The sequence below is a fragment of the Hyperoodon ampullatus genome (genome assembly GCF_949752795.1).
Source record: "Hyperoodon ampullatus genome assembly, chromosome: 10".
Classification (NCBI taxonomy): domain Eukaryota; kingdom Metazoa; phylum Chordata; class Mammalia; order Artiodactyla; family Ziphiidae; genus Hyperoodon; species Hyperoodon ampullatus.
In genome coordinates, this window is record NC_136923.1 from 39,745,410 (window position 1) to 39,966,870 (window position 221,461).

At 49.5% G+C, this 221,461-nt stretch overlaps 13 protein-coding genes and 1 pseudogene across 17 annotated transcripts; 9 read left to right on the top strand and 5 right to left on the bottom strand.

Annotated features, from left to right (window-relative positions):
• Positions 1–255: 255 nt before the first annotated feature.
• CIMIP7 (ciliary microtubule inner protein 7) lies at positions 256–11,755 on the top strand (the record flags this gene model as incomplete). The annotated part of the gene is given in 6 exon segments (XM_079714029.1): positions 256–282; positions 2,726–2,839; positions 10,858–10,914; positions 11,341–11,491; positions 11,494–11,544; positions 11,547–11,755. Coding segments are annotated over 6 exon segments (609 nt in total).
• An 810-nt stretch (positions 11,756–12,565) lies between these two features.
• Positions 12,566–16,209, bottom strand: KLHDC8B (kelch domain containing 8B; the record flags this gene model as incomplete). The annotated part of the gene is made up of 5 exons (XM_079712468.1): positions 12,566–13,410; positions 13,846–13,947; positions 14,046–14,270; positions 14,608–14,772; positions 15,834–16,209. 5 exons carry the CDS (start codon positions 16,207–16,209, stop codon positions 13,214–13,216), a joined length of 1,065 nt encoding a protein of 354 aa, XP_079568594.1. The 3' UTR covers positions 12,566–13,213.
• Positions 16,210–21,760: 5,551 nt separating this feature from the next.
• Positions 21,761–25,435, top strand: CCDC71 (coiled-coil domain containing 71). Its single transcript, XM_079713880.1, has 2 exons — positions 21,761–21,834; positions 23,823–25,435. The coding sequence occupies exon 2, from the start codon at positions 23,875–23,877 to the stop codon at positions 25,297–25,299; it is 1,425 nt and encodes a 474-aa protein (XP_079570006.1). The 5' UTR covers positions 21,761–21,834; positions 23,823–23,874; the 3' UTR covers positions 25,300–25,435.
• Positions 25,436–26,690: 1,255 nt separating this feature from the next.
• On the top strand, positions 26,691–41,104 carry LOC307058889 (laminin subunit beta-2-like; annotated as a pseudogene). The gene is made up of 31 exons: positions 26,691–26,747; positions 26,997–27,173; positions 27,343–27,469; positions 27,545–27,606; positions 27,710–27,892; positions 29,432–29,628; positions 29,687–30,059; positions 30,160–30,338; positions 30,467–30,579; positions 31,540–31,619; positions 31,705–31,861; positions 32,229–32,343; positions 32,530–32,702; positions 32,790–32,909; positions 33,205–33,327; positions 33,850–34,042; positions 34,135–34,278; positions 34,364–34,595; positions 34,674–34,837; positions 35,157–35,416; positions 35,459–35,706; positions 36,483–36,579; positions 37,505–37,875; positions 38,056–38,219; positions 38,392–38,930; positions 39,041–39,178; positions 39,602–39,779; positions 39,864–40,005; positions 40,182–40,355; positions 40,564–40,650; positions 40,979–41,104. The product of its transcript is annotated as a laminin subunit beta-2-like (transcript).
• Positions 41,105–42,603: 1,499 nt separating this feature from the next.
• LOC307059400 (laminin subunit beta-2) lies at positions 42,604–54,092 on the top strand. The gene is made up of 32 exons (XM_079713340.1): positions 42,604–42,689; positions 42,807–42,979; positions 43,071–43,206; positions 43,288–43,361; positions 43,767–43,955; positions 44,046–44,109; positions 44,344–44,546; positions 44,636–44,756; positions 45,094–45,282; positions 45,485–45,664; positions 45,786–45,898; positions 46,167–46,246; positions 46,336–46,468; positions 46,665–46,823; positions 46,901–47,028; positions 48,770–48,902; positions 49,070–49,262; positions 49,340–49,483; positions 49,730–49,961; positions 50,045–50,208; positions 50,289–50,513; positions 50,600–50,817; positions 50,921–51,017; positions 51,108–51,480; positions 51,580–51,764; positions 51,838–52,079; positions 52,159–52,507; positions 52,838–53,045; positions 53,123–53,264; positions 53,348–53,524; positions 53,616–53,775; positions 53,846–54,092. Exons 1-32 carry the CDS (start codon positions 42,605–42,607, stop codon positions 53,980–53,982), a joined length of 5,406 nt encoding a protein of 1,801 aa, XP_079569466.1. The 5' UTR covers position 42,604; the 3' UTR covers positions 53,983–54,092.
• A 1,990-nt stretch (positions 54,093–56,082) lies between these two features.
• USP19 (ubiquitin specific peptidase 19) lies at positions 56,083–65,631 on the top strand (the record flags this gene model as incomplete). Of its 2 annotated transcripts, none has more annotated exons than XM_079713923.1 (26): positions 56,083–56,209; positions 56,473–56,511; positions 56,897–57,025; positions 57,112–57,245; positions 57,319–57,621; positions 57,738–57,954; positions 58,085–58,241; positions 58,356–58,427; positions 58,543–58,658; positions 58,761–58,981; positions 59,064–59,259; positions 59,338–59,471; positions 59,581–59,739; positions 59,824–59,934; positions 60,420–60,530; positions 60,615–60,716; positions 61,481–61,621; positions 61,717–61,835; positions 62,054–62,191; positions 62,307–62,614; positions 62,720–62,830; positions 62,919–63,135; positions 63,219–63,371; positions 63,473–63,633; positions 63,715–63,893; positions 65,126–65,631. In XM_079713923.1, 26 exons carry the CDS (start codon positions 56,083–56,085, stop codon positions 65,351–65,353), a joined length of 4,083 nt encoding a protein of 1,360 aa, XP_079570049.1. In that variant the 3' UTR covers positions 65,354–65,631. The 2 variants fall into 2 exon arrangements, with proteins under 2 accessions (XP_079570049.1, XP_079570050.1); XM_079713924.1 differs by having other exon boundaries at positions 56,083–56,206.
• Positions 65,632–69,730: 4,099 nt separating this feature from the next.
• QARS1 (glutaminyl-tRNA synthetase 1) lies at positions 69,731–77,333 on the top strand (the record flags this gene model as incomplete). 2 transcript variants are annotated; one of them, XM_079713351.1, is made up of 24 exons in its annotated part: positions 69,731–69,862; positions 70,008–70,155; positions 70,530–70,639; positions 70,796–70,871; positions 71,082–71,146; positions 71,702–71,755; positions 71,881–71,941; positions 72,279–72,350; positions 73,344–73,429; positions 73,595–73,681; positions 74,109–74,208; positions 74,323–74,401; positions 74,483–74,591; positions 74,689–74,819; positions 74,926–75,018; positions 75,134–75,271; positions 75,358–75,445; positions 75,535–75,678; positions 75,789–75,893; positions 76,086–76,178; positions 76,293–76,420; positions 76,514–76,580; positions 76,655–76,780; positions 77,195–77,333. In XM_079713351.1, 24 exons carry the CDS (start codon positions 69,746–69,748, stop codon positions 77,243–77,245), a joined length of 2,328 nt encoding a protein of 775 aa, XP_079569477.1. In that variant the 3' UTR covers positions 77,246–77,333. The 2 variants fall into 2 exon arrangements, with proteins under 2 accessions (XP_079569477.1, XP_079569478.1); XM_079713352.1 differs by having other exon boundaries at positions 69,746–69,862; positions 70,008–70,122.
• A 13,298-nt stretch (positions 77,334–90,631) lies between these two features.
• On the top strand, positions 90,632–133,718 carry QRICH1 (glutamine rich 1; the record flags this gene model as incomplete). The annotated part of the gene is made up of 9 exons (XM_079712464.1): positions 90,632–90,940; positions 115,302–116,339; positions 122,513–122,690; positions 123,301–123,455; positions 125,096–125,210; positions 130,363–130,471; positions 130,831–130,982; positions 131,319–131,409; positions 132,829–133,718. 9 exons carry the CDS (start codon positions 90,632–90,634, stop codon positions 133,019–133,021), a joined length of 2,340 nt encoding a protein of 779 aa, XP_079568590.1. The 3' UTR covers positions 133,022–133,718.
• Positions 133,719–134,064: 346 nt separating this feature from the next.
• IMPDH2 (inosine monophosphate dehydrogenase 2) lies at positions 134,065–138,939 on the top strand. 2 transcript variants are annotated; one of them, XM_079713338.1, is made up of 15 exons: positions 134,065–134,190; positions 134,627–134,675; positions 134,892–134,993; positions 135,110–135,184; positions 135,526–135,732; positions 136,234–136,321; positions 136,395–136,594; positions 136,683–136,773; positions 136,873–136,968; positions 137,254–137,325; positions 137,989–138,132; positions 138,219–138,363; positions 138,458–138,601; positions 138,683–138,766; positions 138,869–138,939. In XM_079713338.1, exons 1-15 carry the CDS (start codon positions 134,093–134,095, stop codon positions 138,888–138,890), a joined length of 1,617 nt encoding a protein of 538 aa, XP_079569464.1. In that variant the 5' UTR covers positions 134,065–134,092; the 3' UTR covers positions 138,891–138,939. The 2 variants fall into 2 exon arrangements, with proteins under 2 accessions (XP_079569464.1, XP_079569465.1); XM_079713339.1 differs by lacking the exon at positions 137,254–137,325.
• Positions 138,940–139,520: 581 nt separating this feature from the next.
• On the bottom strand, positions 139,521–140,646 carry NDUFAF3 (NADH:ubiquinone oxidoreductase complex assembly factor 3). The gene is made up of 5 exons (XM_079712557.1): positions 140,567–140,646; positions 140,288–140,480; positions 140,054–140,120; positions 139,859–139,959; positions 139,521–139,780 (listed from the first exon to the last, which is right to left on the bottom strand). The coding sequence occupies exons 1-5, from the start codon at positions 140,641–140,643 to the stop codon at positions 139,664–139,666; spliced, it is 555 nt and encodes a 184-aa protein (XP_079568683.1). The 5' UTR covers positions 140,644–140,646; the 3' UTR covers positions 139,521–139,663.
• Positions 140,647–143,570: 2,924 nt separating this feature from the next.
• On the top strand, positions 143,571–146,527 carry DALRD3 (DALR anticodon binding domain containing 3; the record flags this gene model as incomplete). The annotated part of the gene is given in 13 exon segments (XM_079713137.1): positions 143,571–143,726; positions 143,808–144,103; positions 144,228–144,484; positions 144,569–144,648; positions 144,731–144,859; positions 145,170–145,240; positions 145,334–145,395; positions 145,506–145,588; positions 145,680–145,859; positions 145,936–146,113; positions 146,116–146,141; positions 146,144–146,212; positions 146,295–146,527. Coding segments are annotated over 13 exon segments (1,707 nt in total). The 3' UTR covers positions 146,415–146,527.
• WDR6 (WD repeat domain 6) lies at positions 146,324–155,647 on the bottom strand. Its single transcript, XM_079713136.1, has 7 exons — positions 155,533–155,647; positions 147,900–150,381; positions 147,708–147,791; positions 147,499–147,615; positions 147,282–147,400; positions 146,590–147,185; positions 146,324–146,459 (listed from the first exon to the last, which is right to left on the bottom strand). The coding sequence occupies exons 1-6, from the start codon at positions 155,630–155,632 to the stop codon at positions 146,725–146,727; spliced, it is 3,363 nt and encodes a 1,120-aa protein (XP_079569262.1). The 5' UTR covers positions 155,633–155,647; the 3' UTR covers positions 146,324–146,459; positions 146,590–146,724.
• A 266-nt stretch (positions 155,648–155,913) lies between these two features.
• P4HTM (prolyl 4-hydroxylase, transmembrane) lies at positions 155,914–170,623 on the bottom strand (the record flags this gene model as incomplete). The annotated part of the gene is made up of 9 exons (XM_079713532.1): positions 155,914–156,357; positions 156,886–157,009; positions 157,215–157,305; positions 158,047–158,232; positions 158,766–158,928; positions 160,321–160,417; positions 161,262–161,452; positions 169,960–170,041; positions 170,258–170,623. 9 exons carry the CDS (start codon positions 170,621–170,623, stop codon positions 156,137–156,139), a joined length of 1,521 nt encoding a protein of 506 aa, XP_079569658.1. The 3' UTR covers positions 155,914–156,136.
• Positions 170,624–175,685: 5,062 nt separating this feature from the next.
• ARIH2 (ariadne RBR E3 ubiquitin protein ligase 2) lies at positions 175,686–220,254 on the bottom strand. Its single transcript, XM_079712124.1, is given in 17 exon segments — positions 175,686–176,170; positions 176,401–176,484; positions 177,627–177,695; positions 178,315–178,458; positions 179,300–179,451; positions 181,855–181,876; positions 181,967–182,017; positions 183,014–183,131; positions 184,503–184,612; positions 185,864–185,985; positions 187,125–187,275; positions 188,756–188,819; positions 191,782–191,849; positions 204,426–204,437; positions 204,439–204,471; positions 218,542–218,884; positions 220,233–220,254. Coding segments are annotated over 16 exon segments (1,521 nt in total). The 5' UTR covers positions 218,791–218,884; positions 220,233–220,254; the 3' UTR covers positions 175,686–176,098.
• Positions 220,255–221,461: the final 1,207 nt, after the last annotated feature.

Genomic DNA, 221,461 nt, shown 5'->3' on the forward strand with positions numbered 1-221,461 from the left:
ATATGTTTATATAAGAACTCTCCCAAGCTGTTAATGCTGAGGGACAGATTTCTCTCAGAGAGAAGTAAGAACAGAGCAGGAAGCACAAAGGGATAGCAGGCTGGGCACTGCCTCAACAATCAGGAGCATTGTGTAGTCACAACATCCCTTTGTCACTAAGCAACAAGAAGTTGACCTGCTGAGATGCTCTTTCTCCAGAAGTACCCTCAAAAAGACAAGAGGAAAGTTTGCCTTTCCTGCTCCTTTCCCAGAAAGATGCAAAGTGCTCTAGTAGGCTCCTGGGTAAGAGTGTACTTTACATTAATCCTAGCCCCTGGCCCTGGGGTAGTACCTGAAATATGAATTACTCATGAGAGTAAAGTGAGAATGGTTTCATCCAGCATCCAGGCTAGAGGAGGACCCCAAACTGCCCACTCCCCCTCTGCCATTCTGAGGTTCCCCTACAGCTTATCTATTCTTCCTGACACCATGCCCTCTTCCATGTGTCCTGGTCTCATGCCTGGATTAGCTGATCCTCTTAGTCCTCTAGCCACCCCATTTATTCCCAGTCCTTTGTTTGATCCCCCCAAACTTCTGTAGTTTGACTGTTCTCTAGACTGGGAACATCTTGAGGCTAAAGACTGCTTTCTTCTATCTGTATTTCCCATGCCTGGAATACAGTAAAGGCCCAGTAAATACTGTTGAAATAAACTGAATAGAGAGAAAGGAGTGTTTGACAATAGTAGAAGGATGGACAGACGAGTTGGATGATCCAAGCCCTCAGTGGGATGAAAAGATAAAGGGCTTCCCAGGCATGCTTAGGAGCCCACTTTGATGGCCAGAGGACAGCTGGGAACAGGTTCTTTCTGCTTAGGACTATGATCATGGTGTGGACCAGACACACTGTCCTCTCCAGGGGGTATTCAGGACAGTGAGGTTGGGCCATAAGAGTTCCCTGGCCAGACATGGTCATCCATGTTGTCAGCCTAATGACATCAGCACAGTACAGCTTCTTATACCCCCAATAGGTGCTCATTTCTGTCTTCTGCCAGCCCTTGTCTCTGAAATTCTCTCCAGAAGGTATCCACTGTTGATGAAGTACTTCTTTGGGAAAGTTCATCCTTTGTTTAACTGCTCCAGTTTCAGAGGGTGCCCTACTTGCTCCAGAAAAACAAAGTGTACAGCAAACAAGTGTTCATGACTTTGTCAATAGATGCAGAATATGTATCCATTTAATCCTGGCTTTTCAGTGACCTTTGACCTCTATAACAATGCAGGGAAGACAATGAAGGGGACGTCCTCTCAGATCCCCCAGGGAAGGACCACGCTACTAGATGGTGTCCCTGTTCTCAAAACTCTGCTCAGTGCTTCCTAAGTCACCCCAACTCAGAACCTGTCTGGTCCCCTTCCCTGCTGAAGTCTTCCCTTGCTCTTGGAAGAGAATCCATATTCCTAACCCAGTCTAGGTCCTGTCCCTCCCTGACCTCACCTTACTTCTCATCTTGCTCACAGTCTTTTAGTCAATAAGGCCTCTTTTTTTTTTTCGGTTCTTCCAACACAACTTTCTCTCTAGCCTCTGAATCTTTGCACTTGCAGTTCTCACCACACAGAATGCTCTTCTGCTGCCCCTCACATGGCTGACTCCTTCAAGTACCACGCCCGTTGTCATGAGATGCTGTCCCTGCTCCCTGTCACTCTTTTTTTTTTTTAGATGTTGGGGGTAGGAGTTTATTAATTAATTAATTTATTTTTGCTGTGTTGCATCTTTGTTTCTGTGCGAGGGCTTTCTCTAGTTGTGGCAAGCGGGGGCCACTCTTCATCGCAGTGCACGGGCCTCTCACTATGGCGGCCTCTCTTGTTGTGGAGCACAGGCTCCAGACGTGCAGGCTCAGTAGTTGTGGCTCACGGGCTGAGTTGCTCCGCGGCATGTGGGATCCTCCCAGACCAGGGCTCGAACCCGTGTCCCCTGCATTAGCAAGCAGATTCTCAACCACTGCGCCACCAGGGAAGCCCCCTGTCACTCTTTTTTTTTTTTTTCTTTGCGGTACGCAGGCCTCTCACTGCTGTGGCCTCTCCCTCCCGTTGCGGAGCGCACGCTCTGGACGCGCAGGCCCAGCGGCCATGGCTCACGGGCCCAGCCGCTCCGTGGCACGTGGGATCCTCCCGGACTGGGGCACGAACCCGTGTCCCCTGCATCGGCAGGCGGCCTCCCAACCACTGCGCCACCAGGGAAGCCCCACCCCCACCCCGTCACTCTTGATCTAGTCATCAGGTTCTTTCTTTCCTGACTCTGTTCACTTGTCTTACTCCCTCACCAGAAGGAAGGTTGATAGGGGCAGGGTCTTTCTGTCTTTCCACTGCTGTGTGTGTCCCCAGCCCATATTAGGACCCTATGAAGAAAGAAAGAGAGAGAGAGAAAGGAAGGAAGGGGGGGAGGGAGGGAGGAAGGAAGGAAGGAAGGAAGGAAGGGGAGGGAGGGTGAGAGGAAGGAGGGGAGGAAGGAAGGAAGCCACCCTTTCCTTACAGACATAACCCTCCCAGATGGGCCAGCACAGCTGAGGCCAACTGTTCTAATGATGGATGGAGACACCTCTCTGTTGGCCCCCCTCCAGGGTGTCCCTCCTCCTCTGATTCTTTTTATTCTGTCAGGAACTCCCAGGAGAGGCTTCTAGCCTGGGGGCTCTGAGGTCTAGGACTCAGGGTGGGGGTTGGGGTGGGATTCACCCTCAAGCCTGCCTTGTTACAGCACAACAGTGGCTTCTATGGGCACTACAGAGGCCAATTCAAGAGTGAAAGTGCTCGAGAATATCGCCTTGCAGCCAAGCCCCAGCCCCCAGCAGTGTTCCTGCAGCGCTGTCAGGTACGAGGCAGCCCTGGGTGCAGCTGACACGGCTGGGCCAGATTCTGCTTCTCTCAGGCCCCAAGAGCAATATCCTCAACCCTACCACAACTGGACTGACACTTGAGGCCAGCCTATCCCCAGGACTTGCATGAGGCCTGGCCCCTCCTCCCTGAAATGTCAGGTCCTCCCCCTATAGATACGTGGGTGGAGAAGAGCCAATACCAGGCTGGAAAGTTTTGCTCACTGCTCCTTCTAGATGGAGGAAGAGTCAGGGCCCAGGTGGGGTGGGTGGCCATGGAGAGAGAGCCTCCAGAACCCAAGAAGTAAGCCTTGGGTTTTGCAGATGGCTGTCCTTCAGCACAGATTCCTTGATGCCATGAAAGTCAATGGTCTAGCTCACAGTCAGCCTCGTAGTCCAGGGGCTCAGGAGTGAGTAGGAGGCCTCCTCTGGTCAGTAAAACAGCATAGAAAGTGGCAGGTGTCCACCCCCATGCCTAACCAAGGAGGACTGGAAAGGAGTGATGGCAGAACCAGCATAGGGTGGCTGTAAAAGGCTTCCAGATAACAGGAGAGGGACGCAGGGCTGCAGGCCCTCCACTGCTTCCAGGCCTGGAGACAAGGAGGGGACACTGAGTAGAGTCAGGGTCCCAAAAGTAAAAAGCCCACTCAAAACAGGAGAACTCAGGAGGGTATACATATAAAGGAGTAGGTGTGGGAGCTTCAGGGAAAGGCATTCTCACAGGATGGTAACAACCAAGTGGTCAGTACTACTGGGCCTGAAGGAACAAGGGGAAGGCATGGCTCCTAGAACCCAGAAGGAGAGAGTCATATGGAGAGGGCTTTCCTGAGAGAAGTGGTGATTTCGGGTGGAGAGACACAGCCAGACACAGCCAGGTAGGGGCGGGCCTGGAAGGGAGCCAGGAGAAGAAACACCTCCTCCCTCCTTCCCTCCATCTCCTTTCCAGTCTTCCTTTCAGGTCAGAGAGAAGTCAACCTGGTGAGAAGTGTGCTCACATCAGACTCCTGGGAAAGATCAGGGTGGAGGAGGGCTGAGAGGGACCTGGAGGTGTGCCTGGAACATGCTCCGCCCACTGCAGCTTCTTGTTTCCCAGCCTCTAGCCAGGTCCTACTTGACTGGCCATCTGGATTCTCTACAAATTGCTTTCCCAGGCCAAGAGCAGGGTCTTGGAGTCTGCCATGCTACAGCACCTGAACTTCCTTAGCAAGCCCAGTTGGAATGGCTACCTGGTACTGCCTACTGAGCAGGCCCAAATGCAACTCCAGACTGCTCATCTGGGGCCACCTCCCTTGAGAGAGTGATGAGGTCTGCATAGTGCAGGGACAGAGGTAACCTGGGCACTTCCTGCTGGGTGTCTGTAGTAGTCCTCAGTGGCAGCTCTCATCCTAAAGACCTGAATGTCCTCTTAGTCTGTCCCCCAGGAACAGAGTAGAGGACATATTTGGGGACTTTTTTTTTTGGCGGTACACGGGCCTCTCACCACTGCAGCCTCTCCCGTTGCGGAACACAGGCTCCAGACGCGCAGGCCCAGTGGCCATGGCTCACGGGCCCAGCCGCTCCGTGGCACATGGGATCCTCCCAGACCAGGGCACGAACCCGCGTCCCCTGCATCGGCAGGCGGACTCTCAACCACTGCGCCACCAGGGAAGCCCTGGGGACATGTTTTGATTGAAGTGAAGTCTTGTTACATGTTGGCATTATCAGCAACCCCAAAATAGCATGGTCTGTGTATCTTGGGCTTAGATTGTACAAATGCCAAGTCTCCTGACTCTTTCTAGATCTAAAGGTGTTTTAATTAGTGGGACTACTCAGGGAAGGTGCACATTCTTTTTTCTTATTTGCTGAGAGATACCAAGTGTCAGCTGGCTGACTGCAGCTACTCTTGTTGAAAACCTTTCCAAGATGTGGCAGCCACTTAACCTTTAGTTTGGGGCAGGTAGAAATTTTGTCATCCAGATGCAAGAAGATTCTTTTTTCTTTTTATTCTTCTTTTTCTTTTTTTCTTCTAAACCAGATTAGTTTATTTCTAGCCTTCACCTGTCTGACTATTGGGAAATATAATCCTGGTCTTGTCTGTTCTTAAGGTCAGGCCAGAGTGCCAGGGCTCATGGTTGGAGGCAGGTCCTTCTTTGGTGGTGCCGTGATTGCTGTGTCTCTGCCTCTGCCCCACCCCCCACCATGCCTCAGTCTGCCACAGGGACTCCTCACTCAGTACCCCACTAATTGCACACTGCCCAGCCTCCAGAGAGGCCCTTAGTCCTCCCACAGGCAAACACTGACCCATCCCAGGAAACCTACTTCTCTTCCAAGGCCTCTTTAGCTTGAACCCTAGCCCAAGCCCTACCTGCTCAGAGACCACGGATTTTACCACCTGAGTGGAAAAGGAGCTTTAGATGGTTTAGAAGCAAAGATGCAGGTGAAATTCTCCTCAGGGACAAGAATACTTAGAACTGCCTGGGTGGAGAGGAAATGACTGCACTTTTCACTAGACTCCCACAGTTGTGAGAATAAAACTCAAGTCAGTGGGAGTCGATAGATTATCCTGTCACTGTAAGAATAGTGAGTTTCCAAATTCAGACCTGCCTCCAACAGCAGAGGCATCCACATTCTACGGCTGTGTACAATTTTATAGCTAAGGGTAGAGATGGGGGAGGGATTGGGGGGCAACTGGAACATGCCCCAGACCTCCAGATTTTTTAATTGAAATTTTTATTGAGATGGTTGTAGATTCAGAAACAGTTGTAAGAATTAGTAAAGAGAGATCCCTTTTACGCTTTGCCCAGTTTCCCCCAATGGTAACATTTTGCATATCTATAGTAAAATATCACGACCAGGACGTTGACATTGCTGCAATCTACCTATTTCATTCAGATTTCCTCATTTGTGTGTGTGTATTAAGATCTATAAAATCTTGGAATTCTCTGGTGGTCCAGTGGTTAGGACTCCACGCTCTCACTGCTGAGGGCCTGTGTTTGATCCCTGGTCAGGGAACTAAGACCCCACAAGCCACATGGCATGGCCATAAAAACCCATAAAAACCTATAAAATCTTTTTAAAATTAATTTTAATAACAGTATAGCTGATTTACAATGCAAAGTGAATCAATTATACATATACATATATCCACTCTTTTTTAGATGCTACTCCCATATAGGTCGTTAAAGAATATTGAGTAGAGTTCCCTGTTCTATACAGTAGGTTCTTATTAGTTATCTATTTTATATATAGTAGTGTGTATATGTCAATCCCAATCTCCCAATTTATCCATCCCCCTGCTTTCCCCCTTGGTAACCATAAGTTTGCTTTCTATATCTGTGACTCTATTTTTGTTCTGTAAATAGGTTCATTTGTACAATTTTTTTAGATTCCACATATAAGTGATATCACATGATATTTGTTGTTCTCTGTCTGACTTACTTCACTCTGTATGACAAGTTCTAGGTCCATCCATGTTGCTGCAAATGGCATTCTTTCTTTCTTTTTTATGGCTGAGTAGTATTCCATTATATATATGTACCACATCTTCTTTATCCATTTCTCTATTGATGGGTATTTAGGTTGCTTCCATGTCCTGGCTATTATAAATAGTACTGCAATGAACATTGGGGTACATGTATCTTTTTGAATTATGGTTTTCTCCAGATATATGCCCACGAGTGGGCTTGTTGGGTCATATGCTAGCTCTATTTTTAGCTTTTTAAGTAATCTCCATACTGTTCTCCATAGTGGCTGTTACCAATTTAAATTCCCACCAACAATGTAGGAGGGTTCCCTTTTCTCCACATCCTCTCCAGCATTTATTGTTTATAGATTTTTTCATGATGGCCATTCTGACTGGTGTGAGGTGATGCCTCATTGTAGTTGTGATTTGCATTTCTCTAACAATTAATGATGTTGAGCATCTTTTCATGTGCCTCCTGGCCATCTGTATGTCTTCTTTGGAGAAATGTCTATTTATATCTTCTGCCCATTTTTTGATTGGGTTGTTTGTTTTTTTGATATTGAGCTGCATGAGCTGTTTGTATATTTTGGAGATTAATCCCTTGTTGATCACTTCATTTGCAAAAGAAAAAAAAAGATCTATAAAATCTTATCACCTGTGTAGGTTTGTGCATCCACCATCACAGTCAAGACACTGACCAACATCACAAGGATCCCTGATCCTGACCTTTTATACCCATCATCCTCTCATTCCTCAACCCTTCCACTGTCCCTAACTGCTATTTTTCCTCCATTTCTAAAATTTTGTGACTTCAAAAACGTTATGTGGGGCTTCCCTGGTGGCGCAGTGGTTGAGAGTCCGCCTGCCGATGCAGGGGACACGGGTTCGTGCCCCGGTCTGGGAAGATCCCACATGCCGCGTAGCGGCTGGGCCCGTGAGCCATGGCCGCTGAGCTGGCGCGTCCGGAGCCTGTGCTCCGCAACGGGAGAGGCCACAACAGTGAGAGGCCTGCATACTGCAAAAAAAAAAAAAAAAAAAAAAAAAAAAACGTTATGTGGATGTAATGATACAGCATGCAACTTTTGGGGAATGGCTTTTCTTGCTCAGCATAATTTCCTGAAGATTCCTCCAAGTTGTGTGTATCAGTGGTTTAATTTCCATTACTGAGTAGTATTCTGTGATATGTATATAGCAGCTTACTTAACCATCCATCTATTAAAATGTATCTGGGCTGATTCCAGTTTTTACCTCTTACAAATAAAGTTGCTATGAACATTTGTATACAGGTTTTTGGGTGAACATAAATTTTCATTTCTTTGGAATAAATACGTAGGAGTGCAATTGCTGGGTCATATGATAGTTGCATTTATTTATTTTTAATATTTTCTTTATTTATTTATTTGGCTGTACCGGGTCTTAGTTTCGGCACACGGGATCTTCTTTGCCACGTGAGGGATCTTTAGTTGCAGCATGCAGGACCTTTTTTTAGTTGTGGCATGCGGGACCTTTTTGTAGTTGCAACATGCAGAATCTTTTAGTTGCAGGCATGCGGACTCTTAGTTGCAGCATGTAGGATCTTGTTCCCTGACCAGGGATAGAACCTGGCCCCCTGCAATGGGAACTCAGAGTCTTAGCCATTGGACCACCAGGGAAGTCCCCGTAGTTGCATTTAAGTTGTTTGTTTGGTTTTTTAATGTGGATGGAAATTTTTTTTAATTGAAGAAAAGATTCTTTAAATTCTATAGCACTTTACAATTTTCAAAAGTTTCATACACATGATTTCATATAATCCCATAATAACTCTTTTTTTCCCCTACCCCTATATTGTACCTCCTGCATGTTAAGTTTTTTTTTTTTTAATTGTCAAACTGTTTTCCAGAGTGGCTGTTTTACATTTTACATTCCCACCTGCAATGAGCAAATGATTGTATTTCTCTGCATTCTCACCAACATTTGGTGTTGTCTCTATTTTTTATTTTAGCCATTCTGATTGATGTGTCATGATAGCTCACTGTGGGTTTTTTTTGTTTGTTTTTTGTTTTTTTTTTTGGCTGTGTTGGGTCGTCATTGCTGTGCGCAGGTTTTCTCTAGTTGTGGTGAGCAGGGGCTACTCTTCGTTGTGGTGTGCGGGCTTCTCGTTGTGGCTTCTCTTGTTGCGGAGCACAGGCTCTAGGCACGCAGGCTTCAGTAGTTGTGGCACGTGGGCTCAGTAGTTGTGGCTTGCAGGCTCTAGAGTGCAGTCTCAGTAGTTGTGGCACACGGGCCTAGATGCTCCATGGCATGTGGGATCCTCCGGGGCCAGGGCTCGAACCCGTGTCCCCTGCATTGGCAGGCAGACTCCTAACCACTGCACCACCAGGGAAGCCCTCTCACTGTGGTTTTAATTTGCATTTCCCTAATGTTCAGTGATGGTGAACATCTTTTCATGTGTTATTTGCCATCTGTATATCCTCTTTGAAGAAATGTCTTCATGTCGTTTGACCATTTTCTAATTGGATTGTTTATTTTGCTGTTCAGTTGTGAGAGTTCTTTATACATTCTAGATACTAGTCCTTTATTGGATATGTGATTTGCAAATATTTTCTCTCAGTATGTAACTTGTCTTTTCATCCTTTTCACGTGGACTTTCACAGAGCAAAACTTAAAAAAAAATTTGTTGAGGTCTAATTTATTGATTTTTTTTTCTTTTATGGCTCTTGCTTTTGGTGTCACATCTAAGAACTCTTTGCCTAGCTCTAGATTCTGAAGATTTTCTATTTTTTTCCTAAAAGGGCTCTGGGTTTTTAATCTCTTGTGTCAGTTTGCTTTATGAGGAATGAAAGGTAAGGCCAGCTGGCTTCCTACCTTCACGGAGCTTTCATTCGATTTGGAGAACACCGGCTGTCTAAGGCGGGAGGTCCCAATAGGGGAGCTTGTTAAAGGCTCCACCCCGAAGATTCTGGTTCAGAGATCTGGGATGGAGCTAGCCCCTGACTTTTATCTAGGAACTTATTGTCAGCCATTGCTCATACCCCAACCCAGCCAAGATTGGACTCACCAGATCAGGTATTTCATTCTGGTCTACAGCAGGAGAAGCTGAGTGGCTGAGGTGGAGGGACCCTGGGGGCAGAGATCAGGCACAAAGGCAAGGTGGACAGTCTTGGGAGAGATTCCTGCTGAGGTCTAGGGGCCTGAGAGGTGGTCTCTCTCTGCCTGGGGATGGGGCATGTCTCTCTGGCCCCAACTGGGCTAAAGCAAACGCCCTGGGTACCTTCTGTTCCTGTTCATTGATTTAACAGTAAATATATATTGAGCACAGTGCCAGGCTCAGTGTTGGAGTTATAGATGTGAGTAAAACAGACAGTAACCTTGCCCATGAGGTGCTTGTGTTCTAGTCAGGGGCATCGGATGGTAAACAGCAACATAATACACAGTAATACAGTATGTTAGAAGGTGAAAAATGCTGGGTTGGGGTGATGGGACTGCTGGTGTAGTAGTGGTCAAGGAAGGCCTCCCAAGAGGTAGGTGAGAGGGAGTCATGGCCAGCTGGGAGAAGAGTCCCAGGCAGAAGTAACTGGTAGTACAAAGGTCCAAGGTGGAAGTAGCTAGTGTATTTGAGGAACGGTGAGGATGCCAGTGTGGCTGGAGGTAATGGAGGAATCAATATCATGTGGGTCTCATGGACCACTATGATGACTTTGACTTTTATAAACATGAGGAACTGTTGTGGATTTTTGGCAAACAAGGAGTGTGATCTGATTTACATATTAAAAGAGTTATTCTGCCTGCTAAGAGGACAATAGACTGGAGAGGCAAGCTTGGAAGTAGGGACACCAAGTGGGAAGCTCTTGCAGTAATTGAGGCATGAGGGGAAGGTGGCTTAGACCAGAGAAAGCAGCGGCCATGCTGAGAAGTGGTCTGATCCTGGGTACATATTGAAGGAAGTATCAGCAGGATTTCCTGGCACACTGGGTGTAGGGTGTGAAAGAAAAGAATCAAGGGGACTCCGAGATGTTTGGCAAGATCTAGCTGCCGTGACCTGAGCTGGGGGAGGCTATAGGTGGTTTTGGAGAATGATCCAGAGCTCAGCCATGTGTTTGGAGATGCCCGTTAGACATTTACATGGGAATATGGAGCAGGTGGTTGGCTAGTGAGTCTGGAGTTCGGGAGAGAGCTCAAGCTCTAAAGAGAAATTTCAGTTTCCAGGTGGTATTTAGGGCCAAGAGGCTGGGTTGCTGATGAGAGAGTGAGAGAGGAGGCGAGAGCTGGAGCCTAGTCCTGGATGATCTAAAGGACCCAGTGTGAAACTTAAACCACTGCCCCACTAACGGCAGGATGTCCTGGAAAATGCCTCAGCCCCTTCCTCAATCAGTGGCCCCAGAGGCTTCTGCTTTGAGAGCAAGTGCTGGGATGAGATGTCCCAGGAATGAGGTGTTGCTTTAATTTGTATCTGCCCTTTCAGTGTGTTGGCAGTTTAGCAGTTTAAGGGTGGTAGCTCCTGGCAACTTCCCTCCATTATGGGGCCCTGAGTTAGCATCTTGGGGACAGGTAGGCATCTTCTTTCCCCGTTCACCTTCTTTTTCACTGTCTTTCAAGGAGTCAGCGCAGCAACATTTCTTCTCCAAGCATGACAACCGCACTTCCTTTGACAAAGTGAGTGCTAGAGAGAGGAAGGAAAATGGGCAGACTCCCAGCCTAGGTGGAAGTTGAGGTAGGGTGGAGGGGATAAGACATTGCAGGGAGAGAAGCCTCTTTATACAGACAGAGGAGTGTCTGTCTTCCTGACAACCTCTTTCTTCTGGGAAACAGCCCATTCTACAAACAGATGTACCTCTGCTTTGGTTTCCCCCACCAGCTTGCCTGAAAATGTGCAAATATCTTAGGAGCCACTGACTTTCTGGGGGCTTCATTCACTCTGGAATGGAAGGCATGACTAGGGATGCAGGCCAAAGAGGCTGGGGTACAGGCCAGGGAGGCCAGGCACAGGCCAGGCATCACCAGGCCAGCTTGGGTATAGGAGGGGCCCAAGGAATTGCCTGGTGCCAGGACTGTGGGCCAAGGGCCCGTACCGTTGAGGAGGGCCCCTACCGCCTGCTACAGGGAATCGGAAGGCGGAAAGACCTGGAGCGCCTGTGGCAGCAGCACACCTTCCTGTGCTGGGCACCCTGTGAACTGGAGTTGCGCCAGCCGCGGCCCCTTGAATCCTCCTACCAGGCTGATTTCCGGCCGGGGCAGGACTCAGTGACCTCCCCCAGCGCCTTGTCCACTTTGTGCAGATCCAGCCTCCCGTGCCAGCACCACCTACCAGCAGAACTTCTGCCAGGCATCCCGTGGTGGCCACTGTGGCAGTGACAACATGGGGCCCCAGGCCCCAGTCACCAACACACTGCCTGACCTCCCAGGGATCCCAAGACCCAAGCTGCTGCAGCATTACCTTCATGCTGGGGTCTCTGAGTGTCTAAACTGGTCCAGAACATTAAACAAGGACAGCTAACTCAGTGGCCTGTGCTTGCAGCCCAAGAGATCTCAGAGGCTGGAGAACAGTAAGGCACAGCCAGGCCCTGCACCTGGCTCCTGTTGCTTGTGCCATGGAGCCTTGTGCTGGTTGGGGGAGGTGCTGCCTGGGGAGTCTTGCCAGTGAGTGAGAAGAGGTAAGGCCTGCAGGAGGCTAATGGTCCAGGAGGGTTACCTTGGCCACAGCAGGTGGGTTCCAGGACCCCAAATCTGTTCTTGCCGCAAACTCAACTGTGAACCCCTTGCAATCAGTACAGCTGCAGGGAAAGCAGAGTCAATGGTCCCTACTAGTGGGCAGCAAAGACTGGAGGAGGAGGCAAGGGCTGGCAGCTTTGCTTCTTCTGGGAGACTACTGCCTCTAGGGTCTGGTGAGTGGCAACACAGTCATGCCTAAGAGACAGCTTCACCACAGCTGGGACAGAGGGACAGCCCCCACTGGACACCCACCCCGCCCCTGCCGCCGGAGGTGAGCAGAGGCTTTGAGGATGCTGTGTGATGTGAATCTTGTGGTCATCCAGATCCTATGGTATTTTGTTGCAGTTTTCTGAGCTCTTCTATGGTCTTGCTGTGAGTGCCCTCTAACAGCCAGGGCAATAGGGGATGGGGGTCATCCTATGTCACCAACAGAGAACTGAGGCTTAAGTGGGGCTAAGACACCAGGACACTTTGGGGGCAGAGGCCAGATCCTAAAGGCTCCTCTAGACCCTCATCCCCTAAGAAAGTTGAGGGCCAGGGGCTCAGGGGCAATGCAGGAGTCCACACCAGAGGCCATAAGCCAGATTTAGCAGCACTTTTACTTCCACATCTGAACTCCCTGGATCCTCACAACAGCCCTGTGAGGTAGGTAGGGCAGGAAGGTTTCAGAGATCCTCATTTATAGATGAGGATGCTGAGGCACAGAGAGGTGAAATGACTTTCCCAAGGTCACACAGCCAGCAATGTAAAGGGCCCAAAAGCCACCATTTTTCTGGCCCTCTGGAGGTCCCCACATCCACTCCTGTACCCCTCTGTGTTCCCACCCTCTCTGACCTCTTCTGAGTCCACAAGGGCCTTCAAGGCAGGCTGACAGCTAGGATTTTCCAGGAACAGCCACTGGGGAGGGCCTGATCAACTCCAGGTAGGCACTGACCTGTGGGGCAGGAGGCCAGCTCTGCCCTCCCCCACTTCCCAGTTGGACAGAGGGCCCAGTAGGTTCCAGAGCAAGGGTGGAGCTGGGCATGGTCCATGAATGAATGGGAGTAAAGGTGGGTATAAAGGTATGTGTGTCCTTTGCTAAAGATGAAGGCCACCCCCAAGTCCCAGACACAGTGTCTCAAGTGCCCCACCCTGTACCTCCCTCATCCCACAGAGCCACAGTGAGCTTTCTCAGCAGCGAAAGGAACCACAGACAACTGCTTCTGGCACTGAACTGCTCCAGTGGACAGGTCCCATCAGGCATTCAGACCCCATCACACAGACACAGTGCCTCCACAGCTTGACTGGGACCCTGGGCCACACCCCCGATGGCAAACAGCCAGGGCCCAGCCTGCAGACTAGAACAGGAGCAGCGGGCCGTGGGCATGGCAGGCAGTGCCTCCCAGCGCCGCCGTGCAAGGCTGAAGCCCTCCACAGAGCCCAGAGGGCACGGCTGGTTTCCTACAGGAAGAAGACAAATGTTGTAAAGGGCACAGGCTCCAGGGGCTCCAGCTCTTTTGCTCCCTGAGCTCAGAGCATGGCCCAGCATGCATTACCCCAGGATGGGCTATCCATGCGTTGCTACTCATTGCCCCCATTTCATCATTCATTCATTTGTTCATTCACATTTCTATTTCTCCATTCACTCAGTGGTCATTTGTCCTGTTTTTATCTTCTAGGCCCCTGCTGGTACAGAACCCACAGTTAGGTGCTGAGAGACACCCCAAAAGCTGAGCCAGGCAGACCACCCACTGACTGTTTTACAGATTAGGAAAGGGAAGCTCACAAAGCCCTGACCCCTGGAGTACCTAGAGAAGGGCAGGAGGTGGTGCTCACGCAGGGGGCTACTCTTTCCTCTCTTGGGCTCCCCTCCTATCCCTAGCCCCATAGACTCACCAAGGCCCCCAATGGCCACGATGTGGTCCCCAAGTGAGCCAACCACAAAGTCGGCCCTCTTATCTCTCATGCGCAGGCTGCGGGGCAGCTTGGTCCAGGACCCTGCAGGGGAAGGGAGGTCAGATCTAGCCCCCTCACACACACTGCACCCCTCCATCCCATGGAGAGTGGGAGAATAGCCCAGACCAGCCACTGCTCACCATGCTCCAGGTCGAACATCTCCACAGTGTTGACAAAGTGTGGGCGGGAGTAGAAATTGTGGGGCCCGGGCTGCTGCAGGCCACCCAGGCTAAAGACGCTGCCTTCGGCCATCGCGCAGCCGGCAAAGGCCCGGCGGCTGGGCAGGCTTGGGTGTCGGGTCCAGGTACGGGCCTCCAGATCAAAGGCCTCAAAAGCAGTCACTGGGAGCTTGCCCTGGCGGCCCCCTGCCAATGGAATTGGGGCACCTGGGAGGCAGCCCAGGAGGCCTGGCAGGCTCTTCCTTTACCAGGTTGCTGAGCCTTTACCACTGCCCACCCCAGCTACCCATACCCAGCTGTGTGCACACCAGAGCACAGATCAACCCCAAAGATCCTTAGGCACTGGGGTTTGGTTTTCCAGCCTCAGCAGGACCACCAGAGGTCAGAGCCTTAGAGCAACCCTGGCTCAAACCAACAAAACTTCTCTTGTCCCACCATCCCAGACTAAGCTTGATCCCAGCCAACCTATACGGATAAGTGCATTTGGACTTCAAGCCAATTTTCCACATCCCCAGGTCCTTACCCAGGACATAGATCTTGTTCCCGTTCAGGAAGGTGGAGGCCCCGTAGCAGGGTGTGGGCATCGAGGGCAGCGAAAGCCAGCAGTCCCGGCGGGGTTCATACACCCGAACCTGGGCCTGGGGGGTTGTGTCAGGGCCCATTCCCCCCAGTGCATACACCATACCATCTGCAGAGAAAAGAGTAATACAGACTATCCCTGGGCCTGGCCACAGCACTCCACCCTGACAACTGCCCTGGTCAGGCCTGGAGGTGGCTTAGGACACACCTATTTATGGTACCCCTCCCTGGCAGCAGAAACCCTCCTGCCTGCCTGGAGTGGGGGCTGGGAGAGCTAGGATTCCTACTCTGACCAGGGCCCCTTCAAGTGAAGAGCAGGAGGCAGCCAATCTAATTATAAGCCGTCTCTGTCTCCCTGGAGATGCTATGGCAACCAAGTCTGGCATCCAAGCAGGACCGGTGGTCAGACCTGGAGGCCACAATGTAGGGACTCTCATGGGGGAAAGAGGGTGGGGGATGGCTTAAGCCAGGGGTGGGGGCCATATGGAGATCTGTTCAGCATGGAGCTCAGACTGGGGAGGGGGCTCTGGGGATCAGCTGGGGGGCTGGGAGAGGAGCTTGGGCCTGCAGGATGGGGGTGCTCTCCACAAGCCTTCTGCCAGCACTTCTGTACCCTCCCCTTTCACTAGAGTAGGTTCTGGCCCTGTTGTACCCTCAGGGTCAGCTGGGGGCATGTCTGGGGGCCTTGGGCAGACAGCCAGTCAGCTAGGGGCTTCCATGGCAACTGCCTCCAGGCCAGCTTGGCTTTTGTCCATCTCAGTCTCCCTGGTTTGTTTGTGTGGCGTGAGGAATTTAAGCACTTGCTGGGCTCTGAGCCAAGGCCCTGCTCCCATCCCCCTCTCCCAGACTATTTATAACTGTGGGAGTCATTGGGCCACCCCTCCTTGTCTCTTAGAGAGGAGGAATGGGGCAGGGAGGTGGCTTGGGCCTCCCATCATGCTGGTGGCTAGCCTGGGCTCTGACTCCCACCTCACAGCTGGAAAAGGCAGTTTAGGCTGCTGCTAGCCCAGCTCAGAGCTAGGTAGGGAAGGGTACAAGAAACAAAGCCATGTCCAGGGCACCCAGGCAAAATTTACAGCTCTTGCCCAATCTCTGAAGGTAAGGGACCAAGTCAGGAAAGAATGGAGGGTGTTGGGGCACCTGAGGGACCTTCCTTGGGAGGCCACTCACCTCTCTCCACAGTTGCAACCCCCATGGCTGCCTGAGGGAGAGTGGCCCGACGCTCCCAGCGGCCCTCGTCAGCCAGGAAGGCCTCCACAGCAGCTACCGGGCTCTGGCCCTCATCCACACCGCCCACCACTAGCACCTGCTTGCCCAGTACCACAGCAGCCGCACCAGCCCGGGCAGTGGGCAGGGGCGCCAGTGCCAGCCACGTATGTGAGGCTATGTCCAATGTCTCGGCAGTGTCCAGAGGCAGTCCAGCTCGGCCACAGCCCCCCAACACTAGCAGGTGCCCATCCTGGTATGCCACTGTACCATATACCCGGCAGGTGGGCATGGGTGGGAACACCTGCCAAGCAAAGGCCCGGCCACCTCCTGTAGCCATGGTGTTCACCTCCAGTGGCAGGCCATGCTATCTGCTCAGGCTGCAGGCCTCAATGAAGGGCATGATGGGGCTGCATCTTGACTCTACCGGGGCTACAAGGGAGTGTGGGGCCAGTCCAAGGACTTTGCTTTCACCTAGAGAAAAGAGGGAAAACAAAGGGTCAGAGCCACTGACCAGCCCCTCAGGGTACAGATGTGCAGCCTGGCCCAAAATTGCTGGTGGGAAGAGCAGAGGGAGGACACACCTCCACTGCCTAGCACATTGATGTGGAGGCCCTCCTGGAGTGGGAAGGAGGGCAGTCTCCCAGTTACCCAGGCAACTTCCCGACTTCCTATGGGGCTTGAGGGATTCTCCTCCCATACCTTGCCCTCACCTAGTTGCTCCCCGGTTGAATCTAGGTCTAGGTGGGAGGTAAGGTGACTAGGATAGGACTTTCCACCCTAGCCCCCTTCCCTTTCCCTCAACAATCCTCACCCTGGTGCTCTGCATCAGTGGAGTTTTACTGTACCCTCCCCCTTACTGGCTTCCAGTGTGCTCTGGGCAGCCATCAGGGTCTCCAACCTGCTGCCAGGGATCAGAGTCCAGGGTATCCTTAAAACCCCTTTGGGAGCCATTCCATAGACTGCATCCATTCCCACCAGCAAAGGCCAAGATCAGGGTGTTTGAGACTGGGAGGGGAGGGGCTGGAGGCCAGAGTCCCACATTTCCCCTCAAGATCTACCCTCAGGGGTTTGCCCATGCCAAGTCCCCAGAGGCCTGCCTTCTTGGTGTCTGGAACGGGGAGGGGGATGATTTTTGGGAACCCACGAGCACTGGACTCTAGGTTCCCAGAGTCCAGGGCGTTGCCAGCAGGAATGGGCAGCTGGACTTCAGAGATTCCAAGTTCCCTGGCTTCTCCTTTCCCGCGGGGGACCACGCTCCTGGGACCCCTGGCGCGAGGGCCTCTCGGCCCCAAACTTCCAGCTCGTGGAAGGGGGGGCGGGTCCGGGCGAGCGCGCTTGGGGCTCTACACCCCGCGCCCTAAACTTCCCCTGAGCGCGGCTCCCGCGGGACTCACCGGCCGGGGCTCCGGCGCCGCCGGGGCGCAGGGTCCGCGGTTCCGGTTCCGCTGGTGCCTGCTCTGGCTGGGTCTGAGGCCGGGCTCCGGCGGGGCTCCGGTGGGGCTCTGGCGGGGCTCCGGTGGGGCTCCGGTGGGGCTCTGGCGGGGCTCCGGCTCTTCTCCGGCGCGGGGCGGGGCTGGACAGGGTCCGCCTCTCGTCCCCCCTCCCGACTCGGGAAAACCTCCCCCCTGCTTTAACCCCGCACCTGCCGTGGCCGGAGCAGGGCGCACCGACCCATGGTCACACGCAAACCGGTGAACAGACAGACGGACATGTGGACGCTGGGCCTGCCCAGGATTTGGGGTCCGACCTCGGACTGGGGGAGAAAAGAAGCAGCGGTGGGCCGCACGACACGTGTATGGTGGGGGCCGTTCTCAGCAGGACCCAGCCTGGGAGCATCGGCGAAGGGGCGGGCCAGCAGAACCTGGGGGCTTGAGAAGCGGGCGCCTGCCCACCGCCGCTGTGCTCCGAAGAGCCCACGACAGGCTTCGCGGCGGCGCCCCCTGGAGGCCTCTTAGGGTATGTCCTGGGCCTTTGGTGGGGGCAATGGCTCGGTCGCCCTTCCCCAAGCACGGATGAGGGCACAGCAGATTCTGTGGAGCACACTGAGGATAGCAGGGGGTGGAGGAGCAGAAAGTGCCAGCCTCCGTACTTGACAAGCCCTTCCACAGGCATGGGTGGGGGCAATTTTTGTGGGGGAGGGTAACAGAGCAGGTGATGAAGAGTCAGAGGCCAGGGGACCTCCCAGGCAGGTCACTCTGGGCTTATTCTGCAGGGCCTGAGGCCTGGGCTACTCTGGGACCCAAGGCACTTTGTGACTGTCCATCTTCAGGGTCCTGGGCCCGCCTCTAGCCAACTCCGGGGTCAGGCGAGAACAAGTTGGTGTGACACAGGCAGACCTACCTCAGACCCAGACCCTGGCCCATCCTATCTTCTGAGCATTAAGAGTACTGGCTGGGCTTCCTTGGTGGCGCAGTGGTAGAGAGTCCGCCTGCCGATGCAGGGGACACGGGTTCGTGCCCCGGTCCAGGAAGATCCCACATGCCGTGGAGCAGCTGGGCCCGTGAGCCATGGCCGCTGAGCCTGCGTGTCCGGAGCCTGTGCTCCGCAATGGGAGAGGCCACAAGAGTGAGAGGCCCGCGTACCGCAAAAAAAAAAAAAGAGTACTGGCTAAGTCTGTGAGCTAGGGGCCCATTTGTACAGGTCAGTGGTCACCTATGAGAAGAAGTCCTCGTGATTGTTTGTGCTTGCTACCATTTGTCCCTCTTTCATGGACAGCATCTGCCTCACTTTCTCCAGAAGCACACCTGGAGACTGAGATACAAGTGCATATAGTTAATGTGGGAGATGAGGACAGGAAGCACCAGTAGAGGAGTGGCAAGGAGACAGGGAAAGCAGCCAATAAAGGGGGTGTGTCATCAAACAAGTTCCCACTGTGGGCAACAAGGACCAAATCCTGCTGGGGACTCTGGGAGCCATTGTAGAACATGGGCCTCACATTATTGTTCCCATCAGAGCAAGGGAATGCTAAGGTATTCATTCTCAAATCTCCATCAGTCATGGGTTGAGAGAAACTTGGAGACATGAATACCCTAGCCTGCCTGACTTCTGGCCAGCCTAGAGTGTGGGCAGAGCCTTCTGACCAGAGAGAGAGTCTTCAGTCCCTTTCAGGGGCTGGCAGATGGAGTTGGACAGCCCGCATGGAAATGGTGCCAAGGCTGGTTGCAGATCCTGGCTAGAAGGCTTCCATCCTCCCACTCCACTCTGCCCCCAACATGCTCCTCACTTAGGCCAGTCACTGGTACCTTCCTCCACAGGGTATTCACATTGTCCTGCAGACCCCCTCACATTTCCCACTATTCCCTTTCCAGGCCCCTTCCCCTCTCCTTTCCAGTAATTAAGCACATAAATCCTCCTGCCTTTAGATACCTCCCAGCACCCCAAGTCCTTCCATTGTCCCCTTCCTTCCAGTCAAACTCTTGAAGTCATCTTATATCTGCTACCATCTTATATCTGCTACCACTGCTCCCCAAAACTTGGTATTGCCAAAGTCACCATGGAACACCATATAGCTAAAACGGGGCGGGGGTGGTGTTTGGTCTTTTTCTCAACTGAAATCTTTCTGGCCTCTTCAAAGCCTCACCCACCCTTGTGACCTTGGCTTCCTCCTGCTGCTTGTCCTGCCCCTCGGAGGCTTTTACAGGCCCTGCTTCCTCTCCCTCCCCAGGAAGTGGTTCCTCAAGACCCAGCCTTGGCTTTTCTCCCTGGCACACAGATTCCCTCCTGGGGTGATCCCTCCAAGACCACTGGCCTCACTCACATCTAGATCTTCACCAGATCTCTCTGCTCAGGTGGATATGGGTCTAGGGTCCATCACTAAGGGATACAAAAGATGCCAAATGGAGAGGAAGGGCTGGATCCTGGGATGGCCCTGTGGTCTCTCCAACCTCATCTCATCTGATCCCAGTTATGCCTGGGATGGTCAGCATCCACCAAAGTCCAGGTCAAGCCAGACCTGGCCCTGATGAATGATCCCAGAGTGTTCCATCTGGGACATACTGGGTACCAAGAGGCAAAAGGATCATCCTCCCCTCAGGAAGCTAGGTACCCCAGACCATTTCCCTGAACCCATATCATCCCCACAGTTCTAATGTGTGGAAGGGACACAGACTAGGGATGGACCTACCTTTTTTTGTCCTCCACTTTGCGCTGACCTCTAGGCTGGACATCACCAGAGAGGTATCCTCTTTCCAGGACACACCTAGGCCCATGTCATCCCTGGAAGCTGGGCTCTGCTTCTTCATGGAAGTGGCTTCTGTTTACACAGGCCTGGCCCCACCTGCACACAGGGGGCCAACACTACTGGCTTTAGAGAAGCTGTAGAAGATACCTTGGGCAGAAGATGAGGCTGGATTGGTCCTAAGAGTGAACAACTAATCCTCAACCATGGATGGGGCAGAGATGGGGCTCACCCACAGTTGGGGACTGGGAGTGCTAAGGTGGGACTTCCTGATTGCAACCCCGAGACCCTGGCCCTTGAGACCCCATCCTTCCCTTCTCTCTACCAATACAAGGGGCCAGAAGCATTGACCCCAGAGGAGCAGGAGAGTTTGCATTTCCTGCTGGACATCTTGGCTATGCTTAAAGTCACTGAGGACCCCACCATCAGGGCTGAGGCCCTGAGAAGCTCAGGTGCACAAGGTGAGGCCTAGGGTGGGGTGAGTGTTTCTCTCTAGGGGTGCCCAGACCCCTCTGTAGAGGCAGGGAAGCATAGATCAGGTAGAGGATCCTGGGGTTTTACGGGGAGTGAGGAGGGCTATCAACCAGTCCCCAAATGAAGCATTCAGTCACACTCTGTGACTGCCCATAGGCTTCCACCTGCCCCCTCCCAGCTACCAGATTTGCACCACTGTACATGTCAGGTCCAAGAGTTATGACAATATTTTTGCCTCTTAGCTCAGGCTCTGACCCAAGTACAGATGCCCCCACCATCTCATCCATGAAACCAGGACTTCCAGGTTGACTCCCAACCTGGAGTTGGGGGCCCTTGACCAAGAAGTGCCTTTGGTCAGAGCAATAGAGACCATTCTGGCCCTTTAGACTCCTAGGGTTAATTTTTACCTATGTCCTCTCATCTGATGCTGCTTGGGTAGTGAGCCCTGTAACCACCACCCCTCTGCTGGCCCCAGGGTACATGTGGAAAGACTGTACAGGTGGAAAGAAGTCCCAATCTCTTAGGCCAAAGAGCAGGGATTTGGGGAAGAGTTAAGACTTTAGGGGGCGCTTCCTGCCTCTGAGGGAGCTAAGGCTGGACCAGGGTCCTCCCACCACACCTGTGGGCGTGCTCCTAAGCAAGTACACTCAGGCCCACACTGGTATGCTGGGACTCTCAGATTGGACATGCCCAGCTTTGGGCTTATTTGCAACAAATGTGTGCAAACCAGCCTTTCATACCACATGCAGTGGGCCCACTCTCAGGAATAGGGGAAGGCCTGCTGCCCTCAGAGGAGGTACAAAGAGGCTCCCGAGGGACACTCTCAGGCAGGGCGCACTCCTCTTTCACCCTCTGTTCAGGCACCTGGGACAGAGGCGGGCCTTGTCAGTGGCTGCGGGGGGTCTAAAAGGGTGAAGGATAGCTTGGACCTTGCCCAAAATCCCTCCACATGTCGTTCCACCATCAAGCCCCTCAGAGAAGGTGTCAGACGGGCCCCTAATCCAATGCTAGTCTGATGCAGTCCTGCCTGGGGCAGCGGCCAAAAGCGCCTCTGCCCCCTCACACTCCTGCACAGGCCCACAAGCGTTTAGACCGGTCCCCTCTGCCACCTCCTCCAGGAAGTCTTCTCTGGTTCCCGCTTGTCCAGCCCCCAGACTTTGGGGGAAACGGGGTCTCGGGGGGTCAAGGGTCACTAGGGCGGGCCAGGTCCCGGAAGCGGAAGTGCGGCGCACTTCCGGTACGCAGCAGGCGGCCATGTTGGAGCAGCGGAGGCGGCGCAGAGGCGCGTCCTGGGTCCCCGCGGCGGCGCCGGTAGGTTGGGGCCATGGGCCTAGCCACGCCGCGGAGGGGTCGTCCGCGAGGCGGCAGGGCGGATGGGCCGGGCGGCCGGCTCCTTCGGGACCAGCGCCCTCCGCCGGCCCGGCCGAGACCCCCAACCCCCACCCCGTGCCCAAAGACCCCACCCTGGGGCTGTGCGACCCGGTCGCGCTCCCACCGCCTGCCCCGTGCATTTCGCTTCCTCTAAGGCCCCCCGCTCCTACCGTCGGCTTGGGTCTCAGGGATGCGGACTCCTAGCCTGACGGCCCTGATCTGCCCCCACCCCATTTCCGCTTGGTTAGGGCCGCTCCCGTCCCGCATCTTTTATCAGCTTCCCTGGCTGGCCCCGGGGACACTTGTGAAGGGAAGTCAGGGGTCGGGCTGCAGTCTCTGTTTTCCGGAGCCTCTTGTAAAGCCCAGGAGACCCCTACCAAGGGCCCAGGCCGACCTGAGCGGAAGAGCCCCCGGTTCACCCCCAATATCTGTGCCTGGAGGTAACAGGTCCCTCCTTATTGTACAGTTCACAGCCCTGGGAACTACACCCCTTGGGGAAAAAAAGAACTAAAGTCATGTGTAAGGACTGTACTTGGAGAATGGCCTCTGGAGAGGGGAAGTGCCCGAGACACCTGAGGATCCAAGAATGTTTCCAAACAAAGAGCCCCAGGGCACTTCCTCCAGGGAAATCTGAAAACTTCTGCTCCACTAGGGGGAGGAAGAAGCTGCACAGACTCACCTCTTGGCCCCAGGGACTTTCCTGATCCCAGCTGATCTTTTAATTCTCCTGTGCAGCTGCGAAGCTGTCTCTGGGACCCCTCAGTGATGGGTTAGACTAGATGTTAGTCATGATTGACGGCCTACAGCTTTTAAAGAGAAGCCTGGGACAACTTGGGTCTTCCCAGACAGCTCTAAATGGGCTGTACCAAAGTCTTCTTCCAAGCCCTAGTTAGGACAGTTCCAATCTCTAGGGTCCACTTTATTAACCATCTTACTCGGAGTCATTGGCTCCCAGACCTTGGGCTCTTGGTCTGGCTGCCTGGCTGCCTGGCCCCAGGCTGCCTGATTGCCTAGAGATATGTTATTAGTGCCTGCTACTCATCTTTTTAGTTTCTGTTGAAGGAGAGTCTAGCTTTTTCCCTGGGGCTGGTCTCCATGGCCTTAGTGCTAGGAATTGGACCTCTGAGTGGACTGTCTGGGAACTCTGAAAGCAGAACTTCTGGTGGGCAGGGAGGTCCACCCCTGGGCACCTGAACAGCAGCAGCTGTAGGAACAGAGATGGTCATGGACTTTGGATGTAAGTCTGAGCCCTTTGGCCAGCATTCAAGGAACATTCAAAGCTTGTACTGCCCTGCTGTCCCCTGTTTTTCTAGCTAGACCTCCCAGCCCTGACCACAGATTCCAGTCACACCAAGTTTGCCTTACTCTTTCTCACTTTGGAGCCATTGCATTGGCTGTTGCCCTTTTTGCTCCATCTCCATCTGGTCCTTTCCTATTCATCATTCATGTCCCACATGAGTATTCCTCTCCCGGGAATCCTTCCCTTACCCATTGGCAAGCTGAGCTGTGTGCCAGTGTGCATTCCCAAGAACCTTGAGGGTATCTTTATCTTGCCTTCTGTACAGGGCTCCTGGAAGACAGAGATATTTGCCTGTATTCCCAGTGTTGAGTCTAATACTAGGAATTTGGCCAAGCCCAGATCTTTCCAGGGGCCTGTCAGCAGGTTGGATGGTTCTGATGAGCTTAAGGGCATCTATCCTGAAGAAACTGCCTCTGACCCATATGAGTCCCCCACCTCTACCCCCCACCCTCCACCGTGATAGGTGGAGAAGACCAGGGTTTTGCCCCAAGGAGTGGCTCACTCTGGCCAGGCCCCTCTGTGTCAATAGATGTTACTGTGAAGAATGCTGGCCCTGATTGACCTATCTACCGGTCCTGGCCCCTGTCTCGGTGCCTTTCTTATTGACTCTTTTCCTTTTGCCTTGGAGGTGCCAAGCGCTGGTTTGCGGATACCCAGGCAGATCTGCAGTGCCTAATGCCATGAGCGTGGTGGTGCAGCATGTGGAGGAGAAAGCTGTGCACTCCTGGTCGCGGATCTCCACGGCAGGGCAGAAGGCCCTGGAGGAAGCGCTGCTTGTCTTTAACCCCATGAGCCAGGATCTCAGTGCCACTGAGGCCCAGCTTGTGGCCTTCCTGCAGGGCCTGCGGGATGATGGCTTCCAGCCTACCATCCTGCGCAGCGGTGATGTCTATGGCTATAGTTCGTGCACAGCCAACCCCCCAAGCCAGACAAAGCTTCAAGCTCGTGCCCCCACCCCAGCTGCCACATCACCTCCAGCCAGTGCTCCCCGAACTGCCATGCGGCTGCCTGCAGGCCGGGCCACACTGCTCCCCATGCCACTGTCTGGCAGGCTGGCCAAAGCATCCACACCAGCCCTCTCCAAGCATGCCACCACCAACCTGCTACTGAGCTCCCTGAAGCAGTCAAGTGCCAGCCGTGCCCGGGGTGCAGCAGTGGGCTTTCCCACCCACCTCTATCCAGGTGTCTACCCTGCCATGCGGCTCTCTGTTGTCCTTGAGGCCCTGGTTCCACTCAAGACTCCCATGCCCTGCTTGGGTGCCAAGCACAAGGCACAGTCACTGCAGCTCTCACTTGCAGACTCTCCCCTGAAGCTGCGGAAAGGTCCAGGGAAGAGGCTGGGGAATTCCCAGCCCAAAGCTCCCAGAAAAGCCACAAGCAAGGGCCCCAAGTGTCTGACTCGAAGAGGCCCCAGGGCTGGACCCCGACAAGGCACTGGGCCCCACAGCAAGACCTACAAAGCCTCTGGTTCCCTCAGTGGCCCACGAATAAAAGGTGGCTGTGCTCTGGGCACCAAAACAGCCCAGGCCAAAGCTGCCCGTGCCCGGGCCAAGGTGGCTCGAACACAAGCCAAAGCTGCCAAGGCCCGGGCAAAAGCCAAGGCAGCACGGATCAAGGCCAAGGCCAAGGCCAAGGCAGTGCGGGCCAAGGCTAAGGCCAAGGCAGTGCGGGCCAGGGCCAGGGCCAAGGCAGTGCAGGCCAGAGCCAGGGCCAAGGCAGTGCGGGCCAGGGCCAAGGCCAAGGCAGTGCGGGCTAAGGCCAAGGTGTCTCGGACCCAGCCCAGGGGCAGGGGCAGGCCAAAAAGGTCTGTTCAGGCCAGGACTGCAAGGAGGAGCCGGAAAAGCTGCCCTGAGACTGTGGGACAGAAGAGGAAAAGGACTGAAGAGGCAAAGGATCTTCCTCCCCGGAAGAGAACACGGCTTGGGCCCCAATCCCCTAAGGTATGGCTAGGACCTGGAACGGCAAAGCTGCTGAAATTCGGGGCCATCAAGGTGGACAGGCATTCCTCAGATGATGAGGTGCGGCAGCAGGCTCAACGGATCCTTCGTGTGAACCTTTCCCCTGTAATACGACTTCAGCCATTGCTGCCATACTCGGCACCCTGATTCCTTCACGTAGCAACGTTCGGGGAAACAGCCCAGTTGTCTGTGTGGCCAGTGGCACAGTGTGCAATGCCCATGGATTCCACAGCCCTAAGGACTCTGGGTGCCTCTCCAGGGCCCTGAGAGCCACCGGCCTCCTTTCAGAGACTGGAGGATGTGGGGTGGGGTGGGCGGGTGGGAGGGGTGGTCTCATGGCGCGATGCACTGTGACTTGTTACTCTTCAAGTTGTATGTCCACTTCCATCTATCACGTTTTATACCTTTCCACCTTCCAGTCTCCCTGCCCATACTCCATGGTCTTTTTTTGTGTGTGTGACTGCTGGTGGGCCAGCTTGAGTGTTTAGGAAAGGTAGCCCCAGGAACAGGAATGCCAGAGAGGGTCCTGGTAGCCCAGGGAAGGTCATGGATGTGAGTGAAGGGCAGCCTCCGGGCCCCTGAGGGCAGGGGCAGAGCCACTCTAAGGTGGGACACCTCCCCTTGGGGCTGCCCTGCTTTGTTATACAGATGCTCCCTTGGAGGAGGACAATAGGTGGCTCTGTGGGGAAACACAGCCTGCAGGTTTTTAGGCCAGGGAAGGGGTGGTGCAGACAGCCTGGCCTTGTCTTCCAGTCTACTCTGGCTTAAACCTTGGAGCTTTGTGTGGGCTTGTCTGGGGCAGGGCGGGGCCTAAATCGGCTGAAGTACTTCTGCCTATTCTTTCCTCTGCCTCTTTCAGGAGAGGGACTATCGTCGACTTCCCCAGTTGGTGGCAAGGGGTTGGGGCTTGAGTCAGGGGCCAGGTTGGTTCTGGGTTGTAGGGCCACAAGTCCCCTCACTGACCAAGGAATTATATCGGATGGGTGGAGTGCTGCAGTCTCTGAGCCTGGAGAGCTTCCACACTGCCTCTCAGTGCTTTCTGCCTGGGTTCCAAGTGCTCTACTCCCAGGTCCAGCCTCAGCATGTCTTCCAACAGGGGCCTGTATGTTCAGACATGATTGGTTCTTCCTGCTTTGGAGAGGGGACAGAGCCCTGAGCCCTGAACAAAACTAGCTCCCTGCCCATCTGCCAGTCCTTCACTGTCTGCCCAGCCCGAAAGGCAGAGGCTGGGGCTGGCGGGGAGGGGGATACATTCCCCAGAGGCTCCTGGAGACGAACAGCCTTTCAGAGCTAGGGGTGGAAGCCTCATTTGAATGAGAATTGGATCTTTTCTGTCTCTGAGGGTTAGTCTGAACCCTGGCCGCACCAGCAGCAGCTGCGTTGGATGGCGGACCTGTAGAGAAACTCTGCTTCTTGGTGCCCCCCTCCCCACCTTTCTTCTGCATCTGGTGACTGTTATTAATATCCTTTCCCTGGGCACGGCCTCTCTTGGTTTCCCAGGCTCTGGGGACACCCCCCCACCTTCTCCCAGCTGCACCATGACTCCACAACACTGCATGCTCCTTGCCTCTGGCATCCTTGAGTTCATCTACCATGTGAGTATGGGGAAGGACCTGAGGGCAGCCCAGCTAGGGGCACACTCTGTATTTTTCTCTCTCTCTCTCTCTCTCTCTCTCTCTCTCTCTCTCTCTCTCTCTCTCTCTCTCGCCTGATTCTAGTTCCAACTGCCCAGGACCGCCATCTGGAGGGGGAGAGGAAATCATCGGGCCTCCCTGTGGGATGGGGTGAGGTGGGGGGCGTACCCCTAGGATTTCTATATTCAGACCCTGCCCCTCCCAGTCCAGGCTCCCAGAACAACTGCCCAGGAGGTGCCAGACAAACTTCCTCCACCCGGCTGCTCAGGCGGCAGCTGCTACCCGCCTACCAGCAACCTGATTATTGGCTGTGGCCAGAGCCTTCGAACCTCATCCACCTGTGGCCTCCATGGCCCTGAACTCTACTGCATTGTCAGTAACCTACAGGTAGGGAGGAGGGTACGGGCTCTGGAGATGGCATCTTGGATTTTCTTGGGCAGGTTCAGCACCTGTGGGAGTTCAGGTCATTGACAGGGGCCAGAGGGAGAGATTTTGGAGGGGGTTGTGGCCAACCAGGCACCTCCTGCCTAGTCAGTCTCATTGGGCACTCCTCCAGGATGCTGAGAATTGCTGCTTTTGTGACTCTCGGGACTGGAAAAGCCATGGCATTGAGAATGTGATCTCCCAGAGTGGTCCTGGCAGCAAAAGGACCTGGTGGCAAGCAGAGCGTGGTGAGGGTCCTTGTGTGCCCATGTGTGCAGGTCGGATCAGGGTCAGGGCCTGGCCACTGACCAGCCCTTGTGGTTACAGGTGTTGAGAATGTCACCAGCTAGACCTAGAAGATGCCTTTTACTTTACCCACCTCATCATGACTTTCAAGGTGACCCAGTGCCCGAGACTGAAAGCTTATTCTCTGCCTCCTGACCTGCTGGCCACTGGTGATGTTTGCCCCTGGTGACCCAAGGACCCCCTCCTGTCCCCAGACATTCTGGCTCTGCTCCTTGAGTGCTCAGTGGACCATGGCCACTTCTGGCACATGTACCGCTACTTTGCCCACAACTGCTTAGGCCTCTTTCCTGGGATTCCTCTTGCCCCTGGCCGCAGAGTCAGTGACCTCATCTGTGAGCAGCGTTACTCAAGACATTGCGACTTCCACTGAGGGAGAGGTCAGGCCCAGAGGAAGGGGGGTTAGGCCCTGGGATGAAGCCAGAAGCTCAGGCTTGCTTCTTAGGTAATTTCAAAGTTCTGGATCCACCCATTCTGGTGGAGAACCCAAATACTACCAAGGTTCAGGGTAATTATCCCCACAGCCAGTCCTGTACTCCTTTGTTGGGAAAACCAGATACTCACTGGTGGGAGGTGAGGTCCTGCCTGGGTATGCGCATACGCAGGACAGGGTGGCGGGCAAGCCAGCCCAGTCCCCCACGGATTGTTTCCCAGCTCTGCTGCATTATGGTCCCTGTTACGGCTCCCCATTCCTGTCCCATGTTCCCCATACCTGTGCCCAGTGCATAGGGACTGGCATGGGTAGCAGTTTTCATCTCTGTCCCTTATCTCTGCCCCATCACTGAATTCCTTTGTGAGGCCCCATTGTGGTCCTCATCACTGCTGGCCATGCCAGCCCAATCTTTGTCCCCCACCTCTGCTCCTATCACACTGTACCTCATAACTCTCCCCTTTGTGAGCCACCGTCACTGTTCCCCATCACGGTCCCCTGTCTGCCCTCCCCACTTTGATTCATCACCCTGGCCTTGATTAGTACCCTGCGTTCCTGAAGCTGCCTGCAGGTGGCGCCAGGGCGTCTCTGGGTGTGACCTCTTTCTTGTAAAACAAGTCTTGTTAAAGGACAAGAGAGACATAATCATAACCCAGCAGGGCAGCCCAGAGCCAGGCCAGGAGAGTACCAGAGCAGGAGGACAAACTCCAAAGTAGCTTTTTCTCTACATTTTACGTTCTCCACCCACCTTGACTTTGATTATTACCAACTACTTACCCTGAGCACGCGCGCACACACACACACACACACACACGCCTTACTAGGGCCTAGAGCAGCTGTTGTGTGTTCCTCTGATCAAGAGAAAGGGGAGCTCTGGCAAAGAGATACAGGAGGTGGCCTCGGCTTGGTAGCTGACTTAAGCTGTGAGGAGCAAGAGGAGCCATGGCCCCATCTTTCCATCCATGTGTACATTTAACAAGTGCCCATGGAGCCCCACTGTGTGCCAGGCATCTTCTGGGCCTTGCTCAGTGGGGAGCAGATAGACAAGTTATCTGTCTTGGAGCTGACATGAAAATGAGAAAGGCAGTCAATAAATAAACATACCTTATGTAGTTTGGCTGGATGATAAGCTGATTTCTAATGAAGGGCTAAAGGGACTGGAATCCTTTACTGCCTTGGGAAAGCAGGTTTCCAATATCTAGAGATACCAGAAAGGGGTGTCCAGGAAGCAGTGGGATGTGCAGGTCTCAGCTCAGGAGTGATATCAGGTCTGGAGCAGTGCAGAGGTGGGATAATCACCATTAGGCTGTGGTCATCCTAAAATGGTATAATCAGGGGAGCAGGGATGGAAGAGTCCTACAGCATGGGTGCTGGAGGAAGTGGCTGCAATGATGTAGAGAGGGGAGAGACCCCCCCCAATTCCTTCTCTATCTCAGCCATAGAGGGGTAACAACCAGTGTACCTGAGGGCTCTCGATCTGTCTCCAGAGCTCCTGCGTGTGACTAACCTCCGTGCGAACTTCAAACTGCACACACTGGGTGACAGGCCCCAGGGGGGCCTCAAGGGACACCCCTTCTACTACTATGCCCTCTGAGCTTGTGGTCCAACGCAGCTGCCTATGCCATGGCCATACTTCTGAGTACAGGCCTGCACCCAGGGTCCCACCCAACGTGGAAGGCATGGTGAGTACCATAGGAGAGGCATCCTGTGGCTGGTGGGAGGGCAAGCTGGGGGACTGGGGCAGACTTGTCTTGCCCTCCTCCCTGCCACATGCGTGGCCTTTGTGTCTGCTGCCACCACAGAGCTGGTACCCACCGTGAACGCTGCCAGGACCTGCACCAGGACCACCCATGGCAGGCAGCAGAGCCTGGGCACCCCCATGCCTACCAGGCCAGCCCACTCCATATCCACCTTCCTTGTTCTGCTCCAGAATGAGTGTCATGGGCATGCCTGCAATTGTCACTTTGACATGGCCCTGTATCTCGCATCTGGCAATGTGAGTGGAGGTGTGTGTGATGCATGTCAACACAAGACACCTGGGTGCCACTGTGAGCTCTGCCAGCCCTTCTTCCACCGAGATCCCAGGGAGGCTCCCTGCTCCCTTCACTCCTGCAAACGTGAGCCCTCCAACCCCCAATCCTAATTCTGACCCCGTTCCTTCAGTCTCAATGGTGACCTCTGACCTGACTCTGTCCGCACTTCTGACCCCTGATCTAGCCTGTGACTGCAACCCTTTGGGTGCCCTGGAAAGGGGTTTGTGTGATGCCCACACAGATGAAACCTCGGGCCTCCTCTCTGGGCAGTATCGCTGCAAAGTTCACGTGTGGGGCCAGTGCTGTGACTCCTCTGGCCTGGTCACTACGGCCTGAGCCTCTCGCAGTCAAAGGGCTGCCAGTGTGAGTGACCCTCAGAGTGGACCCCCACCCCCAGGTCCTCCTTGCTGTGCCCGCAATTACTGCCCTAATAACGCATGCACCTACCTACCCCTGCAGCACTCAGCACCCTGACAGCCCTTGTGCCTTAGCCTGCAGATGCGATCCCCGGGGCTGCATCCCTGGCACTCATGCCTGTGATCTCTCCAGTGGTGCCTATCACTGCAAACGCTTTGTCTCTGGATGGGACTGCAGCTGTTGTCTGGTGAGGCTTGACCCACCTTCTGATTTGACCTTGATTTTGGGTGCTGAGCTTCTAGAAGCTGACAAGTACAAGGCTGTAATCAGTGTGACTGCAGACTAAGCCTTGCTGGTGGGTTGGTGCCACTTCCTGACCTGGTCACTAGAGTCAGTGCCACCTTGGCTAGCTGAACCAGCACGTGCCCTCAGGTGGGAGCTTTGGGAACAAAAGAAAGAAAAGTATTTAAAAGAGTTACAACAGTATTATGCACTGAATTTAAAGGTGTTTCACAGCAAAAGTGTTTGAAGGGACACTCAGTGTATCCCCTGCTTGCCTCCTTGAACATTACAAATCCTTTGTTTAACTTTTTTTTTTAGAGGTATGCAAATTGTTTATTTGAATGTTTACATTGTTCTTTTGCTGGAAGACCTTGGCAAACACATGACGTGGTTTTTTGTTTTTGTTTTTTTTTTTGCGATACGCGGGCCTCTCACTGTTGTGGCCTCTCCCGTTGCGGAGCACAGGCTCCGGATGCGCAGGCTCAGCGGCCATGGCTCACGGGCCCAGCCGCTCCACGGCATGTGGGATCTTCCCGGACTGGGGCACGAACCCGCGTCCCCTGTATCGGCAGGCGGACTCTCAACCACTGCGCCACCAGGGAAGCCCCATGACATGTTTTGATTTTGCAATAGGGAAAAAAAAATAACATAACATTTGGTCCAAACATATGTTTAACTTTTATTTTACCCCTGGCTGTGACCTCATCTTCTTACCTCTTACCTCCCCTCCATGAAGCCGTGCAGGAGTACACCAGGGTCTCCTCTCCACTTCTCAGCCAGAGGCAGAAGAGCATTCAAGCCCTGAGCTCACCCTTGCTTTTTCCTGCAATGAGCAGTCCCAGCATATGGCCTTCCAAGCTCCTGACCCTCCTCTCCTTGCCCAGGTCTTCCTGTCCTTCCTCCACCCACCTACTCTCTCTTACGGCCCAACTTCTGGGGTCTGAGTAGTGACTCTCTAGGCTGTTGGCCCTGTGACTGTAACTTTGGGGGTGCCTACAGCAACAGGTACAAGGCAGGGACTGGGGGTCCAGGTCAAGGGACAAGAATTGGGAGTTGACTCTGTCCCGTCCCCACCCCTACGCTGGCTCAGGTGTTCTGCAGGGGAGGGCCTCTGCCTCTGCCGTCCCCACCTCTGTCTCCGCCACTGCCGTGAACGCTGGTCTGGGTACTTCTGTGCTGCCCTCGACCAGGCCACTGCTGAAGATGAGCTTGGTCTGGGCCTCCAGGCTGCTGACCCCCAGCTGCTTGTGAGTGTCCAGGAAGGGCAGAGGCAGGAGGAAATCAAGGCTCACACCTTGGTGCTCAGGGGAGGGAGAGAGTGTCCAGAGAGAGCTAGTTGGAAGAAGAGGCCAGACAGGGTTAGGAAGGTGAGGCAGGTCCAAGTGAGGCAGCATCAGCATGGTCAGAAGTTTGGTGTCTTGGATGGAGTCCATATTCCCAGGACAGGGAATTCCCTGGCAGTCCTGTGGTTAGGACTCCCAGCTCTCACTGCCTCGGGCGAGGGTTTGATCCCTGCTCGGGGGAAGTAGGATCCCACGTGCTGCACTGGCGCAGACAAAAAAAATCCTCACCCAGGACAGTGTGGGAGGACACTGACACCTGACTTGCCCCCAGGGAGCCCCCGAGCCTGCTCCTCCCCACTGTACACAAGCCCCAGGGACCTCCCGTGGTTGGCTCAGGCCCCGACTTCAGAGACAGCGTGTCCCTCGATATGCCTCCACCCTGCCAGGTGAGCCCGTTACAAATACCAGCTGCCAAGGTAAGGAGTGTGAGGAACAGGGTTGGGTCACAGGCCACTAGGTCTTAGTAGGGATGGGCCCAAGCCCTGGGGCTATGAGTCCCTCGGGTCTTAGAGGAATGGGAATCTAAATCCTGAGGGTCCTAGGTCGTGGAGTGGTCTGGACCTGGGAGTCAGTGTCTCACATCCAGGCTGCAAAGGAGCCCCTGCCCCTGCATCAGGGAGCTGGCTGTACACTGTGGACTGGCTCAGACTTTGCACATGTGGTTGATGGGGCTGGCCTCTCTCTTCTGGCACCCATAGCGCCTTCTGCCCTGGAGTGTGACATTGTCCTATGCTATGAGACCCAGGTCAGTAGCTTGGGTGCCAGGCAGGTGGATGGGTGGTGCCGGGTGGTGGGTAGGGGCAGCTCTATGACCGCTGACCCCTAACCCTAGGCACCTGAAAAGTGGCAGGCATTGGTCAGGGTCCGTGCTCAATCCCAGCCCAGCAGTACCCGCTGTGCCCATCTGCTGCCCTCAGCAGCTGTTCCAGGTGGCCTTGACCCAGGTACACAGGTAGGCTAGACCCCATAACCCCCAAAATACCAAGACCCTGTTATGTAGCCAACACATTCAAAGCAATACCCAAACAAAGTAGAAACCTCCCAATATGGAATATCATCATGTCATAGAACAATCAAAACAGGGACCTAATTTAAAACAGGGCAGGGTTTAAGAAGTTGGTCTTTTCCCATTGGTTGTATGATGAAATGTTGGACCCCATATCTGCACAGTGGAAATGGGGCATTCCTGGGACCACATGATCATGACCTCCTTACCCCACCCTGACTCCTCTCCCCTGTCCCTGCAGAGCTGTGTTTCTATCCAGACTTTTCTGCTTTGAACCTGGAACACACTGCTCCATGACCCTGCAGCTATGGCAGACCAAGGGGGTGCGGAGACCTGGGAGGGGGGCACCATCCTTCTGGATTCAGTGAGATCCTAGGGATTCCACCCCACATCTGGGTGGAGACACAAATTAGCAGGACAATATGGATACAGTGGGCTCAGGGGACAGGGGGTTGTGGAGACCTAGAGTTGCACCAAGAGGATTGAGACAGGTAGAGAGCGTAGGGAGGGGGAATCAGGCAGGGGAAAAGCACATGCCAAGGATAGAAGGTGAGACTGGCAGGTGCCAGACCTCACAGGAACTTGTGGGCCAGGCGAAGGGCTTATCCTGGGGAAATGGGGAGCCCTGGAAGGGATTTGAGCAGGGAAGAGACATGGGGAGGATGGATTGTTAGGGGGAAGCTACTTCAATGATTCTGAGTGAGAGGTGGCATTGCCTGGACTAGATCAGGGCTATTGGAGAGGAAGGAGAAACAGAATCAAAAGAGAAACAGGAAAGGGGCGGGAAGGGGCTGTGAGGGGCAACATACAGAAATTCCATTGTAGGTGTTAGTGAGTGGGGCTGGGTTCACTACCCCCTGCCCTCCACCCTCTACCTTCCTACTAGGTTGTGCTCCTGCCACAGGTGAAAGGGTTGCCTGGACTGAGATCTGTGGACCCTGGGGCCACGGGGCACTTGCAGGAGCTCCACAAGGTGGGCTGCATGGAGGCAGCGAGGATGAGCCTCTCCAGCACTATGCCTGAGGCCTGTGCCCGCCCTGCCTTCAGCATCTCTGCCCTGTTCCAGGGGGGTGGCCTTGGTGAGTGTGTGGCCCTGGCTTCAGGGGGCTGAAGGATAGGGGTTGCAGGAGGCACCATGAGGTTCATCTGATCTTACCCTTTCTCCTGGCAGCATGTGAGTGCCACCCCCAGGGTTCACTGACCACTGAGTGTGCCCTGCTGGGTGGGCAGTGCCGCTGCCACCCTCACATTGATGGTCTTACCTGTGACCACTGCAGGCCTGGAACATATGGCTTCCGGCCCACTGGCTGCCGTGGTGAGCCCTCAGGGCCAGTGGGTGTGGGGTCTGGGACCAGCCATCTCCTTTCTCTAGGGCTTGATTGCCCTGTCATTTCCCACAGAGTGCTGCTGCCACACCAACGGTGCCACCAATGCCATTTGTAACGCTGTGAACGGGCAGTGCCCATGTTGGGCAGGCCTTGCTGGTCGCTGCTGTGACCACTGCCTCTATGGCTGGTGGGGCTTCCCATACTGCCAACCTTGTGCCTGCAATGGAGCTGCTGAGTTGTGCCATCCACTCACAGGAGTCTGCCAGGACTGCCACGAGGCCACAATGGGCCAGCACTGTGAGAGGTGAGGCTGCCACTGGAAGGGTTGGGGAAGGATCATGATGAGTGGGCTAGGCCCCATTCCATGTGCTACTGCCCGCAGGTGCTTGGATGGCTACTACGGAGACCCCACCCTGGGCTCAGGCCAGCAGTGCCAGCCCTGCCTCTGTCCTGGACACCCTGGCTCAGGCATCTATCATGGGACTTCGTGCCATGTGGACAGCACCAGTGGATGTGTCCTGTGTCTCTGTGCACCTGGCTATGCAGGTGAGGCATGGTTGGCAGCGACAAACCCATGGCCCTGCTCACTTGTTCACAATCCCATCGGGTCCACAAAGCAAATCTTTGCCAGTGTCACCTGTGTGTTTGAGCTGCAGGGTGCGCTCCTCTCCTCAAGAAGTTCCCATTCTTGAGGAATTATAGTCATGGAACTTGTAAGCCAAGAAGATGGATCATAATATAGCTATTGTGTCCTCTGCCCTCCTGGCTGGACCTCAGACCTTTTGGCTGGTTAAGTGGGACCCAGAGGCCCCAAAGGTACAGGAAAACTACTGAGACAACCCACACATACCCCAATCCACTCCAGGCCCCCGCTGCGACCGCTGCTCCTCGGGCTACTTTGGGCACCCTTGGCCAGGAGATGACCCCAGAAGGAGTCCGTGCCAGCCCTGCCAGTGCAACAACAATATTGATCCTGTGATCCAGCCGCCTGTGACCCCCACAGTGGACACTGCCAGCACTGTCTGCACCACAGCCATGGCCCTGGCTGTGCCCACTGCGGGCCTGGCTTCCAAGGCAGTGCCTTGCACCAAGGGGGCTGCCAGCATGAGCGTGTGAGTGGGATGCGTGAGGGTATCCCAAGGTGGGGGGTGCGTTCTCTTTCCTCAGACCCCGTCAAGCCCTTCCTCTCCCCGGGCTGTGGCTGTGACCGCTGGGGCACCATACCTGCGAGGTGCCCGTCTGGGGCTGAAGCCTGCTTCTGCAACCAGGTCAGCGGGCAGTGCCTCTGCTGCCCGCACACGCTGGGGCGTTACTATAGCCGCCGTGCCCCCCTCTTCTGGAACCTGGGGGGGACCCGAGGCTGCGAGCCCTGCAGCCGCCACGCCCAACACACTTTGCAGCCAGTGTATCACCAAGTGAGTGAGCCTTTGTCGCACATAGCATGTGGCAGTGGCCAGGTGTGAGTGAATGTGTGTGCCTGTAGTGTGATTTATGGCTGGTGTGAGTGTGAGTGTTAACGTGACTACCAGCAGCGGTGTGTGTGGCTGCAAGCAGCTGTGTGTGCTCTTGTGCAACATTAGCTACGAGCAGACGTGAGACCACATGGGCCCGACCCTGTGTGCTGCTGTGTGTTGGCGTGTAGGTGAAGCACTGTGAGTGGGTCATGGCAAGCAGAACGAGTGTGGCACGGGTGGGGCCGGGTGCGGCTGGGATGGAGGCAGATGAGACACGGGCGGAGGGAGAGGATTGGGAGATGCAGGCAGAGATGGATGGCCGTGGGAAGTGAGTGCTTCCAGGAGGAGAGACGTCAGGGACTGAATGAGATGAGGTCTGAAGTGTGTTCTCGAGTCCTTGGTGAGGAGAGGGTGGGAGTCGGGGGGTGAAGGTGTGGAAACAGTGGGGTGCTCCACTCAGGACACAGAGGAGCAGGTCAGGAGTTGAGAACCCAGAGGGCCGGTCTGTGGGAGGCGAGGCTGGCAATGTAGGGACAAGGTGGGGGCCGGCCAAGGGGGTCAGACCAGAGGAAGCAGGAGGGGAGAAGCCCTCAGCCAAGCACAGGTATGAGTGCTGCCTGGGCAGGAGCAGGGCTGAGAGGAGGTGACAGTGTGCTGACTCTGAGCTCTCCTTTCCTTCTTCCTCCCCCAGAGGAGGCTCTTTGTTTCTGTGGACTGGCCACACACTCTTCCTTCAGGTCATGGGTCAGTGCCCCTGCCAGGCAGGATTTGGGGGCTGCACGTGCTCCTGGTATCAGGATGGGTACTGGGGTGACCCAGAGCTGGAGTGCAGAGGTGAGCAGGGCATTCACACAATCCACCACCAGGGGTGAGACTGTCCTGATGGGATTCTCCCTGTGGGGTGGCGGGGGAGCCACCAGGTTGTCCTGAGGGAGAGCACGTGTTTATTGCTGTTTTCTCCAAAACTTAAATACTCATGAAAACAGCTGTAGGGAAAGAGTGTTGGCAAGGCCAGGTCGGGTAGGCTTGCGGAGCAGACACATTGGGTGGTTCTTTCCTGACCCCGCCTGCCAGTCTTGACCCTAACTGACCCCTCCCTGGGCTGTAGAACACCTGGAGCCCTGTGCCATTTTCTTGCCCAAAGGCTGCCATGCAGTATGGCCTCTCTGGCTTGGGTAGATGCCAGTACCCAAGACCGTTCTCTTTTTTTTTTTTTTTTTTTTTGCGGTACGCAGGCCTCTCACTGTTGTGGCCTCTCCCGTTGCGGAGCACAGGCTCTGGACACGCAGGCTCAGCAGCCATGGCTCATGGGCCCAGCCGCTCCGCGGCATGTGGGATCCTCCCAGACCAGGGCACGAACCCGAGTCCCCTGCATCAGCAGGCGGACTCTCAACCACTGCGCCACCAGGGAAGCTCCCGTCCTCTTTTTTTAAAAAAATATTTATTTATTTATTTTGGCTGTGCTGAGTCTTAGTTGCGGCATGTGGGATCTTTTTAGTTGTGGCGTGTGGGATCTTAGTTGCGGCATGCATGCGAGATCTAGTTCCCCAACCAGGGATTGAATCCGGGCTCCCTGCGTTGGGAGCGTGGAGTCTTACCCACTGGACCACCAGGGAAGTTCCTCCATGGTTGCTCTGAGCAGTGGCTTAGGTGAGGCTCTCATACTCACACAGGGTCATTCTCCTCCTCAGGCTTCTTGGTGGCAAGGCTAGGGTGAGTGCTGCTTGCTCCCTACCCTGACCCTCTCTCTCCCCCACAGCCTGTGCCTGTGACCCCCAGAGCTCCGTCTCACCCAGCTGTGACCCACACACAGGCACCTGCCGCTGCAGAGAGGGCATCTCAGGGCTGAGGTGCCAGGCATGTGCCTGTGGCTCCAGAGGTGGATTCCCACATTGCACGTCCTGCCCTCCCTGTTTCACCTCCTGGGACCAACACCTGGCTCTGCTCCAGCTCCAGCTGGACACTGTGGCCCACGAAGTGGCTGCCTTACGCCAGGGGATGCCTGGCTGGGGTGCTGGGGGCAACTTCAGGCCTGGAGGGGGTACTCCAGCAGGCCCAGACACTCCTGGAATCTCCTTCCTCTGCTGTGGGGCCCCAATGACAACTTACGGAATGGATAGCTGGACTCAGGCAAGGGGTCTGGGGTCAGTAGGAAGGTGGTCTCCAGCTAGCTTCCCAGGGTCAGGGATTCAGAGGGTCTTGGGTTGGCCTGTCTGAGACCTGGGTCTGGGAGTGAGGTGAGTTTTCTTGAGTGAGGAATCAGGGAGGAAAGAGCATCTCTGGCCAGGCTGATACTCCATCCTCCCACAGGCCAGAAACAACCGCATTGGCCCAGACACTGTGGGCCAAAGGACAGGTTGTAGCAGAAAGAGAGCCATGGGTTAGGGGGCAGTGTGAACATCTGGAAGAATTATCCCAGGAGCTAGACTGTGTCAAGGGCTTGGCCTGGCTCAAGAAGGCCACAGGAGCCCAAGGTGAGGCCAAGTAGGCAGGTAGGTGGGCCGCAGGTGATGGTGGGGTCTAGGCTGGGGCACGAGGAAGGGACCAGGTGCCTTTGCTTACATATCTGGGGGACCCAAGAGTCTGACTGACCCTGCCAGTGGAGCCCTGAGCCAACCCTGTGTCTATTGTTCCTATCCCCTGCAGGTGCTGAGGCCCAGGCCTCCTCAGCTGCCCTGCTTTCTCAAGAGGCCATGCTTACAGCCCAGGTCGTGGCCACAGTTGGAGGACCAGACAGCATCCTGGGACAGGCCCAGGAGGCCTGGCAGTGGACAGAGAAGCTGCTGTGGGGGATGGGCCGGCCCAGAGGGACAGCTGTGTGGCAGCTGAAATTGAAGAGGCTGGTCCACAGGGTCCAGAGGCTGCACCCTCAGCTTCTACAGCTCCTAGTCAAAGCTGAAGTGGTAGGTGGAGATATGGGTCACTGTGGGAGGCTTTGCCAAGGCGAGGACTCTCTCCTAGGGGTAAACTGGGTGTAGGGCAATGGGAGAGCTGGGACATGCATTCCTCACTGGATCCCCTAGGAATGTAGGGGTCGGGGACCTCGGTTGGTCTATGTTCCTGTGCCCTGTGGTCTCTCTTGTCCTGGGACCCTGCCTACCTCCCAGTGGGCTCTGGTTACCTCCCATAACTCCTCCTATAGCCTGGACATGGCGGTCACAGCCTTGGAGCAGTGTCAGCAACTGGTACAGAGCCATGGGGGCTGTGGAGGAGAGCATGGTGGGAGTCACAGGGTACCATGGCTTGGCCATGGGGTTGCAAGAGACATATTCCACATCTGACCCACCCCTACCAGCAACAGCAAATCCAGGCCACTGCAAGCTCCACGGGAATCCAGGCCTGGGAGATGTGGCGTCATGCGAGAGGGTCTTGGGTGTGGCCACCATGGCTCACATGCAAGCAACTGTGCAGCCCATCCAGCATTTTCTCTTGGGTACATGTCTGCTTGTTGTGTGTCTGTTCACAGCTGAGGTCAGGGGCAGGGGCAGGTGTGCATCCAGGACACTGCTATGATACTCCTTCTAGAATGAGGAATACTCATCAGGGCTAGGGGTCAGGTGGGAGCACTAGTGTGCTCGTAAATGTTTAACAAGTGGGGCCTGGGGGTCAGGAGTAACTGATTTGTAGTGTTTGTCAATTTCTATGGCATCAGTAATCCCCACTGTGACTGATTTCAGTCTACCTGTCATTTAACAACTGATTCACAGAATTCCTAAAAATTTAACAATTGGCTCTTGGAAGCCTCTAGCACACCATGTAGTCATGTCAGAGGCAGGGTCAGTGAGAGATTAGGGTCAAAGTTCGTTGGATCAGGGATCAGAGGTCACATCCAGGATCCCTACCTCCATCCCCACAGATGCTGTGAGTGTGGAGCTGGTGGCATGCCATGCGCTGGCTGTGCCCCTCCCCCAAGGTGGGGCAGCAGGCATTGCCCTCCTGCTGGATCAGATCCAGGATGCCCTTCCTGTGCCAGATGCCATAGGCCAGGAGCTGCCCAAAGCTAAAGGTGTTCCCCATCAGGCACAGCAGACCATGTGAAGGGCCAGGAAGCTGGAGGTAGAGGTCAGAGGTTGGGGAGGAAAGGAATGCTGGACTGACTGATCATCTGTGTCCTTCAGGGAGGGTACAGCCAGGGCCCTGGACCAAGCTCTGGATGTTTAGGGAGTGCTGGCTGAGGCGGGAACTCATGCAAGGGCTGCAGAGCAAGGGCTGCAGGTGGTGAAACAGAGACTTCGAGGTCTGGAAGCCAGTGTACAGGAGGTGATACCCCACCCATACCCCTCAGCTCCCTCACACCTCTTGCTCAGAGGCTGCTGTGATCCCCATTCTTTCCCTGAGATCCTTGACCAATTGTGATACCACGGTGCTAAATACCCTGACCATGTAATGCTCTACCCTGCTGTGACCTCTCTGTGATTCCCCAATCTTTGCCTCAGGTGGCAGGCCACCTGGCCTGGGTGGCACTGGCAGTGGATGTGACCCCAGTCCTGGGGCATCTGTCCAGTGCAGCTATGGCTCTCAGGACCTGTTTGGCCCTGAGTCAGCGGCAGGCCCAGGAGGCGGAAGAGTGAGCAGCACATGCCTTGGGTGTGGCTGGGAGCCTGGGCAAGGTGAGATGGGAAAAGTGGACATTAGGGTCTCAGGGACACCTCTGGAATAGTGTGAAATGGGGTTTAGGCTGGAACTGGGCTATGCTGGGCTGAGGCAGGGTCTCAGTTCTAAAAGCCCCTGCCCCCCACCCCAGGAACTTTGGGTAGCAATGTGTTTGGGACTGTAGAGTCTACGTGGGGTGGGGTTTCAGATCTAGTCTTGCTCTAGGAATTGCAGGTGGCCCAGTTAGGTGTGGTGGAGTTGCAGGAGGGCACGCATAGCCCGGTGGCCACGGTGCAAGATGCAGAAGAGCGGGTACAGTGGGCATGAGCTGAGGCCCAAGAGTTTCTAAAGCTGGCACAGAACAGCTGGAGCTGCCTAGAGGGTACGTGGCTGGGCCATGGTGGGGTGGGTATGGGGGGTAGGGAGGGTCAGAGTTATAGGGATGGTGTGGAAGGGTCAGGGAAGGGTGCAGGTCAGGTCCAGATTCATATAGGGCTCAGGCTGGGGTCAAAGTCCAGAACAGGAGGCCAAACGTTAATTAGGGTTAGAGCTTATTTAGGGCTGGGGTCAGAGTCAGGGTCAGAGATTAGGACCAGAAGTCAGAGCCTGGCTCAGATGACCCTGATCCCCAGGGTTGGAGCGCCACCTGGCTCAGAATGCGCAGGCACTGGGCAAGAAAGTGACCACCCTGTGGGCCCTGGAGCAGCAGGCAGCAGAGCTGCTTGATCACATGCAGCTGTGGGCCATTGCGTACACCACCTGCTGACTGCTGTCTGTGGATGCCAGTAAGAGGGACCCTGGGACTACCTAGGTGACTCAGAGTGACCCAGGAATCTCCTGACCTTGAGAGACCAGAGGCACCACTGAGTGCCTGCTGATCCTGAGTGACCTCTATGTGACACCATGTTGTTTTCCAGTGGCCCTCTGACCTTGAGAAACTGGGAGGCGGCGGGTGTCGGGTGTCGGGGGGAGGGCGTCAAGTAAAACTTCCTGAGACCATCAAGTGCCCCTGAGATCCTGATAGATCCTTATCTCTGAGTGAGCTCAAATTCTGAGCCCCCTCTAGTATCCCTGAGCCCCTCAGATTGACTACCTGACCCCCCAGGTGTCTGGAGACCCCTACTCCACAAAACTGGTGCAACTCCCAGCAACCCTTAAAGTCCAGCAGATTGACTGCCCCCCTGCCCAGACTCTCCCTGTGAAGCCTAGTGATTCCCCTGAAGAACCCCAGCTTTCTCCCTGGGCCTACACCTCTGGGGTACTCTCCACCTGACCCCAGACAGTGGGCGCAGCTGTGGCAGCTCAAAGTCACTCCGACAGGGCCCTACAGACCCCCAGAATCTGTGGTCCCTACCGCAGTCCCAGGGGCCTGGGTGGGGCATGGACTCTGGGCAGCGCGCATTCCAAGCCCGGGCTCAGGCGCTCTCGGTGGGCCAGAAGGCCCGGAGTGGATGAAGAGCCATAAGATCTGGATTTGCTCGCTGCTGCTCTGGTCTGTTGTCGGTAACCAGCACTCATTTTCATAGTGGGAAACTGAGCTCTTCTCATGCCTACTTGTTGTAGTGATTGGGGGAAGCGGAGACCCTGGGCAGGAGATGGCCTTTCTCCATCTCCCCCCCTACCCCTATGTTGTCCTGGCCTTCCAGCCTGGCTGTCCATCCCACATCCCTGAATAGGGGAGCTTGACACCCTGAGTGCACCCTTCCACCTCCGCACTGATGCTGGAGTCCTGGGACTGAAAAGCCTAATTGATGGTGACTTCCACAGCACCAACGACACTGGGGACAAAGGCTAGTTTCCACAGGCCACTTGAGGTCTCAACGATCAGACTCCTCTCCTTTGTTTATGCCATAGCCCCTGCTTGGTGCGTCCCCTAACTATAGTGGCCTAAGGGCCCAAAACCCTGTGTTCCCCTGGCTCTGTGCAGACCTGGGCATGGGGGCACAATAAAGATTTGCAGGTGAGCCAGCCTGTGTCTAGTTTCTAGAGTGAGGGTCGTTTCCAGAGAGGTGGAGGTTTCTGCACGATGTTGTGCTCCTGCCTGAGATCCGCTCCGTGCTTTGCTTCCTGCCGTACTTTCCAACTTTGCTCAAAGTCGCCGGACTCCGAGCTAGTGGAGGGACCGCTGGACAGACAGAGGACCGAGTGGGGAATCGGCCAAGGACCCACGCAGGCAGAGTCAACACGGGACCCCAAGGGAGGGGATAGATGGGCGTGGGTCCTAGACCTCTCATCCCCCCTCATCCTGATTCCTCTCCTCTTCAGGATGGAGCGGGCCGCAGGGGAACAAGGGAGGGATCTGCGGGGACAGCCTGGGCCCTGGCAGCTTCTACTGGGCCTGCTGCTGAGTGGTGAGAGGGCCTGGTGAAGGCCTGGGGGTTGCGGGATGTGATGGTGGGTCCTGGGGTAGCTGGCTCTGGGGCTACGGGGTGGGAGCGCAGCAGAACCAGCTGACCCCCTGTTCCCAGTGCCGGCCACCGCCCTGGCCCAGGCCCTGGCCCCGGATGTGCCAGGCTGTTCGCGGGGAAGCTGCTACCCCGCCACAGGGGACCTGCTGGTGGGCCGTGCTGACAGACTGACCGCCTCATCCACCTGTGGCTTGCACGGGCCCCAGCCCTACTGCATCGTCAGTCACCTGCAGGTGTGGTTGGAGTTGAGGTGGGGGGCTGAGTCAGGGTGGTGCCGGCACTGGCTGAGGCACTAACGCTGATCCTGACCCTGACCCGACCCAGGACGAGAAGAAGTGCTTCCTGTGTGACTCCCGGCGCCCCTTCTCTGCTAGAGACAACCCAAACAGCCATCGCATCCAGAATGTAGTTACCAGCTTTGCACCACAGCGCCGGGCAGCCTGGTGGCAGTCAGAGAATGGTGAGGCTGTGGATGAGGTATGGGTGAGCAGGGCTGTCCACCAAGTAGCCTCAAGTCCCTGACCTCCGACTCCTGCCCCAGGTGTCCCCGTGGTCACCATCCAGCTGGACTTGGAGGCTGAGTTCCATTTCACGCACCTCATTATGACCTTCAAGGTGCCCGCGTGTCTGGGAGCCTGCTTGAAGCACCCTGCTTGGCTCCCCATTGCCCCTGAACAGAGTCCCAGCTCTTCAGCCCAGCCTCCCTGTGCTCATATGCTGTGCCCTGGCTGGATGGGAGGCTCTTTCACCTCCCACACCTTCTGTTGCCTCCCCCCTCCAGGCCTTTGTACACGCTGCCTCAATCCCAGGCTGGGTCAGGCGCTGCCTCCCTGGGCCCCGTGACCGCTGAGTCTCCCCACTAGAGGTGGCTTCCCTTCCTGATCCTTGCTTGGCTTCCCCTGGTCACCTCTACCTGTCTGTGAGCTGCTTGAGGGCAGGCCCCAGCTAGGCAGGGCTCTTGATGGGCCTGGGCTGGACTTGGGTCCTAGTGCCCGCTGATCAGCCATGCTCCCCACCCAGACGTTTCGCCCTGCTGCCATGCTGGTGGAGCGCTCAGCAGACTTTGGACGCACCTGGCACGTGTACCGATATTTCTCCTATGACTGTGGGGCTGACTTCCCAGGAGTCCCACTGGCCCCGCCACGGCACTGGGATGACGTAGTCTGTGAGTCACGCTATTCAGAGATTGAGCCATCCACTGAAGGCGAGGTGAGGGCTGGGATCTGGGCTTGGGGCAGAAAGGGGGCACGACGGGCATGAGGCAGGTCCAGTGTCTCTAATGACTCTATGCCCTTCCAGGTCATCTATCGTGTGCTGGACCCTGCAATCCCTATTCCAGACCCCTATAGCCCATGGATCCAGAGTGAGTGTTCCATTCTTTGAGGCTGGCGCAGTCCCAGCGTCCGGCTGGTGACTCTCTGGGGCCTCAGTAGCTATTCTGGGTGCTTCCTAGGGCAGATGCCAAGTCCAATTTAGCTCATATAGCTGTAGACAGGAGGTCTCCCAAGGTGACCTTGGCAGCTTCAGCTCCTGGGTGGGCATGGGGCAGCAAGAGCCTGCCTGGACAGCTGGCCCCCAACCCCTTTCCCCCACTTAGACCTGCTAAAGATCACCAACCTACGGGTGAACCTGACACGGCTACACACGCTCGGGGACAACCTGCTTGACCCACGGCGGGAGATCCGCGAGAAGTACTATTATGCCCTGTACGAGCTGGTTGTGCGTGGCAACTGCTTCTGCTACGGACACGCCTCACAGTGTGCACCCGCCCCAGGGGCACCAGCCCATGCTGAGGGCATGGTGAGGGTCTTCAGCTGGCTGGAGTAGGGCTGGGGACAGGGGCAGGCATGGCTGGACAGTGCTGACCACTTGCCTACCCACTCTGCTAGGTTCATGGGGCCTGCATCTGCAAACACAACACTCGTGGCTTCAACTGTGAGCAGTGTCAGGATTTCTATCATGATCTGCCCTGGCATCCGGCTGAGGACGGCCACAGTCACGCCTGCAGGAGTGAGTGAGACCCCGGCCCTCATAGCCCCAGGACTCTGTGGCCTGGCTGTGCCCTGGGCAGAACCTAGAGCTGGTTGGTTAAGCCCCAAACACCTAGGCTGTGCCTGAAGTGTATCCTGGTCTTGATGCCCCTGGGGGCTCCCTCAACCCTCTGCCACAGTCTGCTCTGGTTAGGGGCCCAGTATGATGCTGAAGCCTTAAAGTCCCTGAACCCCCACCCACAAATTCTGGCCTGTGGCAGGGACCTAAGGTGGCACTGGGGGCCCCTAAGCCCCTTACCCTCAGGACATGGTCCCTCAAGTGGCCTTTACCCTGCTCTTCCCTCCCCTCTCCCAAGAGTGTGAGTGTCACGGGCATACCTACAGCTGCCACTTCGATATGGCCATGTACCTGGCATCTGGCAACGTGAGTGGAGGTGTGTGTGATGGGTGTCAGCACAACACAGCTGGGCGCCAGTGTGAGCTCTGCCGACCCTTCTTCTACCGTGACCCAACCAAGGACCTGCGAGACCCAGCCGTGTGCCGCTGTAAGGCTGGAATTGGACATGGGAGAGGGAAGGCTGATCCTGGGGTATGAGCTGAAGTGCCAGACTGCTGTCCAGGTTGCAGGGATTTGGGGTGGGGGGATGGAGGGTGGAGCCAGACTGGGAATCTAGGGTGGGGGCTTGAGAGATGACTGGTGCTGGGCTAGTTGGCATAGGGTAACCCTGCACTTCTTTGTGCTCTCAGCCTGTGACTGTGACCCCATGGGTTCCCAAGACGGTGGTCGCTGTGATCCCCATGATGATCCTGCACTGGGGCTGGTCTCGGGCCAGTGTCGCTGCAAAGAACATGTGGTGGGCTCTCGCTGCCAGCAGTGCCGTGATGGCTTCTTTGGGCTCAGTGCCAGTGACCCTCTAGGCTGCCAGCGTATGTGCTTCCTGTCCTAACTCCCGTGCTGACCTTAACCCTTGACCTCTTACTCTGGACCCAACTGGACACGAGCACTGCCCCAGCTCCCCAAAGTGCTGATGGGTCTCCTTCCCCGCAGAATGTCAGTGTGATACACGGGGCACAGTGCCGGGGGACACCCCTTGTGACCGCAACAGTGGAGCCTGTTTCTGCAAGCGTCTAGTGACTGGACGTGGCTGCAACCGCTGCCTGGTGCGACTGGAGGGGCTGGGGTTCTGCACTTATCCTCAGAGGATAGGGCTGGGAGTGGTGTCCCTGCCCCACTGGGTGGGCGCTGAGGGCTTTGGGTCCAATCCTGGTTGAGAGGCCTCAGGTCTGGGAGGCCAAGGGTGGGAGCCAGTGGTCAGGGGGCCATCCTTTCCCCAAGGGGTGGTAGAGGCTGAGAGCCATCATTGGATTCCCTGCTGGGCAGAGAGGGGGGGGGTCTATTTCTGGCCCTCAGCAACCTCTTCTCCCCCAGCCTGGCCACTGGGGCCTGAGCCATGACCTACTTGGCTGCCGTCCATGTGACTGCGATGTCGGTGGTGCCCTGGATCCCCAGTGAGTACTGTATAAGGGGCCCTGGGAGGGGTGGGAAAAGATCCTGGGCGGGAAAGGGGATCCTTCTTGAGTAACCATGTGTTCCCCAGGTGCAACGAGGCCACAGGTCAGTGCCACTGCCGCCAGAACATGGTGGGGCGACGCTGTGAGCAGGTGCAGCCTGGTTACTTCCGACCCTTCCTTGACCACCTAACTTGGGAGGCTGAGGAAGCTCGGGGGCAGGTAGGGGGGCATTGTTGAAGGACAGGGCATGGGTGATACTATGGCTGGAGAGGCAGGGTTATGGGTGGTGCCTGGTGTAGGGAGGGTGTCTGCCTCGGGCAGGGCCTCAACTAGAGAGCTGGGGTTTGGGGACAGGCTGTGGCAAAAGAGGCAGTGCCTTGCCTGAGCCCACACCCCCAGCCTCATTGCTTCCCAGGTACCTGATGTGGTGGCGCGCCTGGTGACCCCTGGGGGGATTCCATCGTGGACTGGCCCAGGCTTTGTTAGGCTGCGGGAAGGCCAGGCACTGGAGTTCCTGGTGGCCTCTGTACCAAGAGCCATGGACTATGACCTGCTACTGCGCTTGGAGCCCCAGGTCAGACCTTGTGACACCTAACCCAGAGCTGACCCTCTGGGTGTGGGAGCATCTCATCCATCACCCCATTCCCCCAGGTACCTGAGCAATGGGCAGAGATGGAACTGACTGTGCAGCGCCCAGGGCCTGTATCTGCCCACAGCCCATGTGGGCACGTGCTACCCAAGGATGACCACATCCCAGGGACTCTGCGACCAGGCACCAGGTGAGGACACTAATGGTAGCACCTACAACTGTAGGGGGTTGTGGGTCAGCCCTAAGCTCCCTGCAGGGCACTTGGAAGACCCCCCTGCTCATTCATCTGTTCCTTCCTTCAAGTGCCTCCTCCTCCTGTGTACTGTTTGCCAGCTGCTGCTGGGCATGGCACTGGTCAGAGGAAGGAAGTAGACAGAACAAGACCTGCTCCTTCAGGGGTCTAAGTTCCAGAGGCCAAGGCAGGAAATAAGGGGAGCCCATTGATTGTCAGGATATGTAGTACCCTTGGAGGGAAGGGAGGGTGTCAGAGTACTCTGAGTGGGGACATAACTGGTCTGACTAAGGCTTTATTATATTTTGGGTAGTATTTGTTTCATGTATCTTTTTTCATCACTTTTTTCTTAACTTTTTATCATGTAAAAATAAAAATACATAGAAGCAGAGAATAGCATAATGAACCTGGCTGTACCCATTATAGACATTTTGCCAACTGCGACTTATGTTTAGCAAAGATTCCTCTAGTTTCTGAGAGGAGAATAGACCTAAAGGGCCAAGGTGGAAGCTGGGAGATCTGCTGGCAGCTATTGAGTTAGCTGAGTGACAGTGGGCTGGACACAGGTGTGGCAGTTGAGGTGGCGAGAAAAGGAAGTTTCCAGAGTGTTCCAGTGGCAGAGCTGATGGCTTAGGAAAGGGAGAAAAAGTGGAAAGGTGACTCTAGGGTTTTGGGCTTGGGCATCTGGATGGCATGTGTTCTTCTCTGAGATGGAGACATAGGAAGGAGCAGTTCTGAGATGCTTAGACATGGGGGACAAGGCCAGTGGGTGGTTGGATTTCTGTGTCTGGAATTACTGGAGGGCTCAGGTTGGAGATGTAAGTTTGAGACTTGTCCCTAAAGAGGTGGATCTAGATTAAATGACCAGAGAAAGGAAGGAGGAGCAGAACCAAGCTTTGAGGTACTTTAGTGTTAGAGCCCAGTAGAGAGGGAGTAGCTGGGGGATGGGGAGAAATCAGGAGTCGGCACAAGGTCCCAGAAGCCAAGAGAAGAGCGTCTCAGGAAGGAAGGCGCACTGACCTCACCGCATGCTGCTGGACGCTGGAGCAGATCAGAATAGAGGAGTGGCCGCTAGGTTTGGCTAAATGGAGGTCACTGGTGACCTTGGGACAGGCTGACTCTATGGCAGGCTGGAGGGGGCAAAAGCTCCCCTGGAGTGGGAGGCTAGACAGTGGAGGCAGCGACTACAGCTAGATTTTAGGGTTTTGTTGGTCAGGAGAGCAAAGACAAAGCAGCAGCCAGGGAGAGACTCGAATCTTGAGCAAAGGTTTTTTTCAGGGGGGATAAAAGAACCCTAGCATGGGTTTGCAGGCTGATGGGAATGACCTGGGGTGAGGGGAGGTGATGCAGTCTTGGTGAAGAGGAGCCGTGAATGGAGGCTGGAGGTCGAGGTTGGAGGAAGCGTAAAAAGGGCATTGAGGGAAAATTGGCAACCATTTGTGCCAGGGAAATGCTCTGGGGTTGCAAGGCTGTATGGAGTGTTCACAGCAAGACTGCACAGGTGATGATTCCAGTGACGGCACATTTATGGGAGTCTTCTGTAGAGATTCTCCGTCTGGCTGTCCAGCTGTTTTTGGCCTGGCCCAGCCCTAGTATCTTTCTTGGCCAATGATTTGGTTGCTGTGTGTGGGGTGGGGAGGCCCAAGGTGATTGATACGGGAACCCTGGGTGACCCCATACCTGTCCTCGCCTACCTCAGGTACATGGTGTTTCCCAGACCTGTCTGCCTTGAGCCTGGCATCTCCTACAAGCTGCGTCTCAAGCTGGTGCGAACAGGAGGAGGTGCCCAGCCTGAGGCCCCCTATTCTGGACCCAGCCTACTCATTGACTCGGTGACTAGTTCCCTCTTCCCACACCAACCAAGATGGCAGGGCCTGTGGGATGGGTCCTATAGTGGTGACTGTATAGAAGGGGTCTGTGGCAGTGCTAAGCTTAGTGTCCTGGCAGTTCCAACATGGTCCTGGGTCTGAACTTCATTCTTCCTTGCTCATCTCTTAAGCTGGTGCTGCTGCCCCGTGTCCTGGTGTTGGAGATGTTTAGTGGGGGTGATGCGGCTTCTCTGGAGCGCCGTGCCACCTTTGAACACTACCGCTGCCACGAGGAGGGTCTGGTGCCCAGCAAGACCCTTCCCTCTGAGGCCTGCGCCCCCCTCCTCATCAGCCTGTCCACACTGGTCTACAATGGAGCCCTGCGTGAGTGCCTGTGGTTTGGCTGGTGGGGTGGAGGTGTGTGGGCTCAGCTTGACCTGCCCTGTCCTCTCTCCCCACAGCCTGTCGGTGTGACCCCCAGGGCTCACTGAGCTCTGAGTGCAACCCCCATGGTGGTCAGTGCCTGTGCAAACCTGCAGTGGTTGGGCGCCGCTGTGACCTCTGTGCCCCTGGCTACTATGGCTTTGGCCCCACAGGCTGTCAAGGTATCACCTGCCCCTTTGTCCCTCCTGTTCTTCTCTCCACACACCGCCCCCACCTCTGCCCCGCTGCCACTACTGTTCTCCCTCCTTCTTCTGGCTCTGCTTCTTCCTTCTTCCAACTCTGCTTTGGACCCCATACTCTCAGCCCTGGTCACTTGCAGTTCTCTTCCATTCCCTGACCTTCTACCGTGACCTCACCCAAACTCCCCTCAAACCCTCTCCCTGGCTCAGTCTCTGCCTTGCCCCCAGCCTGCCAGTGCAGCCCTGAGGGGGCACTCAGCGGCCTGTGTGAAGCAACCAATGGGCAATGCCCCTGCCAAACTGGTGCATTTGGGCTTCGCTGCGACCGCTGCCAGCGTGGCCAGTGGGGATTCCCTAACTGCCAGCCGTGTGTCTGCAATGGGCATGCAGACGAATGTGACCCCCACACAGGCGCTTGCCTGGGCTGCCGTGACCACACGGGGGGTGAGCACTGTGAAAGGTGAGCCTGAAGCAGCTGTGAGTGAGCTGGTGGGTGGGCGGGCTGCTCAGGGATGACACAGCTCTTCCTCCTTCTCCCTGCAGGTGTATTGCTGGCTTCCACGGGGACCCACGGCTGCCATATGGGGGCCAGTGCCGGCCCTGTCCCTGCCCTGAAGGCCCCGGGAGCCGGCGGCACTTTGCTACTTCTTGCCATCGGGATGGGTACTCCCAGCAGATCATGTGCCACTGCAGGGCAGGCTACACAGGTGAGTGGGTAAGGTGCAGGAGTGGGATCAGGGTGGGGCAGCTGGGCTGAGCACTCACGCCTTCCCCCGACCGTGGGCAGGGCTGCGGTGCGAAACTTGTGCCCCTGGGCACTTTGGGGACCCATCAAGGCCAGGCGGCCAGTGCCAACCATGCGAATGCAGTGGTAACATTGACCCCACGGACCCTGATGCCTGTGACCCCCACTCGGGGCAATGCCTGCGCTGCTTACACCACACAGAGGGGCCGCACTGTGCCCACTGCAAGCCTGGCTTCCATGGGCAGGCTGCCCGACAGAGCTGTCACCGTGAGTGTGGGTATGGAGGGGATGGCTGAGGTGGGGCTCCCTGCTCCAGCTCCCCTTAACCAGTGTGCTCATCTTGGCTGGCATAGGCTGCACCTGCAACCTGCTGGGCACAGATCCCCAGCAGTGCCCATCCACTGACCGGTGCAACTGTGACCCAAGCAGTGGGCAGTGCCCATGCCTCCCCAATGTCCAGGGCCCTAGCTGTGACCGCTGTGCCCCCAACTTCTGGAACCTTACAAGTGGCCATGGCTGCCAGCCCTGTGCCTGCCACCCAAGCCGAGCCAGAGGCCCCACCTGCAATGAGGTATGGGACCTTCCTGTGGATCCCTGGGGAGATGGGGCCAGCTGCCTGCCTCACGTCTTGAGGGTTCAGCCTCTGACTGACCTCTGCCCTGTTCCCACTCTAGTTCACAGGACAGTGCCACTGCCATGCTGGCTTCGGTGGGCGAACCTGTTCTGAGTGCCAGGAGCTCCACTGGGGAGACCCTGGGTTGCAGTGCCGTGGTAAGGGGGCTCGTGGGGCCAGGGTGGATGGGGGACTTCCCAGGATGCCCCACTGGCACCCTAACTCTGTGGTCTGCCCTTTTCCTGCAGCCTGTGATTGTGACCCTCGTGGGATAGACACACCTCAGTGTCACCGTTCCACAGGTCACTGCAGCTGCCGCCTGGGCATGTCCGGCGTGCGCTGTGACCAGTGTGCCCGTGGCTTCTCAGGCGTCTTTCCTGACTGCCACCCCTGCCACGCGTGCTTCGGGGACTGGGACCGTGTGGTACAGGACCTGGCTGCTCGTACACGGCGCCTGGAGCAGTGGGCGCAGGAGCTGCAGCAGACGGGTGTGCTGGGTGCCTTTGAGAGCAGCTTCTGGCACATGCAGGAGAAGCTGGGCACTGTGCAGGGGATTGTGGGTGCCCGTAACGCCTCAGCTGCCTCCACTGCACAGCTCGTGGAGGCCACAGAGGAGTTGCGGTGCGGACGGGCTTGAGGATACATGGTGGGATGGGGCAGAGGCCCGATGCATTAGGGCTGAAGTCTCTATAAATAACATCTCCCCATCACCCCACGTAGGCGTGAAATTGGGGAGGCCACTGAGCACCTGACCCAGCTGGAAGCAGAGCTCACAGATGTGCAGGACAAGAATTTCAATGCCAACCATGCACTAAGCAGTCTAGAGCGAGACGGGCTTGCACTTAATCTCACACTGCGGCAGCTTGACCAGCATCTGGACCTGCTCAAGCATTCAAACTTCCTGGGTGAGTTGTTGGCCAACTAGGCGGGTGGATCAGGGTTGATCTTCAGCTGACTGCCTGCCTCTGCCCGACTTAGGTGCCTATGACAGCATCCGCCATGCCCACAGCCTGTCTGCAGAGGCAGAACGTCGTGCCAACATGTCAGCCCTGACAGTGCCCAGCCCTGTGAGCAACTCAGCAGGCACACGGCACCGGACAGAGGTGCTGATGGGTGCCCGAAGGAAGGACTTCAACCGCAAGCACATGGCCAACCAGCAGGCACTGGGCGAGCTCTCTGCCCATACCCATGCCCTGAGCCTGACAGGCATAAATGAACTGGTGAGGCACAAGTGTCGGGTGGGACATATGGGTGTAGCTGTTCCTTCCCCCAGGCCCTGACTTGTTCTGTGCCTGGCAGGTGTGTGGGTCCCCGGGAGATGCACCCTGTGCTACGAGCCCTTGCGGGGGTGCCGGCTGTCGGGACGAGGATGGGCAGCCCCGTTGTGGGGGCCTCAGCTGCAGTGGGGCAGCAGCCATGGCGGATCTGGCGCTGGGTCGGGCCCGCCACACACAGGCAGAACTGCAGCGGGCATTGGCAGAAGGTGGTGGCATCCTCAGCCAGGTAGCTGAGACCCGTCGGCAGGCAGGCGAGGCACAGCAGCGGGCCCAGGCAGCCCTGGACAAGGCTAATGCTTCCAGGGGACAGGTGGAACAGGCCAACCAGGAACTGCGGGAACTAATCCAGAGTGTGAAGGACTTCCTCAGCCGTGAGCCTCCCTTGTGGCCCAGGCCATGTAGTGTTTCCCCCGTGTCTGTGTTCCTACTTGGGTCAGGGCCTGCACTGTACCTGTGCTTGTGACCACAGATGGGCAAAGGCTCAGGGTGTCTGGACCCTGAGCCCGTGCCCATATGTAGTCCCCAAGTCCACAACCCTGAATCTATGTCCCATGTATAGTCCCTGTCATTGTGGTTACATCCTTATGCCTATTAGCAAATCCATACCCCATGTGTGGTCCCTGAGTCCATACCCTAAGACTGTGTCCCCATGCCCATGCTGGGGAATCTGTGTCCTTAAGCCCTTGCCTGTGTCCCCATAGAGGAGGGGGCTGATCCTGACAGCATTGAGATGGTGGCCACACGGGTGCTAGAGCTCTCCATCCCAGCGTCACCTGAGCAGATCCGGCACTTGGCGGGCGAGATTGCAGAGCGGGTCCGGAGCCTGGCAGATGTGGACACGATCCTAGCGCATACTGTGGGAGACGTGCATCGGGCAGAGGAGCTACGGAAGGATGCACAGCGGGCACGGTCTGACCCCAACCTTGGACCCCATCCTTGACACCTGGTTCTGATACTTGCAGGTCCTGATTCCCTCTCTTCTCCAGGAGCCGGGCTGAGGGTGAGAAACAGAAGGCAGAGACAGTACAGGCAGCGCTGGAGGAGGCCCAGCGGGCACAGGGTGCTGCTCAGGGTGCCATCCAGGGGGCAGTGGTTGACACACAGGACACAGAGCAGACCCTGCACCAGGTGTGGTCTCCCTGGGACATCAGTGGGGCAAGGTTGTGAGCATGCTGCATAAACCTGTTTAACCCTAGGCCCACCCATGGCAGGTGCAGGAGAGGATGGCAGGTACAGAGAAGGCATTGAGCTCTGCAGGTGAGCGGGCTCAGCAACTGGATGGTCTCCTGGAGGCTCTGAAATTGAAGCGAGCAGGGAATAGCCTGGCAGCCTCTAGTGCTGAAGAAACAGCTGGCAGTGCCCAGAGTCGTGCCCGGGAAGCTGAACAGGTGGGTTGAGGCAGAGCCAGTTGGAAGGGGTGGGGCTACAGGCTGGGCCTCCACTGGGCCACCACACTGCCCCGGACCTCTATATCTGCAGCTGCTGAAGGGCCCACTAGGTGACCAGTACCAGACAGTGAAGGCCCTGGCTGAGCGCAAGGCCCAGGGTGTGCTGGCTGCGCAGGCACGGGCAGAACAACTGCGGGATGAGGCTCGCGGCTTGTTGCAGGCTGCTCAAGACAAGCTGCAGCGGCTGCAAGGTGAGGATGGGATGCCAGAGATGTGGGACTCTGGGAGAAGGACCCTTCATCTGAGACCTCTCTCTCCTAGAGCTGGAAGGCACTTATGAGGAGAACGAGCGGGCGCTGGAGGGCAAAGCGGCTCAGCTGGACGGGCTGGAGGCCAGGATGCGCAGTGTGCTTCAAGCCATCAACTTGCAGGTCCAGATCTACAACACCTGCCAGTGACCCCTACCCGAGGCCTACCCCAGTCCCCAGCCTCGCCCCGCACGCATTACTGCCTGTGCATGGAACAGTCCCGAGCCTGGAAAGGCCCCCAATAAACCAGTGTGAATCCCCTCTGTGTGACCAACTCTGATTTGGGGAGGGCGGAGTCTCTGGGCGGAACCTAGAAGCTGCCACCAGCAGGGCCCCACCGAGGCCAAGGCACCGGAGCCCCGCCTCCTCCGTTCGGCCCGCCCCGGAGCTGCTCCCGCCGGAAGTGCGTCACCAGCTCTGCGTTCAGGCACCCGCGGCCGTAACTGGAAGTGGAAACAAAACAAGCAGCTGAGGCGGTGGTGGCGGCGCCGGGACGGGGGAGGGGCGCGCCGGAACCGGAACCGACTTGACGCCGGAACCGGAATCGAGAGCGGGTTGCCAGGGCCCGAAGAGGGCTGGCTGCAGCGGCCTCGCTCGGTGAGTGGGGCTGGCCGCTGCTCGCCTGTCTCGCCGGAGCGGGGAGGCCGAGACGCGGGCCTGCGGCGACCTGTTCAAGGTCACGGGCCGTACCAGTCTCCACCCCTCGAGCCCTGCGGCGTGCCGGGCCCACTGATGCAGGCGGGGCGGTTACACTAAAGCCTGTGGCCGGCCTGCCGTCTCGGAGAGGGTTGGCGGCGAGCGAGGGCGGCTTCCTGGAGGAGGTGGTGGCGGGCCCAGGGTTCGGAGGCTGGAGCTGGGTCGCAGCCCGGCCGGGGCGCTGGTCTGTGGTCAGTAACCCCGCGCGGCCGTATTAGGCCACCTTGGGTCTCTAGGCAGCCCCTTTCCCTCCTCAACGTCCCAGGAGGAGAGGGTAGGGACGCGACCTTCAGTTGGGGCCTGGGAGCAAAGAGGCGGCAGATGTCCACCCCTCGATTCTGGACCTGTCGTCACTGAAGATCCAGCCCACCAGTCCCACATCTGACCCGTAGAAGAATCCCCCCGTCCCCCGCCAAACCTCCGCTCCCCACACCCACACACTCAAACACTCTGGGGAACACAGACTAGTCACTGTCTGTCCTACTACTGTCTCAGGCCATGCTTGAGGCGGCCAGGGGTCCTGGATCCATGGTTCGTTCATCCCCACCCTTATCTCAATTTTGAGAACTTTATTTTGGATGGAGAAACAGCCCAGAATCCACTGGTGGGTCTGTGGGAAACTGGCTAAGAGCTGATGAGGGGGTGGACATGGGAAGGAGGGGGATAATGTCTGTTTCAGTCTCAGACTGCATGCCCACCCTGAGGCAGAGATGCTGCTGAAAGGGAAATGTGACATCTGAATACCCTTTTCACCTTAGCTTCTGCAGGCTCCTCTTTGCATAGGAGAACGGCTGGAGAGAGGAATCTCTCCAGATACAAGGAAACAAAAACAAAAACAAAAACCAAGCAGTGCACAGAAGCAGGTTCAGAGGAGGGTGGGAACTGGCAGGTGGCAGGTGGGGCTCCTTAACCTCAAGATGATGTCTGGGTAGTGGTAGCACCTGGGCTGGGCCTGTTTTCAGCCACAGAGCCTGGCCCTCCTGCTGTTTAATTGTCTGTCTCCTCCTTTCCTGCCTTCCTCCTACTTCTCGGGTGGTGACTAAGCAGCCAGTGAGAGTGAAGGAAAAGTGAACACCCTGCCCAGTGCGCCAGCCCTGTGGGCTGGAGCTATGGCTCCTCTCCAGATTGGAGGAGCCTGGTCCCAGGCCATGGCTGCCTTGACCTGACACCTCCTCAGTGAGGCTTCTCTCTTTGTGGGTCTGTATGGCAGGCATCTAGGAGGCTCAGCCAGAAGTGGTTGCTTCTACTTGCATTATTTATTCCCCCTTAGGAATAGTCTGAAAGTATCCAGGGCCACATCAGGTAGTAGAGAGATATTGCTCCGTAGGCTCAGAAGTGTCCCAGGTTGCTGAGCCCTGGGTGTAACCAAGGAGCAAATTTGGGGCTTTGGTAGTGATCACTTGTCCCCTTCTCGTTAGGCTGTCACTTCCTTGCTGGAGAATTTGTCCACAAAGAGTTGCCAAGATAGCTGGGCCAGGAAGAAAGCGCCGTAGCCCTGACCCAGACACCGTTGCCGACCCCGGGGCACTCTGGCTGTCACCCAAGCGGCTCAAGATGTCTGGTGGGGCCAGCACCACAGGTCCAAGGAGAGGGCCCCCAGGACTGGAGGAGGCCACCAGTAAGAAGAAGCAGAAGGATCGAGCAAACCAGGAGAGCAAGGATGGAGATCCTAGGAGAGGTGGTAGTGGCATTCCTGGAGTGCTTGGTGCCTTCCCCTCCTCCCTTCCTGCTGAGCATACAGATTGGGGATTGGGAGATGACGTTTTTGCTGTTCCTTCCATCCTGGTCTGATGCTGAGAGAAGGACCAATGGCAGGCTGGGTAGAGCCTCAGTTTTGAAGTTGGGGTACTTGGCTGAAGTCCTAAAGATGGTGTTTGGTGGGATGTTAGAGTCTTGGAGGCTGCCTGTCCATCATCCTTTCCCTGTTCTTTCCTTTGTTGTCAGGGTCAGCGTTCACTTCTCGGGAGGAGCCGACCAAAGAGGGTGAGTAATGAATAAGCCTTTTGGATGATAGAGTGCTAGGGGAGAGGAGGGAGCACTGGGGATATAGCCCTTATCTAGAGCAGTTGCATTAGGGCTGGGTGTCTGGTACCTGCTTACCCCCATCAAAATTTCATGGAGGGCTTCCCTGGTGGTGCAGTGGTTGAGAGTCCGCCTGCCGATGCAGGGGACACGGGTTCGTGCCCCGGTCCGGGAAGATCCCACATGCTGCAGAGCGGCTGGGCCCGTGAGCCATGACCGCTGAGCCTGCGCGTCCAGAGCCTGTGCTCCGCAGCGGGAGAGGCCACAACAGTGAGAGGCCCGCGTACCGCAATGAAAAAAAAATTCCATGGAGACCTTCACAGTCTTTTTGACACTCCCTTTGTAGAGTTGTTGCTCGATTGGAGGCAGAGTGCTGATGAGGTGCTTGTCAAGCTGCGTGTGGGAGCCGGTCCCCTGCGGCTGGAGGAGGTAGATGCTGCTTTCACAGACACAGACTGTGTGGTGCGGCTTCCAGGTATGTCCATCTGCTTTGAGCCCAGCAGTATACTTGAATCCTTTGATATCCCCTACCCCAGCTCACTCCTCCCACTCTGTTGCCAGGTGGTCGGCAGTGGGGTGGTGTTTTCTATGCTGAGATAGAAAGTTCTTGCACCAAAGTGCAGGCTCGCAAAGGTGGCCTCCTGCAGCTGTCACTGCCCAAGAAGGTACCTCTGCTCACGTGGCCCTCTCTCCTGGTAAGTTCAAGAGCAGAGTAGGGTAGGGATACTCAGTGTAGTTAACAGGGCCTGACTGCTGTATCTTTGGCAGAAGAAACCTCTTGGGACCCAGGAGTTGGTGCCAGGGCTGCGGTGCCAGGAGAATGGGCAGGAGCCGTCTCCTGTTGCCCTGGAGCCAGGCCCTGAGCCCCGCCGGGCTAAGCAGGAGGCCCGGAACCAGAAGCGGGCCCAGGGCCGTGGTGAGGTAGGCGCAGGGGCTGGCCCTGGGGCCCAGGCAGGGCCCAGCGCCAAGAGGGCTGTGCATCTCCACAGAGGGCCGGAGGGGGAAGGGTCCAGAGATGGCCCTGGACCCCGGGGTGATGCCCCCCAATTCCTGGCTGAGCCGGCCACCCAGGTGAGAGTGGGATGCCTGCTTGGGAGTTGGGAGGTGAGGGGGAAGGGTGTGGACTGCAGTGGGGGGCCGCCTGCGAGACCCAGGGCTGATCCTGCCCACAATCTCGCCATGAACAGGCTGAGGCTGAGGAACAGCTCCGTGTACCACCACTGAACCCCCAGACCTGCCTCCTGGGCTCAGAGGAGAATCTAGCACTTTTGACAGGAAAGAAGGCAGTAGCCCCCAGGAATGACCCAGTATCCCCAGTCATGGCCCGGAGCAGAGACCCTGAGAAAGATGATCGTTCCAAAGAGGAGATGGCAGTGGCAGCAGATGCTGCAGCCTTGGTGGATGGTAAAGGTGGGGCTGGGGGTGGGCAGGCAGAGCTCTAGTTTGGGTTGCAAGGTTGGTGGGTGGGTAGGAAGTAGAGTAGGAACAGGCTGGAACCTGTCCTGGGTGGTGCTGAGATGTGGTCTCAACGTAGAGCCCAAGTCCATGGTGAACCTGGCATTTGTCAAGAATGACTCGTATGAGAAGGGGCCGGACTCAGTGGTGGTGCACGTGTACGTGAAGGAAATCTGCAGGGACACATCTCGAGTGCTCTTCCGCGAGCAGGACTTCACGCTTATCTTCCAGACCAGGTGGGTGGGTGGGCAGACACACAGGGCAGACAGTGTGCTTCAGGCAGGACAGTGCGTCTCATGTTCTTTCTCCTGCCTCTTCTCCTGCCCTCTGCCCCTGCTCTGCCTCTACAGGGACGGAAACTTCCTGAGACTGCACCCGGGCTGTGGGCCCCACACCATCTTCCGTTGGCAGGTGAAGCTCAGGTGGGTGGTGCCCGGCCGTGCCACTGTGCCTGTCCCACCCTGGGCTCCATCCCCCTGACCCATCTAGCCCTGCATCCCCTCCACCTAAGTTTCTGAGTTTAGCCTCTTCCTGCAGGAACCTGATTGAGCCAGAGCAGTGCACCTTCTGCTTCACAGCCTCTCGCATCGACATCTGCCTCCGTAAGCGGCAGAGTCAGCGCTGGGGGGGCCTGGAGGCCCCAGCTGCACGAGGTCTGCACACGAGCTCCCTTCATTGCCCAGTCCTCATGACCCAGAGCCCCACTCCGTGCCACATGCTGCTAACCACCAGCCCCACCATTCCCCCTTTTTAAGGTGCAGTGGGTGGTGCAAAGGTAGCCGTGCCGACAGGTCCAACCCCTCTGGATTCAACCCCACCGGGAGGTACCCCCCACCCTCTGACAGGCCAGGAGGAAGCCCGGGCTGTGGAGAAGGAGAAATCCAAGGCTCGATCTGAGGACACAGGCCTAGATGGTGTGGCAGCCCGCACCCCCATGGAGCATGTAGCCCCAAAGCCAGAGCCACACCTGGCATCGGTGAGAATCCTGGGTGGGGAGGGCCAAGGATGAAGGCTGGAGAGCCCAGGGCTGCTCTCTCATGCCCCTCTTGCTCCCACAGCCCAAGCCCACATGTATGGTGCCTCCAATGCCCCACAGCCCGGTGAGTGGAGACAGCGTGGAGGAAGAGGAGGAGGAAGAGAAGAAGGTGTGTCTGCCAGGCTTCACTGGCCTTGTCAATCTAGGCAACACCTGTTTCATGAACAGCGTCATCCAGTCTCTATCCAATACTCGAGAGCTGCGGGACTTCTTCCACGGTGAGAACGGGGGCTTGGAGCCCCGGGGATGGGGGATATCTTCCCCTGCTCATACCTCTACTTGGTTGCTGTCCCTAGACCGCTCCTTTGAGGCCGAGATCAACTACAACAACCCACTGGGGACTGGTGGGCGTCTGGCCATCGGCTTTGCTGTGCTGCTCCGGGCACTGTGGAAGGGAACCCACCATGCCTTCCAGCCCTCCAAGTTGAAGGTGATCTGTGGCCACTCCTACCCTTGGCTGGAGAGGGTGGGAAGGGCCAGCCAGCTGGGTGCATGGTAGGTGCTGGGGCTCCATGCTCACATCTTGCCCCTGCTTCCAGGCCATTGTGGCGAGCAAGGCCAGCCAGTTCACAGGCTATGCACAGCACGATGCCCAGGAGTTCATGGCTTTCCTGCTGGATGGACTGCACGAGGACTTGAACCGTATTCAGAATAAGCCCTACACGGAGACCGTGGACTCAGATGGGCGACCTGATGAGGTCAGAGTTGGGGGCAGAGGTGGACATGTCTCATGCACGTCCCAGTCCCCAGGTCTCCTCAGTTCTCACCACTCTGCTCCTCAGGTGGTAGCTGAGGAAGCCTGGCAGCGGCACAAGATGAGGAATGACTCTTTCATCGTGGACCTATTTCAGGGCCAGTACAAGTCGAAGCTGGTGTGCCCCGTGTGCGCAAAGGTGTGACGGACTGTCCTAGAAAGACACCCCAGCTTGTCCTAGCTAGCCTGGTCAGAATGGGGTCAGAGGCATGTGCATCTTTAGGTGTTGCAGGGCAAGATTTGGGCAAAGACGGTGAGGGGGAGGCCTTAGGCCCTGTGTGGGCTGCAGAGGTCAGGCTTGGTAAGCTTCCTGACTGAGTTAAAAGTGATGTTTGGGTGATGTAAGGTGGGGTGGGGATGGCTAAGATTGGAAAGGCACAAGGTGTGCAAGTGAGGGGCAGATGGTTAAAGCGGCTTGGCTGAGGAAGGCCTCAACTACCAGAAACAGGGATTGTTCTCTCCTAATGGTTCTCCTGGTCCATCTAGTGTAGTCAAGCCTGAGAATTTGCTGGTTGGCTGTGAGACCCTGAGAGCCATCCAAGGGCGTGGATTGGGCTCTCAGGGCACAAGCATCCTGCCCCCCACTCCCTCTGTGGCCACCCAGTGGCAACTGTACATTTGCAGGTCTCCATCACTTTTGACCCGTTCCTGTACCTGCCGGTGCCCTTGCCACAGAAGCAAAAGGTTCTCCCCATCTTCTATTTTGCCCGGGAGCCCCACAGCAAACCCGTCAAGGTGAGAAGTAAGCCCGTATTGCTGGGCTTTTGCAGAGACCCTGGCCTACCTCCCACCATGGACTCTGTACTCTTGTCACCACAGTTTCTGGTGAGCATCAGCAAGGAGAACTCCAGTGCAAGTGAAGTGTTGGACTCCCTGTCTCAGAGTGTCCACGTGAAGCCTGAGAACCTGCGTCTGGCTGAGGTGTGTCTGTCTTTCCAAGGCTCTTACGCGCATGGACACGTGTCTGTGTTTGCAGCGTGCAGATACGTGTGTACGATCATTAGCATCTGTACGTGTACACACAAACTTGCATGTGACTGCACCGAGACAGGTGGGGTGCTATTGGTTGAGACATGGTTGAAACCAGGCATTTGGGCTATGTAACTGAGGTGTCCTCAGTTCCCAGCTATCATCTGGATTTATTCTCCCTTTTGTTGTTGGCCCTCAGCTGCTCTTCCTTCTTCAGACAAGGAGCTTGAGCTGCAGGACTAGCCATCCACCAGCTATAGACGTTCTCCATCCATTCTGCTTCTCCCTCCTGTTTTCCCAGATCTGTGTCCCGGTTTTCCCCAAAGGTTCCTAGCCTGCTGCCTGGTAGTGTCCTTTACCTTGGGGGTAGAGGTAGGGAGATGCCTCCTTGAACGTGGCCCCTTCATAGTAGCCATGGTGCAGTCTCAGCAGGGCCCACTGGTTGGCAGCCGGGTAGAGGCCCTTGGTGTGGAGAGCTGGTATGGTTGATAACCTGCCCCAATCCTGGTCTTTTCATGCTCTGTGATGCACCAGGCTCCTTATTCCATTGGGCACTGAGGCGGGGGCCAGCAGAGGCGTATACTTCTTTTGGGCTACAATCCCCAACCCTACCCCCACTGACCCAAGATCAAGGTCAGATCTTCTTCTTGTGCTTTGGGGCAGGGCCAGGGAAAGGGCTTGTCCTCACATAGGATCTGTGTGTTCTCTGTCCCCAGGTGATTAAGAATCGCTTCCACCGTGTGTTTTTGCCCTCCCACTCACTGGACACTGTGTCACCTTCCGACACGCTCCTCTGCTTCGAGCTGCTATCCCCAGAGTTGGCTAAGGAGCGGGTGGTGGTGCTAGAGGTGCAGCAGGTGAGTGGAGGCCAACCTGATGGCACAGGGCCCTGATGGGGGAGGTGGGCATTCCTGCCTGGCCTGGCCTCACTGAGGCAAATGACCCACCCTAGCGCCCCCAGGTGCCCAGCATCCCCATCTCCAAGTGTGCAGCCTGCCAGCGGAAGCAGCAGTCAGAGGATGAGAAGCTGAAGCGCTGTACCCGTTGCTACCGCGTGGGCTACTGCAACCAGTGAGGACTCCCGTGGTCTCCCCCCGTCCCTCCTCTCCACCTTCCACTTGCTGCCCTACCTCTTCTCCACATAAAGGCACATATATTTTAAGCCCTCTACCTGCCACCCCACTCTACCAGACCCTGGGGGAGGCAGGGCTGGCATACCCAGTTCCTTGGTCTAGCCCTAGTGTAGAGGTGGGGCTAAGGCCCTAGTCTTACCTCCTCCTTCTCTCCAGGCTCTGTCAGAAAACCCATTGGCCTGACCATAAGGGCCTCTGCCGCCCTGAGAACATTGGCTACCCCTTCCTGGTCAGTGTACCTGCCTCACGCCTCACTTATGCCCGTCTTGCTCAGCTGCTAGAGGGCTATGCCCGGTAAGTGCCCAGTGGTTGGATTAAGGTGGTGGGGTAGGTGGGGGGTGGGGGTGGAGTGCAGAGGTGCCGGACACGTTGGTCTGGATTCTTACTTGCTTTTGCTGCCTGTTACCAGGTACTCTGTGAGTGTGTTCCAGCCACCCTTCCAGCCTGGCCGCATGGCCTTGGAGTCCCAGGGCCCTGGCTGCAACACACTGCTGTCCACTAGCTCCCTGGAGGCTGGGGACAATGACAGGGACCCTGTGCAGCCACCAGAGCTCCAGATGGTGACCCCTGTGGCTGAGGGGGACACAGGGGTCCCCCGGGCCTGGGCATCCCCTGATCGGGGCCCTGTGCCCAGCACCAGTGGATCTGAGATGCTGGCCAGTGGGCCCATTGAAGTTGGCTCCTTGCCTGCTGGTGAGAGGGTGTCCCGGCCTGAAGGTAAAAGTCTGGTGAAAGGCTCTGGAGCTGGGGTAGGGGAGGTTGGAGGAAGCTTGTTTAGGCTCTGGTAGACAGGAAAGCTCTGATTATCATGTTCTTTCACAGCTGCTGTGCCCGGGTACCAACACCCAAGTGAAGCCATGAATTCCCACACACCCCAGTTCTTTATCTATAGAATTGATGCATCCAACCGAGAGCAGCGGCTAGAGGACAAAGGTGTCTGAGGCCGTGGGAGGGACCCCTGGCGTGGGTTGGGCTGGCTGCTCTCCACAGCTGCATGATTCTCTTCCCTGCCTGTTTCCAGGAGACACTCCACTAGAACTGGGTGATGACTGCAGCCTGGCTCTAGTCTGGCGGAACAATGAGCGCCTGCAGGAGTTTGTGTTGGTAGCCTCCAAGGAGCTGGAATGTGCTGAGGATCCAGGCTCTGCTGGTGAGGCTGCCCGTGCTGGCCACTTCACTCTGGACCAGTGTCTGAACCTCTTTACGCGGCCTGAGGTGCTGGCACCTGAGGAGGCTTGGTGAGGACAGGGCAGCAGGCAGGTAGTGGGGAAGAGTGGAGTGGAGGTCTGTTGGTCTTGACTCCGCCTCTGTCCCCTGTCAGGTACTGCCCGCAGTGCAAACAGCACCGCGAGGCCTCCAAGCAGCTGTTGCTGTGGCGCCTGCCGAATGTGCTCATCGTGCAGCTCAAGCGCTTCTCCTTTCGCAGTTTCATCTGGCGTGACAAGATCAATGACTTGGTGGAGTTCCCTGTTCGGTGAGCAGTGGGCCCTTGTGACTGTAGTCAGGGCATGGGGGCCAACGTTGGCATCCAGGGCACCTGTTGACTGTCTCACCTCTCTCTGGCTGGTACCACAGGAACCTGGACCTGAGCAAGTTCTGTATCGGTCAGAAAGAGGAGCAGCTGCCCAGCTATGACCTGTATGCTGTCATCAACCACTATGGAGGCATGATCGGTGGCCACTACACTGCCTGTGCGCGCCTGCCCAATGATCGCAGCAGCCAGCGCAGCGACGTGGGTGAGGGCACACGCAGCCAGCAGGATAGATGGTAGGGGTGTTGGTGCAGGGTATGTTCACACTCTTCCCACCTTGCCATAGGCTGGCGCTTGTTTGATGACAGCACGGTGACAACGGTAGACGAGAGCCAGGTCGTGACGCGTTATGCCTATGTACTCTTCTACCGCCGGCGGAACTCTCCTGTGGAGAGGCCCCCCCGGGCAGGTCACTCTGAACACCACCCAGACCTAGGCCCTGCAGCTGAGTCTGCTGCCAGCCAGGTGAGGCACGGGGAGGCTGCTCAGGCTAGTGGGGCCCAACTCACAGATGGGTGGGGGTAGGGCACAGCTTCCTCTCCTACAGCCCTAGGCCCCTGGAACCTTGGGATTTTTTTTTTTTTTTTTTTTTTTTTGTTGCGGTGTGTGGGCCTCTCACTGTTGTGGCCTCTCCTGTTGCGGAGCACAGGCTCCGGATGCGCAGGCTCAGCGGCCAAGGCTCACGGGCCCAGCTCCGTGGCATGTGGGATCTTCCCGGTCCAGGGCACGAACCCGTGTCCCCTGCATCGGCAGGCGGACTCTCAACCACTGTGCCACCAGGGAAGCCCGAACCTTGGGATTTTTAAGAGTCACAGACAGGGTTCCCTTACATCAAAGCCTTAGCCAGAGCGATTCCCAGGCTGCAGGGACACTTACAGAGGTACACACACGGCAACACACTGCCATTGGTGTGTGCATAGGCTACGGGCCAAGTAGCTGCTCCAAATTTCACTGGGTACAGTGGTGTGAACAGACTGTACCTGACACCTCCCAACTTTCCCTCTGCACGCTCCCCACATGCTAGCCCACAGACCCTCACTTGTGATCGTCCCTGTGTTCTGATGTGCACTCAGGACAGGGCCTATCCAGCAGGCCATAGCCTAGTGTGGCCATCACCCTCTCTGAGGTGAGCTTTTGTCCCCACTGCCTTCGGGATCTTCTGTCTCTTACTGACATGGGATGCCATAGGCCTGGTTGGTGGGCACACCGCAACTCTTTTCTGGACTTGTCTCCTTGCTGTCCTCTCCTCCCTTGAGCCCGCTATGCTCAGACTCAGACAGTGATCAGGATCTGGATGTAGGTGGGAGGGAGCCAGGAGATGACTCTGGGGTTGGCAGCTCTGTCCTCCATGAGCCAGTCTCCTCTGTGGGAAGCCTGGGCTAAAAAACTGACCAGCTAACCCTCACCCCCACCCCAACCCAACCCCCGCGGGGAAGTTGCATGTCGATTGGGGAGCTTCTTGAGGCCAAAATGCTATCAAGATTCGCCCACTGTGGTGCTCTCCATCTAGACAACCCTGTGAATGGCCCACTTGGCTCCTGCCTGCCCACCTGTCTGCCGCTTCACCAGGGATGTAGGGGGTTAGCGCCGGTTACATTGGGCGGGACTGTCATGGCCAGGGGTCTTGGGGACACTGGGTCCCCCTACCCCCTCACCCCCCCGCCCTGGGTGCTGATGGCCGTTTCCGCACACCGTAGGCTTCCCGGATTTGGCAGGAGCTGGAGGCCGAGGAGGAGCCGGTACCCGAGGGGCCTGTGCCCCTGGGTCCCTGGGGGCCCCAGGACTGGGTGGGCCCCCTGCCACGTGGCCCTACCACACCAGACGAGGGCTGTCTCCGATACTTTGTTCTGGGCACCGTGGCAGCTTTGGTGGCCCTCGTGCTCAACGTGTTCTATCCTCTGGTATCCCAGAGTCCCTGGAGATGAGCTTGCCTGCAGGCAGCTGCTATGAGCTGGCCTACCTACCTGCCCACCAGGCCATGCCTGCCGCTGTGGTGGGGACCAACTCTGGGCTTGGGCCTCAGTGTGTGCATCTGAGGGGAGAGGGTGGGGACTGTGGCTCCTGCAGGGGCAGAGCATCCTAGGGTGGGTATCCCGTCCAGCTGTCTGTCTGTTTGTCCTGCTGCTCCTACCCTTGGCCTGGGGCTTAGCCCTGTCCAAGCAGCTTCCTGTATTTAAAGTGTTAATAAAGTGAGACTGTTCAGGCCGATCTCGTCTCTCTGTCTCAACGCCGCTGCTGTCTGCGCCTGCCTTGGGGCCCTCCCTTGGGTGCCAGGGCTCCAAGCCAGCACCCCCGGGATGCCAGGCAGCATACTGGGCAGCCCCCAACCCCTGTCCTCATATTCTGTTGCAGGGACTAGGCCCTGGCCAGGCCCCCGACGTGGCCCCCACGCGGACAGCCCCTGAACGCTTCGCCCCCCCTGTGGACCGCCCAGCCCCCACCTACAGCAACATGGAGGAGGTCGATTAGCAGGTCCCTGGCTGGTGGGGGGACTGGGTTTGGGGGATCCCCCACAAAGGGCCAGCTCTTTGACGCTTCTCCTTCTCTAACCTAGAGGACACTGGCTTCGTCAATGGGGAGTTGGGGGGGTTGTGATTTGAGGGTGGAAACCTCACTGGTTGGGACCTCTTGTCAACTTGACCCCCCAGCCAGTGGGCCTTGGCTTCTCCAGCCACGCCCAGTGCTGTGTGATTTGATTCTCAGTTGTACCTTCAATTCTTTCTGACTTGCATTATAAACATTATAATTTTATTCTAAAAATTGTAATTTTTTTTTTTTTGCATTTCGGAAGTGATTGCTGCTGCTGTTTAAATATATTTTAAAAATAAATGACAAATAAGCAGACTTAGTCACTGTGATACATCAGGTGCTGTGACTACCTCCCCTTCCCAACGTGTGTGTGTGTGTGTGTGTGTGTGTGTGTGTGTGTGTGTGTGTGTGTGTGTGTGTGTGTGTGTGTGTGTGTGTGTGTGTGTGTGTGTGTGTGTGTGTGTGTGTGTGTGTGTGTGTGTGTGTGTGTGTGTGTGTGTGTGTGTGTGTGTGTGTGTGTGTGTGTGTGTGTGTGTGTGTGTGTGTGTGTGTGTGTGTGTGTGTTAAAGACCCTGGAAGTGCTCTGGTCTGAGGAGAGATGATGAGGTTCCAGTTCAGGCCCTTTGAGTCTTGAAGCCCCCACTGCCATCAGCTCTTTGGGGCCTGACCCCTGCCCTTTGATCCCACTGGTTCTGGGTCCCACATGGAGGCAGCTATGGTTGGTAACATTGTTGGTACCTCACACCTGAGGGGTGGAGTGTACCCCATGAAGCTCCAGAAGCTGACAACATGGGGTAAAAGGTGCAGGCATTGGAGCAGCCTGGGGCTGACAATCAGACAGCAGGTCAGGAAGGACTTTTTGGGGAACAGGAAGTACTTGGGGGTGGAGAGAAGTCTCTTTTCTCCTTTTCTATCCTCAGGTCTTTCTTTGCTGTAGTTTGAAAACCACCTGGATCCCTTGGGAGAACAGAGCAGGAAAAAAACTGCTGTGGGAAAGGAGACCCTGCTCCAAAAGGACAGGAAGAGAGGACCAGAGCTAATCTTAGCTGGCTTCCTGTGGGAGGGAGGGTGTGGGGTCCTGCCAGGCCATTTCTTCCCTTGATTCCCTGAAACTTTGGCTTCTGGCAGCTGCCCCAGGCTGTTTACCCACAGTGGGTTTGCAGGCTTGTCCCAGCAGGCTTGCCTTGTGTACACATACCGCAAGGGCAAGTCTTGTGAGGAGCCTCCATGCCTCTCTTCATGGATAATGCTGCCTCCTCTTCTCTTCAACTGCTTGGGGTTAGGATTGGGCATCTCCAGCTGGGGGGAGATGGGGAGCAAAGGTATTCCTGAGGCAGGTGTTCAGGTAAGCCAGAAAGAGTGTAAGGCAGGCAGGGGTGGGGCAGGATTCCGGCAGGTCCATTCTGCCCCCAAGCCTGAGGGGTCAGTATTACAAAAAGCTCAGCATGTGGGCCCTGCTAGTACTCCTTGGCTGGAGTTAGGGAGTTAGGGGTGGTGGAGAGCAGAAGGAGATCCTGGAGAAAGCTAGCCTTGTGACCAGTGTTGGTTTCTTCTATTGGGACAACAGCACAAAGGCCACGTGGGGTTGCTGGCCATGGAGAGGGGCCTGGACTGCTGGCTGTGAGGCCCTGCGGTAATGGTGGAATTGCCAAGCTGGGTGTTGGTGCTGGCACACTGCTGGAGGGGCTGCTAGGCATGGGCTGCATCAGGATTGTGCTGGGCCTTCACTGTGTGCAGCCCCAAGTGTCTGGCCACTGGTGATCTGCATGTGCTGGATGCACTACTCAAGGGGCTCTGTCCACCTCTGACCATAGCCCTGCTGCTGCTGAGCCTGCCACATTACCCTTCTGGGCCATTTGCACAAGGCTGCCATGGCCCTCAGCACTGTGGCCACTGCTGCTTCTGTGCATCAGCGTGTGCCACAGGGACTTGTCCATAGGTCTGGCTACTGGACCCTGCCTCTTCCCATGCCACAGCTGGGCCTTGCTGGCTGCTCCCTGGCGTTTCTCCTCGTTCATTGTTTTCTTGATTTTCCTTGAAGCCAGAGGCTTATGCGAGCAAGCCAGTCCCCTGGGCATGCACCCATCCAACTTGATGGTTCTGCTCTGTGCAAGTCAAAGGGCTCCAGAGGACTGGCTAGCCTGCCACTGCTACTTGTGGCATTCTTGGTAGGGGCAACTGCCTCGTCCTGTGACATGGAGCCACAGGTCAGCACTATGAGGGAACCAGGAAAGAGGGTACAGGCCCTGACCCCACTGAGGGGGCCATCACTAGACCTGCAGGACTTAGTGTTGGTGGTCATGGTGCTGTAATGAGTCTTTGGGTGGCATCAGGTACTCTGCTCATCTTAGGCATCTTTGTGGTGAGCTAGACACCTGCAGCTGTGGACTCAGCACAGGGCTGGCGTGGCTACGGTTCTGCTTCTTAGTGCCTGTCTGTGGCACCACTGCACTGCAACTCCTGCTTAATGCCTGCTCCTGGCCTTGGCTGGGCTGGGCATCAGGCTGGGGCCAAGGCGCCATGGGGAGCCAAGACACAGGACTGGCTCTGGATACTGATGCGGAGTGTGGCACTGGGCAGAACCTGGCATGTGGTCATCATGTGGGGCCCAGAAATGGACTTGCTCATTAGTAGGATATAGTAACAAACAAGGATACACTATGGATACAGACTGCAGTCAGGATCCTGCCCAGTGCTTGAAGGTCTGGTAGTATCAGTGATGACAAGGCCTCTAAGAGCCTGAGTTCCCATCCCAAATTTGGGCATCTCCTCATCATGTCACCACCAGCAGCTCCAGTTCCATAAAGAAAACAGGTTGTATGTTCAGTTTCAGCCTAATGATTCTCAGCAGGTCCTGGAAGTCCAATGACAGACTGGGGAGACCCCCGAGAACATCATCACGATTATTCTACCTCCTCTGTCCCACCCTATCCCAACTTCAATAAAATATCCTGTCAAACACCTGCATGTGGATTTCAAGGTCTAATCTGCTTGTGGTTTTCCTGACATATGCACGCGTTGGTAAGTGGGGTAAGTATAACAGGAGACTTTTTTTGGCCACACCACGTGGCTTGTGGGATCTTAGTTCCCTGACCAAGGATTGAACCCAGGCCCTCAGCAGTGAGAGCGCACAGTCCTAACCACTGGACAACCAGGGAATTCCCAGACAGGAGAGTTTAAACCAAATTATCACAGAACTTAAGCGAGGCCCTTCCTGGCCAGGTGTGTGTCCAGGTGGGTGCTCAAAAATGCCAGACTTTTGGGGCCCATCGACAGGCCATTTCAGACATTCTCTGTGCTCGAGTCTTGACAGAATTTCCCGGGCTTCATTTTGTTCAAATGTTTCCGTGACAACTCCAAAGCTTTGACGTCAGAAACGCGATAGGGACTCACATTTGTTCCCAAGAACAGAATTGGGATGGTCCCGAGGTTTCCAGGGCTGAAGGAGAAAAGTCGAAGAGCAAAGGGCCATGCTCATGTTTGCCTCCTGCCTTGGTGCTGAACACCTTCCCTCCAGGTCCGCGGCAAATCATCCCCTGAAGTGCCGTCGCCACGACCGCTTCTAGTGACCTGGAGCACAAAGACGGAAGTGAAGCGCCTTGAAAGGCAGGAAAGGCCGCCCTCTGCCCTTTCAATGGCGCTGACAACCCTGGAGAGCACCGCCCCCTCCCGCCAAAAAAGGACACCATTGGCTCTCCCTGACGGCGTCGCTCTCCTATTGGCCAGTGAGCTAATGCCAATGTGCAGATTGGCCCCAAAGTTTTCTTTCGGTTTCCGGCGTCCCAGCAATGGCAGCTCTGGACTCCTTGTCGCTCTTCACCGGCCTCGGCCTGAGCGAACACAAGGCCCGCGAGACGCTCAAGAACACGGCTCTGAGCGCGCAGCTGCGCGAGGCGGCGACCCAGGTGCGAACCTAAGTCCCTGGTCCTGGCTGCCGACTGTTCCCCAACGCAGCGCCAGGCCGGGTCCTGACCCCAACCAACCTACCTTGTCTTGTTCAGGCCTTTCTTACTGGGCATGGGGCTTATCTCCTGACTCCTCTGACCTCAGGCGCAACAGACAATGGGCTGCACCATCGACAAGGCTACCGGGACCCTGCTCTATGGCTTGGCCTCCCGACTCCGGGATCCGCGGCGTCTCTCTTTCCTCGTGAGCTACATAGCCAATAGGAAGATCCATACGGAGACCCAGCTGAGCGGTGAGACCCCTGCCTGTCCTGCCGCTTCCACCTCCAACTCCTCCTCTCAGCCAAGATCCCTATCTGCCCATTCTGCGAAGTCCCTCAGCGTCTCTCTGCATTACTAGTTCTGCATTCCTCTCTAAACCCAGGCCCTGGCACTGAGGGATGGAGAGGGCCACCTCTGGTGAGACTGACTAGAGGACTGTAGGTCTGAGGGAGAGTTTCCCTCAGAGCACATGCTTCTTTCCTGTGACCTCAGGGCTTCTCTAGGGGTGCAAGACTTAATTTCCCAGGAGGCCAAACTAATTGGGGTTTCATGGATCGGATTAGGGCTCTGTCTTCCTACTTCTTGGAGCTGAGGTGCCACAAATTAATTGGCTCTCTTTTTTCAGCTGCCCTTGAGTATGTGCGGAGTCATCCCCTGGACCCCATCAACACCATGGTCTTTGAGCAGGAATGCGGTGTGGGCGTTGTGGTGACCCCAGAGCAGATTGAGGAGGCTGTGAGTCTTTCCCCAGGCATCGGTTGCCTCCTTAGTACTGACCCTGAAAAGGGGTGGCTCAGCCTTTCCAACCAGGAAGACCCAGGGTGAGGGTGTGGGTTCTTAGAGCATTTCTGAAGGACACTTTCCTGAACCACATGGTTTGGCTTTCTGTAGGTGGAGGCTGCCATAAATCGCCACCGACCTCAGCTCCTAGTAGAGCGTTACCATTTCAATATGGGGCTGCTGATGGGTGAGCAGGGCCTGGGGCAGGGGACTATGTTATTCTCTCTAGTCATGCCTTCTCTTCTGCATGGGTGAGAGGGAGGTGGGAAGAGGAATAGGAACATCTTAAAAGTGGTCTGGCTGTGGTTTTTGAGGTCAGCCAGGTTCTTTTCTTGGGAAAGAGGGTGGGCAATGTCCTGCTTTGCCTTTCTGCAGCTCCCTCTGCCCATATTTCTAGGAGAGGCTCGGGCCGCGCTCAAGTGGGCAGATGGCAAAATGATCAAGCACGAAGTAGACATGCAGGTGGGTGCCTCCTTGATCTGAAGCAGGCAAAGACCCTGCCAGAGACAGTGTCTAGAGTCCACTGAGGGATAAATGGTGGTGGGAGGGGAAGAAAGCCTATTCCTATTCTGATGGTGGATAGTAAAGCTTGGGGTAGAGGGAGCAGCACCCGGTTGGACAGTGAAAGACTTGGGCCTCTGGGTTCTGCCTAATTTGGGGTGAGTTGCTTTACTCTGAACCTCAGTTTCCTCATCTTGTAAATAAGGGTGATGTGGCCTTCATCTCAGCGTGCTGGCAGAGAATCACAAGAGGGTGATGGTTGAAGTAGATGGCATATCTTGATGCTGGGCCCACAGTTCCTTTCTGTAAATGGCGGTTTTTGTTACCTGAGCCCAGGACCCTCAGGAGGGAAAAAGCATTTGAGGCTGCAGAACCATGTGAGGAGCAGAGGTGGGATGGGCTGGGTAGGTTTTTCAAGGTGGTGCCAGTAGACAGAACCAAGAAGCCCTTAGCTAGATGGGTGGGTGGGGTCAGTCATGGGCTCCTGTCCCAGCTCTGACTCTGGTCTCTGCTCAGGTCCTCCACCTCCTGGGTCCCAAGACAGAGACTGATCTGGAGAAGAAGCCCAAGGTGGGACTGAGCATGGTCTTGGGTCCTGGGGATGAGGTGGGGTAGGGTGAAACTTCAGGCTGGGGAAGGGAGTATCTGACCCCAGTGATCCCGAGACCTTGACCCAACTTTTGAACTTCTCCCAGGTGGCAAAGTCTCGGCCAGAAGAAACAGACCGAAGGACAGCAAAGGATGTGGTGGAGAATGGTGAGAGGCTTGAGGCTCCTGTCACATTCAACTCCCTGATTTCTGGGTTTTCCACCTGATGGGTCATTATAGCCCAGATTCCTCAGGCCGTTGGCTTAGTCAACACTCTGTCTTCTGCTGCAAGACTGGAATTTCTGGTGTTTCCTTTACCCAGAAACTAGTCAGAGGAGGCCTGAGAAGTCTGGCTCTGTATCTCTTGTCTCTGGGGTTGGGGAAAGAGGGGACTGCTTGGTTCTATTCTGGTTGCAGGATATGGGTAGTATCGACAGGCACCTCCCTGAGCTGGATGTGGTAGCTGTATCCAGAGAGTAAGTTTTCCTTGGTCTGTTCTCTGCAGGTGAGGCTGTTGTTCAGACCCTGTCTCTGATGGAGCAGCTCCGAGGCGAGGCGCTTAAGTTCCACAAGCCCGGTGAGCAGGCAGGTTGAAACTCTGTGGAGGGCTGGATCTTTTTTTTTTTTTTTTTTTTTTTGCCACACCACGCGGCATGTGGAACCTCCCTGACCAGGGATCGAACCCGTGCCCCCTGCAGTGGAAGCCCAGAGTCTTAACCACTGGACCACCAGGGAAGTCCTGGATCTTTTTTTTTTATTGAAGTATAATTGATTTGTAATGTTGTGTTTAATTTCTGCTGTACAGTAAAGTGACTCAGTTATACATATATATATTCTTTTCCATTATGGTTTATCACAGGATACTGAATATAGTTCCCTGTGCTATACAGTAGGAACTTGTTGTTTATTCATCCTATATATAATAGTTTACATTTGCTAATCCCAAACTCCCAGTACTTTTCTCCCTTATCCCTCCTCCCCACGTTGGCAACCACAAGTCTGTTCTCTATGTCAGTGAGTCTGTCTGTTTTGTAGATATGTTCATTTATGTCGTATTTTAGATTCCACCTATAAGTAATATCATATTGTATTTGTCTGTCTGACTTACTTTGCGTAGTATGATAATCTCTAGGTCCATCCGTGATGCTGCAAATGGCATTATTTCATTCTTTTTAATGGCTAAGTAATATTCCATTGTATATATGTTCCACATCTTTATCCATTCATCTAATGGTGGACATTTAGGTTGTTTCCATGTCTTGGCTATTATAAATAGTGCTGCTGTGAAGGTAGTGGTGCATGTATCTTTTTGAATTATAGTTTTGTCTGGGTATATGCCCATTAGTGGGATTGCTAGATCACATGGCAACTCTATTTTTAGTTTTTTGAGGAAACTCCATACTGTTTTCTGTATGGCTTCACCAATTTACATTCCCACCAACAGTGTAAGAGGGTTTCCTTTTCTTGTGGAGGGCTGGATCTTAATAGCAATTCCTGTAGTCAGGTCCCTGGGATAGAGGGAGCGCTGGGCTGTAGCCTGGTATCATCAGGCTTGTTCTGGCCCTGGCAGGTGAGAACTACAAGACCCCGGGCTATGTGACCACTCCACATACCATGGATCTACTGAAGCAGCACCTGGAGATCACTGGAGGACAGGTGTGTGGGAATATTGGCAGGCTAGCTAGTGCCATCATCACTTGCCTGGGGCTGCCTCCATACTACCCCACCTTACCTATCACCATGGCCTCCCTGGGAAGGGTCATCCTTTAGTGTAGTCTGAGTTCTGACCTGATTCCTCTGCTCCCATTCCTCTTATCTCAGGTGCGTACCCGGTTCCCGCCAGAACCCAATGGAATACTACACATTGGACATGCCAAAGCCATCAACTTCAACTTTGGCTATGCCAAGGTGAGTGTGTCTGGGGACTTGGCAAGCAGGGTAACTGCTTGCTGCTCCCATGACTAGGTACCAGAGAGGTATCCCTACTTTTCCTGCTGCTCCCATAAAGTGTCCCAGAGCAGACAGAGGCCTTGGAGGGGATACCTAGAAATGTGTGATAGATACCTAGGAATCCACCTAATTGGGCTCATTGAAGAAAAACTCTTGGTGAGGGACATTTGGGGAAATTCCCAGTGCAACCTCTTGGGCTTAGGAAGAGGCTATGCTGTGTCCCACGTTAGTATGAGATACCTTGTTTAGGGCGTTTAGATATAGGAAGGTGAGTGAAAGATATTTTCAATTCTGACGTGGGAGAGCTCTGAGAATGTCCCAGTTTGATGAGATGGATTGTAGGAGCTGATGATGTGGGAGCTCACAGATACTGCAACTCTCCTAGGCCAACAATGGGATCTGTTTCCTGCGCTTTGATGACACCAACCCTGAGAAGGAGGAAGCAAAGTTCTTCACTGCCATCTGCGACATGGTGGCCTGGCTGGGTATGGGTTGGGGAAGGCCTGGGCAAAACTGCTTATCAGTGGGCCTCTCCCTGGGCCATGGCCTGCCATTGGGTGTCCCTGATTGGTTGCTAATACCTTCTCATTCTGCCCCAGGTTACACACCTTACAAGGTGACATATGCTTCCAACTATTTTGACCAGCTGTATGCGTGGGCCGAGGAGCTCATCCGCAGGTGAGGCCAGGGCCATTACGTGGAGCCAGGCAGACTGACCAGGGCACATCCATGCTGGGCATTCACACCCCTTTCTCATAGGGGTCAGGCCTATGTGTGCCACCAGCGAGGAGAGGAGCTCAAAGGCCACAACCCACTGCCCTCACCCTGGAGAGACCGTCCCACAGAGGAGTCCCTGCTGCTCTTCAAGGTGGGGCTCTGGGGTTGCAATTGGGTCTAGGTGGGCCAAGATACTGAGAATGAGATTCCCTTGTGCTGAGTGGCAGCCTGAGCCCTTGCTCCCTCAGGCAATGCGCAAGGGCAAGTTTGCAGAGGGTGAGGCAACTCTGCGGATGAAGCTGGTGATGGAGGATGGCAAGATGGACCCTGTGGCCTATCGAGTCAAGTATACACCGCACCACCGCACAGGGGACACCTGGTGGGTGTGAGCTTGGGGTGGGGTTGCGGAGTTGTAGAGTGGTGGGTGGGCCATGGGTAGGGCAGAGTGGGGCCGGATGGTGGGGCCCACTGTCTATGCCCTGCAGGTGCATCTACCCAACCTATGACTACACACACTGCCTCTGTGACTCCATCGAGCATATCACCCACTCACTCTGCACCAAGGAATTCCAGGCCCGGTGAGGGAGCCTCGGGCCCGTGGGGAGGGGAGGGCCAGTGGGACTCCAGCAGCCCTTCCTGCCGGTCTCTCCCTGGTTGGAGGTGGCCAGTCCTGACTCTGCCCTCCCACCCCAGACGCTCTTCCTACTTCTGGCTGTGCAATGCACTGGACGTCTATTGTCCTGTGCAGTGGGAGTATGGCCGCCTCAATCTGCACTATGCTGTTGTCTCTAAGAGGAAGATTCTCCAGCTTGTGGCAGCTGGCGCTGTGCGGTAGGTGTGGCTTTTTGACTAATGAAGCCTGGTGGTACTAGTAGCATGTGCTGCCGAAGGTCTTCTCACCACCATCTCGCCCACAGGGATTGGGATGACCCACGGCTCTTCACGCTCACAGCCTTACGTCGGCGGGGCTTCCCTCCTGAGGCCATCAACAACTTCTGTGCTCGGGTATAGCTGAGTGGGCTGAGTGGGCAGGTGGGGGCTGAGCACAGTAGTATGTGGTTGTGGCTGTCACTGATGCTGTCCTTTCCTGCTAGGTGGGAGTGACAGTGGCACAGACCACGATGGAACCACATCTGCTAGAAGCCTGTGTGCGTGATGTGCTGAATGACACAGCCCCTCGGGCCATGGCTGTGCTGGAGCCATTACAGGTGGTCATCACCAATTTTCCTGCTGCCAAGGTAAGTCTCCTTCAGAGTGTGCGTGTGTGTGTGTGTTGGGGGTTGCACCTGGGTTTGGGTGTGGGAATCCCAGTGCCTAGTGTGACTCAGACACTTATCTCCTACTATAGTCCTTGGACATTCAGGTACCCAGCTTCCCAGCTGATGAGACCAAGGGCTTCCATCAGATTCCCTTTGGACCCATTGTCTTCATTGAAAGGACTGACTTCAAAGAGGTGAATGGGGGTGGTGAAGGGTCCTGTTTGTTCCTGGGCCCAGTCCTGAGGGCCCTTCATCTCTTCTTCTATCAGTCCATCTACTCCCTGCTTCAGTCAAACCAATCCTTGCCAGACATAGGGGTGGGAGAAGCCTCTTGTACCTGCCTGACCCTTGCAGCCTCTTGTGTCCACCCCACTTCCTACCTCTAGGAGCCAGAGCCAGGCTATAAGCGCTTGGCATGGGGCCAGCCCGTGGGCCTGAGGCATACAGGCTACATCATCGAGCTGCAGCATGTTGTCAAGGTGAGAGCCAGCGGCAGCCTTCCTACCACAGTGCCTGCTGGGGTGAGGATCTGGGTGCAGCTTGCAGTCCTGGTAGTGGTGTCCAAGTCTGATTGCAGGCCCCTTGACTTCCAGGGCCCCAGTGGCTGTGTGGAAAGCCTTGAGGTGACCTGCAGACGGGCAGATGCCGGAGAAAAGCCCAAGGCATTTATTCACTGGGTATCACAGCCTCTGACGTGTGAGATTCGCCTCTACGAGCGACTGTGAGTGAACAGAGCTGGTGTTGGGGCAGGTACAAGATGGGCATTGCTTGCTGTGGCTGCCCAGCTGGAGTCTGACCTTCACTCTGGCTGCAGATTTCAGCACAAGAACCCTGAGGATCCTGCTGAGGTGCCTGGTGGATTCTTAAATGACTTGAACCCGGTAGGCTCATGGGGTATGGGGTGAGGGTGATGGGCCTTTCTGGCTGGATGGCCACCTGAGTTCTCTGCCCACAGGCATCACTACAAGTAGTCGAGGCAGCATTAGTGGACTGTTCTGTGGCCCTGGCAAAGCCCTTCGACAAGTTCCAGTTTGAGCGGCTTGGTTACTTTTCTGTGGACCCAGACAGCCGCCAGGGACAGGTGCTTGAATTTACCTTTCTGCAACAGTGATGGTGGTGTCTTCCATTCTCTGTGCCAAGCACTTTGCTGACATTTCCTTACTTAATCTTCACCACCTGAGGTGGGGTTCATGTTCTACCGATGAGGAAACAGGCTCAGAGGTTAAGTCCGTGCATAAAATTTTGTATGAACCCTTCCTTTCTTATTCCTCAAGGTAGGGGGCAGGCATAGGGATTGTTATAATTCTTATAAAATGGAGACCCAGAGCCATCCAGTCCTTTAGCCAAAGTCAAAAAGTTATCGATAACTAGAGTTTCTTGGCCCTCAGCTCCTCTGGGATGAAGTGAGGGTTGGAGTGGGGTGTCTGGTGAGACCCACTTAGGCCTTCTGGCCTGGTTCTGGCTTGGTGGTCATTCCTCTCCCTCTGCCCTCCAGCTTGTCTTCAACCGGACCGTCACACTGAAGGAGGACCCAGGAAAAGTGTAAACTGGAAGTCCTGTGGACCTACCTCATCCTTCTGGAGGCTAGGGGTACCCAGACTCCATGTCAATAAAGAACAGCTAAATCCCCCTGGGGTCTGTGTTATCTCTCTCTGGTCTCCTAGCACCCAAGGGCCTTAGAGTCATGCTGGGGGAGGGGGAAGGTACACTACACACAGAGCAGTAGTGACAGCTTTGAAACCACTGGTGCAGTTCTTGATGCTCGAGGGCTGAGGCCTGGGCCTGATTCGTTATCTTCTGCACCTGGTCTGAGGGAATGGTGGGTCTTGGGTTGCTGCTCCACTGTTAGGAGCCCTGTGTCAGAGGAACCTGGAAGGTTTGTGTCTGCCTGCATGCCTAGGCAGATGGAGAGGCCTGGCTCCTAGTCCAGTCATTAAAAAATAATTATTGAGTACCTACTATGTGCCAGGCACAGTGAGATGAAGACCTTCTCAGTCCACCACCTAGTTGGGGAGACAGAGGGCGACCAGGTATTGTGCAGATGTCTCCTTGGGGCCTGTGTGAGGCTGGAGGTTTCTGACCCAGCCTGGTCCTCTGAAGACTACTCTCAGAAGTGACTCCTGAGGGGAACCCCAGAGGACTAGGAGTTTGCCAGGGGAGGATGAACAAGTGCAAAGGTCCAAAGGCCTTTTAAAGAAACAGTATGATAGTCTATGTCCCTCTGGGGCAATGTGGGCTACTGGTGAAGCCCGTGTGTGCCTGCAGCTTTAACACCCTCCACATTTTCCCTGTATACAAACACCAGGCTACCGAGGCCCGCTTTAAGGTGGACTGGACTGCGGAAGGCTGAATTAGGATGACAGCAAATAGAGGGTGAGGGGTTGGTCCCAGATGCTAGGGACTCCTGGAGGAGAGTGACCCGGGGCTTCCCAGGTGGGGTGCGGCTGGAAGCGCCGGGCCTAGGTCAGAGGCTGTGGGGGCCACCTTAAGTAAGAGGCTGGTCTCCGCACCGCGTGAGGCTGCGAGAAGGAGGCCCCGGCAGGCGGCAGAAGGGTCCTGAGAGTGAGCTTCAAGCCCAGGCCTGCCCAGGCTCCAGGGCTAGGCCGATCTCCGGCCCTGGCTCCGCCCCATATGGAGGGGCGTCTGAGGGCGGTACGCTCCGCCCTACACCCCGGGCTCCTGCCGCTACTGCAGCCCTAGGATCGGCCTCTCTCCTCTGCAGAAGCGTTCCCTTTAAGTCTGGCCAGGAGGCAGCCTTAGTTCTCGCGGGATTCGACGCTCCAATCATCGCGAGAGAGGCTTTCGGCACTCATTGGCTGTGAGGGTTGAATGTAAGATGGCGCCCAGGGAGCTGTGAGGGGAAAATCCTGTCGGTCTTGGAGCGGCGACGGCAGAACCGGGGCCCCGAGCGGTGCGGCGGGGCCGGCGGGTAGAACGGCGGCGGCGGCGGCGGCGACGTCGCCGGGTGAGGGCTCCAGTGGGGGCAGGGATGTGGCGGGGTTGCGGGCCTGAGACAGCGGGCCCACCCCACACAACGGCGGGCGGGGGCGGGCGGGGGCAGGCAGGCCGCTGCCGCTGGGCCCAGGAGACCTCGGGGCGGCTCCGGCGCCGAGAACGACCCAGGGCTCGCACGCCCCCGCCCCTTGGGTGGGGGAGGGGCGGTTCGGGGATTCGGGTGGGCACGGCGCGCGAATGCGCGCTGGTGGGCGCGCGCGGCCGGGGCTGTTTATATGTTCGGGGGCGCGCGCGCTGTGCGGCCCTCCCGGGGCTCGTGGCCGCTGACGTGCGCGTTCCCGACCCGGATATCTCGGCTCCTGGAGCTGCAGCCCGTCGGCCAGAGCGGCTTTCTGGGGCGCGCGCCCCGAAGTCGGGGGTCGCGGGCAGGCGCGCGGCCTGCTGTTGGGTGGCGGCACCGCTGCGCGGGCGCGCAGGACACCCCTGCTGCGAGGAGGGGCGGCGGGCGGGCAACTTGCAATTTGGAGAAGGTTGTGGGTTGGACCCTTCCTGCTCAGGTGACGTCCCCGGACCAACGGGGCCTAGGCCTGAGGAGAAACCAACCTGCTTTGCGGTCTGGCTTGCGGCCCCGCTCCTCTGCGAAGTGGGCGAGATTGCTGGTTCTCTAAGAATGAGGTGTCCCGAGGCCCATGTGCAGGGTGGGTACTTGGGAGGGTGCTACCCTGATTCTGAAACCGAGCGCTGTTCGTTTGTGAGGGCAGCGAACCCCCTCGACTTACGCACCTTGTTTTGATGCTTTGTGCTGGAGAGGGAAGGCAAATCCTAAAAGGCCCTTCAGTGGTATTTGTTTTCTTGTCATTAGAAAGTAATTCTTCATTAAAGCGCAGTTCTTAGACGTCACATCTGTGCGCTCCGTAAGGGGATCCACTTCTATGGACGCTGTGAAACTGCCCAAGCTGTAAATTGCCACTTTAAATCCTGAAATGCAGCCTTTTCCTCTGTTTGGTTGGGAGGGGCTTACTTGTACTCTGTTAGGTTAAAGGGCCCGCTATTGCTCAGCCAAAAAGTTGCTCAGAACGAAATTGGACAATCTGATAAACAGTGCTTTGCCTTCTTTTGTAAGTCCGAAGATCCCCACCAGATCTGAAATCTGCCTGCAAAAGTCACTTTTGATACAGGATTTCAGTCCTTTTCAGCTTTTTTATTTTTTTAAATCCCAGCACTGTGTTCTGGTGCCAGGGGAGTTCTAGGTTTGTTCAGAGAAATAGGTACTTCTTTTTTCTAAGACAAAATATGTGCTAGTTTACGTTTTACAGTCTTGCTTCATTAAATTTAAGGAAAAAGAAACTAAGTGGAACTAAAATTAGCAATTAAATTTGAAAATTGTGGGGGTAGAAAACTACCTAAAAATATTGTATTATTAGAAAACTCCTAATATACTGTATTATTTTAAGAACAAGTTTAAAATTTAAAAAGAGGCTGAGGATGGAAGGAACTTCTTTGTTCTGTCTTCTTTAGAATGTTACAGGTCTTTAGAACTCAGGACAAGCACCAGAAATGCATGCAACATGGTGACTGGTGAGTTAGAATTATTCATATGCTGGAAATATGTGTGCAGTTTTTTTCCTGGTAATACTGAAACGTTAGAAATCCTGCCAGTCATTCTGGGTGCTGGCTGCCAGAAATTAGTAGGTGCTGGAAAATTGACTATGTGGGAGAACTGCATCTTTGAAGCCAGCCAGTTTGCTGCTTGAACAGTTTTTTCCTCTTAAAATGTAAGTCAGTGCAACTTTCAGGTTTTAGCATGACTAGGCATCAGCTTTTCTAAGGATCCAAATGGTTCAAAGACAAGCAGTCAAGTTTATCTAGGATACACTTAAAATATTAATACACCATTTAGGCCTGCTTTTTCTGGAATTTTTAATCCTTACGTTTGAGTTCTGCCTTTTAAATTGGTGTCTGTAGATAATATTTTTTCATAAGCTCATTAACTAAGATTTCCCTATTAAAAGATGTCCTGCTTCCAGTCCTCTGTGATGAATAATTTGTGTACCTCTCTAAGAACCTCTGCCTTTCCACAACCCCTTTCCACTTATGTTGCCATTTTAAAGGAGAGATCAAATTGTGGTTGAAGTTTTATGTAAATTTGAATTGCTCCAAAAGGTAACCAAAGTTAGGGGCTCTGGGTGTGGCTATCCTCCATCATGACAGCTTCAGAATCAGGGATTTCTTCCTTCAAGCTTGCGTGCCTTCTTTTAATTTAATCAAGTACAAGTTTGTCTTTGACATGCCATGCTTCTTGCTTGTGTACTTTTTATTTTAATTTAATTTACTTATATTTTTTATTAATTAATTAATTTATTTATTTTTGGTTGCGTTGGGTCTTTGTTGCTGTGCGCGGGCTTTCTCTAGTTGCGGCGAGTGGGGGCTACTCTTCGTTGCGGTGAGCGGGCTTCTCATTGCAGTGTCTTCTCTTGTTGTGGAGCACGGGCTCTAGGCGTGTGGGCTTCAGTAGTTGTGGTTCCCGGGCTCTAGAGCGCAGGCTCAGTAGTTGTGGCGCACAGGCTTAGTTGCTCCGCGACATGTGGGAATCTTCCCAGACCAGGGCTCGAACCCATGTCCCCTGCATTGGCAGGTGGATTCTTAACCACTGCGCCACCAGGGAAGCCCGCTAGTGTACTTTTTAAATGGCCACCCTTTATCTATAATGGTTTTTTATTTCTCAGCCTCAGAATGAAGTGTTATATGAACACCTGTTCTTTTCAATTTCTTTGTAGGTAGTTGCCCTGCATTTTGTTCCAGAGGTTTTAAGTCCTTTCCAGGCTTCACTTAAATGCTCCACTAGTTTTTTCCTAATTGTCACATTGGATTGTGATTTCTAATTGTAGCTGCATGAAGAATGATAGATTAACCCCTTGCTTTGCTGAAAAGGGGAAAAGAATGGTCCTTTGTTGTCACACTTTAGGCTAGGGCAAAACTGTAGGTAAAGCTGGTGGACTGTGTCAGAAAGCCCTTTTTTGCATGTGCGTTTGAAATATCTGTCTATACTTATTAATTCAGTAGATCTGTATACAATTTAATGAAAAATTATAAAGTGAACCACTGTGTAACTAGCACCTCTTCAAGAAATAGAACAATGCCAGCACTTCTGAACCCTTCATGGGTCCCTTCCTGGTTACAGCTTCTCATTCCCTAGAGACAATGACTATTCTGAATTCTGTGATAATCATGTTCTTTGTTTTTCTTTTTACTACCTTCGTATCCCTCAACAACCTAGTTTTATTTAATTTTGAATTTTATATAAATGGAGTCATGCTGTTTTGTATCTTATTCTAGCATTGTGCTTGTGACATTCATCCACGCTGTGTGCAGCTGTAGTTCATTCATTCCAATTTCTGTATAGTAGTCTGCTGTTTGAACAAACCATAATTTATTCACTCTATTATTGATAGACATCTAGATTCCTTCCATTTTGGGGCTATTAACAATGCTACTATGAACATTCTTGGTTAAGTACATTTGTATAGGTGTGTGTCATGTACATATAGGGATAGAATTTGCTGGGTCATATGGAATGGACGTTTTCAAACTTCACTAGATAATGCAAACAGTTGTGCCAGGTTACAGCTCATCAGTCATTGGTAGGAATATGAGTTTAAGTTTCTGGTTGAAAGTGTGTTGTTCAGAACTAGAACCATGGTGAAAATGCCCCTATATCAGGGATTTCTCTGTCTGGTGAAGGCATGGGGCAGGTGGATGTCCTAATGGGATAATTTCTATCACAAACCATGTGGTGGGTTAGTATCTTTAAGAATAGAACTGTGTTCTCCCCATCTGCTTCTTTGAAATGACTCCTTATGTTAATTAGGACAAATGTGACTGTGACTCCTTAAAATGGAAATTGATGTTTTTTTCATGTGAATGTGTTCTTCAAACCAGAACTAAGCTATGAGGAACTATTGCTAGTAGATGTGAGCCTTAAGAGGGGCCCAAGAGCATGACCATTGGGTAAACAGGAAGAGGCAGGGCTCTGAGGCAGCTCCGAATGTCTTCTCTTAGTTCATCACATATTCAAGACCCACCCTGCAGAGTTGCATGGGGGCCGGGAAGAGGTACCAGATTCAAGGGGACCCAAGAAGGGATGACTCCCCTGAGTACTTAGGCCTTCCCTTAGTACTGAAATAGAAAAAAATTAGCAAACAGAAATGTAATAGATTGTTGTTTTGGAGTAACCTTTTCCTCTTGTGTACTAGAGATAAAATAATTAGAATAATGATAACTTTGGTATACTGAGGGCCTGCTCTTTGTCAGGCACTGTGCTAAGCTCCAGTAGAAGGAAGTACAGGGGAAATAACCAGTAAAAATGTGTGCGGTTGTAGTGAAAATTTCCTGGGTCTGTTGGTGGGGCAGTTGGTTTGTCTATTGCTTTGCAAAGCAGCTATGCTTGAAGTATTCAGAAGCAAATACTTGGCTACAGACTCCACCCTAAAGAGTCCCAGAGTGTTTTCCCCTCCATTTCTGACTCCCAGAAATTGGGAGTACTCAACTATCCCTCCAGCTTCATGTTTTTGAGAAGTATTTTAGTTCATCAGTTTACTTAATGCTCCTCATTGAGTCTTTGACTTGGGGCTAATTAAGAATCTTCTTTCTTTTGGGGTTATAGAGTGTAGTTTCATTAAGTTTATACATTTTTCTTTCACTGTTACCAAGGCTCAGCCTTAAGTATCTGGTGAGCAACATCTTGAATTTAACAGTCTTCATTATTATGCAAGCTTCTGTTGCTTGATGGTTTTGTCTTTCACAGTTTCAGATTTTGAGGGAAAAATCAAACTATGAACAACCAGAATTGTTTGTGTGTCTGTTACTGACTGTTATTGTGGTATAACCACTATGCAAAAAGGATTACTTTTTAACTGTCTTTTTGGTTTAATACAAATTGCGGAAAATACAGGAGTGTATTAAACAGGACGAAATTTAAGTCCTCTGTTATTCCATACTACCCAGGCATAACTGCTGTTATGCCAGTTTTTCTTCTTGGGTACATAATTAAACCATACTGGGATAGATAAATACGATTGTATTGGCCTCCCTTTTCCCACGTAATGTGTCTTCTGTGTCACTAAATTTTTTTAATTTAAAACCAAACGTTTTGTTGGGGGAAAGTGGATCTTCTAGGTATTAACATGCTTTTTTTTTTTTTTAAGTTACTGTTACAGAAGGATCTGTGGAATCACACAAAAAGCTTGGAAGCAGACCTTCTTTATATGAATTTGATATACAATCACAGTGGCATTTTAAATCAGCGGGCAAAGAAATTTCAGTAATTCAGTAAATGATACAGGGTTGTTGGGTCTTTGGAAATAAAATTAGGCTTTTACCTCACACTATGCAAAATAAATTCTAAATGGATCAAAGCATAGTATAAATAATTACACTGTAAATTTAAAAATTGTAAGTGAATGAGTTTATGGTAAAGGCATACTTTTTCTGAGCATAAAAGCAAAGGAAGAACCTATCACCACTATTGAGAATATGTTTAATTTTTCTCAGTGTTGTTTTTTACTCACTGACTGGACTCAAATATTTAAATGTATTTCTGAAGGCCCCCCCACCCCCCGCCCCGCCAAGCAGCACTTTTGTGTCAGGTCAAATGCTGACTTAGTGTACTTTCATTATTGGGATGTGTCAGTCTGGTAGATACTGCCAAGTGAGCAGGTTAAAAGGACAAGAAATGAAGCCTTGTGTATAAATGAGCAGATGGGAATATTCTTTCAAATTGGCCTTCTCTGTTATATATTTTTTTAAGTTCTCCATTGAATTTGTTATTTGTTAATATTTAGCTTCCTCTGATTTAGTGGTTCTCAGATGATTCTGTGGACTTGTACAGGCAGTGAAGAACCTCTTAGGGGCTTAGTGAAAGGAAAAAGCAATGGGAATTGGGAAGTAGTAGCTTCTGCTTAGAGCCAACAGTAGACTGTAAGGTTGGAGCACTGCAGAACGTTTTATAACTTTGGAGTCTCAACTACTTAAAATACATGGCTAGCTATAAACCAGAAGGTGATTTTGTCATAGGATATTTCAGATATTTTCATAAGAACAGAGGAGAATATAGTGAACCTGTGTATGAACCTTTGTCAACGTTTTCTAAGTTTTATAGAATTTTCCCTACTTAAAGGTGTGTGGTCTTTTCTTTTTTTGATGAAAACTTAAAGAATGAACTTTGGGGCTTTATAGCAGATACTTTTCCAAGCTTTTATTCCATTCTTTCTGAGAACTGAATATCCACCTTATTTGCCATTCTGCTCAGGAAATAAATTTATATTTGGACTATTCTTGTAGTGACTGTTTTGAATGTAGTATTCTAGAAGTACTGACAGGTAGGATTTATTTGGAGCAGAATGGTTTTTATCATCTTTGGAACCTTGATTTTTTAAAGATTATTATTTTTTTTGGCTGTGCCAGGTCTTAGTTGCAGCACGCGGACTCTTAGTTGTTTAGTTGCGGCATGCATGTGTGATCTAGTTCCCCGACCAGGGGTCGATCACCGGCCCCCTGCATTGGGAGCGCAGAGTCTTACCCACTGGACTTACCAGGGAAGTCCTGGAACCTTGATTAAAAAAAAAAATAAAAGTTCTGAGTTTGATTTGGTATGAAATGCTGTGTTGTTAAAACTAAAAGATTGATTAAACAGAAGCTATACTCACTTAGCTAAATGCTTGTCAAAAATAGAGGGCATGGAACTTTAATTTCCTTATCTTACATGGTGGGAAGTCCAGAGATACTATAGAATTAGTGTGCCTACAACTAGAGGTTTAAAGCTATGAAACTGATCATGACAAAAATTAAAATATGATTGGCAGGGGTTAGTGAGAGGAAGGTGATTAAAATGCCCTAACACCTTTCCTAGAGGACAGACCAGTATTTAAAATTGGTAGATCAGAAAGAGAAAAACAAATACCGTATGCTAACACATATATATGGAATCTAAAAAAAAAAAAGAAAAAAAATGATCAGAAGAACCTAGGGGCAAGACAGGAATAAAGATGCAGACAGACCTACTAGAGAATGGACTTGAGGATACAGGGAGGGGGAAGGGTAAGCTGGGACAAAGTGAGAGAGTGGCATGGACATATATACACTACCAAACGTAAAATAGATAGCTAGTGGGAAGCAGCTGCATAGCACAGGGAGATCAGCTTGGTGCTTTGTGACCACCTGGAGGGGTGGGATAGGGAGGGTGGGAGGGAGGGAGATGCAAGAGGGAAGAGATGTGGGGACATATGTATATGTATAACTGATTCACTTTGTTATAAAGCAGAAACTAACACACCATTGTAAAGCAATTATACTCCAATAAAGATGTTAAAATAAAATAAAATAAAAGTAGTACTTAAAACTGGGAGTTAGTTAATTCAGGAAAGCATAAATAGTTATTTTGAAATGTTTAGGTAGATTTTTAAAAGTCAATTAAATTGTGGTTTTTCTGTTAGAACATATGAAGCCTTCTTTTAATAGAGCAGGATTTTCCCTCTATTTATGGTTCACTTATATTCTTAATTTGGAGAAAGCGGTTTAAAATTTTAGAGAGGAATTTTTTAAACATTTAACTTTTGATTTAAACATTAACATTCTGAACTGTGCTATAAGAAAAAAATAAGAGTTGTCTTGCAGTCTTTCACAGTTTTTGGCCACTTATAAAACCCCCTCCTGGGGCTTCCCTGGTGGCGCAGTGGTTGAGAGTCCGCCTGCCGATGCAGGGGACACGGGTTCGTGCCCCGGTCTGGGAGGATCCCACATGCCGCGGAGCAGCTTGGCCCATGAGCCATGGCCGTTGAGCCTGCATGTCCGGAGCCTGTGCTCCGCAACGGGAGAGGCCACAACAGTGAGAGGCCCACATACCGCAAAAAAAAAAAAAAAAAAAAAACCCTCCTTCCTAAAAAAAAAAAGAACCAGAGGTCACAGCATACTTAGCTGTTGTTTTTTTTTTTTTTTAATTTATTTATTTATTTATTTATTTTTGGCTGTGTTGGGTCTTTGTTGCTGTGCGCGGGCTTTCTCTAGTTGCGGTGAGCGGGGGCTACTCTTTGTTGTGGTGCGTGGGCTTCTCATTGTCGTGTCTTGTCTTGTTGCAGAGCATGGGCTCTAGGCGCGCAGGTTTCAGTAGTTGTGTCACATGGGCTCAGTAGTTGTGGCTTGCGGGCTCTAGAGCTCAGGCTAAGTAGTTGTGGCGCATGGGCTTAGTTGCTCCACGGCATGTGGGATCTTCCCGGGCCGGGGCTCGAAACTGTGTCCCTTGCACTGGCAGGCAGATTCTTAACCACTGCGCCACCAGTTTTTACTTTTCATTTTATACCTTGCTATATTATTTGAACAGTTTTTCTAAAAAAGTAAATGTGTTACTTTTACCCTCCCCACCAAAAAAACAAAGACACCCCCCAAAAAAACCCAACTAGGTGAAATTCTACACTGAAAACTGAAGAAAACTTGTTTCTAGGAAGAAAAATTGGTATAATTCTGCTTTGTACTTAATATCAGATGAGGCTTAAGCCTCCTCGGTTACTGAAACTTAAAAGAGTGAAGGGAAATAAGGTCACTAGGAAGATTCTGTGGACTGCCTTTACTGAGCAATATTTGTGTGAAGGTTTTCTGGTTCTGTAAACTTAACTTTCAGTGTTTCTTTGTGCTTGGTCATATTTATCTTCTCCCAGATTTGAAGCAGAAAAAGTTTTTTGGTTTTTTTTTTTTTGCATGATTTGCATGGTTCTCTATACTTAAAAAAAATGCTTTGATACAGTAGCTACGATTCTAGCACAGACAAAATTCAAGCAATCTCTAAGTATTTTACATGAGTGCAACTAATTACTGAAGAAAATTAATTTGGGGAAGTATAAATTTCAGTTGCCCTCTGCTGTTCTTCTATAATGGAGGTGAAAAACTGAAATATGTGCCAACATGGTAGAGAACTGGTTAATGGTTGTTCACACGATCTCTCCTTTGTCCCTTATGAGCAGAAGGGTGTATGTAATTGATATTAGAATCACATATTGTGAACTTTGTAATATTAGTGGGTCTATATTATGAGAGATGCTTCCTTCCTTAAGAGGGAAATTTCAATTGTGATGCTGTTATCAGAGGGAAGCTTTGACACATTCTATGCCAATGTGGTTAGTGACTGTTTGTGGGTCACCTATACTGGAGTGGCCTGCTCTGAGTATGAAGTGCTTGTCCTTGATGCTCCTCCTACTCTATGTGCCATGGATATCATTGATAGCTTAATCTTGAAGTCTCATAGAAGATCTTCTAATTTTCTGTCCTGAGAAAGATAACTGAGAGCCTCTGCAATGGAGAGAAGGGAGAACTGGGCAAGGGAGATGGTTAGAAGAGAGGTGACAAAGGGACAAACAAGTGTTAAATTTCCAAAGACAAGAGGCCATCAGCAGCAGCTTCACCTTGCACTCACTCCCCTGACCTGTACTTGCCGTTCTCTGTACTCTCTTGTGCTTGGGGTTTCCTAAGAGGTGGAGGCTTTCCTGAGAGTAGTGCTCTAGGCATTTTAGACAGGATAAGGTATATGTAGTATTCTTTATTTATGGAAAAATATATTTATAATATATTATGGGCATCATAATAAAAGGTTTATTGCTGGGTCTATTCTGTTTGAAAGTACCTGAATATAATTTGTATACTATACTTAAACAGCCTCCCACAGAAATATTGCCGGTGTCAGTAAATTAATAGCAGTAAGGATCATATTTTTCCTTTAGTCTCTTGCCCTGGATATATAGGGCTTTCCCCCCGCCCAAGGTATAGATTAACCATTTACTAGGGAAAAGCATAACATTTTATGGTTGTAAGTTATAGATGTTACAGGAACAGAGTCATAATCCTTTTTGTTCCACATTGAATTCCAAGTGCAACAGATATATACAAAGTACCTACATGTATCAGCCATTCAGAGAGGACCAGGACACAGTCCTGTCTACTAGAGTTTAGAGCCAGGTGGAAGATATATGATTACCCACACACCTTATATCTGTTAACAAAAGACAACATCTGGGCAGTAAAAGAGAGACTGATATTTCTAGTCGGATGGCTCAAGGAAACAAATCACTTTTCTAGACATTTGAGATTGACTGAGAGTCTTTTTTTGGCAAAGAGATTCACTTGGTTTGTGTTACTTTCATATCCTGCCATTGCTTTTGTCCTGGAGGTGGTACTGGTAAAGGGAGTATGGTATGAAAGCAGCAGCGACAGGGCACTCAGCAGTTCATGGATAGATTGAATGGTTGTCTCCCAGGTGATTGAGAACTACAATCCACCCTTGCAGATTAATTCTTTTTTAAAATTTTTTATTTTTTTTTAATTTTATTTATGTTTTTTCGGCCGCGTTGCGTCTTCATTGCTGCGCGTGGGCTTTCTCTGGTTGCGGGGGCTATTCTTCGTTGCGGTGCACGGGCTTCTCATTGCGATGGCTTCTCTTGTTGCGGAGCACGGGCTCTAGGCACAGGGGCTTCAGTAGTTGCAGCACGTGGGCTCGGTAGTTGTAGCTCTCAGGCTCTAGAGCGCAGGCTCAGTAGTTGTGGCTCATGGGCTTATTTGCTCCAAGGCATGTGGGATCTTCCCAGACCAGGGCTCGAACCCCTGTCCCTTGCATTAGCAGGAGGATCCTTAACCACTGCGCCACCAGGGAAGTCCCCAGATTAATTCTTAAGGTAAATACCCTGATGAAAAACTTGCAGAATTGATTTTTGAAGTGACCTAGTTGTTTAAGGTACTATTCAATTTTCTCCCCCCACTTACCTTTAATAGAATTAGTTAATAATTATGTGGCACTGTATATATGTCAGGTACTTTTCTAAGTGCTTTACATATATTTAATTCTCAAGTCAACTTTTCGACGTAAATGCTATTTTAATTCCTATTTTATAGACAAAACTAAAGTTAACTGACTTGTCCAGGGTAACACAGCAAAGGAGAGTTCCAGCTGTTTTTTTTTTTAAAATAAATTTATTTTATTTATTTTAATTTTTGGCTGCGTTGGGTCTTTGTTGCTGCGTGCCGGCTTTTGCTAGTTGCGGCAAGTGGGGGCTACTCTTTGTTGTGGTGTGCGGGCTTCTCATTGCGGTGGCTTCCCTTGTTGCAGAGCACAGGCTCCAGGCATGCGGGCCTCAGTAGTTGTGGCTCACGGGCTCTAGAGTGCAGGCTCAGCAGCTGTAGTGCCCGAGCTTAGTTGCTCCACGGCATGTGGGATCTTCCGAGACCAGGGCTCGAACCTGTGTCTCCTGCATTGGCAGGCAGATTCTTAACCACTGTGCCACCAGGGAAGCCCTCGAGCTGGGTTTTAAACTCAGGAAGGCTGGCTCAAAAATCCATGCTTTTAACCAGTAAGCTATGCAGCAAAAGAATGTGAGCAGTATATAGCAAAATGGGGTTTTTGGTGTTTCTGGTGGGAAATGAACTCATCCCTTGTCTCCAGGGTCTTGCCACAGCTAGGTGGCATACATGTCCCTTCACTGTAAAACATAGTTGGCAGTGGAAATAGAACATGTTGGTAGGAATCCTGGCTCCTACGTTCCTTGATAGTCCTCTCTGATGGTCACAGAGCAGTGTTGCATGTGACTTCTATTGTCCATTGCTTGGCTCTGCAGAGAAGATGGGATTGGCCTAGTGCTGGGTGGAGAGTGTATCTGCAGCCCGTTTCATCCAGTACTGTGACACATGCTTTTGTTTTTTGTTTTCAGTGTGATAGTTTGATTTAAGAAATGTTTATGGAAACAATTTTCAGATGCCATTAACTGAAAAAAAAAAGGTTATTTAATAAAATCTTACTTTGGATTCCAGATGTATACAGCTGCCCTGAATATTCCACACTGATGCAAGAGTGATTGCTCTGTGCATTTCAGTATGTTAAAACAGTGGCATAGTTTTGACTTCTGTCCATTTATTTTATTTCTAGGAACCCTAAGGACTCTGCAATATGAATAATTCTCTGGAGAACACCATCTCCTTTGAAGAGTACATCCGAGTGAAGGCGCGGTCTGTCCCGCAACACAGGATGAAGGAATTTCTGGACTCACTAGCCTCTAAGGGGCCAGAAGCCCTTCAGGAGTTCCAGCAGACGGCCACCACTACCATGGTGTACCAACAGGGTGGGAACTGCATTTACACAGACAGCACCGAAGTGGCCGGGTCTTTGCTTGAACTTGCCTGTCCAGTCACCACCAGTGTTCAGCCACAAACCCAGCAAGAACAGCAGATCCAGGTTCAACAGCCACAGCAGGTTCAGGTAGAAGGGAGATAAATGTTGGTGCATGCTATTGAATAGACTTTTTTTGCCATCAGGGTTTTGGTTAGTAGAGCATCACGTCTATATACAGATGTCAGAGATTATTTTCACCAAGGGGAATATTCTGGTGTTTTTGAAACATTTTATCTTACACAAGGGCTTTCATAGTTAACATAGACTAAAAATATTTGCAACTACTGTAAACTTAAGAGGCTACAGATACTTGCCATTTGCCTTGGAGAACTGAACAGTATAGAAATTAAGAGGTCTTTTGGGACTGGATTTGGATGTGTCACACTGTGTGTGACTGAAGTTCCCCTTCTGTCTGTGTCACCCTGAGCAGATCAAGAACATAGGAGGGCTAGTCTTAGCTCATTACTAAAAGCATATTTGGAACTTTTTTTTTTTAATGGAAAGGCTCTTATTCATGTAGTTGTATGGTTCCATGACTGAACGTCACCTGTAAATTTCTAGGCCGGCATTTGATATTTATAAGCCTCAAGAAATAATGCTAATTGATAATATGCTTACTGAAAGAGGAGAAACTTACTATATTTGCCGAGAAGGTAAGTTTTCCTCTTTAGGGGTCCTTATGTGAAACTAAAACTCTCCTATAGTTACAAATGCTGCTTTCTTGCTACTGTCTATTGTGGTTGCATTTCACTTTGCCCTCCATGACTTCCACCAAGAGAATAGGAAAGGGAGTAGAACATGATGGAGAGGGAAGAGTGTGAAGAGGTATGTTTGGTGAGATAGAAGGTTTTGCCCCTTAGCAGTGTAGGTGAGTATATTGGAAGGACCTGGGCTTTGGAGTTGCATTCTTGGGTTTAAATTTGACCTGACTTCTTATTTGTTGATATTTTCTTAATCTTTTTAGTGCTAGTTTTTTCATCTGTCAGTAGGGATAATACTATTTATTGAGACTGAATGAGATAACAAGAAAGCATCTGGCACATGGAGGGATGCAGTTGTTTATTCTAGTCTCTATAAGGAAGGAAGGGTACAGGAAAGGTAAAAAGAGAAGGCCTGACTTTTCAGTTGAAAAAGTTATTCTGTTTTTTACTGCTTGGATCTTCTTTTTCGTAAGATTAAAATAGTTTGGGAATTGAGTTTAAAGTGTTTTTTGAGACTTTACGTTCAAGATAGCTAATTGAGATCGCCTATTTTCCCAAATCCCTTGTAAATGGAAGAAGAAATAAAATAATAAATCCATGAGATAGGTTCAATATGGTGGACTCATAAGAACACATATTTTCCCATCCTCAGTGACTGAAAAGATACTTAAAAAATTTTTTTTCTAGCAGTGCTGGGAAAAAAAAAAATGCCATCAAAACCCCACTAAATCTTAACCTTTAAAAATTGTGAATCACTATATTGTACACCTGTAACTTATAAAATTGTACGGCAGCTAAACTTCACTAAAAATAATAAATACGGAATGATTTTTTTTTTTTTTTTTTTTTTTTTTTGTGGTACGCGGGCCTCTCACTGTTGTGGCCTCTCCCGTTGCGGAGCGCAGGCTCAGCGGCCATGGCTCACGGGCCCAGCCGCTCCGCGGCATGTGGGATCTTCCTGGACCGCGGCGCGAACCCGTGTCCCCTGCATCGGCAGGCGGACTCTCAACCACTGCGCCACCAGGGAAGCCCTGATTTTTTGTTTTTAAACCTGAATTCCACTAAATCTGAGGAATTGCTGCAAGAGAGGAAGCAAACAGAATCAGGTGATAGAGGAATTCATCTAAGAGAGAAACTTTTAGGAAAGGTGGAGCAGTTCTCAGGGTCCCCTAATCCAAGAAGTAAAGAATACAAAGAGTAGAAGGCTCCTCTGGGGACCCATGTGTTGGGAGTTGATCAAGGACTTTAAAACGTATACACACTCATGTGTCTGCATACATTATGAATAGGTACCAGGTATAGGATGAAAGTGGCTCTGCTGATCAGTGAGGAAAGGATGTATTCCATTAGTGGAGTAAGGCAGTCTACTCCTCTTTTGGAAATAGTCAGATACCTCTCATAATACAAATAAGGTCCAGATGGGTTAAAGAGTCAGAAAACAAGAAAACAGTGAACTATGAAAAGGCAGTATAGAAAGTTTTTGTAATTTTAGGTTGTGGAAAGCCTTCCTAAGGAAAGAAGTAAACTCTGAGATAGCTTTTCCCAATCTTTTTTTACCCTGAAAGAATCTTTGAACTAATTTTCAGGTCTCAGGGGACCGCTGCATAAAAATTACTATATTTACAGCCCATGGAATGTTAGCTTGATCAGCAAGTGATATAATAATTCAATAATAATTATCAGTGCTCTTTTGGTAAGAATCATATTTTTTTTCTACAGGTCTACATTTTAGCCAACCTGTTAGGGTACTTTTGTTTGTTTGTTTTTTTGTTTTGGTTTTTTGCTTTTGCGGTACGCGGGCCTCTCACTGTTGTGGCCTCTCCCGTTGCAGATCACAGGCTCCGGACGCGCAGGCTCAGGGGCCATGGCTCACGGGCCCAGCCTCTCCGCGGCATGTGGGATCTTCCCAGACCGGGGCACAAACCCACGTCCCCTGAGTCGGCAGGCGGACTCTCAACCACTGCGCCACCAGGGAATAGGCTACTTTTTATGTGTGGTTCCCTTTCCCACACAAGTTATCAATTTTAATTCAAGTTATTTGTGTAGGTAGAGGAAACCTCATTTTTTCCTTTAAAAAAAAATTCCCTAGTTGAGGGTTTTTTTTTTTGCTTTATTCAAGTAGTTCTAAAAAATCTTACCACAAATTTCTACCGTACAAGTTGCCGAGATATCGTTTGTGGTATATGATATGTGCAAAAGTAGTTTTTATCTCCTTTATTTAAAATTAAAAATGACTTTTTAGGGAATTCCCTGGTGGTCCAGTGGTTAGGACTCCATACTTTCACTGCCAAGGGCCCAGGTTTGCTCCCTGGTCAGGGAACTAAGCTCCCACAAGCTGCGTAGCGTGGCTGGAAAAAAAAAAAAAAAGACTTGCTGGAGGAAAAAAAAAAAAAGACCTTTTAGCCGAGCATTCTTGGACCAAAGGTTAGTTAAGCCTAGCTTACCTTTCCTGAGACTAATCTTTCTTTCCTTTTCATAAATTAAAAAAATTTTTAAGACAAATATATGTTCATTAATAACTGGCTTAAGCCAAATGGAATTTAATTTTTCTAAAAGTTGGCTTTGTAGATTTAATTTAAATAAAGATTGTAAGTTGTTATTAATGTTACATGAAAGTTGACAGTGTTGATAAATCTAAAGCTATCAAAATCATAAGCCAGGAAATTCCCTGGCAGTCCAGTGGTTTGGACTGGGCACTTCCAGTGCAGGGGACCCAGGTTCAATCCCTGGTGGGGATCCTGCAAGTTGCGCAGCGTGGCCAAAAACAAAAACCTAAGTGTCTTAAATACAATAAAAACTTGTTTTAAAAAAAATCATAAGCCAGACAATATCAATAAATATATGGCTAAAGATACAACTTTATATAAGACTTCGGAAAAACATTTTGAGTGACAGAAAATATGGGCCTAGCAGTTACAAAATTATTTTATACACATGTTTCTTGATCTGTTTTATAGGTCTGTATATTCTTTCTTTAAAGGTATAATTAAAAAATTTTTTTAATTTAATTAATTTATTTTTGGCTGCATTGGGTCTTTGTTGCTGCGTGCGGGCTTTCTCTAGTTGCGGTGAGTGAGGGCTACTCTTCATTGCAGTGCGCGGGCTTCTCATTGCGGTGGCTTGTCTTGTGGAGCACGGGCTGTAGGGCGTGCAGGCTTCAGTAGTTATGGTGCGCGGGCTCTAGAGCGCAGGCTCAGTAGTTGTGGCACACGGGCTTAGTTGCTCCATGGCATGTGGGATCTTCCCGGACCAGGGCTTGAACCCATGTCCCCTGCGTTGGCAGACGGATTCTTAACCACTGCACCACGAGGGAAGCCCTAAAGTTATAATTTTTGAAACTAAAAATAGCACATGAGGTATAGGGAGGTTAACTCATCTTCTGATAGCTAGCATTTGCACCCAAGCTGTTTTAACTCGAGCCTGTGCTCCTAACTAGTGTTTCTAATACACAGGGAACTTACAAAATAGGAAAAAAAAATGATCTAGTGGAAAAATGAACAAAGGATATAAATAGATAGTTCATGGGGGAGGAAATACAGATTGTGCTAGTAAGTATGTCAGAAGATGCTTCATGCTTCTGGTGATTATGGAAGTGTAAGTTTTAAAAATGAAATATGTTTTATTTATTAGATAGGAAAACAGTTATAAAGATTTCACCCAGGGTAGCAAGCGTATAAGAGGGTAAATTAGTGTGATTTTCTTGAGAGTGAATTTGGCAATACTTGCAAATGTTTAAATGTGCGTACCTTTGGCCTTGCATTTGTGTTCACAGATAAATGTGTATATAAGGATATTCACTGCCACATTGCTTATAGTAGTAACACTGGAAACAAGTCACTCTTTCAGTAAGGGAAATAGCAAATAATGATACAACTGTAGTATATTGTCCTGTGCAGCCAGAAGAATGAGGTAGATCTATGTATATTGACAGAGCAGGATGTTTAACAGATTATGGAGTGTCAAAACCAGTTTAGTATCACTGGCTTTTAACATGTGTAGAATGTAGTGGTCCTTAAATAGTAGTAATAAAGCCCAAAACAGTAATTGGGCGGGGTAGTGGGGTACTAAGGAGGAGTGCTTGAATTTTTTTTTTTTTTATTAAACATGAACTACTTTTGTAATTAAAAAAAAAGTGTTGCTTGGGAATATTTTGCTTTGAACTTATATAGGACTATGATTCTTAACCTTTTTTCCCCTATCCCAGACATCTCCATATGTTTGTGTTTATGTATGAAGCCCTTTGCTAGATGTTTAGGTACAGCATTGAACAAGACAGAAAGCTCCCTGACCTTGTGGAACATACATTATAGCTGGGAGGGGTTAGATGATATATAAGATTTTTAAAAATCTTGTTATATAGTGATAAATGCAAAGGAGAAAAACAAAGCAGATGGGGGTGGCCAGGGTAAGCCTTAAAATGCTGGTGACTTTTGAGTTAAGACCAAAGAGAGCTGGTGAATGAGCCATATGGTTATCTGAGGAAAGAGCATTCCAAATCAGAAAGCCCTAAGGTGGGAGCCTGCTTATTTGAAAAATGGCAGAATGGCTGTGTAACTAGAGTGCACTGAGTGAAAGGGTGAGACTAGAGAGGTGACGTGTACACTGAAATATGGAGCTGAACAGACCTGCCTTCTCAATTCAAATGTTAAAAGGCTCTTTGGCTCATAGTATTGTGTCTCAACCTAACCCTTTTGATAAGAATGTAAAATTAGGCCTATATTAATGTTATTTGAAATTTCAAAACAATTTATTACCTTGAAGGCAGAGAGTTTTCTAAGTTGCTTTTTTAAAAAATTGCAGTAAAATTAGATTGCTTTTTTAAAACCATCTGTCGCCATCCCAGAGAGTTTGTTCTGTTCCCAAGAATTTCTCATCTTTCCAGCCTAGAAGCAGCCACATAGCCTGTTAGATTTGACAAAGTAATAATATCCTTAGAACAATGTTAGTGAATTGATGGGAGACAAAGGTCTGTGTCAAAAGTTAATTAGAGTAGCTGTCTGAATAAAACTCACTGTGTCCGTTTACTCTCTGCTACTACCACACTCACACTTTTGGCCCCCAAATGTGTGTTTTTTCCCCCACAATGACCAATTCTTCACACCAGCTGGCTGGCCTATAATTCAATTCAGTTCTGACACTATCTGGAGTTAGCATCAGGTCCCCGCAAGTTAAGGGATCAGTTTCACAAGACTGCCCCCCACTTCTGACACTAGTTGCAAGTCCCAGGTTATCTCACCTGTACTTCTGACTAACTGGCTATAAATTGCGGTTCTCACTACCCCTCCTTGGGTTTGATGATTTGTGAGAAAAGCTCACAGAACTCAGGGAAACACATTTACCAGTTTATTATATAATTAAGGAAATGATAAAGGATATGGTTGAACAACCAAATAAAGAGATATATGGGGCGAGGTTCTGAAGGGTCGTGAATACAGTAGCCTCTGTCCTCATGGAGTTGGGGTGTACCACCCTCCCAGCACGTGAATGTATTCACCAACCCAGGAACTCCCTAAACCCCAAACTTTTGGGATTTTTATGGAGGCTACATCATATAGGTATGATCGATTAGTAACTCAATTTCTAGCCCTTCTTCCCTTTCCAGAGAATGGAGGGTGGGGCTGAAAGTACCAAGTTTCTAATTATGGCTTGGTCTTTGAGGTGACCAGCCCTCATCCAGGTGCCCACCAAAGTTGCCTCATTAGAAAATAATATGGTCCTAGCATTTATATTATCACTTAGGAAATTACAAAGGTCTTAAGAGCTCAGATCAAGAAGCAGAGAAAAGACCAAAAATTATATTACAGTATCACAGTAGCATATGTTTATTTAAGATAGGGAGGCACTTTCTTAAGGCAAAAGGAAGAGCTGTCATGTAAATACCTTCACAGTTTGTACAATACCAGGAAGGCCTAAGTTTCCTGTTGTTGATAGGTCTGCCTGAGCTAGGTGAAGGTGGTTCATTTGGAACTTCATTTTCAAGAGCCCTCTTGAGTTGGGTACTTCCTAAAGCATCCACATGGAGTTAAATGTGTATGCCAGAGAGAAGACCCTCTGATGGTGAATTCTAGGAGTCCGGTTTCACTTTGCACCCATAGAATTTCTTGTTTCTTCTCTGTACTTCTATAGGGCAGAAACTGAGGCTTCTTACAAGGCTGGTTGGTCAGTCTGGTCCTGCTAAGTGAAGGATGCTTTGGGGAAGGAGATTTCTCAGCACTTGATTCTTTTGTTGCTAGAAGTAAAGATCTCAAGCCTTCAGTGGATCAAAGTATAGTTCTTCCTCATTTGTCATCTCAACTTCTGTCCTTCTTCCTCTTTTTGCTGTTGCACATTCCCTCTGTGCTGGGGCAGTCAGTCCCTAACCCCTTACCTCAGTGTAGAATTGCTGAGAGTGAGGAAGGAGGTAATCAAGACCCAGACTGCCCTTAGACAAACATGAGTTCGATCTGCCTCTGATTCTTTAGATATGTGGTTATAGACAAGTGACTTAACCACTTTGAGTCCGTTTCCTTATCTACATCATGGAAATAAAAGAATTTATGTTGTAGTTACTTTGAGGATTCCATAAAATGCTAAGTCCTAAGTACACTGCCTGGCACGTAGTAAGCCCTCAATAAATAAATAACAGCCACTGTTGTTTTCTTCTTCCTCTCCTTCTCCTCATTAGTGCCATTCCTACCTAGGGCCCCAGTTGCTTTTCAAACATTTGAAAAGTAAGTATCCAGACAAATATTTAGAACAAGTATTCCTACTGTGTTGGCAGTTTGCCATTTTTGCTTTTTTAAAAAAAACCATAATGTTACAGATGCAGTTCAAATCTCTAATACCCCTCTGTACATCTTTCTCTCCCAAGGTAAATACTATTTTAAAGTTTTCAACTTGTTTTGATATCTTTTGTATCAATCTGAGTTTTGGTTTTTAGAGAATGTGTCTTGGAGGCTGCACAGCCAGGAACAGGACTCAGGTCACATTGCTAGCCTGCCTTGGCAAAGACCTTCAGCCACACCCCTGGGCACAGGTCCTTGTCCTACCATAGTCTCTCATTGGGATTTATGCCATCCTGTTCCTGTTCCATTTCTGCCGCAATCTTCCACTCTCACCAGAAAATGGAGGTTGTGGTTCCTGCTGCCTCATGTAGCTCCATTTTGAGTCCAGATTTCATGCAGTGTGTCTAATTTGGGAAGCCTTGGTCACACGCCTGCACTCTAGCTGCAGGAGAGGTTGGGACAGTGATTCCAGCTTCTGCCTTGGGGAGGCAGAAGTCATAATGTGGTGTATTCTGCAAACAAGGGTTTGCAGCCAAAAACCGGACTGAAATCAGCTATTCTCTCACTGGCACTTTGTGGGCTGATTGGGGTCCTGATCATCACTTCAGATTGGTAGACTGTTTATTGCTGCCTTTTCTGGCCCTTCATGTCCAGTCTTTTTTTTTTTTAATTTTATTGAAGTATAGTTAATTTACAACGTGTTAATTTCTGCTATACAGCAGAGTGACTCCATTATACATATATATATTCTTTTTCATATTTTTTCTTTGGCTGCATTGGGTCTTTGTTGCCATGTGCTGGCTTTCTCTAGTTACAGTGAGCGGGGGCTACTCTTCGTTGCAGTGCACAGGCTTCTCATTCTGGTGGCTTCTCTTGTTGCAGAGCATGGGTTCTAGACGCGTGGGCTCAGTAGTTGTGGCTCATGGGCTCTAGAATGCAGGCTCAGTAGTTGTGGCGCACAGGCTTAGTTGCCCCGCGGCATGTGGGATCTTCCCGGACCAGGGATCGAAACCCTGTCCCCTCCATTGGCAGGCGGATTCTTAACCACTGGGCCACCAGGGAAGTTCCCGTATTTTTTTCCATTATGGTTTGTCACAGAATATTGAGTATAGTTCCCTGTGCTGTACAGTAGGACCTTGTTTACCCGTCCTATATATAATAGTTTATATCTGCTAATCCCAAACTCCCAATACTTCCCTCTCCCACCCCTCCTCCCCCTTGGCAACCACAGTCTGTTCTCTATTTCTGTGAGTCTGTTTCTGTTTTGTAGATAGGTTCATTTGTGTCATACTTTAGATTCCACATATAAGTGCTGTAAATTGTATTTGTCTTCCTCTTTCTTGATTTACTTCCCTTAGTATGATCATCTCTAGGTCCATCCATGTTGCTGCAAATGGCATTATTTCATTCTTTTTAATGGCTGAGTAGTATTCCATTTTGTGTGTGGGGGTGTGTGTGTGTGTGTATACACCACATCTTTTTTATCCATTTATCTGTCAGTGGACACATCCAGTCTTCTACCCATGTTTAAATCTCTTCCCTCACCATATCTACATTCATTTGTATAATAAGAGTTTGGTAAATGTTTGATAGTTGGATAAAGATTTCACCACTTTCAGAAGAGCATTTTTTGAACAGTGAAATTCTACCAACGTTTTGCTGACTAGTTAGTAAAAGGCACAGATATGTTTGGATCCCAAGTGCTGTGATTCCTCACTTAGTGGGGTCTTCTGGCACATTGAGCACTGTTCTCAGTAGTTCCTCCTCAGTGAGACTCAGAATATGAAATAGAATGTAAGCTACATATGTTATTCTAAATTTTCTAGTAGCCCCTTTTATAAAAGGGGGAAAAGAATGAGGTGAAATTGACTTTTTAAAATCACATTTTATTTAAACTGATGTATTTCAACATGTACTCAGTCTTACATTATTGATGAACTATTTTACCATTTTTTTTTTGGCACAAATCTTTGAAATCTGATTGTGCTTTGAACTTGTAAGCACATTGTAATTTGGAGTAGCCACATTTTAAGTGATTGCCAAGTACATGTAACTAATGGATGTTGGACCAAAATTGTTTCTGAGGTGGAATTCAGAAATTGACCCAACACACTGACCCAGTTTATTCTTGTTTAAATAAAATACTGGTTTTATACTCAAAGTAGCCAAAAACAAAAAAAAATCCAAAAATGGTATTAGATATGTATTTTTTTTAGTGTCAGTGATTGGAAGAAAACATTCCTAAGAGGGGTAATATATATGTTACTTCATGGTTTCTCATTGTTCCTTAGCTGGAGTACTTAGTCCTTCTGTTGTGTTGAGCTCTGTATTGCTTAGGTACTGAATGACAGAGGAAAAGGAAATAGATTATTCATCTGCAAACAGGTTAAGAACCTAGACAAGTGAGGTCCAATAGAACTTATACACGAATGGTTATCAAACTTTAGGGTACATTAGAATCACCTTGAAGGTTTCTTAAAACAAAAATGGCTACCCCCCCCAATTCTAATTCAGTAGGTCTGGGGTCACTCCTGAGAATTTGCATCCCCCCTGCCCTCCAGTTTTACTGAGATATAATTGACATGCAGCACTGTGTAAGTTTAAGGTGTAGAGCTCAATGATTTTATTTACATATATTGTGAAACGGTAACCACAGCAAGTTTAGTTAATATCTGTCATCTCATATACAGAAAAAGAAAAGAGTATTTTTTCCTTAGTGATGAGAACGCAAGGATTTACTCTTTTTTTAAAAAAAAATATTTATTTATTTATTTTTAAATTTATTTTTGGCTGTGTTGGGTCTTCGTTTCTGTGCGAGGGCTTTCTCTAGTTGCAGCAAGCGGGGGCCACTCTTCATCGTGGTGCGTGGGCCTCTCACTATCACGGCCTCTCTTGTTGTGGAGCACAGGAGACGGGCAGGCTCAGTAGTTGTGGCTCACGGGCCTAGTTGCTCCGTGGCATGTGGGATCTTCCCAGACCAGAGCTCGAACCCATGTCCCCTGCGTGGGCAGGCAGACTCTCAACCACTGCGCCACCAGGGAAGCCCAAGGATTTACTCTCTTTTAACTTTCATGTTCACCATAAAGCAACCTTAACTATAGTTAACATGTTGTGCTTTATATCCCTAGTACTTAGTTATCTTATGACTGGAAGTTTGTACCTTCTGACCACCTTCATCCAATTCCTCCTCCCTCTGCCCCCTACCTTTTGTAGCCACAAATCTGATCTCTTTTTCTGAGTTTGGTTGGGGTTTTGTTTGTTTTTTACATTTTACATATATTGTAAACGAGATCATGTGGTACTTGTCTTTCTCTGTCTGATTTATTTCACTTAGCATCATGCCCTCAGCATCCATCCACGTTGTCACAAATAGCAGAATTTCCTCCCTTTTTATGGCTGAATAATATCCATGGTATATATATATATTCCAGAACTTCTTTATCCATTCATCCATTGATGGATGCTTAGATTGTTCCCATGTCTTGGCCATTGTAAATAATGCTGCTTTGAATATGGGGATGCAGATATCTCTTCAACAGTCTTTTCGTTTCCAGAGAATGTGCATTTTTTAACAAATTCCAGGTTGATGCTGATGCTCCTGTGCTGTGGACCACATTCAGACATACTTTCTGAAAAACTTATGTACTCAGTTAAATAAAGAATCTAGGAAAGAAGTCATGAGAACAAAAGAAACAGAACCAGCTCAGAGGTGAGATCGAAATTCCAGTCTGTACAGAAGACCCAGAATGCAGTCTGTCCAGGTTGAAATAGGAAGTTAGAATGCTCAAGAAGAAATTAATTAGCACTGTACATACTATGTGATCAAGAACGCAGAAGTATAGTTATTTAAAGTATATCTCTTCTGATCAACGGGTGGGAGGGAAAGCAGTTAAAAACTCTGGAAAAGGTGGTGGAGAGAGCTGAATGAGAAGTAACAATTCAAATGTGAAAGGAACTTGAAATATAATGTGACTTATGAGGGATCGATAGAAGGTAAGAAACAGTGCTTTTGGAAACAGTGAAACCAAATTCATTCCCCCAGAAATGTCCCCCTCCTCCATTGATGTATCACTTTTCTAGCATATACATGTCTTTGGGATGATCTTTTTCCTTTTTGTATTTCTTTAGAATCCTTTTAGATCTAGGCTTAAGTTTCAAACTGCCTTTTTTCTTTAATTTTTTGTTTAGTTATCAGTTTGTTTTCTGTGACAATTTACCTAGGTGTTTTAACCTTGTAAATTAAACAGTTAATAAAGCACAATACCAACCTCTGAATGCCTTTCTTAGATTTTTGTCTTTTCTTTCTTTTTTTTTTAAAGAGGAATCTTGTAGGAGCTTTTTTTTAAAGAAAAAAAAATTTATTTATTTATGGCTGCATTGGGTTTTCATTGCTGTGCGCAGGCTTTCTCTAGTTGTGTCGAGCAGGGGGCTGCTCTTCGTTGCAGTGTGCAGGCTTCTCTTGTTGTGGAGCACGGGCTGTAGGCGCGCGAGCTTCTGTAGTTTTGGCACACAGGCTTCAGTAGTTGTGGCTTGCGGGCTCTACAGCACAGGCTCAGCAGTTGTGGTGCACGGGCTTAGTCGCTCCGCAGCACGTGGGATCTTCCCAGACCAGGGCTCGAACCCGTGTCCCCTGCATTGGCAGGTGGATTATTAACCACTGCACCACCAGGGAAGTCCTTAGGAGCTTTCTTAGTGTGAAGAAATACTCAAAGTTCAGCTATTCCGTCAATTCACTTTAAGAAAAAATTAATTTATTTAATTTATTTATTTTTGGCTGTGTTGGGTCTTCGTTGCTGCATGCGGGCTTTGTGTAGGTGCGGTGAGCAGGGGCAACTCTTCGTTGTGGTGTGTGGGCTTCTCATTGAGGTGGCTTCTCTTGTTGCCGAGCACGGGCTCTTGGCACGTGGGCTCTAGAGCACAGGTTCGGTAGTTGTGGCGCACGGGCTTAGTTGCTCTGCGGCACGTGGGATCTTCCTGGACCAGGGCTCAAACCCATGTCCCCTGCATTGTCAGGCGGATTCGTAATCACTGCGCCACCAGGGAAGCCCCCTTCAATTCACTTTTAATTTTCTGTCCTCCTAAGTTCAAGTAAAATTTAAAAAAAAAAAATTTTTTTTTTTACTCCACTGAGGTTACAGATTTTCACTATGACTATGCAGTAATTATCTAACCAGATAAAAAATTATGTTTTTATATAAATAAAAAATATGAAGGAGGTTAATACAAATAACGTTCAATTTCTTATTGACTTATCCCTATGGGGAAAGGTTATAAACACATAATTGATACCTTATCCAATATCTTGACATTGGTAAGGAAATGTCAGAAAGTGCTTTAACTTTTACTCCCTTAATTTTAATTTCTAACTACTTTGGATATAAAGTGGCATCAGATTATTTGTGCCTGTTTGTTGTGTAGTGAGGGGTAAATGCCTTCAGTTCTGATTCCTTAGTATTTTTGCTAACTTGTTTCTTTTGGAAGATTGAATTTTGATAAATTGTTTCTAAGAAAAGTCAATTTAAAGAGATACAGTAAATGAATGAACTACAATAACTACAATAAGATTTTTGACATCTTGTTTTTAAGCAAGTAACAATATAGTTTAAAAACATATTGTGTTGGGACTTCCCTGGTGGCGCAGTGGTTAAGAATCTGCCTGCCAGTCCAGGGGACCACGGGTTTGAGCCCTGTCCGGGAAGATCCCACATGCCTCAGAGCAACTAAGCCCGCGCACCACAACTGCTGAGCCTGTGCTCTAGAGTCCACAAGCCGCAACTACTGACCCCGTGTGCCACAATGAATGAAGCCCGCGCGCCTAGAGCCTGTGCTCTGCAACAAGAGAAGCCACTGCAATGAGAAGCCCGCGCACCTCAACAAAGAGTAGCCCCCGCTCTCTGCAACTAGAGAAAAGGCCGCGCACAACGATAAAGACCCCACGCAGTCCAAAAAACAAAACAAACAAACAAAACCCATACTGTGTGTTTAACTCTGCAACAGTGGTTCTTAAAGAGTAGTTCAGGGACTGGTAGTCCTCAGCTCCCTTTCAGGGTTCCTCAGAGTTAAGGCTGGTTTTTTTAAAAATTAATTAATTAATTGATTGATTGATTGGCTGCGTTGGGTCTTTGTTGCTGTGTGGGCTTTCTCTAGTTGTGGTGAACAAGGGCTACTCTTTGTTGCGGTGCGTGGGCTTCTCATTGCAGTGCCTTCTCTTTGCTGCGGAGCACAGGCTCTAAGGCACTTGGGCTCAGTAGTTGTGGCTCACGGGCTCTAGAGTGCAGGCTCAGTAGTTGTGGTACACGGACTTAGTTGCTCCACAGCATGTGGAATCTTCCTGGACTAGGGCTCGAACCCGTGTCCCTTCCGTTGGCAGGCGGATTCTTAACCATTGTGCCACCAGGGAAGTCCAAGGCTGTTTTTATTATAATATGAAGATGTTTATTTGCCTTTTTCACTCTCATTCTCTCATGAGTGTACAGTGGAGTTTTGCAGAGGCCATGTATGATGTGTCACAACAGATTGAATGCAGAAGCAAGTATGAGAATGCAGTTGTCTTCAGTTAAATCATCCATTAAAGAGATTTGCAAAGACGTAAAATAATGCAGCTTTTATTATAAATTTTTTGTTTTGGCAAATAAAGTTATTTTTCATAAGAATATGTTATTTATGTTGACATTTATATTGGTTTATGTGGTGATTTTTTTGGAATTTTGGAATTTTATTTTTTTATACAGCAGGTTCTTATCAGTTATCCATTTTATACATATTACTGTATGTATGTCAATCCCAATCTCTCAATTCATCACACACACCCCCACCCCCCACACCACTTTCCCCCCTTGGTGTCTATACGTTTGTTCTCTACATCTGTGTCTTTATTTCTGACCTGCAAACCGGTTCATCTGTACCATTTTTCTAGGTTCCACATATATGCATTAATATACGATATTTGTTTTTCTCTTTCTGACTTACTTCACTCTGTATGACAGTCTCTAGATCCATCCACGTCTCTACAAATGACCCAATTTCATTCCTTTTTATGGCTGAGTAATATTCCATTGTATATGTATACTGCATCTTCTTTATCTATTAGTCTGTCGATGGACATTTAGGTTGCTTCCATGTCCTAGCTATTGTAAATAGTGCTGCAATGAACATTGGGTGCATGTGTCTTTTTGAATTATGGTTTTCTCTGGGTAGATGCCCAGTAGTGAGATTGCTGGTTCATACGGTAATTGTATTTTTAGCTTTTTAAGGAACCTCCATACTGTTCTCCATGGTGGCTATATCAATTTACATTCCCACCAACAGTGCAAGAGGTTCCCTTTTCTCTACACCCTCTCCAGCATTTGTTGTTTGTAGATTTTCTGATGATGCCCATTCTAACTGGTGTGAGGTGATACCTCATTGTAGTTTTGATTTGCATTTCTCTAATAATTAGTGATGTTGAACAGCTTTTCATGTGCTTCTTGGCCATCTGTATGTCTTCTTTGGAGAAATGTCTGTTTAGGTCTTCTGTCCATTTGTGGATTAGGTTTTTTTTTTTTTTTTTTTTTGTGGTACGCGGGCCTCTCACTGTTGTGGCCTCTCCCGTTGCGGAGCACAGGCTCCGGATGCACAGGCTCAGCAGCCATGGCTCACGGGCCCAGCCGCTCCGCGGCATATGGGATCCTCCCAGACCGGGGCACGAACCCGTATCCCCTGCATCGGCAGGCGGACTCTCAACCACTGCGCCACCAGGGAGGCCCCTTTTTTTTTTTAATATTGAGCCGCATGAGCAGTTTTTGGAGATTAATCCTTTGTCCGTTGATTCGTTTGCAAATATTTTGTCCCATTTCGTCGTTTGTAGTTTCCTTTGCTGTGCAAAAGCTTTTAAGTTTCATTAGGTCCCATTTGTTTATTTTTGTTTTTATTTCCATTACTCTAGGAGGTGGATCAAAAAAGATCTTGCTGTGGTTTATGTCAAAGAGTGTTCTTCCTATGTTTTCCTCTAAGAGTTTTATAGTATCCGGTCTTACATTTAGGTCTCTAATCCATTTTGAGTTTATTTTTGTGCATGGTGTTAGGGAGTGTTCTAATTTCATTCTTTTACATGTAGCTGTCCAGTTTTCCCAGCACCACTTATTGAAGAGACTGTCTTTTCTCCATTGTATATCCTTGCCTCCTTTGTCATAGATTAGTTGACCATAGATGTGTGAGTTTATCTCTGGGCTTTCTGTCCTGTTCCATTGATCTATATTTCTGTTTTTGTGCCAGTACCATATTGTCTTGATTACTGTAGCCTTGTAGTATAGTCTGAAGTCAGGGAGTCTGATTCCTCCAGCTCTGTTTTTTTCCCCTCAAGACTGCTTTGGCTATTTGGGGTCTTTTGTGTCTCCATACAAATTTTAAGATTTTTTGTTCTAGTTTTGTAAAAAATGCCACTGGTAATTTGATAGGGATTGCATTGAATCTGCAGATTGCTTTGGGTAGTATAGTCATTTTCACAATATTGATTCTTCCAATCGAAGAACATGGTATATCTCTCCATCTGTTTGTGTCATCTTTGATTTCTTTTTTTTTTTTTTAATTTTTGGTTGCGTTGGGTCTTCGTTGCTGAGCACAGGCTTTCTCTCTCGTTGCAGCAAGTGGGGGCTACTCTGATGCGGTGCGCTAGCTTCTTATTGCGGTGGCTTTTCTTTGTTGCAGAGCATGGGCTCTAGTCGCACGGGCTTCAGTAGTTGTGGCTCACAGGCTCTAGAGCGCTGGTTCAGTAGTTGTAGTGCATGGGCTTAGTTGCTCTGTAGCATGTGGTATCTTCCTGGACCAGGGCTCGAGCCCACATCCCCTGCATTGGCAGGTGGATTCTTAACCACTGCACCACCGGGGAAGCTTCATCTTTGATTTCTTTCATCAGTGTCTTATAGTTTTCTGAATACAGGTCTTTTACCTCCTTAGGTAGGTTTTTTCCTAGATATTTTATTCTTTTTGTTGCAGTGGTGAATGGGATTGTTTCCTTAATTTCTCTTCCTGATCTTTCATTGTTAGTGTATAGGAATGCAAGGGATTTTTGTGCATTAATTTTGTATCCTGCAGCTTTACCAAATTCATTGATTAGCTCTAGTAGCTTTCTGGTGGCATCTTTAAGATTCTCTATGTATAGCATCATGTCATCTGCAAACAGAGACAGTTTTACTTCTTTTCCCATTTGTATTCCTTTTATTTCTTTTTCTTCTCTGATTGCTGTGGCTAGGACTTCCAAAACTGTGTTGAATAATAGTGGTGAGAGTGGACATCCTTGTCTTGTTCCTGATCTTAGAGGAAATGCTTTCAGTTTTTCACCATTGAGAATGATGTTTGCTGTGGGTTTGTCGTATATGGCCTTTATGATGTTGAGGTAGGTTCCCTCTGTGCTCACTTTCTGGAGAGTGTTTGTCATAAATGGGTGTTGAATTTTGTCAGAAGCTTTTTCTGCATCTATTGACATGATCTTATGGTTTTTATTCTTTAATTTGTTAATATGGTGTATCACATTGATTGATTTGCATATATTGAAGAATCCTTGCATCCCTGGGATAAATCCCACTTGATTATGGTGTATGATCCTTTTAATGTGTTGTTGGATTCTGTTTGCTAGTATTTTGTTGAGGATTTTTGCATCTATATTCATCAGTGATATTGGTCTCTAATTTTCTTTTTATGTAGTATCTTTGTCTGGTTTTCATATCAGGGGTGGTGGTGGCCTCATGGAATGAGTTTGGGAGTGTTCCTTCCTCTGCAATTTTTTTTTTTTTTTTTTTTTTTTGTGATATGCAGGCCTCTCACTGTTGTGGCCTCTCCCGTTGCAGAGCACAGGCTCCGGATGTGCAGGCTCAGCAGCCATGGCTCACGGCCCCAGCCGCTCCGCGGCATGTGGGATCTTCCTGGACCGGGGCACGGACCCGTGTCCCCTGCATCGGCAGGCGGACTCTCAACCACTGTGCCACCAGGGAAGCCCCTCTGCAATTTTTTGGAAGAGTTTGAAGAGTTTGAGAAGGATGAGTGTTAGCTCTTCTATAAATGTTTGATAGAATTCACCGGTGAAGCCATCTAGTCCTGGACTTTTGTTTGTTGGAAGATTTTTAATCATAGTTTCAATTTCATTACTTGTGACTGGTCTGTTCATATTTTCTATTTCTTCCTGCTTCAGTCTTGGAAGGTTATACCTTTCTAAGAATTTGTCCATTTCTTCCAGGTTGTCCATTTTATTGACATAGAGTTGCTTATAGTAGTCTCTTATGATGCTTTGTATTTCTGCCGTGTCCGTTGTAACTTGTTTTTCATTTCTAATTTTATTGATTTGAGTCCTCTCCCTCTTTTTCTTGATGAGTCTGGCTAAAGGTTTATCAATTTTCTTTATCTTCTCAAAGAACCAGCTTTTGGTTTTATTGATCTTTGCTATTCTTTTCTTTGTTTCTATTTCATTTATTTCTGCTCTGATCTTTATGATTTCTTTCCTTCTACTAACTTTGGGTTTTGTTTTTTCTTCTTTCTCTAGTTCCTTTAGGTGAAAGGTTAGATTGTTTATTTGAGATTTTTCTTGTTTCTTGAGGTAGGCTTGTATTGCTATAAACTTCCCTCTTAGACCTGCTTTTGCTGCATCCCATAGATTTTGGATCATCATGTTTTCACTGTCATTTGTCTCTAGGTATTTTTTGATTTCCTCTTTGATTTCTTCAGTGATCTCTTGGTTATTTAGTAATGTATTCTTTTTCTTTTTTTTTTTATTAGTAGTAATGTATTCTTTAGCCTCCATGTGTTTGTGTTTTTTACATTTTTTCCCCTGTAATGGATTTCTAATCTCATAGCAGTGTGGTCAGAAAAGATGCTTGATATGATTTCAATTTTCTTAAATTTACCAAGGCTTGATTTTTGATGCAAGATGTGATCTATCCTGGAGAATGTTCCATGTGCCCTTGAGAAGAAGGTGTAATCTGTGGTTTTTGGATGGAATGTCCTGTAAATATCAATTAAATCTATCTGGTCTGTTGTGTTATTTAAAGCTTATGTTTCCTTATTAATTTTCTGTCTGGATGATCTGTCCATTGGTGTGAGGTGTTAAAGTCCCCCACTATTATTGTGTTACTGTCGATTTCCTCTTTTATAGCTGTTAGCAGTTGCCTTATGTATTGAGATGCTCCTATGTTGAGTGCATATATATTTATAATTGTTATATCTTCTTCTTGGATTGATCCCTTGATCATTATGTAGTATCCTTCCTTGTCTCTTGTAACATTCTTTATTTTAAAGTCTATTTTATCTGATATGAGTATTGCTACTGCAGCTTTCTTTTGATTTCCATTTGCATGGAATATCTTTTTCCATCCCCTCGCTTTCAGTCTGTATGTGTCCCTAGGTCTGAAGTGGGTCTTTTGTAGACAGCATATATATGGGTCTTGTTTTTGCATCCATTCAATGAGCCTGTGTCTTTTGGTTGGAGCATTTAATCCATTCACATCTAAGGTAATTATCAATATGTATGTTCCTATTACCATTTTCTTAATTGTTTTGGGTTTGTTTTTGTAGGTCCTTTTATTCTCTTGTGTTTCCCGCTTAGAGAAGTTCCTTTAGCATTTGCTGTAGAGCTGGTTTGATGGTGCTGAATTCTCTTAGATTTTGCTTGTCTGTAAAGCTTTTGATTTCTCCATCAAATCTGAATGAGATCCTTGCCGGGTAGAGTAATCTTGGTTGTAGGTTCTTCTCTTTCATCACCTTAAATATGTCGTGCCACTCCCTTCTGGCTTATAGAGTTTCTGCTGAGAAATCAGCTGTTAACCTTTTGGAAGTTCCCTTGTGTGTTATTTGCCGTTTTTGCCTTGTTGCTTTCAATAATTTTTCTTTGTCTTTAATTTTTTTTTTTTTTTTTTTTTTTTTTTTTTTTTTTTTGCGATACGCGGGCCTCTCACTGCTGCGGCCTCTCCCGTTGCGGAGCACAGGCTCCGGACGCACAGGCTCAGCGGCCATGGCTCACGGGCCCAGCCGCTAAGCGGCATGTGGGATCTTCCCGGACCAGGGCACGAACCCGTGTCCCCCGCATCGGCAGACGGACTCTCAACCTCTGCGCCACCAGGGAAGCCCCTGTCTTTAATTTTTACAAATTTGATTACTGTGTATCCTGGCATGTTTCTCTTTGGGTTTATCCTGCCTGAGACTCTCTGCACTTCCTAGACTTGGGTGGATATTTCCTTTCCTGTGTTAGGAAAGTTTTCGACTATAATCTCTTCAAATATTTTCTCAGGTCCTTTCTCTCTCTCCTCTCCTTCTGGGACCCCTATAATGTGTATGTTATTGTGTTTAATGTTGTCCCAAAGGTCTCTTAGGCTGTCTTCATTTCTTTTCATTCTTTTTTCTTTATTCTGTTCTTTGGCAGTGGATTCCACCATTCTGTCTTCCAGGTCACTTATCTGTTGTTCTGCCTCAGTTATTCTGCTATTGATTCCTTTTAGTATATTTTTCATTTCGGTTATTGTTCATCTCTGTTTGTTTGTTCTTTAATTCTTCTAGGTCTTTGTTGAACATTTCTTCTATCTTCTTGATCTTTGCCTCCATTCTTTTTTCAAGGTCCTGGATCATGTTCACTTCACTATCATTATTCTGAATTCTTTCTCTGGAAGGTTTCCATCTCCACTTCATTTAGTTGTTTTTGTGGGGTTTTATCTTGTTCCTTCGTCTGGTACAAAGTCCTCTGTCTTTTCATTTTGTCTGTCTTTCTGTGAATGTGGTTTTCCTTCCACAGGCTGCAGAATTGTAGTTCTTCTTGCTTCTGCTCTATGTAGTGATTTTTAATGAATTAATATTTTTTTAAGTTTCCTAGTTTAATTTTCTAATACAGTAAGAATTGTTATCTGTGCTTGTGTAAACAAAAGCTCTTTGGGGTTGGTCCTCAATCATTTTTTGAAAGGGTGCTGAAACCAAAGGGCTTGAAAACTGCTTTTTTGTAGTAATTGGCTTCATCGTTTCCTTTGGTCCTTGGTGTAAAGCGCTGATTCTCAAACTTGAGCATGCATCAGTCACCTGGAAGACTTGTTAAGATACAAATTGCTGGGCCCATTCCCTAGAGTTTCTGGTATAATAGTTCTGAGCTGGGACCTGAAAGTTTGTATTTCTCATAATTGCCAGTGTGATGATGATGATGGCCTGGAAACTACATTTTGAGACTCACTGGTGTAAAGAAATATTGCTTATGAGGAAGAAAACCTACTTTTTGAACATCTACTATGTGTCAGTAAATATTATTTTATGCTCATGACAACTCTGTAAGGAGGTAGGCATTCTCCCCCTTTTTATTGTACCTCAGGAAACTGAAACTTAGAGGACTCACAGCCAGGAAAGTACATCATGACTTCAAGTCTGTTCACTTAAAGTCTGTTCTTAAGGCCTATGCTATTTTTTTAAAAAAATATTTATTTATTTGTTTATTTGACTGTGCTGAGTCTTAGTTGCGGCACACGGGATCTTCATTGCACCATGTGGGATCTTCATTGCAGCACACGGAATCTTTTAGTTGTGGCATGCAGGCTCTTTAGTTGTGGCATGCGAACTCTTCGTCGTGGCATGTGGTATCTAGTTCCCTGACCAGGGAATGAGCCCAGACCCCCTGCATTGGGAGCATGGAGTTTTAGCCACTGGACCACCAGGGAGGTCCCAAGGCCTATGGTCTTTACACAGCCTCCTCCTTGCTTTTTTTTTTTTTTTTTAAATCAGTAGTGGCTTTAATGAGATACAATTCTCATATCAAATAATTCACTCATTTCCATGTAAAGCGTACAACTTAGTAGTTTTTAGTCTATTCACAGAGTTGTGCAACCATTACCACATCAATTTTAGAACATTCTCATCACCTCCAGAAAGAAACCCTGTAGCCATTAGCAGTTACTTCATATTTCCCCCAATCCCTGTCTCCTGGACAACCATTAATCTACTTTCTATTTCTATAGATTTGCCTATTTTGGACATTCATATTAATGGAATCATACAATATGTAGTCTTTTGTGACTGACTTCATTTAGCATAATGTTTTCAGGGTTCATCTGTGTTGTAGCATTTTATCAAAATTTTATGTTTTTCTTACTAAACAACATTCTGTTGTATGGAAGTACTACATTTTATTTATCCATCAGTTGATGGATATTTGGGTTGTTTCCACTTTTTGGTTATTTTAAATAATCCTGTTATGAACATTCATGTCCAAGTTCTTTTTTTAAATATTTACCTATTAATTTCTTTATTTGGCCATGTCGGGTCTTAGTTGCGCATATGGTATCTTTCGTTGCGGTGTGCGGGCTCATCGTTGTGGCACCTGGGCTCAGTAGTTGCAGCACGTGGGATCTCGAGCTCATGGGTTCGGTTGCCTCGCCACATGTGGGGTCTTAGTTCCCTGACCAGGGATCGAACCCAAGTCCCCTGCATTGGAAGGCAGATTCTTAACCACTGGACCATCAGGGAAGTCCCTCATGTCCAAGTTTTTATGTGAGTATAGTTTCTGTTTCTCTTGAGTATATAACTAGGAGTGAAACTGCTGGGTCATATGGTGTGGTTTTCATATGTTTAACCTTTTGATGATCTGCCAGGCTTTTGTTTGTTTTTTAAAGTATTTTATAAATTTATTTTTATTTTTGGCTGAATTGGGTTTTTGTTGCTGCGTGTGGCCGTTAGTTGTGGCTCGCGGGCTCAGTAGTTGTGGCACATGGGCTTAGTTGCTCCACGTCATGTGGGATCTTCCCGGACCAGGACCAGGGCTCGAACCTGTGTCCCCTGCATTGGCAGGCAGATTCTTAACCACTGCACCACCAGGGAAGTCCCTGCAGACTTTTTTCCAAAGCAGCTACACCATTTTACATTCCCACCAGCAGTGTATGAGAATTCCAATTTTTTCACATCCTTGCCAACATTTGTTATCTTTTTTTTTTAAATTTATTTATTTTTGGTTGTGTTGGGTCTTCGTTGCTGTGCGCGGGCTTTCTCTAGTTGCAGCGAGTGGGGGCTAACTCTTTGTTGTGGTGCGCAGGTTTCTCATTGGGGTGGCTTCTCTTGTTGCAGAGCATAGCTCAGGCTGTAGTTGTGTGGGCTTCTGTCGCTGTGGCTCACAGGCTGTAGAGCACAGGCTCAGCAGTTGTGGCACATGGGCTTAGTTGCTCCGTGGCATGTGGGATCTTCCTGGACCAGGGCTCGAACCCGCGTCCTCTGCATTGGCAGGCGGATTGTTAACCACTGTGCCACCAGAGAAGTCCCTGTTATCTTTTATTATTTAAAAAAAAATTTTTTTAGCTGTATGTTTTGGCTGTGCCACACGACATGTGGGCCCCTGCATTCGAAGCACGGAGTCTTAACCACTGGACTTCCAGGGAAGTCCCTATTATCTTTTTTTTTATTATAGTCATCCTCCTGGGTTTAAATCATATCTCATTTTGCTTTTGATTTGCATTTCCCTGACGGCTAACGATGTTGAGCAACTTTTCATGTGCTTACTGGCCATTTGCTTATCTTCTTGGGAGAAGTGTCTGTTCAGATCCTCTCCCATTTTTTGTGTATGATGTGAGGATGAGGTCCAACTTCATTTTTTTTACATAGATAGCCAGTTGTCCCAGCACCATCTTTGGTTATCTTTTGTGATGTATATAATCACTGATCTACCTTCTTATTTTATACCTTCCTCATTCCTACATGAGTTCAGAGTAATTTTTTTTTAAATTTATTTATGTAGGCCGCACTGGGTCTTAGTTGCTGCACATGGCATCTTCGTTGTGGCGTGTTTTTAGTTGTGGCATGCGGACTTTTAGTTGCGACATGTGGGCTTCTTAGTTGTGGCATGCAAACTCAGTTGCGACATGCATATGAGATCTAGTTCCCCAACCAGGGATTGAACCCAGGCCTCCTGTATTGGGAGCGTGGATTCTTACCCACTGGACCACCAGGGAAGTCCGAGTTCAGAGTAATTTAGGTATGTGTGTCTGATGGAAAAATCTTCTCTTTTTTTAAAATTACATACTATACATAGCATCTTTTCATGCTGTTTTGTATGCTGAAGTAGCAGCAATAAGACATGAGCTGCATTATTATCAGAAATGCATGGTTCAGGATATAGTAACCTTAGATTAAATTATCAGGAATCTGTGGCTTCTCTATTAAAACAATGCTATCCTAAATAAGCACTCTAAAGAATCATTCAACAGTGCCCATATTTTAGCAGCAAAGTTGGAGATATCTCCAAAAGAGATTTCAAACGTTTTGTCTCTACTGTGTTTTTTTTACTACTTGTCTGTGGTGGGGGTAGTTTTGATCCTGAGTTGGGAATTGAATGCCTTCTGACCTTTTAGAACAAGATCTCCACACTTTTTATTACTAACCACATGGATAAACTATTTTTTTTTTTTTTTTTTTTTTTTTTTTTTTTTTTTGCGGTACATGGGCCTCTCACTGTTGTGGCCTCTCCCATTGCGGAGCACAGGCTCCGGACGCGCAGGCTCAGCAGCCATGGCTCACGGGCCCAGCCGCTCCGCGGCATGTGGGATCTTCCCAGACCGGGGCACGAACCCGTGTCCCCTGCATCGGCAGGCGGACTCTTAACCACTGCGCCACCAGGGAAGCCCGGATAAACTATTTTTTGAACATACACCTAAGTATATATTTATAAATTGTATACTTGTACTACTATGTCAGTATGCAAAAACAAAAGGGGTTACTTTTAAAAAGGAAGTCAAGAAATGAGCAAAAGTTTTGATATTTCCCACTTGATAGTCTTGCTTGCTCTCAGGTGGATATGTGTTGCTCTGAATGCAACACATTCAGAGTGTGAGGCTGGAGAATTTTGCCTATGGTTTTGGAGATTATGGCCTCCTCAGAAGCCTTGGGTATGGCGGCCCCTCCTCTTCACATTACCCAGGGTTCCCGTCTGAGATCTCTTCTTCCCTTCGGGGCTGGATTCTCGATGTTGCCCTATTCACTCACTGGTGAATCTTGTCGCTGCAGGTACAGGTGCAGGTACAGCAGTCTCCGCAGCAGGTCTCGGCTCAGCAGCTCTCCCCGCAGCTCACCGTTCACCAGCCTGCTGAGCAGCCCATCCATGTCCAGGTGCAGATCCAAGGCCAAGCAGCACAGCCGACAGCCCCCTCCATCCAGACCCCATCTCTGCAGAGCCCCAGCCCTTCGCAGCTGCAGGCGGCCCAGATCCAGGTGCAGCACATGCAGGCGGCCCAGCAGATCCAGGCTGCAGAGATCCCAGAGGAGCACATCCCACATCAACAGATCCAGGCTCAGCTGGTGGCTGGCCAGTCTCTTGCTGGGGGTCAGCAGATCCAAATCCAGACTGTGGGTGCCCTTTCCCCACCACCGTCCCAGCAGGGCTCACCTCGGGAAGGGGAGCGGCGGGTTGGCACGGCCAGTGTCCTCCAGCCAGTGAAGAAGCGCAAAGTGGACATGCCCATCACTGTGTCCTACGCCATCTCAGGGCAGCCGGTGGCCACCGTGCTGGCCATTCCACAGGGCCAGCAGCAGAGTTATGTGTCTTTGAGGCCCGACTTACTAACAGTAGACAGTGCCCACCTGTACAGTGCCACTGGGACCATTACTAGCCCTACAGGAGAAACTTGGACCATACCTGTTTACTCTGCCCAGCCCCGGGGGGACCCTCAGCAGCAGAGCATTACTCACATTGCCATTCCCCAGGAAGCCTACAACGCAGTTCACGTCAGTGGCTCACCCACAGCCCTGGCAGCTGTAAAGCTGGAGGATGACAAGGAGAAGATGGTGGGCACCACGTCTGTAGTGAAAAACTCCCATGAAGAGGTAGTGCAGACCCTTGCAAACTCTCTCTTTCCAGCACAGTTCATGAATGGCAACATCCACATTCCAGTGGCTGTGCAGGCCGTCGCAGGCACATACCAGAATACAGCTCAGACTGTCCATATATGGGACCCTCAGCAGCAGCCACAACAACAAACCCCCCAGGAACAGACGCCACCGCCACCACAGCAACAGCAGCAGCAGCAGCTCCAGGTTACTTGTTCAGTAAGTGAGACTTATCTGTAGGGCAGCCTGCTCCCTCAGGGCCCAGTGCAACACAGAACTTGCCTGGTAACCTCTGGCACCTCTGGCTTGTTTACAGGAATGATGTTGGTCTTGTAGTAATACAGTATTTAGTATTTTAATTAGAGTTGGGGAGATGGGACAGGAATGGCAAGTGAAGCTGTGGAACAGGCAGGAGTTCTAGCCTGTTATCGGGAGGTAAATGAAATGACCAGTAACTGCTTTGGGGGTAGATGCCTGGAGTGCTTTTTTGTGATCTCTTTAGGAAGGGTAAACTTCTAGGTGGAGACTAATGGGTCACCCCAAGTGTTATCTTTGTCCCAGAAGCTGCTTTCTGCATCACAAATGAACAGATATAGTGGAACCCCTGTAGTTTAGCACACAAGCTCTAAACTCATCACAGTTGAGAGGGTGTTAAATTGTTCCTCCTTTAGTTGTCATCTAAAGATGGACTACACTGGACACAGTATAGGTGAATTATGAGATCTAAAATACCTTCCAGTGGGCCTGTTAAAAGTGATCATCTTTGGGGAATTCCCTGATGATCCAGTGGTTAGGACTCCACACTGCCACTGCAGGGGGCATGGATTCGATCCCTGGTCGGGGAATTAAGATTCCCTCAAGGCATGTAACATGGCCAAAAAAAAAAAAAAAAGTGATCATCTTGGGAGTCTTGAATAAGCCCCCTATGCAGTGGGACTTTCCAACTGTGTTTTTATGTTCCTTAAAAAATAGTTAAGACAAGCCATGGTTAATTGAGTTTTCTGTCATGGCAGCTATGCTGAGCTAAGTTTTTTTTTTTTTTTTAATAAATTTATTTTATTTTTGGCTGCGTTGGGTCTTCATTGCTGCACGCGGGCTTTCTCTAGTTGTGGCGAGCAGGGGCTACTCTTCATTGCGGTGCGTATGCCTCACTGTGGTGGCTTCTCCTGTTGCAGAGCACGGGCTCTAGGCGTGCAGGCCTCAGAAGTTGTGGCTCATGGGCTCTAGAGCGTAGACTCAGTAGTTGTGGCACACGGCTCAGCCGCTCCATGGCATGTGGCATCCTCCCGGATGAGGGCTAGAACCTGTGTCCCCTACTTTGGCAGGCAGACTCCCAGCCACTGCGCCACCAGGGAAGCCCTGAGCTAAATTTTTTAACTTTTTATTTTGAAATGATTTTAGATTTGTAGAAAAGTTGCAAAAATAAAACTGTTGAAAATTTTTTTTTAAAGAGGCACTTTTTAAAAATTTATTTTTTGTCTGTGTTGGGTCTTCATTGCTGTGCACGGGCTTTCTCTAGTTGCAGTGAGCGGGGGCTACTCATTGTGGTGGCTTCTCTTGTTGCGAAGCACTGGCTCTAGGCGCACAGGCTTCAGTATTTGTGGCATGTGGGCTCAGTAGTTGTGGCTCATGGGCTCTAGAGCACAGGCCCAGTAGTTGTGGCACACAGGCTTAGTTGCTCCACGGCATGTAGGAATCTTCCCGGACCAGGGATCGAACCCGTGTCCCCTGCATTGGCAGGTGGATTCTCAACCACTGTGCCACCAGGAAAGCCCAGAACTGTTGAAATTTTAACTTTAAAATTGCTTGGCTCTTTTTTCTTTTCTAATTGTTAATCTTCTTAAGGCTATCACAGATCCACCTTTTAAGACTGTTAGTAAAGTTTCTGGTCCCTTGTCTAGCAGACATTTAGAGTGGATGGGACTGATGAAGGTAGTGTGCCTCAGCACAGGAGCTCTGGGAATGCACGTGAGGGAGCTGGCACAAACAAAGCACTGTTAGACCAGGGACCACACTCAGAAACTCAAGACGTAAATGATTGGGTAAGCAAAAGCTGGCCGAGTGGTTTCATAGAGGCAACAGTATGTTAATATTAAGTGACTTTGTTAAGGACCTATTCAGTATCCAGCTGTCAGGTCTAGAAGTAGAACAAGACAGTGTCATTGCTTCGGGTAGCTTATAGTCTAGTGGAAGTGAGAACATATGATTTGTTTCTGTAAAGTATAAAGCAACATAATCAAGTGTGACAACGTGTGCTACACACACAAAGTCAGGCTGGGAATTCAGAAATCAATCTAGGTTAAATGTCAGTAGAGGCATCTTTGTGGAAAAAATGGCATTTGATCTCTAGTTTATAGCTTAGATTGACAGAAGGATGGAGCAGGATGAATAAGAGCCAGGGGTGGACACAAGTGATATGGCCTAGGTTAACATGAGAGGAGGAGAACCATGGGAGAGGAGTTAGTACAGGGGGCAAAGGGGCTATCTTCCCGAAGTGAAGAGTTGATATGATCTGTGGTAGGAAAATTTTCCAGAATCCTAAGAGTCGTGGTAATAAGAAGAATCAATTACTGGTGTGTAGAACTGATTGCATGTAGGAGAGACCAGACAGGAGATTTGTAATGGTGCTCTGTGCTGAGCTTTTGCTCACAGGGATGGAGCACATCAAGCCTCTTCTCTGCTCTCCTGGGCCTGATGTTCCAATTTGCAGTTCAGGACTCTTGTTGCTCATTGGGCTCTGCTTGTAATTTGCACATCTGGGCCCTTCAGCGGGAAAATCTTTTCTAGAGTTCATTTTAGTAAGTTCATTTTAGTGTTCTTCATGTTTTTCAGAGGCTGTGTCTCCTTTGGCAAAGTCTTATAGGGACATATGTCAAGGGTTATTACCAGAAAAAGAAAAATTGGGAAGAATACCCATCATGCAGGAAAGATGAGTTTGTCCATTTACACCACAAATATCCCTCTGCCTTCCTTATCAGGCTCTGTTCTAGGTGCTGGGAAACAGAGGTGAATAAGACAGTCTGCCCTTGGAGTCCTCGTAGCCCATGGGAAGATAATTGTGCTGTGATGTGAGTTGAACCCTAAGGAGAGCTGATGTGTTCCTTCACCTGGCATACCCTTTTTGAAAGCTCTTTTATATCCTGTCTTTAAAACCAGATTTGTGGCTAAACCTCCCTCCCTTGACCTCACACCCACCTCCATCTGTTCCCCCTATTTCTCCACTTTACTTTATTCCCAGAGTTCTCAAAAGGATTATCTGCACAGGTTGATTCTCCTTGCTAACCAGTTTTCCCTTCAACTCATGACTGGGTCTGCTCTTGTCAAGGTCATCAGTGACCTACCTCCCTGTGGCCAGATCCAATAGACGTGTCTGTTTTTATCTCACTTATAGCAACACACAGCACAACAGACCATGCCTGCCTTCTTGAAACTCTCCTTTGGATTTCCATGTTATTATGCACTCCTGGTCTTCCTCCTGCCCCACTGGTTATTTTTCCTTCTCAGGAGACTTTGCTGAAGCCTCCTTCTCTTCTGTCTGAGCCATACATGTTGTTTCTCAAAGCTCTGTACTAACCCTCTTTTCTCCCTAAGGGATTTCTCTCCATTGTCATGATTTTCAGAATCCTCTAGATGTCTGCTGCAGAAGGTGATAATCACTGACACTATCTGCCAAGCACTGTCCTTAGTGTTGCATATATTAACTCATTTAATTCTCACACCAACCTTAAGAGGTGTGTACTACTATCTCCATTTTATAAATGAAGAAACTGAGGCACAGAGATTAAACAACAAGGCCAAAGCCACCTTTTAGTAAGTGGCAGAGTTGGCATTCAACCTTGGACAGGCTGGCTCTAGAGCCCATGTCTTAAACCATGTACTGCATTGACACACAGATCTTTATCCCTAGACTGTACCTTTCCCCTTAGGACCTTTCCCATACATTCAGCAACCTACTTATTTATTTACTTGCATTTGTTAAACATATCTCAGTGCTTCATTAGCATCCCCTCTACTACTATCAAAAACTATCCCATCTCAAAAAGTGATACCATCATCCACCCATTTGTTTAAGCCAGAAACCCAGGAGTCATCCTTGAGATTCTTGAGTCTGCTTTACCGTACTCCTCACAGTCAATTCATCAACAAGCCACATTGATTCTACCACCAAACTTCTCAGAATCTCTTAAATCATTTCACTGCCACCATCCTGGTCTTGGCCACCAGCACCTACTTCCACTTTTGCTCTTTAATCCATTTTCTACAGCTCAAGAATAATTTCCTTAAAATGTAAGATTATGTCACTTCCCAACTTAAAACTCTTTTAAGGTCTCCATTACAAATAGGAAAAACTCTGCACCAAGTGTAGAAGGCCTTACTTGAATCAGTAGTTTTCAACCTGGATGAGACTTTTACTTCCCCTACCCACTGATAGACATTTGAACATGTGTAGAAGAATTTTCATTGTCAGGATGATTAGGAGAGTTACATGTAGTGGGTGGAGGCACACAGTGAAGGGACTCTGGCTAATAAAACAGAGAAGCACTGCCCCACATCCTCTGGCCCCCACCTACTTACCCAGACAGACTCCTACTAGATTTCTAGCTTGGGTAGATGGTGTTGCCATTGAACAAGGTAAGAGAGGGAACTCAGGAGAATACTTCTGGATGGGCAAAGTGATGAATTCTCTCCATAGATGTTAATGTGAGGTGGCTTTCAGATGTTCAGCTGGAGATGTACAGTACCCACTGGGTATATTAAGGGACCGTCTAGCTTAGAGTCACAGAGTTAGCAGTCATTTCCACAAACATGGAGATCTAAACTGGGAAGGTGGTTGAGACTCACCAAGGAGAATGGTAGTTGAACTGAGAAGTGTGTCTAGAGGGGAGCTCCAGGGTTGACAGACATTTAAGGGCCTAGCACTGGTATTTCTTTATTTCCTTGTTTGATCATGTATCTTATATCAAAGCTAGTAGGGTAGTTTTTATTTTTATTTATTGATAAGCAAATTTGTGTCATTAATAAATTATTTTGCCTTCAATTTGAATGATTTGGCATTCTTCAGCCCTTTAGTAGGCCCTGGCATGGAAAATTGCTCAAGGGAATTTGTTCACAATGTAGATAGATGTGTGAGACCCAAGAACCTGTGCTTTGTATCTGTGTTGGTGTCTATCCTGCCTGATGGGGATTGTGATTGAAGGTCATGGACATTCTCTGCCCCTTTGGCTGCATGGTTTGGCTGTCAGACCATTGAGGATGGGACTACTCTTCCTTTGGAGGCAGGAAGATAAAACAGTGCCTCCTGTCTCTAGAAAATGTTCTTATAAGCCAAAGCAGTATTATTGAGAAGGAACATGAAGGATGATTCTCAACCATGACTGGACATTAGAATCACCTGGAGAGCTTTTAAAAATACTGCTGGCAGGCTTCCGCCTCGACCAATTAAATCAGAATCTCTGTGGATAAGGCCCAGGCATGGGTGTTTTTTAAAATCAGCCAGATGATTTTAAGGTGCAACCAAGTTTAACAGTTTGGACACTTGGTACTCAAAGTATAGTCTGCAGACCAGCTCCCTTATTTGGGAGCTTGTTAGAAGTGCAGACTCTCAGGCCCCACCTGAGATCTTTCTAATCAGAATCTGCATTTTAATAAAATCCCCAAGGGGTTTATTTGCACATTGTAGTTTGATGAGCAGTGCTTTGTGCCAGTAGTTCTGAGCAGTGACTAAACGTTAGAATTGCCTTTTTACATGGGAAGGTTTTAAAAAGACTGATACCTCTTTAAAAAGAGATTCTGGGGTGGAGCTGAGGTATTGTGTTTTTAAATCAGAGATTCAGGGCTTCCCTGGTGGCGCAGTGGTTGAGAGTCTGCCTGCCGATGCAGGGGACACGGGTTTGTGCCCTGGTCTGGGAAGATCCTGCATGCCGCGGAGCGGTTGGGCCCGTGAGCCATGGCCGCTGAGCTTGCGCGTCCAGAGCCTGTGCTCCACAATGGGAGAGGCCACAACAGTGAGAGGACCGCGTACCGCAAAATCAGAGATTCAAAAGTACAGCCAAGACTAAGGAGCTTTGCACTAGTCTTTGCTGTCTCTGGAGTAAAGAATAGAACTCCAGAGGTTCTTGAAAGTAGGACAGCAAGGAGAAGAGAGGTTTTTTAATTAAAAGAACTATAAGTAACATTTTTTTGAGTTTTAAAAAAAAATTTTAGAACAGTTTTAGACTTACAGAAAAATTGCAGAATTTCCATAAACCCCACACCCAATTTCTGCAGTTATTAACATCTAACATTAGTATGGTACATTTGTTTTTTGTTTTTGTTTTTTACTATAAGTAACATTTTTCTAGCAGTTTTGCCAAAAGGCCTTTTGACACATTTTGATGGTTTCTCTCTCATAGGCTCAAACTGTCCAAGTTGCTGAAGTTGAACCACAGTCACAGCCACAGCCTTCCCCAGAACTTCTGCTTCCAAATTCTCTGAAGCCAGAAGAAGGGCTTGAAGTATGGAAAAACTGGGCACAGACCAAGAACGCTGAGCTAGAGAAGGATGCTCAGAACAGACTGGCGCCCATTGGGAGTAAGTGTTTGGGAGGGAAAGGGGGTTGGACTCTGTCAAAAATGCAGTGGTACTTAAGCAGCAGGAGGACAGAATGGCAGGAAAGTGGTGTCCCTTGGCTCTCTGGGCACTAGGGAGCACCATCTGAAATAGTATGCTGAATTCAAGACAAGCAACAAACAGGCTGGACCTACTATAAATGAGCAGAATTTGTGGGGTTTGCCCAAGATCAGGCATTTCTGTACACATGGATTTCTGGGACAGAGAGACTTCTGGGAGGAGATATGGATTAGTGAGTGCACTCAGGGGCCCTCTTCCTTAGCATTATCCTTACATACTTCCTCATATTACAGAGGGTGGATTTTGTGTTTTTACTTTCATGTCTTGGTCCTAATAATTGGGGAGATACGTGAGGTAGGAAGGATTGTGGTAAGGAAACCCTTTGTGTAATAGGGCAAACAGGATAATTGTCTTTGTAGGCTAGTTCTGATCGTAGATACAAGTGACCATTTTCATCCCAGCACCTTCATGGGTGGTGTCTGCTCTGAAACCTCCTTCCAGGGATATGAACAACCAGTAAAGAGACGGCTGTTGCCAGGACCCTCACTCACCTCTGGGGCTTGTGTTGCAGGGCGTCAATTGCTGCGATTCCAGGAAGATCTCATCTCTTCTGCTGTGGCCGAGTTGAATTATGGGCTCTGTCTAATGACACGGGAAGCTCGAAATGGAGAAGGTGAACCCTATGACCCAGATGTGCTGTACTATATTTTCCTGTGTATTCAAAAGGTAGGAAACAGAACTTCACAGGAACATGTTTGAGCTGTGTTCCCATTGGGTGTTTGCTGGGTAGTCAAATTAGTAAAATGACAAGCAAGTAGTTACAATAAAGACATTCTCTTTCAACTATATAGTGAATTTTTAAATGTATGTTTTTTAAAATTGGAAAAGATCTACATATTCACTTTAAAAAATAAAATAAACATCATCATAATCCCACTATCTAGAGAAACATCTATTAAAATATTTGATATATTACCTTAGAGCCTTTTTTTTATCATGGAACATTTATATAACACTTTTCATTAAAGTAAACATGTAGTTTGCAGAAAAGCAGTTTATCCAGAACAAAGTCTCGTGCTGACATGTAGCTTGTCTTCTCATTGTTTCCTGCATTAATGCAAAATAATTATTTGGAAGTGTCTAGCTAGAATATACAACTGTAGTTAGGTTTTCAGGACATCTAAGATGAAGATTAACAGAGAAATTCATTTTAGGACTGGCAGTTTAGGAGAGCAGAGGTGGATTTCTTAGTGTTTGAATGCTATTGTGGAGAAGCCCACAGTATGATGGAAGAATACTTGCTAACTAGGACTCACCCTGTTGCTTAGGCCTGAGAAAAGCCCATCTGCCACTTTGTTCCTCTTTCTTAACCAGTCACCCAGAGCACTGGGTGAATTGCTCTACATGCTTTGTCTCATTCCATGCTCTCTCACTCGTGGAAGGCAGGCACAGTCATCTCCATTTACAAACAAGGAAACTGAGCCCCCAAAGTTAAAAGACTCGCATGAGTTACTAAACTTACACCATAGCTAATAAGAGGCTGGCCCTGGAGCCCACATCATGATTTTTGCTACCACAAGACAATGCCTTGCTTGGGTGAAATAGCATTCACAAAATCTGCCCCATTGACCCAACTCTTAAGAGTGTTGTGAGAGTCAGTTCACATGCTGAAGTATACTGTGAAAATGCCACACACTGGACAGTTTTTTTTTAATTTATTTATGTGGCTGCGTTGGCTCTTTGTTGCGGCACGTAGGATTTTCGTTGCAGTGTGTGGGCTTCTCTCTAGTTGTGGTGCATGGGCTCAGTAGCCCCGCAGCATGTGGGATCTTAGTTCCTCAACCAGGGATCGAACCCAAGTCTCCTGTGTTGGAAGACAGATTCTTTTTTTTTCTTATTTATTTATTTATTTTTGCTGTATTGGGTATTCGTTTCTGTGCGAGGGCTTTCTCTGGTTGTGGCAAGCGGGAGCCACTCTTCATCGCAGTGTGTGGGCCTCTCACTATCGCTCCCTCTCTTGTTGCGGAGCACAGGCTCCAGACGCGCAGGCTCAGCAGTTGTGGCTCACGGGCCTAGTTGCTCCGCAGCATGTGGGATCTTCCCAGACCAGGGCTCGAACCCATGTCCCCTGCATTGGCAGGCAGATTCTCAACTACTGCGCCACCAGGGAAGCCCGGAAGACAGATTCTTAACCACTGGACCACCAGGGAAGTCCCTGCTGGACAGTTTTGACTTGGTGTGTTGGTTTGTTAATGGGGGAGGAATGGGTAGGGAGAGGTGAGGGTACTGGTAGAAAAATGTTTGCTTCCCCACAACAACTTGCCCAAGAGACTACCAACATCTTTTATTGATTATTTTTCTTTTAGTATCTTTTTGAAAATGGACGGGTTGATGACATTTTCTCCGATCTTTATTATGTTCGATTCACGGAGTGGCTGCATGAAGTTCTGAAGGACGTTCAGCCCCGAGTCACTCCACTTGGTAAGAATCTTCCTCATTCTTGGATGTCTTTAGCACCTGGGTTTTAAAAAGATCAGCTGTGGGGGGGTGGAAAGATGAGCTACTTGTGTGGCTAGCTGTGATATAGCATGTGGGTGAGGAGGCTATAAATCCCAGGCACCAAACATCAGTCTCTGTGCTGCTTGGCCTGATGTGGAAGGGGCACGGCTCACCAGACAGAGAATCTGGCTGGTCCCAGTGTGGCAAGGACACAGGGGCATGCAGAGTGTGAGGTAGTTACTCTTATTTTTTTTCCCTATTAAAATTTATTGATTCAAATTAGAATCCTTGCAAAAATTAAGAATTATGAACTATTTCATCTGTAGGTTAATTATATTACATATTGAGTTTTTTTCCCCTTATGTTTAAACATACGTTCTACATATATAGAACATAATTTTTGCTTTACCCATGGATAACCTGGGCAGCATGTTGTGTTGGAAAGAACATGAGTTTCGCAGTAGAATGTTTGAGGTGTTTTTTGTTTTTAAATAAACTATTTTTAAGAGCAGTTTTAGGTTTACAGGAAAACTGAGCAGGAGATACAGAGAATCCCATATACTCCCTCACACAGCGTTTCCCCTATTATTAGTATCTTGTATTAGTGTAGTGTATTTGTTAAAATCGATGAGCCAATGTTTGGTACATTATTATTAACTAAAGTCTGAAGTTTACATTAGAGTTCACTCCTTGGGTTGTATATTCTGTGGGTTTTGACAAATGGATAATGACATGTATCTACAATTCAGTATCAAACAGAAGTTTCACTGCTCTAAAATCCCCCATGTTCCACTTATTCATCCCTCCCTCCTTTCCCCTGACTCTCTGGCAATCTCTGATCTTTTTTACTGTCTCCATAATCTTGCCTTTTCCAGAATGTCATATAGTTAGAATAATTTAGTGTTAATTTCTTTCAGTAACTTCATTTAATGTTCCTGCGTGTCTTTTCATGGCTTGATAGCTCATTTCTTTTTTTTGCTGAATAATATTCCGTCTTATGAATGTGCCACAGTTTGTTTATCCATTCACCTATTAAAGGACATTTTGGTTGTTTCCACGTTTCGGTAATTATGAATAAAGCTGCTGTAAACATTGTGTGCAGGTCTTTGGTGAAAGAATAGACAGATCTGTGGAACAGAATAGAGAGTCCAGAAGTAGAACCACACGAATATAACCAATTTATCTTTGACCGGGGGCAAAGGCAGTTAAATGGAGAAAGGATAGTCTTTTGTTTTGTTTTCTTTTATTTTTTTTGGCCTCGCCATGTGGCTTGCGGGATCTTAGTTCCCTGACCACGGATTGAACCTGGGCCATGCAGTGAAAAGCGCCAAGTCCTAACCACTGGACCACCAGGGATTCCCAGGATAGTCTTTTCAACTAATGCTGCTGGAACAACTGGACATGCACATATTTTTTAAAAAAATGAATCATAGACCTAAATGTAAAGCTATAAAACTCCTAGAAGATAAAATAGGAGAAAATCTAGGTGACCTCAGGTTTGTTGGTAACTTTTTAGATACAACACAAAAAGCACAATCTGTGAAACGAAAAAATTGGTAAGTTGGACTTTATTAAAATTTAAAAAACAAACAAACAAAAACTTATTCTCTGTGAAAGACATTGTTAAGAGAATGAAAAGACAAGCCACAGACTGGGAGGAAATCTTTGCAAAACACGTATCTGATAAAGGACTGGGATCCAAAATATATAAAAAACCCTTAACAGTCAACAATAACAAAACAAAGAACCCAATTAAAAAATGGATCAAGGATCTGAACAGATGCCTCACCAAAGAAGCTGGCAGATAAGTATATGAAAAGATATTTATCATATATCATCAGGAAATGGCAAATTAAAACAACAGTGATGGGAGTTCCCTGGTGGCCTACTGATTAGGATTTGGTGCTTTCACTGCCGTGCCTCGGGCTCAGTGCCTGGTCGGGGAACTGAGATTATGCAAGCCACGTGGCACAGCATGCATAAATATATACATACATACATACAGTGATGTACCACTGTATACCTATTAGAATGGCTGAATTCCCAAGCATTCTCTTACCTTAGGATCCAGCAGTCATGCTTCTTTGTATTTACCCAAATGAGTTGAAAACCTTATGTCCACACGAATATCTGAGTTTTAATCCTGGCTCTGGATTTAATGTATGTTGTTTAACTTTTTCTTAATCTTTTTTTAAAATTGAGATATAATTGACATATAACATTATATTAGTTTCAGGTGTACAACAATGATTTGATACAGTATATATATATATTGCAAAGTGATTTAGTCTAGTTAACATTTGTCATCATAGTTACATGCTTAACCTTTTAAAAAAATATTGTTTAAACAAATATTTTTTGAGTGCCTACTATGTGCCAGGCAGTTCCAGGTGTACATAATTCAGTAGTGAACAAAATGAAGCTTACAGTCTAACGGGGGAGACTGTATAAATAATCACATTAATTTATGATAATTAAGTGCTTTGAAGAACAAAGCACAGAGAATGGAAAGTATTACAGGTACATTAGGAGGGAGGCCTCTCTGAGGGAATGTCATTAGAACAGACACCTGAGTAAGTGATTCACTGTACATGATTTGCAAAATTTCAAACCAAGTGTAGCTATATAAAGTTTGCTTTTTAAAACTTTTTATTATGGAAATTTCAAGCACATACAAAATAAACAGAATAAATTAATGATACTCCCATGTACCCGTGGCAAATCTTGTTCCATATATACACTGCCTGTTCCGCGCACCATGTTATTTTGAAGTAAATCCCAGACACTTTATCCATAAATATTTTAATGTTATTGACATTCCACAATGCCATTATTATACTTTTTAAAAAAAAAGATAAGTCCATAATGTCATCAAATTCTACCCTTTGTTGGGATTTCTAATTGTCCCATAAATATCAGAATTTTATTTGTTTGAGTCAAGTTGCAGATAAGGTCTGCACGTTGAAATTGGTGTTATATACCTTTTAATGTTTAGCTTTAATCTTTAATTTCCCCCTTGATTATTTTTCTTGCAATTTATTTATGGAAGAAACTAGCCTTTTAAAAAGTCTAATTTTTGCTATTATATCTCCATGCTGTAATTTAACATATTCTTCTGTCCCCTGTATTTACAGTTAATTGGTAGTTGCATATGAAGACTTGATTAATCAAGTTTTGTTTTTTTGTGTGTTTTCTTTTTGGCAAGGTTACATCATAGATGGGTTACTTACTTCCATCAGGTGCCCATAATGTCTGGATCCATTAATTCATGAGGAGTTGCAAGCAGTGGTATTCTAATGTTATTACTTCATTATTAGCTGAAATACAAAAATACAAAGAGAAACTTTCCCTCATCAACTCTTTGAATTCCTAGCAATATAGATTGTATAGAAGAGACAGGATAAGGGCTTGTTTCTTCTTCTTTGTTTAGTAGTTTTCACAGTAATGAGTTGGTTCACCAGCTTCCTCCAGCTAGGGTTTTTTTGTTTGCTTAAAGAATCATTGTGAGCTAATTAATTTAAATATATTTAATATGATTCAATTCATTGCACTTGTTATCTTTAATGATGTACAAATTGTCCCATCTTTGGCCATTTGGAGCCTCTTTAAATTGGCTCTTGAGTTCATTTGACATAACCCTACTTCCTTGATTTCTGGTTTGCCAGAATATTCTGGGCTTATCCTGGACATTTTCTGTCTCCCAATGTGGAATTGATCAGTTCTCCATGGAGCCTGGTACTTTTCAGTGTTAAATGGTATTTCGTTATCACAGTCTGGATGGTAGGAGTGCTGATTGCTCCTTGGGTTTCTAGGCCTAACTAAAAAAATAATATAAAATAGATCATTTTGATGCTTTGCAGTTCAGATTCAGAACTATGAGACTTTTATATGTTGTTCCATCTGTGTCTCCTGTTGCCCGTGCCAGGAGTTCTGGTTTTCAGGCATTAAAGTTCACTTTAAGTTGTGTTGTTAAGAAGTGATTATAGGGAGGTGACACCAGGTGGCAGAGTGAACCCAGGGAAAATAGGGCATGCCACCGTATGCCTGGGGCCACTCTTAGGGCTGGCCTTCCCTCCTCCCTGAGAAGGGCTATCTTCTGTCACTCATCCTGCTTAAGATTTGTCTGAGAGCAAGGAAGTTTATCTCATTGCCATTGGGCCACAAAATAGAATAGTAGAGGCAGACATTCCCTAAAGAGATGGAAGTGCGCTAATGGAGTCAGAGGGCCAGCTTTGGCAAGAACAGAGAAAAGGAATGTATTGGGCAGAACATTCCCCTGCTTCTAAGAAGTGCCACCCTCACTCCCTGCCTGGAGAATCCTGAAACTCCTGCAGGAGAATGCTGGTGTCTGCTGCTGTTTCACCATGCCCTCAGTCCCTGGCACACATACACTTGGACATTGACTGTTGAATGAACATATGAAGGGGGCTTGATGATCAGTCCAAGCGTCATCTTCCTTTGGTGTAGACCTGCCTGCCCAGGGCTCTTGATCAAACCACTGCCTTAGCCCCGTCCAGCTTTCAGTTAGCTTATGAACCAGGGTCTTACAGTAAAACTTGCCCTATGGAGGAAACCTATAATAGATCTGAATATCATTCTCCCCTTTTTCCAAAGGGGATGAGAATGGGTTTGCTTTCCAGAGATGGAAGACATGAGAAGTTTAACAAGGGCAAACGGGCATGTATACCAGTTCTTTGGGGCCTGGCCTGGATACCTTTGAAAGTATAATGAAAGCTCTGTACCCTCTTTTCAGAGAAGTTTGCATATATGCAGAGAGGTTGGCTTATACTTTTGGGTGTTTCTCTGAGGGATGTCCTTCTACCCCATATTAATCTGCAATTAGAGAAGAATTAACATCAGGTGGGAGTGATCATGTAGGGCAGTGGTTCTCAAAGTGTGGTGTTAGGAACTTGTTGAAAACACACATTTTCAGGTCCTGCCCAGAAACTTGGGTTGGGACTCGGCTGTTTGTGTTTTAACAAGCTTTCCAGATGATTCTGCCGTGTCCCAGGAAGACTTCTCCAGTTAAGCTCGTACTCCTGTGTGGTCCTTGTTGTGCTTCACACCTCCCATCCTGCACCTTTGAGGGGCTGCCTGCCATCCTCTTGTTGTAGCAGTACTTTGTTCCTCCTAGGCTATGTCCTGCCCAGCCACGTGACTGAGGAGATGCTGTGGGAGTGCAAGCAGCTCGGCGCTCACTCCCCTTCCACCCTGCTGACCACCCTCATGTTCTTTAACACCAAGTAAGTGTTCTAGAGGCTCCATGCTTAGCCACTGCTGGCATCTGCCCAGTGAAGAGGGTAGAAACTATCCAGATGGACTTCTGAATACCTTTGACATATACTTGAGAGCCTTTGAGCTACTGAAAGCCCTCAGCCCCACTTGGCTACATTTTGTGTGCTGACCAGTGAGGCAGACAGCCTTGCCAGATCCCTACCATCAGTCTTGATGAGATTCCTCCACTAGACAGTGTGTTTGGGTGTGGGCCTGCCCAGATTCTGGGAGTGTGGGCAGCGGCTCCTCTGAAGCCCTGATGGCAGAGGGTAAGTCACGGTCTCCTCCTGGCACCCCTCCCTTTGCCTTGCTTTCACTTGTGGTGCAGATACTTCCTGTTGAAGACAGTGGACCAGCACATGAAGCTGGCCTTCTCCAAGGTCTTACGACAGACAAAGAAGAACCCCTCTAATCCTAAGGATAAAAGCACGAGTATTCGGTACCTGAAGGCACTTGGGATACACCAGACTGGCCAGAAAGGTAGGGGAAAGAGGTAGGGGTTGCAGAAACAGCTACTACTAGTCCTGCCCTGCCCTTGTGCCTGGGGGGCTAGTAATGAGTGTGAAGATTGGGATTTGCTGGATAGGAATTTTCCATTCCCTTCTCCCAGCCAGCAACTTCAAACTCTTCTAGAAGCAGAGACGCCCCAGAAATGATAGCTGCCTTTTCCTTTCATACTCACTGCCCATGCCTCGCACCCTTTTCCTTCCGAGTATTTCCTAGTTGGGATGGCTGGAAGCCTAAGGTTTCTAATCTGAGCCTGAGTAAAGACAGTCTGATGCCATGTCTGTGGTGGTGGTGGGGTATGTTTTATAGTTACAGATGACATGTATGCAGAACAGACGGAAAATCCAGAGAATCCACTGAGATGTCCTATCAAGCTCTACGATTTCTACCTCTTTAAATGGTGAGGAGGCTTTATTGTGACTGGGTGACGTGTGTGTGTGTGCGTGCGCGCGCGCCAAAGCATTCTCTAGTCACAGGCAGAGTAAAAACACACTTCTGAAAAGCTAAATATAGAAGCAACCTTATTGGTTTTCCCAAAGCATGTGCCCAGCACTGCTCCCTGATGGTCCACGTTCATGGAGAGAGGATGAAGGTAGAGGGAGGACGGTACAGAGAGGCTGCCTCTGTCACATATTGAGCATAGCCCTTCATCTTCCTGGCCTTGACCTTTTTTCACCACCACTGTCAATCTAAGGGGAACTCCTTTCCTTGGCTTTCGTTCTCTCTTGCCCCTGCAGTTTAGTATATCATCTTAACAACAATGCCAGAAGATCTTTCTACATTGTAGGTCTCTTCGTGTTACTTAGATTAAAACCTTTAGTGGTTTCCTTTTACTCTACAGAGAAAGACCGTAATCCTGATGTGGCCAGCAGGGCCTTTCATGTACTCTCCCTTGTTAACCTCATGTCTGTGTAGCTCTTGGCTCTCTAGCCACACTGGCTCTTCTCCACTGAAGGGCATCATGCTCTCCTTTCCTCAAGACCTCTGCACAGAACTTTTCACTGTTGGGCAAACCCTGCCACCCCCTGCCTGTTTAGCTAGTTAGCTCCTATCCATCCTTAAAAGAGCTTTATTAGGGAAGCATTTCCAAATTCCCTGCCTGTTCCCTCCGGCTGTTTCTTCTGTAACCCTTACCACTGTTTGTTATTTTCTTTGTCTTTATATAACTGTTTAATTGCTGTCTGTCTCCCCTCTTACCTGTAAACTTAATAATATAGGGACTCTTGGGTCTTATTCATTTCTTTTAATATCAGCACCTAGTGCAGGCCTGGCACACAGTAGCCCTTTGATAAATCTTGAATCAGTGGATGAATAGCTGTTAGAGGATGGCATGTGCTCAGTACTTAAGAGAAGTACAGCACAACACTGAGGGGGTGTGAGTCCAGGTAAAGGCCCCAGCATCATAGCCAAGCTGAGAAGTCAGAGTCCCTCAGATCAAGTTGAGGAATTATCAATGGATGGAGTAGAGGAAACAACATAAGCAAAGACTTGGAGATAGACTTTCTGGGTGCTGAAATTGATTCAGAGTGGGATATGGTTGGACTCAAGTAGATGAGCCCCAGGAGCCCTAGTCAGAGGAATCACACCTCGCAGTGTGTGAGGGAGGAGCAGAAGATGGGCAGCCTAACACTGGCATTTGCAGTAACTCCAAAGGGACGTCCTAGAGGTAGTGTGCGTTGACTGCATGGAATTTAGGAGCTGTGCCACCATGCTTTCCAGAGCTTCCCATCTTTTGCAGATAGCATCTGTTCAGGAGGTTCATGGTGGGAGGGTTGAGATCATGGTGGTTTTACCCAGCTTTTACCCATGTATTCTTCAGCCCCCAGAGTGTGAAAGGCCGGAATGACACCTTTTACCTGACGCCCGAGCCGGTGGTGGCCCCCAACAGCCCAATCTGGTACTCAGTCCAGCCTATCAGCAGAGAGCAGATGGGACAGATGCTGACTCGGATCCTGGTGATACGAGAAATTCAGGAGGCCATTGCGGTGGCCAACGCAAGCACCATGCACTGAGATCCCTCAGCCATGGTGCAAGGGAGACCATCCAGGAAAAAATGGACACTTTCACACTAAAGAAGAGGCCTCCATTTTTCTTTCTTTTTTTATTGGTGTAGTTATGAACCCTTTCAGACTGCTTCTATTTCAAATGTAAAAGGAAACTTTGCCCCCCTGTGCATCTTCATAAACCTGCTGTGGCAGACTTCTCAGCCCATGGGGGCTCTGGGTTTTCTGAGAGCCAGATGTCCTAGACAGTTGCTGGCTGACTTTTTTTGTGTGGGGCCTGAGGAAAGGGCTTGGACTGTTAAGAGAAATGTCGCCCCTTCCCTTCCTCCAGAAAGATGGAATTAATGATGGATGGACCCTCCAGGGAATCTCCCCAGCTGGCTTCCACTCTGACTGGCAGACTTCGCTGACCACAGGGGAGCCATGGTCTTTTCTTTCTTCATGCTCAGACATAAACCTAGCATCTTAATGGAAGGAAAAATGAGGGGAACTTCAATTATGATTTATTAAAGACAATTTCTATTACACCTTCCTTTATGACAAGTGACATTTTAGATGTTAAAGTAAAAACTTTACCATGTCTTTTTTTTTTTTTTTTTTTTTTTTGGCCTAACATTGAGGCCTTAAACCTGAGGCTTCTGTGCCTGATGGAATTCTTGTAACATACACTTGTGTATCATATAAAGATACCACTCTGTTTCTCTTATGTATTCTTAATCTAGTTGTTTATTAAGAATGACAAGCACGTCTTTTCAACATGCTAGTGAACAACGCCTCTTCATTTGGGAGGAGCCAGGCGGGACAGTGGCAGCAAAGCTTTGCCTGTTCGTTGGACGGGGCGAGGTCCTGCGGGAGGGGGTAGCAACCGGAAACAGCCCTAGGGCGTGCTATGCGCCTGCGTTCCCTCCAGCCAGCCCCGCCCTAGAGGCTTACGAGCTCTGTACGTGCGTGCTGCGTCCTGACGTCGGCGACGCGCTGGGCGCGGTGACGATATCGGCGGGTTTATATTGGCGCGGCCCAGAAGGCGGAGGCCTCTGCGGCGACGTCTTCGGAGACGCGCGGCCTTGCCCCGCGCTAGCCATGGCCGACTACCTGATTAGCGGGGGCACGTCCTACGTGCCGGACGACGGGCTCACGGCACAGCAGCTGTTCAACTGTGGGGACGGCCTCACCTACAAGTGCGGGCCTAGCGGGCTCACCTGGGCCAGGAGAGGAGCGGCGCGCAGGGTTGGGAGGCCGGGTGGGGCTTCCATTGAGCCCGCTTGGCTCGGGTGTGGGGGACAGGTTCCGGAAACTCCCCACCCATCTCAGGTTCAGTTTGACAGGTCTGAAGCGGGCGGGATGGAGGAGGCATCTTGGTAGTGCCTGAGATTTCCAGGTTAGAAACTCCGTTCTCTGGGCACATGGAGTTGTCAGGATGCCAGAGGCGCTGATGACAGCTAGGTGGCAGAAAAGGTCCGCTGTCTCCATCTCTACCTTGTTCTCTGCCTTGCCTGTGATACTCGGGCTAGGTCATTTCCCTCTCTGCCGGAACGCCTTAAGAGATGATTTATGAGGATGGCGTCTCAGGCTGCCATAAGCCTGACCCTTACTCCCAATTCCCCTCCCCTCTAGTGACTTTCTCATTCTCCCCGGGTACATCGATTTCACTGCAGACCAAGTGGTGAGTATGGACAGGAATTGGATCCTAAGTATCAAGGTTGGATAAAAGTGCTGCTGTCCCCTCTCGGCTATCTCAGTAGATTGCTTTTGGGGGTGGATGCTATGGAATGGTCTTACTGGCATGCAGGTCATACAGAGCACCTATTTTGCGGGGAACATGGCACCGCCCTGAGGTATATGAGGTGCTTTTGCACATTAGTTGGCCTTATTTCTTTAGGACCTGACCTCTGCTCTGACTAAAAAGATCACTCTGAAGACCCCACTTGTTTCCTCACCCATGGACACAGTCACAGAGGCTGGGATGGCCATAGCAATGGCGGTGAGCACTGTGGCATGTGAGGGCAGAAGCAGGGGCCCCATTTCTGTTTCCCACAGGCATACAATCATGCCACTCTTCTTGTCACTTTTCCCATTTTCTTTCTGTGTATCCTGCAGCTTACAGGTGGTATTGGCTTCATCCACCACAACTGTACACCAGAATTCCAGGCCAATGAAGTTCGTAAAGTGAAGGTCAGAAGGGAAAAGATCACTGTCAAGAGCTCCTGGGAATTGCACTGAGGTGGAGTGGGGTGGGAGTGGGGGAATTATTCTCCTGATTTAGGATCCTTTCTTTCCCACTGTGGGGGTTCAATTCCTGAGAAGAGCCTGAGACCCTGTGTCTTAAAGCAACAGAAGAGGGCCAGGTGGACAGTGCCTGCAGTTCACTCATGTCTCCTAGCTCTGGGTTTGAAGTGTTTGTGTGATTTGATCCTGTGGCACTGCCAAAGGGGGAGTTGCAACAGATCCCAGGCTTCAGACCAAAAGTCTGATGAAAGTGGTTCAGAAGTGCCCTTTCTCACCATCCCTTCCAGAAATATGAGCAGGGATTCATCACGGACCCTGTTGTCCTCAGTCCCAAGGATCGAGTGCGGGATGTCTTTGAAGCCAAGGCCCGGCATGGCTTCTGTGGTATCCCCATCACTGACACAGGCCGGATGGGGAGCCGCCTGGTGGGCATCATCTCCTCGAGGGACATTGATTTTCTCAAGGAGGAGGAGCATGACCGGTTTTTGGGAGAGGTGGGTGCCACTGACAGAGCACAGGCAAACTCTGACAGCCCAGGCTAAAGATAAAAGCTTCTGTTCTGTTGTCTGAATGGCAACTCGGAGGGCCTCTGCTGTCCAGGAAAGATGAACACCCGGCTAAGTTTCTGACCCTTTCATGGGGTTCCTGCATCCCTTCCCCACCAAAGGCTTTCAATCTGCCCCAATGTTTGCCAGCATACCCAAACTTTTTGCCGCACCCAGAGTGGGGGCTGTGCTCAAGGACCAACTTCAGCTTCCTCTTGTCATTTCTCCGGTGTGGCTCTTTCTCCACAATGTGCTCCATGTACCTGATGTCCTTTCTACTAAATTCTCACTCTTGCCACTAGATTGTTGCAGACTGTTGGGTTTACTTGAGGGTAGTCTGGGTGCAGGTGTGTAAACATGGTGGTCTTTGGAACCTCACCCCTGAGTTAGGGCAGGGTCTGTTGGGAGGCCTGATCTACTGCCGTTCCTCACAACTTCCCTCTCTTCTAGATCATGACAAAGAGGGAAGACTTGGTGGTAGCCCCTGCAGGCATCACATTGAAGGAAGCAAATGAAATTCTGCAGCGCAGCAAGAAGGGTGAGTCCTAGAGGTAGGAAGGGTTCTGGAACCAAAGACCAAGGTCCTGATTTATGTCCTGCCCTGCCCCCAGGAAAGTTACCCATTGTAAATGAAGATGATGAGCTGGTGGCCATCATTGCCCGGACAGACCTGAAGAAAAACCGAGATTACCCACTGGCCTCCAAAGATGCCAAGAAGCAGCTGCTGTGTGGAGCAGCCATTGGCACTCATGAGGATGACAAGTATCGGCTGGACTTGCTAGCCCAGGCTGGTGTGGACGTGGTGGTTTTGGTGAGCTGCTGCACAGGCAAGGTGGGGGTGGTGGTGGTAGGAGCAGCTGTCATACCACAGTCTCATTGGGACTACCTTCCTGTCTCAGGACTCTTCCCAGGGAAACTCCATCTTCCAGATCAACATGATCAAGTACATCAAAGAGAAATACCCCAGTCTCCAAGTCATTGGAGGCAATGGTGAGACAAGACTGGGCACTGAAGGATGTGGGGCGAGAGTGGGGGAGCTAGGCTCCCACACAGACCTTCATGTGAGCCTTTTCCTGTTCCTCTCTGCAGTGGTCACAGCTGCTCAGGCCAAGAACCTCATAGATGCTGGTGTAGATGCCCTGCGGGTGGGAATGGGCAGTGGCTCCATCTGCATCACTCAAGAAGGTAATTACAAAGACGTTTTGGCAAGGCCCTCAGAGACCTGGCTTTAGCAGGGCCCTTAGCCCCACATGCCCTGGAGCCAAGCTCTCTTACGGGAACTACATTGAGTCCTCCAGTAGGGGCAGCCCCAGGGCCAAACAGGCCCCTTGGATGGGTAACATGCTGGAAGTAAGACGAGCTCTCGTCAGTCTTCACCTGCCACTCCCCCCACCCCACCCCTCGCCTAGCCTGGCCTCCCCGCTCCTGCTCCGTGCCCTCTCTAAACTCTGGTCTGTTTGTTTTATTTAGCGGCTCCCAAGATCCCTCCAGACATAAAGTCCCACAGCCCCAAATGCCCTTCTACTGTCACGGGCTGCTATAGTAAGTCCGGCCCGGTCCACTGGCCCGGCCCAGCTGCCCACTGCCCGGCTGCTTGGTTGACTGTAGCTGTAGCTCCCGGGGTTTGTGGTGCTGACGGGTGGGCAGGGCAAACTGAATGACAGACCATGGTTTTGGGAGCTGCTCAAGAACACAGCTCCCTCCTCTTCCTGGGGTGTTTGTAGGGCAGGACCTCCACCAGGTAGGCCCTGCTCTGCCCACATCTCCTGCAGTAGGCACAGCTTAAGGACCCAACTCTGGGGTCCTCTCTTCCTTCCACACGACCACTGCCCTGATCTTGCCTGAGCTGCCCACCATGCAGGGAGCAAGGGGTGGGTCTCTGGGTACTAACTGCACGGTGACCCCTACCCCACCTGATATCAATTGGGCGGGGCTATCCCGGCTGCTGACTGCACGTGCCTGAGGCTGCCCTGGGCCATGCACATATGCACGCGCACATGCCAAGGGTGAGTGGGGGCCATCACAGCTATTTGTACTGTTTAAGGCTGATGGGGCAGCAGCCATCCCAGACAAGACTCTTTCTCTACCAGGCTGCAGTCCTGGTGCAGGTGTAACTGAGAGCTCCTGGGTGCTGATTTGTGGCCACAGAGCCTCTTGCCTGTCCCCACTAACGCCACCCCCATTTGTTCCTCCATGTCTCAACAGTGCTGGCCTGTGGGCGGCCCCAAGCAACAGCAGTGTACAAGGTGTCAGAATATGCACGGCGCTTCGGTGTTCCTGTCATCGCTGATGGAGGAATCCAAAATGTGGGCCATATTGCCAAAGCTTTGGCCCTTGGGGCCTCCACAGGTGAGGCCCAACATTCAGGGAGCCTAGGGGGGTCTCCTTCCCTAATGCCACTCAGGGTCTTCCCCCAGCATTCCTTCTGTCCATAGTTATGATGGGCTCCCTCCTGGCTGCTACCACTGAAGCCCCTGGCGAGTATTTCTTCTCTGATGGGATCCGGCTAAAGAAATATCGTGGTATGGGTTCTCTCGATGCCATGGACAAGCATCTCAGCAGCCAGAACCGATATTTCAGGTGGGACAGGCAGGTCAGTTGCCCTATGCTAACCCTGCACTGGCAGCAGCATCCATGTTTCGACTTTGCCTGTATTTCCTGCCTCTCCCTGCAGTGAAGCTGATAAAATCAAAGTGGCCCAGGGGGTGTCTGGGGCTGTGCAGGATAAAGGATCCATCCACAAATTTGTTCCCTACCTGATTGCCGGCATCCAGCACTCCTGCCAGGACATTGGTGCCAAGAGTTTGACCCAAGTCCGGTAAGCTTAGGGAGCTGGGACATTGGGTAGAGGGCCTGGTCCAGGGCCAGCTACCCACATCTGACTTCTGCCTCTCTTCAGAGCCATGATGTATTCTGGAGAGCTCAAGTTTGAGAAGAGAACATCCTCAGCTCAGGTGGAAGGTGGTGTCCACAGCCTCCATTCGTAAGTGACCAACCCTCTCCACTCCTCTGTCCTTGGGGTGGAGGTCTCTTCCATGCCTCCATGCTCCTGCCCTCACCTCACAGCTGGTCCTTCTGCCAACAGGTATGAGAAGCGTCTTTTCTGAAAAGGGATACAGCACACCCTCGGTTTTTCAATAAAAGTTTGAAAAAAAAGTGTTGCCTGATCTTTGAGGTCAACAAGTAGGTGGGGCTCTGCAGCTGCCACCATCACAGATACACAAAAACAAAGCACCTTCATTTCCAGAGAAAGCCTCATGCCCCGAGATAAGGATGCTTCAAGGAACTGGAAGTGGGGGGTAGTACTAGATTCAAAAAGCCCCTCCTGAGGCATCTCAAAAGGCAGCTCAGACCCAAGGGTTTGGTCTCAGAAATTGCCTGTGGCTGCTTAGGAAGGGTCACAGAACAGTCCATGGGGCTTTGGACTGGCATCCAAGGGGCCTCCTGCTAGCCCAAAGTTTGGCCACCATGGGATCAGGTTGAGACCCACATACATATCCTCTAACTTGAATCTCTAAAAGGACCTCGTGGAGAAAACACAGAGGTTCCCTCAAATCTGCATGTCAGCAAGTAGATAGATATACGGCTTAGAACAGGTGCCTATACTGTCTCCTGGCCTCTGAGGCCAAGCAGTGTAGACAAATAGATGACCCCTTGGTTCCTTCACAACCCCCTCCAAGAACTCACTGAGCCAGCAACTCCTGGCCAGCAACACACCTAGTACAAAATCAGAGGAGTGGGTTAAATTATTAATTTGCTGGCAAACAAGACAAGTGTTACAGTGACAAAGGGGGAGGGGCTAGTGAAAGCTTTGGGAACCACTGCATTCTGCAAAAGGTGCTAGGGCCCTCCTGGACGGGTCAGGTAAGTTCCTGGTGGTTCATTCTGCAGCTTGGGCCAGAGATGTGAGTGCAGCCCCACCAGGTGGGGGAATGAGAGCAGCTCCTGTCACTCGGCCTTCATGACACAGGAAGTTGAAAGTGGCACAGGCATTGGGCTGCAAAGAGAAAGCCAGCATCAGCTGGGCTAGTGCTAGGCTTGGGCTCCCCTCCGCATTCTCAAGTCCCAGACATACTGTGTCCTGCACTTCCACAGCGATGCCCCGCTGCCTCATGGCTCGCAGCAAGTGGGAGTGCAGCCGTTCAGTCCGGTCTCCAGTGCCCACCACAACAATCTCTAGGGAAGGACAGACATGGCTAGTCTACAACCAGGTCTGTCTAGAGGGTGGCTTTCTGGGGCTCAGCAGTTCAGCCCTCCCCTCCTCCAATACCTATTCGGGGCTCCAGCATCCAAAAGAGAGAGAAGCTTTCCTCGGTGATGTCCTGGTGAGAACCTACCTGTGTGGGGAGGAGACAAGTTAAATACAAGTCCACCTAGGTTTCCCCAGAGACCCTCTACTTGCTCCAGTGCGGGGCAAAAGAAAAGCCAGGTGTGCCAGGGACAGAATCAGGGGGCAGGCCTGTGACTCTGGCCCTCGGTTTCCTCACTGCAGGGAAAGGCTCACGTTCCACTGCACCACCGAATGTGGGAGTAGCGCACAGGGCCCAAGTACGCGATTTCCGTTGACCGTGAAGCCGCGGCTGTTGTAGCTGTCGATGTACATATCGTGCGGGGACTCGCGCTGCAGCAGAGAGATGCGCGTCCGCTGGTACAGTTCGTCATCCGCCGGCGTGAGCCGATGCCCACGCCGCGGGGCCCTGCGGAGAGGTATGGTCAGGGTCTAGGGGGCCGGGAATCGCCGGCCGTAGGAGCGGGTGGTCCGGGACGCTGGGTCCGGGCTCACCATGGCAGCTGCGCGGGCGGACAGCGAAGGGCGAGCCGCGGTCGGTACAGACTCCGTAGCACGAACGCGGCGGCCATTGCGGACCGACGTGCAGGGAAGCTGGCGCAGGCACAGTGGGGTCGTGGCGTCACCAAGCCTAGCGCGGCTACAGCGCCCCCAGCGTCGCGGAGGGCACCGCGCAGCTCGGCCGGCCCAGCGCGGGAGAGAGGAGGGAGCGGGCCAGGGGCCTCGGTCCCATGAGGGCGCGTCCCCCAGCGCGGCTCCGGTGTCAGCACCTGCCGTCCGCCCCTCCCCAGACCCCCACAGGCTGTCCTGGGGGAGCCGGATACCTGGTGGCGTGGCTGGCCTCAGGACACTGCCTGGGCCCCAGCCGCGGCCTGGCCCCCGGCTCTCAGCCATTACTCCGGCCTCCCGGGGCCCGGGGCGGGGCGGCCGAGCACCTGTTCGACTCCCGCACACCTGGCCAGGGCGTGGCGTCAGCCCCAAGCCGCTAATCCCGGCTTTAGAGAGTCGGGTTCCGAGGGCGGGGTGGGCAGCTCAAGTTTCCCTCGGTTATCCCCCGAGTCCCGCCCCTCCCTAACCGTCACAAGCGCGACCGTTGGCGCCGCGGCCGCGAGTCGCACGGGGCGTGGTTGAGCATGGATTGGCCTCTCCAGAGCGCGAGGGGGCGTGGCTGGTTGGTTTCGCCTTAAAATGGCTCCAAATCTGCGGCCAGAGCAAGCGGAAGGGGACGCCTTGGTAGGGTACTTCTAGGTGCTCTGTGGCCGACCGGGCCTAAACCGGACCAGACGTTGAACTAGACAGCGGCTGGAGCATCGCCCTGTCCTCGCTCACTTCGCTTACGTCCCGAGAATTCCTTGCGCCCCGTCTTGAGCCGAATCAGAAGGCCTACTGGCATGAGAATCGCTGGCGCCCGCGCAGGTTCTGGCATCTCCGCGTGCCCACCGTGTGTTGGCCTCAGGGGCACGTTGCCGCGTCTGCCACCCTCGGGACCGGGCTGGCGGGAGGCTCGACACAACCGAGGACGGTCGCAATGGATTTCCGGGAGTTCCGTCGCTGCCGTGCGGGCCCACTGGGCCCCTAGCGCTGCGGGCACTGGCAGCGTCACCGGACAAAGGGTCCCGGGTGCCGGGGTGTCCCCGAGGAGGGTTTACTTCCCCTCCGATCCCACGGGCGCGCTTCCCTCTTGGTTGATCCCGAAGCCCGCCCCGCCACCGTCACTGCAGTGGCCCTGACTGCATGAGACCAACAGGACTAATCCTACCCCGCGGATCTAATCCGATCGGGACCTGGTCCCGGGGAAGGCCCCCACCACCCATATTGTTTGGGGGCCTAGGTGAGCGGCTCGTTCCCACTAGACTTGGTTTCACCTCCTGAGTCCGCTGACTGGGAGTGGGGGGTTTTGATCTGGCCCTAGGGCTAGGGATAACCCCCTCAACCCCCCCCCCCCCCACGGCTGGACAGCGGGCAACGGAATCCCAAAAGCAGCTGTTGTCTCCAGAGCATTCCAGCTGCACTTGGATTTCGTTCCCTGCTCTCCTGCCTGAGCAGCGTCCTGACCCAGATGGAATGGGCTAGCCCCTGATTCCCAGACATACTTTATTGGGTCGCTCTGGTTTCCGTCCCTCTCTCAGGTGCGCCCTCAGGCTAGAAGTGACAGGCGTAGACGTCGGAGAGCCGAGGCGGTGGCCATCTCTGGAGCCCGAGGTACCACTGGCAAGGGAGGGAGGACCCAGGGCCTCCGGATAGGGCTGCAAATGGCGGTGAGTCCCACAGGGCAGCCCCAGCCCGCAGCTCGCTAAAGATAGCCTTTCACTTCCTGGGGTAAAACCACCCCCAACCGTCTTCATGCACCCAGAGTAGCTGAAGTCCCCAGCTCCGCCTCCGGGCCCCCAACCCTGTTAGCAGCTGTCCCCGGGTCGTGCGCGTGACGCATGGAAAGCGCTTTGGAATGACACGATCACTCCCGTTGAGTGGGCACCCAAGAAGCCATCGGGAATGTCGTGTCCGCCCAGTGCTCTTTCGGCACTTCCCAGCAGGGCCTTGCAGCCCTAGCCCAGAAAGGGGCCTTGCCAAGCTCTTCCTGCGCCTAGGCTTCTCTCCTTTCTGAGCTCTGGTTATTCTCACTGCTCCAGGGCGGAGATCAGGGGTTTGCCAGTGATCTGCTGCACAGCGCTCTACTGCGTTAGGTTCAATCCCCATTAAAGAAAAGAGGAAAGGGTTATCTAAGTTACAGTGAAGTGAAGACATTCAGGAGCCCTGGTGGGACAGAGGAAAGAGCATTCTCACTGGTAGAGGAGTGGGGTGCTCAGAGAACTGTTCTTAAGCTGGGTCTTCTCGTGGTCACATTGTTTATTTGACCCACAATGGCTGGTTGCCTAAACCAGGAAGTGGGAGGATCCTTGTTAAAGTACACCAGGTTCAAGGAGAAGCATTAAGAGCTTCTGGAAACCATCATGATGGTTCTAATTACTCAAGATTCAAGAGGAGAAAACCGTCAATTCTATCAGTGGGCATTTATTAGGAATAAAGACAACTCATATGTCAAAGGAGGGAATGCTTGCAAATAACCCGAAACTGGAGAACACAAATTCTCTTAAAAATGTGACTTTTTCAGTAGGTCATGAAAGTGGCTTTAATGTTAGCCGCCCTATTTCAGTGAGAATCCACTTGGGACTTTTGCCGTTTTGATCATGTGTAAATGGAGGAAATGAAACGTTATCACAAATACATAAATGTAAGACTTAGGTTCTTTCCCTGGTTGCTACTGCGGGCGACGGCGAGAGAATCCTAGGCCCGTAGCGTACCCAGAGATTTCGGACCCGGAGCCGAGCCAGGCTGGTGGGCCACGCGGAGGTAGCACTGGAGTCGTAGGTCGAGCGCACCTGTCCACTCACGGGCCGCAGCCAGATCCCCGCCCCAACCAATTGGCTCTCCTGGAAGCGACCTCGAAATTTTGCTTCCGGTTCCTTGCTTCCGGTTCTGCCTACTCCTTCCGGTCGCCATGCGCCTTGGGGTAGAGGAGACGCTGGGAGCCCTGAACGCGGCCCTGGGGCCGGGCGGCCCAGTATGGTTCAAGGAGACACGCGCCCGCCACCTGCGTGTCCGAGACTTCTTGGCACCGCGGCGCGCTCTGCAAGCGCGCTTCGGGGATGACCAGGTGGGCGCGAGCAGGGCGGGGACGTGCGGCCCGAGGTAGCTGGGAGCGCGGCGACCCGCTCACCAGCTTGTCTTCCCGCAGGTGCCCGAGCGCGTGGTTCACGCCATTGTCGGCCTGCAGGGTCCTGGCGTGGCCCCGGTACTGAGCTGCGCGCCAACCCCCGCGGGGCTGGCGCTCCAGCTGCGGCGGTCCGCCGTCTTCGAGCGCGTCCTCGGCGCCGTGGCCGCCTATGCCGCGCCCACCGTCCCCGCCGCCCCGGGCCCGCGCGTCGTCCTGCACTGCCCGGCGCTGCGCGGCAGCCCCTGCGCCCTCCGCCTGAGCCAGCTGCGTGCCGTGCTCGTGGCCGACCACCTGGCGCGAGCTTTGCACGCTCACAGGTGAGCTGGGGCGCGGGCCCACAAAGGAGAAAGCGCGCGATGGGGGCCCGAGAGCCGCTGCGGGTGGAAAGTGGGGCATAGCTGAGCCCGGTGCTCGAGCTGAGGCGGCCGCCTCGCTTCGCAGGGTGAGTGTGCGCCTAGTGCCCGCCGTGCGGGACCCGCACATGGCGACCTTTCTGCAGCAGCTGCGGGTGGACTGGCCCGCGGCCTCAGAGAGAGCCGCGACCGAAGCCCTGAGGAGCCACGCGCTTGCAGAGCTCACCCCTGCCCGTAACGCGGAAGCCCTGCCCCCTGGTGCCCTGGGCCGAGTGTGCCTGAAGGAGCTGGTGGACGAACGGGGACGCACAACTGGCTATGACCCCACCCTGGACAGCTGTCTGGGTAGGACCCGGAGCCTAACAGGGCCAGAAAGTAGTCGGGCCCCGCACTCCCCGCCTGCCTCAGCCCTGTGTGTTCTCTTCGCAGTGACGGAGGATCTGCTCGCTGTGCTGGCGGAGCTGCAGCAGGCTGTGCAGGATTGGGCTGAGGACAGCTCCCTAGGCCTGGTTAGTGACTGACACCCCACCCTGCAGGCCTCTGGCAAACCAGGTGTCTTGTATCCCCGGCAGTGACTGTCCTACCCTATAGGCTGCGGCCCCAGATGCTGGTGCAGATAGCTGCATGGTTGTACACGTGGTGAGCTGTGAGGAGGAGTTCCAGCAACAGAAGCTGGACCTGCTTTGGTGGAAGTTGGATGACCAGGCTCCTCTCAGACAGGTAGGTTAGTGATGGTGGCTCCCCACACCAACCTCAGAGGGCCCTTGAAACCCACTTGTTAGTTGATGGGTCCAGAAGGTGATACTTGACCTTGGGGAGATGTTAGGCTTGGTAAATGGGTACATGCAGCAGGTGCTGGGAGAGGGGTCTCTGGAGGCATCATAGCCCAGAGAATATTGAAGAATAGGTTGAGGAGGCTACCCTGAGGGGATGGAGGTCTTAAGGTAAAAAGCTGGGAGAGTCCAGGAACCAAATTTAGGTTCCTGGAGGGTATCGCCAGCTGGCTGAGCCCCTGCTATCTTCCTGACAGAAGCACCTGGTCTGTGGCCCAGTGAAAGTAGCTGGTGCACCTGGCACCCTGACTGCCCCCGAGTACTACGAGTGAGTGAGGCTGGAAGGAAGGCCACCAAGCCAGGGTAGTTGCGGTGGGGGACTCTGCCCACTGGTCCTCCTCTCACTCTTTTCAAAATGCAGGCTCCGGCATGCCCAGGTTTGCAAGGCCTCAGCACTGAAGCACGGTAGGGACCTGGCACAAGGTGCGCCTGGGAGACCCTGGCTGTGCTTTGGGTAGGGGAAGGTCATTTGCACCCCTGCCCCCCTTGTTCCCTGCCTGTAGAGACTGATTAACTGATCTGTACTCCTTCAGACTCAGCCTGGATGGAAATCTTCAGGGTTCTCTCTGTGGCAACCATTAAGTTTGAGATGCTCAGCACAGCCCCACAAAGTCAGGTGAGCCTGGGCGCCTTGCTGGGCCAGGGCTGGGGGGGGACAGGGTGTGCAGTGGCTGTCCTCCCTCTGCAGCTGTGCCCTCATTCCTCAGCTTCTCTTGGCCCTGGCCGACAGCATTTCCACAAAGGGCACCAAAAGTGGCACCTTTGTCATGTATAATTGTGCACGTCTTGCCACACTCTTTGAGAGTTACAAGTGCAGCATGGAACAAGGTCTGTACCCCACTTTCCCACCTGTGAGCACTCTGGATTTCTCCCTGCTACATGATGAGGTGAGTGCTCCTCTTGGGTAGCTGTCATGTGTGGGAAGTTCAGGCCTTTCCCTCCCAGCACCCTTCTCCCCCACAGGGTGAGTGGTTGCTGCTCTTCAACAGCGTCCTCCCCTTCCCAGACCTGCTGAGCCAGACAGCAGCCCTGCCCTGCACAGCCCCAGGGCTCCACATGACTGCACGCACAGAGATGGTAAAGGCAGAGGACACTGGGATGGACTGCACACACTATTCTTTATTCTGGGGCACAAAGAGAGACAGGCCAGTGACTCAATCTCTGTCTCTAGGTGTGCAAGTTCCTGGTACAACTCAGCATGGATTTCAGCTCATACTATAACCGGGTACACATCCTAGGGGTAAGTGCACAGCAAAAGGGCATATGTGGGGGGTACAGGGGAAGCAAAGGATGAGACCAGCAGGCCCCTTTCTCTCCTCCAGGAGCCTCGACCACACTTGTTTGGTCAAATGTTTGCCCGTCTGCAACTTCTGCGGGCTGTGCGTGAAGTGCTCCACACCGGGCTGGCCATGCTGGGTCTCCCTCCACTGAGTCACATCTAAGGCCACAGAGGCCCCAATATCTGGGAATGTCCACAAAGTCACCAACTGAAAGGGAAAAAACCCACAGATTTTGTTAGAGACCCGGAGCCAAAATAAATTGCTTCTGTGACAAAGTTTTGTCCCATTGTGGGGAGTGGGGCATATTCTTGGTCTGCCCAAGTGGCTTTCAACTCACCTCCAGCTCCTGCTCTTGAGTCAGGAACCCGCGGCTGCCTCTTCCTCCCCTCAAAGCACACTGGGCATGGGCACAGACAGTCACTCTGTCTGTGAGCAGGCCCCATGCCCAGCATGCCGGCCACCGCGGGACATCTCAGTCATACCAGTTGTAAACCTCAAGGCCCTGGCCCCCAAGAGCACAGCGGTGGCCAAACTCAGGGCTCACGGGCCAGCAGTCCATGTCGGCCACATCTGCTACGTGGTACACTGTACTGTTCATAAAGGTGGGCTCACCATGCCCCAGACGCCAGAAGGTAAGCCGTTGGTCGATGGAGGCTGAGACCATGAGGCTTGGGCTTAAGATCTTGAGGCCTGTCACATGGGCAGCATGTGCACACGGGAGAGAGTATTCTTCCAGCACTTGCAGCTGGGGCACCAGCTCAGCGCCTCCCACAGCCTCTTCCAGCTCTGGCACCTCGACAGTAAGCACAAAGACATGGAGGGAGCCATCCTCACTGCCACTGGCCACAAGATGGCCCTCATGTGTGGGCAAGGTGTGCAGGCTGTTGACACCACAGCTGTGAGCCTGGAGGGTCAGGCAGGGGCTGCCCAGCCCTGGAGGAAGAAGATGGTTGTCACTACCCAGCTCAACACTTGGCTGAGTGCACTGGGAGGTGGGGGGACAGCCACAGTGGCACTCTAGCTACTCACGGTAGGGAAGCCCAGGGTCCGCTGGAGGCTCCAGGGCAGGAGAGCCATGGTCCAGCACAGTGGTGAGATCCCAGAAGGCCAGGCTGCCATCCGTGGCTGCACTGCACAGGAACAGTCTCCTGGTAGCCAGGAAAAGGCAGCTGGATCAGTGAGGGGGATGGAAAGCAATAGGAGCCCCCACCAAGCCCATGCAGGACCACCATGCAGCCCCTCTCACCGCCGCTGATTGGCTGCCTCATGTGTGAAGGAGTGGACCTTGAGCACACAGCGCTTGTGGTGGAAGGTTTCAGCCAGGAGCTGTAGCCGCTGCCCAGAGTCCTGCAAGAGAAAGAGCCTGGGGGGTGCAGAGGATGGCCCAGCTCAGAACCCATTCTAAGCATCCTTACATCCTTTTGTCTCCAGGCCCCCTGGGTCCCATATGCTCACCTCACTGCTCCATCGCTACAGGCTGCAGCCACAAGGGGCCCAAGGCCAGGCCGGTCGAGCTCACACACAGCTAGGGACATGTACCTGCAAGGACAGTACACAGCCATCAGGCAGAGCCTGGGAGCAGCGGCACAGGGCTTGCCCGGCATGCCCCCCCACCCCATGCTGCTCCTGTCTGACAGTGCACCTCACCTGGTCTCTGGGTCCACCTTGATCATCCGGTGCCGATTGCGCTGCCGGTCCCAGTACTCATCCAGCCGGTGAGATGAAAGGTGCATGACGTGGCAGGCAAGGCGGCTTGGGGTGCTGGGGTCTGGGTTGACCATGATTGTGAAGCAGTGCATCTCAGCCCTGCCCCCCGCAGATACCACATGGGCAGTCAGGCCCGGCCGAGGATCCTGAGGGCCACCTGGGGTGCCAGTGCCCCACACAGCCACTGCACGCACCGAGGAGATGTGGTTACAGACAGCTGTAAGCGCATGGGCTGAGCCTGTGGCTGTGGGGAGTGCCAGGATACAGACGGTGGTGTCCTCGCTGCACGTTATCACAATGTCGATCAGGCCAGGGCCCTCACTACCGGGCTCCAGGTGGTCAGGCTGCATGAAGCTGGGCACCCCAAATTCAGGCCCCAGGGTGATGGTGCCCACACGCTTTACACAAGTGATCTCACGGCCATGCAGGCTCTCCCGGAGAATCACATGTGGCCGCGTGCAGCCACCAAGAGCTCGGTACAGCATGACATCCCCATCCTTGAGGTAGGCAAAAGCCATAGCTGCCTCGGTATCAGAGAAGGCCCAGGAGCGATGCCCTCCACCACAGTTGATAATGTGCAGCTTCTCATGCGACCGGGGGCTCCACACCACAAACTCGTTGGCGTGGAAACCCAGGATGACCATGCTCCCATCAGCCACCATTCGGAGCCCAGCCACCCAGTTCATACCACGACAGGATTTTTGCCTTAGGACTGGCTGGAGTTGGCCACCTCGCACCAAGAGCTGGTAGTAGGCACCATCACGCCCTGTAGTGTACACGTAGCCACCATGGCAGGTGACCGAGGTCACACCCTGTTTCCCATGCAGAGAAGGGAGGGTGGACACAGGGCCCCACTCAGCCAAGGCATTCTCACTCCCACCACTGCCACTACCCGTTCCAAGTGCTCCAGTACCAGCCCCAACTTTGCCTCCGACCCCAAGATCCTTGAGCAGATCTGGTCGGGAGGGGAACAGCAACACGGAGCCCCGGCGGTCCCCGCACACCAGGAAGTCGCCCGGGGGTAGGAAGGCACTGCATGTGTGCCATCTCTGCTTGCTTGGAGGTAGGAGGTACCGGCAACGTTCCTTGACGAAGATGGCCTTGCCAGAGGGCGCAGCAGAGATCTCTAGGCAAGCCACCACACCACCAGGGCCCGATGCTAGCAACAGAAGCTCCTCGTAGCCACGCAAGGCCCAGCTCAGGCTGTGCACCTTCCCATGGAACAGGGTCAGGTCCACAGCTGCAGTTGGAGTGTTGATGGGGACAACCTTGACATGACCTTCCCCATTGGCCATGGCACACAGTCCGAAGCCCTCAGGACCAGGGGCTGCCTCCAGGAGGCAGTAGGACTGGAAGCACTTGTCCTCCAGCAGCTGCTCCCAGCACTTGACCTCGAGGTCATAAAGGTACAGGGCCCCTGTATCAGTCACTGCCAGTACTCGCCATGAGCCAGCCAGCGTCACAGCCTTGAGGGCACCTGGCCTGCTACGGGACTTGAAGCAGAGGGCGGAGACCCCCGAACCCGGGTGCCCACGCCCCACCAGGTGCCATAGCCGGATGCCTGAGTCATCACCCCCAGTGATCACCCAGGCCTGTCTCTCATGAGCAGCTATGGCCCGGATCCCACGGCCCTGGTGGCCCCGAAAGGCCTGGAGGATTTCGCCTTCGTGGCTCCATACCAAGCAGACGCAGTCTTCTCCTGCACTGATAAGGTAATTTTCTAGGAGCTTGACCTGCCATACACGGGCACTGTGCCCGAAGCAGTGCCCAATATTCTGCACCCGACCCCCAGGCACCCGCAGGTCACCCACCTTCCAGATGCGAACACTTCGGTCTTCTGAAGCTGTGGCCAACAAGCCCTTGCTTTCCAGGTACGACATGCTGAAGATGACACCCACGTGCCCACTAACCCGTCGGTCGGGGGCTACTGGCTTATTGTCTATTAAAGCAGCTGCTGGGTACCAGACCAGGAGCTGGTTGGAAACGGCACCCGCCACTATGGTCAGCTCCTTCCAGGTATCTCCAATCAGACAGGCTGAGGAGAGGGTGCACCTGTCCGTGCAGGGCACATCCTGCAGCATGCACCCTACCACAGGGTCATACAGCACCACTGAGTTGTGGCCCAGGGCCAAGGCCATGTTCCCCTCAAGCCAACGGGCATCCCAGATCCAGTCAGACATGTTCCACAGGCCAGAACGCCAGAGCTCCCGGAAGCGGCCCTGTCCCCAGCCAATTTTCACAATTCGGAGTCCCTTGCTCCCAAACACCGCCACCATGGCCTCCGAGTCAAGGTCTCCGTTGGGCTCTGGTCGCACTCGGAACCCATGGATAAGATAGTGGCCAAGCAGGTTCTGCACTCGTTTCATCATCCGCAGATGTCCACCAAAATCCAAGGTGTACACCAGGACATCTGGCCCCTCACCTGGACAGAGGCAAAGAGCTGCATCAGAACCCCTCACCTAACTCTGATGAGCCATGAAGAAGAGACAGGGAGCAGGGAAATTCTCAGTATGTAGCTTATGAATATATTAGGTCACTCAGTCCTGCAGGCTTAAACCTTGGAAAATCCTTGGTCTCACCTTCTGCTGTACCTTCAGTGCTGACTTTCTGATCTGCTCATCAGTCACCCATCACATTCAATTCAACCATGAATTCCTCAAACTCAGTCTCCTCCTCACCCCACCTAACTTCTCATGCTTCAGACAGGAACACTCTCAGCTTTAGTCCCCAAATCCTTGGCCTCATTTACCTCTACATGCATTCTTCCCACTCCCACCTCCCCCAGGGGAGAGGCAGACCCAGTAAGTCAATCTTTCCACCTTGGGTCCACAGCAGAAACCCCTCCTGATTTCCAGGAGCTTCTCTGTATCTCAGAAGATGTGAGTATGTTCAATATCAATGGGGAAAGGCAGCCCACACTTTGGCAGCAGATGCTGCTGTGACCCTCAGCTGCCCCCTGGCTGACCTGCAGGCATGTCCTACTCTACTAGCTCATCCTCAAGTTCGCTCCATGCTCCCCACCCCAATGACCATTACCATCTTTTGCCCAACCCCAGCCCCAAACTGTGAAGCCCATTCCTTTTAACTTCCCACATCTTGTCTCCAAGTTCTGCAGATTTCATTTTCTAAAGAATTTGTAAATCCAATCCCCCGCAGTGACTTTGATCCAGGACATCACCTCTTAACCTGAGATGACAACAGCAATCCCTCATGCTATTCCCAGCCTGTGATCTCAATCTTTTGACATTCAATAAACATTTATTTGGGAATTCCCTGGCGGTCCAGTGGTTAGGACTTGGCTTTCACTGCTGGGGCTCGGGTTCGATCCCTGGTTGGGGAACTAAGATGCCGAAGGCCCTGTAGTGCGGTCAAAAAAAAAAAAAAAATTGCAGAACATCGATTATAAACCAGACAATGAACTATATGCTGGAGTAATGAATAAAGACCCTGCTCCTGTGGATTAGGAAGACATTAAACAATATCACACAACAGATGGCCAAAAAATACATGAAAAGATGCTCAACATCACTAATTATCAGAGAAATGCAAATCAAAAGTACAATGAGGTATCACCTCACACCGGTCAGAATGGCCATCATCAAAAAGTCTACAAACAGGGAATTCCCTGTCGGTCGTGGTTATGACTCCACGCTCTCACTGCTGAGGGCCCGGGTTTGATCCCTGGTGGGGGAACTAAGGTCCCACAAGCTGCGAGGCACGGCCAGAAAAAAAAAAAAGATACAAATGAACGTATTTACAAAACAGAAACAGACTCACAGATTTCAAAAACAAACTTATGGGGCTTCCCTGGTGGCGCAGTGGTTGAGAGTCCGCCTGCTGATGCAGGGGACACGGGTTTGTGCCCCAGTCCAGGAAGATCCCACATGCCGTGGAGCGGCTGGGCCTGTGAGCCATGGCCGCTGAGCCTGCGTGTCCAGAGCCTGTGCTCCGCAACGGGAGACGCCACAACAGTGAGAGCCCCGTGTACCGCAAAAAAAACAACAACAACAAAAAAAACAACTTATGGTTACCAAAGGGGAAACGTGGCAGGGAGGGATAAATTAGGAGTTTGGGATTAACATACACACATTACTATATAAAAAACAGATAACCAACAAGGACCTACTGTATAGCACAGGGAACTCTACTCAATATTCTGTAATCACCTATATCGGTAAAGAATCTGAGAAAGAATGAATATATGTATACGTATAACCTAATCACTTTGCTGTACACCTGAAACTAACACAATATTGTAAATCAACTATACTCCAATAAAATTAAAAATAAAACTATGGTTACAGGGTTGGGGAAAGAGTGGGGGGAGGGATAGATTGGGAATCTGGGATTGACATGTACACACACATATTTAAAATAGATAACCAGGGGCTTCCCTGGCGGCGCAGTGGTTAAGAGTCTGCCTGCCAATGCGGGGGACACGGGTTTGAGCCCTGGTCCAGGAAGATCCCACATGCCACGGAGCAACTAAGCCTGTGCACCACAACTACTGAGCCTGCGCTCTAGAGCCCACGAGCCACAACTACTGAGCCCATGTGCTACAACTACTGAAGCCCGCACACCTAGAGCCCGTGCTCCGCAACGAGAAGCCACCGCAATGAGAAGCCCTCGCACCGCAACAAAGAGTAGCCCCCACTCACCGCAACTAGAGAAAGCCCATGCACAGCAACAAAGACCCAACACAGCCAATAAATAAATAAATAAAATACTTCAAATAAATAAATAAAATAGATAACTAGGGGACTTCCCAGGTGGCACTATGGATAAGACTGCACACTCCCAATGCAGGGGACCCGGGTTTGATCCCTGGTCAGGGAACTGGATCCCACATGCATGCCGCAACTAAGAGTTCACATGCCAGAACTAAGGAGCTGGCAAGCCACAACTAAGGAGCCCTGGAGCTGCAACTAAGACCCAACGCAACCAAATAAATAAATATTTTTTAAAAACCAAACAAATAAAAACAGATAACCAAAAAATATATAAATAAATATTCTAAAAAGTAACAAAATAACCAACAAGGACCTACTGTATAACACAGGGAACTCTGCTCAGTACTCTGTAATAACCTAAATGGGAAAAGAATTTGAAAAAGAATACATACATGTATATGTATAACTGAATCACTCTGCTGTACACCTGAAACTAACACAACATTGTTAATCAACTATACTCCAATATAAAATAAAAATTAAAAAATAAATAGGGACTTCCCTGGTGGTCCAGTGGCTAAGACTCCACGCTCTCACTCCGGGGTCCCGGGTTCCATCCCTGGTCAGGGAACTAGATCCCACATGCAGCAACTAAGAGTTTGCATGCTGCAACTAAGAGTTCTCATGCTGCAACTAAAAGATCCTGCATGCCGCAACTGAAGATACCACATGCAGCAACGAAGACCCGGAACAGCCAAATAAATAAATATTAAAAACAAACAATATCACACAAGTAAACTACATAGTTATAATTTTGGTAAGTTCCAAGAAAGAACTATATAGGTTGCTTTAAAAATATAAAATGAGGGGGGAAAAAAAAGGATATAAAATGGGAAAGTCTACTCCAGTGGTTCTCAACAGAGGGGCAATTCCCCCCCCAGAAGACATTTGGTAATGTCTGAAGACATTTTTGGTTGTTACAACTGGGAGTTGTGTGTGCTACTTGCATCTAGGAGTGTAGGCTAAATGATGGTGCTATACATCCTACAATTTAGACAGCCCCTCACACAAAGAATGATCTGTTCCAATATATCAATAGTGCTGAGACTAAGAAACCCTGGTCTGATCTAACCAGACTGGGTGAGTGTCTGGGGAGGCCAACTGGAGGACAAAACATTTAGGCTGAGGAATCAGGGATCAGCAGCAGTTAACCAAAGGAAGAGCAGGCAGGAGTGAGAGGGGGTGAACCTTTCCTAGCAGAGGAAACAGCAATTCTGATGGCCCTGAGGTGAGCAAGAGCTTTGGGTAGTGTGGCTAGAACAGGAAACAAAGGGCTCAAGGATGGGCTAGACAGAACACTACTGAGGGGGTCAGGGAGGCATAGGTGCATGGCCTCAAATTTGATGGCAATAAAGGTAGAAAAAATAGACAGATGCCACATGTATGAAGTGCAAATCAACCAGACTGGCCTAGGGAACAAGGTAGATTCTTGGGCTTGGGCACCTGAGTGGCTGGTGTTCCCTCTGCTGAGCAGTATTTCAATTTGTAGGCACCTGTGCACTTGACAACAAGGGCTGGGAATTCAGATTGTAGATACACATTTAGATTATTAGTACACATGGGTGGGATTTGAGAACTGTCAACATAAAAGTCACTTTGGAAGTCACAGGAATAGGTGAATTCACTTTAAAAGCTTTCTGATCTGAACTTCCCAAGCCATTCCCACGCTTAATACCTTACAATGGGGCTTCACCACTGGGACCTTATGCCCTTAGAGATAAAGTCAAATCTAGGCCTAAAATGGTCTGGCCTCTGTTCATTTCTCCAGCCTCTTCTCCTAGACCACCCTCCCCTCCTACTGAAGCCTCATAAGAATTCCCTCTTTCACACAAAGTGACAAACTCAGTCTTAAGGCCTTTGGCTTGCTCACCCTCTGCCAGGAACCTTCTCTTCTAGTTTACTTTTGCGGTTCTTCAGCTTTCTGCTTAGCTATCCTCTCCTCCAGGAGCCTTAGGAGTTTAGCTCAGTGTAGGAACCTTGGGCTCCCAGAGCCCCCACACGACATCAAAATTGGGCCATCCCTCGCCCCATCCCCCACCCCCATACATCCATTCCCGTTAGGATTGGTAGCAGCTCACTCAAGGCTTGACAGCCAGCGCTCTGCCTTGGGACCCTTATCAAACTCAGCAGCACCATCATCGGTCACTAGTGGCTTCTAGTCGAGCCTCACCGCTCCCCAGGTCTCTGCCGCCTCAGATCCCTGGCCTCTGCTACCGGAGCCGACCTTCCTCGGAGGGGCATCGACATCGGACTTCCTGGAACCCAACCATCTCGGGAGAGACCTCAGCCTCCGCACTGGCCTACTCAGAAAGGTCTCGTCCTCGGCTTCCCGCGACCCCATCCTGGTCAGAGGCTCTTCATCCCCACCTTCTAGGTAAGAGCCTCACCCGCAGCACCCTCACACCGGAGAGGCCACACCCCCTTCTGGGCCTTGCCCACCACCGAAAGGCCACGCCCCGGGCTCTGGACCCGCCCACGGGGGGGTCCTCATCGCTGACCTACTCGCTGAGCCCCCTCGGGAGAGGCCAAGGCCCCGCCCAACCCATCGAGGCGGTCACAGGCGTCTCTCATTCCCTTCCCCTGCCCCCGCCGACCGAGTTTCCCCGCTCCTTTTTGCCGTCCCACCCGCACTCTCCGCGTCACCTGCAGTTTATGAAAGGCCTCGGGAGCCACCTCAGTTCTTTGTTTCCTGGGCTCCCCGGGCCGCGCTTCAGCCCCGCCATCTCCGGGCTCCCGCCCGCCGCCCGTCCTCCTCCTCGGGGCATCCCTTTGTTCTTAAGGCCGCTCCCCAGGCGAGCGTTCAGTTTCTTCTCCGCTAGCGCGCGCCTCAAACCAAAACTCACCCGCCAAAAGCCGCTCCCCCACGCACTCCAGACCCGTGACCGGGAGGAGAATGAGCTCCGAGGTTGCCCTCGGCCAAACGTAGTCCTCGTGAGCGTCCATGTCAGTCCCAGAACCGCTGCAGCTGCCACGGTCAAGAAGGGAGCCGAGCTCTCGCGAGACGAGCCTTCCCGCGCGCCTCGCTGCAGCTCTACAGCGCCCGTAGCAACAGGTAGCAGAGGCAGGGGCGCCTGCCGCCGAGGCCCAATGACTACCGCCCTCCGCCCCACGCCGTCCGGCTGGGATTGGCGGGGCCGAATCGCCCTCCCCCTCACGTGACGTCGCAGCATGCCCCCGGCCGCGGCGCCCCGCCCCGCCCATTATGCCTACAGCCTATTCCGAGGTTCTCGGCCTTGCAGCTCCAAGCCGCGTAGTTTTATTTGTTGGGGAAGCACGGGGCTGTACACAATAAATAACATGGATATAGGAACTGTGCCCTAATCGCGGCTGGAGGTGGGGATGGGGCAAGACATCGGCCAGGCCTTTGGCCTGCAGCTGGACAAGGGTAGGGCCCCCAACCTCGGGCAGCAGGCGACCTGCGGCTGGGGACCGCGACGGACACTCCCCTCAGAGTTCCACGCGAGTGTCGCGGTAGGCCCGGTCCAGGGCCCACTCCGGCTGCGAGTCGGCGCCACCTTCGCGGGCCAGGCGCGCCATCTCCTGCTGGAACAGCGCCTGCCGCGCCCGGCTGGGGTCCACGTTGATCCAGTTGTTGGCGATCCACTTAGTGCCGCGCGTGACCAGGCAGCCCCCGTGCAGCGAGTAGTCGTCCACGTCGCCCACCCAACCTAGGAGAGGAGGATGGTGTGAGCAAGGGAGGGAACCAGAGGGAATCTAGGCAGGACTGAGCTGAGCTCGTGGGCTGACCTGAGCTTGGCCTCATATTGCCCAAGTGCATGGCAAGGGTAGGCCCAGCTGTGCACGCCTTCCGTGGCAAACATCTGGCCACAAGGCCTCCTTGGGGGCTCAGCATCTTTCTTCAGCGAATGCCTTATCAACACCACTGGCTCTGTGAAATCAGCTTTCTTGCTGCTAGGCCTGTCCACAGCCCTTCCCAGTCTGGGCTACTAAGGTGCACGTGTCCCCCGCCCCAGTCAGCTGGAAGGCTGGGGCATCAAGGAATGACAGGGTTCCAGAGAGCCCAGGAGGCTGCGCAGGTACAGGCTGCTGAAGTCACTGAGGATGGTCTTTGGGAGGCACTAGGGGCAAAAAAACCATTTGAAGGGCAGCCAGAAACAGCTCACCAGGATGGCAGTCAGGGCTGGGTAAAGGGAAGCGTCCTTCAAGGCAGCCCTGGCCTGGCCACAGGTCCTCACCTTGCCCATCAGGCAGGTAGTTGTACCAGAAGACTGCTGTGCCCTGGCGGGGCTTGACACGCAGGTTCCCCTTGTCACAGTGCCTCCGAGTGTCACGGAGGTCAACATCATCCTGAATCAGACTCTGTGGGCAGCAGAGTGGTGGGGTTTTCAAGCTGCCCTGACTATATGGCCAGGAGCCTAAGGACAGGCAGTCAAAGGTGGCCAGAGGGAAACCAGTCAGATGTCCCCAGGGGACTGTTTAGGCCTCATCCCAGGTCTGGAGGGGTATGTACTGTTTGCCCAAGGCCCTGCCATCCCACCAGAGTAACAGCCCGGTTGGCCCTTACCATTTCGTCATAGGTTCTGTTGTCTGCTACAGGAAAGACAGTCTCGCCCCCACCGGTGACGTTGTTCAAATAAAACAGCACTGTCATGTAGCTGTAAGGCAGGGGGACTGTTGAGCAGGTTCCCAGCTGTGGATGCTTCCCAGGGGCTTACCTGTGGGCAGGATAAGCTGCCCAGGTCCCCAAGGGCCAGAGGGGCAGGCTGGGATCAGTGACAACAGGGCAGGTCAGTACCAAGATGTCCCTAGCCCATTCTTCTTCCCACAAACCCAGTCTCTTTCTGTCAGTCACAATGTTTTTTTTATGGCCAAGATCACAGGTGCACTTAGCTAAATTACATGGCCCTGAGCAAGGGCCAGCTGGGAAAGATAGGCTAGCAGAAGCAGCAAGATCATGCAGAGGGCTGGTTGTGACTGGAAGGGGCTGAGCCAGAGCAGCCACATGAAGAGGAGAGACCTGCCACCATGCCTTGGCAGGGGAGGGGGGCATAGCTTCAGAGGGAGAAGCTGAGGTCCCCAGCAGTGCCAGCAGGATCAACAACCAGGGAGGGAGCGGAAAGAATCAGGGGTCCAAACTTGCCCCTTGCCTGAGAATTCTGGGGGCGGGTTTCAGTGTCTGTGGGTACCTCAGTCTGGCCACTGAGACAAGATGACCACCCCTTTCGGGCCACTTGGTAAACAACCTGAGGGGAGAGATGGGGGTATCCTCGACCAGGATGGCCCAGCACTCTCCTGGCCGCATACCAAGGGGCAAGCCCACAGGGCAGGGCTGTGCTTGTGTCATCGGGGTGCCTGGTCTGGGAGTTGAAGGCAGCCCTCAGGTGGGAGGTACTTGCCGGCAGGATGTCTCGAAGGGTACAGACTCATTGGCTACCAGCTTGGTATGGGAGCAGATGGTCTCTGGGTACACAGGCCCGCTGTCCACATGGGCATGGTAGTGGCCTCCCTCGCCATACCGCACGACCTGCAGCGGCTCGCTGAGCTCCACGATCTCAGGTGACAGGCGGGTGAGGCGCAGTACCCTGGTGGGCAGCAGGCATTCAGCTGGGCAGCCCAATGCCAGGTGGCACCCTGAGGGAGCTGGCAAGGTGGACCCTGGGCCTGCCACAAGCTCTGCCCCTATTTCCCCTGGAAGCTCCTTAAGCCACCCCAGACTGGCCCTGTAAGAGCAGGAAGGGGTTACGCATGACGAGCCCTTCTCCCTGGATGCCAGAGACATTAAGTTGGGGGAGGGGGAGACACTCCATCCAGGAAGGAGGCTGTTTATCTAAAACCCCTGACTGCTCAGGGACAGGGGGTCCTGTGGACAGAGATAAGAGATCACTTCTCTAATTAGCAGAAAACAAACATTCACTGTTTCTAATCCCAAATGTCTACTGTTTCCCACAATCAGGGCTAATTTGCTTTTGTTAATTGTCTGTCTCCTAATGAGTCCCAATCCTGGTCTAACAACTGGAACTTAATCCTGAATTGGCTAATCAATTCCGTTTTCTCAGTCTCAGCCAAGGACTTCTATGGGGGCCCTGCACCAGGGAGGACAGCCTCAGATGCTCACCTCTGGCGGATGGCGCGCATAACGTGGTGGGCACCTTCGCCCTGGTAGAGCCACGTGTGGTGGCTGTTCCGCACCAGCTGGCTGGACTCTGCCTTGTGGCTTCTCATATACTTGTGAAAGTCGCGAAGGTCCATGTTGGAGAACTCCTGCCGGCTCAGCACTCCTGCACAGGGCACCCACCATTAATGCCCACCAAGCCCATGTGGGGAGGGCATAGTGGGGAGCCTGCACCTTCCTACCTACCCCTGGCCTCAGGCACTGGGGGGCCATGTGCACCTGTCCCTCAACCTGGACTCGGGTCAGATGAAATTGGCTTCTGTCACATTAGGCCCTACGGGAAGACCCAGAGAAGCTCATTTCCTCAGTTTAAGCCCTGATTTGGCCCCCAAAAGGATGAAGCCCAACCCCTATTAGACTGGCCAGAGAGCAGGGTCTCCAAAGTAAGCTTAAGCCATATGGCCAGGACCCTAGGCCAAGGACTTCCCTTGGCCCTCCAGCCTGGCTCTGTAGAGCATGATGGCCACCTCTGGTCCTGTAGAGAGTGAAGAAAGAGAGCATTCAGTGTTGGGTTTTGTCCAGGGCCTTCCACACTGTAGGGTGTAAGCTGGGATCAGTCCCCAGGAGTTCCCTTGTGACCTCGGGTCTCATCCTGAGTGGAATACACCTGGCCAGTCCTGTCCACTGGGTAAACCAGTCTACCTCAGCAGAGAAAGCCAGGCCACTCTCCCAAATGAGAACACTCTCCCCTGTTCCTGCTCAACCCACAAAGCTGGGCTGTATCCTCTTACGGTTCTGGAAGAACAGCTGGTGTCTTTGCTACATGTTATCCTGGCTGACCCAACTGACACACTTCCATGCTTTGGCCCAGATTTCTCTGAGGGTGGGGGCACTCGAGGGCTGTGAGTCTGTCACGAGCTCTGCACATAGGGGCAGTAGCAGCATGATGCCCCTCCAGCCACAGGTCCCAGTCAGATTCTTCACTGTGGGCTCACCAGCCACAAAGCCATTCTTCCAAATCCTATTTCCTCAACTGGTCCAGAACTTGGGCATGAGGGTAATGACTACACCTCAGAAACTTCCTGGGGGTTATTACCAAAGGCGAGGGTGCTTACAGGACAGCACTCCTGCCCACATGACCCCAAGCAGTTAGTATGACTCCACATGGGCAAGAGGAAGGCAAGGGGGACCTTGGTTAGACCAGAGAGGCCGACTGCTGGGGCAAGACCGTGTGCCTGGCTGGAGAGAGGCAGATGTGAAGCTGACCTCACTGCTCCTTTGCTCCCGCTGTACCACTCTGCCCTCTGCCAGCCAGCAACCATACCTCCTGTACCCCAGATTCTGCCTGGTGAGGTCAAAAGAACCTCCAAGAACTGCCCTCTAGACTGTCACCAAAGGGAATGGGAGAGTCTAGCTCCTGCCTACTTCCCAGGGGTAAGGGCAAGGCTGGATCCTCACCTCCTCATCTCTGGCTACTCTAGAAGCTGGGCATAGAGGCTGCCTGGCTTGGGGGGCAGGAGGCTCACAGCGACAGAACTGTGGCAAGGTATGAGCTCACCATCACCATCAGGGTCAGCCTTGATCGCAGAGTACATCTCCTGAATGTTCTCTGGAGTCATCCACCGTCCATTTCCCAGGCGAGTCTGGGCCAGGACCTAAAGCACAAGATGGTGCCTCAGTGGGGTGGCCCCAGTGATGGAGAGTCACCAGAGCACAGACAGCTGCCTAGTTCCTTCTGTAGGGCTGAGGGTTCAGGTGATAGGGCATGGATGAGGACAAAGGACAGAGCCCAAGCTCCCTGAGCTGAAGTGAGGCTAGGCAGGGAGGTCTAGAGGCATCTGGGGAGGAGGCCAGAAAGACAGTCAGAAGACCTGTGGGCCATGACCATTCTCAGCCCTGGTGGGACTGTGGCTTCCATGGGGAGCACTGTCAGCCTACTGGAGGCAGAGCAAAGGACAGGCCTGTGTCCCACCCAGATACCCCAGGTGAGGTGGGGGAGGCCAGGGCCTGGGTGCGAAAAGGGAAGAGGCACCACGGGGAGGCCTGGCCAGTGAATGACCACCAGGCCCCTTAGGAAGGTCGGGCTCAGTGAGGCACTCTATATAGGCAAGGGACCCTGCACCCCACCAAGACCTCTCTCAGAAGCCTGGGTGTGAGGGGCATGCAGAGAGATGCAGACTTCTGGCTTCCTCTGAGCTGCCACTCCATCCACCATGAATTCTGTGGGGCTCCCAGCAACGGCAGCAAGGAATCCAGACCACAGACAGCACGCCACCTGGGAACTGTGGCAATAAATGCCATCACCTCCAGGTAGATTCTCCTGCCATCCTCTGGGGTTCCCAGGGCAGCAAGGGGCTCTCTACCCTGGGCATGCCCAAGTTGATCTGAGGTGGCATCTGACTCTTGGGGCCAGGGCTGAGCAGTACAAGTGACCTGGACACCAGAAACAATTTTGGGCATTCCCACCCTGGTGCCTACTCCAGGCCCCAGGATCCCAACCTCATGGAGCTGCAGGCGACCATCATGGTTTTGGTCCAGCAGCTGGAAGAGGTCCAGCTGGCTGATTTGCATTGTGCCCATTGCTTCCTCATACTCTTCGGTGGGCAGGATCTGGCTGCGTTGTAACCCCTTCATCTGTGCCAGGTGGATGATGAGCCGACACTCCTCATCACTCAAGAAGCCAGGGATTTCTGCCAGAAGAGGGGCGGGGGGTAAGGCCAAGGACCGGACCAGGACGCTGATGCACCAAATAAATACCTTCCTCTCTGCAGGGTTCTTGGGGTAGTCCCTGTACCCTGCTGGTCACCAAGTCAGGAGGACTTCACATCTGCTCTAGACTGTGACCCCAAGGTCAAATTGTCCTGCAAAGGTTAGCCAGCGTTTGGAACATGGGGCCTCTCTTTATGACGCTGAGCGCACACAATTTCCAGGGGAGTCCTGGGAGGTGAGCCAGAGCAAAGCTGGGGATGGGCTCACCCACCCTGGAGTGGGACCAAAGGCCAGGGGGCGGACCTGAGGAGTGGAGGGTTGACCTCCACTCCTTACTGGGTATATATTTTAAAAGGGCGGGGGGATGTTGGCAGGTTTTTGCTTTCATTATTGCTTTTCAGCATTGTTCAAATAAAAACAAAGTGAATACATCCAGCATTCTAGGCCTTGCCCTCCATTCCCCTGCACAAGTGGGTGCTGGTCATCCGTCCACTACTGAGTTGCCCAGCACTGGGAGATCAGTGGGGGTCACTCAGGTTTTTAGCAGATGCTCTGAGAAGATGCCCCAGTGTCCTTTGCTTTGGGAACAAATGCACACTGAATGCCCACTCCATGCCTCTAAGCCCAAGTAAAAGCCAGTCAGGCCTGGGGCTTAGCTCCAGTGGCTGGATGACCCCACACCAGCTCCACAAGCAGCTCAGTGGAGCTGGAACGCGAAGCTCACACCTGGCGAGCCCACATCCCAGTGACTCCAGGCACTTCCAGGGCTGGAGCCTGGGCCTTGCTTCATTCTCTTGTTCCTGGGAGAGAGGACTTCCTTTGACGGGGCACAAGAGGCCCACACAGGAACTGACTGGAGGAAGGGCCATGCCGCCACTGTGACCCCTCAGAACTCCTGCAGAGTGGTCTGCCACTTTTCTGGGTTATTCTCTCAGCATGAAGTTCCAGTCATTGCTAAGAGGAAGGAAAATGGCCACTCGGAGCCAGGATTGGAGCAGTTTTTAATAGTAATCACAGCAGATCGCACTTAGGGAGCACAGACTCTGTGTCCTGTCCTAAGCATGTCATCAACTCCATAATCCGTATACTCATCCTAGAAAACCAGGCCCCATTAATTCACCCTTCCTCTCCCTGAGGAGCCCCCAAGCACAGAGACATCAGCAACTTGGCCAGGGCCACACAGGCTGTTGTACTCCAGAACCCAGGCTCACAGCCAGATTCAGCTTCCACAGGTAGGTGACCCAGATGTGACGACACTGAGGACAGGACAAAAGCCACCCCACCCCACCCCCACCTCCAGCCTGCCTGATCCCCTCAACCTGTCGAACCCAGAAAGGGTGTGAGCCATCCACTGGGGAGGCAGCGCTGCTGGACAATGGGTTAGACCCAATTGCTAATCACCAGTCACCTCCTGATCATTTAAAAAGATAAACAAACAAGAAAAGTAAACCAGAAAAAGAAAACACAGGCCCAGGTTTCTTCAGTTTATTAGGTGCCAGTCATTCACAGGCCCAAAGGAGATGCCACCCTCTCTACAGCCCCCTGCCATGTGCTAATCAAATGCAAACAGCCCAGGCCAGCACACTGGGGCCTAACCAGGTGGGTCTGAGCACATGGGAGCTGGGCAATCATTGGCTCCTGGGGTGTGGGTATAGCCCTATAAAGCCCCCAACCTCAGTCCACTGAGACCAAGGCAGAGAAAGCAGGTGATGGATCAAGGGCTGTGGCTGCTGGTGGCACTGGTGGTGCTGTCGGGTGACGGCGGGGCAGGGGCTCCCTGGGGCCCCACGCGGTGCATGCCCATTCCGCAAGCCATGGCGCTGTGCCACGACATTGGCTACACAGAGATGCGGCTACCCAACTTGCTGGACCATGACACAACAGCCCAGGCCATTCAGCAGTCAGTCAGCTGGTTGCCCCTGCTGGCCAGGGAATGCCACCCTGATGGGCGCCTCTTCCTCTGTTCCCTCTTTGCCCCGGTGTGCCTCGACAGGTAGGGCAGGGGCTCCCAGGTAAGGGTGGGGGCCTCTCCTCAGCCAGGGGCCTGTTCTGGAAGCTCTTCACTAATCATTGCTGTGTACCTATCAGTGACAGGAGGATGAAGGATTGTTTTGTCAGGGTATTGCTGGCAGAGAGCACAGATGCCCATGGGACACAGGAGACATAGGCAGGGGACTATCAATGGTGCACACCCTTGGTCTGGATCCACAAATCAACAAGGGCTCTTAAATGTCAAGGTAGGGCAAGTGAGCAGCCTGCTCTAGGCTAGGGGCTGAGAACCCCTCTCCAGTGAGGTGTGGCAATTCTGTCTGCCCAAAGGATCCTGGCCAGAGATGGAGCCACGGCTCATCTGGTGGCTTTTTCTCTCAGAGCCCAGAGATTGCAAGGCTGATTCCTCTTCCCCAGCCTAACCTACCCCGTGAACAACAGCTCCCTCAGTTTCTTCTTTGCAGAGCCAGGGCCCTTCCTAGAGCCTCAGGGTGACCATGCCTGTAGCAGCAAGAATGGGCTCTTTCAGAAACTGAGGATCGGGCCCCTTTGCTCTTGGCCAACCCCAGTCCTGGCTAGAAACTGCAGTGTCCTGCAGGGCTTTCAGGACAAGAGGGAGGGCCCTGTTTTCTCCCTCCCTCTTGGGGGAGGGCCCAAGAGTGAAGGCCCAGAGTGCAGGGCCCCTCCCACAGCCCTCTCCCAGGCACTAGGCATCCACCGGAGCTGTAGGGGGAGGTGCACTGCAAAGGTGGAAAGCAGCCTGGGCCAGGGCAGGGGTGGGGCTGGGGATACAAGACAGAAGGGCTGGGAGACCCAGGGCTGAGGGCTAAGATTTCAGCAAGCAAAGGAGCAAGAAGCCCAGCTGCAGGGCTGTTGCTAGGTGACCAGGGTGTCATTGCCCAGCAACCGTGGAGTTTCTGGCCAGGCCTCGCGCTAGGAGCACCCAGAGGCCCCAGCCTGGAATCCAGGAACCCTGGTCCTGAGCACCCGCTGCCCCTGACACTTTCCCTGCCCTGCAGGGTCACCTACCCGTGCCGCAGCCTGTGCGAGGCCGTGCAGGCCAGCTGCGCCCCCACACGGCCTGCTACGGCTACCCCTGGCCAGCCATCCTGCACTGCGGATGCTTCCCCGCCGGCCACGGCCTCTGCGTGGCTGCCATCTCCAACGGCTCCCGCCCGAGCCGCCCACGTGAGTCTCTGCACAGCTTCTAGGCTGATCTAACCCTTTCTCAGCCCCACAGGCTGCACCCCACCCTTTCAAATCACAACTCTTGGGGATCAGGTAACTGGGTCTCTCTGGTGGGAAAGAAGAGGAACAACCCACAGCAGCCATCCATCTCAAAAAGGGTAAAGAACAAGGGAAAAGTGGGAGAAACCCCTGCTGATGGCTCCTCTCCTCCACCCGGGGCCCAGGGGAAGCCTCACTCGGCTCCTCCCACCAGTGCCCCGTGCCAGCTGCAGGGACTGTGAGTTGCAGGACACCAGCTCGTCCAAGGAGGTCCTGGACACGCTCTGCGCTGGCGATTTTGGTCAGGCCTGGTGCCCAGCACCCCTTACACCCCCTTACGAGTGGGTTCATTACAACTCCTGGCTTGGTGCTAAGACAAAAGAAAGAGGGGACACCCAAACATTATGCCTGAACAGAACTAAAAAATAAGTTCCTTTAATAATTGCTAATAAAAACAACATCCCAGGAGGACAGGCCTTCTCTAGGACCCTGATTCCAAGAGCAGAACATCAGACAAGAGGGTTTGGTTTACCAGGTGGAGGGGAGGATGGGGATACTCAGAGGGGCCAGGCTCATCATCTCGGCCCTCTGATCCCATTCAGCAGTGAAGCTTAGGCTCTCCTGGCGCAATGGGTCATCCTCCGGACCCTCAGACTGCGACCGGGACTAACAGCTAGAGGTGCTGAAGGCGGGCCCACTGCCCCCTGGGGAGCTGGCACCTACTCTGTGACGCTGGCTGCAGCTGGATACAAGCTCCTGCGTGGAAGGTATGCTGGGACCTACATGCTGAGTGGGGAGGTGCAGGGTCACCGTCTGCTGGTAACCACGGCCTATGGTTGGAGCCAGGGCCACCGAAATGTGCAGCTGGCCATGCGCAGGTGGCATCGTCACCAGTGCCCAGAATAGAGTCAACCCAGGTGGGGAGAGCCTGGGACTTTATAGCCACAGCCTCTGCACTGGCCACGCAGACCATGTGCTCCCCTGGACACACATAAAACCCTCTTTCTGCTGCCCTCCATGGATATTTGCAGACCAGAGTCCAGAGTAACTCCAAGGCTCCCCCAGGACCAGCACAAGCAGGGCAGAAGTCCACTTCTGTGGTCCTTTCTCCTGGAAAAAGGCAGCTAGCCTTGTGTGCTGGGCAGGCAAGACTACCTTTCTGAACTTCCCAGACCTGGGACGCCAGCCTGGCTGATGCCCTGCTCCTGCCCACAAGCCCCAGCACCCCAAGCTGAGCCTCAGGGCAGGCACAAAGCCTCAGGCTATGCTCACGCAGGCACTATGCTGCTTGTCAAGCCCCAGACAGACTCAATTATATCTTCCTGACCTTTACTGAGTCCATAATTCTGCCAAGCAGCGGGCCTGTGGAACAGCAGGGGGTTCATACAGAAAACTGCATTAAGCTGCTTACAAACCTGAACTAATATGCATACTACAATTCTTTCTCTACTTCTGCGCTTCCAGTGTTTGTCAAGAGAGCACAGTGGTCTTATGTAACTGCTTTATTGTTTTTTTTAAGCTGAAAAAGAATAGGTCTGGAAATCCTGTAATAAAGCAGTTATGGTTTTAATATACATTGTTTTGTGTACTGGTATCAATTACTCATTTACCTTAAATAGTTAAGAAAGTGGACTAAAACTCTTGCTGGCCCACTGGAAGTGCCCCCTGCTGCTCTTGAAGAGGGTGCCAAATCAGGAGGCACCTGCCCAGGGTGATGGTGGAGGCCACCCTGCACACAAAGACAGGTGCTGGACTGGCTGAGAGTATCTAGTAAACCCCTCCAGCTGGCCAATAATTGTCAGCAGTAGACTCTGGCCGCTGGACACACAGCCATATCAAATCAGGCCTCCCACACATGCAGCTAACCTTTAGGGGCAAAGACACAACTGCCAAATAAATACAGAAGATAGTTTCCAATGATGCTAAACGCTGAAAAGAAAACCAAGCAGAGACACAACAGAGAGCCTGGAAACCTCTTGAGACCAGTCTGAGGTGGAGAGAGGTCTCTGAGGAGGGGAGATTTGAGCAGAGCCCTGATGCGGGGGAAGGCACCCTCGGTGAGAGCCAAGTCTGAGCCTTTTGGTGGAGGGAACTGTGCATACAAAGGCGCCAAGGCAGGACTTCCCTGGTGGCACAATGGTTAAGAGCCCGCCTGTCCCCATGCAGGGGACACGGGTTCGAACCCTGGTCTGGGAGGACTCCACATGCTGCGGAGCAACTGGGCCCGTGTGCCACAACTACTGAGCCTGCGCTCTAGAGCCTGCAAGCTACAATGACTGAGCCCACGTGCTGCAACTACTGAAGCCCGCGCGTCTAGAGCCCGTGCTCCACAGCGAGAGGCCACCGCAATGAGAAGCCCGTGCACCCCGAGGGGTAGGCCCTGCTCACCGCAACTAGAGAAAGCCCACACGCAGCAACGAAGACCCAACACAGCCAAAAATAAATAAATTAATTAAAAAAAAAAAAGGCGCCAAGGCAGCAATGAGCTTGGTGTCTGAGAATCAACAGGGGGTGAGTGAGGGAAGGGTGGTGGGAGATGAGGTCTGAGAGATGAGAGGGTCTTGGGGCACCAAATGAGACGTAGAAGTGGAATGGGAAATCATGGAGGCTTTTAAGGGAGGGAGTGATGAGATCTGATCTGCTGTTTAAATACAGAATGAGTGTGAGGTGGAGGGAGAAGTGAGCCACATGAGAGAAAGCAATGTCCCTAGAGAGGCGACAGTGAGTCAGAACTGGAACACCTCCCTTCTGAACTGAACAGGACAACGGTCCAAATCCTTGGGAAATGCCTACCACAGTCAAGCAGGTATCTGCCAGGAACTCAGGGGGGCCCTTTTGGGACCCAGGTCGCACTTACCAAATGTCTCTAGGAACAAAGGTGGGAAACAGGAAATTTCCCCCAAAGGGAGAGGCTGAAGGTTACGTGCGGATTTCCCTGTGAAGTGGTGGGGCGCCCTTCCACAGAGATGGAGGCACCCTAGGGTAAAACACAGTCCCCTTGCCCCAGCTGACACCCTGAACACCTACCCCGTGAGCCCTGGCATCTTGGGTCCCTGATGGTGGGTCACAGTAGGGCAAGGTGGCAGAGCCCATAGCGGGCCCATTTTCCTTGGGCCCTGCCTGCCTCTTTAGGGCGACAGTAGATGGATGGACAGGCAGGCACAGAAAACAGAGACACTGCTCCTTATTGGGGTGAGGCTTCCTTCTTTGGATTCATCCAGCACCACATTCAGGAACTGCCCCTCTTTGGACACCCTCTCCCCTGTGGTTAGCCTGTCTCACAACTGGACTTCTTATAGTCACTGACCTCCTCCTCATTTGTCTCACCTCATTTCACCAAGCAGCAAGCCCCAGGACTTTCTGAGTAAAACCTGGGACATCCTTCACCAACAGACTCAAAGGTAGTGTAAGAGTTTTGGAGGAAATGAGAACAATTAGGAAGGTCTTGCTGCAACTGCCCAGTTCTCCTAATCATGCCCTTTGTCATTTATCTGCACAAACAGAAACCCATCTGATGGCTTAACTGGAATCAGTTTACCTTTTGTCAAATCTCTTCTGCTTCCCGTAATGTACTCTTGGTGACTTCGGGTCTGGGTTTCTCATTCTCTGCTTTGTAGGACTTTGACGCAACAAGCTGCATGTTAGGGGGTTAGGGTTAGGGGTTAGGCCTCATGGCTCACTTAACCTAACATATGTCTGAATTAAGTATATACGGGTCCAAAAAGGCTGATGAGAGAAAGTACACCCACCTCAATGTGTCTGTCTCACAACAGTGGAGTAGTAATGGGGAGAGCTGTTCCCTTGCCTGGATCACCTGTTCCTTGACAGCCACCTGGCTTCATCCCACAGCTCCTGCGGGTCTTTGCTCAAATATCCTTCTCAGGGAGGCCCACCCTGACCACCTTACTCAGTTTCAACCCCAGTTGAAATTCTGCCTTACTTGTCTGTGATCACTTATCACCATCTGACACACGATGTGTGTTTATTTGTCTGTAACCTCATTCGACTGTCAGCTTCAGGTGTTTTTTGTTTTCCTATTTTGTCCAATTCTATATTCCCAGCACCTGAACTAGTGCTTTGCTCAGACTTCAACATTATGCAATAATAATAATAATCTTTTAGTGCCTTCCCACAACAGGACTGACATCCTAACCTATGTGAAATCATTCTCACAGGTCTAGGCATAATCCCCAACCAGGGACCTCCGCCCTAGGGTTAACAGCATGCGCTCAAATGCTCTGCTTTGGTTCCCAGTCCCCTCCTGAAAGCCCCTTACCCCTTCCATCCCCCAGCAGCCAGGAACACCTCAGGTCTGCAGGTAAGTGTGTCACTGAGGCTGGGTACCCAGGACTGGGGTGGGAAAACCTATCCTGGGCAAGGTCATGGGTCTGGGGACCCCCATCTTGTTGGTACTGGTAGTCTTTGAAGGACTTCAGGGTCTTCACAACTAGCATGTTGGCTTTAGAGTGCAGGCCGTAGAGAAAGGCTGCCTTTTTCTAATCCTAGCTTCACCCTGAACTAGCTGTGTGAGCCTGGCCAAGGAACGGGGGCTCTCTGTGCCTCACTTTCTCACCCACTAGCCTGACAGCGGGATCTACACCCACCTCATAGAGGGGTTGTGAGAATTAAATGGAACGATCACATAAGTCTAGCACATAACAAGAGCTCAGAAAATGTGAGCTATGATGCTGGTTCCAAATGAGGTCACCCTGGAAGGCTCTGCCTACTGTAATGGCTGAACACAAAACTCCATCCTAAGAAGAATCCCAGAGTGCTGGTAGCAAAGGCTGGTGCCCTTGTGGGGCAGGTTTGGGGGCACCAGCTTACCCACATTTGGACAGCCTGCTTATCAGACCCACTTTGGGAGTGGAATTTCCCCTCACAGGCCCTGAAATCGGCTAGGACCTGGTTATCAGTCTGTCCGACCCTCCCCCCATTCTAGAATGTGACAGAATTAACCATGGCAGGGAGCCTCCAAAGACAGTTTCAATGAAATGTTTAGACACTAGCTTCTAGATCACATTGCCCAGCCCCGTGATGGAAGGATCAGCTGCAGAGAGTAGGGGTCACAGAGGGGAGTGTGGAAAGGTCAGCCTGTCACCCTATATTGGAGATGGGGCGGGTACCTCACTTGGGGCAACCTCTGGGTGGAAAAGAAAGGGCTACTTTGAAGCAGCCATTTTCAAAACAGAAGTCACGTGGTCAAATGAGCCTCAAGGCAGCCACCAAATCGTAGCCCCTGACCCTTCCTGGGGGTGCCCAGCGAACTTACCGAAGAGCAGCGGCTTGAGGCTGAGGGTTCGGATGAAGTGATCCCTGTCGGCGACCAGCTGGACCTTGCGCTCATACCCCACCTAAGGGAAAGCGGCAGAGCGGGCAGCTCGGGCGCCAGGCCCCTACGTGCGAGAAAGGAAAAGACGCCCCGGCCCGGTGGGCGGCGGCGGGCGAGTGAGGGGGTGCGCGCGGCAGGCCGGGACGGCGCAGGGAGCAGCGTGGAGCCCCGGGCTGACTACCGGCCGTCCCGGGCTCGGCGGTGCAGGGCCTGGAGCGCGCCGCGGCGGGGGCCTCACCTTGATGCCCTCTAGCCGCGCGAGAGGAGCCAAGGTTGGCGCGGGCCCGGGGCCCTGGGCCCGGCGCTGGGGCCCGGGGTCGCTGCTGTCGTCGCCGTTGCTGTAGTGTACGAAGAGCAGCAGCGCCAGCACGTTGCCCAGGTACAGGTGCACGAACACCATCAGCACCAGGAAGTAAGCGCGCGAGCAGATGCCGCGAGGCTTGCACAGCGGCCGGACCGGTGTGTCCTCACAGTCACCCAGCCCCGCCGCTGCCCCAGCCGGGTCGTGCTGGGGCGGCGCCCACTGCGGACTCACAGCCTCAGGCCGCCGGCCTGCCGCCGCCACCGCCGCAGCCGCTGCCGCCGCCGCCGCAGCCGCCGCCATGGAGCCCAGGTTGCGCGCGCACCCAGGGGAGGGGCCGCGGGGTTGCCAGCGCCGCGCCGCGCCGTAGCCAGAACCACCGCCGCCGAGCCAGCGCGCGCGGTGGTCACCAGCAGGGGGTTCCTGGGGATCCCGCGCCCGCGCTGCACTCTAGATCTCCGCGCCTTGAACCCCGGCCCACACTGAAGTTTCTCTTCCCGAGCTGGGTTATCGTTAGGAGGAGATACACACTCCCCAGGGCAGAAGCCGCCCCCCAAATGTAGATGCAGACAAGAGCAGCACAGTTACAGGAAACCCCACTGGTATTTCCTCCGTTCCCCGGTTGAGACGCACTTCCCTCTTCCCGGAACTGTATGGTCTGCATTTTCTCGCTCCCAGGAGTGGGATGGCAACAAGGAGGAGGCAGTGCCAAAAGATGATTCAATACTGCGGCGGGTTGGGGCGCCGCGGAATCCGATGACTGCGCACATTGTGGTGGCGTCGGACCCAAGGCATTCGGCACTGACACTCGCCAGTGTAGGCGGCCAAGAAACGCCTTGGAGGTCTGCTCTGCGGTCGGTCTGAACCTCCCGGGGAGGGCTGCAGGAGTCAGGTCTTAGGAAGCAACTGCCTGATGCGGGGTCGCATAGACGGGTGACCCAGTCGGAGTGGTCAGAGAGGGCTTCCTGGAGGAGCCCTGACACCCTAACAGTAACCTGCAGGAATGCTGCAGGTGCTCAGGTTCACAGGAACACTCCTTGCCTCAGCGCTGGCACATATGAAAAGGGAGAAAGGGACTTTTCCATAATTGAGACACCGCCTCAGAGGAAAGTTAAACCCAGATTATCCCCAAATATGGAGGTGGGAGGACATACCAGTGGCCAAGTGCCAAAGCCTGGTCTTTTTCGTTCTCTGCTCGCCCCCCCGCCCCGCCCCGCGAGGTGGACATGCAGACAAAAGCAACATCATTGAGGCAGGTCCCACCGGTGGTTTGTCTTTACACTGTTAAGACCCCCTCCCCCTCCAACTTCCTCCCAGACAAGTAGAGTGTGCATTTTCTGGTCTCCTCAGTAGGGCAGCCCCATCTTCTTCTCGGAGATTCTACACACAATGGCAGGTTTCATCAGTGCCCAAGTATTGGGTTGGCCAAAAAGTTTGTTCAGGTTTTTCCATAAGATGTTGCTGAACTTTTTGGCCAACCCAATACATGGGTTCATCCAGTCACCTTTAGGGACTATCTTGTCAATCTCCTTAGGAAACTAGAGAAGCACTGTCCAATAAAAGGAGAAGTTCTGGATGTTTTCAAGGGGGGGGGCGGGGCAGATGGCAATGCGAAACTTTGGGGCTCAGCCAAAGCTGGGATGCTGACCAAACACCTCCCGTGGTCCAGCATCCTGCTTCAGATGGAGTAGGAACTGAGCTCTGTAGGCAACTGGCAAGTCTGGACTCTCCCAACATGAAGGCAAAGACAGAGGCAGCGCGGACCCGGCCCTTCTTCCTGAAATGAATTCCAGATGTCATGGTTTTCTGGTATCCATGAATGAATGTTGAGACCATTTCCTTTTTAGCTTTTTAAAACCTATAATTAGATCACCACAGAGTGCTCATGTTCCTTAAACTATTTTCCTGAACTCCATTCTCCTAAGTTCCTATTACCTGTATCCAATTGAGTTATGCTTACTGCTATGCACAGCTAACATCACCAGAGGGCAAGCAGGTTGGGTGGGAAGTGGGGGGCGCCTCACCCCCTATTTCTGCTCTGCCTGTTGTTGGCTATGGGAGTTTCACAACCACAGCATAAACTATAATTTCTTGGCCTTTTAAAAGCTATGGCCTTTTTGATATCTAAACCTCTCACCACCCAGGCTGGCTCACCTCATGGGGGTGGCAGTCCCATCTCAATCATGATACATAGTCAAATCTGGGTCTTGTGCTGAGCTGTGTTTTAATCTCTATTACAAAAGTTGGATTTACTTTCCAGTTTCTAACAGTGAATGTTTTTTGTTTTGCCATTTACTAGAATGATGACCTTGGGCAAATTACTCATTTTGGACGGTGACAGCACCTACCTTACAGGGCTGCTGTGACGACTAAGTGAATATGTGCTCAGTGACCATTAGTGTGATTATCTTCTGGGGACAGGAACTGGTCTAACAAATTAAATGGCTATGTCCTCTGTGCCCAAAACAGAGCTCAGTATATAGGTAATGCTCAGATTGTTGCAGGAAGCCCTGAAGAGTATGTGGGAAATCCCTCCTCCAGATTTTGCTAGAATGTGCTATCTTCTCTTGTTCTAAGATCACCAAGGGTATGGTGCCAAGGCCACTGGTATCCTGCCCACTGATCTTCAGGAGTAGCTCTTCACCCCTGGCCTTGCTGCCTCAGTGAAAACATTCACTAGTGACCAGTTCTGTGTCCTCCATGTTCTGGAGGCTCCTAGAGGGTAGAGACCATGTATCTTTTGCACACTATTGTATGCCCAGGTGCTGAGCATGGGGCTTGGCACATCTGAGGTCCAAAGAGGAGCAGTTGTGGAATTGACTAGCAGTGTCTGGGATCTCCCCGGCCTTGGCTGCCCTGTGCATGCTGTGCTGCCCACAGCGCTGGAGCCTTCACCCCTATCAATGAAGTTGCCGCCACTCCTGACACCACAAGTGCTGACCCCCTTGTTCAGAATCCAAGCTCTGTTTCCTGTCCTCGGCCTTTGGGATTAAACTCCAAACATTTCCAGTTCCTGTCGAGAGTCCTCTCTTCCTAAGCCCAGGGCCCCTGTGAAGCCACAAGTCCCACTTCCATACTCCATGGCCCTTTGCTCCCACATCTGCTTTGGAGGGACCCAAGGATCTTCTGAATAAGCAGCTCAGGGACTCAGCAGGGCTGTAGGGCATTGGAATCAGTTCATTACCACATCCTGGGATCTGTGTTTGGTGGGGAATCGTTTGGCCTGCACCAAAGGAGGGAAAGGAAAGCCAAAAGTACCAGGATATTCCACTTCCCTCCACAGATGACCTCTCCCCAGAAAGGGAAGAAAGGCAGAGCAGTCAGGCCAGTGGGGCCTTCACAGCCCTCTGGAAGAGGGGACTGGCCAACAGGAAGGCCCCTATTTGGTGCTCACTGGCCTGAACCCCCGGGGGCATTGGCTCAGAAGGCTACTTGGATCCTTTGAAGAATGACTCTGCACACACTTTTATAATCAGAAACTTGCAGTTTATTTTAAATAAACCACTCAAGGTTGAGCAGATGACATCACCTCAACTTTTTCTTTGAAGAAAACAAAGATATATGGTAAATTCATGAAAACACTGTGCCTTCCTTTGCAGGGCAGAAAAATTCTGCCTGACCTTTTCCATCTTCCTGATGTTAACAAGAGACAGCCACTTGAGGCACAAAAGAAAGCTCTCTGCAGATCAAGGGCTGCAGGCTGCAGTCTGGGCACAGAACCTCCTGCAGCTCCAGTGGTTGGGGCCACAGCTGGATGCAAATGCACTATGTGGTAGCTGTGCAGTCCAAAAAATGCCCAGGGCGCCGAGGGTGTGACTTAAGGTGCAGAGCTGCAACTCAGCTCCTGCCGCTGCCGTGGCAGTGACACAGAAAGGGTTCAATGCACAGGTAGAAGCTCCAGACACCAGGATCTTCTATGGGCCAATGCACCACAGTCACACCCCACCCCTAGGTCCCACAGCAGGCACACTCCTCCTTCAGTTAGCTCAGCACTGTCCAACTCTGGGTTCATCTGCTATACTCCTAACTTGTCCTACCGCTCCACCCCGTGGTCCCTTCCTTGCAGGAGATGACAGGAAGAGGCAAAACCTGATCGGGGAGAAAGGGAGCCTGCAGCCGGCTATGTACCCCATGACTCCAAGAGTTACAGCTGTCCTCTGCCTTCAAGAGTGATTCAGTTTACAGCTTACATGATACCTGGGAAATTACCGACTGAGGTGAAAATGTTTGAATATCAAAGAATTTCCAACACAATATTTATTCACAGATCTCCCAAGCAACTCTTCCAGGAGGTCAAGGAGGCCCTATTGAGTATGGACAACTCTGCCAGCCTCAGAGTGGAGGCACTGAAAAAAGCCATAGAAACCCCAGGAATCACAGATGTAACTTCTGAGAGGCCCACAGGACCAGGTTCAGGACAGGTAGGACACCATGCAAACCACTTGTTCCTCTGCACTGTGAAAAAGCTGGCCCTTTTCCCTGGCCCGCCCCTTGTGGTACAGGAGCTGGGACCACAAATCAAGAACCGTGCTGGCCTCAGACTCCCAGACCCTAGAGGTGCTGTCCTCCAATAGCTGAAACCAGGCAAGGGGGAGTGCAACCAACCCCTAGAGTGGGTAATGGAGACATACACTCCAGGTTAACATGAAAACAATTTGTGCAAACAAGGTCCCTGAGCCAGGCAGACCAGAGTCCTTGGGAGGACCATGCTGAACTCTGACCCTAACGTTCACCAGAGGAAAGTGTCGCAGGACAGTGTCAGGTATGGCTGTGTGTGAACCTGGTCAGAGTCACACCACGGGAACACTGGCACAAAAGAAGGAACCAAGGTAAAACAAATTTAGTTGGGGGAACAATTCCCTTTAAAAGTGGATCTCTATCTTTAGAAAACAAAAGAAAACTGTGCTGAACTCACATCCCCTGGTCTGGAGGGCCACAAGCCCACCTACGTGTTCTGCTGTGGGCTCTGGCCTGAGTAGCCAGACCCAGGTAAAGCTCACTTTCAAGAATTAAGATGAGTCCACAGACACACAGTGCCATCAGACAGGATGACACCCCATGGCAAGACTCCGTTCTGTATTGTCTCCTCACTGCCAACGTAAGGCAGTGCACCTGACCACAAAAGGGTCTACAAGGACCAGGCAGGAGGCACGATGTGATTCCCTGCACTCCATGCCTATAACTCAGGCCAACTCAATTTTCCACCATCTGCCACCCATGCTCTTCCCTTGGGACTCTAGCTGTGGCCAAACACATATGAATCTGGCAAGCAAAGACCACCGGGGCCCTCTTGCAGTAGAGATTCTGAGGCAAGGTGAGCGGGCAGCATATGTTACATTCTAAGTAAAATAGCTAGAGGTTAAAACACTCCAATGCCAATTTATTTTTTAAAAAGGGTTCTGTGTAATTCTATGGTTTGCCCCCTCTTTTTTGTATAATTGTACAACCTTTGAAAATTATAAGTTGTAATGATCTAATCCTATTAATAGTCATTCAGAAAAAACTTTCCCTCCCTCCCAACAACCATCCAGGGGGAATTAAAGGTCCTGAGAAGAGGCCAATTCAACATGGCCTCTACCCTGGGAAAAACAAAAAGCAAAAAGATGAGGGAAAAAAAAAAAACAGAAATCGACTAAGAGGTGTGTGGCCAGTGTCTCTCAGGAGTGGGGCCCTGGCTGTTGCCTGGGGTTGTGAAAGGCAGAGCCTGCAGCATGCAGTACAGCAGCCGGGAGACCTCGCAGCCACATCTTCCTCACTCTGGCACGTCCATGTCCCAACCTAGGTGTCATGGAAATCCTTCAGCAGGGTTCTCCTCCGCTGCTCTGCTATGTGCATCTGGTTCTCTAAGTCCTGCATCAAGGAAGCAAGATAGGTGCTTGCATGGCCCAGTCCCGAGAGCAGGGAGCAGCTAAAGCCACCCCGACCCCTGCCCCCCCTGCCACGGACTCCAAGAAGTCAAAAGCACTGACCTTCCCACCCTTCTCAGCAGCAGCCTCCAGTCCACATGCCAACCACCATGTTACCTATTACCACACCAGCCCTCCTTTGCCTGCCAGAGGATCCAAGAGGACAGCACTTACCCCTCTGTCATAGCTGTCTGCACGCTCCACCTTCCATGACAGGTTTTCGATCTCAGCCTCCAGCTGAGCCTGCTGGTATTCAAACTGTATGGGTAGAGCAGGAGGGTCAAAAGGAGAAGGGGCTGTAGCCGGGGCAGGGCCTGCAGATGGGAGGGGCAGATGCAGCACCTCAGGCTCGCATGAGCTATAGACAACCCTGTCTCTGATCCTGTCCTCAGAGAGCAGTGCTACTTCCTGTACCCAGAGCCAGAATCCAATCAAAAGGCTACCTATGGAGCACAGCCATGTGGCAAGGCCACACTCACCCTCCGCCCCCAAAGAAAAGGGAAGAACTTAAGCCACTGAAGAGAATGCTCCCAACATACAGGGAAATGGATGCTGCAAAAACAAGTCAAAGTGGATATTCACAGACACTGTATTCACTGAATACTTCGTTTTTTCAGCCCTTCTGAAAATCAAGAATCTTAAAAATTTTCAAACCATTTGACTTAGTAATTATATACCCACTGCACAAATCAGTTGCACAAAGAGGTTTCCCAATGTCTTATTTATGATAGTGAAAAACAGAAACAATAAATGCCCCAAATGTTGGTACAACCATATACTGGAACATTTATGCAACTATTACAAAATGGCATTTTCCAGCCTGGTAAATAACGACAGCTGCAAAAACAGTTAGTTGTAACAAAAAAATGTTATATATATAACCTTGATTATAGAAATAATATTAATTTTAAAAGGCTGGAAAACGCTAACAGCGGTCATTTCTTTCTGGTGGGATGATGAATAATGTTAATGTTTTTCTAAGTTTTTCAACATTTAAACAGTAAGTGTGAATTACTTTATAATTGGGGGGAAACAACCCAACATCTAAATCAAAATTAAACCAAGATGCAAAAAAAGTCCACTATATTTACGAACATGCAAGCTGCATATCCTCCCAAAGCATGGGCACTGGCTCCCAAGTGGCAACAGACATTTTCAGCCAGTCACCCCAAAAATATAGTTGTTCACAGGCTTCAGTATATCTGCCTTCCTATTACACAAAATACCAGCACCTGAGATCTACTTTGGAAATGCCTAGGGGAGAAATAAAATTTTACAATTGCCAGTTTTGATTCTGCCCTCCCAATAACCAGGCATCTGGTCCTTGCTCTCCTGCAAAGTGCAGGTAGAGGAGGGCACCTCTGAAGCTAAGAGAGCAGAGAAGAATCGCTTTGGCTTACCAGCTTCTTCCTGGGTCCAGACTCCATGTAGTATGCATATGGGTACGTGTACTGCAGGGTGTATCGACACTGCAATAGAGAGAAGAGAAGGGACCTGTATCTATGACCCTAACTACATGGATCTCAGGTGGCTTTTACAGTTCTTACCCCACCATGCAAATTAGCCTGGCTCAACGGGTATGGGCCTGAAAGAAATGAGGCCAAGGCAAATAAAAGATGAATTGGGGGACAACATGGCAAAAACTGAAACAAAAATGGTCACAGAACACCCACAGTTCCTTTTTCACACTGTGATTTATTACCAGCAGCTGCCTCAATGGCTCTTCCCTCTTGAGTCGGACATCAGAGTCCACACATCTATCTCAATACTTGTCCAAAGACAATCTCTTATTTTCCTTTGAGTGATGCATGGATGGGACAAAAGAAGAAAAGGGCTCTAGTTTTCCCTGCAGTTCTTTCCCTGCAGGCAGAGGCACTGGAATACTCTTCTTAAAATCCCCTGGACATCCACAGAGGGCTGGGTCCTCAGTGGGCACAGCCCAGCAAAATGTGGACCCATAAGCAGGAGCATGCAGGACTACAGGACTGCTGAGCCCCCTGCCCCCTACAGTGCCTCCCACCCTCAGAGGTCTGGGCCTGACAGGGCTGGGCATCAAACCAGGGACTGGAAGAGTGAGGGGGTACAAACCTTGGCCAAGAGCTTGGCAGCATTCTGTAGGTACTGCCAGTCGATCCACGTCCCCAGATTATTCATGACCCTCTCCTGAATCTTCTCGTGAATCCGCTGGTATGTCTGTGCCTCCAGCTGCAAGCTCTTGTTGTGGTTCTCCCACTACAGGGTTCAGAGGAGGGAGAAAGCTGCAGGAGTCCCAGGAAGGTGGAGATCCAAAAGGAGTTCAGCATGGCCACAGCCTCATCTAGCTGATGGGGACTGTGTGTCCTTGGGATTGCAGGAGGGGGGCTTCCTCAGTCCATGCTACCAACCCTGTCCAGAGCAGCTGTCTGCCTGCCAGATCACTCTACCCCCCTGCGGCAATAGGACTCGAGCCCTGAGGATGAAGCAAAGCTAGGTAACTACAGGTCTCTTGTGCTTAGAAACCAAATGTCCCATGCTCTGTGGGCTTCTGAAGGGTCTTCCTGGGATGAACTGCCCTCTGAATCTGACTATTAAAATGGCACTGGATTACAGGGAGGGGCAAGATAGGGGTAGGGGATTAAGAGATACAAACTACTATGTGTAAAATAAGCTACAAGGATATACTGTACAGCACAGGGAATATAACCAACATTTTATAATAACTATAAATGGAGTATAACCCTTAAAAATTATGAATCACTATGTTGTACACCTGAAAATTATATAATACTGTCAGTCAGTTATACCTCAATTAAAAACAAACAACAAACATGGCACTGGATGGAAAAGACTGTCTGATGATCCTTCATTATCCTTCAATTCATCATCCAAACAAGGTCAGCATGTCCTTCCTTGTTGGCTGTGGCCGCCCTGTGGAGCCTGAAAGCCATATCTATGGAGGCACCACACAGGCCACTGCAGGAGTTCCACTTCCTGACTTCTGTGTGCACATGCTGGCTGTGGCTACCAGTCACTGGGAATTTCACCCAGCAGGCCAAATGGAAGAAGCCCACCCTCCGGGCTTCTGGATGCCTACCCTCTCGAAGTAGAACAAGTACTTCTTGAGGGCCTCCCTGGCCTGGGCTTGCTGGCTCTGATTGACAATGTCAGGGTTCTCCTTGTACCGACTGCACTCATAGTACTCGCTGCCGTGGGTCTTCCAATCTCCTAGACACATCCAGCAGAAGTCTACACAGAATAAGAAAGAAGTATTTACACACACAAGACAAGCCCACATTCCTCCAAAGTCTTAGGCAAAGCAGGAAAACAGACAGATCCTGCTCTGGGTGGGGGGTGGGGGGTCACCTATCCAGAACTCTCCAAGGGTGCCTCTTTACAGAGGGAATGTATACCTCTCATCCCTGTCACATCCCACTATCCCTGTAAGCCTGTCCTTGCTGATCTGAACAACAGCCTATGGATAGTCTCAGTTTCATGAACACATATGCTTTGTGCTGTTTAATCCAACACAAGCAGATGCTGACTGTACAAGGCCACTGGTTTGCTGTGTCAATGCCTTTGTGACAAGCAGGAACTTGTCCAACTGAAGCCCACCTGGTCATTCAGAAAACACATTTGCCCTCCTGACTATCTCCCACTCTCAACACCTGTCCTAGGTATTGTACAAGAAACTGGAAAGAAAGACTTTTCCCCCTTTTCTTCTGTCGTAAACAGCACATTTTTATGGGAATTCCCTGGTGGTCCACTGGTTAGGACTCGGTGCTTTCACTGCCATGGCCCGGGTTCAATCCCTGGTGGGGGATCTAAGATCCCACAATCCACAAAGTGCGGCCAAAAAAAAGAAAAAAAGAAAAAGCACATTTTCATAAAACCCACCCAATAGTGCATACCCAGAATTATGACTCTGTTTCCATACTGAGGAAGCAAAGAGGGAAAAATAAAGATCCCCTATGGATGCTATACATCCGAACAATTATTGTGGCCTAATGGAGAGGGGCCAACCACAGTTCTATGTTCTGTCTCTGCCACAGACCCCGACAGTGGTAAACCCTGTTTCCCAGGAATCACTCCATATGACTTCCCAAAAGGGACTTCTGTAAAATCTGGAGAAGCTAAAGCTAAAGCCAAATCAAGAGACCCAGAGGTCGTTCACTTCTCTTCTCCTAGGAGGCTTCATTGAACAGTGGCAATATTGCTTTCTCCTCAGTCAGCTAGGTTGTGTTTGCTACTGTTTTAAATACTACTGCATTGCTTAGGGTTGCCTGTACAGGTAGTAAAACTATACAGCAATGTGAGGGATGGAAGTTAACTCTGGGCAGTAAGGGATGGGGAGACTATGACTGAGGAGGGACACACAGAGGACTTTCTCAGTACTAGGAATGTGGTGGGTACTCGAGTGTTCACTTTGTCATTTCTCTTTAAACTGTACATATGTCTTGTGCACTGTTCTAAGTGGATCATACATGTCCCTCTCATTCAAACATGCAGAAAAGCTAGGGTGGGATATCACTGAGGAAATATGCCACTACTTGGCCTATCTTCATTCTACACTTCAGGGTCACCACTCCAGTCTAAAACCTTGCCTCGTCTTCTCTGATTACAGTGTGCTCCTGGGAGAACACAGGAATAGCATTAGTCAGGCTCTTACAAAGAGAAACTCTCATGGCCTCCTGGTCGCCATCTAAGCAGCTGTGTAAGAAACCTATCTAGACATATTTTCTACCTGAAGGAATTTTCTTTCTTTACTTGATCTGGCAGGAAAGGAAAGCAAAACCAACAGGTTCTATGTAACCTACACCTCATAGATGATGGAGGCCTGAAAGGCCAAAACTCCCTCTGAAAACTTTATAAAACCTCAGAGGAGGACTTCCCTGGTGGCACAGTGGTTAAGAATCCGCCTGCCAATGCAGGGGGACATGGGTTCGAGCCCTGGTCCGGGAAGTTCCCACATGCCACGGAGCAACTAAGCCCGTGAGCCACAACTACTGAGCCTGCGCTCTAGAGCCCGCGAGCCACAACTACTGAGGCCTGCGCGCCTAGAGGCCGTGCTCCACAACAGGAGAAGCCACTGCAATGAGAAGCCCGCGCACTGCAACAAAGAGTAGCCCCCACTCGCCACAACTAGAGAAAGCACATGCACAGCAATGAAGACCCAATGCAGCCAAAAATAAATAAGTAAATAAATTTATACGTATATAAAAAAAAAACCTCAGAGGAAAACTACTATTTTACTGCCTCCAGTAAAACCATGTACAGCCTGCTTAAAAGGTATCTGTAAGGCAGCACAGATAAGCCCCATGCTACTTACCTGCCTTGGCAAAAATAAAAAGAACACACTGAAACCTTCTTCTTGGATGACTGAGGATTCATGAGGGTCTAAGAGTCACCCCAAACTTGACTTCTGACTACATGTGTCAGCGAGACGGCAGTGGGATTATAAAAGGGACCGAAAAATAATAAATCAAGAAATCAAGAAATGCTTTAATCTGGTTATCATGACTATAAGTGACTGAGGCTGCCCTCTGTTTTATCACTTCACCACAAAAGCACTCACTAAACAAGCAGTGGAGACCCGTGCACAAGAAACAGAGACTGTGCCACTGGGCCTTGTACATCAAGCCTGGGACTCACCGTGTTTACACTTGGAGCATTGCTGTCAGAGGGAAACAGAAGAGAACATGTTAAGAGCATGCTGACCAAAGGCTCCATGTCACATAAGCAAAACGTACAGGCGTCCGCTCACCATGTGATTGCAGCCTCCATTCTTCTCAATGCAGATGTTGCACTTGGGACACTGAGGAGACAGAAGGGTGCCATTAGGCTCACGCACCATCAGGCCGGTTCTAAGACAAATTACACAAAGCTCCCGGCACCCGTGCCCAGTAGCTCATCGTGCGAGCACTTCTGGGGAGGAGCATCTCACTTAAATGTGGCGGGTCGCTGAGGCTGGAACAGCAATTCAAGGAAATGAGGTCAGCATGTTTGGCTCTGAAACGCTCCAAGCACCATCTGTCCCTGCCACGAGGCCGCTCAGATTAAGCACAAGCTGAGTCAGTAGAGAGCTTGCTTGCCTGCTTGGGAGGAATGCCAAAGCAGCATAAGAGCTGCCACACTGGACTAAGTCCTCATCAGCTTGCCTGAACTTCTGCTTCCAGGAGAGGCCAAGGAAATAACCTCTACAGCTCGCTCTCATTTGAGAGATGCCAGCAACCCCAGGCAGCAATGCAGAGATCAGTCTGATGCTATGCTCTTCCATCGCCATGAAAAGGACTATGCTTAATGATGTCATGGTCACAGCTGTGCTTGTGGGTGCATCAACTCAGCGTGTGACTGGCACAGGGTACAGCCTTGAGTGCTGAGTCATGCAGAACTCAAGGGGCTACAGGCCATGCTTTCCCATGGGAAGTTTCCAGGATGAGAATTGGGCAGGCCTGGGCTTGTATTAGAGTTCTGCTATTTATTAGGTGTGGCTATCAACTACCTCCCTCCCAGGGCTGTTAAAGTTTGGGAGGCATTCAATAAAACCTAGTCTTCTTCTAATTAGTTTTCCTAAGGGTCAAACTTCTCCAAGCATTTCAGCAATTTATTAAAATAAATGCACTCGGTGCATACTATGATAAATTGTTAGAAACTCTGCCAGGTCTGGGCAGCCTCCATCAAGAGCCCTGAGGCCCTGATCAAGAACCTCCATCAAGAGCCCTGTTCTGCTCTCAGATGGTACATCTCCTGGGCAAGGCCCTGGGCAGCACTAAGGAGGGCAGATCCATGACAGGTAAGATACAGTCCTTACGTCTTTAGTGTGAGCACTAATGTAGTTGGCTGTTTCAGAGTCGTCTGCACACTTCGTGAGCCATTTCCGAATTGTGGCGCAGTCTGTGGGGGCGTGATACATCTGACGACACTTGAAACTTAAAACCAGAAAAGATAATCGTTAGGTCAGATCCTGTGTTCTTCATTTTCCTTCTGTCCAAGCCAAGAGATCCTGAATTAGAGCTTTTCAAAGAGGTAACGTCACCTATCAAGGCATCTGAGACCTTTTCTTACCCAGGATTATACTGAAGTACTGTGTGAATTTCTCTCACTAAACTCAAATGAATGTTTGTTTTAAATATCTTATGTGGTGTCAATCCTTCCTGACAGGATATCAAATTCAGAATTCAGCTTCCCAAAGGGCACGGGGATGCATTCTGAGAAGATACCTCAATTCAGGCCCAAGGCAGGAATGAGATCCAGTTCTGGGAGCCTTGGCTTATCTCCAAGTCAGATGTGCACACAGGATGCACAATGCCAACACTTATGCTATCTGTAGGGGGCATGACACATCTGACAATGCTTGAAACTTAAAATCAGAAAAGAAAAACACTCCAACATTCATCAGGCCAGGCTCCCATGTTTTTAATTTCCCTTTTGTCCAAGCCAACACAACTTTATGGATAAAAGCTCTCAGGCAGGTAGCCTAATACATGTTCCATGGAAAAGAAGTTCATAATGCAGGACACAAAGGATGGAAAGCAACCACATTAGTGGTTCTTAACCTTTGGTGAATCACAGACTCCCTCAACAACATCTTGAAAGGCAGGCACATATGCACACATACCACATTTTCTACATACTTTCTCTGAAGCCCCACCATGAATTTTCCAGGGAGGCATGAATTGGGGACAGGTCTGGACCTAAATTATGGCTCTGCCATTACCTTGCACTTGAATTTCCTCACCTATAACATAAGAGTAACAACAGTACAATCATACACAGTTGTTGTGATAATGAAGGTAAAATGATCAGGACAGAGCATTTCCTTTGGTAAGCCTTCAGTATACTTTAGCTATTCCCATAATGTCTACTGAATAGAGTAAACCCCAGGTAAATATAAACACATTTATGGATTATAGTGTTTTAAAATTAGCAGAAAGGCCAAGAGAAAGATTAAAACGTTGATGGTTGTTGCTTTCAAATACAGTAGTATGTGAATTATCTGTGCAGGTAGATACACACCCATAAAGACATGCAGTCTCTGGGCCATGAGTCTCAGTAGCATAAACCACAGCACATTCCCCAAGAATCTGTGCCCCTTTCTTGTCTCCAGACTGACTATTATCAAACATCTCATGGAACATGAGATGCTAGGTACAAACCCTGCCCACGTGGAACAGAGCTGCTCTTCTGGCTCAACGACCCTGCCTCTCCCAGCCCCACCCTCACAAGAGCAACAGCAGTGGTGCTTTAGAGCAGGAGAAGGCACAAGCCCAGGGCTGCTCAGCACCCACACTCACTCTTACCAGAAGACCTCGTTGCACCGATTGCACTGTACTCGGCGAGCTCTGGGCTCCTGTACCCGGATAACCATGGGGCAGTCTGCACCAGGGCACAGTTGGAGCTGGTAGTGACTCTGTGAACACACCAAGCGGGGGAATAATGAGGACATCCCCTAGTTGGTGCCTCCAAATTAGACCTCCCTGAGTACTCAAACATCTTCTGTTCTTCCAGCTGATGACTTATATCAAGGGGCTACAGGAATTCAAGATGGATGTTGTGAAGACCAGACATTAGGCAGGTAGTGCAAATGACCTTTGTTTGTTTGCTTGTTTTTAATATTTATTTATTTGGCTGTGTCGGGTCTTAGTTGCGGCACATGGGATCTTCGCTGTGGCATGCGGGATCTTTCATTGTGGTGCGTGGGCTCTTCGTTGCAGCGTGCGGGCTTCTCTAGTTGTGGAGCACAGGCTCCAGAGCAAGCAGGCTTAGTTGCCCCACGGCATGTGGGATCTTAGTTCCCCAATCAGGGATCGAACCCGAACCCCTACATTGGAAGGCAGATTCTTAACCCCTGGACCACCAGGGAGATCCCTGAAAATGACCTTTGAATGCTTAGCTTAAACTAGGTAGCAACTCACTAGAATGCTCTAAGATTAGATGACAAAATGGAATACAGAAGTGTGTCTCTGAAATTAAAGGGCATAGGGACCAGGGTTGGAAAGGAACACAGACCACTCAGCTGTGCATAAGACTCTGAGGGGCTCAACGACCCTCAGGCATCTACCAAAGGCAGCAAACAGCACAAGGAACAAGGCTTTGCTTTTCCTGTGGCATGTGCATGAGACGACCCAGACCATCAATCAATCCAATAAGCTTGGGCATGAAAGACAAAGATGAAAATTATGCTGCATGGAACAACAAGCCTGAACAGGTAGCACAATAGAGGGGAAGGACTCCAAAACTGACCATGCTGAAAACCTGAACAAGTTTTCAAATTGCCCAAAAAGCAACACCTCTTCTTTGTGCTGAACCATACAGTGAACTGAACAGAACAGCAACTCCTGAGATATGCCCGACTTGTGTTTATCCCCTGACATACAATAGCTTGTTTAAGCAACTTTGTATAAGGCGGGGATGCCTGACCATTCTATAAGAGAAAACCAAGGCTCAGAGAGGTAAAACAATGGGTCAAGGGATACATAACAAGGAAGCAACAGACCTGGGATTCACTAGCACTCTAGTAGTTTTCAAACTGTTTTAAAGCCGTGGAGCTCTTTCTTCAAACGAAAGCATCTACTGGCAGCCTAGTCTATAAAGTAACTGGTGAGCATCTGATGAAAAGCAGGCCTGGGAAGACAGAGGGCACAACAGGGGCTGGGCATACCTCCACATAGTCCCTGAAGAGGTAGCGTCTGTATTTGTCTCTCAATTCTTCATTGGGCAGCAATGGAAACACGAAGTCCTCTGGTGTTCGAAGCGGGCAGTCCTGAGCCATGCAAGATACACCTGTTGAACAAAGATAACCTGATGGACAACTGTATCACAGAAGACATAACGATAATATATTTGCTGAGTTCAACCAACAAATTCAGATTCTACGTAAGGAACTCCTAAAGCATCAAAATTTATTCAAAGAAGAGAGAAATTAATATATTTGCACAGTGATGCAACTAAAATATTATTCCAAATTAAATAGGATAGGGAATTCCCTGATGGTCCAGTGGTCAGGACTGGGCATTCTCACTGCCAGAGCCCCAGGTTCAATCCCTGGTCGGGGAACTAAGATCCCATAAGCCGCACAGAGCCACTAAAAAAAACCCCAACAAAAACAAAACAAATTAAATCATATATATCACAAATAGCACCAATAAAAAACAAAACTATTTAAAAAATCCTATAGGGTGGGCTTCCCTGGTGGAGCAGTGGTTGAGAGTCTGCCTGCCGATGCAGGGGACAGGGGTGCGTGCCCTGGACCGGGAAGATCCCACATGCCGTGGAGCGGCTGGGCCCGTGAGCCATGGCTGCTGAGCCTGCGTGTCCGGGGCCTGTGCTCCGCAACGGGAAAGGCCACAACAGTGAGAGGCCCACGTACCACACACACACAAAAAATCCTATAGGGTTATTAACTAACAATTTAGTTTTGTGATGTTTAATATTACATGCATGTGATTACCGTCAATACAATGAGATTTTGCAGACACAATTAAAGTAATGCTAATTTAGTTTCAAATATCAAGTCATAGTTAAATAGTCCTTTAACTGATCATCAAGTTTGATTTGTGCTTATATTTCCTAAATAACAGCTAACTCTCTAGGTGTTTCTGAGTTATGGCTGCCACTTTGAGAATCAAGATAGATACAGTAGGCAGCTTAAAGGACAGTTCTCCCAAAAGGTAAGAGAAGGTAGCCTTGCATTCACACCAACGTCTACATATATGCCCAAACATTAGCCTTAACTCTCTCATTTTGCTCAGGTCTAAACTTTGCCATTGTTCAGACAGATGTGTTTGGAAACCAATGGTTCTGAAAATAAAAACTTCAATTAGGCTCACAAGAAAACACTCAGTTGACCTGAGAACCTGAAAGGGCAGAGCTAAAGCTAAATACTTCATGCCAGCCTTTTATAAATCCTATGGCAGACTCACCCACACCCACGCCGTCCTTGACAAGTACTGAGCAGTGTTGCTCCCAGCAGCTGCGGCAAAACTGGTGCTGACAGGCCAGAGACAGTAGGTTTTCCTTCCGCACAAACTGCATACACACTGCGCAGTGGTGAGGGGGATGGGTTGTGGGGACCTGGGGAGAGGCAGAGTGGTATGAGCCATGGGAGGCAATTCTGACCCTGCAACAAGTGTCAGAACTCAACTGCAATGTGTGCACTCTGCGAGTTCCAGTTTTGAGCAGAAAGCATATTATCAGGAAGGCTTTCTGAAGGAGGTGGTAACTGAACTAGGCTTGATGAATCACTAGGATTTAGAGAGGCAGAGAGAAGATGGAAATGAGAACTAACAGTAGTTTATAACGTCAGGCTGAAAAGACCAGGATTTCAGAACTGTCAAGGTCCTTAGAGGTCATTCAATCCACCTTCTTTCAGAGACTATTGGGTTTCTTTTGAAAACTGCCCTCATTCAGCACAGCACAGAGTTGCTTCTCAACAAGTACTACAAACCCAGCCATATAGGTGCTTAGAGGCTGAGTGTGAGCCTCTAACATCCCACAATGCAGTTTTACTTGTCAAAGACAGCGGTTTTCCCATATCAGTATGTCCAAAACACACAGTATTACAGTTTTTACCAAGTTACAACTCATCCTTAACATACCAAGGAGATGTCACATACAATTAATTTAGAGAGATGAGGAAGGCTTCTACAAGGGAAGAAACTCTTCTAGTTTGTGGGCAAATAACTGTAAAGTTTAAACTCCAGAATCCATACCATGCTACACAAACTGGCAAAGACAATCTGGGAACCCCAGCCAAAAACACTAACCAATGAAAAAGTCCACTACATGTTTAACATTAGGTTCTTGTTAGTTTACTGGGAATACAAAAAATAACTTGAGGAAAAGGACCGTATTCTCATGTTTGTCCAGTATTCTCCTAGAAATTTTCTCCTAGGAGATTGCAGAAGTTATGTGGTGATCTGAGCCCCAATTCTCCCTCCTGACAGTGCTTTTAACATGGCCCTCATTCATTTGACAAATGCTGACTGAACTCCCAGATACAGAGGAAATTGCTATACATTGACTCCTAAACTTAAAAAGCACTTACAGTCTAGTAGGGGAGCTGAAAAGATATGAGTGAATTACTACAACATACACGTAAAGGTTTAAAGATATAATTAGAGAAGTTTGGAGGGGAGTGGTCCCAGGAGATAGGTTTTGTGAGAGATGGCTTGGATGTGGGTCTCTAAAGATGAGTTCCATTTCCACAAGCAGAGATGGGGACAGAATCTGGACATTCCAGACCAGGGAAGGCACAAGCAGAGTCAAAGAGGCATATGGTGAGTGGGAACACCAAGAACACAGCAGGAATAGAGTACAGGCTGTATGTAAGTGCAAGGAAAAAGGTGAGGCTGGAGAGGGCAGGCAATGATTCACTCATCTATGAGGAAAATTTCCAAACTATAATGGAAATGGAAGATTTAGGCCTATGCTGGAACAAATATCATGGGCATATTGCACTATAAACAAGGCAAGATGGTTCTCAATAACAATGTGAGCCACAGAAAGAGCCACGGGCAACAGGAGAAGCCTTATTCAAGGAGGAGACACTCACATGTTTCGACGGATTGGGCTGAACTCGAGCCTCAACGAGCAGTTGAGCAGAATTAGACTTGTATCTACAAAACAAAAAACAGAAATAAAGGGAATCAGAACCTGAAGACAAATAGTTTTACTTCTGAACAAAAACAGGATAGACCAACAAGTGTTGCAGTCACACTAAAGTGTCTTTGTCTTTTAACTACCTTCTTGCAAAACCAAGCTTGCCTTTTACTTTACTACAAATACTTTCGGCTTTTTCAATTTTTTTAGCTCTCAATTGGTATAAGAATAACAACTCTGTCTTAAAGGCACTGAACTATAAGAAAAATACTTATGAAGGACCATATCTGCTTTAAGTCCCTTTCTGGAATTACAAGCAAATATCTCTATGTCTTCAGAATAGGAAAGGATATCTTCAAGACACAGAAAAAGCAAAACATAAAGGAAAACTCTGTATGCTACATTTAAGAACTTCAGTTCAGGGAATTCCCTGGTAGCCTAGTGGTCAGGATTCTGGGCTTTCACTGCTGTAGCCCAGGTTCAATCCCTGGTCAGGAAACTGAGATTCCGCAAGCCAAAAGAACTTCAGTTCATCAGAAGACAAGATAAAGTGAAAAGCCAAGCTATAAACTGAAAGATAATTCAATACATATACAACTGGTAAAGAACTGATATTCAGAATAAACAAAACAAAAACTCCTAAACGTCCATTTGAAATAAAAAACAACAATTAGAAAAATGGGCAAAAGACATAACAGGCATTTCACAGAAGAGGAAGCACAACTCACATAGGAAAAAATGATCAACCTCCTTAATAACCTGACCATTGAAATTAAAAACAACCAGATGCCATTTACACCCACCAGACTGTAAAACTTTAATTCTGACACTCATACACCACTAGTGGGTATATAACATGGTACAATCACTTTGGAAAACATTTTGGCATTATCTAGTAAAGCTGAAGTAACACATACTCTACAGCCCAGCAATTCACTTTCTGTACTTAACCCTAGAAAAATTATGTGACACTGTAAGTCATGTACAACAGTTTTCAGAGTTGCATTATTTTTAACAGCAAAAAATGAAAACCTCACAAATAGTTTTTGACAGGAGGATGGATAAGATGTCATGATGTTCAACCTTGTTAATTTAAAAAGTTGAAGAATACATATGATATGATTCCATGTCTGTAAAGTTCTAAAAACATACAAAACTAAAAGATATATAATTTAAGAATAAATAAGAAAATGATCAATACCGAATTCAAGGTACTGGTCGCCCTGGAGAAGGAAGAGATTGTAGCCAGGCAGGGATTGCCATCAGAGGCCTCTGAGTAAAGGTCAGAGGGTTTCTTTGTTTGCTTTATTTGTCTTTAAAACCTATATACCTCACACATATGCATGTGAGTGCGCGCTCACACATTTTTGGGAAAAAAATTTCATAATAAAAATTTAATTCCTGGGGCTTCCCTGGTGGCGCAGTGGTTGAGAGTCCGCCTGCCGATGCAGGGGACACGGGTTCGTGCCCCGGTCCGGGGAGATCCCACATGCCGCGGAGCGGCTGGGCCCGTGAGCCATGGCCGCTGAGCCTGCGCGTCCGGAGCCTGTGCTCCGCAACGGCAGAGGCCACAGCAGTGAGAGGCCCGCGTACCGCAAAAAAAAAAAAAAAAAAAAAAAAATTTAATTCCTTTCTGGAATGAGGTGTGGCATAAATACATTTAAAAATAAAAACAGTTATCATGTGGCAATAAAAGTGCCACACAAAGTCCAGGTAATCACATTACCAAGACACCAGGAATCTGAGCAGGGAAGAATTACATCTCATATACATGATTTCCTTACACCGCCTAGTCAGAATGCCTACTTCAATTTTTATTCCTAGTTCTCACACTACTATTCTTAATATCTTTATAGCTATCCAAATTGTCTCCATCCCCAAGTTAGGCTAGAGAGTTTGGACAGTGCTAGATACCCATTACCGGAACCTATGTGGTTCCAGAGTTTTGGATAGCAGTGCAGACAGGGAAGTTCATCTGGAAGTCTACCTAACTGTATTCAGCTCTTCAGAATAGAGAGTGAGAGTGCAGTTAGTGAACCAGGAATGCATTTGCTCTTTCCTGATCAGGCTGAGCTGCTCTAGTTTGGCCTTCTTAGCCTAGAGAAGGAAAGGCATAATGATCTTCCTCTGCCGATGAACAGAATCACACCATACAGAGAAAGAAGACTCACTGTGGTGTGAAAGAGCAGGGGTAGTGACCAGTGCACTGCTCAGCAGGGGCAGTTTTGTTCTCCAGGAGTTATCTGGCAGTCCGGAGGCATTTTTGATTTAAGGACTTCTAGTAGGTAGACCCCGGAGATTCTTCCAAACCTCCTATAATTCACAGAACAGTCCCTTCACAACAAAGAGTTATCTAGCCCAACACATCAACAGTGCTTAGTATGAGAAACCCTGAGCTAGACAGAAGCACATGCCTCTTAGAGGAACCCCCCTAGAGGATGCATGAGGAGGAGGAGCCCCTCCTCCTGACAACTTCCAGGACACCTGAGACTCCAAGCTGTGTGCCCCAAGGGCTCTGGTTCTGGAGGTGCGGGGTAAACTAGCTGACCTTTTCTCTGAAGGTAATATGCACTATGTCATGATGTATTATTCCTCACTTATGTGTCTGAAAGAAATAACTGGAGATACTGTCAAGTGTTATCTAGGAGGGTACTGATTAAAAATTAACAATGGCATAAAAAATTTGACCTAACTTCACTGTACAACAACAGGGGTTTGGAAAAGTATGGAACATCTATATAATAAAATACTGTGCCAGCATTAAAACTGGGGTAGAAAGAATATGCTGAAAACATGGGAAAATGTTCACCATATACTGAGAGAAAAAAGGCTATACACTATGATCCAGTGTTTTAAAAATATAATCTGCACACTGTAAGGATATTCTCCAAAACATAAACAATCATCATCACTGGGCGGGTAGGCAGAGAGAGGAGCTATGGGCAATGCCATCTCTTCTTCCTCCCCCAAACACCTTACCTGTCCATTATCTCTGCGACTTGCCAGTGGAAATTAACTAATATAAGTTTAGCAACTGAATGAGAGACCTAGAAAGAAAAACAAAGAGATCAAATTATCACGTAGTTCCCTTCAGAGTGCTCTGCATGTTGAGAAATGCAGACATTCATCTCTATTGCAGGCCCAGGCTTGACTTTCAAATTCTTCCTCTTGGTTCTCTGTTTCATCTTTTAAGTTCAGACTCTCATAGTCTTAGTGATTTCCTGGATCTCTTGATTTTTCAATCTTTGTTTTCATTAATGACCCTTCAAAGAAATTAGTTTGATTTGAAACTTATGCGAAACCATCCTATCTACAGGAAATAACGATCCAGCATCCAATTTAAGCAAAAGAGCTGTTAGGTTCCCTAATGTGATTTGTTTCCTCAAGCTGCTGTAGGAGGCTATACATGGTAAGTGCACCTCTAGTTAGGCCTGTTACTTGCAGAAAACCTCAGGCTTGGACTTCTTGTATAAACCCAGAAAAACAAAACAAACAAAAAACACCCGTTTAAAATCTCTGAATTCCCGGCAACTAATGAGCCCTAATTGCAAGGAGAATTTAGAAGTCCGTGGGCAGCCTTTCTGGCCCCTACATTCTCCTTTAAAGCACAACGGTTATGGCTATCAAAGAGCCTCAGAAGGTGCATTGAACTAGCAATTCTACCTCTGTAAATTTTTTCTGAGGAAATGATACAGGATATGCAGTCCCTGAAAAGGATGTTGCATAGCTAAGTTTACTGACGCAGAAAGCAGTTCGTATATTAATTTTAATGTAAATAGGAAAGTAAGCTAGTTACAAAACAGAACCCTGAACATCAAGACTTGGGTGGGGGCCTAATCTTTTTCTTTTTGGCCGTGAGGCTTGGGAGGTCTTAGTTCCCTGACCAGGAATTGAACCCAGGCCTCCAGCAGTGAAACACAGAATCTTAACCACTGGACCACCAGGGGGCCTAATCTTCTAGTCCGGCTCGGGGGTCAGAAGATTAGGATGTGTTTGGAGAGAGCACTGCAAAACACGAGGGTGCTACTGAATCAAGGAAAAACAAGGAGCACACTTCAACCTAGGGAGCCAAGAGAACACACAGAACCTTGGTACTCTGCTCACTGGACTGAGTTTTCATACAGGAGCAACCAAGGACCTATAACGTGGTACATGCCTGGTGCACAGATAAGAACTGCAGGAGGGAAGACACACAGTGACCAACATGTGGTCCCTGCTCCCTAGAGCTCAAATCACTCCTGAAAGGAGACACATACATCCCTATTAAACAATAGCATGTCTCAGTGCACCATCAGTGAGTGAGTGCTTTCCTGTCCTACAACCCAGGTACATCTGGAGAAAACCAAGGACTCAAGACAGCTTACTTCACTAAGGGTGGGGGTCCCCACTTTCTTCCATGCAAGGTAAGAGGCATGTGACCCATGCACGTTGCTGTAGTATTTTCTTATTGAGGCTCATGGAGACCTCAGGCCTAGGATTCCTTAGTTATAGCTGACATTTCTTCTAAATGATTCTATAAAAAAACTATGCACCTGGGACTTCTCCGTTGGCGCAGTGGTTAAGAATCCGCCTGCCAATGCAGGGGACACGGGTTCGAGCCCTAGTCGGGGAAGATCCCACATGCCACGGAGCAACTAAGCCTGTGTGCCACAACTACTGAGCCTGTGCTCTAGAGCCCACGAGCCACAACTACTGAGCCCACGTGCCACAACTACTGAAGCCGGGGTGCCTAGAGCCCGTGTTCTGCAACAAGAGAAGCTACCGCAGTAAGAAGCCTGCACACCACAAAGAAGAGTAGCCCCCGCTCGCTGCAACTAGAGATAAAGCCCATGCGCAGACCCAATGCAGCCAAAAATAAATAAATTAAAAAATTAGTTCCTTTAAAAAAAAAAAACTATGCATCCACACCAACCACTGTCACAGAATGAAAACAGAGAAAAAACATTTCGTTTAAAATATTATTATTAAAAATGATGTTAATATTAAAATGTTAAAATTTGCTTGAATGTAGCTTTTGGCTACAAATATATTTTTAAAACCTGAAAATGATAGTTTTAATTTTTTTTATTTTTTAATGTTTTTGGCCGCACTGCGCAGCTCATGGGATCTTAGTTCCCCAACCAGGGACTGAACCTGGGCCCTCGGAAGTGAGAGCACTGAATCTTAACCACTGGACCGCCAGGAAATTCACAAAATGATACTGGTTTAAATGAGCTCCTCGCTGGAACCTTTTCTGTCGTCTCTTATCCAGTGGGGCCCAGTCGGCCACGCACCCACTGTTTTCTGTCCTGACTTCTAAATGTCTCATTGTGAAGTGGCTACCAAGTCATCTCAAAGGCACTGAGCCACTCAGGAAATCCAGAGGAGTCCTGGCTATGTCCAGCAGCCACCTTCTCTTATCACCACAGATGGCTTAGAAGAACCTGTTGGCTAAGAACAGGGATCAGGCTGCCTCTCACAGATCCACAGAGCCCAGAACTGGACTGGAAACATGCTGATCATTAAATGACATTATGTCTTTAATTTATGGATTTTCAAAATTAAATTTCTTCTCTTTTTCTTTTTTTTTTTTTTTTTGGCTGCACAGCACGCGGGATCTTAGTTCCCTGACCAGGGATCGAACCTGTGCCACCTGCAGTGGAAAAAGAGTCCTAACCACGGGACAACCAGGGAAGTCCCAAAATGAAATTTCTTGGTCTTCCTAAAGAAATAGAATTTTAACACCATACCTGGTCTGATCCCTTGATCTCAACAGCACTAATAGCAGCAACAAAGTCTCAGAATTAGCACACCAGATGCAGCCCATCCATCTATGAAAACAACACAGCTATCTGCTGAAACTGAAAATTTTATTGATGACTACAAGTCCACTAATGACCAACTCAGAATATTCCAGTAGAGTTGAGTTCTGGTGAGGACTGATAATGTGAAGAGAGGATGCATCTAGCACTTTATAAAACTGAAGAGATGTGAATCTATGCTTTAAAGCCAACAGCCAAGAATACATCAATATATACAAGGCAGTAGGCACATGCATCAGCTGTATGCACCTCCCACCAGCCTTCTGCAGGAGGCGCTGTGATTGCCCATATTATGTTCATAGTATATCATAAACTATTAGGGACTCTTCCTCAATTAATCCATTATGAACCTGAAGGAAAATGCAGAGTGACGGCACCTTGCCCAGTAATGAACACCAGGTAAGATCTACAGGGAAATCAGGTTCCAAAGGGCCCTCTGAGCAAGAGCAGCACAGGGTTAAAGGAAGAGTACCTAGGGGCTTTGCTGGTGGCGCAGTGGTTGAGAGTCCGCCTGCCGATGCAGGGGACACGGGTTCGTGCCCCGGTCCGTGAAGATCCCATATGCCGCGGAGCGGCTGGGCCCATGAGCCATGGCCGCTGAGCCTGCGCGTCTGGAGCCTGTGCTCGGCAACGGGAGAGGCCACAACAGTGAGAGGCCCGCGTACCGCAAAAAAAAAAAAAAAGGAAGAGTACCTAGAATTTATGCTAAAAGGTAGTCTCGGAAGACAGGCCACGTCCTCCCTGATTTGGGTCACAAGAGACAACTGACTTCACCATTGCCCCCCCAGCAGTCTCCCAGAGGAAGAGACATCAGGTGATTGTAGGGGGGTGGGGCAATACTTAAGCCACCTTCAGCAAGAGGGCCAAGACAAACCTCATGTATGATATTAAAACATTAAAGATAAAAATCTGTCATTCTCAGAGTGCAAACAGCTGAGCTTTCTCAGGAACGAACTACCTGAGTATTCACAGCATTACTGAGTTATGCTCAAAGAGCTTGGCAATCCATCCTGAATCTATTAAAGTCAACACTTAACAGCTGAGGACTTCCCTGGTAGCACAGTGGTTAAGAATCCACCTGCCAATGCAGGCCACATGGGTTCGAGCCCTGGTTCGGGAAGACCCCACATGCCACGGAGCAACTAAGCCCGTGTGCCTCAGCTACTGAGCCTGAGCACCTAGAGCCCGTGTCCGCAACAAGAGAAGCCACTCCAACGAGAAGCCTGCGCACCACAATGAAGAGTAGCCCCCGCTAGCCGCAACTAGAGAAAGCCTGCATGCAGAAACAAAGACACAACACAGCCATAAATAAAAATAAATAAAATAAATAAATTTATATATATATTAAAAAAAACCACTTAACAACTGGGGAAAGTCTTCCACTCTTCTTATATGTCCAATTGTGGAGAACAAAAGTCTTCCAGCAGAACCAAGACGAACCCTTGCTGGACTGTTTTGACAAGCAACTAACAACCTGTTAGTAGTTAGGATTACATATTATCAAGAACGACTTAAAGCTTTCTTTTATTTATTTATTTTTTGCTGCACCACACAGCTTGCAAGATCTCAGTTCCCTGACCAGGGACTGAACCCAGGCCATGGCGGTGAAAGCCCAAAATCCTAACCACTAGGCCACGAGGGAACTCCCCCAAAGAGGACTCACAATGAGAAGGTCAAATCTTTTCCAAAAGAAAAATGGGTCCAAGGTGATAACCACTGACAGCCAAAAAAACTAATGACTTAGGAAGGAACACACATGACCATGTCATGTTCAAGACAAATTTGCGGTTCTATTAGATCAATATGTAATAAGAAGATTAAAAGTCTTATTTATTTATGAGTCTAATCGAGGAAAAGACTAGAAACTAAGAACTAGGAAGTTCTTGCCCCAAAATTTGGAACCCCAAGGTAATTACAGATTAACCTGAGCTTCTCCCCACAAAGATAGAGTCCACCATTCTCTCCATCTCAGGGGTCAAAGAGGGCCCTTCTCGATAGTAATAGGTCGCTATTTCCAGCATGCCTGGGACTATTACCCCTGTCTAAACTGAAAACCCTTAGCTGGTGGAATGTGTCCACTTTGGATACTCACAAGACCATGAGGCAAGAATAGTTAGGATGAATTTAAACAAAGACTCTCAAGAGCAGAAATAAGATGTTTTCCTATCCCCCCACCTCCTCCCCAAAATGTTAGAGCTATTCTCAAGAATCATGCTTGAAAATATATATAATACTTTGAAAGTTCAGTGGGTATAACTGCCAATATGTATTCAATTTTGGTTCACAGTTTGACAAAATGTTGATTTTAATTGCTGAATTTCAATCTATTCGGAATTGCCGATAGTGGATATACTATTCTTTATACACATGTACCAGGCAATATAAACTCCCTTGTCGCCAAATTCAACAAGCCTAACACCCCTCTTGGTCTCTGTGATGAGTCTCGCAGAACCTGTTCAGGTACACTAAATGTGCTCTTCCTCCTGAATGCCCATCTTGTCACTGGAGACATCACACTCCTACACCTGCATCAGCATTTTCCTCTATGTCTCGCTCTTCCTTTCCACTCCACCCTCTTCCATCACCACCATTCCACTGCACAATCTCTAGTCCTGCCTCTCCTAAACACTTCCATCAGAAGGGCTTCACTATCACCTGGACAAAGGAAAGGTATCTTACATACTGATATGCCAGTGTCTATTGTCTGCCCGCCACCCCCCACACCCGCCACCCATAGCCCCCAGGATGCGTTTCCTAAAGCCTGTATGTAACAATTACAATAACAGACTATTCTTAGAGCTTTCACGTCTTACCAGGATCAGTCCCAACCTGTTTAAAACCCCCATCATTGCTCTCCAGTACTGACAAGATGAACCTTAAGCGTTAGTCAAGAGTCATTAGGACCCACTGCAGAACCACTGCCCTGAGGAGTCCAGCAACAGACCAAATGATTCCAGCAACCCCAAGAGGCTCCCTGACTGTTCTCTGCCAAGCATGTCCTTCTTATACAGCAAATATTTGGAAATTAAAGAACATACCTCCATAAAACCTGCGTGTCAAGGAAGAAATCACAAGAAAAATTAGAAAATGTTTTGAACGAATGATAATGAAAATACCACATAATAAAAGTTGTGAGATGCAGCTAATATAATGCCAAGAGGGAAATTTACAAACGTAATTATTTATACTATAAAAGGTCCAAAAATCAATGACATAAGGGCCTACCTTAAGAAGCTAGAAAAAGATGACAAAACTCAAAGTTAAAAGAAGAAAAAAGATAAAAACAGAAATAAAATCCAAAACAAATAGTGAAAATCAATAAAGTCCAAAAGTTGATTCTTTTTTTTTTTTGCGGTATGCAGCCCTCTCACTGTTGTGGCCTCTCCCATTGTGGAGCACAGGCTCTGGATGCGCAGGCTCAGCAGCCATGGCTCATGGGCCTAGCCGCTCCGCGGCATGTGGGATCTTCCCGGACCAGGGCACGAACCCGTGTCCCCTGCATCGGCAGGCGGACTCTCAACCACTGCGCCACCAGGGAAGCCCCAAAAGTTGATTCTTTAAAAAAATCAATAAAGTTGACAAAAACTTTAGCTAGAACAATTAAGAAAAAAAAGAGAATACAAATTGCCAATAACAAGGGTGATAAGAAGGACTATCCCTACAAATCTTACAGGTATTAAAAGGAAAATAAGAAAATATGAATGATCAAATGCTAATAAATTTGATATCTTAGATGAGATTGACAAGTTCCTTGAAAAACTTACCAAAACTGACACACACAAAAAGAAAAACTGAATAGCTCTATATCTATTAAAGACATTGAATTCATGATAAAAATTTTTCTCACAAAATGCCAGACCCAGAAGTTTTTACTGGTGAATTCTATCAAAACTAATCTTAGGGCCTCCCTGGTGGCACAGTGGTTGAGAGTCCACCTGCCGATGCAGGGGACACGGGTTCGTGCCCCGGTCCGGGAAGATCCCACATGCAGCGGAGCGGCTAGGCCCGTGAGCCATGGCCGCTGAGCCTGCGCATCCAGAGCCTGTGCTCCGCAATGGAAGAGGCCACAACAGTGAGAGGCCTGCGTAGCGCAAAAAAACCCAAAAAAACAACTAATCTTAAATAAACACTTTCAGAAACTAGAGCAGGAAGGAATACTTCTTCCAAACTCACTTTATGAGACTAACACAACCCTGATATAAAAACCTAACAAAAATATAAAAAGAAAATTACAAATAAGCCTTATGAACAAAAACACAAAAATCAATCCAAATATTTTAACAAATTAAATCCAGCAATATAGAAAAGGCTGATATAACATGTGAAAACTCCTAAGACAATTCACTGAATTAACAAAATAAAGGCAGAAAAAACCCAAATGACCATTTCAGTAGATGCAAGAAAACCCACTTGACAAAATTCAATAACCATTCAAGACAAAAATTCTTACAAATTAGGAAGAAAAATGGAACTGCCTGAATCTAATATAGGGCATCTATGGAAAACATTATACTCAATAATGAAATAGTGAATGCTAAGATCAGGAACATCACAGGGATGACCACTCTCATCATTTCATTTAACATTATGAAAGCCCTACCCAGGGCAATAAGGAAAGGAAAAAAAAAAAGAAAAAAAAAGACACACAAAAAAGACATAAAAGATTAAAAAAAGAAGCAGCAAATCTGTCTCTATTCCTAAATAAAATGACTATTTACACAGAAAATCCTAAAAGAATCTACAAAACTAGTATAACTAATAAATTTAGTAAGATAAAAAAATAGAATGCCAATATATAAAAATCAAAAGTATTTCTATATAGCAAACAAATGAAAACTAAAATTTATTTATAAATATATTTTATTTAACCCAATATATCTAAAATATTATTTCAATATGTTAATCCATAGAAACTAATGAACTATATTTTACATCTTTTTTCCATCTAAATCTTCAAAGTCCATTGTATTCAGAATTATAGCACATACCAATCCAAACTAGCCATATTTCCAATGCCCAATGGCTACATGTGGTCACAGCTACCATACTGGACAACATAGCTATAGACTGAACACAGCAATCAAAATTAATCAAAATCAGGGCTTCCCTGGTGACGCAGTGGTTGAGAGTCCGCCTACCGATGCAGGGGACATGGGTTCGTGCCCCGGTCCGGGAAGATCCCACATGCCGCGGAGTGGCTAGGCCCGTGAGCCATGGCCACTGAGCCTGCGCGTCTGGAGCCTGTGCTCCGCAACGGGAGAAGCCACAACAGTGAGAGGCCCGCGTACCGAAAAAAAAAAAATTAATCAAAATCAGGGACTTCCCTGGTGGCACAGTGGTTAAGAATCTGCCTAAATGCAGGGACACGGGTTTGAGCCCTGGTCCAGGAAGATCCCACATGCCACAGAGCAACTAAGCCCATGTGCCACAACTACTGAGCCTGTGCTCTAGAGCCCGTGAGCCACAACTACTGAAGCCCATGCACTCTAGGGCCTATGCTTCGCAACAAGAGAAGCCACCGCAATAAGAACCACGTGCACCGCAACGAAGAGTAGCCCCCACTCACCACAACTAGAGAAGGCCCACTGCAGCAAAGAAGACCCAACACAGCCAAAAATAAATAAATAAATTTATTTTAAAAAATTAATCAAAATCAAAGCAGGGGGTTTAACCACTGGACAGCCAGGTAGTCCCCAAAGCAATCTTGAAAGAGCAAAGTTGGAGGACTTATACCATCTGACTTCAAGACTTACTATAAAGCTACAGTAATCAAGACAGTGGGGTACTGGCTTAAGGACAGACATATAGATCAATGGAACAGAATAAAGTCCAGAAGTAAACTCATACACTTATGGTTAATTTCCACAATGTAATTCATTGGAGGATAGGATAGTCTTCAACAAACGATTCCGGAATAACTGAACATCATTATACAAAACACAGAACTTAGATGTTTAGTTCATGTCACACAAAAATTAACTCAAAATAGTTCACAGATTTAAGTGAAACTGAAAACTATAAAACTTCTAGAAGAAAACACAGAAGAAAATCTTTGCAACCTTAGTTTTAGGCAAAGATTTCTTAGATATGATACTGAAAGCACAATCCTTAAAAGAAAAATCTGATAAACTGGACTTCATGAAAATTAAACGTTTACTCTTCAAAGGATGTTATTAAGAAAATGGAAGAGACAGGCCACAAAATGGGAGAAAAAATAATTGCAAATCATGTACCTGATAAAGAACTTATTTCAGAACATATAAAGAACTCATACAACTCAATAATAAGACAAACACCCCAATTTTTCAAGAATGGGCAAAAGTGGGCTTCCCTGGTGGCGCAGTGGTTGAGAGTCCGCCTGCCGATGCAGGGGACACGGGTTCGTGCCCCGGTCTGGGAAGATCCCACATGCCGCGGAGCGGCTGGGCCCGTGAGCCATGGCCACTGAGCCTGTGCTCCGGAGCCTGTGCTCCGCAAGGGGAGAGGCCACAACAGTGAGAGGCCCGCCTACCGCAAAAAAAAAAAAAAAAAAAAAAAAAAAAAAGAATGGGCAAAAGATTTGAACAGACACTTCACAAAAAAAAGTATGAATAGCAGATACACACAAGAAGAGATCCTCAATATTATTAGTCATTAGGGAAATGAAATGCAAATTAAAACTACAAGATACTACTTCACACTCACTAGAATGATTATAATCCAGAAGACTGACGATACTAAGTGCTAGCAAGCATGTGGAGAACCTGGAACACTTATATAATGCTGGTGGGAATGTAAAATAGTAGAGTCATCTCAGAAAATAGTTTGGCATTTTCTTAAAATGTTAAACATACATTTACCATATGACCTAGCAATCCCACTGCTAGATATCTATCCAAGAGAAATGAGAACATGTCCACATAAAACCCTGGATATAAACAATCACAGCATCATATTTCATAATAGCCAAAAACTGGAATCAACCCATATGTTCATCAACTGATGAATGAATGGATAAACAAAATGTGGTATATATCTATGCAATGGAAAATCATCATTGGGCAATAAAAGGAAAGCATTACTGACATGTGATACAACATGGATGAACCTTGAAAACATTACGCTAAGTGAAAGAAGCCAGGCACAAAAGACTACATATTGTATGATTCAGTTTATATTAAATTTCTAGAAAAAGCAAAACTATGCAGACAGTAAGATGATCAGTAGTTTGGTGGGACTGGGAGTGGGGACCAACTACAAATGGATACAAGGGAACTTTCTGGGTGATGAAAATGTTCTATAACTTGGATTGTGGTGATGGCTGTATATTTGTTTACATTTACTAAAACTCTTCTAATGGTACACTTTAAAATGGATGAATTTAATGGAATGTCAGTAATACTTCAATAAAGCTGTTTAAAAATAAAATTGATACAGATATATAATAAATGCAGCAAAAAGTTAGCAACTATATAATCTAAATGGCATGTAAATGGATGCCCACTATACAATTCTTTAAACTTCTTTGTATATTTTAAATTTTTCATGAAGTTGGAGGGAAAGTTTGCCAAATTTAATTCAATGGTAATCATCTGCATAAACAAATGTCACAATAAACGGAGGGTTGACCCTTACACTACTTTATCAAATAGTTCATTTTGATCTTCTACTTACTCTTCGAAATGAAAAACTTCCCTTCAGAAAAATTTCCCTTCAGAGTTTTTAACATAGTTCTGACCAAAGGTTAACCAATTAGGCAATGTGAATTTTAGCATAAATAGGTCTGTAATGCCAATAACTTCACAACACTATGGCTCCCTCTAAACCTCCCACACCCAGCCTTCTTAGTGTTCCATTGGATGCTCTTCTCCCGGTCTGTCAGCTCAAACTGTTGCTGTTCCACAGGGCACAGCTCTCAGGCCTGCCTTCCTCTCACTCCTTGGCCTGTCTCTGAGCAACTGCATTTGTGCCTAAGCCTTGGTCATTGTGAACATAAGCCCCAAAGATAAGAACTTCTCTCTCATTTTCCCCAGGGAGCTGGGGAAGGGAGTGTGACTAATCAAAGTGGGGAAGGGAGGGCAAGTAGTGGTATAAAGTTCATCAAAGACTGAAAGGTGCCCTCACGTCCCTGGGTGGTCTAGAGAAGGTTTTCACAGAGTCAAAGATGGGGTCAGAACAGAGGCCAAGTGTAGCCCATCTTCCCTGCCTTTTTTCCCTCATTCCCTGTGCCCTCAAACCTGACCCACAATGGGTCAGAAGACTCTGAGGAGCTTTCTCTCCAGCTTGAAAGGACTGTGGGGTCACCTCTCTTGTCATCCACCCTGGACACTGCTCTGTATTGCCAATTCTATTTGGCTTTGTTTTGCCATTACATTTACAATCTCAACACCCTTAGATGGTTTTCTGATCTTTATTTTAGGAAGCACTTGGCTACATGCATGTCAAAAAGGACTTTGCTGCTGGACATCACTATTTCCCAAAGGTTGCAGGCAAACTTCTTATGTCATCCTCCATAATGTTTGGAGAAACACTTAAGAAGGTATTTCCCAGATAGAGGCCCTCAAAACATGTTCAGCAGTTACCACCTGTTCACAGATACCTAAAGGACTAGACAGCTGCTGGGGAGTTAAGTTCTCCTTTCTGTTTTTTAACAAAGAATATATAAAGCGTGCACACAATTCTATTCTGGCTTCATAAGCAGGGCTTTGGAGGGTGGGTGGGTAGGAGTTAGACCTGAGGGGGAAAATCCAGGATATGAGCCAATGATGCTAAGATTTTCTCACAGAGATGTAATGAAGTGTACACGAATATTTTAACTGCTGTTATCAGCAAGCAGTTCCTGACATGGTTAACAGCACACAAGTCTACAACCTCAGCATTTCGTTAGATATTCTGTCTGGAGGCACTTTTATTCCATGATCTAAGGGCTTCAGAGACTAGAGAAATGAAATAGTGTAAACATCACCCTGTCAACTTGGAATGGAGACTACCTTGATAAGATAAAACTTCTGCGTCTATGTGGCCTCTGACCCACTCATTACAAGGAGACAGATGCAGGATTACAGGAGCTTAGATAAGGCAACTCCAGCAGCAATCTGGTTATTGGGTTATATTTTAGCATTCTTTTAGCATTCCTATGACTTGCTGCCCCACTCTATGTTTCAATTTCATTGTATGTATTTTCCCTATTAGGTCCCTGAGCAGAAAGCTGACTGTGGTGAAATTATTTTTCAAATCACAGGACCCCAAGTCCACCTGAAGTCTGTTAGTAAATGAGAGCCACACATTTCTTTTCTGGTTTCCACCAAACCCTTCCCCAATAAAAATTCAAGTAAGTCTTTATCAGAATTTTATAACTTAATCATTGGAACAAACATTTTTGATCCCCTGACCACAAAGAACTTAAAATACCAGAGGGAGATAAATCCTGCTACTGAAGGAAACGATAAGTACATACAATATTCTGGACTCTTTCAATACATCGCCAACATCTATCTTTGGGAAAAATGTCTTCAGAATTTCAGGAAATTTAACAGTCATTACTTGACATCCCAGAGAACCTGGATAGTATATTTATTATTCAAAATAATGCACAGGACATGCTAATTTTATGTAAGGATCAAAGCACATACTGAATAGCCTCCATTCCTGACAACAGTTCCCCAAGGAAACCCCTGAGCATGGTCAGTTGCTTCTTCATCTTTTTAGTCTCCTATAGCTGGTTCAAGCTGTCCAGCCCTTGGGGACAAGTTAATAACACAGCTTGCAGATAGATTTTTTTTCCCCCAGAAAAAAGAAATTCAGCAGCCCACCAAAACTGTCACCAGCCCTTCCCACACTTACCAGTGCCATAGGGAGGATGCAGCTGATGGCAGTGAGCATCAACGGCCTGAAAAAATACAGGTGGTAGTTTCAATTTTTATTTAGAATTCTTACTTGCCAACTGCCTGAAATCTTTTAAGGCTACATGAATGGGTCTCCATGCCTCAGCCTGTTGTTAAGCCACTTCATGGTCCAATCACATTTGTTAACAAACACTAGTGGTCATTCACTAAAAGGCAGAGATGAAGGAAAAGAGTGAATTGTTGGCCAGCTTCTGGGCCTGGGGTAGAAAGGGACATGATACAGGAAAACTAGCCTAAGGAGATCAAGATGGATGGATTTTGGTCTTGGAGGGTGGAGGGTGAGGCAAGAAAGCACTGAAGGAATAAGAGAAAGAAGTAAGGTTAAAGCACAGAGACAAAGGAGTAGGTAAACACCAGCCTAGAATGGGGCAAAATCAGCAGTGGTGGTGGTGGTAGTAGGGTCCCAGAGTGCCTCTGACCTTAGCCAAGACCCACCCCTAAAGTCTAATTTAAGTGGTGGGCCTTCACTTCTCCCATACTTCACACCTTCATACTCTCAGCCTCTAAAAGGTCAGCTCTCAGGCACCTGATTGTAACTTTGCTTCCTTTTCTTTCTCTCCATGGAGGGAGGGCTGACTTGTAATTGAGGCACCCATGTATTACAAGTGTTTTAAAAACTCTGATTAATAAACACAAATTTGAAGATTTCTCTCCAGTCTATCCTTAATTTAGTCCTGTTATGGTCTCTGATCATTAAAATCTATACCAAAAACACCTAAAGACCTTACTAAAGTTATTTATGAAAAATACAATAAAGCAAACATACGAAAGTCATCCATTTCTTGACCATGAGGGTAATTTTTTTATTATGAAAAATTCCAAGCATCTATATAAGTGAAGACTCTAATGAAACCATGTACCCATCACCCAGCTCCAACATCAACTCATGGTCAGGTCCACTGTATCTGCACCCTACCTATCCCCTACCCTCTAGATTATTGTGAAGTAAACCCCAGCCAGCATATCTTTTAGGTTTGCATTTCAATGACAATCTTCTGGGAAATACTTAGTACAAAAGGCTGATTACAGCCCCTTCTAGAATTCTAACAGTTTTCTAGGGGGATGCCATACATAGGCAGGATGATTGTAACTTCAGTGAACCAAGGTCATATCCAGTAACCACAACCAAAAGAAATGCAGACAGGAGCTGATAGCCAATGAACTACACATAGTAGGACTAAAAGCCAAGTCTCCTACCATATTCCCGCAGCTATAAGCCCATCTTGTCCATAAGTGATTTCAAACAATGCTGTCTTCTCCAGCTACTGCTACTGTGAGGAGACAAAGGAGAGGGAATACCAAATACCTCTAGGCAGTTCCAGCTAGGTCACCTCACTTCTCCAGAGGACACCTCATAGGCTAGCATCTTAGTGACAAAGCCACAAACACCAACAGCATGTTTCAAAGACAGAGCCACTGACTGCTGTTGTTAGCTATGCTCAAAACATACATCACATTTTTATAACTTTTATGTTTATGTAAACCTCCATCAGAATAGAAGCTCCTCTGTGAGGGAAGAGGTTTTTAAGAACACTTTCCTTCTCTGTCATACCTAAGCACCTAGAACAATGCCTGTGCCAGTACTAGGTCCTATATGCTAACGCTACCCTCTGCCCGTCTCCTATGGTCTAATCTCAAGCCACTGCAAATCCACAGGCTCCTCCAGAGCCCAGGCAGGCACCAAAGCCTTCCAAGCCCTTAGGGGGTGCACAATCTAGCAGGAGAGGCCAGATACAGCTCCAGAAGGGAGGGTTTAAAAAAAAAAGAAAAAGAATGGCGGGCTGAGAAGCCTTCTGAGGGTGACAGGAATGGCAGAGATGCTGACAGGAGGTTTGAGGAGGCAAAAATCAAACATTAGGGAGAGGAGCAACAGGAAAGAAGAGTTCAGGCTGGAATCTGGAGAAACCACTTCAAGTTTTTCAAGAGAGCAAAATAAAATGGTGCTTTTAGTGGGTATATCAGAAAATATGAAATAGAAGTAGAAAAGGTTTTATTTATTTATACCCCCTTTCTTTCTCACCATTCTAAAAAAGAAGGGGGCAGAAACTAAAGGCAAAGAGATCTTTAAGTTATTTTATGGTAGAGGTTAAACTATTCTTTCCCCATCTTTCCTAGCATCTATCTAAAAGTTAAGACAACAGAAGACACTCAGAAACACTTCTTTTATTGGGAATCAACAAATTCTTTACCTATCCCAATTACCACTGAACAAAAAATAAATCAAATGGTTCATAAAAAGCACTTTGATGAAAAGGAACAACACCTGCCCCTCTGTCCCGCCCCACCCCCATCCTCCCAGTCTTCCCATCCAGGAGAAATCTCTCCCAGTCATTCGTCTGGGTTCTTCTGGTTGTTACCAACATCGCTAAGTGGGCCCATAATTCTCTACCAGACTTAGCTTACTTATACCACTCCCTACCCACTCCCATCCAAGCCCCAACTTTTTGATATTAAAATCACTATTTTCAGTTCCTCTATCTGTATGTAGCCTTTGTAATTTTAAGACATTGTTTACAGGACCAGAATTGCATTTTCTACTCCGAGCTTCCAATGTCATGATCCTTGGCCCACTCGAAGAAGAATGTTCGTACATCACGCACAAATACATTATCATTATTAGTCGCTGCCAATCACTCATACTTGTGCCATACGGAGGGTTTGCTTTATATTTATTTGGCTTGTGATTTTTTGTGTGTAATTTTTCTGCTTTGCATGGGAATTCTAATTCCCTTGCCCCTTGTGAAGAGACCTATGGTTTCTTCACCACATCCCAACCATCTTCCGGTTTCTTCATTCTATCTATTGCTGGAATCCACCTCACTCCTATTCCTGAAGACATTTTTCTTGGATCGCGCCAAGTTTCTGTTCCAATCTGGGCTGACCATTTTCCAGGCCTGTTACACAGCTGAACATGAGACTTTTCACTGGACTACTAGGTTAGTTCAATCATTTCTTTTCTTTTTTTAAATTAATTAATTAATTATTTTTTGGCTGCTTTGGGCTTTCGTTGCTGCACGCGGGCTTTCTCTAGTTGAAGCAGGCAGGGGTTACTCTTCTTTGCGGCCCACAGGCTTCTCATTGCGGTGGCTTCTCTTTGTTGTGGAGCACAGGCTCTAGGAGCACGGACTTCAGTAGTTGTGGCTCGTGGGCTCTAGAGCGCAGGCTCAGTAGTTGTGGCACACGGGCTTAGTAGCTCTGCGGCATGTGGGATCTCCCCAGACCAGGGCTCGAACCTGTGTCCCCTGCACTGGCACTTGGATTCTTAACTACTGCACCACCAGGTAAGTCCTCAATCATTTCTTGAATTTTATTTTTCTCTTTTTTGATTTTCATCTTGAAGTAACTACTTCAGAAAAGGTACAAGGGATGTAAATTTTGGGAGTCCTTACACATCTGAAAACGAGTTTATTTTTCAAGGAAAGAATTCTAGATTCAAAACTATTTTCCCTCAGGACTTTGAAGGCCATTGCTCCACTGTCTTCTGGTTGTCACTGCTGCTGCTGAGACACCTGATTCCCATTTCTTTTAGAAGACCTATCTTTATGGAAACTTTTAGAGTTTTCTGTCTATCCTTGTTTTTCTGAAATTTCACAGGGACAGCTCTGGCAATGGGTCTTTCTTTACTCTTCTGGGCAATGAATAGACCCTTTCAATATGAAGACTCTCCTCTCTTTGGCTCCTGGAAATTTCCTTCTTATACTTTTTAATATTTTCTTTCCTTCAATTTTTTGTTCTCACTTCCCACAAATCCTAGTAAATGCTGGATCTCTGGATTGAACCTTCATGTCTGTTTTTTCACATACATTTTTTGCCTGCATGTTGGCTTTACATTGAGAGATTTTCTTCATTTTATCTTCTGACCTATCTACAGAATATTTTTTAACTTGACAAACCCATAATTCACCTCCACAAGTTCTTTTTGTTTTGATTTTCTTCCTGATGGCATCTCTGACTGTTTTATAGATGTCACATCTTCTTGAGTATCTTGGCAAATACTAAATAGTGCACTTTTAAAAACAAGCAAAATTACCTGCTGGTCTGTTTCAGCTAAGGTCAATTTTTCTGTTTCTCTTTCATTTTGCATCTTTCCTGAAATGTCTGGTAATTCTTGGTTAGCCATTCACATTAAAAAATGAAGAGTCACCCAAAAAGGGGGATGAAGTACTGATACATGCTACAGCTTGGATGAACCTCAAAAACATTATGCTAAGAGAAAGCAACACAAAAGGTCACATATTGCATGATTCCATTTATATAGCATATATAGGTAAATCCAGAGACACAGAAAGCAGGTTAGCGGCTGCCAGAGATGGGGGGAGTGGAAAGTAACTGCTTAATGGGTACCAAGTTTCCTTTTGGGGTGATGAAAATGTTTTGGAACTAGATGGAGAAGATGGTTGCACAACACTATAAGTGTACTAAATGCCACTGAATTGTATACTTTAAAATGGTGAATTTTATGTGAATGTTACAATTTTCAAAAAGGGGGCCTCAGGAAATGAATCCTAGCTCTGTGTATATGAACAGACCTGCCAAATGACAGGCTTTTCTTTAGGGTGACTGATTAAGGGCAGCAATTATTCAAGACTCAAAGGCTCCCAAAATGACAAATGAAGAGAACCAAATCTTACATTCTCTAAATGCCCTATTTCTCCCCAGATTATCCAGATTATTTTGCCGAGAGACCAAGTGAGAGCAGGGCTGACTGTTCTACATACAGACCTTTAATTAATCCCCCATCTGCAGCACACTTATCTTTCCCAGTCTTTGTCAGTCAAATCAGAGCCCACAACCTCTTCAAAGACATGTTGGACAAACTGGCTTCCATGTGCAATGATGTCCCACATGCTCCCCCCACATGTTCTCTTTGTTAAACTGTGTTTATAACATATATATGCCTTTACTTTCATCTTCATGGTTATTTAAAAATGGAGGAGCACCTCCATATTTACCTCATGCTCTTTAATAATCTCTCTTCCTGCCCTCCCCCCAGCTCTCCAGGCAACCATTAATTCACTTTCCTTTACGATAGATAAGTTTGCATTTTCTAGCATTGTATATGATTAAAATAATAAATTGTTTATTTTTTCCCAAGTTTCTTCATGCAGCATATTTTGAGATTTATCAATGATGCTTATATGAGCAGCCCACTCTTTTTATATTGATGACAGTACGCTGTTCTATGGGTATGCCACTATTTGTTCATTCATCTGTTTGTGGATATTTGGGTTGTTTCCAGTTTTTGGCTATTGTAAATAGAACTGTTACAGACATTTGAATACTAAACAAACAAAAACAAATGGAAAAGGGACAAACATACGTGAGGGCAGCCAATCATCTTGAAGCAAAGACTTCAGGAGTTCTACTAGTGTCACAAAATAAAAACCCTTTAAAACATTCACATTGTACTTATGATTGCAGATACTATTAATCAGTTTTATAGCTACTCATTATCAACATGGACATAAGAACCCACTTTTATTTTGGTAAGGAAATATGAAGTAATGTTTAGACATCAAAAATATTACAGGAAACCTACCCAATTTGTGAGTATAGGTGGGCAGTTTACATCCTACTCTCATTCTAGTTAAAAAAAACAGTACACTCTGAATGTTGGACATATCTTTTCAGCAGCCAAAGAAAGGATGCACTCCTCTTTCCTCATTTTGTAACCTGAATCATTTCATAATTTTTTGTACTTCCACATGAATATAATGTAAAATACCTCACCTCACCTCTGAAGATTCTGTTTTATTACATCTGCACGAAGTTCAGTCTTCTGTATGAGAACTGCCAAAACTAATTCTGACATGCACACCAAGCTGGGAACCACACGTCCACTAGGTATATATTATCTGAACTCAAAAATCAGCTGGCTTCATGGAAGCCCTTCAACAAGCATGTCTTCTATTTACAAACATGAGCACACAGAGTAGAGCCTTGGGGTTAGATTCTCAACTTTTCCAATTATTGGCCTGGGCTCAGACAGTCAGATCAACAAGCAACACTTACTGAGAACAAAACATAACCTGGCATTTTTTGCTAGATGCTGTTATACAAAGAAAAAACATGGACCTCTATCTCAAAGAGTTCAATCCCTGGCTTACAAACAACTAATTTTCCAAATAGCATAAGTACATACCAAGAAACATGCACAGGGACTTCCCTGGTGGCGCAGTGGTTAAGAATCCGCCTGCCAATGCAGGGGACATGGGTTCGAGCCCTGGTCCAGGAAAATCCCACATGCCATGGAGCAACTAAGCCCGTGCGGCACAAGTACTGAGCCTGCGCTCTAGAGCCCGCATGCCACAACTTCTGAGCCCATGTGTCACAACTACTGAAACCTGCGCGCCTAGAGCCTGTGCTCCACAACGAGAAGCCATTGAAATGAGAAGCCTGCACACCACAATGAAGAGTAGCCCCTGCTCACGCAACTAGAGAAAGCCCACGCGCAGCAACAAAGACTCAATGACGAAGACCCAATGCAGGCAAAAATAAATAAATAAACCTAAAAAAGAAAAAAGAAAGAAACATGTACCACAAAGTTGTATAGAGGCAAGAGTGTCTGTGGAGATCAGAGAGGGCTTCATGGGAGAAGGGAGTCAAGGGTAAATCCTCAGTTTCCAGCTTGGTAGATGGTGGTATCACCAATTAAGATAGAGAATCCAGAAAGCCACGTTTGATGGCATTGGAATATTTCTTGTAAAACGTGGCAAGGCTATATACAGACTGGAAAATGATGGTGAGAGCATTGAAGAAACCAGTAAAAGTCTAAAACAACGGAAAAAGGAAATGAGTGGGTAGAGCGTGTACTGGCCAGGAAAGAAACTGCTCGTCACAGAGAGCAACATTCTCAGATAGAGACCACTCTTTGTTCATGATTATAAGAACAGCTCTGTTCTCCTGTTAAAATCTCCAAACAAACCTCTCACTCTTCCTGCCTGTACTTTCCTCTATTTATGATTGATAACTTGTGGTTATCACAGTAAAACCATTTCATGTTTATAAAGGCTCGTGATAGTTTAAAGAGAACACAACGCAAGCTTCAAATTCTGACAATTCATGACAGTTTAATTAATCAAGCTACAGGCAGACACATTTCAGGACGAGCAAGATGAGAAGCTTCCTGTTATCTCAGTCTGTACCTTTTTCAAATCTTTCCTACAACTCTTTCGAGCAGAGAACTCTAATCCTTTAAATTTTTCCTAGAGCAGCAGGGGAGTGATATTGGGACAGAGTAAAAGTTAAAGTAAGGAGGTGCTTGGGAATTCCCTGGCGGTCCAGTGGTTAAGCCTCCACACTTCCACTGCAGGAGGCACGGGTTCGATCCCTGGTTGGGGAACTAAGATTCCTGCATGCCATGTGGCATGGGAAGAAAAAAAAAGGTGAGGAGGTGCCTTAGTAACAAGGATCCCAAAATCAACTAAGCTAAGCACTTCATTAAGGAGTGCTGTCAATGCAGGCACAAGACCAACCGCTGCAGTTCATCAGAAATGTAGGAACAAGACAGGCTACATTCCCCTATAATCTTTTCCTAGTCCCAATTCAAAATTCAATTTGTGTTATTTTTACTTTTCTTATCAGTCGGCCCCAGGAGAAGGACACTAGAAGCTTTGGATGAAGGCAAAAGAGTCCAAGGTACATGATCCAACTACCACACGCACGCTCAGAAGCATCAGTCAGTAATACGTCACCCAGAACCTTCCACAATGTGGCTCCTACCCTATGACTCAAAATGCACAATCCTGAGAATGTTTTAAGGAACCACAGCAAACATGTGAAAGCAATATTCTCCTCATTCAACTCTTGCCCTGCTTCTACCATGACCATGTTTGAACACTCATGTGCCAGGCACTTTATATGCATCATCTCACTTAATGCTGTGAAGAAGGTATTAATTATCATTATTTTATAGATGAGGAAATTGAAGCTTAGAGATGTTGAGAAACTTGCCCATGGTCATGTTATATTAAATGGCAGAAAAAGAACTGGAACCTAGTTATCTGACACTAGCCCAGGCTCAACAACACAAAGGCCACATCCATGAAAATACTCACAGCAATATAACCAGTCCCCATAACTGTAACACATAAGTACTCACCTAAATGCCCAATGCGGAAAGCTTGAGCAAATTATGGTTCAAGAAAAAGATGGTATGTTATCCCTAAAATAACTAATGAGGATGAAGTATAAACAAGAGGAAATGTTTGAAGTTTACACAAAAAAATAGAATATATAAATATATGTACACAATGATTACTAGAATGTACTGTTGCCCAGATCAAGGATTCTTGTCTATTTTGTTCACAGCTATTTTCCCAGTGCCTGGAACATAGTAGGTGCTCAATAAATATTGGTTGAATGAATGAATGAATTGCAGCACAGTAACATTATCTATGAATAGGGACAAGACCTAAGGATAATAAGCAAGGAAGAAAACTTTTATTTTACATTAATGGAATTATGAATGATATTCTTCAACTGTAGTAACATCTCAGCAATAAACATTTAAATATAAATAAGTTCAGGTTTAGGACAACTGTGGAATTAGAATCACCCCTTGATTACAAATGGTTTACACGGTTCCTAAAGTAGTGTGAAAGTACAAGAAAAGACCAGAATGAAAGCTGGCCTTGAATCTGATGAAGAGCTTCTTTTCTGGAAGGCAGTGAGCATGTTGTGTGTGATGCCAGGTACACAGTGAGGACACAAAGTCAATGATAACAATAACCTTTCTAAGCTGGCAAGACAGGGACAACTCTAGCACTAGCTATACTTAGGCAATTCTCAATGTCACTCTGAACATTTCTCATCTCCCTTTAAAAAATAAATTTATATACCAGTAAAACACAAATCAGACTTCCAGACTAAAGCATGGTGAATTATGTCAACACATCCACTAACAACGAACTATCTGAAACACAGGAATTTAACCTAGATTCTGAGATACAGGCATGCAAAGAAACCTGACATCAGATCATAAAAATAGAAATCAGATGGCTGTTCAGCACACAAACATTCAGTGTTACTAGGCTCAGCTTAAAGATACTTTTCCATGAGTAGTAACAAGAAAACAACCATTACTTGGTTAATTAATGAATGTATAAATAAAAGTAAATGTTCTTAAAATTCAGCTATACCAGAATACAAGAAAGTTGATTTAATAAATAAAGTTAGTCTTTTCCAGATATTATACAAAAACTTAGTGCCACTTGAGAGAAAGGATAAATATAAGGTATTTGTTGTTAAGAATATTAACTGCTTATGTTACAAATGACAAATGCATAGAAACCAGGTTGTTTTGAACAAGGGACTATAAAGACTTCTGCACTTAAAGTCAGAAATCCTGAAAACTCATGATTCATCCACAAAAGGGAAAAATGATCCACAGAAAAAGAGCTCTGAGAGATTTTCCAGCCATATTTTGCTGAATAGCAAGCACTAGATCTTAAAACAAATTCAAGCAAGAGGGTGGCAGAATAGAGTGTTCTAGGGAACATTTTCCCAGTTCTACTACACTTAATACAGCAATTCGTAAAGCAAGAACTGTAGTAAAAACACTCATTAATAACCAGTTTATTTCTCTAACCCTATTTGAGGAAAACCAGGCTTGAGAAAATGAGCAGCACAGTTCAGCAATGAAGTTTAAAAAATCAAATTCTTCCCTCCAACAGTAAAGACACCTTAGGCTGCATTCATGATCCTCTACATTTTATTCCTTTTTACCTATACATCTTAGTCTCCCACTCCAGCCCAGAAGGTAACTTCCCCATCCCCATGCTTAACCGACCCATGGACTTTGGTTACTTGCACTGCTGTTGCACCCTATCTTGAAGTTTATCCTATCAGCAGAAAGCTCAGATAGCTCACGGTAGCTCCATGGACTAGATCTAGCCCAAAATGTACTATTTCTTCTCCTTTCTGAAGCATGAGCAGGACTCTGAGCAGCAACACTCTGCCTCTCCCGCCCACAGCCCTGACATGCTGCTGAGAGAAGGCGCACACAACGTGGGAGACACTTCCAGCCCATCACCAATGAAACCCAGCCTGGGCTCTCTCTGGGGCTCAACCATGCCTAATCTCCTTCTTAGGCAGCCTGACAGCAAATGCCTCATGCAATTCAGGGAACAGTACCAACAGGATTCACTGAATGACAAAATTATTCTAAGTTAACTATAGCACATTTTGCAATAAAAATGCCTGTTATTACTAGAAAAGGCCTCCCCTCATCTATAGCAGCAATAATCTTTGTGTACGTTTCACATAAAAATACAGCATGTAGGGTTTCCCTGGTGGCACAGTGGTTAAGAAACCACCTGCCAATGCAGGGGATATGGGTTTGAGCTCTGGTCCAGGAAGATCCCACATGCCGTGGAGCAACTAAGCCCATGTGCCACAACTACTGAGCCTGCACTCTAGAGCCTGCGAGCCACAACTACTGAACCCACACGCCTCAACTACTGAAGCCCACACACCTAGAGCCCGTGCTCCACAACAATAGAAGCCACCACAGTGAGAATCCCGCGCACCGCACCGAAGAGTAGCCCCCACTCACCGCAACTAGAGAAAGCCTGTGCGCAGCAACGAAGACTCAACACAGCCAAAAATAAATAAAATTAAATTAAAAAAAAATTTTTAAGGTAACTTTGTTTTCTTTAAAGACTGAAATATCACTAAAATATTCGTCAGAGATTTTCCCCCTCTTAAAACACAATCCACCTCACTTGGCAATCATTTCATCTTTCACGACTATTCCATTTGTATAGGATGATAGCTCATTCTCTAAACAATGCTTCTGTTTTGCCGTTATTTGAACATCAGCAGTCCCCCCCGCCACCACCCCATAGCAGATAAGCATTTTCTCTGTTGTCTATCCTCAGTCCAAGATCTGATTTTCTGGGCACTTTCCTTTCTCAATTAATGATCTTACTCAAGGACTGGTCCCAGAATACATACAGGAAGACCCTCTGACACCAAGGGCCCTCACTAAACCAAAAGCCCAGTGTCCCAGGCAACTGGCAATTTTCTACCCAGGCAACTGGCAATTTTCTACTTAAAAGACTTCAAATCCCAAAAGGTAACAGAAGGCTTAGTTTTGTTAGGCTACAGCTCACCCATAGGCAACTGCCAGAACACAATAAAATGAGTAACACAGATCAGTGGAAAACTGATGCCACTCCTCAAACTTAGCTTTTGTTCATGGACACAGCTGCTCATAAGGCTCTAATTTTAAACTACGTACATATCACATTTCCTACTAGCTGAATAACACCTAAATCATATGAAAGAATTAAATATCTCAATAAGTCACAGGGTTGTGCAAACAGCACCATGACCAATGAGGGAAATCAGTACTGACCTGGGTGATGACTACTGAGCTCCATTCTCAGAGACACATGCAACAGGGGAGTGACAGTAGCCAAAGCACCTGGGAACACCATTCTGTAAACTCAGCACTTAAATTATTTCCTCCTGTCTCAAAAAAATTTTAAATACAAAAATAAAACCAATGCTAGTTTTTAGCCAGCCTGAGAGAGGAAGACTGTGTGTGATTCCTTCTCCCTTACTCTTAACCAAGCTATTTCTGCCTGTCGTCTTTGGTCAAATTCCTGAACCACTTAAAACACCAGTGAGCCCCTTTATGTGCAGCCAAGCCACCAAATAAGCCAGAACCTTTGCTGCCCAGCCCCAGAAAGGAAATGGTGTTAACATGCTCCTCAGTGAGGGAGGGAAAAAAAATCCATCTTCTACTTCTACCATCATCTAAAATTTCATGGATTATTTTCCTCTTTGCTTCATTTTCTCTTTAACCAATTCCTGGGGTTTCAACTTTCTTCCATTTCTCTTTGTTCCTTCATCTCTGTTCCAAGTTCTTTTTGTTCTACTCTTCATGATCTTGAGGGACAGAATAATGCCCTTTTACGACAGTAGAGAATGTACAGCAGGGACTAGGGAATCTAGCTCACACCAATAACATCAGCTACATCATCAAAAGTTGACAAAATCCACAAGTATCTCAAAATTATTCAATACCTATTATGGATGAAACACTGTGATAGAGATGATGGGAGCGAGAAGGTAAAATGTAGTTTCTGCCCTCCAGGAAGTAACAATCTAGTTGGAGAGAACATGCAAAAACATGTGAAAAGGTAAAACAACATGAAGCAGTCAGAAGACTGCACTATACGATGTAATAAACATGGGCTGACACCATTGTAAAGCACTTATACTCCAATAAAGATGTTAAAAAAAAAAATGGGCTGTAACATTTGGACACTGGGACCAAAAGAAACAACCACTGTGTTCTAGACGGTCTTGAGGAGGCTCACTCAGGGAAATCACAAGGTAGACTCTGAAGGAGTCCTGAGGGTACTAAAAGGTGAGGAGATGAAGGGAAGGTTTTCCAGGGGGCCAACAATATGACAGCCTAATAAAAAGGAAGGACGTAAAATGGTAAATATTATGGATTTTACTACAATTTAAAAAAAAAAAAGGAGGAAAGGGCCTGTGCCCCTCAGCTGTGCCCCGCTCTAGCAGGTCAGGAAGTCAGCACAAGGGGCTGGACAAACTGAGAATTCCTACGCATAGATGGGAACATCCTGATGAACTTAGTCAATTGATACCGTCCAGAACCACACACCTGACAATTTTTTTGTAATTTTAAATACCAAGACTATGTATAATATGGTTAAAGTAAAAGAAACTAGTTGACCAGATAGGGAGAGGTATGAATAATGAGGAAGGAAAAGATCTGATGCCTCTTTTCTACCAGGGAAATGCCCTTGGAAAGCAGAGGTCCCAGCAGCTTTGTTATCGTTATGGTGGAGAAATCCCAAACCCAGAGGTTCCAATGGGTCTCCATTCTTCAGAGTTTTATGCTGAGCACAAGAGAGGAAACGTGCACACTTCTAGGAGTGAGTCACACAAAAAGCTTTAGCTTTCAGCTTCCAGCTAGTTGCTAATAAAGCCCTGAGTGTCCAAATCCAAGGTATTAGTTAGCCTTTGCCGATCACCTGGAAAAAAAAATTGCCTGAACTAGTAGATAAAGCAACTTTTATAGTGATGACCCATGGCACACCTTAGTTATTTCCATTAAATACCAACATGAAAATTATTTGGTTGAAATCATTCCAATGTGCTCTTGATCTTCAATTTTAGCAAACAACGAAATCCACGTAACAGTTCCTGAAAGGAAGGTCAGGGAAAACAGTAAAGTAGGAGAAATTTCCCCACTTTCACATAATGGCCAATATTAGAGGAGAAACATGCTGGGAAATTGTCTAAATGACTATAATAATATTCACATTCACAGTACATGGTGTTCTACGTGGCTATGCTATGTACTAGTGTAATATTACGTAGTACAAAAGGTACATAGTGAGGACAGTAACTGGCCTGAGGCGCAAGATATTGAAAAGTAAGCTAGTTTAAGTGTTAAAAATAAGGTGCTTGCTAGAATAACCAATTTTGTTAATTACTTAAAATTTCAATTTAACACCCCCCAAAAATCAATGAAATATAAGCTATGAGAACTTGCTTTATTCTTAGTTATTGCTAAAATCTCTTTCAACATCAGACATTAGTCATCAGTATATGAAACAAATGAGCTCATTAGCCCAGAAGCACTGATTATTCACAGCAAACCAGGAGATCTAGGTACCTCTCTTAAGACATTTATCAGTCACCCACACACTGTTGTGTTGAAGATGGTGATTCTGATGCTTATCCTATCTTACCTCATAAAGTTTCATAAGACTTTCTGAAACAAGTGTTAATCTATGCAGTTCTGCTTTCTATGTACTTCTGGTCTATTTTTCCTGAATCCACCCCACCCTTCCTTTTTAATTCCTAGTAGTCTGGGAAGCTGAGGACCGTAGATATGCACATATTAGCAAACAAAGTAAATGCATCAAATGTGTCCAGATGATGCAACATACACTTATATTTGGTTTCAAGCTACAGGCCATTCGATCAGTCTGGAGGAGACGTTAGCAGCAGCTCATATTTAGATTTAATTGAAGGAATTACACTTGGGAATTGACAACACTGCTCACCTTTAAGACAGAGGCTAAGCTGGTCATGTGCTCATTGAGGGCACCCTCGGACTCCTTGTAGGTCAAGCAGGTGAACTGGTACTCCTCAGGATCAAAGGCATCGGCCCCCTGCTGCTCCACATCGCTCGCTACGCCCACATAATAGTCCTCTATGTCCCCAGGGTCCTCGTCCTCTTCCTCTTCCTCACAGTTCGGGTCATAGTCCTCTTCATTGCTGTCAGACCCCTGGCTATTCATGTCCACAGACATCTTAACATCCAGACGAGTTGCAGATCAGGAAAGCAGTTTTTTCCCCTCCCCACAAACTTTACCACTTTCTCAAATGCATTAGTGTTTTTGTCTTCTAAGGGAAGAAAACAAAAAAATAAGTGTTACTTACTTTCACCATGAGAAGCTGTAACAGAAACCATTCAAGAACCAAAATGGCATAGCCCTGGTCCTACCCCCACTATGGCTTATTCCAACTCTCCCCTCATACAAGAAACCTCACCACCATCTCTATGCCCAGGACTTTCAAAGGGAAACCCTTTCCTGGAGGGGCAGAAGCAGTTAACAATGTAACTTCACATGAAGGGTCTGGCATGAAAGAGTAAGGCTATCTGCTCTATGTCAAGGAGTTAAATTCCCATAGATTTGTCCTTCCTGCCAGGGTCCTTAAGAGAGGAGCACATTCCCACAGCTGGCTGCCCACAGAAGAAGCATCCTAAAGGCTAAACAACCAAAGTTTAAAATCTCTTAGCTAATTATGCTCCACTGAGTGGTGACACAGACAGTACATAAATAGGGACACAGTTCTTTCCCTAATATCTAGGGAAAAAGAAAAAATAGTAAAGTATAGTAAAGAAAAAATAAAAACCACATAGCTCTTCAACATCCTCCTCTAGTCTGCAAAGTTAACTGATTTTTCCATTTTAAAGGGTCCTACTAATCCTTTAAAAGAGGAACTTAAGAGGTAAAGAAACTGACGCAACAGTGAAGGAAAACTATAGATATTCTGCCTTAGCAGGATCAAGGCTAGAATCTACTTAGGGTAAAGAAACAAGAGATCAAATGTAACCAGCTACTGAAAAATCCTCACAGATCAAAATATTACTCAATTACATATAAATGAAAAGAGAATACTAGTTGAGAAAGCAAAACAGTCACAAGTCTTAACGTCTTCTCAGAGAGGACTTTGGCAAATGCCCATTAACTTCTCTGCACAAGAACTATTTCAAGTGATCATTTCCAAGGAACAGTATCAAATAGTGATTTAAATCTAAAAATAATAGGACCTTAAAATGCAAGAGCATTTGGATTGAACAGTATGTAAATAATTTACATAACCAAATCTGGATTAAATACTAAGGTAAATTTAAAACCTATTTGAAGTAGATAATATCTCCAAAAAAAAAATTAAAACAAAGATTAAAAATCAATGTGTGCTGAATATGTAACCAGTCTAAGGGATTATAGAGCCACATTCTAATGATATTATAAAAATATCAGTGAATCTACCTCTGATATGTTACCTATAAATGCTCAAATTAAAAAATAAGTCACATTAATGAGAGGGCAGTAACGTAATACTTGCAGTTTGACTTTTAACAAAATTGTTTTGTATGCTAGAACCACCTCATCACAACTGAACTTAACTATGGTATTTTTCCTTTAGGAGAAAAAAATTAATCTTTAAATTAAATTAAAAATACCTGTAATTCTTGAAGATCTTTCAGGAAGATGTTACCCAAATAGTCTATATAATTTCCATCTAAAATGAAAAGAAATAGTTCTATTTATATATTTTAAAATTGGTACCCTGAGTTTGCAAATTTATTTTTTAAAAAGACATTTAAAACGACAAGCAGCAAGGGACCAGAAATTATTTTCTTATAAGTCCCACAGAAATCTATATGTCATAATTATATACTGACAAGAGTTACATGGCCTTCTAAAAAAAGAAAGTACTGAAAGTAAACAGCGCGACTTCCCGGGTTGCACAGTGGTTAAGAATCCACCTGCCAATGCAGGGGACACGGGGTTCAATCCCTGGTCCAGTAAGATCCCAAACGCCACAGAGCAACTAAGCCCGAGCACCATAACTACTGAGCCTGCACCCTAGAGCCCACATGCCACAGCTACTGAGCCTGCACGCCACAACTGCTGAGGCTCACGTGCCTAGAGCCCGTGCTCCACAACAAGAGAAGCCACTGTAATGAGAAGCCCGTGCGCCGCAATGAAGAGTAGCCCCTGCTCACCGCAACTAGAGAAAAGCCTGCGGGCAGCAATGAAGACCCAACGCAGCCATAAATAAATAAACAGACTTAAATAAATAGACTTAAACAAATAGACTTAAATAAATAGATAAATAAACAGCTAACAATAATTCAACCTGGGGTACTTGTGAGAGAAATGGATACCCAGTTCCCTCCCTCAGTTTGAAAGCCCACCACACCTCAATTTTTTTTTTTTAATTTTTATTGGAGTACAGTTGATTTACAATGTTGGGCACCACCTCACTCTTATTGTTAAGATTTCCTAAGTTAACTACCACAATTTCAATCTTAAATGTTACATAGAGGTTGACAAAGCAAATCATAACTGACTTAAACTGGACTTTTGCCATGAAGTCATCTCCGCTAACACTTATAGAATACTGCCAATATTTCAGATCTCACTTTATTCATGAAAAAAATATTTTCAAATAAAAAAGTCCCCAAAAGAAAAGAAAACAAAAAACAAAACAAAAAAAAGAGAGAGAGAGAGAGAGAGAGAGAGAGAGAGAAAACAGAGGGAATTCCCTGGCAGTCCAGTGGTTTAGGCTCAATAAAGAAAAAAAAAATGTCTCCAGTAGAATACCCACTAGGCAATATTAACACCCATTTCCCACCTCTCTTGTGACATGCTCAAGGGCTACCTGACTTTCTCAGAACTACAGATC

What these genes read in the sequence shown, in the direction of transcription:
- CCDC71 (XM_079713880.1), top strand. Translation starts at nt 23,875, where the DNA reads ATGAGCGTGGTGGTGCAGCATGTGGAGGAGAAAGCTGTGCACTCCTGG.
- LOC307059400 (XM_079713340.1), top strand. Translation starts at nt 42,605, where the DNA reads ATGGAGCGGGCCGCAGGGGAACAAGGGAGGGATCTGCGGGGACAGCCT. An exon ending in GCATCGTCAGTCACCTGCAG is followed by an intron (nt 42,980 to 43,070) that starts GTGTGGTTGGAG and finishes GACCCGACCCAG; the next exon opens with GACGAGAAGAAGTGCTTCCT. An exon ending in ACTCTGCGACCAGGCACCAG is followed by an intron (nt 47,029 to 48,769) that starts GTGAGGACACTA and finishes CGCCTACCTCAG; the next exon opens with GTACATGGTGTTTCCCAGAC.
- IMPDH2 (XM_079713338.1), top strand. Translation starts at nt 134,093, where the DNA reads ATGGCCGACTACCTGATTAGCGGGGGCACGTCCTACGTGCCGGACGAC. An exon ending in GGCCCTTGGGGCCTCCACAG is followed by an intron (nt 138,133 to 138,218) that starts GTGAGGCCCAAC and finishes TTCTGTCCATAG; the next exon opens with TTATGATGGGCTCCCTCCTG. An exon ending in AAGAGTTTGACCCAAGTCCG is followed by an intron (nt 138,602 to 138,682) that starts GTAAGCTTAGGG and finishes GCCTCTCTTCAG; the next exon opens with AGCCATGATGTATTCTGGAG.
- NDUFAF3 (XM_079712557.1), bottom strand. Translation starts at nt 140,643, where the DNA reads ATGGCCGCCGCGTTCGTGCTACGGAGTCTGTACCGACCGCGGCTCGCC. An exon ending in GATGCTGGAGCCCCGAATAG is followed by an intron (nt 139,960 to 140,053) that starts GTATTGGAGGAG and finishes GTCCTTCCCTAG; the next exon opens with AGATTGTTGTGGTGGGCACT. An exon ending in CTGTGGAAGTGCAGGACACA is followed by an intron (nt 139,781 to 139,858) that starts GTATGTCTGGGA and finishes TTCTCTTTGCAG; the next exon opens with CCCAATGCCTGTGCCACTTT.
- WDR6 (XM_079713136.1), bottom strand. Translation starts at nt 155,632, where the DNA reads ATGGACGCTCACGAGGACTACGTTTGGCCGAGGGCAACCTCGGAGCTC. An exon ending in TGTAGCGATGGAGCAGTGAG is followed by an intron (nt 147,616 to 147,707) that starts GTGAGCATATGG and finishes TGCACCCCCCAG; the next exon opens with GCTCTTTCTCTTGCAGGACT. An exon ending in GGACCCTGGGCTTCCCTACC is followed by an intron (nt 147,186 to 147,281) that starts GTGAGTAGCTAG and finishes TTCTTCCTCCAG; the next exon opens with GGCTGGGCAGCCCCTGCCTG.